This window comes from Homo sapiens, chromosome 5, assembly GCF_000001405.40.
Source record: "Homo sapiens chromosome 5, GRCh38.p14 Primary Assembly".
In the NCBI taxonomy this organism is placed as follows: Eukaryota; Metazoa; Chordata; class Mammalia; order Primates; family Hominidae; genus Homo; species Homo sapiens.
Window position 1 is genome coordinate 109427037 of NC_000005.10, and position 216832 is coordinate 109643868.

The window sequence follows — 216832 nt, forward strand, 5'->3', positions numbered from 1 at the left end:
GCACGCACATACACACACGCACACTCACACACACAGAGTGGAAAATGCATCATTTGGGTAACCTTAATTTTTACCTGCAAGCAAAAACTGGCTTTACCTTTTCAAATGTTGACCTTGCTTTTGGGAAGTGGTGTTATTTAGAATTCTGATTGGCACTTTAAAACAAACAAACCAACCTTATGGTGCTATATATTTTATTAAATTAATCTAATCCAGGTTTCTCAGCCATTACCAAACCTCAGAAAATTAACATTGGCCAGGCATGGTGGTTTATGCCTGCAATCCCAGCACTTTGGGAGGCCAGGCCTGGAGGATTGCTTGAGGCCAGAAGTTCAAGGCCTGCCTGGGCAACATAGGGCCACCCTGTCTCTACAAAAAATAAAAAATTAGCTGAGCATGGTGGTGCATGCTTGTGGTCCCAACTACTCAGGAGGCTGAGGTAGGAGAATTGTTTGAGCCCAGGAGTTTGAGGCTGCAGTGAGCTATGATTGTGCCACTGCACTCCAGTCTGGGCAACAGACTGAAACTCTGTTTAAAAAAAAAAAAAAGTTAATGTTGCCTGGAGTTTCTATTGCCAAACGTTTGGAAATGTTGACTTAGAGATGGGAATAAGTAGCCAGAAATTGCTTTTGTAGAATACCCCCTAATTTTGTTTTGGAAAGAGACTAAGTGTAGATGAGGACACTGAGAATGAGAGATATTTTGGACTGTATGGCCATTATTATGCAGATAATATTCAGCTTTATTCAGCCATACATCTCCCTTTCCTTTAGCCCAGATGGTGAAATGACTCATCTCTTCCACTGGCCAGCAAAACAAGGGAGACAGAAGAGGAGCTGTTATAATCCAGATAAAAAATGATGTTTCAGAGGCAACGGGAAAATATTTCTATGCAACGATGGTAGTACATTGATAGCGCTTGTTAATACTTTGTATTCCTTTTCAGATTCACAGCTTGAGTTTCACATTGCTTCCAGATTCCCAAGAGTAGTTCTGACCAAGAATTCTTTTTATCTTTCTCATGTATGTAAATTGTAAACATTTTTGGCTTTCAAATAATTTATTTTGGTCACTTCTTTTTGTGAAGATGAAAGATTATCCTTCAAACATGTGACTTTTTTTGTTACTTTCCTTGAAAATCACCTAGCAATTTTATATGAAGTATGTTCTAATTTACAAATGTGACTAGGATTAAAGTATAGGTCCTTCAGTGAATAACTGGGAAAAATGCCTACTGGATAGGAAGGACAATGAGATAGAAAATTACGGGGTCTGATAGACAAAAATAAACAGTAGGAGGAATAGAGTTTTATGTATGTCTCTTTCTGTGGTTGTCATTAGGTGAGGTTATGGTTATGGTAAGTCTGTGTGTAGGGGCTTTCAGGTATGTAGTCGCAGAAAGTTTTGTACTTCTTTCTTTTTAAAAAAATTATTTTATTTTATTTTATCTGGAGTACACCTGCAGGACGTTCAGGTTTGTTACATAGGTAAATGTGTGCCATGGTGATTTGCTGCACCTATCAACCCATCACCTAGGTATTAAGCCTAGCATGCATTAACTATTTTTCCTGATGCTCTCCACCCCAAATCACCCTCCCCCAACAGGCCCCAGTGTGTGTTGTTCCCCTTCCTGTGTCCATGTGTCCTCATTGTTCAGCTCCCACTTATAAGTGAGAACATGCGGTCTTTGGTTTTCTGTTCCAGTGTTAGTTTGCTGAGGATAATGGCTTCCAGCTTCATCCATGTCCCTGCAAAGGACATGATCTCATTCCTTTGTATGGCTTCACTACATAGTATTCTATGGTGTATATGTACCACATTTTCTTTATCCAGTCTATCATTGATGGGCATTTGGGTTGATTCCTTGTAGTCGTTGAAGAAGTCATTGATTTCTAGGAAAGTACTAGAGTTTGTCACTAACCAGAATTTCAGTTTCTAATACAAGAAAGAGTTTGAAATATTAACAGACAGGTAAGATTTGTTCGTAGCTATTAGTGGCATAGTTGTACCTCTGAATCTAACTTCTGATTCCATTTGCTAATAAAGCCATCAACCTGAATTTCCTTAATGACAGTTCAAACCATATTATTCCTCTATTCTAAAATGTTTGATAACTGCCCATTCACTCTAACATTGGGAAAAATCTTTCCCCTGGGCATTATGGGACATTTCCTGTTGTTATCCTGTGAGGGCTATTTATGTGTACTATGCTAGCCAAGCTAAACTTGTCTATAGAATATATAATTTATTAGGATTCCACTACAAACTTGCTGACACTGCTCTTGTCACCCAAAATGCCTTTCTCCAGTATAGTGGGAATTTCTGTTTTGTACCTGCCTGACATATATTTTCTCTTCTTCTAGTAATAATGTCTAGATTTTCCATTGAGGATGAACCTCCTCCCATTGCAAACAATTTTGGTTGGTATCTCAGTCAAGGTGTTCATTCCACCCCTGCCTGGTATATAAAAGTGGATCCATTACACAAGATAAGCCAGTCCGATTCTCTCTCTCCCTAGAATTTGAATCTTGAGCAGCATAATAATACAAACAGTTTCAGCTGATTCATCAAGATAGTCGTGTTTATTAAAAGAGATTGCCAATTATCTTCTACTTTCTAGATCCCAGATTTCACATCCTTTCCAACACAAAATTATTCAGCTTTTCTGTAATCCAATGAGCTAAGCCTTTATACACCTAACAAGTTCTGTATCTGCTTCAGTTAGAGATACTTTCTGTTGCTTGTAAACAAAGAATACTGATGGACCCTGTGGTAGGCAGAATAACAGCTCCCTAAAGACTCCACATCCTAATCCCCAGAACCTATGAATATGTTATGCTACATGGCAAGGGAGAATTAAAGTTGCAGATAAAATTAGTTTGCCGCAGGGTGCGGTGGCTCACGCCTGTAATCCCAGCACTCTGGGAGGCCGAAACGGGCGGGTCACCTGACGTCAGGAGTTTGAGGCCAGCCTGGCTAACATGGTGAAATCCTGTCTCTACTAAAATACAAAAAATTAGCCGGGCTTAGTGGCGTGCTCCCATAATCCCAGCTACTCGGGAAGCTGAGGAGGGAGAATCGCTTGAACCTGAGAGGCGGAGGTTGCAGTGAGCCGAGATTGCACCATTGCACTGCAGCCTGGGCTGCAAGAGCGAAACTCCATCTCAAAAAACACAAAACAAAACAAAAATTAAGTTTGCGAATCAAATGACTTTAAGATAATGTATCCTGGATTATCTAGGTGGCCCAATGTAATCACACAGCACTTAAACAGGGAAGAGAGAAGCAGAAGAGTAAAAAGTAGAGAACGACACGTGATAAAGACATCACCAGCCATTGCTGGCTTTGAAGATGAAAGGGGTACCATGAACCAAGGAATGTGGGCAGCCACTAGAAATGCAGAAGGTGCCCGGCATGGTGGCTCACACCTGTAATCCCAACACTGTGGGAGGCTGAGGTGGGCAGATCGCTTGAGCCCAGGAGTTTGAGGCCAGCCTGGGCAACAGGACAAAACCCTTTCTACAAAAAAAAAAAAAAAAAAAATCTGGGTGTGGTCTTGCATACCTGTAGTCCCAGCTACTTGGGAGGCTGAGGTGGGAGGATTGATTGAGCCAGTGAGTTTGAGGCTGCAATAAGCCATGATCGTGCCACTGCACTCCAGTCTGGGTGACAGAGAAAGACCCTGTCTCAGAAAAAAAAAAAAAAAAAAAAAAAAAAAAGAAAAGAAAAAAAGAAAAGAAAAAAAAAAAGAAAAGAAAAGAATGCAATTCCTGCTAACATCTTGATTTTAGCCCAGTGAGATCTATTGTAAATTTCTGATTTCCAAAACTGTAAGATAACAATTTGTGTTGTTTTAAGTCACTAAGTTTGTGGTAGTTTGTTAAAGCAGCAATAGGAAATTACTACAGATCCACAAAATATGACTGCATAAATCCTACATTTCCTTCAAAGCAAATACCACTTTCTCCCTGAAGGCTTTTATTTTTTATTATTTTTAATTATGAAATATTCCAAAACTTAAGAAACTTTAGATAAATTTATCATTAATACATATGTTTGCCACCCAGTTTTGTCAAATTATGAAATTTGTAATATTAGTTTTAGTATTTTAAAAAGTAAATAAAACATAACAAATATAGTTTCTTGAGTAGTTTTCTTGATCTTATTTCCCTTCTAATTTCCCTAGATTTAACTCCTAACCTGAATTTGTCATTCCTGTGCATAGTTTTATAATTTATTTTAAATTTATTATAATTACAATGATAATTTTATAATTTAGTTATTCATACATAAAGAATATATATTTTTCACATTTTCAAATTTATATAAATGATACAGTTTCATATAAATCATTCAGCAACTTATTTTCACTGAAAATTGTTTTAAAATATTATGCATATAAAATATGCAAATCTAATTTATTTCTACTAATTTTGGTATCTAGTAGTGTATAAGCTAAGTAGCAGTAACAAAATCCCTCAAAATAGAGTGTTTAAACCAGATGAAAGTTTTCTTTCTTATGTAATAGTCCGGCAGTAGATAGTGCAGGGTATTCTGCCATCCTCAACATATGGTTTCCATCTGAGGGATGAAGATGGTTCTGCTCTAGCTCTTCCCATTTCCTGACATGAAGAGGGAAAGGATAAGAATAAGAGTCTCTTTCTTTTTTAGCATGACTAGGAAGTGACATATATCTCTTCAGGTCACACCTCATTGCCAGAACTTAATCATGAAATTACACCCAGCTATATGGAAGCTAGAGAATGGAATGTGACTTTTGGCAAGGCAGCAAAATGCCCAACAATAATTTGAAATTTCTGTTATTAAAGAAAGCAGGGAAAATTTTGACACTCCTCTTTCAGTAAGATAGGCCTAGTAGTCAGAAAATCATCAAGAACAGAGAGAACCTGAATATTATCAACCAACCGAATCTGGTTGACATGTATAATGCATTTCACCCAACAACCGCAGAATGCACATTCTTTTGAAATACACGAACATTTACTAAGATAGACTTGATTCTGGGTCATAAAATAACTTTAACAAATGTAAATAATTGAAGTCATGGAAAATATATTCTCTGATTATAATGGAATTAAGCTAGAAAGTAATTTAAAAAACAGAAAAATCTTCAAACACTCCTAAATAATCCATCAGTCAAAAAATAATTCTCAAGGGGAATAAAAAATATTGAACTAAATAAAAATGAAAACACAACCTAGTAAAATCTGTGAGATGCAGCTAAAGTAGTGCCTAGAGGGAAATTTATAGTATTAAATACTTATGTAAGAAAAGTTTCAACTGAATAATCCAAGCTCTCACCTCAAGAAACAAAAGAACAAAGTAACCCAAGACAATCAGGAGGAAGTAAATAATAAATTTAAGGCCAGTAATTATGAGACTGAAAGCATAAAAAGAGTAAATAAAATCAATTAAAATAAAAGCTGTTGTTTGAGAAGATTTTTAAAATTGATAAACTTCTAGCAAGACTGAGAAAGAAAACAGAGGAGGCAACAATTACCTATTTCAAGAATGCAAGAGGGAATATAACTACAGACCCTGTAGAAATTAAAAGGATAATAAAGATCCACTACAAAAAACTCTACATACATAAATTCAACAACTTAGATAAAATGCAAAAATTCCTTGAAAACCGTAAGATGAAGTATATAATCTGAGTAGTCCCATAACTACTAAATAAATTGAATTTATAGTTAAAGACCTTCCAAAAAACTTTATGCTCAGATGTTTTCACTGGCAAAATCTCCCAAACACATAAAGAAGAAACAACACTAATTCTACACGATCTCTTCCAGGAAAATAGAATAGTAGGGAACACTTCCCAACTTATTTCAAGGAGCCAATATTACTCAGATATCAAAACCAGACAAATACATCACAAAAAAGAAGACTGCATGTCACTTGTATTTATGGGTATAGACATAAACATTCTCAACAAATTACTAGCAAACCACATTCAGCAACATATAAAAAATGGTATATTTGGCTATATACCATAGCCAAATGGGGTTTATCAAAGGCATGCAGGGTTGGTTTAACACCTAAAAGTTAATTAGACTGGGCGCGGTGGCTCACGCCTGTAATCCCAGCACTTTGGGAGGCCGAGGTGGGTGAATCACTTGAGGTCAGGAGTTTGAGACCAGCCTGGCCAACATGGTGAAACCCCATTTCTACTAAAAATAAAAATTAGCAGGGCGTGGTGGCATGTGCCTGTATCCCAACTATTCGGGAGGCTGAGGCACGAGAATCTCTTGGACCCGGGAGGCGGAGGTTGCCGTGAGCAGAGATCACACCACTGCACTCCAGACTGGGTGATGGGGCGAGACTCCATTTCAAAACAAAACAAAACAAAACAAAAGTTAATTAATTTGTTTTTTCTTTTTTGAGACGGAGTCTCACTCTGTCACCCAGGCTGGAGTGCAGTGGCACAATCTCAGCTCACTGCAACCTCCGCCTCCCAGGTGCAAGCAATTCTCCTGCCTCAGCCTCCTGAGTGGCTGGGATTACAGGTGTGTGCCACCACGCCCAGCTAATTTTTGTATTTGTAGTAGAGATGGGTTTTTGCCACGTTGGCCAGGCTGGTCTCAAACTCCTGATATCAGGTGATCCACCCGCCTTGGTCTCCCAAAGTGCTGGCATTACAGGTGTGAGCCACCAAGCCCGGCCTAAAAATTAATTAATGTAATATATCATGTCAATAGAATAAAGCACAGAAATCACATGATCCTTTCAATAGATGCAGAAAACTCAGATTTTCAGAAAAATAATGAATAGAATTGGCAATGATAAAGGTTTGGATAAAGCCTGAAGGCTGCATTTGCCTTTTTTTCCCTTAAGTTTTTATTAAATTTTAAAGAGATAATTTCAGGGTTTATCATATATGTAGATCTAATATATAACAACTCTGGCTTACTAAAAGGAGAGTGAAAGTAGAACAATAAAGTTGCAAGAAAATAAGATTTTACAAGAAATCGTACATTATTAACTATGGGTGAACTGTGAGAGGTTAAGGGTATATATTATAATCCACAAAATATCAATTATAAAATAATTCAAAAAAGTATATCTTAAAAGCCAACTGAAAAATTAAAGCAGAATTCTAAAGAAAACTAATATATTAAAATTAATAAAAGAAAAATAGAAGAAAAAAAGCAAAAGAGATAAGTAGAAAGTAAAAAATAAAATACTAGACCCAAACCCATGTATATTAATAATTACATTAATCATTAATGGACTAACCCATTATTTAAAAGGCAGAACTTGTCATAATTAATAAAGTAACAGATTCCAAATATAAACTGTCTACAAGAGATGCACTTTAGGCTGGGCGCAGTGGCTCACTCCTGTAATCTCAGCACTTTGGGAGGCTGAGGTGGGTGGATCACTTAAGGTCAGGAGTTTGAGACCAGCCTGGCCAACAAGGTGAAACCCCATCTTTACCAAAAATACAAAAATTAGCCTGGCATGGTGGCAGGTGCCTGTAATCCTAGCTACTCTGGAGGCTGAGGCAAGAGAATCGTTTGAGCCTGGGGGTGGAGGTTGCAGTGAGCCAAGATCGTGCCAATGCTCTCCAGCCTGGGCAAAAGAGACTCTGCCTAAAAAAAAAATGCACTTTAAACAGAAGGATACAGAGAAGTTGAAAGTAAATGAATGGAAAAGATATACCATGTAAAGAGTAAGCATAAGAATGGAGTGGTTATGTTGATGTCAGATTACATAGATTTAATAACAGAATATATTATTGGAGAAAAGGAAGGATATTTCATAAAGTCAAAAATGTCAATTTATCGGGAAGGTATAAAAAACATAAGCATTAGGGCCCAATAACAGAACTTCAAATATATGAGGTGAGAGATGCAAGAATTAAAAGGAGAAATAGATAATTCCACAATGGTAATGAATGAATTATAACACCTCCTCCTCAAATTTTAGAACAACTTGACAAAAATCAACAGAGGCATAGAAGACCTGAGCACTATCAACCATCCTAACTTAGTTGATATTTTGAGAACACTATACCCACTAAAAGTAGAATATACATTCTTTTCAAGTGTACGTGGCAAGTTTCCCAGAATAGATCATATTATGTGCCATAAAAGTAGTCTCAATGAATTTAAAAAGATTACACACATACAGAGTATGTTTTCTGATTAAAGTGGAGTTCAATTAAATTTAAAATAAGTTGACAGGCCAGGCACCTTGGCTCACACCTTAATCCCAGCACTTTGGGAGGCTGAGGTGGGAGGATCACCTGAGGTCAGGAGTCCGAGACCAGCCCGGTGAACATGGTGAAACCCCATCTCTACTAAAAATACAAAAATTAGCCAGGCATGGTGGTGCATGCCTGTAATCCCAGCTACTCAGGAGGCTGAGGCAAGAGAATCACTTGACCCAGGAGGTGGAGGTTGCAGTGAGTAGAGATTGTGCCACTGCACTCCTGACTGGGTGACAGAGCCAGATTCTGTCTCAAAAAATAAAATAAAATAAAATAAAATAAGTTGACAAAGAAAATCCCAACTTTTGGAAGCTGAACACCATACTTCTAAAGTACAAAAAAGTTAGAGATGTATTCTAAACTTAATAATAAAAATAGGATATATTAAAAAGTCTGATACTCAGCCAAAGCTGTTTTTTAGAGGGAACTGTATAGCATTAAATATTTATATTCAAAAAGAAGAAACATCTCAAACCAATTATCAAGAAAAAACTTCCAGCTTCAGAAAATAAAAAAAATGGAAGGGGAAATTGAACAAAAAGCAAGTAGAACAAAGGAAATAATAAGGGAATTGAAATCAATAAAATAGAAAATGGTAAAATGAGAAACCCAATGAAACAAAAAACGATTTCTTTAAAGAATAAATACAATTGATAATGCTCTTGCCAGAATTATCAAGATAAAAAGAAAGACATAAATTATGGATAGCAATAAGAGAGAGTTATTATTATAGATCATAGATCCCACAGACATTTAATATATATTATGGTTATCTTATGAAGACTGTTATAATACTTTAATAAATTTGGCAATCTAGATGGAATATACAAATATCTTAAAAGAAGCACTGTCATTAAATTCAAATTACTTAAAATATAAAACTTTCCCAAACAGGAATAGAAAACTTAAGCAGCTCTATATCAGTGAAATAAATTGAATTCATAATTTAAAATTTTACCCCAAAGAAAACTTCATGTCAGATTAGTCACTGGTAAATTCTATCAAACAGTTAAGGAAGAATTCATACCAATTCCACACAAATTCTTTTTGAAAGTAGAAGAGTATGAAGCCAAAAAAGTATGAAGTATGAAGCCAAAATTACTTTGATGTCAAAACCAAAGAATAGAACTATGGAGAAAAATATCTTGTAAACAGAAATAAACATCCTCAGCAAAGTATTATCAAATCAAATCTAACAACATATAAAAAGAACAATGCATTATGACCAAGTAGGTTTATTTGGAAAATGCACGGTTGGTTAAACATCTGAAAATCAATCAATGTAATTCACTGTGTTATTAAAATAAAAGGAAAAAGCCACAAAATCATCTCAACAGACACCAAAACATTTTTTAAAATTCAAGACTATTTTATGATTAAAAACTTGCAACAAATTGAGAATAGAAGAGGCTTTCCTCACATTAACTAAGGTCACTTATAAAAAACCCTACAGTTAACATCATTATCAGTGGAAAACAGCCCAATTCTTTGTATCTACAATTAGGAACAAACCAAGTTATGTCCATTCTTACTACTTTAACATTGCACTGAACAGCCTAGCTGATATAATACAAAAAGAAAAACAGGGTTAAAAACTGTAGAAATTGAAATGGAAAAAGTTAAACTGTCCTCATTTGCAGATGACTTGATTGTACATGTAAAAAACCCTTAGGAGTTTACAAACAAGGTACTAGAATTATTACAAGAATTTAAGATTTGCAGAATACAAAATCAATATTTGTAAATTGGATTTCTATATACTAGCAAACAATAAGCAATGAACAAAAAATTTTAAAACTCCATTTACAATAGAATTTAAAATATTATGGAATAAAGTTAATGAAAGCCATGCAAGCCTTGTACATTGAAAACCATAGAACATTGCAAAGCTAACTTAAAAAGACCTAAATAAATGGAGAACTCTAATTATGTTTACAGAGTGTAAGACCCAATATTGTTAAGATGACAACCTTCCCCAGGTGATCTATATCTTCAGTTTCATCCCAATCATAATTCTAATTGGCTTTTTATTTTTGAAGAAAATGAAAAATTGATTTAAAAACTCATATAGATTTATACATAAGAAATGAAACTATACAAATACTGGAAGAAAATATGTGTGAATCACTTTTTAGCATCAGTATTTACAAAAGCTTTCTGTGAGTCAAAATGCAGTAACAGGAAAGATTGATATATTTTATTAGGTGAATATAAAATGTTTACATATTAGAAACATCACAAATAACCTTAAAAGATAACTGACACACTAGATAAAACATATAGGAGAGATAAAGGGCTTATCTCTCAAATATAAAAATCACTCTTTCTGTAAAATAGAAGGGAAAACACACCAGTATCAAAAAGCACACTTAATACCCAGATCGTGGTTTCTAATACCATTCTCCAACGAAAGAAACCAGGGCTCCTTGGAGAAACGGCTGACTCTACCACTTGGGCAAGTACTATACAAGATGAGCCGGGAGCATCTTATAATACCAGAAAGTACGGAAATGCTGCACACACACACACGCCCCACCCCCCAAGCAAAACCTGAAACCCATATTGATGAGGGTGTGTCAAAGGTGCATAGGAGCCAACTTGAGAGAGTTCTTACTGGCTGAAGCTGAATCAGTTTGAGCAACAAAATAAATAAAAGGGTATTGGATTTGGATTATAGCCTAGGACAAAATACATATTCATGAGTCTATACTGATACAAATAAATGATTGAATAAAGTAATAAATGGATGAGAAGGAGCAAATCTTCTGTACAGAAGAATTTCAAATAATTTATTTAGCTACTTCACCCTCAAGGAGATGGAACATAATTCCCCACCCTGAAAGCGTGGGCTGTGCATAGAGACTTCATTTCAAAGAGTACAGTATAAAAGAAATGGGAAGAAGTAATTTTACAGTAGTTCTCTACTGACAAACACTACCTAAGCCAGGTTATTGAGGTTAACATCGATATTCATAAATCACTTGTTGGTAGAATGTACCCTATGATGTGATGAGAGTGGCTCTCTACCTGTGAGGTCTTGCCCCACACAACCAATAACCCCAGTCTTAGAATAAGAAAAACAACAGACAAATTCTAATCGTGCAGCATCCTACAAAATACCTGACCAGTTCCTCCAAACTGTCAAGATCATCAAAAAGAAGCAAAGTCTGAGAAACTACACAGCCAAGAGGGGCTTAAGTAGATACACCTCTAAAATGCTATATTGTATCCCAGATGTGATCCTAGAACAGAAAAATAATTAGGTAAAAACTAAGGAAATTCAGATAAACTATGGACTTTATAACATTAATATATTAATAATAATGTATCAATACTGGCTCCTTAATTGTAAACTATGTGCCATACTAATGTAAAATGTTAATAATAGGGAAAACTGGGTGTAGGGTATATGGTAACTCTCTGTAGTATCTTCTCAAGGTTTCCATAAACCTAAAATTGTTCTAAAACATCTATTTCTAATTATATTTTGAAAATTAAATAAAATAAAAAACAGGGGGAAGAGGATAACTAATCATTAGAAAAATGGGAAAAAGACAGAAATAGACAACTCACAAAGAAGATATAAAAATTGCCCTTAAATATCTGAAAAGATCTTCAGTTTCACTCATAATTAGAGAAATGCAAATTAAAACCTTTATTTTGTCTTTGCAAAACCTTTTCTATTTTGGAAACAGCACCCTCTTTTGTTGAAAAGGTGCTCTCTCACCCCACTTGATCCCTCTGGTTCTAGTTAAAACTATCAGTTGTGCCGGGCAGAGTGGCTCATGCCTGTAATCCTACCACTCTGGGAGTCTGAGGTGGGAGGATCACTTGGGGCCAGGAGTCTGAGGCTGCAGTGAGCCATGTGCTCCAGCCTGGGCGACAGAGTGAGACTCTGTCTCAAAAAAATTAAATAAAACTATCAGTCATAACCATTTGACACATACTAATCACTCAGTTATTGTTAGCTAGTAACTTGTTATCTGGCTGTGGTAAAACCTACACTTGAGAAAATTTCTATTCATGCATCTATTACATTAGTATGGTACATAGCTTAGAGTTAATGAGCCAATATTGACACATCATTATTAACTAAAGTCCATAGTTTATCCAGAAATTGAAACATGGTCCCCTTGCAGGTTAGGAAGATTGAAAAGAGGTTAATAGTCAGTGTGGTAGGCATAGTGGAAACAGCTATGTTAGTAGAAGAATTTATATGTGAATTAGGACATACAAGTTCTTTACTGGGTCAGGCCCAAGATATATGCTATGTAATTAGATTGAAAGTTCCCCTGACTCTACTCCCTCTTTCCTACTTGCATGATCAATATCTATCATATCAGCCACCGCAGTGACATGTTTGGGCTGCTATTAATTTCTAGGGTAATCATCAAGAAAAACCATTAAGAGAGTCCCTTTCTCTGACACACACTACTTGTTCATCATAAAATTGAAAGTGTGTGGGGAAGAATATCTTACATCAGAGGCCATTTGGGCCTCATTTACCTCTGTCCCCAGCTCTGAGAAGATGTTCATTTGCAGGTTTTAGATGATTGGGTCCTCTGTATAGTGGTGGATGGTGAAATCCAGCTTGTGATATCAGCCATTTCCTGATTACTTTATTCTTAGTAAACTGTAGATTCTCACTTTGTTTACAGATATTTTCTGGTTTCTAATACTGTAGCCATGGTGGCTTAGTTTCTGATCTCAGTATATAAATCCCCAAACAGACAAGCATTTATAAGTGGGCTTAGGCAGAGTCTGCTAACAATTGTCAATTTCTAGGAGTCCTGTGTCACTGATTAAACCTGAACTACCCGGGAGACCACAGGAAACACTGGAACGTGAATTTATCAACTTAAAATGAAAAATATCATGGGAATAAGAAGACTCATAATCAGAGTGAAGAACTTATTCTCGCCTTTAAGGTACATGTGATTAGAAGGTTATGTGGTAGACATAGAAATCTTAACAACAGGCATTAGATAAATCAAATGTTTGTTACTACCAAGGCTGATAGGTCCATATCTTTATGGATATAGTCTTGCTACAGGGATCAAGGTACTCAAAATATGATACCCAAGATTCCCTTTACTCAAGAATCTGCTGAGATGGATAGTGCCAACTTTATTCTCTACAGCTCTCATTTATATGTGCTGGGAAGGGTACCAAACTGTTTTCCATGACTTTCCCTTTCTGGATTTCTTTAGATGATATGACAGGTATATGCCTGACAGGTATCACCTTTATATTATGATTCTGAAGGTTTAGGAACTTGTCCCTTTTGTAGGAGATTGTGTCCACAATTACTAGGTATTTTTGTAGGAGATTGTGGACACAAAATATCTAGTAATTGTGCTCATTTTGCAGTTGAAGTCTAATTAAGAATTCTATTGCTATCATTTTTGAGTTCTTGAGGGCCACTGGAATATACAATTCTCAATACACACCACATCTAACTTCTCATAAGCACAACATTTTCAATTTGTTGCTATATGGAGAAAAACTTGTAAGAAACGGATAGACGATAGCCTCATAAATTTTTCTTTATATTATAAAATGTAACAGACAGGTAAAAAATGTTGAGTTGTGAAATTAAATTAACTATAAAAGATATATCTATAAAATAATCAAAGGAGAAAGTTGTTCTTAGCCTAGACGGGGAGCAACACTTTAATACCACTTATTGTGTTTTCTGTGACTTAATTAATTTTTAACATTTGATAAATTTTAATCTTAATAATTATAGTGATCAGCATCAGATAAGGATAAATTTGTTTTTAGAATGCATAACTAATATTCTAAAACTTTTTTGGAAAGACCACAGCCTATATTGGAGTGAAAGATCCAAACATAATTTTTTTTTTTTTTTTTTTGAGACAGAGTCTTGCTCTGTCACCCAGGCTGGAGTGCCGTGGCACGATCTCGACTCACTGCAAGCTCCGCCTCCCAGGTTCACGCCATTCTCCTGCCTCAGCCTCCCGAGTAGCTGGGACTACAGGCGCCCACCATCATGCCCGGCTAATTTTTTTGTATTTTTAGTAGAGACGGGGTTTCATCGTGTTAATCAGGATGGTCTCGATCTCCTGACCTCGTGATCCGCCCGCCTGGGCCTCCCAAAGTGCTGGGATTACAGGCGTGAGCCACCACGCCCGGCCCAAACATAATGTTAACAATACCAAAGGAATTATATTATCAACTAAGAACTGTTCAAATGCTGGTGTCTATACATTATTTTTCTTTCCTTGAACTTTCCATGTAAGAGGTAATGATGAATCTCAAATATTTTTTAATTAGGGGAAGTTTAAATGTATGAAATGTCATCAACTCATTGTCATGTTATTATTATTTTTTTAATTATACTTTAAGTTTTAGGGTACATGTGCACAATGTGCAGGTTAGTTACATATGCATACATGTGCCATGCTGGTGCGCTGCACCCACTAACTCATTATCTAGCATTAGGTATATCTCCCAATGCTATCCCTCCACCTCCCCCCACCCCACAACAGTCCCCACAGTGTGATGTTCCCCTTTCTGTGTCCATGTGATCTCATTGTTCAATTCCCACCTATGAGTGAGAATATGCGGTGTTTGGTTTTTTGTTCTTGCGATAGTTTACTGAGAATGATGATTTCCGATTTCATCCATGTCCCTACAAAGGACATGAACTCATCATTTTTTATGGCTGCATAGTATTCCATGGTGTATATGTGCCACATTTTCTTAATCCAGTCTATCATTGTTGGACATTTGGGTTGGTTCCAAGTCTTTGCTATTGTGAATAATGCCGCAATAAACATACATGTGCATGTGTCTTTATAGCAGCATGATTTATACTCCTTTGGGTATATACCCAGTAATGCGATGGCTGTGTCAAATGGTATTTCTAGTTCTAGATCCCTGAGGAATCGCCACACTGACTTCCAAAATGGTTGAACTAGTTTACAGTCCCACCAACAGTGTAAAAGTGTTGCTATTTCTCCACATCCTCTCCAGCACCTGTTGTTTCCTGACTTTTTAATGATTGCCATTCTAATTGGTGTGAGATGGTATCTCATTGTGGTTTTGATTTGCATTTCTCTGATGGCCAGTGATGATGAGCATTTTTTCATGTGTTTTTTGGCTGCATAAATGTCTTCTTTTGAGAAGTGTCTGTTCATGTCCTTTGCCCACTTTTTGATGGGGTTGTTTGATTTTTTCTTGTAAATTTGTTTGAGTTCATTGTAGATTCTGGATATTAGCCCTTTGTCAGATGAGTAGGTTGCAAAAATTTTCTCCCATTTTGTAGGTTGCCTGTTCACTCTGATGGTAGTTTCTTTTGCTGTGCAGGAGCTCTTTAGTTTCATTAGATCCCATTTGTCAATTTTGGCTTTTGTTGCCATTGCTTTTGGTGTTTTAGACATGAAGTCCTTGCCCATGCCTATGTCCTGAATGGTAATGCCTAGGTTTTCTTCTAGGGTTTTTACGGTTTTAGGTCTAACGTTTAAGTCTTTAATCCATCTTGAATTGATTTTTGTATAAGGTGTAAGGAAGGGATCCAGTTTCAGCTTTCTACATATGGCTACCCAGTTTTCCCAGCACCATTTATTAAATAGGGAATCCTTTTCCCATTGCTTGTTTTTCTCAGGTTTGTCAAAGATCAGATAGTTGTAGATATGCGGCATTATTTCTGAGGGCTCTGTTCTGTTCCATTGATCTATATCTCTGTTTTGGTACCAGTACCATGCTGTTTTGGTTACTGTAGCCTTGTAGTATAGTTTGAAGTCAGGTAGTGTGATGCCTCCAACTTTGTTCTTTTGGCTTAGGATTGACTTGGCCATGCAGGCTCTTTTTTGGTTCCATATGAACTTTAAAGTAGTTTTTTCCAATTCTGTGAAGAAAGTCATTGGTAGTTTGATGGGGATGGCATTGAATCTATAAATTACCTTGGGCAGTATGGCCATTTTCATGATATTGATTCTTCCTACCCATGAGCATGGAATGTTCTTCCATTTGTTTGTATCCTCTTTTATTTCCTTGAGCAGTGGTTTGTAGTTCTCCTTGAAGAGGTCCTTCACATCCCTTGTAAGTTGGATTCCTAGGTGTTTTATTCTCTTTGAAGCAATTGTGAATGGGAGTTCACTCATGATTTGGCTCTCTGTTTGTCTGTTGTTGGTGTATAAGAATGCTTGCGATTTTTGTACATTGATTTTGTATCCTGAGACTTTGCTAAAGTTGCTTATCAGCTTAAGGAGATTTTGGGCTGAGATGATGGGGTTTTCTAGATATACAATCATGTCATCTGCAAACAGGGACAATTTGACTTCCTCTTTTCCTAACTGAATACCCTTTATTTCCTTCTCCTGCCTGATGCCCTGGCCAGAACTTCCAACACTATGTTGAATAGGAGTGGTGAGAGAGGGCATCCCTGTCTCGTGCCAGTTTTCAAAGGGAATGCTTCCAGTTTTTGCCCATTCAGTATGATATTGGCTGTGGGTTTGTCATAGATAGCTCTTATTATTTTGAGATACGTCCCATCAATACCTAATTGATTGAGAGTTTTTAGCATGAACTGTTGTTGAATTTTGTCAAAGGCCTTTTCTGCATCTATTGAGATAATCATATGGTTTTTGTCATTGGTTCCGTTTATATGCTGGATTACATTTATTGATTTGTGTATATTGAACCAGCCTTGCATCCCAGGGATGAAGCCCACTTGATCATGGTGGATAAGCTTTTTGATGTGCTGCTGGATTCAGTTTGCCAGTATTTTATTGAGGATTTTTGCATCAATGTTCATCAAGGTTATTGGTCTAAAATTCTCTGTTTTGGTTGTGTCTCTGCCAGGCTTTGGTATCAGGATGATGCTGGCCTCATAAAATGAGTTAGGGAGGATTCCCTCTTTTTCTATTGATTGGAATAGTTTCAGAAGGAATGGTACCAGCTCCTCCTTGTACCTCTGGTAGAATTTGGCTGTGAATCCATCTGGTCCTGGACTCTTTTTGGTTGGTAAGCTATTGATTATTGCCACAATTTCAGCTCCTGTTATTGGTCTATTCAGAGATTCAACTTCTTCCTGGTTTAGTCTTGGGAGAGTGTATGTATCGAGGAATTTATCCATTTCTTCTAGATTTCTAGTTTATTTGCGTAGAGGTGTTTGTAGTATTCTCTGATGGTAGTTTGTATTTCTGTAGGATCGGTGGTGATATCCCCTTTATCATTTTTTATTGCGTCTATTTGATTCTTCTCTCTTTTTTTCTTTATTATTCTTGCTAGTGGTCTATCAATTTTGTTGATCCTTTCAAAAAACCAGCTCCTGGATTCGTTAATTTTTTGAAGGGTTTTTTGTGTCTCTATTTCCTTCAGTTCTGCTCTGATTTTAGTTATTTCTTGCCTTCTGCTAGCTTTTGAATGTGTTTGCTCTTGCTTTTCTAGTTCTTTTAATTGTGATGTTAGGGTGTCAATTTTGGATCTTTCCTGCTTTCTCTTGTGGGCATTTAGTGCTATAAATTTCCCTCTACACACTGCTTTGAATGCATCCCAGAGATTCTGGTATGTTGTGTCTTTGTTCTTATTGGTTTCAAAGAACATCTTTATTTCTGCCTTCCTTTTGTTATGTACCTAGTAGTCATTCAGGAGCAGGTTGTTCAGTTTCCATGTAGTTGAGAGGTTTTGAGTGAGATTCTTAATCCTGAGTTCTAGTTTGATTGCACTGTGGTCTGAGAGATAGTTTGTTATAATTTCTGTTCTTTTACATTTGCTGAGGAGAGCTTTACTTCCAAGCATGTGGTCAATTTTGGAATAGGTGTGGTGTGGTGCTGGAAAAAATGTATATTCTGTTGATTTGGGGTGGAGAGTACTGTAGATGTCTATTAGGTCCACTTGGTGCAGAGCTGAGTTCAATTCCTGGGTATCCTTGTTGAATTTCTGCCTCGTTGATCTGTCTAATGTTGACAGTGGGGTGTTAAGTTTCCCATTATTAACGTGTGGGAGTCTAAGTCTCTTTGTAGGTCACTCAGGACTTGCTTTATGAATCTGGGTGCTCCTGTATTGGGTGCATATATATTTAGGATAGTTAGCTCTTCTTGTTGAATTGATCCCTTTACCATTATGTAATGGCCTTCTTTGTCTCTTTTGATCTTTGTTGGTTTAAAGTCTGTTTTATCAGAGACTAGGATTGCAACCTCTGCCTTTTTTTGTTTTCCATTTGCTTGGTAGAGCTTCCTCCATCCTTTTATTTTGAGCTTATGTGTGTCTCTGCACGCGAGATGGGTTTCCTGAATACAGCACACTGATGAGTCTTGACTCTTCATCCAATTTTCCAGGCTGTGTCTTTTAATTGGAGCATTTAGTCCATTTACCTTTAAAGTTAATATTGTTATGTGTGAATTTGATCCTGTCATTATGATTTTAGCTGGTTATTTTGCTCATTAGTTGATGCAGTTTCTTCCTAGTCTCGATGGTCTTTACATTTTGGCATCATTTTGCAGTGGCTGGTACCGGTTGTTCCTTTCCATGTTTAGCATTTCCTTCAGGAGTTCTTTTAGGGCAGGCCTGGTGGTGACAAAATCTCTCAGCATTTGCTTGTCTGTAAAGTATTTTATTTCTCCTTCACTTATGAAGCTTAGTTTGGCTGGACATGAAATTCTGGGCTGAAAATTCTTTTCTTTAAGAATGTTGAATATTGGCCCCCACTCTCCTCTGGCTTGTAGAGTTTCTGCCGAGAGATCCGTTGTTAGTCTGATGGGCTTCCCTTTGAGGGTAACCCAACCTTTCTCTCTGGCTGCCCTTAACATTTTTTCCTTCATTTCTACTTTGGTGAATCTGACAATTATGTGTCTTGGAGTTGCTCTTCTCGAGGAGTATCTTTGTGGCATTCTCTGTATTTCCTGAATGTGAATGTTGGCCTGCCTTGCTAGATTGGTGAAGTTCTCCTGGATAATATCCTGCAGAGTGTTTTCCAACTTGGTTCCATTCTCCCCTTCACTTTCAGGTACACCAATGAGACGTAGATTTGGTCTTTTCACATAGTCCCATATTTCTTGGAGGCTTTGTTCGTTTCTTTTTATTCTCTTTTCTCTAAACTTCCCTTCTCGCTTCATTTCATTCATTTCATCTTCCATCGCTGATACCCTTTCTTCCAGTTGATCGCATCGGCTCCTGAGGCTTCTGCATTCTTCACGTAGTTCTCGAGCCTTGGTTTTCAGGTCCATCAGCTCCTTTAAGCACTTCTCTGTATTGGTTATTCTAGTTATACATTCTTCTAAATTTTTTTCAAAGTTTTCAACTTCTTTGCCTTTGGTTTGAATTTCCTCCCATAGCTCGGAGTAACTTGATCATCTGAAGCCTTCTTCTCTCAGCTCGTCAAAGTCATTCTCCGTCCAGCTTTGTTCCATTGCTGGTGAGGAGCTGCGTTCCTTTGGAGGAGGAGAGGCACTCTGCTTTTTAGAGTTTCCAGTTTTTCTGCTCTGTTTTTTCCCCATCTTTGTGGTTTTATCTACTTTTGGTGTTTGATGATGGTGATGTACAGATGGGTTTTTGGTGTGGATGTCCTTTCTATTTGTTAGTTTTCCTTCTAACAGACAGGACCCTCAGCTGCAGGTCTGTTGGAGCACCCTGCAGTGTGAGGTGTCAGTCTGCCCCTGCTTGGGGGTGCCTCCCAGTTAGGCTGCTCAGGGGTCACGGGTCAGGGACCCACTTGAGGAGGCAGTCTGCCCATTCTCAGATCTCCAGCTGTGTGCTGGGAGAACCACTGCTGTCTTCAAAGCTGTCAGACAGGGACATTTAAGTCTGCAGAGGTTACTGCTGTCTTTTTGTTTGTCTGTGCCCTGCCCCCAGAGGTGGAGCCTACAGAGGCAGGCAGGCCTCCTTGAGCTGTGGTGGGCTCCAGCCAGTTCCAGCTTCCTGGCTGCTTTGTTTTCCTACTCAAGCCTCCGCAATGGCGGGCGCCCCTCCCCCAGCCTGGCTGCTGCCTTATAGTTTGATCTCAGACTGCTGTGCTAGCAATCAGCAAGACTCCGTGGGCGTAGGACCCTCCGAGCCAGGTGCAGGATATAATCTCCTGGTGCGCCATTTTTTAAGCCAGTCGGAAAAGCGCAGTATTCGGGTGGGAGTGACCCAATTTTCCAGGTGCCGTCTGTCACCACTTTCTTTGACTAGGAAAGGGAACTCCCTGACCCCTTGCGCTTCCCAAGTGAGGCAATGCCTCACCCTGCTTCGGCTCGCGCACGGTGCACGCACCCACTGACCTGCACCCACTGTCTGGCACTCCCTAGTGAGATGAACCCGGTACCTCAGATGGAAATGCAGAAATAACCTGTCTTCTGCGTCGCTCACGCTGGGAGCTGTAGACCGGAGCTGTACCTATTCGGCCATCTTGGCTCCTCCCCAGTCATGTTTTTTTTTTTAATGTACCAAATATATTTGCATTTCTTTTTTTTAAGCAAATGACAAAGACCCAATTTACCAGTCTTATTTTTTTAAACTTAAGCTTAACATTACATAATTAAACAATTGTCAGAACTTACTAAGTTGCCAACATTCATGCACAACTGGAAAACATCGTTAATTTATATTAAACCAGAAATATATTACCACTAATGCATTAGTATTTTTCACTACTAAATACTGAAAAAATTTGAAATTATTTTTGTAGAAGATTTGACTTGCAATGTTAATTTCACAGCAGGCTGACATTACTTGGCTCAGGTTTCAGACACAATGGAAAAACAGATCCATGCTGGTGTTAGTGTACAGTCTTGTCTAACCAGTACTAAAGATCATGGCTCACTTTGGAGTATTTGTTTTTAAAGCAAAGTGCGTGGAGAGATTCACAACTATTTTAAAGACTGAATAAATGGTCTTATTATTACAAGTAATGGCAAAAGCTGCAATTACTTTTGCACCAACCTAATATGTGGTCCAAACAAGAAATTCAAAAGTCTGTGACAAATAGGGGCTCTGATAGCTGTTTATAAGTACTTTAGATGCAATTATATTGAAAGCTGAGTTCATTTGAAATCTTCAAAAAATGTTTCTGTTAATCCTCAAATAGTGCTTGTTATAGTTTAACATTAAATGAGAGCATTGAATTACTTGTTATTCAAGCACAGCAGTTGTTCCTTACTATCTTTTGTGAGGACATTAACTGGCCATCTTTTTTCAGCTTCTACTCTTTCTTGACTATTCTTGACAGTTCTCTTCATAGTGATCTTTCTGCCATTAACTATTTTAGTAGAAGTTGATATAGATTTGAAGTTGTCCATACCTTTATCACTTCTTTGCCATATTTTTCATAGATGTCCAGTTTTTTAGCATCTGACAGCACTTCATATACCTCAGCTACTTGTTTGCATTTTCTCTCTGCTTCTTCTTTATTCTCAAGATTTTTATCTGAGTGCCACTTCAGTGCCAGTTTCCAATATGCATTTTTTTTTTTTTTGAGTTGGAGTCTCTCTCTGTCACCCTGGCTGGAGTGCAATGGCGTTGATCTTGGCTCACTGCAACCTCCACCTCCCAGGTTCAAGCGATTCTCCTGCCTCAGCCTCCAGACTAGCTGGATTACAGGTGTACGCCACCATGCCTGGCTAATTTTTTGTATTTTATTTTTTATTTTTTTAGTAGACTTGAGGTTTCACCATGTTGGCCAGGCTGATCTTTAACTCCTGACCTCAAATGATCTACCTGTCTAGGCCTCCCAAAGTTCTGAGATTACAGGTGTGAGCCACCGCCCCCAGCCCGATATGCCTTTTTAATATCCTCGGGTGAGGCCTGTCTCTGCATGCCTAGAACTGCATAGTGACATATCATGCTGTAACAGATTGCTGGATCATGTCCAAAATTACAAATAAGACAGAACTTATATCAAATGGTGTCTTATTTTCAGGTGCACAGGGAACATTCATGAAAATGTACCATATCTTAGGCCACACAAATGCGTGCACACACACACATCTCAGTAAAGTCCAAAGAGTTGAAATAATATCAATAGTACTTCCTGAACATAAGGCAATAAAATTAGAAATTAATAATAAAATTTATTGTTATTTTTTTGAGACAGGGTCTTACTCTTGTCACCCAGGCTGGAGTGCAGTGGCATGATTTCAGTTCACTGCAGCTTCCACCTTCCAGGCTCAAGCCATCTTCCCATCTCAGCCTCCTGAGTAGCTGGGATTTCAGGTGTGCCCCACCATGCCTGGCTAATTTTTGCATTTTTTGGTAGAAATGGTGATTCATCATGTTGCCCAGGCTGGTCTCAAACTCCTGGGCTCAAACAATCTGCCTGCCTCAGCTTACCAAAGTATTAGAATTACATGTCCAGCCTAAGCTAGGCTGGAGTACAGTGGTGCCATGGCTCACTGCAGCCTTGACCTCGCAGGGGCAAGTCATCTTCCCACCTACACCTCCCAAGTTGCTGAGACCACAGGTGCTAGCTGCCGCCTGGCTATTTTTAATTTTTTTAATTTTTGTAGAGACAGGGTCTCCCTTTGTTTCCCAGGCTGGTCTTGAGCTCCTGGGCTCAAGTGATCCTCCTGCCTTGGCCTCCCAAAGTGTTGGGATTACAGGCTGAGCTACCATGCCCAGCCAATAACAAACTTTTAAAAGGCTCTTCAACATTCAAATTTTTAATAATTACACTTCATTAAACAACTATTAGATCAAAAGAAAAATTGCAGAATTTTTCAAAGGGGAAATAACTAAAATTGCACAATAATAACATGTGAATACTTCTTGAATTTAAGCAAGAGAAACCAATTCTTCAGTTTTAAATTGTTGGTATATGTTAGAAGTATTCTAATATGTAAATAATGCTGATTTTTCTTTTTCATATTTTTAGCTGGGTTTTTCAATGCGCAATTTTTAAAATGTTTATTATAATGTGATCGTAAAAATAGTTCACCTGCTATCACTTCCTATCTCACTTATGTTTCAGTGTGCAAGAAGAAATAAAATTGAACATCGTGGTGTATGTATATGTTATATTATACATATATACACACCCACAGGCATATGAAGCAGTGTGAGGTGGTGCCACATCCTTCTCAGTAATGGCTCTGAGTAGAGCCATCAACATTTTGTTCTTTCACCTCTTTCTGCTTTTCTTTCTTCCTCTTTTGCGAAGAGCCCTAAATACGTGCCTAGAGTAGAACAAGAAAGTAGATAGCCTAAACCTTTGCTACTTATGGAAGGGAAAACAAATCTCTGCCTTTAAGAAACAAACTTTTCATTCTTTCTGTTTTTTGCCCCTTCAGTTCTCATTTGCCCGCAGAGTAGTTCCTCCAAAGAAATTCTCTTCTCTCTTTCTACCTCCGTATCTTTTGTTTCCAGAACCCCGGTGGCAGAATAGGTACGATTTGCATAACGCTGCTGTTCTGGCTCTGCAGCAGTGTGGCCAGGGGTCTGCAGACTGAATTAGTCACAAATTGTAGTTCAGTGAACAGCAGGGAGGAGCAGGTAGAGACGACAGGCTCAGGGGTTTGGTGGAGCCCTGTAAAGACCAGGGCGGGGTTTTGTGGGGGACGCTGGGTGATTTTGCTGTCACAGTCTATTCTTCCTTGACTGTCAGTTCTGTTATTAGTTCAAATGGGACTGGCTGCAACATCAAGCTCTAGGAGTGGGCATATGACAAATCAGGGGTTCCCAAATCAGGAGAGTGATTGCTAAGCTGTAATACATGACCTTTGCCAGGACCATAAAAATTAGATCTGAGCGTTTTGGCAGAATACATTAAAAGACTCTCTCTCTCCTGGAGCTATTCTTCCAGACATTCCTCATGCTTTCTGGCCCAGCAACTTTGAACAAAATTCTTAAGTTTCAGAGAATTTTCTCCAATGAGGCTTGTCTCACCAAGGTAGAACACAGAAAACTTGCTGCTATCCCCATCCTTTTCGCTATAGGAAACAAATCTGTGAGTTAGATGACTTCACCAATCACTCAGATATAGTAAAGTTAGATTGAGAAGTCAACAACTTACAGAAGGAAGCTCTTGGGGCACTATTTGTTGAGGATAGCAACTGAGATGTATGGCTTTGGGGGTGGCAGTGATTGCATGATTGAGTTCCTCGGCCTGGAATGGCCTTGATGCCAGCAGTATTTGAACTCTTGCCAGCAGTGCAAAGAAAGCCCTCAGTGTTGGTGGCAGCAGCAGTGGTGGTGCTGGCTGTAGTTTCTTTAAACTGTGCATATTGGAAATTTGGCTGCAAGCAAGGTTCTCTGGCCTTTACAACAATTCTGTAGCCTGCAAAGTAGTCTTTTAATGAACTCCTTTTCTGTTTAATCCTCAGGGTCAGAGTGAGCAGTTACAAATAAGAACTTTGACTATAATGTTATAAAACTGGAAGACATAAACCTGGGAATTTCAGGGGCTCTGGCCTGAAGATAGGCCATTTGGAAACAAAGTTACATAGAAGAAAGCATGGCTAAGAGATCAAGCGTTAGAGACAGAGTGAAATTTGATGAATACTGGATCCAGCCTTGCCTGAGCTAATATGAATAGATATGTAAGTTGATAATTTGTTTTTCTTAAGTCGTTTTGGGTTGAGTTACCTGTCATTGCAATTCAAGGCACTCTGACTTATATAGGCTTTTAATTTATAGGCATATATGTGTGTGTGTGTATATATTTGTATATATATATATAATTATAACTTCTTTTTTTTGTGAGACAATGTCTCGCTCTGTCACCCAGGCTGGAGTGTGGTGGTGCCATCTTGGCTTACTGCAACCTCCACTTCCTGGGTTCAAGAGATTCTCATGCCTCAGCCTCTCGAGTAGCTGGAATTACAGGTGTACACAACCATACCTGGCTAATTTTTGTATTTTTAGGAGAGACAGTGTTTCGCCATGTTGGCCAGGCTGGTTTTGAACTCCTGGCCATACATGATCTGCCTGCCTCAGCCTCCCAAAGTGCTGGGATTACAGGCATGAGCCACCCAGCCATTATAACATCTTTTTATGCTGTATTCACATCCATTCCCAGGCCCATAATTAGATACTTTATGCAAAATAACTGAAAACTCTGTCTTGTTAGTTCTGTAGCAAAAGACATAGAAGTTCATAAGATTTCTTGCTAACTCAAGTATGTTTTGCTTTTTTATTTCTAGTTTTTTAATAAAAATATGAAAGCTGATTTAGAAGTGATGGGAATATCCACCCACAAAATCAGGATAATTGATGCCATGTGCCTTTTATAGAACAGAGTTTCTCACTCCAAAGTGAGAATCGAGTTCGACAGTGTTTTCTGAATGAATGCATACATCTTGATCCAGCAACTCTATGTTTATAAATTTCTAAGAAAATACTCATGGTTACCTGCAGAGCTTTAACCACATGTGAATATATACCAAATACAGGCAGAAATTTCTAAAAAGTAAAAAATCAACTTAATAAATAGTAGATTGCAATTTTATATTGCTTACAAGCCACATGTGATAAGGCTTTCATGTATATTAACCATGATATTATAAAAATAATTCTATGAAATTGATAGTATTAGTTTTCTCATCTCACAGATAAGGAAAGTGTGGCAAAGAAAAGCGAATACTCTTTACTTCAGTCATGAAGCCTGTCATGATCTAGCTTTGGAAGCCATGCCAAGCCACTTCTGCTGCAGTCTCTTCTTTAGAACTGACTCAGGCCCAGCACAGTGGCTCACTCCTGTAATCCCAGCACTTTGGGAGGCATATATTCATGAAAAAAGAATATAAGGAAACTCATGGAAATATTAACAGATTGCTGGACTTGCAGTTGATTTTTATTATTTCTATTTTTTGTTTATCTGAATTTACTAAGATTGACTTTGTCTAGAGAAAATCAAAACATATTTTTTGTAGTTGTTGTTAAATTCGACCTTTCTGTGAGATGACTTCCGTGTACTTAACTCCTTATCTCATTACCTTAAAATAATATGTTGATAAACCTTTGACTGATGCTGTATCAAATTCTTTTTTTACATTGTATGTAAACTGAGAGACAGTGATGTTGGGGAAGCTGTGACTTTAGCCTGTATTTATTGACATGCTGATGCTCAGATATTTGAAGTCTGAACTGAACTTAAAACTCTTGGTTCTTGCCTTTTGTTCTGTTGAATAGAAACCCCAAAGTTGCTTCATAGGATTTAAAGTAGCCAGAGAATATTTTTCCCTTTTAAAAACATGACCTATGCACACAGTGGCTTTTAGATACAAACAGATCATCCATTTGATATAGAGACCTCATCTCCTCTCATCTTAACTCTGATTCATCAGTGGCCCTTGCAGTCTCACTGAGATAGACATTCAGGCATAGTTTGTTGGATTTGTTCTGGTTCAGTGGTGGACAAAATTAGCCCATATACAGATAGCATCCTCCCACATTTAAATGAAAAGAAGAAAGTCATTGTCAGGCCTTTATTAGCCCCACTAAAATTTTGCCTCTCTGATTAAAAAGTTCAGTTTTTAAAAACTCACTGAAAAACATTGAGAGACTCAAACTTCATTTTGTTCTCCCCTCCAGTAAGTTACATCAGGATTCAAAATATTAAAGACAGCTATGATTAGAAAAACCATAGTGTGTTGGCCTTGTAAGCGGGCTTAGAGATTGTAGGCATGCATTGGTGGTAAGGAAGCAGAGCCTGCAAGTGTTGTAACTTACAAAGGTTACACAGAACAAAATGGGGTAACCAGACAAGAATTCAGATCTCACTTTAGGACAACTCTTTTCTAATTATACCACGCCACTTCTTGTTATGAGAACACTTTCCTGAAAATTTCCAAATTGGCTTGAGACCTCTGACATTTCCATATCATTTTTTCTTCTCATTGAAGATCATTAGGTCAAAACCATTGTTCTTCAGGAAAGTATGCCATGGTCACCATGCCCTTTTCTGAAAGAGAGGCTACATGTTTATAGTGAGAATATGTGGGTAATATCTGTAAATCTCCTGCAATGAAGCTATAATTGTATTTCTCATTGAGGTCATAGTTCTGCCCTGGGGAAAGGATAAAAAGAATCAGAATTTACCCTTTTTAATGTGGGGGTTCCCCACATTGACTTGGATGTAAAACTTTGGAAAAAAGCTTTTGTCATCTATTCCCCAACTGCCAACTGAGAGACCTTGGTACCGGAGCTCAGGACAGATGGATGAAGAGTCCTACCTTTAGGCAGAGAACTGGAGGCAATTTAGCTATTGTTTATCATTTGCACCACACAGAGAATTAAGGGAATATGAAATGCTTTATCTATTGGTATTCTGCTATTGCCATCTCATTGCGATAAAAAGAAATATAAGTATGGTATCACCCCAAACAAGAGGTAGGTCCAAGTTTAGAAGATTCCTACACCTGTATGATAGCATCTGTGATTTAAAAGTAATTTTATTTTACCTGATTCTCTTACCAGTTCTGTGATGTTAGCACAGTGGAAGATAATGGAATCCAGGGAAATGAAGTGACAGGACAATGACCACAGTCTGTTCCTGCAGTAGGAACCAGTTCCTCGGGTTTCTTCCTAGTCCTTTTTAGATATAGCTAAGGGAATCTTACAGACATGGAAACAATCAATTTAGATTATAAAGGTTTATCAACAAAAAGTATTCTGCTAAAGGCAAAAATCCTGTGATCTAGGTAGTCAGAACGCTGTCCTCACAGGGGCAGAAATGTTCTTCAGCTAAAGTATGTTCAGAATGGCTTCTTTTCCTTCTGGCTTTTGAACAAGAATTTGCAACTTTGGAAGACTATTCTCTCAGCGGAGAGAATGGCAAGTCTAAGAAAAAAAATGTTTATTTAAAAAATGGTATCCAAAAAGAAAGCTAATGCTTTTCATACTACTTAATATGTCATTGTTGTGTTACATTAGAAAGCAACAGGGTTTTGATGTGCCCTTATTATGGTTTACAGACTTAAAAAGCAGAAAAAAAAAAAAGGAAACAAAGGTCTCCCACCCATGTGGCAAAGTGTGCTTTGAAGTTCTGCTGCAATATGTTTTATAGATCTTGAGACAGGTTCACAAATTGCCAATCTGCAAAGCTGTCTGGATGACCTTTCCACACATAGAGGTGACCTAAGCAGAGTAGTATGCTGGCAATGACCAGGAGGCTGAGAAACTAGTTTCCTCGTAGAGCATGTGTTCATTTACGATTTTATTCACATTTTGCTTTGCACGCAGACTCAGTTCTTTTAGTTTAGTTTCCTTTCATTCAGTTTCCACAATTTGTATGGTTGACTTAGCGAAATAATTACTTTTGGTAAAAAATATTCCTTGAACATTATTCATTATTTGGTTCATCATTTGCAACAAATATCTTTTAGGTTAGACATTGAGCTGGTAACTCCATTTGTGGTCTTGCCCCTCTTTTATCCATTTAGCTTTTCTATATGCTGTTTCCTCCATTTAGAAATCCCCTTACTGTTGCTCTTTTCTAACAGTCTCCTCCTTATTCTGCAGACTCATCTTTTCTGAAAAGACTTTCTTCATCCACAAATGGCTTTGATGCTAATACCTTTATTTATGCCTGATGGGAATAGATGAGATCACTCAGGAAGAATATGTCATGTGAAAACAGAAGAACTGGTTTGTACCGGACACAGAGGAAACAGTGCCTGCCAGGGAGAAGGGAGAGGAGTGCTAGAGAGGGAGGAGAAAGCCAGGAGAAAGGCCAAGGGGTAACTGTTTCTACATGCAGAGCGTGGTAAGTGCCAGTCACTGCTACAGAGAAGACAAGCAAACTGAGAAATGGAATGCGTCATTGGTCTGTACTTGTATCTGCTCATTTTCATACAGAATAACACCAGAATGACTCATAAGAATCTAACAGTGGTTACTTATAGAGGTGACTGGCCCTGAGCAGCTAAGGATCATGTACAGAAGGTAGACTTTTATATTTTGCATACCTTCTAAAGTTTCTGAGTTTTGAACTACGTGAATGAATTACGTATTAAATACACTAAATCAAAATTATTTAGACTCACACCTGTAATCTAGCACTTTAGGAGGCTGAGATAGGGGGAGGCACTTGAGACTAGTAATTCAAGACCAGCCTGGACAAACATAGTGAGAACGCACACCTAAATATTTTTTTAATAAAAATAAATGAAAGAAAAAATTTAGACTAACTATAATACTCTAATATTCATATCAAATTAGCAAGATATACAAACTTCCAAAATTTTTATATAAAATTAAAATTGGGTTTAATGGGTCAAATGATCTAAATCAACATTTTGATGAAATTCATGTAATAAATCCTTGGCAAAAATCATTATTGCATTTGTTAATTATACTGTATTGGAACACAGAAAATCTTTTCCAATCTATTTGGATTGAGAAACATTTTATTTGTATTTTAGTGTTTAATCATTTCTGGCTCTCAGTCAAGCAAACAAAATATTCTGAAATGCTATAATGCATTTTCTCAATGCTACAAAGCTTCTGCAATCTTTTCTTACTTTACTTTTCTTTCTTTTTTTTTTCTTAAGGTAGGTGAAATGCAACAGAAATACAAGATTTATATGTACCTAAGGAGGGATAAAATCTTTATGTCCATCACATACTTTATCTAATAAAGTAAGAATGTTAAAAAGACAGTTTTCCATTTGGGGAAATGAGGTAATGAAAATGATAGAATTCTGATTTCAAAGGATTATTTGTTGAAGTGTTAGTTTCCAAACAATCCAAACAGGTAAACCAAGGATTTTTTTTCTGGCTTTACATATGATATACTCTATTATTATAAATCTTATTATTATACACTTTTTAAAATGTATTGGTTACATACAGTAAGTTTTGTGTCTTAAAACAAAAATATTTCTATCCCATTTGCTGCCATCTCTATCTCTTTCTGTATTAAAGCACCCTTGTGAGAAAAGCTTGGTCTCTAGCAGTCTTGGGAGGACATCCAACCTGTCAGATCCTCCTTTCTGGGTTTATTTATAGCTAAATAAGAGATATATATATATATAACCAATTTTACCTGAATAGTATGAAATAAATTCCATTTTAATTTTATTGTTTAATAAAAAGCCAGGAGAGGGTAGAGCCAAGATGGCCAAATAGGAACAGCTCCAGTCTACAGCTCCCACGTGAGTGACACAGAAGATGGGTGATTTCTGCATTTCCAACCGAGGTACTGGGCTCATCTCACTGGGGAGTGTTGGAAAGTGGGTGCAAGACAGTGGGTGCAGTGCCTCCAGCGTGAGCCGAAGCAGGGCGAGACATCGCCTCACCGGGGAAGTGCAAGGGGCCAAGGAATTTCCTTTCCTAGTCAAAGAAAGGGGTGACAGATAGCACCTGGAAAATCGGGTCACTCCCACCCTAATACGGCTCTTTTCCAATGGTGTTAGCAAATGGCACACCAGGAGATTATATCCTGTGTCTGGCTCAGAGGGTCCTACGCCCACAGAACCTCACTCATTGCTAGCACAGCAGTCTGAGATCAAACAGCAAGGTGGCAGCGAGGCTGGGGGAGGGGTGCCCACCATTGCGGAGGCTTGAGTAGGAAAACAAAGGGGCCAGGAAGCTCGAATTCGGTGGAGCCCACCGCAGCTCAAGGAGGCCTGCCTGCCTCTGTAGACTCCACCTCTGGGGGCAGGGAATTGCCAAACAAAAGGAAGCAGAATCCTCTGCAGACTTAAATGTCCCTGTCAGACAACTTTGAAGAGAGTAGTGGTTCTCCCAGCACGCAGCTGGAGATCTCAGAACTGACAGACTGCCTCCTCAAGTGGGTCCCTGACCCCAAAATAGCCTAACTGGGAGGCACCCCCTAGTAGGGGCAGACTGACACCTCACACGGCCGGGTACCCCCCTGAGACAAAACTTCCAGAGGAACGATCAGGCAGCAACATTTGGTGCTCACCAGTATCCGCTGTTCTGCAGCCTCCGCTGCTGATACCCAGGCAAACAGGGTCTGGAGTGGTCCTCCAGCAAACTCCAACAGACCTGCAGCTGAGGGTCCTGACTGTTAGAAGGAAAACTAACAAACAGAAAGGACATCCACACCAAAACCCCATCTGTACATCACCGTCATCAAAGACCAAAGGTAGATAAAACCACAAAGATGGGGAAAAAACAGAGCAGAAAAACTGGAAACTCTAAAAATCAGAGCACCTATCCTTCTCCAAAGGAACACAGCACCTCACCAGCAACGGAACAAAGCTGGACAGAGAATGACTTTGACAGTTGAGAGAAGAAGGATTCAGACGATCAAACTACTCCAAGCTAAAGGAGGAAGTTCGAACCCATGGCAAAGAAGTTAAAAACCTTGAAAAAAAATTAGATGAATGGCTAACTAGAATAACCAATGCAGAGAAGTCCTTAAAGGACCTGATGGAGCTGAAAACCAAGGCATGAGAACTACATGACGAATGCACAAGCCTCAGTAGCTGATTCAATCAACTGGAAGAAAGGGTATCAGTGATGGAATATCAAATGAATGAAATGAAGCGAGAAGAGAAGTTTAGAGAACAAAGAATAAAAAGAAACGAACAAAGCCTCCAAGAAATATGGGACTATGTGAAAAGACCAAATCTACGTCTGATTGGTGTACCTGAAAGTGAAGGGGAGAATGGAACCAAGTTGGAAAACACTCTGCAGGATATTATCCGGGAGAACTTCCCCAATCTAGCAAGGCAGGCCAACATTCACATTCAGGAAATACAGAGAATGCCACAAAGATACTCCTCGAGAAGAGCAACTCCAAGACACATAATTGTCAGATTCACCAAAGTTGAAATGAAGGAAAAAATGTTAAGGGCAACCAGAAAGAAAGGTCAGGTTACCCACAAAGGGAAGCCCATCAGACTAACAGCTTATCTCTCGGCAGAAACTCTACAAGCCAGAAGAGACTGGGGGCCAATATTCAACATTCTTAAAGAAAAGAATTTTCAGCCCAGAATTTCATGTCCAGCCAAACTAAGCTTCATAAGTGAAGGAGAAATAAAATACTTTACAGACAAGCAAATGCTGAGAGATTTTGTCGCCACTAGGCCTGCCCTAAAAGAGCTCCTGAAGGAAGCACTAAACATGGAAAGGAACAACCGGTACCAGCCACTGCAAAAACATGCCAAATTGTAAAGACCATCGAGGCTAAGAAGAAACTGCATCAACTAATGAGCAAAATAATCAGCTAACATCATAATGACGGGATCAAATTCACATATAACAATATTAACCTTAAATGTAAATGGACTAAATGCTCCAATTAAAAGACACAGACTGGCAAATTGGATAAAGAGTCAAGACCCATCAGTGTGCTGTATTCAGGAAACCCATCTCACGTGCAGAGACACACATAGGCTCTAAATAAAGGGATGGAGGAAGATCTACCAAGCAAATGGAAAACAAAAAAAGGAAGGGGTTGCAATCCTAGTCTCTGATAAAACACATTTTAAACCAACAAAGATCAAAAGAGACAAAGAAGGCCATTACATAATGGTAAAGGGATCAATTCAACAAGAAGAGCTAACTATCCTAAATATATATGCACCCAATACAGGAGCACCCAGATTCATAAAGCAAGTCCTTAGAGACCTACAAAGAAACTTAGACTCCCACACAATAATAATGGGAGACTTTAACACCCCACTGTCAACATTAGACAGATCAATGAGACAGCAAGTTAACAAGGATATCCAGGAATTGAACTCAGCTCTGCACCAAGTGGACCTAACAGACATCTACAGAACTCTCCACCCCAAATCAACAGAATATACATTCTTCTCAGCACCACACCGCACTTATTCCAAAACTGACCACATAGTCGGAAGTAAAGCAGTCCTCAGCAAATGTAAAAGAACAGAAATTATAACAAACTATCTCTCAGACCACAGCGCAATCAAACTAGAACTCAGGATTGAGAAACTCACTCAAAACCACTCAACTACATGGAAACTGAACAACCTGCTCCTGAATGACTACTGGGTACATAACAAAATGAAGGCAGAAATGAAGATGTTCTTTGAAACCAACGAGAACAAAGACACAACATACCAGAATCTCTGGGACACATTCAAAGCAGTGTGTAGAGGGAAATTTATAGCACTAAATGCCCACAAGAGAAAGCAGGAAAGATCTAAAATTGACACTCTAACTTCATAATTAAAAGAACTAGAGAAGCAAGAGCAAACACATTCAAAAGCTAGCAGAAGGCAAGAAATAACTAAGATCAGAGCAGAACTGAAGGAGATAGAGACACAAAACACCTTTCAAAAAATCAATGAATCCAGGATTTTTTGAAAAGATCAACAAAATTGATAGACCACTAGCAAGACTAATAAAGAAGAAAAGAGAGAAGAATCAAATAGATGCAATAAAAAATGATAAAGGGGATATCACCACCGATCCCACAGAAATACAAACTACCATCAGAGAATACTATAAACACCTCTATGCAAATAAACTAGAAAATCTAGAAGAAATGGATAAATTTCTCGATACATACACCCTCCCAAGACTAAACCAGGAAGAAGTTGAATCTCTGAATAGACAAGTAACAGGCTCTGAAATTGAGGCAATAATTAATAGCTTACCAACCAAAAAAAGTCCAGGACCAGATGGATTCACAGCCGAATTCTACCAGAGGTACAAGGAGGAGCTGGTACCATTCCTTCTGAAACTATTCCAATCAATAGAAAAAGAGGGAATCCTCCCTAACTCATTTTATGAGGCCAGCATCATCCTGATACCAAAGCCTGGCAGAGACACAACAAAAAAAGAGAATTTTAGACCAATATTCCTGATGAACATCGATGCAAAAATCCTCAATAAAATGCTGGCAAACCAAATCCAGCAGCACATCAAAAAGCTTATCCACTATGATCAAGTGGGCTTCATCCCTGGGATGCAAGGCTGGTTCAACATATGCAAATCAATAAACATAATCCAGCATATAAACGGAACCAATGACAAAAACCATGTGATTATCTCAATAGATGCAGAAAAGGCCTTTGACAAAATTCAACAACAGTTCATGCTAAAAGCTCTCAATAAATTAGGTATTGATGGGACGTATCTCAAAATAATAAGAGCTATCTATGACAAACCCACAGCCAATATCATACTGAATGGGCAAAAACTGGAAGCATTCCCTTTGAAAACTGGCACGAGACAGGGATGCCCTCTCTCACCACTCCTATTCAACATAGTGTTGGAAGTTCTGGCCAGGGCAATCAGGCAGGAGAAGGAAATAAAGGGTATTCAATTAGGAAAAGAGGAAGTCAAATTGTCCCTGTTTGCAGATGACATATCTAGAAAACCCCATCGTCTCAGCCCAAAATCTCCTTTAGTTGATAGGCAACTTCAGCAAAGTCTCCGGATACAAAATCAATGTGCAAAAATCACAAGCATTCTTATACACCAATAACAGACAAACAGAGAGCCAAATCATGAGTGAACTCTCATTCACAATTGCTTCAAAGAGAATAAAATACCTAGGTTCCAACTTACAAGGGACATGAAGGACCTCTTCAATGAGAACTACAAACCACTGCTCAATGAAATAAAAGAGGATACAAACAAATGGAAGAACATGTCATGCTCATGAGTAGGAAGAATCAATATCGTGAAAATGGCCATACTGCCCAAGGTAATTTATAGATTCAATGCCATCCCCATCAAGCTACCAATGACTTTCTTCACAGAATTGGGAAAAACTACTTTAAAGTTCATATGGAACCAAAAAAGAGCCCACATCGCCAAGTCAATCCTAAGCCAAAAGAACAAAGCTGGAGGCATCACACTACCTGACTTCAAACTATACTACAAGGCTACAGTAACCAAAACAGCATGGTACTGGTACCAAAGCAGAGATATAGATCAATGGAACAGAACAGAGCCCTCAGAAATAATGCCGCATATCTACAACTATCTGATCTTTGACAAACCTGAGAAAAACAAGCAATGGGGAAAGGATTCCCTATTTAATAAATGGTGCTGGGAAAACTGGCTAGCCATATGTAGAAAGCTGAAACTGGATCCCTTCCTGACACCTCATACAAAAATTAATTCAAGATGGATTAAAGACTTAAACGTTAGACCTAAAACCATAAAAACCCTAGAAGAAAACCTAGGCATTACCATTCAGGACATAAGCATGGGCAAGGACTTCATGTCTAAAACACCAAAAGCAATGGCAACAGAAGCCGAAATTGACAAATGGGATCTAATGAAGCTAAAGAGCTCCTGCACAGCAAAAGAAACTACCATCAGAGTGAACAGGCAACCTACAAAATGGGAGAAAATTTTTGCAACCTACTCATCTGACAAAGGGCTAATATCCAGAATCTACAATGAACTCAAACAAATTTACAAGAAAAAAAACAAACAACCCCATCAAAAAGTGGGCAAAGGACATGAACAGACACTTCTCAAAAGAAGACATTTATGCAGCCAAAAAACACATGAAAAAATGCTCATCATCACTGGCCATCAGAGAAATGCAAATCAAAACCACAATGAGATACCATCTCACACCAGTTAGAATGGCAATCATTAAAAAGTCAGGAAACAACAGGTGCTGGAGAGGATGTGGAGAAATAGCAACACTTTTACACTGTTGGTGGGACTGTAAACTAGTTCAACCATTGTGGAAGTCAGTGTGGCGATTCCTCAGGGATCCAGAACTAGAAATACCATTTGACCCAGCCATCCCATTTCTGGGTATATACCCAAAGGATTATAAATCATGCTGCTATAAAAACACATGCACAAGTATGTTTATTGCAGCACAATTCACAATAGCAAAGACTTGGAACCAATCCAAATGTCCAAGAATGATAGACTGGATTAAGAAAATGTGGCACATATACACCATGGAATACTATGCAGCCATAAAAAATGATGAGTTCATGTCCTTTGTAGGCACATGGATGAAGCTGGAAACCATCATTCTCAGCAACCTATCGCAAGGACAAAAAACCAAACACTGCATGTTCTCACTCATAGGTGGGAATTGAACAATGGGAACACATGGACACAGGTAGAGGAACATCACACACTGGGGCCTGTTGTGGGGTGGGGGGAGGGGGGAGGGATAACATTAGGAGATATACCTAATGTTAAATGACGAGTTACTGGGTGCTGCACACCAACATGGCACATGTATACATATGTAACTAACCTGCACGTTGTGCACATGTACCCTAAAACTTAAAGTATTAAAAAAAAAAGAACAGCTGCTATGTGCCCTCTGTTCACAGCAGAAACACCCTGTTAAAATAAATAAATAAATAAATAAAAAGCCAGAAGTAGGAATTTTTATGAACTCTCCGAAGTTCAGTAAAATAACAGTACTGTACCTATTCTTTCGAAGAAGCATAAAAAATGTGATTTTCTTATATATGAACTTTTATGCAACTCCTAAAAGGATTTTCTAAGAACTTGAACTGTTTTAAACCTTTTTAAATGTAAGACTTTCTCTAATATCCAATCGTTAAGTTTCATACTTTTACCTCAGAGGGATCCTAAATGGATGTGTATTACATTTCAATTTAGTAATTCCAAAGATTGAGAAGGAGACATACTCCATCTTTAGAGTAGCCTTCAAAGGCTATTAGACATATAAGAGTCCTTAAACAAAACCTGCTAAAAGTCCAACATTTGATTCATTCTCTATTTTAGGCATAAATACGATTATAATTACAATATAACCTATATTTTATACAATTAAAGAGAAAATAAACTCATTTTCACAATTTTGATTTTCTTTTAAGAGGAAGTGTCAATCATATAATTTTTTCCATACTTATATTGAAAATTTGTTTCTGAATTGCATTAGGACAGGCTAGGCTATCCTGCTGTGATAGATATCCTGAAATCTCTATGACTTAACACAACAAAAGAACCTTTCCTTTTCATAAAAGTTCCAATGCAAGAAGGATTCTGTCTAGTATGTGGTGACTCCAGGATCCAGGTGGCTTCCATCTTGAAGTGCTGCACTCTCAACACGTGGCCTCAATTACTGTGGAAGAGGCACCTTTCCTTCTACTTACAGGCCATTGACCAGAATTAGTTGCATATTCTCTGGCCTAACTATAAGGAAAGTTATGAAATACTCTTTTCTCTTGTGTTCAGGAAAAGAAAATGAAACAGGATTAGGTGAACACAAAGCATTGCTTTTGCCACAGTTTTAAGTGTAGATTCTTTGAAAGTACTTTTTCTAATACCAGTTAACCTTGGAAAAGGAGAACCAAATTAGAGTTGTTACTCATCTCTGATTCCTCCTGAACGTGATGGAAACTTTGAACAAAGCATGTACTCACATGCAATTGGCCATCCAATCACGGAATTTGGAATGACCCTGGTTTATTATTACCTTCAAGATTTAATGTCATTTTTAAAATTTTGATTGGATATTGAAAATGGAGATGGATTAGAAATATAAGAATCTTATCAGTTCATAGTATTGCCAAGCAGAGTAAAAGTATCCCATCATGACTTCAGATTAGCTTTTTGAAAATATTACTATCAAAAATGGTTTGTATGTCTCTGATAATAAATATGGTCTTACAACTTCTACTTTATTAGCATTTGATGGAGCTGAGAACTTACATTAATAAAAATGAAATTATATCTAATAAAGTATAAATGTCACAAAGATAAATGAGGTATTTTCATAACTTAAAATTTTCTCTCTTCTTCAAGCATTTTTAACTTAAAATAAAAACCAAAACTTTCTCCAAATTTTATAGTTTCAGGTTATTTTGAACTCAACCAGAATTATTTCTTTAAAACAAAATCTTCCTTCTGAACTTTGAAGTGTAGTCAGAGAAGGCTGAAATATTTGCTGTTGGTTTGCTTTATTAATGCGAAGACATCTTGAGTACAAAAGAGAATCAATGGCTATATATCTAACATACCAAGATTTTTCCTTGGCACACAGGGCATTTGGAAGGGGCCATATAGCTGTCATTTGAGGTCTGTGGGTTGACCTACTGGGTACAACAGAAGGGTTATATATGGTAGGTGGCCTGGCAGGTCTGAGCATTGGTACAATATTTATGAATTCTAGCTTTGCTCCTTGACTCTTTATAGTCTCAAATAAGTAACAGGTGAAATTCTGAAAAGTAACTCTACTGTTAGAAGTGATGCAAAGTTATATGTTAGCCAAACAAGCAAATGAAGCTTTTAAAAAATAATTCCACAGAAGAGATTTATTTTATTTTGTTATTAACAACATTGACAGCAAAAGCTGAGAATGAATAAGAAAAATGGGGAAAAGCACATTTTGAGATCTTAGCTTCAAGCTGAAAACATAAAGCTTTTTGTTTAATTTCAGCTTCATCCTTTAGTTGCAAAGCCATAAATGTAAACCAGAAAGCTAAGGGACAATTTTTAATGAAAGAGGAAAAGAACTCCAAGACAATAGCTTTCTTCTGTAAGCTACTCTTCCTTATCTCAAAATACAGGGCAGAAGATACAGCTTTCTGCAATATCCTGAGACATAAACCTCAGGAATTGCTAAGGCCAATGGTCAGAGGAGCCAAGAGAGAACCAGTCATGGCACATTGTGTGGCCAATACCAGTCACGGGACCAAACTGGGTCAACGTCTTAGCCATTGGAGTGAAGATGGACTATGTGATAAGAGAGATCTGGAATACATCTGAAAGTGTCCTTAGTTGTAAGGCTTAAAGAATCAGTTATGGACCTTCCAGCTGGTGGCCCAAGATTATAGTCCCTTTGATGATAAGATACCTATAAAAGGAATACTAGCTGTTTATTAAAAAGTGTGTCTGTGTGTGTGTCTTGGGAAACTTGGGTACATATATGCCAAACCTAAATATTTAATAAAAATAAATATCATTTACCAATATTTTTGCCTTATTTCTTCTTAGATATTGTTTTAAAAAGTTCTAAGCCAAAAAGCCACCTCAATTATTACAAAGAAAGAAATACCTTAGAATAAGTAACCAGAATATTGTCTTGAAAACCAGAAATATTGAGCAAGAAAAGACTACGTGAGAAGGTAAGTCCAACACACAGTACCGTGACATGTAGATGTCCAGAACAGAAGACACTAGGAGACTCCAGATACGGCAGTGACAAATGCCCGTCCTGCACCAGAAGTTATCAAACCTTCTAATTCAATCATTAGGTACTGAGCAAATGTGGAGACAGGCTGAAAATCATTTATCTAATTGACAAGGACCAGTGTGGGATTTAGGAAAGGGGGAAAGTGAGTAACAGAAGAAAACACAATGATGGATAATTGAGGTCCTGAACTCATGGCTAGAGAGTTATAACTCCCAGGTAAGGTAAGATTCGTAGTTAATAAGGTGATACCAACAGCAGACATTTGGGATATATATTTCTCGATATAATTAAGTTGGTGGTTAATAAATGCTTTTATTATTTATCTGTTTTCCAAAGTTATGAATTAAATAACTCTTTGAGATACTGTAAAACCTAACTCACCTACCTGACCCAGATGTGACCATTTGATAATCAAGGGTCCTAATAATGTTCTGTGGTCAGGCATTCTTCCATAATTAACACACTTAGAGACACAGGTCCCTCAGTGGCTTCTGAGCTGAGGTTAGGCCTGGCTTTGACATCAGCCTAGTGTTGTACCTGCTGTCCTTTCACACATTCAAGGATATTTATTGAATGCCTGCATTGTGTAGGCTTTGTATGAGTAAGAACTAATCCTTGCTTTTCAGGTGAAAGGAGGGGTTGGAAAGGCTTTCTCTGGTGGTAGTTACTGTACTTACCACATTATTGGTCAGCCAAAGTCATTCCTCACAGGTTCGACACTGTGTGATGTCAAAGCCAGGACTAACCTCTGCTCAGAAGCCACTGAGGGACCTATCTCTTTAAGTGTGTTAATTATAAAAGAATCCCAGGCTACGGAACATGATCAGGACCCTAGATTATAGGTTATATATTAAAAGGAAACGAAAAGACCAATGTAAAGCAAATATGGGAAGTAATTTGCAGGAATGAGCTAAGTTAAAAGACTCAGTTGTTGAGAAAACCAGCTATGTTTTGGCAAGTCAAGCAGGCAAAGATAGTGGAGTGAACTGAGTGTGTACTTATGGAGCCCCCTCGAGGAAGCTTACCCACCATATAGCTCCTTTAATAAGCTTTTCCACCTCAGCAGAATTGACCACTCCCAACTTTACCCACTGATGTACCACGAACAGTTTTCAGCACTTATACCTTCAATTCAGTTGCTTTATTTTGTTTATTTTTTCACTAAAAACTGTCATATTCATCTTTGTATCACCAGCACCTAGCGTATTTGTTACTAACAGGGATTTAGGTGACAAATTACATTATCTGCCCTAGCGATTGGTATTGCACTGGTGGTAATCTAGACTTTGAGAGTGTGTCAGGTGAGAAGGTAGCTGGAATAATTATGTTGGCTCCATACAGATGAACGATTCTTAGAATATATATCTTGTCTGCTCCATAGTGGTTTGCACAATGCTTAGCAAGGATCTAGTTTTTGCTCAATACATACACAATTACTTGATATTTAGACAAGCTGAGCCAAGCGTTAGTGCTTGCTTTATTTAACAGCTGATGGCTGATGGCTGCTCTTTAAAGTGGATGTAAAGGATGTGAAAAGAGAGTAGACAAGAAATATACCATTGGGGCCGGGCGCGGTGGCTCATGCCTGTAATCCTAGTACTTTGGGAGGCTGAGCGGGTGGATTACCTGAGGTCAGGAGTTCAAGACCAGCCTGACCAACATGGTGAAACCCCGTCTCTACTAAATACAAAAAAATAGCCAAGAGTGGTGGTGCATGGCTACAATCCAAGCTACTTGGGAGGCTGAGGCAAGGAGAATTGCTTGAACCTGGGAGGCGGAGTTTGCAGTGAGAGGAGACTGTGCCATTTCACTCCAGCCTAGGCAACCAGTGCGAAAACTTTCTCTCAAAACAAAACAACAAAAAAAGGAAATATACCATTGGTTCTTAGGTATATGAAACAGGTACCCAAACTTATTCATAACAAAAGAATGTAAATTAAAACCACACTGATGTGGTTTTTACCTATTAATTGGCAAAGATCAGGAAACTTAGTAATGGTAGTTTCAAGAAAATGAAAGTGTAAAACTAGTACAAACTAGAAAAGCTTCTAGACAGCAATTTTGTAATATCTATCAAAATTAAAAATATAGATACCCTTTGTTTCAAGAATCAATTTCCAAGGATCCTAGGATCAATATGCTCATATGTGTAAAATGATGAGTCAGCAAAGTTAGTCCCTGCAGCATTGTTTGTGCAAGCAAAAGATTGGAAACAAACCAAATGTGTAGTCAGGAGGTACCTGTTTGAATAATGGCACTATGTACAGTGGAATATTATGCAACTATAAACAGAATGGGAATGCTTTCCTTTTGTGCGTGCTGGTAGAAGAATCCCTAATATATGCTAAGGAAAGACAAGAAAGGTACAGAACAGTGTTATAATTATGCTATCCTTTTGTAAAAGAAGAGAAAAAGTGTGTGTGTGTATGTGTGTGCACGTGCACTTTTACATGCATAAGATATCTTTGGAAGAAAACAGAAAAAACTAGTAACATTATTTACCCTTGAGAAAAAAACCAGGTGACCAAGAGGTAGGAATGGGAAGGAGAGTTTTCCCTCTGTGTCCCTTCATGTTTTTGAAATGCAGAACCTTCTAACTACATGGCCTATAAAAAAAAAAATAAGTAAAATAAACACAGTTAAGTGACACTGTGGTTCTTGGCAGGGAGCCAACGTTGTCATGGTCACTGGCTGCAGCTGTTACACTGGCGTGGTCACCTACAGTGACATCTACTGGTGCTTCCTAACAGCACTGTTAGGTCAGTATTTTTCAAACTTGATTTCAAAGTGGGCCATGGAACCAATGTAGTGGGTCCAACCAGCATTAAAAAAGAAAGAAAGAAAGAAAGAAAGAAAGAATAGAAAATATCAGAGTACATAACAAGTAGTAAAGGTAAATAAGGATAAATACTGTTGTATGAACTCCTGATTTTTAAAATATTCTTATGTGTTCTGATATGTCTTTCTTACTGTGTCAAAAATGTTAGGAAGTCACCATCTTCGGTGGGGACCTTTCTCAGACAATCTATTCTTCCACAATTCTCCTTGAGCAACCAAGATATTAACGGGGAAGACTTGAAGTTTCTATGCTGCTTGATCCAGAATTTTCTCACCATGGATGTGGGGTTCTCACCTTTGAAGGTTGGTCTCTGCTTATGTCTCCATTACCATTACATTGTCTCTGTTCATGCCAGCTCCAGGCTGTGTGTCTCCACACTCGAAGGCACATTCTTTCTCCTTAGGAGTATATCCCATTCCATGGCATACTGTGGAGTTAACAGGGCTGACTGGAGTTTGGATGTGGTGGCTAAGACCAGAGACCTGGAATCCTTCATGCATCCTGAGCTTCAGAGACCCCTGTAACCATGTTCCTTTTCAGATTGACCCCAATTCCTTGACTCATGCAGCTGCACCATCAGCAATGCCTTTCTCTCCATCCCTGCTTCCTTCTATCTAGCTTTTTTCAAGATCTTGCCCAGGGTTACATCTTCCATGGAACTTTCCCTGATTCCCTCAGCCAAAGTGACCTGTCATATAATCATCATGCTCTCTTGATTGCAATTGAAAGAAACACAACTCAAACTGGGTTTAAACAAAGAGAATTGGAGCTCAGCTAATTTAGAAGTTCACAAATAAGTTGGATCCACAGACTGAAAGATATCAGGAAGCATTACTTTGTTTTTCTCAGTGATCCTACCAAAAGATCCAAGATCTCACTAGCCTAACCTGGGTCATTTGCCCAACACTGAATCAATCATTATAGCCCCTGAGGTTAGAATCCACTGATTGGCCAGTCTCAGATTACATGCTCTCCCCAAGAGAGCATCTAGTCATAGAGAGAAGCTATGTGGAGTGTGAAAAAGGGGTGGTTCCTTGAATGTATTCGTCTAAAGTGCTGTCAACTGAAGAGGGAGAATGAATACTGGGCAAGCAAAAACAACATGTGTTCTTGTCAACTTGTAATCTGTACAGTGAAAACACCAACTTCTAAATATATTTTCTTGTGTTAATACTTTACCTATGTGCTATGGTTTGTATGTTTGCACCCAACAAATCTCATGTTGAAATCTAATCCACAATGTGGTGGTGTTGGGATGCAAAGCCTAGTGGGAGATGTTTGGGTCATGGAGGCAGATCCTGCATGAGCAGGTTAGTGCCCTTCCTTGGGGGTGAGTGAGTTCTCACTCTATTAGTTCCCTGGAGAGCTGATTGGTAAAAGAGTCTAGCACCTCCCTGCTCTCATACTTCCTCTCCAGCCATGTGATCTCTGCACAGCTGGCTCCCCTTTCCCTTCTGCCATGAGTGGAAGCAGCCTGAAGCCCTCACCAGAAGCAGATGCCAGTGCCATGCTTCTTGTACAGTCTGCAGAACTGTGAGCCAAATAAACCTCTTTCCTTTGTAAATTACCCACCCTTGGGCATTCTTTTATAGTAACAAAAAATGGACTTAGGTGCTATGTGAGCATGAATCATTTACAATAAAATTGTCAGACAAGTAAGATTAACATTTCACTTCTCAAGTTATATTATTCAATTGTTCTACATTTTCCAGGCTTTGTCATTATTTGTTTTCTCTCAATTCTACTTAGATTTCCACTGACCAATTCTCATGGAGAATTGAGTAATTAATCAGTTTATAAAATCTATAACAACTATAAAAATATTGAATTCATTGTGTTTTTGCCCATTGATTTTTGTCAAATATTTTAATCACAATAAACATTTTAAATTTATGAAAGGAAGACCAAAGTACATTTGGAGGAGGAAATCTCTCATTTCTGTTTTTGAGCATTCTTTCTCAGGAAACAGAACATATTTTTAAAGAGAAACATCTCAACACATCTGGTGTGATCTTCTAGTTATCTAGTTTAAGCCAAAAAAGGTGGCATCATCTGTTTTTCTTTCATACATTTTGAAACATGAGTTTCTGAAAGCTATTTCCTAACATATGTCAATTTAACATCTGCTGGTTTCTAACTGATAATGAGGAACAGTGCGCTGGCTGCCCCTCCAATAGTGCCAAGGTATTTCCCATTAGAATTGTTTTCACTTTGGAATTGTCAGTAATATTTTTACTCTAGGATAGCCTATTTTCCTAACTTGAAGGAGATACATGAATGGAAGCACAGAGAAGGAAGAATAAACAGATTGATATATTTACAGTTATGTGGCAGCACAGCAGAGAAAGATTTCAAAAAGAAATATTAGATAAGAAAGTCAATGTCATAGGTCACAGATTAAACTCCTTCTCCTGCAAAGCATGCTTCCCTATACTACATCTTAATTCACCCTTGTTATTCAATACCAAGAGTATTTGAAAACAGAATTAAAATGTATTAACCATATCTAAAAGTACCCAACCATGTCCAAAGCTTCTCTAACATTTCTTCTCCTTTTTAATCCTTTGGTGCAATTTAAAGTGCATCAGTGAACTTCAATTTCTGCCTGGAAATTCATAACAGAAAGATATTTTGACATTTATTTTTGAAAGAGGGAGCCTAAGTGTTTGTCCTGGGAGAGATCAGTATTTTTGCTTGCCCTAAAGTAATCTAGTGCTTAATAAACATTTAGTAATTTTCAGACCTAGTAATTTGGAGCCTGCAAATTATTGGTGTCATTTGTGTCTTTTAATACATTCTCCCTATCTCAATAACATTATTGCATTTTATTTCACTGGGCTTTAAAGTAGAGAGATCATTGTGGGCTTGTCAAGATCAAAGCTAGCTTCATATTGTTATTGCTATATTCTCAATGTCAAGCCAAGTGCTTCATATGCAATCAGTATAGAATGAATGAATCAATTTTGTCCCAAGATTCTGAGATACAAAATTTACTTTTAGAGTCCTAAAAGTGGGGTATCTTGAATAGTCTTACATAAATTTTAAAAACCATCAAATTGACTTTGGTAAAGAAAGAAGAAATAAGTTCTAGGACTTACTTGGACTTCCATAAGGAAACTTTGATGGCAGGTCTCTCTAAATAAATTTGGGAGCTGACATACTACAAACCAAACACCATTTATGGTGATGGCTACTCAATAACTTTTCAGTGAAGATAGTGGTTCTGAATATACTTGTAAGGCTTGTGGAAAGAGAAGGAACTTTGGGCCGGACATAATGGCTCACGCCTGTAATTTCAGCACTTTGGGAGGCTGACGCGGATGGATCACCAGGTCAGGAGATGGAGACCATCCTGGCTAACACAGTGAAACCCCATCTCTACTAAAAATACAAAAAATTAGCTGGGCATGGTGGCGGGCACCTGTAGTCCCAGCTACTGGAGAGATTGAGGCAGGAGAATGGCATGAACCCGGGAGGTGGAGCTTGCAGTGAGCCGAGATAGTGCCACTGCACTCCAACCTGGGTGACAGAGTGAGACTCCATCTAAAAAAAAAAAAAAAGAAGGAGCTTTGGAGACTGATAGTCTGGAGTTGAAATCCTGGCTCTACTCCTTATAAAATTATTTAACCTCTACTTTTTTACCTGCAAGATAGGCATAATGATACTATGATGCAGGGTTGTTGTAATAAATTCAGTACAATAATAATGTACACAAAAGCTTAGCAAAGTATCTGGTACTTGAGGTCACCTACTAAGTAGCAGTTATGATGATCCTTATGATAACCATTCCTGATATTAGCTGCTCTGATAATATTCAGAGAACAGACTCAACTGCACGTAACCCAAACCCTTTAAAGCCTTATAAGTTAAAGCTAAACTCACCCTATGTTGTGTTAGTCAATATAGCAGAATGGTAACTAAAGACCCTACAGGTAAATGTGTATATTTGCATACATTCATAATTTTTTTCTTTCTTTTCTTCTTTTTTTTTTCTTTTCCTTTCTTTCCTGTTCTCTCCCTCCCTCTCTCCCTCCTTCTTTTCTTTTCTTCTTTCTTTTTGTTTCATTTTTGACAATATCTCACTCTGTCGCCCAGGCTGGAGGGCAGTGGCACAATCTGGCTCACTGCAGCCCTGACCTCCCAGGTTCAAGCAATCCTCCCACCTCAGCTTCTGGAGTAGCTGGGACTACAGGTGCACACTGGCAAGCTCGGCTAATTTTTTGTATTTTTTGTAGAGATGGGGTTTTGCCATGTTGCCCATGGCTGGTCTCAAACTCTGGGGCTCAAGCGATCCACCTGCCTCGGCCTCCCAGAGTGCTGGTATTACAGGCCTAAGGCACCATGCCTGGCCCTGCATGTCACTTTTTAAAGGAACTGTAAATCACATAGACTGAGCAGAAGAGTCTCAAGTTAATCCTTGGTGTGATACAGCAGTAGATTTCTAAAGGAGTCCTCCCCTCTCTCTCCTTGCTTCCCTCACATTCTATTGTGAAGTGTGCCAGGCACTGTATATACAAGGAATATTTACAGCTGATGAGATAGCAGATGAAGAGCATTCCAATATATTTTCTTTATTGACCTATTGGGCAAAAGGTGAAAGCCATTCCATGAAAAGTTAAGTACTGTAAAAATACATTAACTTTTGGTTCACGGGAGAGATGCTATGAGTTATGTCCCCAAAGCTTTTCGACACATGAAAAGAATTAAATAACTCAAATTTCAACTTTAGAGACTGTTTACTGGAGCCCTTTGAAAAAATAGTTGCCATCATCCTCCTTAACAAAGTGGATGGAGTGCAAAATGCAAAACTTCCATACTGAATAGGTTGATACAAGTCATTTATTGGAAACTATTTGGCAGTATGAGCTATGAGCAAGCATGAAAGTTGTAGTTCTACCTAACTATTTTCATGTTATTATGCAATAGCTTTTCTCTAAACATTTATTAAAGTAACAAATTACTTGGGTGTTTTGCCTATCTTTGGATAAAAAAGGGCTACTATTTTCATATGGCTACATTTAAATGATAGGCACACATAGGCATAATCCTGGCCAACACCATCTAATAGATACATCACTTGATTACAGCAATATATATGTATTTCCCTGAAATACAAGAATTGTCTCTTGAGATCATTTTTGGGATCATACATTCTCATAAGAATAACATCTGCAGGGCATTGATTGAATGTACAAAATCTGGAAGCCTCCTTAAACCCGTTAGAAACAAAGGGAAAATTAAGGTAGTATTGAATGTTGCTATTTCATGCACATTAAGCTGATTTACTTCCCGGGAAGAATTGGAGACCAATGTTGATCTTGCACATTATTTGCACAATTCATATCCTATTGAAGATAATTATAATATACTATGCAGTCAAATTATTTAATAATGGATTTAATATTCTCTTACTTTAAAAGCTTTAACTCTCTGCCATGTATATTCTCAAATAAACTTGCAGCTCACTCTAGATTTAATTGAATTTCAGGTTTTTATAGAGGCAGACATGATACCATGGCTAATAAAGTAAACAAGACTAAACCCAAACTATAATTTTTGCTGGTCTCCAGCAAAACTCTTTATACACCTAGGTTTTCCCACACTATTTCAATCAAATGTTCTATCTTCTCCCGCTTTACTGTCTTTTTTTAAAAAAGCATTATCTTCTTGTTACTTCAGATTTGAAATATTAAATTTATTTTTTTCTTTGCCCTTCTTACCTTTCCAGTTATCTATTGCTAAGAAACAAACCACTCCAAAACCTGTTAGCTTAAAAGAACTATCATTTATTAATTTTTTATTAATTGCTTACAAATCTGCAATTTGGGTTGGGTCAATAGGGATAGCCTTTCCCTTCTCCACATGGTGTGTGGAGAAGCTGGTGTGGCTCAAGATGGGTCAATCACATGTAGCAATATAGTGCTGGCTGTAGGCTGGGAGCTTAGCTGGCTTGTCATTTGGGGACCTCTGTTCCTCTCCATGTGGACCCCTCCACAGAGTTTTTTGGGCTTCTTCAAAGAATGGAGGCTGAGTAACAAGGAAATGTGTTTCAAGACGTCCAGCAGGAAGCTGCAAAACTTCGACTCAGCTTCAATTCTCAGAATGCCACCTTTGCCATATTGATCAAGCAAGTCACTTAGCTGAGATTCAAGACAGGAAGAAGGAGTCTCTTAAAGGAAAGAGTAACAAAGAATTTGAAGACATTTCTAATTTACCATGTTCTGTCTTTATCCAAGTCCTAAGTCCACCATCACAACATCTCTCAAATCCGTTCTTCATGCTTTCATCCACCCAAATTTTCTTGTACAGACCGAAGAAAACTTCATCAGCAGTGCCAGTGAATCAGGGAAGGAGATGTTTAAGACCCTTCTAGGAATGTACTGGACTGACTCAAAAAGACACAAAGGTAGCTTCGAATCAGCTGAGACCCTGGGAGAGGTTGAAAGGAAAAGATGCTTTCATGGGAGGTTCCACCATTGCCGTTGTCATCTTTTTTGTTATAATCATCCATAAAATCATTCACTAAATTCTCCGTTTTACTCTGCGGAGTTATTTTCTTTTTCTTTTTCTTTTTTTGTTTTGAGACAGAGTCTCTTTCTGTTGCCCTGGCTGGAGTGCAGTGGCAAAATCTCGTCTCACTGCAACCTCCGCCTCCCGGGTTCAAGCGATTCTCATGCCTCAGCCTCCCAGGTAGCTAAGATTACAGGTTTGCTCTACCATGCCCAGCTAATTTTTGTATTTTTAGTAGAGACGGGGTTTCGCCATGTTGGCCAGGTTGGTCTCAAACTCCTGGCCTCAAGTGATCCATCTCCCTCGGCCTCCCAAAGTGCTGGGATTATAGGCGTGAGCCACCGCACCCAGCCTGTGGAGCTATTTTAAATGACTGTATGTGGACATTTATAAAGGAAAAAAAAAAAAAAAAAAGAAGAAACAACTGGGAATACCTTGGGATTCTTTTTAAAAAGCTCTGGGCCAAAAAAACACCAATTACCCTACCCCTTGAAATTCTAAAAGAAAAGAGAAAATTAAGCTGATTGAATTTATTAAATTTATTATGGTCAACGTATTATAGCAGAATTTTATTTCTTTTCTGTGCTATAAGTATATTTGTCCATTGTATAATCAATGTAGATGTAAGCCTCTTGACAACTGTATAAGATGTGGATTATGAATTTTACGTTTAAAATTATTATGGCTGTATCTCATTGTCGAATCTTTGTTTTTATGGCAAGTTTGCTGGAAATAGCTACAGTTTACTTGTTTTTATAACAAATACTTAGCTCTGTGACCCTCAGTTGTAACACTGGTCCTGGCAGGTGGCAGTGGGGAGTGGTCTGTGTTACCACTGATCCCTATATGTTATAATTTCCAGGAATGCATTGTGGACACAAACAAGAACTGTCTGTACTCTTGCAGGAAATGGAAACGGTACAAACCAGCATTTGAGTGAATGAACACTGAAAATGCATGCTGCAACCAACCACTGGATCAGGGTACAAGACAAATAATGGTTCTAGTGGAACTTGGGGGAAAAGCACTTTTACATGGAATTTAATATATTGTTCCCTGACTTATCTTTGTTTATGATTCTATAGTTGGATAATTGTTTTCCTCAATCCTATGACAAAAAGAGTTGGAGGCGTCAGGAAGAGCAAGAACAATTTGGCTCTCAGTGAATTTTTAATAAACAATGTGTTGCATCAAGAACAATTAAATGCTTTTAAATGTAAGATAATTTTACTTAGACAAATGGTTTTTGAGAAGTACTTTCAAGACAGAATTGAGTAGATAATTTCTTAGACTAATTACCTTATATCTAGCCATTCCAGTAAAACATGACTGGAGCACATATTATTTTACTTAATTTTTTTTCCATTTGGTTCAATTTTCAAATCTGAATACTTTTAAACATTGACTTCTATTTAAAATGTTCTGTTCACAATGCAGTGCTAAGTGAAAACATTAAACTGTGTTTTCCAAATTTTCTACGATAATCAGAAAAAGATTGTATATAAATAATTCCACAGGCAACTCTTTAGAGTATGTCTAAATGGCAAATTTGACTCGTCATTAATGGTAACTTAACATATCATGTACACCAGAAACCAGGAAAGGATCTATCTCATGTTCTCCTAAACCTCAGCCACAGTTGAACAACTGAAATCAATATACTTCTCAAGCAAGTGAATAATTCCTCAAAGCAATTTTTAAAAGGAAAAGAAAATTTTCTTTCATACAAGCATCTTTTCCCTCAGTGATTCTTACATTTGCCTCTTTTTCTCACAAATTTCTAAGATAGGAGATAGAGTTAGCCTTTATGTTTTAAAATTTTCCCTTGATTTACTAAAACACATATAAATTTCATGGTTTTTGAGGAACAATGACACAGAGGATAGTTGACTTAGGGTGAGGTTAGTATGAAGGAATAAAAATGTCAGTTTTTTTTTCCTCATAAATAAAAGTGAATTCCTAAAACTTTCTCCCATGACTTCAGGTAACTGGAGTAACATTTTTGGGAAGCTAAAGGCAAAATATCTCTATTTCATTATTTGGTGAAGACTGATAACCATTTGAGAAAAGTAGTTCTTATTGCTTGATTCAAGTTCCTGGAGAGCTATGGCTAAGATTTTTTTCTATTATACTTAGTATATAATGTAGTATAATTATTTGCATATTGGAGCCCTAAATTTGTTATATAAAAATAGCAGGTAGTGTGTATGAAAGAGAAAGAACTATGATACAAAAAAATCTGGCCAGCAGAGCTGCAGCTTTGCTGTGCAAAGGGTAGAATTATAATTTATTTTTTGTGACTGGCCCAGGGTAGCTGCAAAATAAGTGGCTCTGATAACCAAACAGATAATAGTAACTATACTTTTAAAAAACTTGCAATGATTTAATAGGACATTGGACACACGATTTTAATAGTCTGCATGCCTCCAGAGGTATCACTGTTTCTCAAATGGAAAAGCCAAAATGAAAATTCTAGTCCCTGTGAGAAGGTGTTAGAAGAAATCATTTTTAAAAACCCAAAAGGACTCACTTTATTATTTTTGACAAGAATTTCTCCCTAAATATAAAGATAAGATAGCATTGTAAAAGTGACTGTAAAAGAAAAAAACCCACTGTAAGGCTATTAGGGACAGCTGGCTGAACTGCTATGTCAGAATACATTTTTATTTCTTTAAAAATAAAACTTGAATATTGGAGTAAAATCTTATTTAAGATTTTTAAATATATAAAAATGCATACTTGTTATGCAACTTTATCAGATCTCAACATATTGCACATTTTGCCTATTTATTTCACAATTTATTTTGTAAAATAAATGAAACAAAGTTTTTTATGTTTTCTTTCCCTGGAAATAACAACTACCATTAATTTGATACTTAAGTTTCCAATAATTTCTTTATAGTCCACTGTTTGTCTTTTTTTTCCTTATTTGTGGTATCTTTTGATACACAGGAGTTTTAACATGGAAAAATTTATCACTTTTTATTTTGTGCTTTTGGTGTCTTATTTAATAAATTCTTCCTTATCCTGAGACAAAACAATAAATTTCTACATTTTCTTCTTACAGTTTTAAAGCTATGGTTTAAAATATCCAAGTTCTTGGTTGTCTTGGAATTTATTTTTGGTTTATGTATAGTAAATAATTTTATTTATATTTAATTTTTTTCCCATATGAATAACCAATTATATTTTTTCTCTGATTTTTGGGATGCCACCATAGATTTTTTTCTTTGGATTTATATACTGTTTCATTGGTCAAGTAAGACAAGTTACTCCCATTTTTTTCTTCAAGTTGAACAGACTATGTAGAGTCTTGTGTTATTATGTATGAATTGAGTATCAATTTGTTAATTTATACAATTGTATTAGACACCATTTCAGTCAGTTTCTTTCTGATAATTTGGAGAGACTGTTTAATCTTTCCATCCATGAACATTGTATATCCCTTTATTTTTTTAGGACTTTCAAAATGCTCTTTAATAATGCTTGATAATTTTCTGTATAAAGGAGCATTGCAATATTTTGTTAGAATTATTCCACATTTTGGCTACATTTTGTAGCTATTATGAATGGGGTCATCTTGTATATTATTTTTCAATTGGTTATTGTGAGTATATATAGTAATATTAATTTTTATATACTCATCTTAAGAAGAAAGATTAAGGCCACTTGCAATTGCCTACTAGCACACATTTTTAATAAAAATTTGACATTCTTTTTAATTCAGCTAAAGTCATGGTTGTCTAGAGATGACTTAATCATTAACTACATAGAAGTGCTGAGTAAAAAGTTCAGATCTTTTACTTTACATTATATTGGACCTAGTTTGGCAAAGACTTAATGACACCATCTAGTGGCAGTTTGAAGTTCTAAATAAATAGTAAAATGCATTTCCAGATTTTATTGGATAACTATTTGTGTTAAAAAAATTATGATAACAATCAATATCCTTGTTGAAAATGCCAAGAAACAGCAAGAATTAATTTGTCATATCAAAATTAATTATGCTTGTAGTCTTTAATTTTGCTGATTTCAAGATTAGAATGAAGTTATGCTTATGGAGAAACTTATCTACAATCTTTTATTTTGAAGCCAAATCATGTATGTGAAGATTTAATTTTTAAGATTGTTATTCAGGGAGTTGTCATAGTTCATGTTCACACCATGTTTTTGAAAAAATAAAATTACCAACAGCTGGCCGGAGTCAATCTACGTAATCTTTATAATAAAATGATCCTAAGAGTCTATACCATGAGGACTACTTTATATTTAAGGATCCTTTAACATAAGGCCTATTTTTATATCTTACTAATTAGAATTCTTTTTTGTGTGGGAAATAACAAAATCTTATGCATAATTCAACTCAATTTCAAAACAAATAGGGACAACTTGCTAATCACTTGAAAAAAGTATAAAGTTTAAAATACACTCAAGATGAATTAAAAATGTAAATCTATACAACCAGGCTTTAAAAGTTTAGAGTGAAATATATATGAAAGCTTATTTAATTTTTTGGTGGGGAAGACTTTTCTGATGATAGATGGAACCTCTAAGTGTAAAGGTTGATTAAAATTTCTATAGAACATTTAAATACTAAATTAAAGTGACAGTGTAATATCTCTGGTAAAAGTTTTTTAAATGACACTACCCTATGTTAACATAAGTTAAGGGTGAATACATAAAAAACAGGCATTCTTATTTTGCTACTTGGGAATACATTTGGAATAAACTTTATCAAGGGACATTTGGCAATGCTATTGAAAGTCTTAAAATATGCATAGTCTTTGCCCCAGAAATCCACTACTCAGAATGATTATAGGGATACAACAAAGAAATAGTCACAAGATTGTTCTTCATAGCACTTCATAGAACTATTGGTAAAATATTACACATTAGGAAAATGTAAATGTCCACCAAGAGGTGAATTGGGAAACTAAGAGTGTAGTTATTAACCATACATTGTTATTAACAGTTATTATGTTGTTATTAACCCTAATGTTACAGAAAAATTGTGGAAGACATTTAAAATACTTTTTACATATTTAATTATGTAATTACTCAATTAAGTGGAAAGATATTCTCAGAATAGTGTTAGATGAAAAGCAGAGTTTCAAATCAGTATATTTTCATTTTTTACAATATTTGTTTCCTTCCTTATGCAAAATACAGAATGACGACACTCAACAGGGGTTCTATCCTGAACATGATATAGGCTGAATGTTGTTTCCTCCCCAGATTCATATGTTGAAGCCTGAACCACCAATATAACAGGGTCTTTGGGAGGTAATTAAGGTTAAAACAGGTCATATGGGTGGGACCTTCAGGATGGAAATAATGCTTCTAAGAATGCTTCAGAGAGCTTCTGGGTACACACTCACCCCACCCTCTCCCTACTCTGCCCCGTGTAAGAACACAGCAAGAAGGTGGCCACCCATAAGCCAGGAGGAAAGCCCTCATCAAGCAAATTGACTGGTGCCTTGATCTGGGACTACTAGCCTCTAGAACTGAAGAAAGTAAATGTCTGCCGCTCAAGCCACTTGGTCTACGTTATTTTGCTATGGCCTCCTGAGCAGACTAATATACATGAGGTAATGAGTAATTTCTTTTTTTGCTTATCTAGGTTTCTAAATTTTTTGTCATAAACATACTGCATTTGTAATTTTAAAAGATATTTTAAAATCAAATAATATTAGAGAAACTCTCCAGCATATACAGATGTTTCAGTGAAAAACTCATCATTAGTTAAATCAGTTATTTGAAGCTGGTTTGTGATTACCTTGACATATTTTTATTAATTCTCTCCATACACTAATTATTTGGCTTATAATTAAATTTACAAAGCAGATTGACTCCTTAGCTATGAATATCAAAGATTGATAAGGTTTCTAAATACACTACTGAAGAATAGGTTTATTTTCCTCCCATCTAACTATTTTGCAGTTATTATTTGGAAACACTGACCATTTTAATCATTATTTTTTAAATTAGAGTGAGTAATTAGCATTCTGCCTTAGGTTTGGATGACTAATAATGGTGAAATTATATATGATTTTCTTGCATTCCAAGACCTTTTATAATTAATTATCTTATCCATGCATCCTATTTCCCTCTTATGCCATCAAATTTCTGAGAAACATGCCGGGTGTGGTGGCTCACACCTGTAATCCCAACACTTTGGGAGGCCGAGGCGGGCAGGTCACTTGAGGTCAGGAGTTCGAGACCAGCCTGGCCATCATGGTGAAACCCTGTCCCTATCAAAAATAAAAAAATTAGCCTGGCATGGTGGGGTACGCCTGCAGTCCCAGCTAGTCAGGAGGCTGAGGCAGGAGAATTGCTTGAACCCAGGAGGCAGAAGTTACAGTAAGCCAAGATCATGCCACTGCACTCCAGCCTGAGCTACAGAGCAAGACCCTATCTCAAAAAAAAAATTCTAAAAAAACAATATATTCCTTTTTCTGTTGTTACAATTATATCTAACCTTATACCAGAGGAGAAGTAATGAACCTGCCACCCCATGACAGTATGTGATATTTAGTAATACACACACACACACACTTTAATTTTTATCATCTTTATAGCCCCATGCTAATGCTGGGTATATTGGAGAGGGAAGAAAGGAAGGGAGTGGGACTACATGTTTCATGAATGGCAAGGTTTCTTTGTGGCAGCAAAGGGTTTGAGCAGTCCTGGAATCTGGGAAATGTGGAGTCCTTCATCAGCATGCCAAGAAGTACTTAATGGCAGAAATTTCTCCTTAGAGACAGAAATTCACAGTCAGTGTATACAGAACACTCAAAATGACTGACCCTATAATGTTCATTCATCACTTGAGCTACTCAATGTCTTTGAACATGCATCCTACACTGTGATAATTTCATACATAATGTGTCTCACCTTCCTAAAGTGGGAGCCAGAAAATTTCCATTCCCAAACCCCTTGTATTAGGGTATAGTCATGTGACCTCACTCACTCTAATCGGACTGTCCCTGAAAGACAGATTTGAATTAAACAAGGAGCAATGAAAGTTTTATTAGGGTTGGGTTTTATTTTGTTTTGTTTTGAGGAGGAAGGGAGTGTTAGCACTGGGATGACATACTGGGAAGATGCTGGGTCTGACGTGCAGACCCTGACCCAGTGACGGATGAAAGACATACACTGACACAGATATTTTGCCTGTCAGAGCAGCTAAGGGGCTTTGCTGCCTGAGTCCACAGCTTTGGCCCCGACAAGCTGGTGAAGTTCGCATTTATTTAGTACAGATTAAATGACAAATGTCTCCAGTAAACAACACTAGAGGGTAATTAACATTGCCAACCTCCTGCGTAAAGAGCAGTCATGTGCCTGCCGATGATCAAAGGTTGGTCTTAGGACCACATGAGTAAGCAAGCTATTTAGGTAAACTCCTCTACATTCCTATGTATCTACACCCTAAGCTTTTAAGAGAATTCAGCTGCCTTCAGCCAAATCTTTTACTGAACCTATGCAAACCTCCCGGCCTTCCAAGAAGGTTTGTGTCTATTTCCTATAACTTTATCTGTACAACTTCTCCCACCACCCTGACTGATCCCCTACAGGAAAATTTCTTGGTTGGAGGCAGAGGCAACTGGGAAAATTGGTCTTTTGGCAGGTCTGCTGTAGGGATTCAGTTCTGGGGCTTGGGGTGGCGGTACTTCTGGAACTCAGTCCTGAGGATCAGTGCCAAGTGCCAGCATCTGTGGTGTTTCTGCTAGAGAAGGGGTGGTTATCATGGCTCCTGGATGCTCAAATTTGTCATCTGATCCTCTGGCCCTACCAGATATTCTGTGAGCTATCTAATATCATTTCATCAGTTCTATTTCTGCTCAAATTTGCAAAAGTGGATTCTGTAGAAGAACTCTACTCAGCCTGTCATTCCAATAGCAACACTTCCTCCCTCCTCAAAACAAAATAGAACCCAACCCTAGTAAAATTTCACTGCTTATTGTTTAGTTATCACCAGAATGTACCATATTTATAGATATTGACAAGATAATTTAATGTAAATTAGTGCTATTTATTTATTTACAGAGATTTCGTTATAAAAATAAAACCCAGAGCTTTCTAGCCAAAGCTCTTCCCCTCCCTCTGCAGTAATCAGCAGAATTCATTCTTCCTGCTTCTTTGGTTTCACAAATAATCTGAGCCTTCAAACAGAGCCTGTGAAGTTAACAACTTCCTCATTAACACATGTCTTATCTTTGCAAGGACTTCCATTCATTCACTAAGTTCTTAACCATTTATTGGGATGATACATAAACATTCTGAAATTCTGCTTCCAAACTGCACGCAATGTTGACTGTCATACAAAAAATTTAGGAATCTTCCTATGAATAGCCTCAATGTGAACATTAATGCAGCAGGCAAATATTTTTTATTAGCTCTATTGGAGAGAAATGTGTATGCAGGATGAAGGAAGGAAAGGACAGAGCTGGAATAAACTGAAATACATTCCCACATGAAAGGACTGTGACTAGAGAGAGAGGTCACTACACTCAGGGACAGTAGGTGGGCATCAAACTCAAGTGGCTAAAATTGGAATTTAAAGAGTTTGTGGGTGCATAATAAACATTTCCTCATGTGTCAGAGTGGTTATAATCTCAAAAATAACTTTTATTTTCCACTTGATGGAATACAGTGCAATCATAAACATATTTTAAGAAGGTTATTATTTTTAGCTAGAATTGATTGGACATTTAGTGTATGCCATCATTAAGACTTTGCATCCTGCACCTCATTTATTACTCCCAACAGCACAAGGCAGATATTGTCAACACCCTTTTAGAGATAAAGTGATTCCCAGAGAGGTTAATTCGTTGTCCAAGGTAATTCAGCAACTAAACGACACAGGTGAGACCTTTTGGTTAAAAACCAAAAATTCCTACACTGATTTATGAAGATTCTGCAGCAACATTGAAAAGTTGCTTATGATTTTATGTTAACTGCCAGAAGAAGAGTAGAAAACTGTATGCACACCGTGACACAATTATGTGACAACTTCCTTTACATATGGAGAAAGAATTGGAAGGGAACACATGTCATGTGCCACTCACTTTTGTGTCCCAGAAACTAACAGAATCAGCAAACAGTCCATAAAAGCAAAAAAAAAAAAAAAAAAAAAAAAAAAGGAGTGTGTGTGGGTGTGGTTGGACAGGTGCATGAGCACACGAGGAAGGGTTTTAATGGGGCAAGCAAAATAAGTTAGTGAACTTGAACTTATTTGCTAAACACGTAGAACACAGGATTAGAACTCCCAGGCTCTGCCCCTTGTGCAGTCGGGTAATGGAACTGTTGGAGTTTTGTTTTCTCCCACTATTTTTTTTAAGTGTTTGAAAGTGGCTACATTGTTTCTATAATAAAAAGAGAGATAAGAATACCCTATACACAGAAGCAGACAGGTTCAGGGTTTCAGTCCTTGAGAAGCACTGAGCAAGTAAAGGCTGAGGAACCTGGGGTCAGGCTGCAGAAACTAGGATCAGTACTACCCCCCATTGCCTCCAGGAACATGCTAAGCTCTGCCTGGCTCAAAGCCAAGTTTGGATGGCGTCCACGAGGCCACTGAGCAAGCGGCTTTGAAAGATCATGCTGTCGCACTGGCAGTCAGGAACTGCGGGAAAGTAAATATTTACTGGTTCCAGGAAGGGAAACCCATTATCCTAGGATCCTAGGGATGAACTTTTCTATGACTGCGGCAAAATTCACGTGAAAAAAAATGGTTTGGGAAGCTCTTCACCTGTGAGGTTTTTCACCATGCCTCGCCAAACAGACTGGCTTCCAATACTACCCCTTTACCTTGGTGAAATGAGCCTAGACACAGTTCTACCATATGAGCAGCGGCTGGTGCCTTTTACCCTGTAAAGGGTAAGTGATGGAAAGAGAATAGTGCAGACAAAATGTAAATGCAGCTCAGAGAAGGGATGGATAATAGATCAAGGGAGGCTTCCTGAAGAAGGTGTCACTGAAGTTAGGCCATGTAAAAAGATATGTATCCATGGGGGGAAAGGGATCGAAAGCTAATTCTGAAAGAATAGAGACACCTGAGCAAAGACCCAGAGGAAAGAAAAAGTCAAGGCAAGCATTTCTCTGGAGCATCATCTACTGAAGATCATCATAAGTATTTTTAACTTCTCAAAACCAGTATGACATGCTGCATGCTGTATAGTCATCTCCAGCCCTGTGATCCTTGAGTTCTAGAAGCGAATGCACTTCAATCAACATATTCAGGTTTACTTGAAGAAACACCAGATGAAAGGCCTTCAGGTCCTCATGTTATATGTAATAGGGTAAATGTTTTGGTTTTTACTTTGAGAAAGGAAAACTTCAGCATCAGACAGTAGTTTAATAATAGCTTAGTCTGGAAGGAACAGAAAAATAGACATAAACTGGAGCATAGTTATCAATAGACTAAAAATGTCCAGATGTGGCCCAGGTAGAAGAATAGTTAACCACCAAGGTGGTGTGGGAGCCAGCCTCAATATGCCTGGCCTCCTCCTACTCACACCCGTGTGTAGCAGCTTTCACATTCTACCAGGGTTGGTCTGTGTGACTCACGGAATATGGCAGAAATAATGGTATGTCACTCCGAGATCATGTTATGGATTACACTGTGGCTTTTGCCTCAGTCTCTCACTTTCTTGGATCACTTGTGCTGGGGAAAGTTAGCTTGCATATATGAGCTATCCGGTGAAGGGGCCCACATGGTGAGGAACTGAAGACTCCAGCCAACAGCCACACCAGTGAACTTGGAAACCGATCCTGCAGTCCTTGCCAGCAGCTTGACTTTGCAGAGACCTCATGAGGAACCCTGAGCCAGACCACAAAGCCAAGCGACTCCTGGATTCCTGGACCTTACACATGGTGCCAGGTAAGTGATGAATGTTTGTTGTCTTAAGGTGCTGAGTTTGGGGCAAATTTGTTACTCAGAGATGCGTAACTAATCCCACGGAGAATGGTGGACACTGTGGGTCCCCGCAGGGAGTACACTCAGGGAAATCATCTAAGACAGAGAGGAGTAAGGAATGCCACGTAGCAGAGTCATACTCTAGGGCGTCTGGTCTCACATGCCCTAACTTCCCTTCACAAATCTCTTTTAACAAAGAATCTACTCAAGATATTCTACTAGAATGTAAAGAGCGTGTGTTTTCTGTTGGTTCAGATTCATGATTACAAAACTAAAAGTCATGTGGCATCAGCGATTCATACTTTTTTATTTTTTATTTTTGAGATGGGTCTCGCTCTGTCACCCAGGCTGGAGTGCAGTGGCACAGTCTTGGCTCATTGCAACCTCTGCCTCCCGGGTTCAAGCGATTCTCCTGCCTCAAGCAATTCTCCTGCCTCAGACTCCTGACTAGCTAATGTGTCCGGAATTGGTGGGATCTTGGTCTCACTGACTTTAAGAATGAAGCCGTGGACCTCGTGGTGAGTGTTACAGTTCTTAAAGGCTGCGTGTCCGGAGTTTGTTCCTTCTGATGTTCGGATGTGTTCGGAGTTTCTTCCTTCTGGTGGGTTCGTGGTCTCGCTGGCTCAGGAGTGAAGCTGCAGACCTTCGCAGTGAGTGTTACAGCTCATAAAGGCAGTGCGGACCCAAAGACTGAGCAGCAGCAAGATTTTTTGCAAAGAGCAAAATAACAAAACTTGTACAGTATGGAGGGGGACCTGACAGGGTTGCCACTGCTGGCTGGGGCAGCCTGCTTTTATTCCCTTATCTGGCCTCACTCACATCCTGCTGATTGGTCCATTTCACAGAGAGCTGATTGGTCTGTTTTGACAGGGTGCTGATTGGTGCGTTTACAATCCCTGAGCTAGACACAAAAGTTCTCCAAGTCCCCACTAGATTAGCTAGACACAGAGCACTGATTGGTGCATTCACAAACCCTGAACTAGACACAGGGTGCTGATTGGTGCATTTACAAACCTTGAGCTAGACACAGAGTGCTGATTGGTGCATTCACAATCCCTTAGCTAGACATAAAGGTTCTCCAAGTCCCCACCAGATCAGCTAGACACAGAGCAATGATTGGTGCATTCACAAACCTTGAGCTAGACACAGGGTGCTGATTAGTGCATTTACAAACCTCGAGCGAGACACAGAGTGCTGATTGGTGTAGCTACAATTCCTTAGTTAGACATAAAGGTTCTCCAAGTCCCCACTAGACTCAGGAGCCCATCTGGCTTCACCTAGCTTCCAGGGCGCAGGCGGAGCTGCCCGCCAGTCCCGCGCCTTGTGCCCGCACTCCTCAGCCCTTGGGCCGTCGATGGGACCGGGCGCCGAGGAGCAGGGGGCGGCGCTTGTCGCGGAGGCTCCGCGCGCAGGAGCCTACGGCTGCGGGGAGGCTCCGGCATGGCGGGCTGCAGGTCCGGTGCCCTGCTCTGCAGGGAGGCAGCTGAGGCCCGGCGAGAATTCCAGCGCAGTGCCGGCGGGCGGAACTGCTGGGGGACCCGGCGCACCCTCCGCAGCTGCTGGCCCGGGTGCTAAGCCCCTCACTGCCCGGGGCCCACCGAGCCCACGCCCACCCGGAACTCGCGCTGGTCCGGCGCGCAGCCCCGGTTCCCGCCCGCGCCTCTCCCTCCACACCTCCCTGCAAGCAGAGGGAGCCGGCTCCGACCTCGGCCAGCCCAGAGAGGGACTCCCATAGCCGGCTCCGATCTCGGGCGGCCCAGAGAAGGACTCCCATAGTGCAGCGGCGGGCTGGCGGGCTGAAGGGCTTCTCAAGCGCGGCCAGAGTGGGCGCCAAGGCTGAGGCGCCGCCGAGAGCGAGCTGCCAGGACGCTGTCACCTCTCACTGAGATTACAGGTACGTGCCACCATGCCCAGCTAATGTTTTGTATTTTTACCAGAGACAGGGTTTCACCATGTTGGCCAGGCTGGTCTCAAAGTCCTGCCATCAAGTGATTCGCCTGCCTCCGCCTCCCAAAGTGCTGGGATTACAGGCATGAGCCACCGTGCCTGGCCAATTCATACTCTTGAATGCCTGGGCTTTGCTGTAGCACCCCTGGAAGTAGGTGTGTGAGTAGCTTACCCTTGTGGAGGAGTGTTCTGAAGTGAATCCTGGATACTTTATCTGAACACTACTGGGCTTTGACAAATCTGGAGGTTCTCACTGGTGCTTCTGGAGTCTGATGGTGACTCAGATCTTATCTTCCTGACTGATATTTACAGTAACTAACATTTTAAATGGCTGTGCTACTGACCCTGCGCTAAATATTTTGTATGAATTTTGTTGTTTAACCTAAGACAATCCTATTACATAGGTACTATTGAAATTCTGCTATTAGAGATGTGGAAACGGAGGCACAGAGAGGCGATACAGTGTCTAGGGTCGTACAGTTCTTAAGTAACAGAGTTAAGGCATGAATCTGATTGGTTTGATTGCAATGCCCATGCTCTAAACTACTTGTGCTGTAAATGCCTGTAGGAGGATTTTTGTTACCTGTAGACTTGGCACTTCTAGATAATCAGCCTATTTTGGGGGGTGTTTGATTATTCACACAGAATCCCTCATTCTTTCTGGTTGATTGCAGTGTTCAAGCTAAAGCACTCTAAAATTCAGCTTTATCAAATACACAGCTTAAAGCCTTCTACTGAAAGAATGGCAAGTACTTCATTTTTAAATACACAAGTGGGGAGAAAAATGGCTTTCTTATCAACGTCCAAGTTTCTTACACCTCATCTAAAATTGTACACTTTGCTGTACCTTTTCGTGTTTTCTCCCATTGCTCCTGGCTTGATGATGGAATGCTTTAATTTGCTCCACATATAATATTCTTGCACCACTGTTTTCTGTAATTTATACCACATGCTGTCCACTTTCTTGTACTATTTTATTCGGTAAAGCACTTTAGATGCCCGTTTACATGAAAGATGTTATTTGAAATGAAGTCGTATTGCAAGCTACATTATTATAATTTCCTTTTTGCTTTGGTCCTACTTCATCTTACACAGTTGCCGCATGTTTGATGCAGTGCTGAAATTTAAGTGGAAAGGGCGTTTGGAATTGATGCTCATGTATTACTTATTTAATCTGCTGCCAGTGCAATCCACTATCAAGTTTTCAGTTTTTAATATATCCCAGGGTCTGCCCTGACATCCGTCTTACTTGTTTCATGGAGAAAATCTGCACTATGGACATTGTTACAAGTTAAGCATAAGCTGGTAAGTTGTTTTGGCTTTGGAATAACACCTCAGGGTACAGCTTAATAAGGGCACACAGTTATTATGGATAATGGAAAAGTTTGTCAGTTCTCAATTATTTAGTGACTAATTGGCCTTGGCCCTTTGTTTCTGTTGTTTTTCCATCCTTTCTCTTTGCCTTTTATTCATTCCAATGTTCTTTAGTATTTTTGGAAGGTAGACAAAAAGGAAGAAAAATTTGAACTGGTCATCTGGATGACTTTTTGGCAGATCTTGATAAACACACAACAAAACAGAAAAAAATATTGCTTTGAAGACAAAGGTGAAGCTGGGACCTAAAACTTCCATGTTCTAGGATTTGTGATTCTCAGTAGATTTGAGGACATATGTTAACGTATTTCAGGTATCAAATGGCAGTTGCCTAACTTAATTTTGCTAGGAGGGCTACATTGATAGTGATTAAAAAAAGATGACAATAATGCTGTTTTTATTATCATTTACAAGAAAACACATTCTAATGTCTTTTTGGTACTGAAGAGATACGCTAACAAGGTGGATGGCACATGGGGTTTTTCTGGGTTATCATTCTTCTGCTCGTTTGCTCCAATCTCTGAATGTTTAAACTCATTATATGGCTTAAGGCTTATGGCCACCTATTTTCTCTAACTTTCAGAGCACGTTGTCTGTGGTGCTTTCCTAGAAGTGGATGTTATTATGTCCCAAACTAGAAGAATGCACTCTTCAAGGGTGGAGATGGGTGTTGGTTCATCTTTTGTCCTTCCCAGTACACTTGAAAGCACAATTTCTCTGGTGTCAGGAAGTACTTCAATAACTAGTCAGTGAAATATTTTATTTTTGTTCCAAGAATTACACCATTTATCAGTAAAATACTATTGACCTGTAAATAACATTATATTCTCCCAGCCTTTGAAGTCACGGAAGATAGAACTGGAAGATAGCTTAGAAGAACCTAACCCAATTCCAGATTTCATAGTAAGGCAGTAGACCAGAGATCTGGATCTAACAAATGTTTTCAGTATGATCTTGGACAAGCAATTAACCAATTCTGAATTCAAATTTACTCCATTTAAAAATATTTAAAGTTTCGGTGGACATTAAATGAGATGATGGATGCCAAAGTGCATTGTAAAATTTTAACTGCCCTAGCAATGTCAATCCGGGAAACTGATGCCTAGAGAAGTTAGGGGCTGACTCCGGGGTATATTTTTTTAGTCAGTGGCAGAGCCAGATTTCTTTGGGAGGTACAGTGTAATTAAGTAAGTACTGAATTTGGAGTGAGAAGGAAGGTAGGCTTCAAGTAGATCATAATTTTGCTTGGAATATACCCAGAATATTTTGCCACTTTGGTTAGTATGAATTTGAAATATAACAATTAAAGTTGAGAGCGTTGAAAAATAAAACTGACCTTAAGGTACTGTCACTCATCAGGCAGCTAGCTGAATTTCTTCATGATGTGTAGAATGGGAATGATAAGATCAGCTCTACTTCCCTTCTCCAGATGCTGTGTCTATCACAGGGTATAATGCATGTAAAAATATTTGGGAAAATAGTAAGGAACGATGTAAATGTCAATATTATTGTTTCCTGCTTCCTTCATATTGAATGTTTCAGGTCAGGAAGAAAAAAAAACAATTCTCATGCAAATTTCAAATTAAGTCACTGGAATAGCTTGGTATAAAACTTTTGGGGAAATGGTTTTTTCCAAGCGTGATAAGCCCATTAAATCTTTTTTTTAATGATGCTTCTTTCATTAAAAACTTCTTTATCTTCTTTTATTTTTCTTCCCAAGACCATTAATCATATTATTTTTTGATATCTTGCTGTGCTCCTATTATTAATCATCTTTGTTTGATTCCTGTCATTAATCTTTACCATGCACTTTTCCCCTACTACCTGAGTGACTCATTCTCTTCTACGTGCACCAACCTATGGATCCTTACCAATAAGTGCTCTGAATTTAAACAAACTCTCTCAGGAATTATTCAGTTGCCCCTTTGGGAAAATAGCTGAGATTTTAACACTTGTGTTTCTCTTTAAGAGAATTACTATAAAAGAAAGCTGTCCTGAATCATAACTCTTACTACTTCCCAATTTATAGGGTTCTTTCTGCATAAGGAAAGAATCCATACAGAAAGAATCTCAAATAAACACCTAATAAAAGAAATTCAGCTCACATTAAAATACTAGAATACCAGATGGTGTAATTTAAGTATTATTTAACTACTGTTTATCCTACCCAGTGCTCATTTTAAATTCAACATTTTTGAGAATTATTCATGGATCCACAGTTGTATTTCATGCAGATAACAAGCTTAGTTTGTGGTGAATTACCAGAATGCACCCATAATTTCCATCCTTCCTTGGTTATTGTTAATTTGGATGGCAACTATTAGTTAAAGTTGAGAGGCTTTCCAAAGCAAATCGACATCAAGCTATCATGGACAATAATTTTTTCAGCAATCTGCAGGGAGGGCAAATCATTAAGTTTTACAGGGTGGAAGAACTCACCAAAGAATGTGATGTTCCATCTGCCGAAGCTGAAAAACACAACTGTTTGATGAGCATGTTTCTTGCTTTGTAGCTGCCTGCCCACTGAACAAGCAGTTATTCTTGCTTCTATCTAATGGCTGTGGTGTAACTTTTAAGTGAATATAAAAAACAATTTCATCTCTAACACCTCTCCATGTGAATGGATAAAAGATCAACAGAGCTGTCTCTTAACACAGCACAATTTCCTATGTAAAGTCACAGGGCCCTTTGAATTGATCACTAGGACACACATTATGGCAAATGTAGATTGCTGAGCTCCTCTTGACTCTGGTGCTCACCATATATTTGTGTTTTATTCACATTGTGTTAGGGAAAATGACAAGCCTTCCTGCTCTAAGTCATTAAAAGAAATACTAGGAGAGCTTTAAAAAGATCAACATCCATTCCATTGCTAAAAGCTAATGCTTTGACAGCTGGAAGAGTTTTTATCTCACACTTAAAATTAATCTTTGAAAGAAAAAAGTTAAATGCAGTATAACACAACCCCAATGCCTGAAAAAGCTTTCACATAGAAAAACTGGGCTTAAAAACTCTTCTTCTGGTTTTATTCTTGAATTTTTCAAAATTTGAAAGCTATGGATATTACAGCAACTTTTCTTATAACCATCCTGTAAGTCATTATTATTGCTGTCTATTGTCGAGCACCTAACTATGTGCCAAAATACTGTGGTGGAAACTTCATAGCCATGATTTCATTTAATTCCTACACTGATCCTACAAGAGTTTCTCTTTTCACAGATGGGAAAACTGATTCTGAGAGAGGTTAGTAAGTGTAGACTGGAATCCCAACTTGACCATTGTCCGACTTCAGGGCTCATGTTTTTTCCACTGCAGCTTACTTCCTCCTTGAGCATAGTATGTATGAAATTATATATGGAAGTTAAAATTTAAAATGATCTCACAGAGAGGAAAGGACAATATATTTTTCAGAACACCTAGGGAAAATTTATCTTGGATGTATCTTTATGCCCAACTTTACTTCTTTACAGTTTGCAAGCTCAAGTGGGTGCAATTTGCAACACCTTATGGGGAGCATGTTTCATGTAATAAATTAAACTCATAAATACTAAAATATTTCCATGAAAAAGCAAATACTTTTGCCTTATGTTTGAATGTCTCCTTAAATTCATATAGTTCTCTCTAAGCTTAAAGTTCTTCATTCGTAAGAGGAGTAATGATAGTATCTAATCACGTTGGGAGATAATTCTCTGTGGATGGGTCTCACACTTCTGCGTGTCTTGCAAGCACTCATACTAACTGCCTTGGTTCTGGACTATTTGTCTACTGATGTCTGTATAGTAAATAGCCTTGGAAGATACTGACAGTGTCTCCCTCTGGAGTACATAACAACATACTTACTGTCCATTAAAAAAGATATGGGTTCCCTAAATTTGTTCCTTTCCTATAATGCAACCCACTGTTTGTGCAGGGCTCACCTGACTCTGTGTTGTCTGTGGGAATTGGAGTTTGAGGACCTGGTGCAAGAACATGCTGATGCTCTGGTCACTGCTACTTCTGTGGTAACGTCCTCTAACGCAAGAGTCTTAGGTGTTCTGCCAGCATTCAGGAAACTGTAGCAGGATAACTTGTTAGCTTGCAAATAGGGTAAAATCTCAGAATCTTCACAATTCTTGCCACCTCATATAGCTGTGACAATTAAATGAAATAATTTATGTAAAGAACTTACTTAAGGGTTGGTACAAAGTATAAAATATGTATTGGATATTGATGCTAGTACTGTCCTAGATAAAAAGTAGACATAAATGGTCTGTTAATAATATAGGTAATTTTGTATTTTACATGAATTAACTTCAAATTGCTTTTTTTCAAGTGATAAATTATCTAATAGTGATATTACTATGTGTATGCTTCAGTTACTTCAATTGGAATTCTTGGAGGGTCAAATAAACTCTGAAAAGATTGGATTCATGAATATTTTACCTCTTATGGATAAGGCAGTTGGTATAGAAATAATTCTGAAAAAGATTTATAGTGTAACTGGAATATTGATTTTGCAATATTCATTGTTGAAGGAAAATTAATAAACCAATCAAAAAAGCATCATTGAGAGCTGTCAAATTGGAGTGACTCAAAAACGTAAAGTTTATAGTTCTTGATGTACTTGATCTGAGGAACACTGGAAATATAATTTTAAGCCATCTGTGAACCATAATAAGTTACTGATAGAAAAATGAGTTAAGAAATACAAATGATAATGTAGCTTTGATAACTGAGGAATCATCTGGAATAACTTCTGTTTCCCTTTGCATCTTCTACATTTATCTTAGCTCTTCCCTCAAATTATTAAAAAGAGGAGGGAATTTTCAGTACTAATGGAAAATTGTTTGACTCTTTATTCCCCTCCTCTCCCCAACTTTTTTTTGAGACGGAGTCTCACTCTGTTGCCCAGGCTGGAGTGCAGTGGTGCGATCTCGGCTCACTGTCGCCTGCAACTCGGGGGTTCAAGCGATTCTCGTACAGGCACGCACTGCCACTCCCGGCTATTTTTGTATTTTTGGTAGAGATGGGGTTTCACCCTGTTAGCCAGGCTGGCCTTGAACTCCTGACTTCAAGTGATCCACCCCCTTGGCCGCCCAAAGTGCTGGGATTACAGGTGTGAGCCACTGCGCCTGGCCTTTATTCCTTTTTGAGGGTGCTTTTGGTTTTACATGCCCTGTGTTTAGCAATTCTAAGATTCTTTACTTGAGGATTTTCATAACTGTTAGATTTCTCCTACCTATAGATTGTTTGCCTTTTTTTTCAAAAGTGAGTTGTTTAGTGGATAAAATTTAGAGAAATAGGACATTTGCATAATCTCATACTATCTCTTAGAAGTGAATAAATACTTATTAATTACAAAGGGAAAAATAGTAAATTTGTGGTGGAGAAATCTGGCAGACACAGCCTTTACCAAGATTATCATGACCAATAATTATACATATCCACATTACGTGCCCCCTGATATGATACAGTGATGATGGACATATCACTTCTGTGGTATTCTCCTAGTAATGCATATCTCAGTCTAAGCACCAGAAAATACCAAACAAACATAAGTTGAGGAACATTCTGAAAAATAATTGACCAGTATTCTTCAAAAGCAGTAATGAAAGATGACAAATGACTGAGGAACTGTCAAAGACTGGATCAGGCTAAGGATGCATGACAAACCAAATGCAATGTAGAATCCTAAACTAGATTCTGTACTATTGACAGAAAGAACATTTGTAGAGAAACTAAATTTAAGTCTGGACAAAATCTGTAGTTTAATAGCGTTGTGCCTATGGTAGTTTCTTAGAGATAAGTGCATTGGTTATGTAAGATGCTAACATAGGGGAAGCTGAATGAAGGGTATATGGAAACTCTCTGTATGATTTTTTTTCAAATCTTCCTAACATGATCTTAAAATAAAAGGAAAAACATGAGTTTATTTATTAAAATAACACTTCGGTTTTAGTTTTTGTGTTCGGAAATAAAGTAAAAAAGTGAAAGAATACAACAGATTACTCCTCATAAGCAAAAATAATTATGTAATATCATGGAGACACAGGTTAAAATGAGTTCACTTATGGAAGGCATTTAACACAATAGCACCCACTTCACTTTGTGTGAGTGGGTCAATAAGTATAGTTTGTCTCTCAAAATAGAGTGTAAGACCATCTACCTTTAATTTTTCCACTCTCTAGTTCAGAGTTCTATACATACTAGATGCATTCTATACATACTAATGTTTTAAAAAAAATTAAAAATAAATTTTTTTTTTTGATTATTGAGGATGACAACCAAAAGCTCACTACTGGGCTCAGATCTCATGTACTTTTTTTCACCTGGGTGCTAAATATCTGTTTTATGGACTTTTAAAGTTGTATATTTAATATAATGTCTGTGTTGACATTTTTCTGTGCAAACTCAGGGAAAAAATCATTTTTCTTTTACTTCTAATTCACAATTTCTTTTAGCATTACCAGAACGCACATTTACGAGGATTGCGTAACACATGTTCTTGTCTAGTGACAAGAAAAATGTTTCACTTTCTCCCACTCAGTTATCCTTAGTGTTCATGTTAATGAACCAAGAATTGAGGGGATAGGAGAGGTTTTATGTTTATAGTGATTTTTTTTGAGAGGCTGGAAAAAAAGGTGCAAATTATATTGATATGCATGCAATGGAATTCTTATTCTGCTAGTCTCTTTTCCTTCAGATATATTTTTTCCTTGAAACCCCAACACAGTTTTTCATCATTCTCATCAAAAGTATTTTTAAAGCACATTCTGTCCGTGTCACACAACAGAGATGGACAAAGACATGTGGCCCCTGTCTTAGACATCTTCTAGAATTGAGACTATCAGTTGTCCCACTAGAAAACTTGGTTTCCTCTTCTGAGAATATAATCTTGAAATACCTCTTGTATTAAACTGATATCTAACATTTCACCACTGAAATTTCATCCTAAGATGCAATCAACACTTTAAAAAGGTAATACACTACAAATTATATTACCAAATTTATTCTAACATGGTAGCTGGCTGAAAGTCTATTTGAACAGGAAAAGCTCAGAAAAAAAAGAGACACAAGTGAATAGAAAATGGGGAGGGTATATTAAAAGGGATTTTAGAACTAATAAGACTCAAGGTTATATTTTGGCCCTTCCATTTATTAATTGGTTAACTTTGGATACATGACTTCCTCCTTTTTAGCTCAGTTTCTTCATCTGTTAAAGTGGGAATAGTAAGCTTACCTCCCTGGAATGCTGTCGGATTTAAAGGAGCTGAGAAATGTGAAAACTGAACTGAAGTAGGTGCTGAAGGATCCCTAATTTTTTTGTAACTGAAGACAAACTTTGTCCCCTCTACAATTTTGACTGTAGGGCCAAGTTTTACTAACTGAGAGACCTCAACACCTATCCACAGATGTTTAAACAAAGTGCAGGATACATCTTTCCAGCCCCATCTCTTTACACGTTTCACCTTGCAGACTGAACTCTTGATGTGCAGCCTGCCATGGCTCTGCCTGTTCAGAAGGCAAGGAATATCACTGCTGTCTCCTTTTCACCAAAGTATGAGCTCGGTTTCTTCCAACAGCACCCTTGGTTGGCTTGATCTAGGGTATAGTCAAGAGGGATGGAGGGAAGAAGGTGGCAGTGACAGAAGAAAGGCTTTGTGCGACACAGCTCTGAGGTAGGTGTCCCAGGTAGATTGCTAGCGATGACCTCAATTGGAGAGGTCAAAGTAAAACTCCAGGGCTTTCCAGAGCCTGAACAGATTTATGAGGCCCAAAGCCCTATTGCCGTTGTTTCTAAGAGAAATAGCTCATCTGTAACAGCTGTGTCTGACTTCTAACCACCTCTTCACTGACCTGGAAAAGTATGGCTCTGGCTTCTGTTTGTCCTGCTGTGGTGCAAACGCCCACAAATACACATCGTAGTGTTGAAAGTCCTGGATAGCACTCTTAGGCAGCAGTTAAAGGAGGCTTGTCTTGCAAGCCACTTTTGGAATTCGATCGTGCTCCTTTTTTGTTATTGTTGTTAGAAGACAAAAACACAACAAAAAAGCAATACTTATTTTTCTCCTAGACCTTTTCATTGAGATTTGCTTTACTCATCTTCATCTATGTTTATATGTGTACTTCAATTTTGTCTCATTGTTTAAAACAACATTTACCAGAATGTGCTTCTGTCATTATCTACATGTTCTATTCTTTGGGGATTTCTTTTTATGAGTATCATCTCTGAATAATCAGGAAAAAATCCCACCAATTTGAAGATGCCACCTAGGAAACAGGTAAGCCCCATGTATCTTCCATTTGTTTTCTATAGTAATTGTTTTCTGTGCTTATGAGTAAGAATTTATTGATGTTTCAAAGCCGGTTGGCAATATACACAATCAGTTTGTTATTTTACAGTCATATTAATTTGACTCAAACAGCAGCACCCAGTTTGATCCTGACCTTATTCACCAGGTATTAATATAAAATTATCTTTTCTTGATATTTTGGGGAATACAAACCATGAATTTTTAGGATGTGGTCTCTGAGTTCTAGAAGTTTATACTCTAGTGGTGTAAGTAGGGTATCTAATGAGGAATTGAATTATTTTCAAAAATCAAGATTTGTTCAGTTTGAGGGTATTCAAAAGTATAAGTTTGACTTTTTTAGATTCTATGATCATAGTTAATAGTAATGTATATTTCAAAATTGCTAAAAGAGATTTTAAAAGTTCTCACCACAAAAAAGTAGAGAAGGTGATAGATATGTTAATGAATTTGATTTAATCATTCCACAATGTATACATATATCAAAACATCACGTTGTGTCTCATAAATGTGTACAATTATTTGTTCATTTTAAAAAGTATTAAATGCAGGCTGTGGATGAATGTGTCAACTGGAGACATATTTTGGTAGTTAAATATCAAGAGTTTTAAAAAATATACATTCTCTTTTTTCCAGAAATTCTACGAGTGGGAATTTTTTCCATCAAAATAAACAGATATGTGCAAAAATTTATGTACAAGTTTACTCAGCTACTGTGTTATTTATAAAAGCAAACCATGGAAAGTATTGAGATATAACCGGCAATAAATTATCATATATCTTGAACATTGTGAAGCCATTGAAATGGTAGTAAGAATAACATTTAATGATAAGGAGAAGTATTTATATTAATTGAAAAATCAGGTTATAGAATATTTATAGTATATTTACAAATTTGTAAAACATATGTGCATATAAAGGTAAATGAGATAAAGTTTATACCTAAACATTTTAATAATTATTTTTGTGTGGTGGAATCAACATTAATTCTGTATGTGTTTCTGTATTTTCCAAAGTTTTTAATAATAAGTGTGTATATTTTATAATTCAAAAAGTCACAAATTGTTAAAAAATGGTTGGGCTTTTGAAGTATATTACAACATAGAAATTTCAAAAATGCTTTACCATGTTTAGATTATTACGTATTAAGCTTCATAGGATGATTATTGAAACTTTCTATGTTTTGTCATTCTCCAAATAGGTTTTTCTATACAAATTTATTTTATCCTTTTATTTACATTTAGGGGACATTTTCCCAAAGAAGATAGCAATCCAAATAATCTATAAGGAACCATCGGTGTACTTACTCTCTACAAAGCTCTCTGCTGCCAGCTGTGAAGAATATGAGACGGATGAGAAACATCCAGGCTGTCAGGGTACACAGAGATTGTCCAAGGTTATCCATCTATTCAGAGGCAGAGCCAGGAATTAACAAACGAGACACAGCTGGAAGCCAGGGATCCTTAAATCCCACTGTTGGCTTGTACTAAGTCAGGTATCTCTGCTCACCATGTGAGCATCCACTTCTCTCCTGCCATGCATCATACTGGTCCTGGAGACAGACAAGAGTTTTACCAACCATCACCAACCCAGATCTCCTCTTCCCTGTGAGTGCTGTTCCACTGAGGCTTGTCACTGTCTTCATCCTTGCCTCATCCTTTTTTCTTTTAATTTTAATTTTTGTTAAGGTTAATCATACCCTCTAAAGATCCAGTTGTCCACAACGTTTGCTATGAAACACAGTATTGCCTCACCCCTCCTGAAGTTTTTGTTCTTCCCCTAAGCAATCACTTTGATCTTTTTTACTGACTATATTGTCATGTAGGCTTCACGACTCCAAGTAGCATTCTTGCTGATTTTTCAGTTTCTGGCATTGTTAACTGGCTTCCAGCTATGTAAGATGAGACTCTATCTAGCTCCCTTTTTTTCCATTTCCCTAGTCTTCTCCACGTATGTAGTCTTCTCATTCTCTTCCTCCAGTAGAGCTATATTATAATTTTTGATAAATTAATATTACATATCAATATATTATGACAATGTAAATTCTGTTTATAGTGGAGACCTGTAGTAAACTCTGAACACTATTCCTTTCCTGCACAACATTTTGTTTTTCCTGGAGTTAAAATTGTTGTCATGTGCTTCCATTTTTTCATGCCTTTAATCACTATTCCACTTCTCACTCTTCGACAATTTTCTAAATCTTCTCTCTGGATGCTTCCTGAGAAGTTTTCTACTGAGTTTTCGTTTTTAACTGTAGCATTTTTATTTTGTAAAAGCTCTTTGTTATCTGAGTATTTCCTTATTATAGTAGCCTATTCTTGTTTTTGTTTGCATGATCTTCTCTTATCTCTCTGTAGATTGATGCTGTTTTGTTTTTATTTTTAGGTTTCTTTTTCCTGTATACTCTCTGTTTTCTATGTTGCTTTCAATCTATTTGTTTTGGTTTTTATCTTTCAAGTTATATGTTGGCTTCTAATGCCTAATAAGCCTTGGCTGTCTTCTCATATTTTACAGTATTTTATATATAATTATACATGCATTATATATATTTTTTATTTGACACATATTGTCTGTTTATATTTTATAGTATTTTCTAGCTCACTGGCCAATTTTTTCTCTAAGCAAGCTTCTTTGATTTATTTTTATTTTTGATTTTTAGGAATACGTAATAGTTGTACATCTTTATAGGGCACGTGAAATTTTGATACAAGCATACAATGTGTAATGATCAAATTAGAGTAATTGGGATATCCATCACCTCAAACATTGATCATTTATTTGTGTTAGGAACGTTCCAATCCCACTCCTCTCGTTATTTTGAAATATACCCACTGGCTACTTTGCATAAATAGGCCTTATGGATTGTGAATTTCATTGTGGGGGTGATCTTGGGCTATTTACTTGAGAAACTTCTGATGTTAGATCTTTAGAACTTTCTTTTTGGGTTAGTATTATTTTCCAGAGACTGTCAATCTTTTCTCTGGATGATGGTAAAAGCCTGGCTACCCAGCATATAGGGAGCTGAGTGGAGGAAGATGGGTACATTCAACTTAATCCTCCAGTTTTCAATATAGTGCTCACACATTCGATTTTATGTTTTTGCTTTCAGACCAGAAACCCTCTTGTCTCACACACTTCAGAAAATGAATTTCCAGTCCTCAGTAAATATAACTTAGGTCATTCAGAAATTATATAGGTCAGAATTTATCCAAGCTTGTCTGTCTGTAGCCCTGTCACATTTTGGGGGAAAGCATGCTTCAGAATTCCTCACAGCAAATAATAGTTTAATAAAAATAACATAAAAATGTGGAGCATCAGTTATGCATGTCAGTTATAATGGCCTGTATTCCAAACACACAGTGTGCAGCCTAACTCACATTGGATGGAAATGATGATGGGTATTGAAACCTTTGCTTTCCCACTACTCAGCTCTGAGCATCCTGTCTCTTCATAAGAAGGTAGCCCAGTGTGTCATGTCTTCCAAGAGCAGAGTGGCTCCATAAAACCATACCCAGTGGTCCGCACATGTGCTGTGCTTCTGCCCATGTCATTTTAAGTATCTTGGAATGCCTTTTCAGTCTACCTTTCTGAGATCAGGTGAACTTTAGGTGTAAAAATAAATATTTGCTTTTGATACTAAAAATAAAATTCAATCCCTGGCATTTTTCTATAGTGGCAGAGTCCCTAATGCATTCTGTTCAACAGAATACAACCTTTCCTAGGGTCCTATTTGAAAAGGAAAGAAATCAAGAGTTGAAGGACAAACATTTCTTTTCAACCATAGTAATGATACTTCTTTCATGTTTTGAAAGATTTTAACCTTTATATGGGTTTGGGTATTATTTTCTTTGTGATGACATCTGACATTTAAACAGGTCTTGTTAATAAAATTTAGGCTACCTTCCATATAATTAACTGGGTGTGATTAACTACATCACTCAGACTTTCTAATATTTTTCCCTGTAAATTAAGCTTTGGAGCTTTGAAAAATATGAAATAATCAAATTGCTGTTATTTGAAATAGTTACAGTATGTCACGCTGCAGTTTGGTTTATAATGGGAGCTCATTACCATACTCATTATCATGAATTATAGGAGTTTCCTGGCTGGCCTTCATTAACCATCTGGCTTTAAACATTGATTTGTGGTTATATATGTTATTTTTAGAAAAGAGCACCTGAACGTCTACTGAAAACACTTGTTTCATCTTGTTCTACATATTTTTAAAGGCCATGAATCTCACTATTGTAAAAATCTTGTAGATTCTTTGGCCTCTTTGATTCATGTATTATTTATCCAAAGGAAATATCAGCTGTGTCATCAAGTCTTGATTCTGTAAGCTCCTTTTCTTCAAGAAACTTCCTAGGAAATGTGAAAGGAAAGGAAAGCAAATAGGAGACAAATGTAACCCTGTAGATTTTCATTCCAAAGCTGTAGAAAGTTTCATATATTTCCAGGTCTTGTATGCTGAGGTACTTTAAACACAAACAAGAGGATATTAAAAGCATTTATTTATTAATTCGGTCAATAAATACTTGTTGAGCATCTTTTAGGGAATAGAGACTATTCAAGGTGCTGGAGATGCTGGAGCTACAATAGTAAATAACAACATGCCTACCCCGTAGAGCTGGACAACCAACAGAGGAAAAGACAAATTCAAGGTGGGAGGCGTCTGTGTCCAGAGCACAGTTAATGCTAGAAGACTGTAGTAGGAGATGAAGTTAGAGGTGTTTGCAGGAAGCAGATCCTATAGAGCCATTGTAAGAAGTTTGGATTTAACTTTCATTGTGATTTATACTTTTAAAGTATTATTATGGCTATGAGGTAGGAAACAGCCTTAGGAAGGCAAGAGTTGAAAGACAACCATAGTAGTCAATGTGAGTGATAGGGATGGAATAGGATAATGACAGATGAGATGGAGAGAAATAAATAGATGTGTAGTTCTGGAGATGTAACTATGACATACTGATGCCCTGAATATGAATAATCAGGGAAGGATAGGAAGCAAGAATGACTTCTAGGATTTTAGGATTTTGAATTGAAGAAATAAATGGATAGAGGCACCACTTACTGAGATGGAGAATACTGGTGGAGGAATAGGTGGGAGGTTGGTGTATCAGGAGCTCTTGTTTTTTGTTTTTTTAAAGACAGATCTCACTTTTTTGCACAAGCTGGAGTGCAGTGGCATGATCATAGCTCTCTGCTGCCTCAAACTCCCAGCCTTAAACAATCCTCCCACCTCAGCCTTTCCAGTAGCTGAGATTTCAGGCACAAGCCACCATGCCTGCCTAGGAGCTCATGTTTTGACAAGATAAATCTGAGCTATTAGACTTTAATATATAAATCATTAAATAAGAGTTGGATATGCATCTTGAGCATATAAATGGGACTAGGTAAAGATTACCCAGGGAAAGAATGTAGATCAAGAGAATGCCCCAAACAAATATTGCATTGATAATATTTCAAGTAGAAAACCAGAGACCTTATTAGTTATAAGTATGGGGAATTTGTTATACATATGCTGAAAGGCTGAAGGAGCAAAAGGAAGATACTGAGTTAACACTGAGATTAATGACAACAAGAAGCAACTCCCATCTTCAAGACTGGGGAACACAGGGAAGGGGCCCTGTAACCAGAACCTATGAGCTGGGAGGAGGGGACCTAAAGAACTAATGCTTGGGCCTCTGGGAGAAAACCCTGTGAAAGTGGTGCCTGACTGTCTGAGGAGGGATGTGGGCTAGAGAGTTCTCCCTGGGCTCAGGAAGGATAGCTTGGTTGGTAAGGGAATGCAGTGTGGATGACACTGAGGCTGCCAGAGGTCTTGGGTTGGCTGCTCCTAGGTGGCTTGATGAAAATGGGAGGACCAGAAGAATTGGAAGTTGCAGCCAACTGATGGCTGCTACTGAAGATTCCTGACAGGAAATAGAAAATAGGATGTAAGACCCTCCTCTCCTCCTTCTGGCTCCCAATATTTTCTGGTGATTCCCATTGGTGGATGCTAACAGGAACTCACCTGGCAAGGGAGCTTGAGACATGTAGTTTGAGTAGTTCTAGCCCTGCATAGTAGAGCAGTGTATAGAGATGGTGGGCTTGGAGCTGAGGAACAGCTTCTGTTATTCCATAATTTTCAAAGTGAGGGGAAAACTGCTTTCATGATAGGTATGCAATTCTTGTATGAATGTAAAATAGAGGCATTATACTGATGGCCCTGCAAGGGCAAAGTCAAACCTCTTTACCTATGGAGCAGACCTAACTCAGGCATGGTGTTTAAGCTAGTTTCTCTCTCATGCTGAAAACACAACATGAGTTTCCTTTCTGTTCCTTCCCTGAAAGTACCATCATAACATTCTTGATAACTTTCTGGAAATGTTTTTTGTGTATATAGATGTAGGCATATATTCTTTATTCACATATTCGTTCATTTATTCAACATTAACTGAGAGCCTACTCTGTATTTGGCACAAGTCTAGACGTTGGAGGCGTGGGGATGAACATGACAATATTCCTGACCTAATGGACCTTAGATCCTAGGAAGTTGGAGTGTGTTGGAGGGAAGGGTTAGTAATAAACATGTCAAACTATTTTTTTGTTTTATTTATTTATTTTTTTAGAGACAGGGTCTTACTCCATGGCCCAGGTTGGAGTGCAGTGTTGGAATCATAGCTTGATGTAACCTTGAATTCCTGGGCTCAACTGAGCCTCCTGCCCCAGCCTCCCAAGTAGCTGGGGCTACAGGTGCCCACCACCACATCTGGCTTTTTTTTTATTCTTTGTAGAGACAGGATCTCAAACTCCTGGCCCCAAGTGATCCTCCCAAAGCACTGGGATTTCAGGTGTGAGCCACCACACTCAGCCAAAACAACACCACATGTTCTCACTCACAGGTGGGAATTGAACAATGAGAACACTTGGACACAGGAAGGGGAACATCACACACTGGGGTCTGTCATGGGGTGGGGGGAGGGGGGAGGGATAGCATTAGGAGATATACCTAATGTAAATGACGAGTTAATGGGTGCAGCACACCAACGTGGTGCATGTATACATATGTAACAAACCTGCATGTTGTGCAGATGTATCCTAGAACTTAAAGTATAATTAAAAAAAAGATTTTCAAGTAGTGCCTATAAAAAAATCAGAGTGTGGCTCAATGCAAATGATGAGGGTGGTGCACTCTAGCTATTATGAACTCTGCTTCACAAACGTTAGCGGCAGACACAGTTTCTAGCAAAATGGGCTGATTCTTTCAGTAAGATAAAGTTGCTAGTGGCTAGAAGGCCTCTTTAAAGTGGTGGAATCTGTATTGAGACCTGAGATATGAGCAGAAGCCAGGTATATGAAAATCAGAAAGACATTCCAGACAGAAGAGATAGCAATGACCTTGGCATATCTGAGACAGGCCAGCTTGGCTGGAAGACAGTGAATGATGGGAAGGTAACAGAATACATGCACATTGTCCTGCATCTGATTTTTTTTTTTTTCACAAAATATCTTGGAAATCAGTCCATATCAGAACCTCTCTAATATGAACTGAATGTTTATATTCTCCGCCATTCATATGTTGAAGCCCTGACCCCCATTATGATAGTATTAGGAGGTGGGGCCTTTGGATGGTAATTAGGTTTAGATGAGGGCATGAGAGTGAAGTCCCCCATTATTAGAAAGAGACACCAGAGTTTTCTCTCTTCACCAAGTGAAGATAGAGCAAGAAGGCAGCCATCTGTAAGCCAAGAAGAGAGCCTTCACTAGAACCAAGTATACTGGCATTCTAATGTTGGACTTCCCAGCCTCCAGAACTGTGAGAAATAAATGTCTGTAGTTGAAGCCACCCAGTCTATGATACTTTGTTATAGCAGCCTGAGCTGACTAATAGACTCCCTCTATATGGTAACTATATAATAATATTCTATTGTATAAACTTTTAGTTTATTGAACTGTTTTACTATTGTCAGATGTCTAAATTGTCCATAATCTTTTATTTTTACAAACAATTCAGTGCTATGATAAATAGCATTGTAAATATGGTTTTGCACATTAGGGTGATTTTACCTATAAGAAAAGCCCTAGAGATGTGTGTGCATTATATATTTTCATATATTCACTTTACATTTTGGTATATATTTCCAAATAGATTTTCAACGAGTTTGTCAATTTCCACCCCCATCACGATAGTACTTACTTGTGTTCACTCTCTTCCATCCAGTGAACCATTACATGTTTGGGTCTTAGTCACCCTGCTCATATTTTTCTTTATTAAGGACATCTAGTTAATTTTCATGTGTTTAGAAGCCATTCACTTTGTGTGTGTGTGTGTGTGTTTGTGTGCGTGTGTGTGTGAACTGTTAGTTCATCTTTGCCCATTTTCATTGGATTGTGAAATTTATTTCTGTAATGAGTTTATTTGTTCACTCCTCCCACAAACACATAGGGCAAGTGATTGTGCCTATAAATGGGAGTGAGTGATGAAGACCTGCATCCCCACCACCCTGCATAGACATTGACTTTGCTCCAGTCTAGAAATTGTCACGACAACTTGATTCTTCCCTATACTCTGGGCTGGGAAAGTGAAACAGAGTTATCTTCAGGAGGTGTAAAACCAAGATTCTCCCTTCCACTTCCACATCCTAAATTGTGGGTGTGGAGCTAAGAATCATTTCCTTCTTAGAGGGTATTCTGAGAAAATACAATTGTGGTCATAGTTAATGATCTTTTCCTGTTTCCATGTGTTCCTCTTCCTTAACATAAATTGTAGAGGATTTTGCTGGAAATTTGTTTTGCCCTTGTGCTTGTGGCTGGACAAACATGTGAGCATGTTTCTATTATGTATTCTATGTAGTTATAGCCATAATACCGTATAGTAATAGTATACAAATGTGTCTAATTAGAGGAACCAAGAATAAGAGTATAATATCTTTTAGTATGTGTTTCAAAAGCTTTCTGCCTCACTCCCCACCAGCAGCATTTACTTCCCCATTCACAAAACACACATACACAATTTTGTATAGATATTGGAATCTATGCTTACCCTAATTTAAAAAGAGTAATCAGAGCGCTATGTCCCTCATTGGGAACGATTCAACAAAGAAAAACTTAACAATTATGAAATTAACAGTTCAGGGTATGTAATTCTGGAAATCACACAATTACCCATATGGAATATTTTTCCATGGTGGAGACTGCCCAGTCAACGTCAATGTTAATATCAATAAGCACGGCCATCTCAGATTTACCTAAATCCATTCCAATTTTCCCAGACTACTGATCGCACATGTTCCATACACGAGCTCACGTAGAGAATCTAGATGGGAGTGGAAAGAACTTTTATAAAAATGTAAAAAGTCATCTCCACGGATTTCAAAGGCTTCCTTCAGAAATACGACAAATAATTCAAAAACCCCTGCAACAAGATAGTCATGCTCTAAAATTTAGAGAAATTACTAAGTGTTAACTATAATACAATTCACTCTTAGAAGTTTTCCATTTTACTTCTTGCCCATGTCTTACCTAATTAATGTTTCTCTTTGAGATAAAAGAGCAGTGATTTTCTTGGCTGTTCCTTTGCTAAGGCAGTCACTATTCTTTCAAAATCTTGAACTTTAGCTTCTTTTCTACTAAGGAAAGCCCAGGAAAAATGTGCAGAGTCAAATTCAGGAATTGAAATATTGTTAAAATATTGCTTAACCTCAGAACCACCCTGAGCCAGTGCTAAACAATATTTGTTATTTCCTTCTATGTCATGGCTATCATTCATTCATTCATTCATCTGTTTGATCATTTTTTTTTATTTATCTGTTCATCCAACAAAGATTTGTTGATCATACTTTGACTGCCAGGCACAGGGTTAGACACTGAAACTCACAAAGATCAATAGGACACAGCCTATGAGGCATTTCACTTACAGGAGGAACAAGGGGATGAATAAGCTTTATTTCATTTGAACCTCATACCTACCCTGTTGGGTGGGACAGATGTTGTTATTCTTTTTTTAATATAAAACCTTTTCTTTCTTAAAATATGTTCATTTCATTCTCACATTTAAATGCTACAAATGAATATAAAAATTTAATCTAAAATTTGAGCTTCCAGGAAAAATAAATTCAACACAGAGCGATAATCTTTGTTAACCACACATAGCACCCCTGTTGTTTTTTCTACATAGTAGAGATACTTTTACATATTTTATTTATACTTGGCAATCCAGTATTGTATTATTTTCCATTATTTGTATCTATATATTTTCTCTAAGTAGTTTGTAAGAGGTCCTTTGGGGCAAGGATTATGTCCAACAATTTTTGCTAATTGCTTATACTAGAATTATTCTGCCTCAATGAAGCCCCTTTTAACTCCATCCCACAACTATTTGCCCTTCCTGGCAATGCCTAGTTCCCAGGATATAAAAATGGGTGCATGGAAAACAAGGAAGAGTGAAAACCCAGAGAAATAAGAATAACAAATACACAGAGTCACCCTTCCTGCTGCTGTAGCAGGTGGGCAATGATTGTAAATAAGCAGTTTCTCCTATGTGCAGAGACATGGCTCAAACCAAGGCAGAATTCCCTGTGTAAAATGAACACATGGTTGTCATTGTCCAAAGTACAGGTGGTACTGTATTTTCCTATAGAAGATTATATGTTCTGGATATGAAAAACATTTTGTAAAAGTATACAATTTTAATCCATATGACCTAGGTAGTTTTTTAAATAAAAAATTTTAGAATTTAAAATTTATTTTGTTTCAGATTTTAAGATAATCTTTCGTTCCATACCCAATCATTGTTAGTTGTATCAAATATATTCCCTTGCCAGTATTTCTAATAGCATGCCCTAATTAATTTATTTTATCTTTTGGCATAAATCAATTAAAATTGAGTTTGGTAAGTCTCAGGGGAGTATTGTTTCACATTAAAAACTTTTTTTTTCTCAAGAGATCACAGATGTTGTTATTCTTACTTTATAGATAAAGAAATGGAGGTTCACGTAATGGTTAAGTGAATTGTTCAGGGCCTTGCAAATAGTGAGTGTTGAACTAAGACACAAATCCGGTCTTATAGTTCCAAATCCATGTTCCTGTCATTGCCATTTTACACAGTGCTAATGTCCTTCCTTGAGAAGCTCCTGGGGGCAGCATTGCTGATGTGATCACTTTACTGACCCTTGACATCTGTGTCATGAACCATGAAGTATGTTCATAGAAGGATGAATTCACTAAATATGATATCATTTTGTTCCCTTTATCTGTTAATAACAGAAAAGCATATGCTATGCCCCAAAGTTTTCTATAGCTGTGGCTTTTTAGCAGAAGAAAACTTTAAATCTAATTAAGCCCCATGCATGGAAAAATCAGATAATTCCTCAAAGCAAACTAACACACATCTTCCCAGTGATGTTATCTTTACCATGTATTTTCCTTTCCTGCAACAGCTGAAATTATCATGGAGTTCCCTGCAGAGCCAAATTTTAATATACAGCAAACTAAATTGTGATAAGTTTGAGAAAGCAATAAAGCTAGGTATGTATCACTGGCATAACAATACAAGCTGATTGACTGATTATTAGGAGTGATTTACCCAAAAATAGAATTTAAACATGAATGGTGGAGAGCCCAGGCCTGGGCTGGAAGAAACACACACATAGTTTCTGTAATTATAAACAAATAACATCAGGTTTGGGTAGTACTTCATCCCTCTCCTCTACCTTCTCACCTCTGGGGTAATGTATGATATGGCCTAGAACTGACCAAAAAAAGGCTTCCACATCCTGGATGTCATTGGACACATTAGTGCAGCTAGATCAGTGAAACTCAATTTTGGGACTCAGTTATGATCCCTATGTTACAGGGATCATAAAGAAAAAAGAGCCCGGGCATGATGTAATCCCAGCACTTTGGGAGGCTGAGGCGGGAGGATCACCTGAGGTCAGGAGTTTGAGACCAGCCTGGCCAATGTGATGAAAACCTGTCTCTACTAAAAATACAAAAATTGTCTAGGCTTGGTGGCGTGAACCTGTAATCTCAGCTTCTCAGGAGGCTGAGGCAGGAGAATTGCTTGAACCCGGGAGGCGGAGGTTGCAGTAAGCCAGTAAGCTGAGATTGCACCATTGCACTCCAGGCTGGGCAACAAGAGCAAAACTCCATCTCAAAAAAAAAAAAAAAAAAAAAAAAAAAAAAGCTTTTCTTTCTTGCTTTTTTGCTTGCTTGCTTTCTTGCTTGCTTGCTTTCTTCTTTCTTTTCTATTTTCTTTTTCCTTCCTTCCTTCCTTTCTTTTCTTTCTTGTTCTTTTTTTTTTTTTTTCTCAATTTGCCACTGGGAGAAGTCTAGAGGTTATAAGGGCCACAACATAGAAAGAACCTGTCTGAGAGTGAAGCCAATACAGAGAAAATCTGAGTTAAGAAATGAAGATAACTGATTCTCAATTCTTAATATCATCATTTGAAACTCTGGGCCCTGCCATGCCTGAAGTGAGAGCTATCTCTGTATTACTTAGATACTTAAGTTAATAAATTCCTTTTCTTGTTCACCTTCTCTCTCTCTCTTTCAACCAGTTCAGTGTGTTTCTGTCAGTTGCTACTAAGAAGTCTAAGGAAAACAGCAATCAACCTTTCTTCCCAGTGATTTTGTTTCTCTTTGTTTACAAATTATAGATTATTAGGGACAGCTGTTGTATCTCTTTGTTGGAAAAATTACATATTATTTGGGACAGTGACCATTCAGACCCATGGATCCTTAGATCCATAGATTGATGTGCAATCCACAAGACTCAGCCTTGCCCCTTTTCTTGATGTTTAGTGAGCAACTGAAATGTTTTTGGAAAACATAGCCTAGAAAGATTTATCATTTTATTTCCTAATGAAAAGTAAAATATATTATGAAATTCTGAGGCCAGAAACAGTTAAATGCTTACAAAGTTAATGGCATTTTCAGTTACTATAATAAAATGCAATATTTTACTTTAAAGATCACAGCCATTTAAAATATACCCAATAAATCTGCTACACTGATTTCACCACAATATTCTCTTCCTCATAATGTCTTTAATCCTGATAATTTCTCTGAAAAAAATATGTTAGGTTTCAGTCAAATTCCATGAGCAGCTAGTTTTATATGGTTTGCTTAATGTGTAGAACTGAAAAGGGAGGAATGGTGTCTCAAAGTACAGGTCTTTAGAGACTTGCATCTGAAATCCCCATGGTAGAAATAGTTTCTCAATTAGCTTTTCTTTTTCTCTTTGTTCCTTTCTTTTCTTTTCTTTTTCCTTCCTTCCTTCCTTGCTTCCTTCCTTCCTTCCTTCCTTCCTCCAACAATAGCAATGACAGAATTTCTGAGGAACTACAGACTTGGTACACACAGCTTAGTGAGACACATTCTCACCATTTAGTATCTAGTGGCAGAGAAGAGTATGTCAATTATTACAATGCGTTCTTTACTTTAAAAATCCCAGTGATATCTTCAACGCTTTCATTGGAAAATTCTCAGACCCCCCACATTATAGGATGAATTTTGGGTAGGCAGTTCAAATTTGAAACTAGTTTATGAGGCAAATATGCTGGCTTATCTGGTTTGGGTAACCCATAAACATATATATCTAACATTGCCTTGATGAATATGCTAAAGTTTAAAATAAAACATGAAAATACCGTTGATACTTTATAGGAAAGTACACGTGTAACCAAGGCAATGCTAAAAGACAAGTGGCAAGAAAGCCAACACATGCTATGCACTAGTGTGCTAAGTACTTTTATAACAAATTCCCTTAATTAGTTCTGACAACACGTTGTGAGGTTGGCACTGTAATCCTTGTGGGCCCATTCTCCTCTCCCCACTAGGCAGGCCCCATCCTCTAAGGCAGTTTTAAAGGCTGGAGGAGCCCTCTGTACAGTGCTGGATGTTCCAAACCTCGACAGCCAGGTGCAGGACAGTGAGCACTTGCCATTTCCCAGTCCTCCCGATTTCTGGGGTTTCCTTCCAAGCAAAGTTCTGATTAGACTAGGTGGCACAATGTAGATGTTCATCTACTTGATTTATGACTTACCTCTGACTCCCCAAAAGTCAGCCCCAAGAAGCAGTAGGTTATCAGTACCAGATGTTCTCCTATGCTCAGGCATGAGATAACACTTTCCTGTAGAAATTGTATTCTTCCTTCTGACACAAATTTTTGTCTGTGCTGAAATCCCCTTTCAAATTCCCTCGCAGATAATTTTTAAAGCAAAGCTAATTCAGTTAGAAGGAATTGTTTTCTTTGTAATGTAATTATGTTAAAGCAAAGATCCTAATGTCAGGGCAACCTGTACAGTCTTTTGACCAAGATTTTTATTTCTATCTGTCTCGTAGTTTAAAAAATGAAAATCGTGCATAGTTCTGCCTACATCCTCTCCTTGTTTTGTCTTTATCTCTCTGTGTTCTGCTTGCTCGACACACTTCCTCTCTTTAAGTAGATCAACTTCTGCTATTTCTATTAGTTAACTTTAATCATCCTCCTGAACTACAGGTGGCCCTTCTTTTTTTTTTTTTTTTTTTTTTTTTGACAGAGTCTTGCTCTGTTGCCCAGGCTGGAGTACAGTGGCGCAATCTCGGCTCACTGAAACCTCTGCCTCCTGGGTTCAGCAATTCTCCTGCCTCAGCCTCCTGAGTTGCTGGAGTTACAAGCGTGTGCCACCATGCCCAGCTAATTTTTTTGTATTTTTAGTAAAGATAGGGTTTCACCGTCTTGGTCAGGCTGGTCTCGAACTCCTGACCTGATGATCTGCCCACCTCAGCCTCCCAAAGTGCTGGGATTACAGGCGTGAGCTACCACGCCCGGCCCAGGTGGCCCGTCTGAGCTCTCTCAATACTTCCCATGTTACAAATGAAAACAATGAGGTTCAGAAATTAGTTACATTACTCACAACATAAGGCAAACATTCTAATTCAGAACTGATTTTTTCCAAAGCACATAGGTTTTACCCCATACTCTGTGGTCCACTCATGACTGGTTCATTTATGGTTGATTTAGGAAATTAAATTGTAAGAGATTGGACTTTTTTGATTACTTAACATTAATCATACCCTATGGCCAATTATCTTCCTGTGGAACATTTTCAATAACATGTAAATAAAATGTACATGTTCACATATTCACATATAAATAATATTTATTATTATTATTTCACCTGAAATTGATTTTTCTCTTCAGACTTTTAATAAGAATCATTTCACATAGCCTTGAAATTTTAAAAAAAATTATGCTGCTTTTACCTACAGATCTTGTCAAAAAATGTTCTCCAGGGGAGAAAAATCAAGCAATAAATAATGTACAAGGTTAACTCTAGTTTGATCAAAATAACATCTGCCATTAGTTTAGTTTGTATGATAGTACTGGCATTAGTATGTGTAAATATAACTATTGAAAAAGAGCCTATGCCAGGTTCCAAATGGCCAATAACTATAGTTAGCACTGGAGGCTGAAAATATTTCCAAGTTTATCTATATTTTGAAGTTTTGCTTGCAGTTTATTCTGTGATATTCTTCTTACTTTGATGAACAGGATTTCATTTTGTTTAAAGGATTATTTGCAATCTCATAAATAATAATTACTTTATTTTAAAATAGAGTATAGTCCTGAACTTCTGTTTTTTTTTTAAGATTGAAGTTATTGCTGAAGTGCTTCTCAAGTTTTATTTATTTATTTATTTATTTATTTTGAGGCTGAGTCTTGCTCTGTCACCCAGGCTGCAGTGCACTGGTGCAGTCTCGGCTCACTGCAACCTCCCCCTCCTGGGTTCAAGCGATTCTCCTGCCTCAGCCTCCTGAGTAGCTGGGATTACAGGCATGTGCCACCACACCCAGTTAATTTTTGTATTTTTAGTAGAGATGGTGTTTCATCCTGTTGGCCAAGCTGGTCTTCAATTCCTGACCTCAAGTGATTCGCCCTCCTCGGCCTCCCAAAGTGCTGGGATTACAGGCATGAGCCATCACGCCTGGCCCTCAAGTTTCTAAAAGCGCTAATTATTGTCAGTAACTTCTACTAAACTCTTGTTCAACTTCCATTTTCTGCATTTAATTATGTTAATCTGCTAACAAGCCAGACTGTGATATTCATTCATTCATTGAAATGATTTGAGTGACTATTATGGGTGAGGCACTGTACAGATACTGAGGATAAAATAGCAGGCAAGACAAAGTCCTTACCCTCATAGTGTTCAGTGGGGAACAGAGATGGTCAGCAGCTAGTAAGCAAATATCCCACCCACTGTTTCCCATCTTGGGGTGGTAAAGGAAAAGCTAAAAAGCAAAAACAGGTGAAAATTAAGGTTGAGAGTTCAATACTCTAGATTGAGTCTCATTGGTTCATACTTCAAAAAGATTCCCTTTGCCACAAATTCCTGAATCTTGGCTGTAGCACTTTTGTTGTATCACCATAATAACACTGTCTACTTCGCTTCCATAACAGAGTGGCAAAACTTGGCCTAGTTAAGACTGCAAAACAGGCAAAATTAGCATTAATAATTTATTTATTCATTCATTTCAACAAACATGTATTAGTTATGTTACATACTTTTGGAAGACCTGAATTGTAAAGATCAAAAATTATACACAGAAAGACTTCTGCTTTGGGGCAGGATGTGATAGGCCAATACTCTTACCTGAACAAATGGAAAATATTAAAAAAGTCATTTTCAAAAGCACCTGAGAGCTGTGAAAGCAACGAAGACTAAGTGAACTAAAATTCCAGAGAGAGAAAGAGAGAATAATTTCGAGGTGATCTGATGATTGCTGGCTATTTTTCTCTCAGGACATTTTGTTGGTTCTGGGAGTACACTGATGGTTTGGGCTTGACCCAGGTAGAGGGACTCTGCTGCAAAAAGAGAAACCAGTGAAGCTTTTAATAATCCTGTGGAGCACTGGAAACTTGAGGAGCCTCAAATGCATGCTTGTTTCTCCCCATTGTACTGAAATCTCCCACAGTCTCATAGAGCTTAGAAAACAAAGACTCTTCAGGAAGAGGCCTGCTTCAAACACATGTCCAATCTCCCTCTGAAGACATTTATCAGATCTTGAAGTTGCATGGGGGAGGAGGCCAAAAAGTAAGCTGAAAACTTCCAAATGGCAGAAATGTATCTCCTACAGCCTTTCAATATGAGGAAGAGCCAAAGAACCACCATGCTTGCAATGAAGAGCCTGGGATAGCCATGGCTCAGGAACATGATTAAATCAGAAATAGACTGACTTTTACTAAAACTTTATCTCTGTTCAATTTACGATTGGATTGAAGTGATTGGACCCTTTTATGTGCCAAACAGAGATGTATTAGTCTGCTTGAGCTGCCATAACAAAATAGTGCAGACCGGGTGGCTGACATAACAGAAAATTTACTTCTCACAGTTTTGAAGACTGAGAAGTCCACGATCAGCATTCTGGTTAGTTGGGTTTCTGGGGAGGCCCCTTTTCCTGGCTTGTAGACTGCTACCTTCTCATTACACCAGCACATGGCCTTTCCTCTTTCTGGGCTGCATGCTCATGGGGGCGGTGGGGGGCGGGGGGCAGGAGAGAGAGAGAGAGAGAGAGAGAGAGAGAGAGAGATGACTTCTCTCTCTTCCTCTTCTTATAAGGCCACCAATCCTATGAGATCAAAGTCCCACCCTTATGACCTAATTTAACCTTGATTACTTCCTTAGAGGCCTCGTCTCCAAATATAGTCATATTGGGGGTTAAGGCCTTAACAAATGAATTTAGGAGAACATAATTCAGTTTACAGCAAGAAGATAAATTATTTTTGCGTGGAATATAATAATATCTGAAACCTCCACAGGTCCTTTATACATAACATTCTACCTACAAATAAGAGTCACTACACATGTGAAGCAGCAATGTCATATGACCAATAATCAAGAGAGGAAAAAAAAGCAAAACAAGCAAATAGATGATCTGCATAATTGAAGTTAACAGACAAGAACTTTAAAACAACCATAATTGGGACTTCTGGATAGCTAAGGGCATAACAGCTGCACCATTTAGCTATATGCCTCCCTGTATTTCCTCCCTAAAGAATTAAAACCAACAAAAAATGGTATGTAAATCTAGACGAAACCATGCCTTCGGCATAACTTGAAGACAGAGAATGCTAAAATATTAAAATGACCGTGACTAGGCTGGGCACAGTGGCTCACACCTGTAATCCCAGCACTTTGGGAGGCTGAGGCAGGTGGATCACTTGAGGCCAGGAGTTTGATACCAGCCTGGCCAACATGGTGAAACCCTGTCTCTACTAAAAATACAACAAAATTAGCCAGGCATGGTGGTACCTACCTGTAATCCCAGTTACTGGGAGGATGAGGTACAAGAATTGCTTGAACTCGGGAGGGAGGTTGCAGTGAGCCGAGATTGTCCCACTGCACTCCAGCCTGGATGACAGAGTAAGACTCTGTCTCAAAAATAAAGTAAATAAAATGACTGTGACTAAACAGAGAAAGTCACTACATTCCAGTGTAAGATCTCATATTCTGGCTTGATCCCTGTATTGCACAAGGCTCTTTAGAGAGTAAAGACAGACTGAGAAAAACTTCAGGAAAGTAAAAAAAAAAAAAAAAAAAAAAAAAAAGGGAGAAACTAGCAAAAGGGCCTAAGGTTCATAAAAAACTACCATCAAAAAGACCAGGTTGATCTTACCTATGAAAATATTTTAACAATATCCTGGCAGAGCATAGCATGGATTGCAGGGAAAGAACTTCAGAGTATGCATGATTAAAAGGGTCAGGAGTTATTTAAACAGCACTGTTCAAAACATATTGTTAAATGGGAGAAAAAAAGACAAAAAGGAAGAGGGAAGCACCCTTTGCAACTGGACGGTGAAGGGGAAATAAGCAATTGGTGTAAGGATTAGGGTCTTGCAAAATGAAAGAGAAACACAACATTGGAAGGTTTATAGTCTTTCTGCCACCACTAAAACAATGAGCAAATGACCCCTAAAGCATATGAACCTCACTATATTGCTAATGAATGAAGCCATTAAACTAGGAATCTTATGATCATAGTACCATAAAAATGAAAAGATACATCAACAGATTCATCCAGAGCCTTTGCCAAGAAAGCAGGGAAGACAATTCTACATATATCATCCATGTAACAACCCCCATACTCCTTGAAAAAAACCCTGAAGCAGAAAAATTCTGTAAGTCAACATTCCAAACTGGATCATATACATTCATTCAAGCATTTGAGAATATGGAAAAAATGCTTGAATTGGAAACTCAAAAATTAAGAACAGAAGTGGATAAAAACTTCACAAGGGAAAAAATGAAAACAGAGTTGACAAGTCAGGAAAGAAATGGAAGAAAAATACAAAATTATCCAAGAAAGAAAACAAATTACAAGATTCTCAAAGAAGAATAGACACACATGAAGATTTAATAGGCAAAGAAGGAAAGCAGGAAATTATTAAATGAGAGACTAAAGTAAAAAGAAGGTAAAACTAGTCAAGAGAAAGCAATAGAAATGGAAGAAAGGCAAAGAAGGACAGTACATAAAAAACCACAGACATATTCTTGACTATTGATATGAAAATACTAAATAAATATTAGCAAGCAGAATCCAATATCCCATTGAGAAATACACCTAACCAAGTGGCATTTATTCTAGGAATGCAGTTTGTTCAATATTAGTAAATCCATTGATATCATCCTATACTATATCAATAGTTCTAAAGAAAAATCACATGATTATCTCCATGGATGCTAAAAAGGCTGTGACAAAATTCAAGTAAAAATTCTCAATAAAAATACATTCACAATAAAGCTACTCAGAAACAGGAATTGAGGAATACTTTCCCACATGATAAAATTGATGTGTGTGGACACACACACGTACACACCTTAAGTCTTCAATCTAGTATATTATGTAATGGGGAAACACTAGTGGCAATTCAACTAATATCAGGAACAAGCAAAGAATGCCCACTACCTCTGTTCCTATTTAACCCTATAGTAATGTTATTAGCCAATGCAATTATACCAGAGAAATCAAGTAGATGCACAGGAATAGATTAAAGAATGTAAATAATAGTATAACTGGAAAGCCTTAGAACATTGCAGGATTCTTAAGGGATAAGCAAAGAAAGTGATCGCCTGAGATAGAAGTGTCTCTTGCTGTGAATATTGTTGAAATGACAACAAAGGATTTAGAATATTACACAAATTTAGTTAATAAAGCAGCAAAAGGGTTGCAGAATTGACTCCAATTCTGAAAGAAATTCTACTTCTACTGTGGATAAAATGCTATCAAACAGCATTGCATGCTACAGAGAAGTCTTTCATGGAAGGAAGAGTCAATCCATGTGACAAACTTCATTGTTATCTTATTTTAAGAAATTGCTACAGCCACCCCAACTTTTAGCAACTACCACTCTGGTCAGTCAGTAGTTATCAATGTCGAGCCAAGAGCCTCCACCAGCAAAAAGTTTACAACTTGCTGAAGGCTCAGATGATGGTTAGCATTTTTAGCAATAAAGTTTTTTTGTTTTGTTTTTGATTTCTTTTCTTTCTTTCTTTCTTTTTTTTTTTTTTTTTTTTTGAGGCAGAGTCTTGCTCTGTCACCCAGGTGGGAATAGTAGTGTGATCATGACTCACTGCAGCCTCAACCTCCTGGGCTCAAGTGATCCTCCCACTTCAGCCTCCCAAGTAGCTGGGACTATAGCCCCCACACTTGGCTAACTTTTAAATTTTTTGTAGAGACGGGGGTCTCACTGTGTTGCCCAGGCTGGTCTTGAACTCCTGGCCTCAAGTGATCCTCCATCCTTGGCCTCCTAAAGTGCTGGGATTACAGGCATGAGCCACCATGCCCCAAAATATTTGTACATTGCTTTTTTAGACATAATGCTATTGCACACTTAATAGACTACAGTGTATTGTAAACATAACTTTTATATGCACCAGGGAACCAAAAATTTGTGAGACTCACTTTATTCGAGACCCTCAGTATCTCCAAGGTATGCTCGTATAAGAAAATGTATGTATGTCTGCTAATTTGTACAAAAAAGAAAATATAACCCTGACCTTAAAGAAACTAGTTACCTATGGGGCATGAGGGAAGAAAGAATAGCTGAAATTGAAATGGAGTAGTAAGGATAAGAAGAAAATGATACTTCTCTAAGTATACCTTAATGTATAGCTCTGACTCTCAGAACCCAGGGCCTGCCAGTTGGTTTAGCACGACATGAGGCCCACAGCCGGGTCTTCCTCAAGGTTGGACACAGGAGGCCACCAGGGATGCAATACTCAGTCCTTAGTTTTGCACTCTTCACACAAACTAGATTCCATTTATAAAATAACTTATAGTTCTTTGTCTAGATTTTTTAATCTGAAAATAATACTCTATTTAGAGCAATGGTTAAAAGAAAAATCAATTTTTAACTACCAAATGAATAATTTTATTTCTAATCTGCCAATTACGAGCTTATAACCAATCCTTTTTAACACCCACAAGGTGCCCCAGGCACTTTTCACAGCTCTGGACAATCAAACTAGCTAATTCTCAGATGGTTGACTTGGTGCAGGGGTTAATTACCTCCTTAACGCGTTCCTCTGTCTTTCTGAGCACTAACTGCTGTTAATTACCTTCAATTTTTTGTGGTAAGAACATTTAAAATCTACTCTGAGCAATTATGAAATATACATTAGTATTTATTATAGTCACTATCCATTGTACCCCATAAATATATAACATATAGTATTATTATTTGTCTATTAAAAATAAAATCTAAAGAAATTATCTTCAGTTTGTGAGGCAATCACAGGAGAAGGACAAAGGGAAGACTGGGAACTTGTACACTCTGCATTTCATCATTTGTGTGCAATTACTAAACCAGTTGAGGAGCCTCCTCTTTTCACACTCGGTGGCTTGCGTTGTGCCATATTTGCTACAAAGACTTATTATCACCATAAGCCATATGTCCTGATTATCCTGGTTTAACTCTATTAAATTTGAACCTTTTAATTTAAGTTGCTAATGTTATTTAGCCTTGTTTCCTTGGTATAGGTCGCAAAATTAGAGCTGTATTTGAATTCTGACTTTTGCTTACTGACGTTGGGCAAAACCCCTTTGAATCTTGATTTTTCCATCTCTAAACTTGCAATAATAATAATTGTATATAATAAAACCTATATCACAGTGCCAATTACCAGTAACATTTAATAAATCAATTTCTCCCCATTTATTTGTATTTAATCTTCCTCTGTAGTCAGTGAGAACTCATATTCTATCACTTTTTTTTTTTTTTGAGACAGGGTCTTGCTTTGTCACCTAGGCTGGAGTGCAGTGGTGTGAACACAGCTCACTGCAGCCTTGACCTCCTGGGCCCAAGCAACCCTTCTGCCTCAGCCCCAAAAGTAGCTAGGACTACAGGTGCATGCCACCACACCCAGCTTATTTTTGTATTTTTCTTAGAGACGGGGTTTCACCATGTTGCCCAGGCTGGTCTGGAACTCCTGAGCTCAGGCCATCCACCCACCTCAGCCTCCCAAACTGATAGGATTATTACAGGCATGAGCCACTGCACCTGGCCCTGTTGGTACTTTAAAAGATTACACAGAACTGAGTTTCCTAAGGTCATTTGTCTCAGTCAAGGTTTGTGACTGCAAGCAACAGAAACTTTAACTTTGGCTGATTCAAGGAGAAAATTAATTAATGGATATTGGGCAGATTATAAAATTTCCAGGAAATCTTGAGAACCAGACTTGGAGACTACATAATCAGGAAAAAACGCTGCAAAATAAGCCTCAGAACTATTGGGAGCCACACCTCTGCTTTTGCAGTGGGTACAGGCATCTTTTCTGATCCGGGAGTCAGAATGACACTACCAGATCACTGAGCGTTGGTCTCTAGGTGTGACCGTGGTAGAATTGAGTCCTTGGCGATCTCTGATTCTTCATGTCAACAGCTTCTGAACCAAATTCTAGGGCACACTCATCAGATTAGCCAAGGCTACAGCTTTTGTCTGTGCACTGGCTACAGAGGAGAATGGAAAAATGTCTGTGAGATTTTTTTCAACTTATCTAGGGGGAGTTGAACCATGTCTCATAAAGTGAGGTCTCTCAAAATAGGAAAGGGGGTCAGGTACTGGTCAGTCAAAAAAAATGACAAATGCCTACTACAGAATTTCAGGAGATGTACTAGGCATCGCATGAAAAAATGGGGGTATATTCCATAATCAAATAAATTGGGTGTATTTGTCAGGGTTCTCCAGTGAAACAAACAGAACAATAGGAGATATATCTATATCTACATCTGTATCTAATACATATCTATATCTGCATGTGTGTGTATGTATACACACATATATATATCACACTAAATAAGATTGTGCAGAATTGGCTTGTATGATTATGGGGGCTGTGAAGTCCCACAATCTGCCATCTATGAGCTGGAGACCCAGGAAAGCCGGTGGTGCAGTTTGAAGGCCTGAGAGCCAGAGAGACAATGGTGTAGATTCCAGTCTGAGTTTGAAAGCCTGAAAACCAGGAGCACTGAGGACAAGAGCAGATCAATGTTCCGGATCAAGTAGGCAGAGGGCAAATTCAACTTTCCTCAGCATTTTTGTTCTGTTCAGGCTTCAACTGATTGGATGATGCCTTCCCATATTGGAAAGGGTCATTGCTTTACTCAGTTCACCAATTCAAATGTTAATGTCTCCACAAACATTGTCATAGACACATCCAAAAATAATGTTTATCCAAATATTTAGGCATCTCATGGCCCAGTCAAGTTAATTCTTAAAATTAACTCTCACATTGGGAAAACGCTCCTTCCCCTTCTTTCTTCCCCCTACCCCACCCCCTTGCTCTACCTTCACCTTGCTTAAACCTTCTCATTCTTCAGGCAACTTCTCTCTCTCCTCACTCAAGAAAGTGTATGGAATTTTAGTAAAAGGTAATGGCATAAGGCTAAGGATAATTTTGAAGTCTCTCTAATTTCAGATAAAGAGATAAATCATTATATATGTTTTATATGTATTGATTATTATCAGCAAATATATTAGGCTATAGTTGATTATGAAACACAGTAAGTCATGATGTTATGACTGAAGCATGTGGATTTAGGTCAAACAGTATCAGAAAAACAGTCTTAAAATATACTGGTTGGAAGTTTTTCTGTGAGCAACACTAACACTCAACCAAGACCCCAGTGTGTTTTGCTACATCCGCCTTCCCTTCTTTACTTTCTATTGAGGAGAGCAGTCTATGTTGTTGCTAATATTACTTTGTTGTGATGTCCACTTAAGCTTCCAATATCTTTCTAAGTAACCTTCAATCAATTCTAAATAACTACAAATTTAAATACAACTTTGTAACTAGCTAACATTAATTGCTGCTTTCCACAATTACAGTGTTTCTCAAATGATTATGTCCATAAGCTAGTTAATGTACAGCGCTCTCCATTCTAGCCTATTATGTCTACAAATCATTCTGTGGCATCTGGTAGTGCTGATTTGTGTGTTATCCTGTCACCTTATTGAGCTTTTATCCTGTTAGTGACCCTGCTGCCACAAGCCTCACATCATTTAGTATAAATTAGCTGTGGCTCCATGCTTTACCAGTGGAGTTGTGTGTGGGTATGTTTATCTTAAAAAAAAAAACCTACTGTTTTGTTAGTATCTTAATTTTTTATTTTATTTTTCCAGATTTTTTTCAACTTTTATTTTCAATTTGGTGGTACATGTACAGGTTTGTTACCTGGGTATGTTGCATAATGCTGAGGTTTGGGGCATGAATGATTCCGTCACCCAAGTACTGCACATAGTCCTCAACAGTTAGTTTTTCAACTCTTGTCCCTCTCTCTCCCTCCCTCTTCTAGTGGTCCCCAGTGTCTATTGTTGCCATCTTTGTCTATGTGTACTCAATGTTTAGCTTCCACTTATAAGTGAGAACATGTGGTATTTACTTAAGACCAAATGTTTTCTGTTTGCTTGTTTTTCTTAGAGACAGGGTCTCACTTTGTCACCCAGGCCGGTACAATCATAGCTCACTGCAGCCTCAAACCTTGGGCTTAAGCGATCCTCCCACCTCAGCCTTCCTGGGACTACAGGTGCGAGTCACCAAGCCATCTCACAAATGTTTATTAATCAGTATCTAGCCAAGGTATTGCCAGAGACTTTAATAACCTAGAGCAAAATCCAATGTGTTTGTCATTGGCTGTCACCTCCAGAAAGATAAAGGCATTTGTCTAAATTTAGCGTAGAAGTCCCATGAATGACCCCATCTCCAATCTGGGCCTGTTTCCTTCCATTGTTGATGAATATTTCCTGATATATCTTAAATTTCGCTTCCTTACTGAAATGGTTCTTGGTGCCTCATTCTGAGTCCCCATCACCAGTACCCTTCTTTCACAAAATACTGCCTTGGGGTGTGGATAAAATGGACATCAAATGGAGCGTCCCACTATGGATTTAGAACATCCTTCACTTTGCCAGTTCCCAGTTTTCATTACACCTGGCAATACAGATACTTGCCAAGACATCTCACATTCCATTGATAGTGCTGGTCCGGCAAAATTTAAAATGCATCACGTCTGTCTTTTCTTGTATTCTTTTTGACAGCATTTTTGAAGTATAAGAAATGAAAATAAAATAAGGGGGAATCATCAGCAGAGAAGAAACTGAAAGGTGCTTGCAAAATCCTTAGTCTATGTAGTCTACATATTTCAAGATCCAAATGAGCAAAGGATTACTTAGATACATAATTAGGAAACTTAAACTGGTCCTGTTGCTTTAGAAGCTTTAAAATTTATTTTAATGTGTCAGGAACAGTAATTAGTTATATTTGAATACATAACAATGTATAATGTAATATAACATAACATATAGAATATTATTAATAATATAATATCTCTAGCTCTCTATCTACACACTTCTTACATCAACACTATGGCATAAGGATTAAGGGAAATACGAATTATCTGGTTCGAAGCAATTAATTCTCCTGTCTGAAAAATTAGTCTCTAATTTGTATTTGATGTTTGTTTCTGAATTACTCCTATATGTTTTATTCTTCAAGATCCCCTAAAGGAATTAAATAATGTTAGGCGACCTACTAGAACAGCACTTCTAGTAGCAGAAAATTAGGCTAGCATCCTCCAGAGATTTGCCAGAAAAATTAGCAGCAGAGGGTATAAAAGCAGCAACTAATTCTGCTAGAAAATGAGCAGAAGCGAAAGTACTAATCTTATTAGCAGCAGTGTCATCAGTCAAAACAGTAAGAATGTAGGAATGAGGCTTTGAAGGCTATTTTATCTTCGAGACTCCATTTCTCTTCTTATAAGACCAATGGCAGGATAAAGAATAATGGCAGCAAATGAAACCCAACAGAGATGAAAAAGAAGAATTTTGTCATTCTTCTGTCACATTATTTCATAAAAACTGGGCATAGCTCAAGAGTGACTTTGGGCATACACAGCACCGATTGCCCAGATACCACAAGAAGCTGTCACTGTGTTCAAATTATACTGAACACTTTGCAAGAAAGGTCCCTCCGTGGAGGGTTGGCTAGAGTGCATAGTCTAATGGATTCAAATAGAGAAGCCATGCACCAAGCTCCATCCTCCTGCAGAGAAAACAGTGAGCTTTGGGCTGGTCCAGCCCACACAATCCAGAGGCCATGAAGATGGACCATGGACCAGGGAGCTACGTTCTGTTTATTTACCTCTATCTACAGAGACTGTATTAATATTTTTGCTCTCTGAGTATGTGGCCCCAGGATGTTTGGTGGCATGAGTGCTTCATTTCACCTTTAGTTCAGTGTAAAGTTCTGAGTTAATAAATGCTTAGAGTTTGATGAGAAACCCACTTTTCCCAAAGAAAATGGAATCAAAAACTATATCATAGGAAGATGATCTCACTTTTCACCACTATGTTAGACATAATCTTAGGCTAGGGCTAAATGCTAAAACTTGTTTGTTTACATTGAAATTTTCCCCTGATATGAAATGACCTAAATTTTATTCCCAGCTTTTAGGGCCTCTGGTCTCTCATCTGTAAATTTTCTAAGTCTCCTTCCAATGTTAGCATTTAGATTTTGTGAGTAATCAAGTCAGAGTCACAACAACTGAAGTAGTTAAAACATGTAGACATAGGTGGTTGCATGGAGTCTAGTGAGGACATTTTAAAAAATGGACTTTTTGGTCACCCAATCCCATGGCATTGACTTAATTTCCAACCAGATAGCAATCTCTGGTGACTTGACAGCAGAAACAACTTAATCAAAATGCAATTACTTTCCCATTTCCATATTCTTTGTTGAATTGATCAAATATTCATTTCATGAAACCCAAATAATTGTTGATTTTTTTCCTCAACACAATTATGGAATTCTAAGTGTCAATATAGTTATTCAGGCTGAATAACAAAACAGTCTCTTGTGATAACTTGCAAAGAAAATTGTGGTAAAGCCAAAAGTAGTGCTGAGTAGATGAACAATCCCCCACCCAGTACTGTGCTTGGCACTAGACTGCTCAAAACTGTTGTCTTCCCTCCTCTATATTATCTGCTTTGCATAGGGAAAATCATTGCCTATATCCACAACACTCCAAAATGCTATCAGGCAAGCAAGATTTGCTTCAGTTTCTCAAGCTGGGAGGTAGAGACTGGGATCCCATAGTTGCCTGCTGTGGGTTTGTATCTGCCTCATGTATTCCTATTTTATTTGCTTTTTAAAATAGCAAAAGCAATGATTTTACTTCTGAGAGCCACTCTTCCCTGACTCTTGGCCATGAGATTTAGGTGACTGGTACCAAAGTGGAACTGGCTCCATTCCTGGCTAATTAGCAAGTTCAAACACAATGATTCTTGTATCATGATAGGTGAAAAACTAGTTTACCCTTGGACTTACTGGTAATGTGATTTTCTAAATTCCATTTCTTAATAACAAAAAGAATTCTAGCTCTGTTATTTTAGAGCAAAGCCCTTTGCTGTCTACGCAGGTCAATTCCATTTTGTGTGGCCACAGTGCCACTAAGGACATGGCATTTTTCTTAGCCAATGACAGTCCCATACTTGCCTACAGCTTTGATTTTCCGATATCCCTGCAGGATAAGACACTATTGATTTTGAAGGTCACAAAGGCTAATGCTTGAAAAGGAATACCAAGAAATATGCAGTTAGGGCAGAGCTAGTAGTAAGTGAATGGAGTATAGGAACAACTTTCCCCCAATTTCTAGGTAAGGGGCAGTGGGCTTTTCCTAGGAGACAGAAGAGAAGAATGCATATTTACCTATAAAAGCCTATAACAGTACTGTGAAACAGAGAGAAAGAAATGGCTGTTGTTATTCTGTACACCATAATCTCTGAAGGAATGAAAGAACATTTGAGTGGCAGGCAAATATCCTTCTAGAGCTTTTGCTTCTTTCTTAGGAGAGGCAGTGCAGCATAATGGTTAAAATCATAGACTCCGGGGTCAAACTACCTAGTTCCAGTTCCGCCATGGGTCATTTACTAGCTGTGTGATCTTGGGCAAATTATTTAACTTCTCTGTGTTTTCATTTCCTCATTTATACAGTGGGGATTAAAGCTATCTTACAGGGATTTTTAGAAGGAATTAATGCACACAAAATGCTTATAACAGTGCCAGGCATGTGCATGCTACTGGAAACCTAAATGTTATAAATGCTTGTAAGACTTTCTAAATCTAATATAAATTCATGATATAGTGAATGCTACTTTTATTCTTATGCAGTAGCATTGGATTTTCTTGTTAGTGTTTGCTTTTTATACAAATAAATGTCATGATCACTTCATAGCTTTTAGATTTATGTCTCCATCTCACCTGATCTCCAGGTTCTTTTCTCAACTACTGTGTTTCTGATATTGGCGCCTCCATTATCAAGTCTAAACTCAAAACCTTGAGATCAAAGAGGGGTGACTTTACCAGATTTGAGCCAAGGCTGGAAGCCAGGAGACAGAGACAGAGTCCCATCTCACCACTAATAGTTGTGTGACTTGGAGGTGAGGATGTCTCTGTGCTTCTCTTGTCTATAAAATGAATATAAATATTCCTCTTGAGCCTATGAGGGGCTGTCGTAGGAGTCAGTCTTCCTCGTACAGGGCTGCAAGTGTGGATCTGAGTGGTTCCTAAACTGGGAACTTCCTGAGGTGATGGCCACACCTGCCTATTCACCATTGCATCCCTCTGCCAGGCCACATGGTTGATGCTGAAATGTTTGTTGAATAAGTGGCTTACAGGTAAGAGCTGCTTCAACTCTAGGGATGACAACTGTCTAATTGCCTCAAGGATAGCACACAGGGACTACCCTTAATAAGCATTTATTCTGCACAAAAAAAAAAAATTAGGCCAAATCACTTTCTGGGTCTCTAATATCGTTAATCCCAGTTACTAATTGTCCCAAGTGAAAGCTGAAATTTATTTGTTTGTAATACTGCTTTCATTTTAATTTTAGTCTGACAGGCTTTTTTACATCATGGATTAGTGCTGCATGCAGGGATATGCCTTTAATTTATTTCTGTTCATAAGACTTCATTTTTTAAAAAAGGAGAAAATAATTGAAATTGCTTGCATAAGTTTCAGGAACAACCATGAAATCTTTTGGTGGGCATTTTATGAATGTGTTTATAATAGTTCCTTCATGCAGTCACATTGAGGAAAATATATTGCCTTTATGTGTTATGTTTCTTTGTTTCTGTTGGTAAGTTTAGAATAACCTTTGGCAAGGCTGACTATAGATTATATTCGTAAAGCTATATTGAAGCTTCATTATTCACTGTATCATGGATTTATATTAGATTTAGAAAGTCTTGAAAAGCATTTGTAACTTTTAGGTCTCCAATAACTTGCTAAAAGGAAGATCTTAAATAATTTGTTGGGTAAGGCATCAGTGAAACCAAAAAGGACTTTATTTATTAAGGAAATAGTTGCTGCAACCTCTTGGAACAAAAGCTCTTTTCCTGTTGTATTTATTGTGTTCAATCTTTAGTGTGTGAGTTTGAGAACTAAATGTTTAAAGACTGACATTTGATGGTGGCAGCAAACAGAGCATTCAGATGAGCATTAATTGTTTTGGCATTAAGTATTAATAGCAGATATTTGTTAGCCTTGCTCAATTTTGATAACAATTTTAGAAGTAAAGAAAAATTTGCTTTTATTCAGGTGGAAAGTGACACAACTGAATGATGATTTTCTTGGTAACATTTGGAAGGGCCACGAGAGCTGCTGGGATTGGGCTTGCTGTGTTTCCTTGATGAATTTCACCTTTAAAGGAGCTTGCTGCATGAGAGAGGCTGTCTTGTAAGTAGCAGTTTATCATAAATTGGCCTTGGGGCTAGGCGTGGTGGCTCAAACCTGTAATCCCAGCACTTTGGGAGGCCGAGGCAGGTGGATCAACTGAGGTCAGGAGATTGAGACCAGCCTGACCGACATGGTGAAACCCTGTCTCTACCAAAAATACAAAAATTAGCTGGGGGTGGTGGTGCCTGCCTGTAGTCCCAGCTATTCAGGATGCTGAGGCGGGAGAATTGCTTGAACCTGAGAGGTGGAGGTTGCAGTGAGCCAAGATTGTGCCACTGCACTGCAGCCTAGGCAACAGAGCGAGACTCCGTCTCAATTAAAAAAAAAAAAAATGGCCTTCATAACCATTTTTGTTCCAAAGAGCTTTGGAACAAAAGCCCTTTTCCTGTCATATTTATTGTGTTCAATCTCTAGTGTGTGAGTTTGAGAACTAAATGTTTGAAGACTGAAATTTGATGGTGGCACCAAACAGCATTCAGATGAGCATTAATTTTTTTGGCATTAAGTATTAATAGAAGATATTTGTTATGATACTTTACCTATATAGTATATATTACATTAAATTTATGATATATGTATTTGAGAACTTTATAAACGCCTCTGGCTTATTAAATAGATAACAAAAATAAACGTGTTTGTAAGCCTTGAGACATCTTAAATTCAGTCTGGATTTGTGAAATCCAGAGAAGGACTCTATTGAAAAGTTGTGCCACAAATGGGGCAAAAAAATCACTCTCACTGGGCTTGCCATGAATAGTGAACATCAGAAGTGCAACTGAATTGGGCCACATTCATCCACTGAACAAATATTAAATGCAAACTCTGAGCCTCAAGTCTCCATTAAAAGTGGAAGGAAAGGCAAGAACCAGCCTATAGAGTCCTACTTTGATTTTTCTAGTGGTTGTATAGTTAAAATTTCAAGGTATGCAGTACATAATGGGAATATTATTCCTTCATGCCACACTTATTAAACCTTACCATAACAAATCCCCTGAAGTAAGGGCATGAAAGCAGGAAGAAAATCCAGTCCCAAGCCTCAAGATTATGGCAATTACTCGGAGTGTAGAAATAATATGGAAAAACACAAACAGTGTTGGTCCAAAAACCTGAAGCAGGAGATCACTAAATCCTGACTTTATTTCTTCTTTTTACATACAGTCTAAGTGGTAAAAGCTGCTGCAGGTCTGGGCAGTGCTTCCAACTATGATTTCATTGGGCCCTTCAAGTTCATTTCTGTTTACTGGGCTTCCCTCCATGTTGTGCCTGCCCAAGAGGAACTCAACTACCCTTTTTTAAAAAACAGCCTGCAGTCTCCAAGAAGCCTCGTCAGTCCAGTTGTTCTCTCTGGCAAGAAGCCGAGCTACAGGCTCTGGCTTTGGCCATGTGCCTGTTCACAGGCTTCTTGACTTCTCTGCACTCAGCCATAGCTTATGAGCCACATCATGGCCTATGCATTGTGCTGTTTGCTTCCTTTTCTGGTCCTGCTTGTCTCTGGGAAAGAGATGTGATGTGTCCTGTATTTGTTGACTATAGTCCACGGCATGTCTGACTTTAACTCATCTCCTTCACTTGTCTTGATGCAGCATTTGGTACAGTAAAGTAGGAGGACAAGGTCTGACCCTACCTTTGCTGTTTATAGGAGCTGTGCAATCTTGCAAAACAGTTAACCCTCCCAGCCATCCACTTAAAAATTTGTTTAGAAATATATTGTTTTAGAGATGGGGTCTCACTCTACTGCCAGTGGAGTGCAGTTGGTGTGATCATAGCTCACTACAACCTTGAACCCCTGAGCTGAAGCAATCCTCTTGGCTCAGCCTCCTAAGTAGCTCTGACTACGGGCATGTGCCAACATGCCTGGCTAATGCTTAAAATTTTTTTGTAGCAATGGGGTCTCACTGTCTTGTTCAGGCTGGTCACAAACTCCTGGCCTCAAGCAATCCTCCCACCTCAGCTTCCCAAAATGCTGGGATTATAGGCATGAACCACTGCGCCTGGCCAGTCCTCCAACTTTAAAGGGGATAACAGTTTTTAACTTCATCTGATTGCTATGAGGACTAAACGAGCTAGTTTAGGTAAAATGCTCAGCATATAATTGTGCTCAATACATTTTAGTTAGCATCTCTTCCATTCCAGTTCCCCACTCTAATTAGCCAACCTCCATACTTGTGCACCTGAACAATTTACCAGTTTAGCTCCTAAATATTCACTTATTACACTCATCAACCAAGCTTCCTCCAGCCCTCCACAGACAGCCCCAGGCCCCTTGCCTGTTGTCAGTCAGGGAAGGGGGCAGTTTCCATTACCCATCCACTGTTCATGAAATGAAAGTGGTTCCCACAGACAAGCTCATGCATCTTATACACAATCAGCGCTCAAAAAGTGATTATTCAAATGAAGGGGATGATGGGTATAGGAATGAAGGTTTAGCTCAGGCTAATCCCTGATGGAGCACTCATATGCCAGGCACTAAGCTGGGTAATGAATAAACCAGGTGTGGATCCAGTTGTCCTGGGGCTTTCAGGACAACTTTTTTCTTTGTTTTGTAATTCCTCTAAACACCAAGTAAAATGGTTTACATGCAATGGATTTTGATAAACTTGTTGACTCTAAGATCAGTTAACAGGGAGCCAGAACAGAATTCTTATGGCAACAAGCATGTGTCCCCTTGGTTAAGTGACTTACCTGTGTTGGGTTTCTGATTCCTTATCTGTATGATGATAGGCTTGGCCTATGTTGTCTTCAGAGATCCCTGGGTGTTCTAAATGGTTGTAAAATTTTAAGATAATGTTGAGGCAGGTACACTAGGGTAAACTGTGTTTTAAGTGAGGGGGTAGGACTTTGAAAAATAAGATAAATTACCATAGCATTTCTGAAAGGAACATGAAAGTCTTTAGGATCAGTTTCATAGATTGATTTTGAGTTATCATGGCCTCAGTGATAAGATTTTTGTTTCAAAATTAGAATATAAAAATTAAAAATGAATTAAGCTGACATCAGGTACAGCATGGAGTTAACACTGGGTCATTTAAAGCAGCTGATATGAAATTTTAGTTTCTCTATAAATATTTGGTGACAAAGTCTCTTTTCTTCCCGAGAAAGGTAAATATGCCCCTTATCCAAAAACCACTACATAAAGGGTAAAATTATTCACAAAACTTACCTCAGTATGAGTCTGAGGTAATGATTTCCATGGACAATTAGGTGTATGGATCCAAGTTTTCTACAAATTATACATATTTGTATTTACAGTGTGATTTGTGTTTATTAAATGACTGTTGATTGAGAGAAAAGTATATATTATATAATCCATGCTTCTATGATTAAAAAAACAACCTAAATCCCACCATAATCAATTTTGTTAAGTGCAGAAATGTCAGGGAAAGTATATTATAGGTCCCCCCATTTTTTCCTTATATCAATATTTGAAGTTGGGTTATACCCACACAGACCTTTAAGAAACCTAAAAGGTAGTTCATTAAAAATTACAAAGTCAGGAAACAACAGGTGCTGGAGAGGATGTGGAGAAATAGGAACACTTTTACACTGTTGGTGGGACTGTAAACTAGTTCAACCATTGTGGAAGTCAGTGTAGCGATTCCTCAGGGATCTAGAACTAGAAATACCATTTGACCCAGCCATCCCATTACTGGGTATATACCCTAATGACTATAAATCATGCTGCTATAAAGACACATGCACACGTATGTTTATTGTGGCATTATTCACAATAGCAAAGACTTGGAACCAACCCAAATGTCCAACAATGATAGACTGGATTAAGAAAATGTGGCACATATACACCGTGGAATACTATGCAGCCATAAAAAATGATGAGTTCACGTCCTTTGTAGGGACATGGATGAAATTGGAAATCATCATTCTCAGTAAACTATCGCAAGAACAAAAAACCAAACACCGCATATTCTCACTCATAGGTGGGAATTGAACAATGAGATCACATGGACACAGGAAGGGGAATATCACACTCTGGGGACTGTTGTGGGGTGGGGGGAGGGGGGAGGGATAGCATTGGGAGATATACCTAATGCTAGATGACGAGTTAGTGGGTGCAGCGCACCAGCACGGCACATGTATACATATGTAACTAACCTGCACAATGTGCACATGTACCCTAAAACTTAAAGTATAATAAAAAAAAAAAAGAAAAAAAAATCTGCCATTTTGCAGAGCCTAAAATAAGTGACCTTCTCAAGGTCACTCCATGAATTAATAGCAAAGCTAGGATTCTAATTCTCTTCTTTGATCAATTAATCCCAAAGATTCTGTACTCTGAATGTGGAGCAAATGGTCACTGATCATATTTGCTACTTGTCTTTTAAAGGTGTTCAGTTTAGACAGCTCAGAGTGTGCATACTTTATGGATCCTTGTTTAGCTGTTTCTTTCAGTCAACCTGCTCATTCCTCGGCTATATATTTTATTTCTTCTTATAGCTAAATACTACTTATACTTTTAACAGTTTCCTTTCTACCTTTGTCTTTGTTTCTATTTCTGCATCTTGTATATTTACCTTCACTTATTTCACTTTTGATCTCACTAGACTTGGTCCAAGTGGTGGTGCAGGTCCAATGAGCTCTATGGCATCTCTATTCAGGGTTCTTAGAAGGATTTTACTTTCAATTTTGAAAGCTGGTGCATGTGCATTCATATTTGGTATTTTTTTATTTCAATTATTCTTGAGCTGCTATCAGACATTTAGTGTTGACTGTGGAAACTTTTTATCTCTCTCGTCTGACACTTTGAAGACAAATTCCTTTATCCTGGATCATCCTAGGGAACCACACTATTAAGTACTGGATGGAATGCCAGATATGACCTGACAGATTTGTTTGCTAGCAGTAACCTTTTAAAGAGGATAGGAGGTGGGGGAATAAGCACATAAAATAACTGAAGGAGAAAGTAATTAAATTTTTGATGCTACTTAGGTGAAGAAAGTTGTTACATTAACTGAGGCAGGTGGTTAAATACCAGATTCTCTCATTCTAAACTGGTGAAACACATTGTCCCGGAAAAACACACTTTTCTTCACCTCAGCTTCCTCAAGGAACTAAAGTCATTTCCCACAGCTAAGTGAACCTATAGGTTTATAGTGTCTCAGTTTCCAATATAGGCTAATTTAGCTAAAGGGAAATTAATCACTGGGACACTGAGTTAATAATACACATCCAGAAGAGTCAATGTAAAAATTGATGGGGAGGAGTTCTTCTTCTGGTTATATCAGATTAGCTTGTATCAGACCAACCCTCCTATTCAATACAATTATAAAAGCTAGATAAAGAAAAATGTTTAAAGGCATCCAAGAGTTTCCTCTCTGTGCTTGAGAGAATGTGACGCTGGACAGAAGGGAGGCAAAGAAAGAATCTGCCATTTGGCTCAAAATTTCATCGGAGCCATTTTCTTATTTATAAGCAGCAGCTGAAATATAGAAAAGCTGAGTGGTGCTTTTGGCAGGCTCACGGAGATGATGAGGTAAAAATTGGAGTATAAGACCCAAGGAAGAAGAAAGCTAGTTAAAAACTTCAGACTTTCAATCCCCACCCTGCACTGACTCCCCCGCACTTGATGACTTAAAACTTAAAGTAAATAAGAAATAGACCAGCCCTCACAAAGACAAAAACCAAGATTTGAGTCACCTCAGTCCCCAATTAGATTAAAGTGATCTGCTTCTAACCTAATTGCCTGACAGAAGCTGAAGTATATTTTCTCTAGGCGGAAGGTGACATCATCCAGAGCCTCAAATTATCTCTACAATCTTTCAAAAACAATGTCTGGCATTTAATAAAAAATTAGCTGGATAAAAAAAAAAGAAAAAACTCCTTATCAGTCTGTTTTAGGCAAAGATTTCTTAAACATGATACCAAAAGCACAATCTATCAAAGAACAAATTGATATATTGAACGTCCTTAAAAATGAGACCTTTTGTTTTTCAGAAGACATTGTTAAGAGAATGAAAAGACAGCTACAGAATGAGAGAAAATATTTGCAAATCACATTTCTGATAAAGGACTTGTATCCAAAATATGTAAAGAACTCACAAAACACAATAATAGAAAAGAAGGAATTCAATTTTTTTAAATGGGCAAAAGTTTTGAAAGGACCCTTCACTAAAAACAATATGTAGATGACAACTAAGCACATAAAAATGTTCAAAATTCATATCCTTCGCCCACTTTTTGATGGGGTTGTTTGTTTTTTTCTTGTAAATTTGTTTGAGTTCATTGTAGATTCTGGATATTAACCCTTTGTCAGATGAGTAGGTTGCGAAAATTTTCTCCCATTTTGTAGGTTGCCTGTTCACTCTGATGGCAGTTTCTTTTGCTGTGCAGAAGCTCTTTAGTTTAATTAGATCCCACTTGTCAATTTTGGCTTTTGTTGCCATTGCTTTTGGTATTTTAGACATGAAGTCCAGAAGACATTTATGCAGCCAAAAAACACATGAAAAAATGCTCATCATCCCTGGCCATCAGAGAAATGCAAATAAAAACCACAATGAGATACCATCTCACACCAGTTAGAATGGCGATCATTAAAAAGTCAGGAAACAACAGGTGCTGGAGAGGATGTGGAGAAATAGGAACACTTTTACACTGTTGGTGGGACTGTAAACTAGTTCAATCATTGTGGAAGTCAGTGTGGCGATTTCTCAGGGATCTAGAACTAGAAATACCCTTTGACTCAGCCATGCCATTACTGGGTATATACCTAAAGGATTATAAATCATGCTGCTATAAAGACACATGCACACATATGTTTATTGTGGCACTATTCACAATAGCAAAGACTTGGAACCAACCCAAATGTCCAACAACGATAGACTGGATTAAGAAAATGTGGCACATATACACCATGGAATACTATGCAGCCATAAAAAATGAAGAGTTCATGTCCTTTGTAGGGACATGGGTGAAACTGGAAACCATCGTTCTCAGCAAACTATCGCAAGGAAAAAAAACCAAACACCACATGTTCTCACTCATAAGTAGGAATTGAAAATGAGAACACATGGACACAGGAAGGGGAACATCACACTCCGGGGACTGTTGTGGGGTGGGGGGAGGGGGGAGGGATAGCATTAGGAGATATACCTAATGCTAAATGACGAGTTAATGGGTGCAGCACACCAACATGGCACATGTATATATATGTAACAAACCTGCACATTGTGCATATGTACCCTAAAACTTAAAATATAATAATAATAAAATAAAAAAATTAAAAAAATGTTCAAAAATTTTAGTCATTAAGGAAATTTAAGTCAAAATCACAAGATATTACCAAACACCAGTTATAATGGCCAAAAAATAGACAAAACCAAATATTTGCAAGGATGTGAAGTTGCTGGTACTGTCATATATTGCTGGTGGGAAGAATGGTACAGCCACTTCGGAAAACAAAATTCGCTGTTTCTTATGAAATTGTGCATACACTTAAAATATGACCTAGCAATCCTATGCCTTTCTTATTTTCCCAAGTTAAATGAAAATTTGTATTTATAACAAAACCTATAATGTGTATAGTGGCTTTACTTATAGTACCCCAAACTGGAAACAACCCAAATATCTTTCACCTGGTAAGTGGATAAAGAAACTACAGTACAAGCTTTCAATTAAATACTATTCAGCAATAGAAAAGGACAATGTACTGATACGCACAACAATATGGATGACTCTCACGTGCTCTGTGCTAAGTTAAAGAAGCCAGTATCAAAAGGCCACATACATGTTGTGTGATTCTATTTATATGACATTCTAGAAAAGGCAAAACTATAGGGACAGAAAACAGATAAGCAGGGTGAAAGAAGGAGTTGAGCAAAAAGGGGTATGGGGGCGTTCGGGGGATGATGGTAGTTGTTACATGATTATATGTGTTTGTTGAAATTCTCAGAAATGAATTTCTCCTTCTTGAAACATATTTTTCACCAAGACATAAACATAAATAGACACATTATTCACTAAATACAATGAAAAACTCTGGCGTTTATGCATAAAACAAACGTAAGACTGAGAAGTAGAGAGAAAGCATACCAGCTAGCGACCTTGGGGCCCAAGGAAAAACACCAATAGTCTGTGATAAGTTATGTAAAAATAATGTAATAATGTAACAAATAATAGAACCACTGGAAAACTATATAAAGGGATACACATTGCAACAATTTAGATAAATTAAAAAGGAATTCTAAAGAATGTTCAAGTAAGCCGCAAAGAGAACAGAAAAAAGAAAACAGAAGAACAAAGAATAAACAAACAGAAAACAAAAAATAAGATGGAAAATTTAAGCCCTAACAGATCAATAACTACATTAATACAAATAGTCTAGTACACTCATTAGAAGACAGAGATTGACAGAGTGGATTAAAAAATATGACCCATCTATATGCTATCTGTAAGAACCTTTCTTCAAATATAGCAAAATAGGTAGGTTTAAAGCAAAAAGATGAAAGATGTATTATGCAAATCTTAAGCAAAAGAAAGTAGAAATAGCTATGTTAATATCAGATACAGTAGAATTCAGAGAAAAAGACTATTAACGAAGACAGAGAGGGACATTATATAATAGTGAAAAGATTACTTTACCAAGAACATGTTGCAGTCCTAAATCAGTATGCAACAAACAAGAGAGCTAAAATATATGTGAAGTAAAAACTGATGGAACTGAAAGAGGAAATAGACAAATCAACAATTATAGTCAAATCTTTAACACTTCTTTCTCAACAATTGAGAGAACAACTAGATAGAAAATCAAGAATGTAGAAAACTCAACATCATTAACCAATAGGATCTAATCTATAATTCCACTGAACAACAGCAGAATACACATTATTTTCAAACACCTATGGAGCATATATCAAGTTGCACTACATCCTGGGCCATGAAACAAATCCAAAAAATTTAAAAGAATTGAATTATACAGAAGAATCAGAATGAAGTCGAACTAGAAACCAATAGTTTAAAATAACATTCTCCAAACAATTGGAAATTACATGACACACTTCTAAATAATGCATAGGTTAAAGAGAATGTCTCAGGGGGAAAAGAAACCTGAACTAAATTAAAATGAAAAAACAGCACGTCAAAATTTGTGGGACATGGCTAAAGTAGTGCCAAGAGGGGAATTTATAGCATTAAATGCATATATTAGAAGATAAAATGTCTCAAATAAATAATCTCAACTTTCACTTCAAGAACATAGAAGAGCGAAATAAACTCAAAGCCAGCATAAAGAAAGAAATCATAAAAATATAAGCAGAAATTATTGAAATTGAAAACCAAAAAAAATAGAGAAAATCAGTAAAAGAGCTGGTTCTTTAAAAAGATCAATAAAATTCAGAAACTTCTACTAAGACTAACAAGGGGAAAAAAGAGAAGACACAGATTACTAATATTAGGAATGAAACAAGGGATATCGTTATAGACCCTGCAAATATCAAAAGGATAATAAGACTATGAACTTTACGTTCATAAATTTGACAACTTAGGTGAAATGTATGAATTCTTTAAAAAATACAAACTACTGAAATCTATCCAATATGAAATAGTTTGAATAGCTCATTCGCTATTAAGAAAATTGAATTCATAATTATAAACTTTCACAAAAGCAATCTCTAGATTCAGATAATTTCACTAGAGAATTTTTATAAATATTTAAAGAACACTTAATAGCAGTTCTATACAATGTCTTCCAGGAAATAGAAGAGGAATGAACACTTCCAAATTTACTTCATGAAGCTAGTCTTACTTTGGACCCAAACTAGACAAAGTACATAAAAAGAAAACTACAGAACAATAGCCTTAATGCATATAGATGCAAAACCTCTTAGTAAAATACTAGCAAATAGAATTCAGAAATATAAGAATTCTATATCTTGACCAAGAAGAGTTTAGTACAGGGATGTAAGGCAGGTTCAATATGTATAAATCATTCAATATAATTTAACACATTAACAGACTAAAGTAGGAGAATTACATGATCACATCAATTGATACAGATAAAACATTTGACAAAAGTTAAAATTAATTCATGGTAAAACTCTCAGGGAAAATGGGAACAGAGGGGAACTTCCTTAACTGAACAAAGAGCATCTACAACAACCTACACCTAAAATTATATTTAATGGTGAAAGATTGAATGCTTTCTCCCTAAGATTCAGGACAGGGCAAGGATATTCAGTCTTACCAATTGTATTCAGTATAGCACTTGATGTTTTAGCCAGTGCAATAAGGCTAGAGAAGGAAATAAAAATCTTACAGATTTGAAAGAAAGAAATAAAACTGTCCTGATTTGCAAGTGACATAATTATCTATATAATCCCAAAGAACCTGCTGAAAAATTCCTACAACTAATAAGTGAGTTTGGCAAGGTTGCAGGATATAAGGTAAACATTGAAAAAAAATCAATGGGCAGCAATCTTTGCTATTCTGTAGCCTCCACTGGTGATACCCAGGCAAACAGAGTCTGGAGTGGACCTCCAGCAAACTCCAGCAGAGGGACCTGACTGTTAGAAGAAAAACTAACAAACAGAAAAAAAAAATAGCTTCAAAATCAACAAAAAGGATGTCCACACAGAAACCCCATCCAAAGGTCACCAACATGAAAGACCAAAGGTAGATAAATCCTCAAAGATGAGGAAAAATCAGCTCAAAAAGGCTGAAAATTTCAAAAACCAGAACGCCTCTTCTCCTCCAAAGGTCCACAACTCCTCGCCAGCAAGGGAACAAAACTGGATGGAGAATGAGTTCGATGAATTGAAAGAAGTAGACTTCAGGAGGTGGGTAATAATAAACTCCTCTGAGCTAAAGGAGCATGTTCTAACCCAATGCAAGGAAGCTAAGAACCTGGAAAAAAGGTTAGAGGAATATCTAACTAGAATAACCAGTTTAGAGAAGAATATAAATGACCTGATGGAGCTGAAAAACACATGAGAACTTTGTGAATCATACACAAGTATCAATAGCTGAATCAATCAAGTGGAAGAAAATATATCAGAGATTGAAGATCCACTTAATGAAATAAAGCATGAAGACACGATTAGAGAAAAAAAGAATGAAAAGGAATGAACAAAGCCTCCAAGAAGTATGGGAATATGTGAAAAGACCAAACCTACATTTGATTGGTGTACCTGAAAGTGACGGGAAGAATGAAACCAAGTTGGAAACACTCTTCAGGATATTATCCAGGAGAACTTCCCCAACCTAGAAAGACAGACCAACATGCAAATTCAGGAAATATGGAGAACATTGCAAAGATACGTCTTGAGAATAGCAACCCCAAAACACATAATCATCAGATTCACCAAGGTTGAAATGAAGGAAAAAATGTTAAGGGCAGCCAAAGAGAAAGATCTGGTTACCCACAAAGGGAAGCTCATTAGACTAACAGCAGATCTCTCTGCAGACACCCTACAAGCCAGAAGAGAGTGGGGGCCAATATTCAACATTCTTAAAGAAAAGAATTGTCAACCCGGAATTTCATATCCAGCCAAACTAAGCTTCATAAGAGAAGGAGAAATAAAATCCTTTACAGACAAGCAAATGCTGAGAGATTTTGTCACCACCAGGCCTGCCTTACAAGAGCTCCTGAAAGAAGCACTAAATATGGAAAGGAAAAACCGGTACCAGCCACTGCAAAAACATACCAAATTGTAAAGATCATCAACACTATGAAGAAACTGCATCAACTAATGGGCAAAATAACCAGCTAGCATCATAATGACAGGATCAGATTCACACAACAATATTTACCTTAAATGTAAATGAGCTAAATGTCCCAATTAAAAGAAACAGACTGGCAAATTGGATAAAGAGTCAAGACCCATCAGTGTGCTGTATTCAGGAGAGCCATCTCATGTGCAAAGACACACATAGGCTCAAAATTAAGGGATAAGGGATGGAGGGATATTTACCATGCAAACGGAAAGCAAAAAAAAAAAAAAAAAAAAAAAAAAAAAAAGCCAGGGTTGCAATCCTAGTCTCTGATAAAACAGACTTTAAGCCAACAAAGATCAAAAAAGACAAAGAAGGGTATTACATAATGGTAAAGGGATCAATGCAACAAGAAGAGGTAACTATCCTAAATATATATGCACCCAATACAGGAGCACCCAGATTCATAAAGCAAGTTCTTAGAGACCTACAAAGAGACTTAGACTCCCACACAATAATAGTGGGAGACTTTAACACCCCACTGTCAATGTTAGACAGATCAATGAGACAGAAAATTAACAAGGATATTTAGGACTTGAACTCAGCTCTGGACCAAGTGGACCTAATAGACATCTACAGGGCTCTCCACCCCAAATCAACAGAATATACATTCTTCTCAGCACCAGATTGCACTTATTCTAAAATTGACCACATAATTGGAAGTAAAACACTCCTCAGCAAATGCAAAAGAATGAAAATCATAACAAACAGTCTTTCAGACCACAGTGCAATCAAATTAGAACTCAGGATTAAGAAACTCACTCAAAACCACACAACTACATGGAAACTGAACAACCTGCTCCTGAATGACTGCTGGGTAAATAATGAAACTAAGGCAGAAATAAATAAGTTCTTTGAAACCAATGAGAACAAAGATAAAACATACCAGAATCTCTGTGTCACAGCTAAAGCAGTGTTTAGAGGGAAATTTATAGCAGTAAGTGCCCACAGGAGAAAGCAGGAAAGATCTAAAATCGACACCCTACCATCACAATTAAAAGAACTAGAGAAGCAAGAGGAAACAAATCTAAAAGCTAGCGGAAGACAAGAAATAACTAAGATCAGAGCAGAACTGAAGGAGATAGAAACACGACAAACCCTTCAAAAAATCAATGAATCCAGGAGCTGGTTTTATGAAAAGATTAACAAAGTAGATAGACCACTAGCCAGACTAATAAAGAAGAAAACAGAGAAGAATGAAATAGTCACAATAAAAAATGATAAATGGGATATCACCACTGATCCCACAGAAATACAAACTACCATCAGAGAATACTATAAACACCTCTATGCAAATAAACTAGAAAATCTAGAACTGGTAAATTCCTGGACACATACACCCTCCCAAGACTAAACCAGGAAGAAGTCAAATCCCTGAATAGACCAATAACAAGTTCTGAAATTAATAGCCTACCAACCAAAAAAAGCCCAGGAACAGATGGATTCATAGCCGAATTCTACCAGAGGTACAAAGAGGAGCTGGTACCATTCCTTCTGAAACTATTCCAAACAATAGAAAAAGAGGGAATCCTCCCTAACTCATTTTATGAGGCCAGCATCATCCTGATACCAAAACCTGACACAACAAGAAAAGAAAATTTCAGGCCAATATCCCTGATGAACATCGATGCGAAAATCCTCAATAAAATACTGGCAAACTGAATCCAGCAGCACATCAAAAAGCTCACCCACCATGATCAAGTGGGCTTCATCCCTGTGATGCAAGGCTGGTTCAACATACGCAAATCAATCAACATAATCCATCACAGAAACAGAACAAATGACAAAGACCACATGATTATCTCAATAGACGCAGAAAAGTCCTTCAATAAAATTCAACACCTCCTTATGCTAAAAACTCTCAATAAGCTAGGTATTGATGGAATGTATCTCAAAATAATAAGTGCTATTTATGACAAACCCACAGCCAATATCATACTGAATGGGCAAAAGCTGGAAGCATTCCTTTTGAAAACTGCCACAAGACAAGGATGCCCTCTCTCACCACTCCTATTCAACATAGTATTGGAAGTTCTGGCCAGGGCAATCAGGCAAGAGAAAGAAATAAATGGTATTCAAATAGGAAGAGAGGAAGTCAAATTGTCTCTGTTTGCAGATGACATGATTGTATATTTGGAAAACCCCATCGTCTCAGGCCAAAATCTCCTTAAGCTGATAAGCAACTTCAGCAAAGTCTCACAATACAAAATCAATGTGCAAAAATCACAAGCATTCCTATATACCAATAATAGACAGCCAAATCATGAGTGAACTCCCATTCACAATTGCTACAAAGAGAACACAATACCTAGGAATAAAACCTACAAGGAATATGAAGAACCTCTTCAAGGGGAACTGGAAACCACTGTTCAAGGAAATAAGAGAGGACACAAACAAGTGGAAAAATATTCTGTGCTTATGGATAGGAAGAATCAATATTGTGAAAATGGCCATACTGTCCAAAGTAATTTATAGATTCAATGCTATCCCCATCAAGCTACCATTGACTTTCTTCACAGAATTAGGAAAACCACTTTAAATTCATATGGAATCAAAAAAGAGCCCATATCGCCAAGACAACCCTAAGCAAAAAGAACAAAGCTGGAGGCATCACGCTAACTGACTTCACACTATACTACATGGCTACAGTAACCAAAACAGAATAGTACTGGTACCAAAACAGATATATAGACCAATGGAACAGAACCGAGGCCTCAGAAATAACGCCACAAATCTACAAACATCTGATGTTTGACAAACCTAATGAAAACAAGCAATGGGTAAAGATTCTCTATTTAATAAATGATTTTGGGAAAACTGTCTAGCCACATGCAGAAAGCTGAAACTGGATCCCTTCCTTACACCTTATACAAAAATTAACTCAAGATGGATTAAAGACTTAAACATAAGACCTAAAACCATAAAAACCCTTGAAGGTAGGCAATACCATTTAGGACATAGGCATGGACAAAGACTTCATGACTAAAACACGAAAAGCAATGACAATGAAAGCCAAAATTGACGAATGGGATCTAATTAAACTAAAGAGCTTGTGCACAGCAAAAGAAACTATCATCAGAGTGAACAGGCAACCTAGAGAAGAATTTTGCAGTCTATCCATCTGACAAAGGGCTAATATCCAGAATCTGCAAAGAACTTAAACAAATTTACATGAAAAAAACAAGCAACCCCATCAAAAAGTGGCTGAAGGATATGAACAGACACTTCTCAAAAGAAGACATTTATATCGCCAACAAACATTTGAAAAAAATATTGTCATCACTGGTCATTAGAGAAATGCAAATCAAAACCACAATGAGATACCATCTCACCCCAGTTAGAATAGCGATCATTAAAAAGTCGGGAAACAACAGATTTTGGAGAGGATGTGTAGAAATAGGTATGCTTTTACACTGTTGGTGGGAGTGTAAATTAGTTCAACCATTGTGGAAGACAGTGTGGTGATTCCTCAAGGATCTAGAACCAGAAATACCATTTGATCCAGCAATTCCAGTACTGGCTGTATACCCAAAGGATTATAAATCATTCCACTATAAAGGCACATGCACATATATGTTTATTGCAGAACTATTCACAATAGCAAAGACTTGGAACCAACCCAAATGCCCATCATTGATAGACTGGATAAAGAAAATGTGGCACATATACGCCATGGAATACTACACATCCATAAAGAAGGATGAGTTCATGTCCTTTGCAGGGACATGGATGAAGCTGGAAACCATCATTCTCAGCAAACTAACACAAGATCAAAAAACCAAACACTGCATGTTCTCATTTATAAGTGGGAGTTGAACAATGAGAACACATGGACACAGGGAGGGGGAACATCACACACCAGAGCCTGTTAGGGTGTGGGGGGCTAGGGGATGGTAGCATTAGGCAAATACCTAATGTAGATAATGGGTTGATGGGTGCAACAAACTACCATGGCATGTGTATACCTATGTAACAAACCCACACGTTCTGCATATGTATCCCAGAACTTAAAGTGTAATAATAAAAAAAAAATGCAATACCACTTATAATTGCTGAAAGAAGATGAAATAGGTGTAAATGTAACAAAACATGTATAGTATTTGTATGCTAAAAATGCAAAATGTTGATAAAAATTAAAGAAGAACTAAATAAAAGTAAAGAGATACTGTGATTTGAATGAGTACATATAATAAAGATACAGTAATGTATAGTATGTCATTTATCAGTATCAAAATATAGTAAAAATGTCAATCTTCCCTAAATTATATACACATTGAACACAATTCCTATCAAAATACCAGCCAGATTTTCTTTTAGATGTAGACGAAATTGTTATTATTTTTAAATTTTTATTTATTTATTATTTTTGAGATGGGGTCTCACTCTGTCACCCAGCTGCAGTGCAGTGGCGTGATCTCAGCTCACTGCAACCTCCGCCTCCTGTGTTCAAGTGATTCTTTTCCCTTAACCTCCTGAGTATCTGGGATTACAGGCGCCTGCCACCATGCCTGGCTAATTTTTGTATCTTTAATAGAGACAAGGTTTCACCAGGTTGGCCAGGCTGGTCTCAAACTCCTGACTTCAAGTGATCTGCCTGCCTCAGCCTCCCAAAGTGCTAGGATTACAGTCATGAGCCACCATACCTGGCCTATTATTATTATTATTGTATTTTAAGTTCAGGGGTAGATGTTCAGGTTTGTTACATAGGTAAACATGTGTCAAGGGGGTTTGTTATGCAGATTATTTCACCACCCAGGGATTAAGCCTAGTAACCATTAGTTATTTTTCTTGATGCCCTCCCTCCTCCCACCCACTACCCTCCTATAGGTCTCAGTGTGTGTTGTTCCCTTCTATGTGTCCATGTGTTCTCATCATTTAGCTCCCACTTACAAGTAAGAACATGTGGTATTTGGTTTTCTGTTTCTGCATTAGTTTGCTAAGGATAATGGCTTCCAGCTCATTCTTTTTTATGGCTGCATAGTATTCCTTTGTGTATATGTACCTCGTTTTCTTTATCCAGTCTATCATTGATGGACATTTAGGTTAATTCCATGTTCTTGCTATTGTGAATAGTGCTGCAATGAACATATGTGTGCATGTGTCTTTATAACAGAATGATGTATATTCCTTTGGGTATATACCCAGTAATGGGATTGCTGGGTCAAATGGTATTTCTGTTTTTAGGTCTTTGAGGGATCACCACACTGTCTTACTCAATTGTTGAACTAATTAACACTCCCACCAATAGTGTATAAGCATTCCTTTTTTCCACAACCTCGCCAGCATCTGTTATCTTTGACCTTTTAATAATAGCCATTCTGACTGGTGTGAGATTGTATCTTATTGTGGTTTTAATTTTTATTTCTCTAATGATCAGGGATATTGAGCTTTGTTTTCATATGATTATTGGCTGCATGTATGTTTTCTTTTGAGAAGTGTCTGTTTATGTTTTTTGCCCACTTTCTAATGTTTTTTTTTCTTGTAAATTTGTTTAAGTTCCTTATAGATGCTGGATATTAGACCTTTGTGAAATACACAGCTTGCAAAAATTGTCTCCCATTCTGTAGGTTGTCTGTTTATTCTGTTGATTGTTTCCTTTGCTATGCAGAAGCTCTTTAGTTTAATTAGATCCCATGACAAAATTATTTTAAAATTATATTGATAGGCAAAGAAGCTAGTTAAAATAATTTTGAAGGTAATGAAGAAAATGGGTGAAATCAGTACACCACATTTTAAGACTTATGTAGCTAAAGTAATCAATATTTTTATCAGAGGGATAGACATATAGATCGATGAAACAGAATAGATAAAAAACAGAGACCCGTACAAATACAGTCATTCGTTGGAAACAACATTTCTATCAACAACGGACTGCATATGTGACGATGGTCCATAAGATTATAAAAGAGCCGGAAATTTCTATCACCTATTGACTTCTTGATGATCCTGACCCTTTGTAGGTCTAGGCTGATGTTTGTATTTGTGTCTTAGTTTTTTAACAAAAAAGTATAAAAAGGAAGAAAAAAAGTAATAATTTAAAATAAATAAAAAGATTATGGAATAAGGATATAAAGACAATATTATTATACAGCTGGGCAATGTGTGTTTTATGCTAAGAGTTATTAAATAAGAGTAAAAAAGTTAAAAAAAATTAAAAGTTTATGAAGTAAGAAAGTTACAATAAGCTAAGGTTAATTTATTATTGAATAAAAGTATTTTAAGACAAATTTAGTGTAGCCTCAGTGTACAGTGTTTATAAAGTCTACTGTAGTGTACAATAATGTCCTAAACTTTCATATTCATTCACCACTCACTTACTAACTCACCCAGAGCACCTTCAGGTCCTACAAGCTCCATTAATGGTAAGTGCTCTATACAGGTGTACCATTTTGTGTCTTTTATACCACATTCTTATTGTACCTTTTCCATGGTTAAATATATTTAGATACATAAATAATTATCATTGTGTTACAATTGCCAAGAGTATTCAGTACAGTAACATGCTGTACAAGTTTGTAGCCTGGGGGCAATAAACTATACCACATAGCCCAGGATTTACTTGACTATACCATCTAGGTTTATGTAAGTTTGCACAACAACAAGATTGCCTAATGATGCATTTCTCAGAATGCATCCCTATCATTAAGCAATGCTTGTCTTTATGCCCAACTGAGAGTTGACAAGAGTGCCATACCAATTCCATGGAGAAAGGATAGCCTTTTCAACAAATGGTGCTGAAGCCATTGGGCCTCCATAGTGGGGGAAACATCCTTGCCTTAATTCTCACGCTTTATACAAAAATAAACTCAAAATGGAAAATTGATTACCTGTAAATAGTACAACTGTAAAACTTTAAGAAATAACACAGAAGAAAATCTTCAGGATCTAGAGCTAGGTAATTCTTAGGTTTGAAACCAAAAGCATAATTCATAAAAGGGATAATTGATAAATTGGATTTTATCAAAATTAAAAGTGTTTCTTCTGTGAAAGATACTATTCAAAGGATGTGAAAACAAGCTGCAGATTGGGAGAACATATTTGCACACCATAAATCCAAGAAAGAATAGTATCTAGAATATATAAAGAACTCCCAAAAACTAACAGATAAAAAATCTAATTAGGACATGGGCAAATGACATAAAAAGACTGAAGAGAATCTACAAATGGAAAATCAGCACATAAAAAGATATTCCACATACTTAGCTATTAGGGATATGCAAATTGAAACCACAATGAGATTGTTATACACTTAGCCCGAATGACTAAAAGACTGTAACAACATTTTTACTTTTACTGGAAATGTCAAATGCTACAATCACTCTGGAAAAAAAGTTTGGCTGAGACAGAATGAAGCAAAAGGAATAACTGAAAAGAGAATGGTCATAAATTTTCAAGTGACAGATTCAGCAGATGGTACCAAAAAAAAAAAAAAAAGGACAAATGCAAAGAAAAGCACACCTAGGCACATCATTGTAAAACTGTTAAAAACCAAAGACAAAGAGGAAATTTTAAAAGGAGCTAGAGAAAAAAATACTAGGGAAAAAAATACTATCAAAAAGGCAAAAAAGACCCCACAACAAAAAGCAGAAAAAAGCAGACAACCCCATCTTGCTTTGCAATAGAAATAATAAAACTCAGAAGACAATGCAGTAGCATTATCAAATAGTAGACCCAAGAGAGCCATACTTATACGTTCTTACTGTAAGAGAGCTGAAAAATGGATGAAAATGAGTGAAAAATGGATTTCACCCATTTTCTTATACTTTCTTAGTATGAGAAACCTGAAGTAACTATATTAACATGAGAGAAAATAGAACTATTACTAGAGACAGATGAGGCATCTCGTAATGATAAAAGATCAAAACTTTAGGAAGATATAACAAGTATAAACATATACACGGCTAACAACAGAGACCCATAATATATGAAAAATGTATTCCAAATAAAACTTAAAGAAAAAAAATGACAACTATAGTTGAAGATTTTTAATATTTCACATACAACAACTTAATTTATAGGGACTCATGATCATATCTTTAACATTTATAAAGAAAATATTAACAGAAGTAAGGAGAAATAGACAAGGGGGAAATTTTATCACACTTCTGTCAGTAACAGATTGAAGAAGCATACAAGATTAACAAGAATACAGACAATTTGAACAATATGACTTACAAAATTGAACTTATATCTAGGAAACTTGATTCCAAAACTGCAGAATATACATTAGTTTCAAGTGTTTTTGAATTATTTACAAATTGAACTACACTGGGCCATAAAACATGTCTCTACAAATTTCAAAGGATTGAAATAACAGCGAATTCCCTGATCACAGTGAAATTAAGCTAAAAAAGTCTGTCTGAAAAATAGAAAATCACCAATGCCCAGAAATTTAAACAAGTGTATTTATATATAATTCACTGGTCAAAGGTGATGTAATAATAAAAAAACTAGAAAATATTTTGAACTAAAGTATAATAAGAATAAAACATGTAAAAACTTGTGAATGTAGCTAAAACTATGTTTAAAGGGAAATATAGCCTATGGCTATGCTTAAATAAAACTTAAAGCTATGTTTCTAGCTTTTAGTGCATATTCAAAAAACAAAGGCTGAAATATCAATGGCTAAGTTTTTATCTCAAAAGTTAAAGAAAAAATACCACATAGAACCCAAAAAGTTAGAAGGAAGTAAATAACATATAAATTTACTAAAAATAATAAAATAGTAATATATGCTCAATAATTGGAATAAACGAACATGAAATTTGGTTATTTTAAATAGTTAATAAGAAGGCTAAACCTCTGGAAAGACTGAGCATATAGAGCTAGAGAAAGAAGATTTTTTTTTTTTTGAGACGGAGTCTTACTCTGTTGCCCAGGCTTGAGTGCAGTGGCACAATCACAGCTCACTGCAGCCTCAGCCTCCCAGGCTCAGGTGACTCTCCCATCTCAGCCACCTAGGTAGTTTGAACTACAGGCACCAGGCACCACCTTTGGCTAATTTTTTGTATTTTTCACAGAGACAGGGTTTTGGCATGTTGCTCAGGCTGGTCTCGAACTCCTGGGCTCAAGTAATCCACCTATCTCAGCCTCCCAATGTGTTGGGATTATAGGCCTGAGCCTGTAATAGATAATTATCTGACCACACCCAGCCAGAGAGAGAGGATTTCTAATAATACTTGTAAAATGGGAACATCACTACAGTTGTTGTTACAAACACATAAGATAGTATTATTAAGTTTTTGCCAATAAGTTGAAAAATCAAATAAGATGGGCAAATTGATAGAAAAACGCAACCTGTCAACAATGATGCTGAAAGAAATAGAATATCTGAATATTCCTATATCCAATTGTATAAGTCAGGGTTCCTCAGAGAAATAGGACTAATAGGACATATCTATCTATATATTATGGAGGCCGGCACATCCCAAGATTTGCACGGTGAGTTAGCAAGCAGGAGGCCCAGGAGAGCCAATGTTATACTTGATAATATGGTTCCAGTCTGAAAGCAGGCAGGCTTGAGACCCAGGAGTAGCCAGTGTTTCAGTGCAAGTCCGAAGGCAGGAAAAAGCTGATGTGCTAGTTTGAAGGAAGGCAGGCAGGAGAATTTTATTTTACACAGGGAGGGTAAGCCTTTTTGTTCTATTCATGCCTTCCACTGACTGGATGAAGCCCACCCGCATTAGGGAGGATAATTTGCTTTCCTTAGTCTACTGATTTAAATGTCAATCATAATTAAAAATATCCTCCCAGAAACACCCAGAAAAATATTTGACCAGTATCTGAGCACTCTCTGACCAAGTTGAGTTGACAAATATACTTACCCATCACAATGTAAATAACCAAATTTCTATTTAAAATTAATCCTCAAAAAAATACCAGGCCCAGTTGGCCCCAAACTAATAAATTATTCTAAACATTTAAGGACAAAAAAAAAAATCAATCTTACCCAAATACTTCCAGAGAGCAGACAATGATAGTCAGCTTATTTTTTAAGGCCAGCATAATCTTGACAGCAAAATCCTGTAAGAATACTACAAGAAAGAAAAATTACAATTTTATTCATGAATATAGATGAAAAAAATTCTAAATAAAATGCTAGCAACCCACGTCTAATGATATATAAAAGAAGCCAAACAACATGACTAACAATACAAGTTTGGTTAGCTGTACAGGAATCAGTTAGTATATAACTCACCACATTAATATAAAAAAGGAGAAATATGATATCTCAATAAGTGAGCTAAAACCACTCAATGAAATTTAATACCCTTTCATGATAAATACACTTTGCAAAATAAAAATAGAAGGGAACTTCCTTAATTTGATAAGTCTGATGTGGTTTGGCTCTGTGTCCCCCCTGAAATCTCATCTTGAATTGTACTCCCATAATTCCCACATTTTGTGGGAGGGACTTGGTGGGAGATAATTGAATCATGGGGGTGGTTTCACCCATACTGTCTTTGTGGTAGTGAATAAGTCTCATGAGATCTGATGGTTTTGTAAAGGGTTTCCACTTTCGCTTCTCTCTCATTCTCTCTTGCTGCCACCAGGTAAGAAGTGCCTTTTGCCTTCTGCCATGATTGTAAGGCCTTCCCAGCAATATGGAACTGTGAGTTCATTGAAACTATTTTTCCTCCCAGTCTCGGGTATGTCTTATCAGCAGCATGAAAATGGACTAATGCAGTAAATTGGTATCAGTAGAGTGGGCACAGCTGAAAAGATACCTGAAAATGTGAGAGCAACTTTGGAACTGGGTAACAGGCAGAGGTTGGAACAGTTTAGAGGGCTCAGAAGAAAATAGGAATATGTGAGAAGATTTGGAACTTCCTAGAGACTTGTTGAATGGCTTTGCCCAAAATGCTGATAGCCATATGGGCAATAAAGTCCAGGCTGAGGTTTCAGGTGGAAATGAGGAACTTGTTGGGAACTGGAGCAAAGGTGACTCGTTGTGTTTTAGCAAATAGACTAACCGCATTTTACCCCTGCCCCAGAGATTTGTGGAACTTTGAACTTGAGAGAGATGATTTAGGTTATCTGGCAGAATAAATTTCTAAGTAGCAAAACATTCAAGATGTGACTTGGGTGCTGTTAAAGGCATTCAGTTTTATAGGGAAAGCAGGACATAAAAAGATCGGAAAATTTGCAGCCTGACAATACTATAGAAAAGAAAATCCCACTTTCTGAGGAGAAATTCAAGCTGGTTGCAGAAATTTGCATAAGTAACAAGGAGACAAATATTAATCCTCAAGACAATGGGAAAAATGTCTCCAGGGCATATCAGAGGTCTTCACAGCGGCCCCTCCTATCACAGGCTGGAGGCCTAGGAGGAAAAAATGGTTTTGTGGGCCAGGCCTAGGGTCCTCCTGCTGTGTGCAGCCTAGGGACATGGTGCCTTGCATCCCAGCCACTCCAACCATGGATGAAAGGGGCCAATGTAGAGCTCAGGCTGTGGCTTCAGAGGGTGCAAGCCCCAAGCCATGGCAGCTTCCATGTGGTATTGAGCCTGCGAAAGCGCAGAAGCCAAGAATTGGGGTTGGGAACCTCTGCCTAAATTTCAGAGGATGTATGGAAATGCCTGGATGCCAAGGCAGAAATTTGCTGCAGGGGTGAGGCCCCCATAGAGAACTTCTGCTAGGGTAGTGCAGAAGGGAAATGTGGGGTCAGAGCCCCCACACAGAGTCCCTACTAGGGCATTGTCTAGTGGATCTGTGAGAAGAGGGCCACCATCCTCCAGAACCTAGAATGGTAGATCCACTGACAGCTTGCACCATGTGTCTAGAAAAGCCGCAGCCACTCAATGCCACCCCGTGAAAACAGCCAGGAGGGAGTCTGCACCCTGCAAAGTCACAGGGGCAGAGCTGCCCAAGACCAGGAGAACCCACCTCTTGCATTAACATGATCTGGATGTGAGACATGGAGTCAAAGATCATTTTGGAACTTTAAGATTTGACTGCCCTGCTGGATTTTAGACTTGCCTGGGGCCTGTAGCCCCTTTGTTTTGGCCAATTTCTCCCATTTGGAACAGCTGTATTTACCCAATACCTATACACCCATTGTATCTAGAAAGCAACTAACTTGCTTTTGATTTTACAGGCTCATAGGTGGAAGGGACTTGCCTTGTCTCAGATGAGACTCTGGACTGTGGACTTTTGAATTAATGCTGAAATGAGTTAAGACTTTGGGGACTGTTGGAAGGCATGATTGGTTTCGAAATGTGAGGACATGAGATTTGGCAGGGCCTAGGGGTGGAATGATACGGTTTGGCTCTGTGTCTTTGCCAAATCTCATCTTGAATTGTACTCCCCAAATTCCCGCATATTGTGGGAGGGACCCAGGGGTAGATAATTGAATAAGGGGGGTGGTTTCCCCCATACTGTTCTCATGGTAGTGAATAAGCCTTATGAGATCTGATGGTTTTATAAGGGGTTTCTGCTTTTGTTCTCTCTCCTTCTCTCTTGCTGCTGCCATGTAAGAACTGCCTTTCACCTTCCACCATGATTGTGAGGCCTCCCCCAGCCACATGGAACTGTGAGTCAATTAAACCTATTTTTCTTCCCAGTCTGGGGTATATCTTTATCAGCAGCGTGAAAAAAAACTAATACAAAGTTCTGTCTACCAAAAGCCTATAGCTAGTATCATACTAAATAATAAAAAAGCAAAAGTATTCCCCTGAGACTGTGAATGAGACAAGGACATCTGCTACTGATACTTCTATTCAACATTGTCATGGAGATTCTGGACTGTGCAAAAAGTTAAAAAAAAAAAAAAGTAAAAGATGTCAAGATTGGAAAAGAGATTGTCATTATTCATTGACAACATGGTGTTATACAATGAAAATCCATCAGAATCTATACTCTATCAGAATTAATAAGTGAAGCAGATTAACATATCTATCAAAAAGAAGTAATAAGTAAATATAGCAGTTTCTTGATATTAGAGCAGCAACAACTGCTATATATAGAAAAGCAGTTTCTATATATAAGTAGCAAACAATTAGAAAGTAAAAATTTAAATAATAATACCATTTTGAGTAGCATAAAATCCAAATTCCTAAAAATAAATCTAATAAAAAATATATAATACCTTCACACACACACACACGCACACACACACACTAGAGAAAATGTGATTCAAATAAATAAGGAGATACGTCACCTTCAAACCATTGGAAGACACGATATCATAAAGATGTAAATATTCTCCATCTTACCTACAGATTCAATGCAATCTGAACCAAAATCTATTTTTAATAAATTTTTTGGTGAAAATTAACAAGCATATTCTAAAATCTAGGTGGGAATATAGAAGGCTCAATCAGGATGGCTAAGAAAATCTTGAAAAATACCAAAGTTGGAGGACTTACATGAGCTGATATCAGGATGATAATTAGGACAGCATGATATTGGTGCAAGGATGGACAAATAGGTAAATGGAAAAAATTAAGTTTAGAAACAATTCCACATGTATGGGCACTCGATTTTTTACAATATTTTCAGTGCAGAACAGTAGGGGAAATATTCTTTTTAACAAATGGTGGTGGTGAATCAATGGATAACTCTGAAAAAAATAAGCCTTTATCCCTACCTCACAACTTACAAATAATAAACTCAATTATGTGTTGTTGGGCTAAATGAGAAAGGTAAAATAAAGTCTCTGGATGATAATATAGAAGATCTTTATGACTTGGGGAGGAGGTTGCAGAGACTTTTTAAACAGGACCAAAAAGTATCATCCAAAAAGGAACTGTTGGTAAATTGGACCACATTAAAATTATGAACAGTTCATCAAGGAAGACCAGGAAGAGAAGAACTCACATAGTGAGTGCATTAGTCTGTTCTCATGATGCTAATAAAGACATACCTGAGATGAGTAATTTATAAAGGAAAGGGGTTTATTTGACTCACAGTTCCACATGGCTAGGGAGGCTTCACAATCATGGTGAAAAGTGAAGGGGAAGCAAGACATGTCTTACATGGCAGCAGGCAAGAGACAGCATGTGCAGGGAACTCCCCTTTGTAAAACCATCAGATCTCATGAGGCTTATTCACTATAATGAGAACAGCATGGGAAAGGCCTGCCCCCATGACTCAATTACCTCCCACTGCATCCCTCCCATGACACGTGGGAATTATGGGAGCTACAATTCAAGATGAGATTTAGGTGGGGGACACAGCCAAACCGTATCATTGGGAGAATATATTTGTAATACATAAAATCAAAAAAAGGATTTGTAAGAGGATATATAAAAACATCCTACAAATCAAAATGAAAAGACAGAAATCAATAGGAAAAAATGGACAAAACCTAGAACTGGAAATTTATGAAAGAGGGTATCTGAATGAATAATAAAGTTATGATAAAGTATTCAATGTGATTAATCATTAGGGAAATGCAAATTTAAACAATAATGATATATCACTGCATACCAGCAAATTCATTAATTTCTAAGAGACTGACTATGGTGAGTTGGCAAGGACATGGTACAACTGAAACTTTCATCTTTTTCTGGTACAACTACTTCAGAAAACAGTTTTGCAACATATACTAAATTTGAAAAATTACATGTCTGATGATTCAGAAATCAACTTCTAGGTATATGCCTGACAGAAATGCATAAATATGAATGCTAAACTATGTATAAAAATTGATAGTACCATTATTTCATAATATCCCAAACCTGGAGATAACCCAAATGTCGATCAACAGTAAAACAGATAGATACATTGTAGTAGACTTATATAATGAAATACTAAGCAGCAATGAAAAAGAACAAATGACTGCTATGCATGGCAACATATACTCACCTCAAAAATGTAATATTAAGGGAAAAGGACAGATACAAAAGAGTAAATACTGTATAATTCCATTTATATAAAGTTAAAAAGCAGTTAAGACTAATCTGTGGCACTGGGAGTCTGAACGGGTATTACCTTTGGAGTGTAAAAGGGCTGGTAAAAGGGAACACAGGTTGTTTGTGCTGTGCTGGAAAGGTTCTGTTTCTTGATTTGTGTGGCAATTACAAAGATGTGCTCATAGCACAGGAATTAATTGAGCTGTACATTTATGAGTTTTACGTGTATATATATATATATGTGTGTGTGTATTACTTCAATAAAAATTGTTTGAATAAGACTAGTGGGAAGTCTTAGGTAGGAGCACCTCCCAGTTAAAGGAATAGCAGAGCAGTAAAATTGTTTCTCCATAAAAATGAAAAACGTTCTGTTATCCAAAGTGGTAAGTAGCATCATTTAGACAGAATTAATTCATGCAAATAGTCTTATGCTCTAGGAGTTTTTATTTCTCTCATAGGAAAGGCAGGTTGTACGTTAATGTGACATTATAGAAAAATACTTTTTAACATTTATAATGAGCATTTCCTTTGTTCTTTATTTTATCTCTTAAAAGTGCATTTAAGGAAGTGACTCCTTGTGAACACTATGTTCTAAAAAAATGGAAGAAAGCTGAAGTATTTCTTGTTCAATCACATTTGTGCTGCTACTGAAGAGGGGCCAGCAGAAAAACAATATCCCATGTTGATAAAAGTGCTTGTCACAAAAGAAGGGAAAAGGACACACACAAAAAGATGCATTGTCAGATTTGGAATTAGGCTTTAAATGTCCCTAAAATTAGTAGACATGTTCTTTAACTGGTTAGAAATAGATAACTAGACTTGTATTTAGAGATAGAAATAAGGCCAGTGAAAAAAGGTCTTGGGGAAGCATAAAAGACAATATGAACTAAGAATGGGTGCTTTCTATTTTTAATTAAAAAGAATACATCTAATTGTAGAAAATTTGAAAATTACAGGGATAAATAAAAAAACATAAAAATTACTCATGATTCTACTACCCAGAGATTAAAACTTACCAGTGTGAGTCTATTACTCACAGTTTATTTTCTGAGCCTGTATTTAGAAATATTTTATTATAACAAGCTTTCCACCTTTGCCATTATTCTGGAACATTTCCCCATGTTGTTATGTGTTGTACTGTATTTAATGGTTTTCAGTTCTTCATAGAATCACTTGTGTGGATTTTTAAAAATACAGAGATCTAGATTTTACTCCAGGTCTAGTGATTAGACTCTCTTTAGGTGGATCCAGGCATTTGTATTTAAAAAAAAATACAGTAGTGCCGGGTGCGGTGGCTCATGCCTGTAATCCCAGGACTTTGGGAAGCTGAGGCGGGCGGATCACCTGAGATCAGGAGTTTGAGACCATCCTGACCAACATGAGGAAACCCCATCTCTACTGAAAAAAAAAACCCAAAATTAGCTGGGCGTGGTAGCACTTGCCTGTAATCCCAGCTACTCGAAAGGCTGAGGCGGGAGAATCGCTTGAACCCAGAAGGTGGAGGTTGCAGTGAGCCGAGATCGCGCCATTGCACTCCAGCCTGGTCAACAAGAGCAAAACTCCCTCTCAAAAAGAAACAAATAAATAAATAAATAAATACAGTGGTGTACAGCCAGGATTTAGACTTCTCAGGCAGGGTTGAGTAATATTGTTAATAGATGCATGGAATTCTGTGCATGTTCTATAACTTATTTAACTTGTTTCCAATATTATTGGACATTTATGTTGTTCCCCCTTTTTTTGGGAGGAGAGGATAAGTAATCCTGTGGTGAGTATCCATTTGTGTATACATCTCTGATTATTTACTAAGATTAAATTCTTAGAAGTAAAATTGCTAGTTCAGTTCAACTGAAGGCTTTTGATTGCCAAATTATCTTCTAGAAATGTTTGTCAAAGTATTCTAGCACCAGCATGTATGAGGCTCCCTGTTTTCCTGAATTGTCACCAAATAGTAGTAAATATTATAATTGTATGGTAATTTTGGCCGATTTTTCAATTTTGATAAATGCATTTCTTTGATTACCAATTACATTGAATAGTTTTTCATCAGTGAACTGCCTTTCTATCAGAGAAATTGCTTTTATATGGAATACAAATTGAGCAAAAGCCTAAAATTTTAAAGTAGAAATGAAAATAACTTGGTATTCAGTGTTCCAAATCCAGAACTGAAGCAAATTTGAAGTTTTTACTGGGAGCGTAGAGTTATCTTAAATATGTTCGTTTTAAATTTAAGTAAATAGAAAAAATTAAAGCACTCAAGGAAAGATGGGTAGCTATTATGTTTAACTTTGAGTCAACATCTATAAATGTACTTTGTGGATTATCCATAAAATAATTAAAATCCAAATGTAATTCCGGACCACCGTTCTGTACCACTTCCTATCTAAACATTTATTGAACATAGTTTCAGCTGGAGTTCCAAGAGAAAACAGATAGTACATCCAAGTAGCATAATTTGAGGAGGGTGTATTTACAAAGAACTCATTACAAAGAGCAGGTAGGGTAGAAGGAAACTGCAAGGGATAGCATAGGACCCCAGGGCTGGCATGGGCAAGGCTGCCTACATCTCCAGTCCTGGAAGAAAAGAGTGTTAGTTGTGTTGGAACTAGAACACCCTGGGAGATCGATGATGTTGGGTGGAGGGACCTAGCCAGTCTATGACTTCATAGGGAAGATGCTAGGGAATAAATTCCCTGACAACAGAGTTCTCCAGAATTTGGTTCCATCTCACTCTCCAACCTCATCTCCTACTATTCTCTCCTCACATCTTTGCTTTCTCATTCCCTTACTTCAGTCAGATCTTAGTCCAAATGTTACCTCCTCAGAGAGGCCTTCCCTGTCATGCACAGGAGTCAGGAGAGACCTGTTCAATCTCCCCCAATTCCTTACTGTCTTTACCTTGCCTTATAATCCTTCTTGCATGCCTTTGTTGGCTTCTTTCTCTACTGTTGTCTCTATCATCAGAAGGCAAGCTTTATGAGGGTATGGACATTGTCTGTGTTATGTGCCCCTGTAATTTCAGTGCCTGCAACAGCATCTGGTTCATCATAGGCACCCAATTAATATTTTTCATCTTTGCAAAAATGCTTAGTAAACTGCCATGTACCATAGAAACATGAAATATCATTATATTAATAGCACTGAGTAAATATACACATTTAAAAAAAGGATCCCCTGTTTTTGCTCATGCTCCTTTATTAGCACAAATAACTCCTTTTATATCTAATTATATTTCCCATAGATTCTCCCTGCAGTATATGTCTCTAACCTGTCCACTTCTCTCCATGTCTACTGACACCATGCAAGACTGAACTACCATCTCCCACCTGGACATCAGAATAGCTTTCTAGCTGGTCTCCCTGCTCTATTCTTGGGTCTTTCAATCTTTCTCCACACAGCAGCCAGAACAGGCTTTTAAAAATCTGGTATTTCTTTTCTGCTTAAAAAGCTTCAAAGGTTTCCTTTTGCCCTCATGGAAGAATTTAAAATATTTAACCTAACCTAGAAGGATCTGAATAATCTCATTAATTTGCCTCCTCTAACCCCTTTTCTTTCACTTGTGATGTTGTGGTTACTGAGGTTTATTCTGTTCTTGAACACCCTCGGCCCTTTCCTGCCTCGGCATCAACCCCTGCTGTCTTCAGACCCTGGAACTCTCATTCCCCACACCTTACCATTTAGCTTCTGCTCATTCTTCACATCTCAGCTTAAAGACGCCTTCTTCAGGAAGGGCTTTCCTGACTCCTTGGTCTTCATGGGACCTTCTCTCATAAGCTTTTAGAGCACTGTGCAATTTTCCTCCTTAAGACTTTTGTAATTGTAGTTCTATTGTTTGTGTGACAATTTGCTTAAAGTCTGTCTTCATCACTAGATTGTAAGCTCCATGGAGGCGAGGTTATGCCATTTTGTTCCCTTTCTGTCTCCAACAGGTAAAATAATGTCTGACATGTACTGATTAATTTCACATTTCTGTTGTGAATAAGTAATATGGTTAAAGTGTTTAAAATTCTTACCTTTAACATTTCAGTATGTGAAAATGGCATTTAGGACTCAAGCTCTGTAGCAACTGCTTCTATTTCCTAACACAGCATCGCTTATTAATAGACCTAGAATAAACATTTTTGAAGAATTCATGAATGTTCCATAACAGTATTTTTTTTCTTCATGTCTGGTTAGATTCTTGACTCCTCAGAGTGAGGGGAGGGGCACATGATCCAGATCTCCACACAAAGTGAAAGTTTGCTGGATGATGCAACAATATTTTTCTTTATTGCATTCTTTTGTCATCCAAGTGTTAAATGGTGGTATCAGACAATTTTCCTAGTTAAAATGGGGTTCTGAACTGTATAGATAGTGAGGAGGGGTCTCAAGGCTGCTGCTAACTCACGCAATGCCATTGGTGGCTCAGAAAAAGGCACCTCTTCCTCAAGAGACTTTACTTTTGTTTGCAAATTATTGTAATGTTACTATTGATTTTGTTAGAATTGTGCTGCCAAAATTGTCCTGATAATTCTGCAAGTCTATAACATCTACAATGTCCATGGTGCCCCATGAGTGGTGCCATTGTATTTGCCCAAATGTCCACAGTGGCGCACCCTGGGATGTGTACCAGGTATAACACCAAAAATGTATCATCCATTACATACTTTGCAGTGGTTTTTCTTCACCAGTGATACAAAGTACAGTAAATATCAAAAATCTTTCTTTATGCTCAGTGGGATTTTTCTGAAAAAAGACTGTAGCCACATACACAGGACGTAAATATTTAATTTCCCTTTTCTCATTTCTTCTCCTCAAACCTCATCAGTTTTGCTCAATTCCATTTTGCCCATGTCACTCTGACTGATCTCTTACTTCATTTTTATGATAGGCCTTTAAATTCATTCTTCAAGTTCGTCCCGGAGGGCATCGTTTTTCCTGCCTTGAGGAAGCAACAACAAATAACCCAGGTAGTCTTCTGGATAACTTATAGTAAAATATAATTAAATTTGAAAGTAGCTGTTTTGTTGGCATGAATTTTCTCTGTTGCTGTGAACCTTTATCCTTCCTCCAGCATTTCCCAAAGTGGTATTCTGTAGGCTGCTAAGAGTAGTATGGTAGAAAAAGTATTCTGTGCTGTGAAAATTAGGGAACTGCTAGTTCAACACATTTAACAGATTTTGTAAATTTTTCCTATGACTTGGTTTTCTGGTAGTTTTTAACCTAGATCTTTAATTACATTATTATGTATTGTGAATTTGGGGTGTTTTATAATTTAGTTAACCATGAGCCCTTTGTAGCGCCTGTTAATGAAACCCTGAAAAAGCTTCCGGAGAACACCAGTTTGGGAAGTGTTGGTTTACTGATTAGTCCATTTGTGCCTGTTCTTGGGAAGCAGGGTATTAAAGTGGAAAGGTTTTGACTGACAACTAGGAGACCTGGTTTCCAGGCCTTCTTTCTATTATGTAGAACATAGTTTGGTAAATTAATCAAATATTTCTATACTTGAAGTTTCTTCTTTGTTTGATATTTGTTCAAAGAGTGACCACTGAATATTCTTATTATTCTGTGCATTAATTTCCTAGGCTGACCATAACAAAGTACCCAAAACTAGGTGGCTTAGATAAACAAAAACTCCTTTTTCTCACGGTTCTGGGGGCTAAGAGTTGGAAATCAAGGTGAGAGCAGGGCTGCACTCTCTGGCGGCTCTCAGGGAGGAACCTTCTTGGCCTCTTCTAGCTTCTGCCATTCCCCGGCAATCCTTGACATGCATTGTCTGGTAGTTGCATCACTGCAATCACATGGCCATTTTCTCCCTGTGGGTCTTCACATCATCTCCCTCTGTGCATGTCTGTTTCCGTATCCAAATTTCCCCTTTTGATGAAGACATCAGGCATATCAGATTAGAACCTACCCTAACGACCTCATTTTAACTCGATTACGTCTTTAAGACCTGGTTTCCAAATAAGGTCACATTCTGAGGTACTGGGATTAGGACTTCAACATATCTTTTTGGGAGGACACAATTCAACCCATAACAAACAGCCATCAACAAAGTTTGCTTTGTCATCTGAGATACATTAAATTTGCAAATCCTGCCTTTTTTTAGGAACTGTACTCCCCCAACACTGCTGTCCTGCTAACTCCATTCCCCTTACTCTACTCAGTTCTTTTTATTGCCTGCTTTGCCTATCTCTGGGCTGGTCTAAGACTTTGCTGCACAATCTATGGTTCCTGTATCGGCAGCAGCATCAGTATCATCTAGAAGCTTGTTAGAAATGAGAATCATAGGCCCCATCTCAGACCTCTGGAATCATTATCTGCATTTTAAAGATCTCTAAAGGATTCACAGGCACATTTTTTTGTTCCCTTTATTTTTAGTTGATCTGTAATAATTGTACCTATTTATGGGATGCAGAGTGATATTTTGAATGTGTAATAATAATCAAATCAGGGGAATAAGTATATCCAATACTTCAAACATTTATCATTTCTTTGTGTTGTGAACATTCAAAATCCTCTCATAGCTTTTTGAAACTATACAGTAAATTATAGTTAACCATATTCACAGAACACCAGAACTTTTTCCTCCTATCTAGCTGTACTTTTGTGTCTGTTAACCAACTTCTTCCAAGCCTCCCCCACCCCTACACTTCCCAGCCTCTAGTACCCACAATTCTACCCTCTACTTCCATGAGCTCAAGCATTTTTTTTTTCAGTCCCACAAGAGTAAGAACATGGGGTATTTATCTTTCTGTGCCTGACATTTCAGTTAACATAATGTCCTCCATGCTCATCCATGTTGCCATGAGTAATAGGATTTCAATCTTTTTTTAGGGCCAAATAGTGTAATATTTCATTGTGTGTATATATACATTTTCTTTATCCATTCTCTGTTGATGGACATTTAGGTTGCTTCCATATCTTAGTTATTGTGAATAGTGCTGCAATAAACACGGAGGTGCAGATATCCCTTCAATAAACCGACTTCCTTTCCTCTGGTTAAATACCCAGTAGTAGAATTGCTGGATCATATGGTAGTTCTATTTTTAGTTTTTTGAGAAACCTCCACACTGTTTTCCATAATGGCTGTCCTAGTTTACATTCCCACCAGCAGTGTATAGGAGCTCTCTTTTCTCCACATCCTTGCCAGCATTTGTTATTTTTTGTAGTTTTGAAAATAGCCATTCTAACTGGGGTGAGATTCACATTACGGTTTAGAAGCAGTGGATTGAAGAATTAGCTCCCATGAGATCAGCCTTTTTCTAAAGGTGAAATAGGAAATTACCTCTACTCTTAAACCTTATTTGGCTCTCTCCAGGTGTTCTCTGGTGCTGCTGTCCTGGTTTCTTGTCATCTGCACCCCCGACTTGTTCTGTGTGGCCCCTTGTTTGTATTATCTGGTTTGACTCATCTCCAGGTATCAGCCTCTGTCATCAGGACTTCCTAAGTCTTTCTCCTTTACTGGTTAGCCACCTTGCATTTATATTCTGCTGCTGCTGCCTGAGCCCCAGTATGCTATAAATAAGTGTCACTGTGCCTGGATTACAGGAGTTATAACAACAAAGCAAGTCAAAGACTTATCAAACAGATACATTATTGTATCCTCAAATGACACCAGAATGTTGGTCTCATTAGATTCACAATGTGTATGATGTCTCTTTCCCCGTTACTAATATAATCCACGAAGCTAAAACAGAAGCTGCCCACCAGCTGGGAAAGTGTGTGATGTAAAGCAAAATCAAAATATTATGATATTGAAGTTATAATAGTATGTGTATAATTATGCTGGCTCTCTTTTGCATTGGATTCTCTCCGAGGTAGAAAATGAAATTGCCTTCTTTTGATAAAAAAAGTAAAATCCCATTTTTATAGGACACCATTTATAACAGAAATATCAGTAACATGAAAATGAAAGTGGTACAAAGGCAACTAATGAGCATGGAGGACATGTCATTTTTATTCTATTTGTAAATTCTAATTCTCTAATAAAAGGAAAACAGAAGAACACTAAATTTATTATTCTTTGTTATTAAGGCAAACATTCTTTTAAATAAAACATTGGGATTAATTTCCAACTTTTTTCATTTTTAAATTATTATTTAAATAGTAGATATTTATGGTATACAACATGATGTTTTGAAATATGCATACACAGTGGAATAACTAAGTTAGGCTTAACAATGTAAGCATTACCTCATGTACTTACCATTTTTTTCTGGTGAGAATATTTAAAATCTACTCTTAGCAATGTTCAAGTATACAACACATCTTTATTAACTGCAGTCAACCTGTTGTACAATAGATCTCTTGAACTCATTGCCCCTGTCTAACTGAAATTTTGTATCCTTTGACCAACATTTCCCCAGTCACCCTGACACTCCAGCCCCAGGTAAAAACCATTCTACTCTCTGCTTTGGTAGGTTCAACTTTTTGAGATTTCACATAGAAGTGAAATCACGTGATATTTGTCTTTCTCTTTGTGGCTTATTTCACTTAGCATAATGTCCTCCAGGCTCATCCATGTTGCTAATGATAGACTTTCCTTCTTTTTAAGGTTGAATAGCAGTTCATTGTGTATCTATACCACATTTTCCTTTTTTAAATTAAAAATTTAAATTGGACATAAAAATTATACATATTTATGGGGTATAGTACGTAGAGATGTTGCAATATATATAGTGTATAGTGATCAATATTACCATATCGATAATCTCAAACATATATCATTTCTTTGTGTTGGGAGCATTCAGTATCCTCCTTCTAGCTATTTGAAACTAATATATTATTGTTAACTATAGTTATCCTACAGTGCTATAGAACACTAGAACTTTTTTCCTTTCTAGCTGTAATTTTGTATCCTTTAAAAGATTCCTCCCTATCCTCCCCTTCTCACCACCCTAGCCTCTAGTATACTCTGTTCTGCTTTTTACTTCTCTGAGATCAACTTCTTTTTTTTGTTTTAGCTTCCGCATATGAATGAGAACATGGTGTTTAGCTTTCTGTTCCTGGCTTATCTCATATAACATACTGTCTTGCAATTCCATCCATGTTGCAACAAATGACAGGATTTCATTATTTTTATGGCTGAATAGTACTCCATTGTGCATATCTATCTATCTATTTATCTATCTATCTACATATATGTATATATAACATTTAAATTTCCATACCTTGGCTATTGTAAATAGTGCTACAATAAATACGAGGGTGCAGATGTCTCTTTGGTATATTGATTTCCTTTCCCTTGGGTAAATGGCTATCAGTGGGATTCCTGGATCATATGGTAGTTCTGTCTGTAGTTTTTTGAGGAACCCCCATGCTGTTCTCCATAGTGGCAATACTAGCTTATATTTCCACCAACAGTGTACAGGCTTTCTCCTTCCTCCACATACTTGCCAGCATTTGTTATTTTCTGTCTTTCTGATAGTAGCCATCTTAAATGGGGTGAGATAATAGTTCATTTGGATTTTGATTTGTATTTCCCTGACGATTAGTAATACTGAGCATTTTTTTTTCATATATTTGTTGGCCACTCCATGTTTTCTTTTGCAAAATGTCTGTTGAGATTATTGGCTCATTTGTTATTATTATTATTATACTTTAAGTTCTGGGATACATCTGCAGAATGTGCAGGTTTGTTACATAAGTATACATGTGCCATGGTAGTTTGCTGCACCCATCAACCCATCATCTAGGTTTAAAGGCCCACATGCATTAGGTATTTGTCCTAATGTTCTCCCTCTTCTTGCCCCCCACCTTCCAACAGGCCCTGGTGTGTGATGTCACCTTCCAACAGGCCCCGGTGTGTGATGTCCCCTTCCCTGTGTCCATGTGTTCTCATTCTTCAGCTCCCACTTATGAGCGAGAACATGCAGTGTTTGGTTTTCTGTTCCTGTGTTAGTTTGTTGAGAATGATGGTTTCCAGCTTCATCCATGTACCTGCAAAGGACATGAACTTATTCTTTTTTATGGCTGCATAGTATTCTGTGGTGTATATGTGCCACATTTTCTTTATCCAGTCTATCATTGATGAGCATTTTGGTTGGTTCCAAGTCTGCTATTGTAATAGTGCTGCAGTTGGCTCATTTTTAAATCAGATTGTTTGTTTCTTTGTTTGCTTTGCTGTTGAGTTCTTTGAGTTTTTTATATATTCTGGATATTAATCTCTGTTGGATGAGTAGTTCACAAATATTTTCTCTCATTCTGTAGATTGTCTTTTCACTCTATGATTCTTTCCTTTATTGTGCAAAAGCCTTTTAGTTTCATATAATCCCATTTGTTTATTTGTGCTTATGTTACCTGTGCTTTTGAGGTCTTATTCATAAAATATTTTCCCAGACCAATGTCCTGTAGCATTTTCAGTATGTTTTATTCCAGTAGTTTTATAGTTTCAGGTCTTGGATTCATTTTTAGTTGATTTTTATATAAAGTGAAAGGAGAGAGTCTAGTTTCATTCTTCTGCATATGAATCTCCAGCTTTCCCAGCACCATTTATTGAAGCGACTGTCCTTTCCCCAATGTATGTTCTTGATGTCTTTGTCAAAAGTCAGTTGGCTGTAGCTACATGAATTAATTGCTCTGTGCTCTATTCTCCTCCATTGGTCTCTGTGTCTGTTTTTATGCTAGCACCATGCTGTTTTTGTTACTGCAGCTTGTAGTATATTTTGAAGTCTGATAGTATGATGCCTGCAGCTTTATTCTTTTTAGTCATGATTGCTTTGACTATTTGGGGCCTTTTGTGGCTTGATACAAATTTTGGGATTTTAAAAATATTTTTGTGAAAAATGTCATTGGCATTTTGAGAGAGATTGCATTGAATCTCTAGATTGCTTTGGGCTGAAGTTTCTTTATTCATTCATCTGTTAGTGGACACTTTGATTCCATATCTTGGCTATTGTGAATAATGCTGCAATGAACATGGAAGTGCAGATATCTAATGACAAATCACATTACACCTGTTAGAATAGCTATCATAAAAAAGGCAAAGAATAACAAGTGTTGGCAAGGATGTGGAGAAAAGGGAACCCTTGTACTCTGTTGGTAGGAATGTAAATCAGTACAGTCATTATGGAGAACGGTATGGAGGGTCCTCAGGAGATTAAAAATAGAACTACTGCATTATCCAGCAATCCCACTGCTCTGTATTTATTCAAAGCAACTTATCTTTTTTAGAAAAGAAAATTAATTTGGATCATCTTGATTGCTATTTACTCCATTATAATAAGGAATTACTACCCTCTTATGAGAAATATCCGTTTTTTTTTCTATTGTTACTAACAGTATGTTTTGTGGAGCTAGAGACTCTTTTTAAACTAGAAATATTTATTACTCGTTTTTCTTATTTTTATACAAATCCAAAGAATGTGTTTCACTTAATGCAATTTGCCACTATCTATATGCAATTATGTGAAATTCTTTAGCTTTATTTAAAAAATCTATACTAGTTATTTTCTACAAGTCCATTTTTTTTTAGTGTGAGTAATGTTTTAAATGGAGTTGTTTGCCTGATACTTGATCATCAACAATCCTTACTGATGCCGTCCAGTTAGATTGAGATGTTGAGATCCAAATGGGAAACAGTCAGCAACAAGTGCTATCTTGTTAACATAGTATGTGTCATGCTCTTCCATTAAATGTATTTGTGGCTAGGTATCCTAGAAAGAAAACATTTCTTGGTTACCTATTACCAGGAGAGTGCATGCACTGAAAAACAGAGGAGGCTGGAAGTAGACTGGCAAAGATTGACTCAGATGCAATAGAATTGGAGCTCGGTGTTTCTTGTTCTGCTACTAAATCACTTATAGGACTCTAGGCATTTAATTAACCTCTCTGGATCTCATTTTCTTTCTATACAGGTAGGCTTCTGCTTATGACAGGAGAGTGGTTGTAATATGAAATATGGAAATGAGCTAAATGGAAACAATTTAAGTAAGAATGCTTTACTATTCATTTACTTACTTATTAAACAAACAGTTTTGAACACCCATCTATTGCCAAGCAACATCTCTGACTTGAAGAGCTAACTCACAATCTAAGGAATATATCATATGCTGGCAACTGAGGGCAGTGGGAGGCAGGAGACAGGTCTTTCATGCACAGTAGGAAGGACCAGACTTGACTCTTATTAGCTGGGCGAACCTGGGTATATCATCCACCTTCATTTTTCCATCTGAGAAATTAAGCAATATTCTTATCTGCCAGGGAAAGAGGACTATAAATTTAAAAGCACTGTAAAAACATTAGTTATTATCCTTATTAATTTATAAGAACTTAGCAAAACCATGTTGCTAAACTCTCAACTAAAGGAACGGCTGTAATGCTTTAAACTTTTCTTGAATACTTAGAAAAGTTCAGGATAGAAAGTAGAAATTATCATAAATACATTGTACTAAAATATGTTATGGAAATCCATAACTCTAATTTATTTTCTCAACTCCAACCTAGAACTTACTAAAAATTTAAGTAATCACTCATCTCTTAACTACAAAGCCCTTTTAGATGAAAGATTCTCTATGACTTCAAAGTAACATTATTGACGAGGTTTCATCATCCACCCTCAGTCCACAGACTGGGTGATCAGCCCCTAAATAACGTTAGTTGTCTTTGAGAGATGCAGTTATTTCGCACGAATATTGCTTAAACATGAGTCAGCACTGATCTGCTTCTTGTGCAGGCAAGGGGAGTTAAATTCCTACAGCCAGAAAAGGCAGCTGTGTTCCCTGGAGGCCCCTTTAGTAGCTCTGGCTGGACCTAGAAGAGTATCCACAGGATGCAGATATGTAAATAAGGTTGGAAGAAGGAAAGGAGAATCTTTGAAGGAGACACTGAAGAGATGTCCCAAGTGAGAGAGGCTCTAGGAGGTTCCAAACTGCAGGTTAGGATTCAACAGTGAGCTCGCGCAAGTCTTATGGCCTCTCTGCTTGTCAGTTTTCTCATTGGTAATAATGATCTCTGAGGATCATTCAGAGGAGGATGTAAATGAAATGATAGGTAAGCACTGACACAGAGCCTGGCATATAGTAGATGCCCTAAGAGCTAGCTATTCATCATCATCATTGTCATCTAATTCTCCCTTCCTTCCTCTGGAGTCAGATGCCCACGAGCTGCCCTGCTTCCCAAACTCTGGGGTTCAGGCTGTGCCTGTAGGTAGGGTTTCTTGCTGATGGAATGGTGACTTTTAATTAATGTTCTAAATCTCTCAGAGATAAGCTCTTGTTACTTGTTATCTACAGGGTCTCTCAGGCCCTCTTGGCCTTCTCCCCTGTCATATAGAACGTGTTGCCATTTTTTTCTCTCTCCCATCAATTAAAAAAAAAAAAACTATAATCTTTGCAACATTTATGACCCTGTTTCCTTGGTCACAAGCAAATTATCACGTGTCTGTTGCATGATTTTAGTGTTATTCCACATTTTCAGTCTTGCCATTCTATAATGGATGGAATTTCTACATTTTGCAAAATGTTGCAACCAGTGTGGATCTTCCTAAATTTTGGGGGGATCATTCTTAAATTGGCCCCTGATTTTTCTTTAGGAACTTTTAAATACAACACACACAACACAGCACAACTTTTGTTATTTCTTTTAACATTTAGAAAAAGATGTTTCTTGTAGAAGCTGGCAATTTAGATACATATTTGCATGTTACTTAAGTAGTATTTATGCCATTCTCTTGTACTCTAATAGCTAAGAGGTGATTATGTGTATTACCACTTCTAACAGTCTTATTAATTACAGAAATTATAGAAAATACAGTCTATGTTCACTTCACTTTTGTGTCCCCAGTGCTTAATATAACACCTGGTATAATAAACTAGGCAGTATAATTTTAAATGAATAAATAAAGGATTTTTATGCAGGAAAAAAATGTCAGTACTTATAAGTTTATTTATGGTTAAGAATTTATGGAAAAAAACCAAAGCTATATCAAATAAAAAAATTAGACAAGAAAGTTGGAGATTAATCTTTACAATATAATTATGGCTTTAACACCAAAACAGCCAATGGTCTTATCTAAAAGTGTGAGTACTCTTTTCTACAGATAAGATGCCTGTAATAAATAAGAGTCTTTATTCTGCTGTAGAATTCTGCAGTTCGAATGCTTAGAAAGAAAACCCAGGTACTATAATTTTCCTTCCAGACTTTTTGCTTTCAGGATATTTAGAGACAATTTTCTCGAAAGAGTAAAATTAAATTATATGCAAAGAAGAGTAGAATGTTAGACTGTTGAGGAAAGATATCCCACTGAGAAAGCATTTGTCAGGGTCATGGCTATATTTTGAGGGGAAAATTTTAAATTACAGCATAGAGGTGAATGATAGCTACTACAAGAATAATGATCACTGGGAAATATGAGTTCAAGTGAGGGAAATTACCACAGTCTTTTACAGGAATAAATTATCACTTACATAACCTTAAAAATTAAGATTAAGGCAATCCAGGACTTATTTACCAGGTTACAAAAGTAAGGATTCTATGATCAAAAGCACTTTTTAGTGATGCTATTAGTAGTAACAGCATTAATTATAAAAGATAGAACATAGCACAATGCATATTCAAGATATTATTTTCTCCTGTCATGAAGTAGATAATTATTAGGTAAATCATATTATAGTCAAAATTTTCCAGAGGCAGGCATAGAAAACTTAAATTCAAGCAGCATTAATTCAGAGTTTAATGAATGCAGGACTACTTGTCACCCAAGAGGACAGTGAAGAAAGAAAAGATGTCTGCAATTCAGCCCATGCATAATGATGCTGGCTAACAATTATATAGCACCTACTATGTAATAAAAATTATTAGATCCTCACAACAACTCTCTGCAGTTGTTATTTTTATGTCCATTATTACTTATAAAGTGCTATTATTACGCCCATTTTATAGATGGGGAAATGGAGGCACAGAAAAGTACTATAAACTTGCTCAATGTAATAGTGGTTAATGATGGGATTTGAATCCTGGCAGCTTTCACTCAAAGCCAGACTCATATTCTACACCATCTTTTTTTTTTTTTTTTTTTTTGAGACGGAGTTGCACTCTTGTTGCCCAGCCTGGAGTGCAATGGCATGATCTCAGCTCTCTGCAACCTCTGCCTCCCGGGTTCCAGCTATTCTCCTGTCTCAGGAGTAACTGGGATTACAGGTGCGTGCCACCACGTCGAACTAATTTTGTATTTTTAGTAGAGACGGGGTTTCACCATCTAGGTCAGGCAGGTCTCGAACTCCTGACCTCATGTGATCCACCCGCCTCCTCGGCCTCCCAAAGTGTTGGGATTACAGGCGTGAGCCACTGCACCTGGCCCACTATCCTATTTTCAAGAAAGTAAAATACCCGGGCTGGGCGCGGTGGCTCATGCCTGTAATCCCAGCACTTTCGGAGGCTGAAGTGGGCTGATCACGAGGTCAGGAGATCAAGACCATCCTGGCTAACACGGTGAAACCCCGTCTCTACTAAAAATGCAAAAAATTTGCTGGGCGTAGTGGCGGGTGCCTGTAGTCCCAGCCACTAGGGAGGCTGAGGCGGGAGAATGGCGTTAACCCAGGAGGCGGAGCTTGCAGTGAGCCGAGAACGCGCCACTGCACTCCAGGCTGGGCGACAGAGCGAGATAACGCGCCACTGCACTCCAGGCTGGGCGACAGAGCGAGATAACGTCTCAAAAAAAAAAAAAAAAAGTAAAATGCCCAAACATTGTGTTAATTCTTAAAAAGATAAACCATTTAGACTTTGTTGCACAAACTGACGTGTGTTCTGTAACCTACTCAGTTCAGCTAACAGCAGTAACTATTCTATTTTAAGCAATTCTACTTCACATTAGTTAGATTCAGTTTTTCAATTTGTCTGCTGGATTCTCCAGCCAACGGTCACGCCATGGCTATTGTGTGGAGCAGTAATGAATGTTCAGACCACCTGGAAGAACCAGTAGGCAGGGAGATTTTCAGGTCTTGCCTGAAGGGAGCTTCCTCATGTTGTCTGATGCTGGGTGGTCCCAGAGAGCAGCCAACCTGCTGTGCTTTTTAATCGTGCCAAATCTTCACTGCGATTAGGAAACTGTGTAGTCAGATACAGTGCCTTAAGTTGACTCGATTTTGCTTAAACAATTAAAAAATGTAGTATCTATCACAAAAAGGTGTCTAAAGTTAGAAGAATTTCAGGATTACATTCAGTGGCTCAACACTATCATCAAGGATCTGGGTTTTCCCTTTTAATCCTCTGCGATCCATAGTGAGTTGGCTTTGTCTGGTCACAGGATAGGAGTTACAGCCAGATCCAATAATGCACAGAGGAAGAGGAAATCATTTTATCTAGAAGACCTTTTCTCATGTCTTATTGATCAGAACTAGGTAGCTCCCAGGCCAACCACTGGCAAGGGGAATGGAGCTGCTATGATTGGATTTGACAGAAGCCCTGTAACTGGGGAATCTCTTCAGTCACGGGAGGAAGGATACACAGACACTTTGCTCTGCTGGCAAGGGAAAGAGAAAAGGATCTTGGATTGGCCACCAACAGCATCCGCTATAGGATAAACTGCTCACTTCGACTGCTCACTTCAATAAGATATATTCATAATACTGCCCATATGTCTAGTTACGAGAAAGGTTCATTGTTGTTTCCTGCTTTCAGAGAAATTTTTGTATGTCTAGTTTTAATTTAACACTAGGCTCTTTAACTTTACAGGAAAAACACTGCATAAACATGGCATCCAAAGAGAGGAAGCAGAGACATGATGCACCAACTACTACTTTAGTAATTGAAGAGAGAGAGAAGAGCCTGAAGTCATTCAATAATTAGATCAAATAATTTACTAATGGATCATTTGTCTTCCCTTCCAATGTAAGTTTAAATTCTTATTACAGAGAGGGACAAGGAAATTGTGGAAAAAACACAAAGAATTTGAGACTCCTAGAACCTAAATATTGGCCCAACTACAAGTACCAGAAAATCAAAATTCCAATACATTGAACAAACAGGAGTTCATCTTTTTCTCCAGGTAGGTAGGCAAGTATAGAGCTCCATGGCAACATCAATGACTCAGGATCCTTTTATCTTTCTATTCCAGCTTCCTTAGCAAGTTGGCTAATTGCTCCATGGTCACAAGATAGCTGCTGAATCTCTAGAAATCATTCCCAAGTCCCATTCAGGAAGAAAATAAAAGGGTGCATTGGCTTTTTCTGTTTCCCTCTTCTCAGAACTCTCTCAGCAGACTTTCACTTACGTGTTATATAGTCCAGAACTGGATGGCATGGCTCCCCACCGTGTGCAAGGGAGATTCAACAGGATTTGGTTTTTCAGCCTCTGTTGGGAGAGACCAAGAGACAGAAGGAGACTGGGTAACACTGTCCACCGTAACCACTTAGTATAGTGATAACTCTGGGCAAATATTAATTACTACTGGGCTAGTTGAAAGTTTCTGGGAAGCAAATCAGTTGCTAAGCACATGCTCTATGAGAACCCATAATATAAATAAGAAGAAGAAAAAAGAAGGTTTAAATGTTGGCTTACTTAGAGGAATGCCTAGTTTCTTCTCTATCACTGTGGTAACCACTAGGTTACAACTGTTACCTTTTCTCACAGAAAGACAATTCCAAAACAGACCTCAAATGAAAATGCTACACAAATAATGGATTAATTGGGTACCATTTCTACTCTTCTCATCATGTTTTACAAGCAGTTGAAATAATATGTGCCCTTCCCAGTCCCTTTTTAGTATTTGTCAGTAGAATAGAGTGTCAAAAACGACTTACGATGCCTAAAACATTTAGAAATTAAAATAGCATGTGGTGGTGCCATGACCTTTTCAATATGCTGGTGTTTCAATTGTTCAGCCATTCCTCTTGTTCTTTTTCCTGACTGTTCTTTATCAGAGGAAAAGGTAAATTGGCACCTCAAGTATGGAGTACTCAAAGGAACTAAACAGCACATTATTGAAACAATTCAGAGGCAATCCCGCATAGCTTCCAAGTGCCATGGAAACAAAAGATGGTAACTTTATTAATTGTGAAAGGTTGGGGGAACGAATTTAGTATCTTGCTTTGCCAGTTTTCCTCTAGTGCACAGTATAGTTTCCAGGACCTGCATACAAACATCAGTTCATGATCAAAATGTGACCTTGCCTGTCCCGATGAATAAAACTAATAAATTCCCCAATGATATGCTTATTATGCTTCTCTGAGGGAAGATGGTTGCTTTCGTGTCATTGTGGTTCCATAATATCTCTTGGAAGGAGGCTTCTGAGGATGCCCAAGCTGCTCCTCTGGGTTTCCCTAACACCCTGCATGCGCTCATCGTGTAGAAATTGCCACATAGCGTTACAGGTTTCTGTTCACTTATTTCGTCTGCCCAGTGGGAATGTGATTTCCTGAAGAGCACCTAGCACATGCCTAAAACACAAAAGGACTTCACTAAACATTTGCTGAATAACTACCACCTGTGCCAAGAAGCAGACCGGCTTCCGCTACAACTGACAGCCCTTCTCTCCTGCTAGTCAGAGATTCTCTGTCTTGGAAGAGACTTTAGGAAACAGCAGACATCTTGGATGTGTGCCTGCCTGCATTACCACCTTCTCCAGTTTTATCCTAAAGCTGACTTCAGTACAGCTCTCCCCAAACTGTGGAAACTTTGGATGACTACCTAAGAACTCCACAAACTCAAGCAGCTTTAAAGCCACTCTGCAACTTTCCTACAATGAAAGAGGAGGCAGGTACCATTCTCAGATAATACCGATGAATTCAGAAACCAAAATAAATCTGAAAAAATGTAGTGCTTCACACTTACATTTATACCCTTCTCCCTTCTTGCTTTATTCCCCAGAAGTGAGTAGCTCCTGAAACTGATAGCCAAGAGATGTTCAGGAAGAACCTGTCCCCAAACAGGTGTTTGCACACCCAAGTTATGTAGGTGTCGGAGTAGAGCATGTACTGATATGTGAAATTATATATTTAGCAAGAAGGAAACCCACTACTTTTCTATCTGACTCCATTAAAAAAGGAGAATGAGGAAGCCATAACACATGTGACAGTGACTGATAAAGCATACTATATTGGCTGAGTGAGGCCCCTGGAATGGAAGGGTGAATTCCAGATCTGCCACTTCGTAGCTGTGTGATCTTGGTCACTTAACTTCTTTAATCCTGGGTGGTCACATAGGTATTAGAATAAAGATAATGACACGGCCTACATCACATGGGGTTGTTAGGAGAATTAGCTGTAATGTGCAGAGCTTGGCTATTGGTGAATTCTTAACAAGTATTAGCTGTAACTATCAGTTATTATTCTGTGACAATGGCCTGCCATTGCTCTTCCAGGATACTGGATATTTAGAGTGGAGAGAGGGCAAGAGAGAGGAGATCTGAGCTGCAGACCCAGCTCTATGAAAAAATATTGATATGGTCTGGACCATTCTTAGGGCCTCAGTTTTCTCATCTAATAAATGAGAGGTTTGGATTAATCATCTCTTACCTGATTGTTCTGGAGACTGACTTATAGCAACCAGTGCAAAACAATCTTAACACTTTGCTGAGTATTTTGTTTGAGATTGAATAAAACAAAGATCAGTTTCCTGAAAGCATCCCTTGACAGGTACAGGCTTTAAGCCTGTATGAGATCCGTGCTTGCAAAAAAGAAATGTGCATTTGCAGAGCATAGCAACTAGTCCTCCCTGCCAGCACACAATTGAGCACAAAAGACTCAGAGCACACTGTCCTAACTGGCTCCACCTTCTTCACAGCCCTAAGAGCCACCTAATTCCTCCCTGCCTCAAATGCCTATTTTCCTTGGCCACTGCCAAGGACACCTTTCTGGTCATGCTTCACCTCGCTGACTTTCATCCTAATAATGCTTTGTCCTTCTTCTCCCTGGTCCAGTTTCTCACTTTCCCCCACACCTGTTAAACTCTTCCCTTGAGCCATTTAAACTCTTCTTCTGTGGCTCCAAATCATGGCCTTCATCCACTTCTTCAGGGAACAGTCCCTCAATCTTTTCACCTCCACAGAAATTTGACCATCACCTTGTAAGATCACTTGTCCTACAGCCTTTTTGCTTAGAGGCTGCTTTTTCTCTGCCATACCCTGTGAAGCTTAGAATTGAAAGGTAGGGCCTGTAGCCCACTTACTTCTCTTCCCCACTCATGAATTGATGACATTGGCAACAAGCTCACTGTCTTCCTCTCTACCTTAATTCCTGCCACCATTCAAATGTGCATGTGAAGAATTCAAGTATGCATGTGGCTGGCCTGCTTAGCACACAGCCTCTCTATTCTATGACCTCTGTTATTCAAACATCTCTCCAGCTGAGTCATTCAGTTCCATTTTCACATCTTATACCTTGTCATGTCCAGAGGTTTTGCCAGAACCTCAGAACCTTCAAAAATCTCTAATTAAATAAACTTGTGATTCAATCATAACTCCTTATTTTAAAAGTTTGACTATTCATGTACTTTTTCTACAAGTAAGTGCCCACTTTATCAAAATAGCCAGTCCCTTGACCCATCTACTTTCTCTTTGCTCACTGGCCTCCTCTTGCTTGACCTCCTTCCTAGTCAAGCTGAGATTTCATGGTCTGCAGTTTCAATCACTGTCTTGTCAAAATCCCAAAATCCTTTTCTTACAATCACCTGACAAAATTCCAGCCCCAGATGAATTCACTCTCTGCTTTCTGTGCCTACAATTGAGCCACTGAACACAATTGTAGGAAAAGAAATTCCACAACCAGACAAATATATCCGTAAACATCCATCATTTTTATCAGTCAGGGTAGGCTAGGTTCTGCTGCAGTAACAAGCAAACTAAAACAGTAAGAAGCAAAACAAAACATAAGCAAAACAACAAATCTCAAAATCAAGGGCTTGACATGATACAAATTTCTTTCATATGTTGCAAGTCCAGAGTGGGCTGGCAGGGGCTCTTCTCCTCTTAGGCATTCAGGGATTCAGGGTGATGGAGGCTCCACCTCGGCTCACTATCCACAGCCCCTGAAACAAGGGGAAAGGTTCTGTTCATCTTTCATTGGCCAAAGAAATTCAGGTAGCCTTACCTGCACTCAAGGGTCTAGAAAAGTAAAATCTTATCATGTACCAGGAATGAGAAGAACCAAATACTAGTATTTATGAACTGTCAATGACTGCCACAGCCATTAATCTCAACTGCTCCTGGCATTCTTAATAAGTTTCTCCAGTTAGCACTTTCTCCTTCTCTCTCTCTTGCTCTCATTCTCTCTTTGTGGCAACTATTTCAAGCTTTTATTCAGCCTCTGACTCTACCTCTTTGTAGTACTCTCACAGTTGTGTAGATTGGAGAGAGATGATACAAATCCTAGGACAGTGACTGCAGGAATATATCATCTACAGTTTCCTCACCAGTAACAGAGAGATAGTAATATCTGCCAAGCTTACTTCAAGGCCAGGGACATGTGAAAATTAACTGAGAATGTGCAGGCATACCTCAGAGATATTGCAGGTTCGGTTTCAGGCCTCTACAATGAAATGATATTGCAACCATGGGAGTTATGCAAATTTTTTGTTTTCCAAATCCATATAAATTTATGTTTATACTATAGTATAGCCTGTTGTGTGCAGTAGCATTATGTCTAAAAAAATACTTAATTTAAAAAGTTCTTTATTGCTAAAAAATGCTAACAATCATCTGAGCCTTCAGTGAGTTGTAATCTTTTTGCTGGTGGAGGGTCTTGCCTCGACGTTGATAGCTGCTGACTGATCAGCGCAGTGGTTGAGGAAGGTTGACGTAGCTATGGCAATTTCTTAAAATAAGACAACAATGAAGTTAGCCACATTAATTGACTTTTTTTTTTTTTTTACCAAAGACGTTTCTGTAATATGTGATGCTGTTTGATAGCATTTTTCTCACAGTGGAACTTCTTTAAAAATTTGTAGCTGTTTGATGTTGGTTACTTAACTTACTATTCTCAAACCCTTCTGCTGCTTTATCAACCAAGTTTATGTACTATTGTAAATACTTTGTTGTCATTTCAACAATTTTCACAGCATTTTCACCAGAAGTAAATTCCATCTCAAGAAATCACTTTCTTTGCTCATCCATAAGAAGCAACTTCTCATCACTCACATTTTATCATGAGATTGCAGCAATTCAGTCAGATCTTTAGGCTCCATTTCTAATTCTATTTCTCTTGCTATTTCCACCACATCTGTAGTTACTTCCTCCACTGGTCTGGAACTCCTTAAAATCACCCATGAGGGTTGGAATCAGCTTCTTCCAAATTCCTTTAACGTTGATATTTTAACCTCCTCTCATGAATCATGAATGTCCTTAGTGGTATCTAGAATGGTGAATGTTTTCCAGAAGATTTTTAATTTAATTTGCCCAGATCCATCAGAGGAATCACCATCTATGGCTTCTATAGCCTTATGAAATGTATTTCTTAAATGACACTTGAAAGTTGAAATTACTCCTTGATCCCACAGGCTGAAGAATGGATATTGTGTTATCAGGCATGAAACCAACATCAATCTCCTTGTACATCTCTGTCAGAGCTCTTTGGTGAAAAGGCACATTGTCAATGCAGTAATATTTTGAAAGTTTTTTTTTGTGATGAGTAAGTCTCAACAATGGGCTTAAAATATTGAGTAAACCATGCTGTAATTAGATGTGCTGCCATCCAGGCTTTGTTGCTCCATTTCTAGAGCACAGGCAGAATAGATTTAGCATCATTCTTTAGGGCCCTAGGATATTTCAAATGGTAAAGGAGCATTGGCTTCAATGTAAAATCACCAGCTGCATTATCTATAACAAGATTCAGTCTGTCCTTTGAAGATTTGAAGCCAGGTATTGACATCTCTCTAGCTATGAAAGTCCTAGGTGGCATTTTCTTCCAATGGAAGTTGTTTCATCCCCAATGAAAATGTATTGTTTAGATTAGCCACCCCGTCAATGATCTTAGCTGGATCTTCTGGATAACTAGCTGCAGCTTCTCCGTCAGCACTTACTGCTTCCCCTTGCACTTTTATATTATAAAGACAGCTCATTTCCTTAAACCTCATGAACCAACCTCTGGTAGCTTTAAACTTTTCTTCTGCAGCTTCGTTACCTCTCATTCTTCATAGATTTGAAGAGAGTTAGGACTTTGCTCTGGATTAGGCTTTGGCTTAAAGGGATGTTATATCTGATTTGATCTTCTATCCAGGCCACTCAAACTTTCTCCATATCAGTGATAAGGCTTCTTTGCTTTCTTATCATTTGTGTGTTCACTGGAGTAGCACTTTTCATTTCCTTCAAAAACTTTTTCTTTGCATTCACAACTTGGCCAGCTGTTTGATGTAAGAAACCTTGCTTTTGGTCTATCTCAGCTTTCAATGTGCCTTCTTCATAAGCTTAATTATTTCTAGCTTTACATGGCACATGTATACATATGTAACAAACCTGCACATTGTGCACATGTACGCTAAAACTTAAAGTATAATAATAATAAAATAAAAATAAATAAATAAATAAATGAGAGAGATACGCAATTCTTTCTTTTGAACACTTAGAAGCCTTTGTAGGGCTGTTTATTGGCCTCATTTCAGTATCATTGTGTCTTAGGGAATAGGGAGGTCTGAAGAGGAGGACAGAGATGGGGAAAAGGCTAATTGGTGGAGCAGTCGGAACACACACGACACTTATCCATTAAGTTTGCCATCTTATATGGATGTGGTTCATGGAACCCCAAAACTATTTAAATAGTCACCTCAAAAATCACTGAATACAGATTACCATAACAGATTTAATAATAATGAAGAGTCTTGAAATATTGTGAGAATTCTCAAAATGTGACACAGCTACACAGAGTGAGCACATGCTGTTGGAAAAATGGTGCAGATTGATAGAGTTGCTCAACATAGCATTACCACAAACCTTCAATTTGTAAAAAGCTCAGTATCTGCAAAGCACAATGAAGTGAAACAAAATAAGACAATTTGTGCCTGCATTTGAAAGTACTTTGAAAACTTAAACACTATATTTTATAATTGTAATTATAAACATATATAAATTATAAATAATATTATTTCAGAATATCTAATAAGCACAAAATGCAAAATGGGGCTAAAAACATCATAATGGCTTAGAATTTAAGCTCCAGGTAGGCTTTTTTGTCTGTATACTGATATCGTCCCGGTACCTACAGTGTCCAACACACAGTAAGTATTCAGTAAATATTTATTAAATTAATTTTTTTGAGATGAGGTCTGGCTACTTCGACCAGCCTGGCTTTGAACTCCTGGGCTCAAGTGCTCCTTGTACCTCAGCCTCCCTAGTAGCTGGGACTACAGGCACATGCCTTCATGTCTGGCTAATTTTTATTGAATATGTGCCCGTTTATAAGGTAGCATCACTACTGTGGGATATTAAGGTGTTTTGACATGTGTTCATATGCTAAGAACTATTACCTAATTCTGTATCCAGTTGAATATTTTCTTGTTTATATGGTATAAAATTGGAAATGTGTGTTGGGGAGGGTGAGGGGCTGGTTATCACAAAGAAATAAGATCTAAAGTCCCATAAAATGACATTTTGGAACCAAAGTTTTGCTTACTAAAATTTTCATATTCTATAGGGTCTTCAAATTCATGAGTTTTGTATATGCATAATAAAATATTGTCATTATTATGAATCTAAAATGCATTATAACATATGGCAAAATTTGCAAAAATGCATTCATTATATATTAGACAAGGCAAATACTTAATGTATGGTATGATAATTTAACAGGAAATATTTGCAATTGATCCTTTTAAAATAAATTGGGTGCAACTCACTATTGACTCAGCAAATTATGTCTTTTTGTAGTTTATTTAAAACAGTTCTTGTTTTCACTTTTAGCCACATTATATGGCAGTAGCGTATATGAATAGATATGCAGCTATTATTTATTTGTCACTGCCTGCTAATTTCGTTTTTAAAACGTCATTATTTTTGAGTTATTACTCTTTGAAAACATTTATAAGTCTGGGGAGTTTCCTCAACTTGAAAAATTCAAAAACCAAGTCCATTTCTTTAGCCTTTTCTGCAAACCTTTCTTCATATGTTATGGTTCTATTCAGAGTGGACATTTGAAGTTATGTTTAAGGTGACCATCATAAATCAGCAGCCTTCCTGATAAGTCATATTCAGCAGTGGCAGCCATAGCACGGCTTGGTATTGCAGAAGCAAAGCCTTAAGCCTCATTATGACCCGGGGCGGAAGACACTTGTACAAGACCCAGGGACTTGCTCTTTGAATTTTTCAAACTGAAAAAACTGCCCAGAGTTATAAATGTTTTCAAAGAGTAGTAACTCGAAAATAATGATGTTTTAAAAATGAAATTAGCAAGCAGTGCATTTACAAAAAACAAACAAACAAACAAACAAATAGTAGTCAAGTAAGCAGGGTTTATTGTGTCACCAAGTCCCCCAAAGGTCCAGGGTTCTCACATATTCCCATATTCTTGTTCAGAAATCACTGAGTTGCTTCATCGTACCTCCTGAGGGCAGCATTTAATATCTCTTTTGACCTATTTCTCCTTATCAAAATCATCCGTCTTATGTTCCCTAATCTTAAGCCTTAGGACATAGCTTGCTTCTCATCTGATAAGCAAAATCAAACCAAGCTGTTAACAAACAGTTGGTGTGTTTCCCTTCTACAGTGTACAAGTGATGTGCTAGGCTCTGGGGCGTATGTAAAAGGTGTAAGAAAAAATTCTTTTGTTAAGGATTTCTAGCTGTAGAATTAGACAAGACACAATTTTATTTGATTCTTGAAAACTTAACTAAAGGTAGCAAATATTTAATGAGAAGGTATCACGTGCCAGTCATTGTCCTGAGCTCTTATACACAAGTGAATAAGAACCATTTCTTGCCCTCAAGGAACTCATGCTACCACAGGCAGAAGTTGCAAATTGTTGCCTGGAGGCCCATTCCTGCCTGTGAATTCCTTTAGTTTCTGACTGGCACACTGCTGTAGCAAATTTGAGGCTAAACTTGAAATTGTATAATTTCACATAAAAATCTGAATTTCCAGTTTCTACAAAACAACAACAACAAAAACAAAAAAACCCCAAGATAGGGCCCCATTATTCCACCACACACTCACCAGGAACTGAGTGCAGTCTCTCCATTTTGACAGGATGAGTTTTTCAGTTTGCCACAGTCGTCACCAGTCCCTCTTTCCCAGCTCAGAGGTTGAGTCTTAGTGGTTATTTGTTAACAAGTGTGAAAAAACACTAGGGAAATAGTTTTGTACCTATGTCTGTATCAAAAGTGGGAAACGAAAGGTCCAAAGGACCCCATGTTTTAAGAAATGTGGAGGACAGCATATTCCCTTTGAGAAGTAAAAATAACCCGATGAATTTAAGGTGCAACTGCCAGGCCTTTGTCACACATTCAAGTAACCTGCCTCACCTCTTTAAGTGTTTGAATTTCAGGCCCCTTGTTTAGGGCATATTGATGTAAAGTGCAAGACAGGGGAAGACATAGAAAAAATTCTATAGGTGTAAGAAGGGGAGAGAGTGGTAATTAGTGGCAAATCCAAAAGGCTTTAATCAGGTGACAGCTTTGCGGGTTGGGTGGGAAAGGTCACTCAGAGAGAAGCACCATCTTGAAACGAATCCCGAAGCTGGGAGAGCATCTAGTGAACAGTAGTGAATAAATGGTAGCCGCAGTGAGGGGCCGTGGAGGGGAATAGCAGTGGGTGGGTGATAGGAAAACACTGGAGTCTTGAGCTCTGATACATAAAATGTAATGTTGTATATGGGCATCAGGGAGACTTAGGTAAGAATCTCTTTCTTATCCTTTTAGTGGCTCCTTACAGCCATCATGGACCATTCACTATGCTCTTGAGGACTAGCCATGAATAAAGCTGAAATGCCATACCACTCCATTTGGGGGTAGTGCCAGTACACCATGCAGAATTATCTCAAAATCAGATCATCTCAAAATCGGGTCCAAGTTGTTTCTTTCTTGGAACTAATCATAGGGCTGTGAGTTTGGGCCAGGGGAGAGGTGACAACGAGCAGGGAGTAGGTGCCAGGGAATCTGAGCCAACTTCTCCCATAGCTTATTTGTGCCTTCAAGGCCTGCTTGAGCATGGTCTTGTTTATACTACAGTTGGCCCTTGAACAATGAGAGGGTTATGAGCACCAACCCCTGCACAGCTGACAATTTGTGTATGTCTTTTGACTCCCCCAAAACTTAACTACTAGTAGCTTACTATTGGCCAGAAGGCTTACCAATAACATAAACAGATAATTAACAGCTATTTTCTATGATATATGTAAGACATACTATATATTTACAATAAAATAAGCTAGAGAAAAAGAAAATGTTCCTAAAACAATCATAAAGAAGAGAAAATATATTTACTATTCATTAAGTGGAAGTGGATCATCATAAAGGTTTTCACGCTTATAGTCTTCACATTAAGTAGCCTGAAGAGGAGAAGGAAGAGGAGGGGGGTTGGTTTTGCTGTCTCAGGGGTGGCAGAGAAGGAAGAGATGGAGGAGGTGGAAAGAGAGGCGGGAGAGATTTATTGAAAAACAAAACAAACAAAAAAAAACCACATCTAAGTGGACCCATGCAGTTCAAACCTGCGTTGTTTAACCATCAACTGTACTTGCACGTGGTTCTAGAGTGCTGATGCTGACACCCAAGTAGGTGGCATTAGATAACTTCAGTTCCTGATGGGCAGCTCAGGCTATATGGTTGTTTGATGGACCTTGTTCAGTCATTCAGTCTCTGCTTGGATCCAGTAGTACTCCAGAAGTTATTCTTTAGAAGAAGAATTATCTGTGGAAAAGAAGATGATTTTTCTCAAAAACCCCAAAGGGTCTGCACTGTAATTCTCTTATCTGGATTTGTCAGAGGCTTAATACATCATTTCTGTTTGCTACAAGTGGTCTTTATGAATTGGTATATAGAAGAAAGCATTTACCGGATCAATAGTAGCATACCTGATGCCAGAGGATGCATTGATTTGCTCCAAAAAGATAGCGCTTTGGGGCAGTAGTTGTAATTGGTGTCACAACCTGATTAAGTTTAAAATAATTTACTGTTACTCTCCAAAATTCATCTTTCTTCTGCACAAGACAAATAGGGGAGATTTATGTGAATGTCATGGAAATCACCGCCCCTATAACTTTCAGGTTTTTGGTGATGATATTAATCTCTGAAAGTCTCCCAGGGTTGTGTAATTATTATTAATGTATCACTTTGGTAGTAAAGGGGTAGTTCAAGGGGCTTCCTCTTGGCTGTTCCTATTACAATAGCCCTTACTTCAAGGGTCGGGAAGTGGGAGTTCTGCCAGTTGCTAAATATGTTTTTGGAACCTGGGAAAATAACTATGAGAGACCCACTTGGCCCACTGGAAGATGTATTTAAGCCAAAACTTTGTGTGTTATCTGACATCCATAAGTCCCCAGTCTAACTGGTGGGTCCTAAAATTTGGGGGTTATCTAAAGATTTGTCATTTCAGAGCCAGGGTCCAGAAACCTAGAATCATCTGGGTATTTTCCTTTCCCCAGAGTATAATCATCATGATAAATAGGTACACTACTTTTTGGGCAAAGCTAGAAGGAAATTTTATGTTCTTGTTGCAACCTCATTGAATCCTTCCTTCAGAAGTCCAAGCTCCCCTTTATTTTAAGGGATCTTATTAACTGGCTCATTTGTGAAAACTGGTGAGAGTCCTCTACTCTTCATTATGGCTATTTAAGTCAGATACCTGTACACTGGATTTAATTTTTAAAAATTTTACAGGTGAACTAAGACTTTATCAGGCTGAAAAACCATTTGAATTCCATAAACACTATGACAAAATAAAGTCACTGCAAAAGATATCTGTGAATAAAACTATTTGGATTGGGACTTTGTTCTTTTATTCAATAATATGCTCTTGGCTACCTTATCTCCGGTGGCTAAGTGCTGTCAATTGGCCTCTGTAACTCCTGGTAGCCAATCTGAATAGTGTTATACTATACTGTCACCTCTGAGCTGCAGAAGGACAGATACCACTGAGATTTTCAAGGATACTGGTTCTCCTTTCACAGATATATTTCTTAATGCCTTCATGATTGGAATGTCCTCTGGGCCATAGGAAGGGGTGGGTGAAAGGTTACATATGGTTGATCTACACCAAAAATTTAATCTTCCTAATCCTTTGCATTTCTTCTTCTTATACAAATTTTATTTAATGAAGCCCATTGTTGGGTCAGGCTTTAGTCAACCAATTGAAAAACTCTTTATAGATTTATTCCCAACCCTCAAACTAAATATTGAATCTAAAATTTATGGTAACTGCACCCACATTAACAAATTTGCCCATATCCAAAACTGTTTCTCCCTCTCTTGTCTAAAATCATTAGATTGCATTCCTACAATTGTTTTCCAGGTTCCTGGTAATATAAATCTTGCAGTTCTTCAATGTGTACATTACATCCTTCTTGGTCAGACTCTGTACTTACCTTTCCAGAGCCTATTGGTCTGTGATTCTAGTTATGAATCTGGGAGCAATAAGAAGTGATGGAGGTGAATCATGACTGTATCCCTGTGCAAGGTAATTGTTTCAGGGTCTTTAAGCAAAGGGAAGCTAATCTCAAATAGGAAAAAGGGAAAGCTGAGAGGCATTTGGAAGTTCGTGATTCTCAGAGTCATTGGAATCTATCCAAATGTCCTCATTCCAATTTTCACTTTTTCTCAATCAATGCCCTAACTTTTACATAAGAGACCTGGCAAGTCTGTGAATTTCATTTCAGTTATAATTATCCAACCTACAGATGAAAAAAAATTTTTTGCATTAGCCATATGGCTATAAGAGATATTTTTAGGGCAGTCCTAGAAGCTCTCTTGTTCTCTGTCTGTGCCTTGAACTGAGAATATGAAATCCTAACCTTTTATTTAGATGCAGCCAGCCCATTTCATAGTCCTTACAGTCTTTATTTCCTCTTAAAATCCTATTGTAATAGCAATCTCTCAAAGGCTCTTCTACAATAAACACTTCATTCCTCAAAGCTATAGATATTTTGCCACTGCTGTCCGTGGATGGCTAGTATCCCATCTTTCACTGGTGATGAAGTCGTAATTGCTTTCCAATCTAACAAGATTAGATAATTAAATCCCCAATTCCTGTCTTTGAGCTTCTGCATCTTGGAACCACTTTTGGAAACAGACTCTGTTATCAGTCAGAGTTTTCCCAGGAAAGTACTTGCCTCTCTTGGCTTACCCGGAAGGGATGACTAAATACGAAGGGAATTACAAAACTTACAAAGCTGTTGGAGGACTGGGGCAATTAAGGTTCATGGAAACACTGCTTCCTTTGAAGAAATGTGGAAATTGAGGAACCACAGTAAGTGACTGGTGATTACAGCTGCTTGAAGAACTCAAGTAGGTAATTCACAAGAGCTCACTCAAAAGGAGCTGTAAACTTCACGGTTGCTATCAACCTGGGCATCTACCATCCATGGCTGGGGAAGAATATTGGCTGTGCTCTCTTCTGCCTTCCAAATATTATGCAAGATGCTTTGTCACTAGCAGTGAGAGAGTTTAAGCAATGTATTTTGCAGGCTTCCAGACCCTGTTATATAGGAAAGAGTTATGGACATTCAGATTGACATTATGGACAGTCAGTATTTGGCACAATATATAACCATCAGCTTCTCAAAAATATTTAAAATATGGCATCAAAAATAATATATGACCATTCGTTTTTCTTATTGCCTTTCCAATAAGTAGAGGGTTATAGTGTTCTCATGATCTGATGCTTATTTTTCCTCCTGTTTCTGACCAGTTATTTTGAGCCTTTAAGATGAGACTAAGCAGGTAAGAGATACATAGAAAAGGGTTTAAGGACCTTGGGCAGTGACTAGGGAGGGAGCTTTTAGGAGGGTTAGAGAGAAAGGCACAAGAGTAGTTACAATTTGAGAGCTTTGGATGGAAGGGGAAAATCACTTTTACAACCATTGTTTTGAATATATGTTTATTTCATCGTGCTTAAGAAACACAAACAAAGGATTTTAGTCATTTTGAAATATCTTTTGGTTGTCGCATTTTGTTTGTATGTTTGTTTATGGCAGAGACTCTCTAAGTGTGCTCTACAGGTCCCTAGAAGTCCCCAACAAGCTTTCAGGGATTCTATGAGGTCAAAATTATGTTCTTCATAACACGAAGATATTGTTTGCCTTTAGCATGCTAAAATTTCTACTGATGTGCAAAAACAATGGTGGGTAAAAAATACTGGCAATTTAGCAAGAATCATAGCAATGGCACCAAGCTGTACCTAAGTCAGTATGTTCTTCACCACCATGCATTTACATTACAAAACAAAACAAAATAAATTAAATTCCACTTAATAATATCCATGGTGAAGTAATGAAAATTATTAAGGTTAAAATTAATAATTAAGATTCAATAAAAATTGAGTATGCATCACTTTAGTATTCTCTGGGACAAAATGAGAAGTACCTCTGTGAAGTGCTTCAGCTGCATATCAACATGTAATGTCCCAAGGAAAGGCATTCCTGTGACTATGTTGTGAGCCTAACTAGCCAGTCCACAGAAAGCCATTTTTACTTGAAAGAACAATTTAAGACAAACTATCATTATTCAGACTAGGGGATTTGGCAAACATGGTCTCCAAAATGAACAAAATGAGCCTATTCCTTTAAGGGAAATAATTTACACTACATGTTGCCAGTGACAAAATTCAAGCATTTGGGTAAAAATTAACATTTAAAAAACTTGTATCAAAACTATGAGCTTGACAGCTTCCCAGTACTTAAAGACTTCTATGATGAGATTAGTGGTGATATTAAATATGTGATGTTTTGTATTAGATAATGAAATATGTCAACATTTGGAAGACATGCATAACTCAGTGAACCAATATTTTCCAAATGGTCAATGCATGATGTCACAAAATCAAGTATGGGTTAAATATTCCATCAAAGTGCAAGACAGACCAATAGATTTTAATGTAAGAGTACCGAAAGGTCACTGATACAGATTCATATGCTGCATTACAACTCACTTTTAACTAACCACCACATATTGAATTTTGGTGTAGTATAAAAGAAGAATATCCACAGCTATCTGAAATAGTTATTCAAAGATTTCTTTCTTTTTGAACTACATACCTGTTTGAGGCTAGAATATATGTATATGTATATGTGTATGTGTATGTGTATGTGTATGTGTATGTGTATGTGTATGTATATGTATATATGGCAGAATATGCCACCCCAAAATATGCCACTTTGGGATAGAATTATTTTGAGCCAAAAGCACTTAAAAAAATCACCACCAACAACGGTAGGTGCAAGAAGTGTGTTCTAGCCCTCTTTTTCTTCCTGAAATCAGGAGATAAAACCCCTATATGGAAGGTGTTCTCCCTGTGTCAGAAGGAAAGTAATATCATCAGCAAGGATGAAAAGTGTGGCCAAGAGAATTCTGTACAAACAGACTTTGTTAATAATTCATGTCTTCCTTTAGCCTCTCCTCATAGTTTAGTAATTTTTCCATAAAAGTTACCATTGTGGAACCTAATATGAAAGCACTTAGAATTTGCCACTTCTTTGGGCCTTCATTTGCTTAAGTATCATGTAAAACATTAAATAAATTTGTATGCTTTTCTCCTACTAATTTGTCTATGTCAATTTAATTCTCAGGCCTAGCCAAAAAAACTCTAAGAGTGTAGGGGTAAAATTAGCCTCTCCTATAGTGTGTGTGTGTGTGTTTATATATATATATATATGTTTATATACATATATATGTTCATTTATTTATTTATTTTACAGACTTTATGTTTGTAGAGCAGTTGTTTTAGTTTCCTAGCAAAACCGAGCAGAATATACAGAGATTTCCCACATACTCCCTGCCTCTCACATGCATAGCCTCCTCCATTATCAACATATTTGGTAGTTTCTTACAAAATTAAACATTTACCATATGAACCAACAATCACGCTCCTTGGTGTCTACAAGGAGTTGAAAACTTATGTCCACACAAAAACCTGCACATAGATGTTTCTAGCAACTTTATTCATAATTGTCAAAACCTGGACGCAATCAAGACCTCCTTCAGAGGCAAATGAATACATAAACTGTGGTAAATCCACACAGTGGAATATTATTTGGCACTAGAAAGAAATAAGCTACCATGCCGCAAAAAACACATAAAGAAAACTTAAATGCATATTATTAAGTGAAAGACGTCAATCTGAAAAGGCTACATTACTATACGATTCCAACTCTATGACATTCTGGAAAAGGCACAATTATGGAACCAGTAAAAAGATCACTTGTTGCCGAAAGTTGGGGTTGGGGGTGGGAGAATGAATAGGCAGGTCACAGAGAATTTTTACAGTGATAAAAATATATGATTATGTTGTCGGCAAAGCCCGAGTCTTGTCCTCTCGCTCTCCTCCCCGGACAGCATGAGCTTCACCACTCGCTCCACCTTCTCCACCAATTACCAGTCCCAGGGCTCTGTCCTGGAGCCCAGCTACGGTTCCCTGCCAGTCAGCAGTGCAGCCAGCATCTATGCAGGAGCCGGGGGCTCCGGTTCCCAGATCTGCGTGTCCCGCTCTGCCGGCTTCCAGGACATGGCGGCATGGGGCCTGGGAGCCTGGCAGGAATGGAAGGCATCTAGAACGAGGAGACCCTGCAAAGCCTGAACGACCTACCTGGACGAGTGAGGAGCCTGGAGACCGAGAACTGGAAGCTGGAGAGCAAAATCTGGGAGCACCTGGAGAAGAAGGGACCCTAGGTCAGAGACTGGAGCCATTACTTCAAGACCATCGAGGACCTGAGGGCTCAGATCTTTGCAAATACTGTGGACAATGCCCGCATCATTCTGCAGGTCAACAATGACTGCCTTGCTGCTGCTGACTTTAGAGTCAAGTATGAGACACAGCTGGCCATGCGCCAGTCTGCGGAAAGCGACATCCGTGGGCTCCACAAGGTCATTGATGACACCAATGTCACTCGGCTGCAGCTGGAAACAGAGATCGAGGCTCTGAAGGAGGAGCTGCTCTTCATGAAGAAGAACCACGAAGAAGAAGTAAAAGGCCTACAAGCCCAGACTGCCAGCTCTGGGTTGACCATGGAGGTAGATGCTCCCAAATCTCAGGACCTCGCCAAGATCGTGGCAGACATCTGGCCCCAATATGACGACCTGGCTCGGAAGAACTGAGAAGACCTGGACAAGTATCGGTCTCAGCAGATTGAGGAGAACACCACAGTGGTCACCATGCAGTCCGCCAAGGTTGGAGCTACTGAGATGACGCTCATGGAGCTGAGATGTACAGTCCAGTCCTTGGAGATTGACCTGGACTCCATAAGAAATCTGAAGGCCAGCTTGGAGAACAGCCTGAGGGAGGTGAAGGCCCGCTACACCCTGCAGATGGAGAAGGTCAATGGGATTTTGCTGCACCTGGAGTTAGAGCTGGCACAGACCCAGGCAGAGGGACAGTGCCAGGGCCAGGAGTACCAGGCCCTGCTGAATGTCAAGGTCAAGCTGGAGGCTGAGATCACTACCTACCGCCGCCTGCTGGAAAATGGTGAGGACTTCAATCTTGGTGATGCCCTGGACAGCAGCAAATCCATGGAAACCATCCAAATACCACTACCCGCTGGATAGTGGATAGCAAAGTGGTGTCTGAGACCAACGACACCAAAGTTCTGAGACATTAAGCCAGCAGAAGCAGGGTACCCTTTGGGGAGCAGGAGGCCAATAAAAAGTTCAGAGGTCAAAAAAGTATACTATGATGTTAGATATATGTCATTGTTCATTTGTCCAAAGACTGTCCTTAGAATGTGCAACACCAAGAGTGAACTGTAATGTGAACTATGGATTTTGGGTGATAATGATGTGTCAATGTAAGTTCATCAATTGTAACAAGTGTACCACTTGTTGATACCATTAGGTCCAATTTCTTTGAATATACTGGTAATGAATAATACATTGTAATTAGGGGATATTACCACTTTAGAGTAAATTAATGATATGTTCCATTCCTTCTCCTCTTTCCTGTATTTTCATTGTGAAAACCCAAAAGAATTTATGTGGAGAACAAAAATTTCTTAGTTTGCGGGGAGAAGAGAGAAAACGAAGCAGGGAAAGCTAGCACCCTATTTGTAGGATCAGAACAGGTACTTATCAGAACAATTGAAAGGCACAATACGTGAGTTTCACAGGCAGTGGGGAGAATGTGTTTGAGAGCCGGGGCTCAGCCCTGAGAGGGCAGGTCTTAGTGAAAATATGTGGGCATTAGGTGCTCCTGATGGGAGAGAAGGCAACAAAAGGGGGCACTAGAGGTGTTGATATCAAAGCAGCTGTTGCACATATTTTTTCACAGAGCCAGCCACACTTCAGCTATGCTGCACCCACATTTATCTAGAAACAAATAAGGTGCATGAAAGCTCCTAGGGCTTTAAGCTTTTAAAAAGCTCAATGCAATTTCCAGCTTTTGCAGTTATTTAATCAAGGCAAGCAAGAGGGTTATAAATTCAACAACTTTGTGATTGAGATTAATGTGCTCAGAAGTTAACTCTTGCCTTCACAGTCAACTGAGAAGAGAACATCAGACATTAAAAATTCTCTAAATTAAATCTGCCTGCTTGGTGGCCTAAAACAAAACATGGCTCCTAGAATATAACCTTTTCATGGTTGGCAGCAGAGCCAGATTAAGTGGTGGCCAGTTAGGACATTAACCTAGACTTGCAATCTGTAAAGGCTGATAAAGCATCACTAATAATGTCACAAAATGAGTAAACATGGTTTCAAACCAGAATTTATTTCTGGAAGACTGTTCTATGACTAGAAGGAAACTTTTTATTATATTATATAAGGCTGATGATAAACTAGCCAAGAAGTTTTCTTAAAACTCTGTCTTCATTTAAGCTGAGACTTCAAAAGCTGAGAATAACACAACGAGTTATAGATATCAAGTGATGCTCATATTCTTAAAATAAAGTGCTAATCCACCATGCAAAGAAGCTCCACCAATTTTGCAGGTTTAGGCAAGCACCCATTTGAGGCTATAGACAGGTGTGAGTTGAAGTTGTTAGGTTGGGGGAGAGTAGTGGTTTTTGGAGGAAGTTAGTGGAGTACTGTGGCTGTCCCATCCTAGGCAATGTTAGGGTGGTAGAGTGTGTTTACCCCCACCTTAAGGAAGAAGAGCTTAAAGAAAATTACTTAAAAAGTTTGACTTATGTTCCTGAGGTTTGTAGGGAGCTGTGACTGGACAAGTATAAAGACGGGAGAGTATGGCTGCCTTGGTGGCGTCAAGAGACGAAGCAGCACAGTGGGTACAAGGCTCACAGAGGCCAGTATGTAGACTGCTGGGCTGGCTGGTCACACTTTGAGATTCAGCTAGTAGCAGGTAAGGTGACAAGCTCTCATGAAATGTTTTTTCCAAGTGGTTTCAGGTAGATTCCTATCACACAGCAAAAGCAAGATCACTACGGTGTTAGTTCCTCACCTCTCTAATGCTGGAATACAGTGCCAGGGGGTGGTGACACCGAATGAGAGGGGTGGTGTGGTAGTGGCTATTCTGCTGCTGAGGAGCAGACTCTAAACTATAGCCAAGCACTTTTACAGACTTACACAAAAACCTACAGCCATACTCTAAGAGGAGGGTGGGGGAGGGGAGAAGCCAGTAGAGAGCCCTATTCTCAACTGAAATTAGGGAGATGTATGAGAAATAGTCTTGTGGCTATCTTCCACCAGATGGAAAGACAGATGAGAAACTGCCTCATGGCAGCTCTTCACAAGGCTGCTTCTCTTCCTCTACTTCTGGGAGGAATCACGGGGCTTTCAGCAAAGACTTGGGTCAGACTGTGATAAAGCCTTGCATACAGTGGCCCACGTGGAAACATTCAAGGTGGTGAGGGAGCTATGGTGATGCTGTCTCCCAAAGTCTGCCTTGGAATGACAGGTAGAAGAAGACTGCATTGGGAAGTTGTTGCTTTGAATTTTGCTTGAACTTGTAGCCTGGAGGGTTGATGGGATCCTGCATTGTGGGGATCAACTGCATGCAGAGACCCGAGGCTAGGGCAGAAATCAGGAGCTGCAAGCGGAAGGAGGTACACACTCAAATTGTCTGAGTATAGTTGGAGGTTCTCAGTTTGGAAATCTCAGAAAAACTCTCAGAAACCACCAACAAGGAAAAAGTCAGCCTTGAATATGCACCAAGCCCAGAGACTGGCAATGTCTTGTCACAACAGCACCAACAAGTACAGCCTCTCCTGCTGCACTTTCAACAGCACCCCAGAGTCAGAATCTGTCTAATGAGGGTGGGGTGCTCTGAAAGAAGTACAGAGAAAAAAGAAAAGGCTGATCATGCATGCTCTTTGCCATTAGAGATTTTCAGCTGGAAGTCACCCAATATGGAGGAAGAGAGAAGCTTTACATTTGACTAAAGTTTGCACTTTTGGTGATGACTGATATTGAGGTTTGACTAGAATTTCCTGGAGGACTTTTTCTTTTTTCTTTTTTTTTTTTTTCCGGACAGAGTTTTGCTCCGTCACTAGGCTGGAGTGCAATGGTGCGATCTCAGCTCACTGCATACTCTGCCTCCTGGGTTCAGCTACTGCCTTAGCCTCCCAAGTAGCTGGAATTACAGGTGCCTGCCACCATGCTCAGCTAATTTTTGTATTTTTAGTAGAGACAGGATGTTGCCATGTTGGCCAGACTGATTTTGAACTGCTGATCTCAGGTGATCCACCTGCCTTGGCCTCCCAAAGTGCTGGGATTACCACTGTGAGCCACCACGCCTGGCCCTGGAGGACTTTTAAGACATTATCTATAAGTGAACAGAAAAGCCAAAATTTCAGTCATTGGCAGGAAAAGAACTAGCCCATGAGAGGATTTAAGGAACAGTAATAAAAAGAATAACATTATTTTCTCCTTGTATCCTACTTGGTTCCACTTTTTTTTTTACATCAAGGCTACATCAACAACAGTAGATGGTGAGAAACTAACAACAGCAAGGTGAGTTTCCTTTTGCTGAGTAGGGTATGGAAGTTTGAGCTGGAGTTGAATTGCCTAGGGAATCTGAAGAAGGACTGAAGCTGACCCCCAGCTCCTTCTTTTCTGCCTCCCTCCCCTCCCCACATTTAAATAAATATTGAAAAAATGTTTAAGAAGTATAGATGTGAAGGAGTGCCATATTATTAGTCTGTTTGCTGCAGCACAGACTTTGGTCCAGCCGTGGCCCAAGATTTGTTTCCCGCCTAGACTAAGAATCAAGTTGTAGGTAACTCTAAGGTGAATAGTTTTGAAAGAAGAGCTGGAGCACTTCCTATTCCCAACTGGCCATCTTTATGACCATTTACTTGGGTTTTTAAAAATTGATCAGAGAATATGACTGTCTTCCTGAGTAGGCCACAGATTTAATATGGAGGTGATTTATGCTTTATTATTAGGGCACATACTGTCTGGCAAGTTTCAGTGTTTTTGAGAAGTGAAACAACTTTTACATACATCTGCAGGTACCATATGAAGATAGTGTGCTTTCAAAAGATAATTTTTTAAAATAGAACAATTTGTTATAATCAGGCCCCATTCAACAGTTCTTAGCTCTGGAAAAACTTGTACCTAGGTAAAAACTGGTTGATGATTCATGGCTGGATGAGAACTAGAGCATTTGGCCACTAAAAATAGTGCTTAAGAGTTTCAGAGATTTTGTTATTGTCTTAACAACCAATCAGAATATTTTTCTCTTCATTCTACATAACCAACATAAATATTCAACTTTTGTTTTCTAAATACCAAGACTAATACTTCTCTGATCAAATAGAAGCTGAATGTTGGAGCTCAGGTTTCATAGAATGGTAGAACTCAAAATAACCTTGAATTATCTGTTGGCTCCATCTATGTGAATGTCCCTAGACCAGGAATTTTAGTTTATTTTTGTGGTATCCCACATATAAACCAGGGAACCACAAGGTGAAATTTTAAATACTCAGAATTAATTAACTTTAAAATGACGTGCTTTAACATACTCTTGGTAGCATCATTGGAGTATAATAAAATAAAGCATATAGTGAAGATGTCTTAAGTCCAAAAGGTTGGATTTCAGTGTCTGAAACCTGTCAAAGTGGAAGGTGGTCTGCTTAGACTTTCCAGGAAGGGAGCACCAAGAGACTGCCTTAGCAACCCATTCCAGTATTTTTTCAATGCATATTTGATAAGCAGGTAATCCCCATGGTAGGTGCTGTCTAGTGTCCCACATACTACATGAGGGAAAAAGTATATTCCCTGTGAATATAATTGGAATGAACAGAATTCTTTTTAGTGTAAAATGAGTCAGGGCAATTCTCACATCCATATAACTGGGGTAGGGGGACATGATGGTGATAGTTGGACACGGAGCAGGTAGAATCTTCCCCGTCAACTTATACTCACAAAGATGAGAGTTATTTCACATAAAAACCATTCAAAACATATATACTACCACCAAAGCAAAACTCAAGAGATCTCACCACTTCCTTTTCCTATTCTAAAGTCAAATAGTACCCACATTTTTCTGTCAAAGCTGTCCCTTATGTTAACTTATACATGACTGTTTTTGTGTGAACATTGTTTCAAGCTCTGAGTACCTGGATAATTTGTTCTGGATCTTTAACTGCTTAGATAGTTCTGGACCTCTTCCCACCTGGAAACAATTGCAAAGGGAGGAACAAAGAGTCGTCCAAACCTCTGCCCACATATAGGCTGTTCTTCATTGTCACCAGAAGGCCTCATAAACCATCTCGCCATCTATTGTCTTCCTTACAGTCTTGGCCCAGTTCCTGATGTATTTCTCCAGGTGCTCTTTGGGTTTCCCTTCTGAGTCCTTGCAGGATTCTTCCATTCTGCTCTTGCACCAAACCTCTGAAGAATAACATCTTTCTGACTTCCACAAGAAATCCCAAACCATCAATTATATCACAATATTTGGAGGTTTGTGGGGTCTGAGGGAAGGATTACATTGGTGCCATCGTACTGGTCCCTGGTTGTGTCTGCTTCCTCAGATCCTCCTCTAGTTGTCATCTGCTGCCTTCCCAATGTCTGTGTTTCTACTATGTGATACTCTTTCCTACTTTCTTGCTTCAACTGCCTTGGAAAAAGCATTTTTCCCCCTGCAATTCTGGCAAATTAAATATTTTCACCTTGTTATATAAATATTTAAAAACTCTGACGGTTCTTAAATCTAGTAAATATTTTTTAAGAGTAAGATGAAGAGAAAAAAAACCTTTCAACTGTCATGAATGGGCTTTCCTGGGGAAGAGGGGAAGAAGTCTAAAGTTCATACATAACCTATAGGTAAATATACTTAAAGCTGCCCACAAAGGCTTTCAGATTTGTCTAAGGTGGGCTGTGATGTGTAACTGAAATATGTTCTAAAGGCATAATTTACTGAATGATGGGAAAATTTTCCTGGAAGTTAAATATTGGTTTTAAATGAATTGTTTCTTTCCATTTATGGGGACTAAGACTGTCAACATACTGCTGTGTGCTCTTCCTTTTTCTCATGTGATTAATCAGAACAGCTTAATTGTGCCTTCTGCTCAGCTAGGAACATACATTGTTAGTATGTTACATTCGTTATTGTCTTGGTTGTCTCTATATACAACCAAGATCTATGAATAGAAATTATCAATTAGATTAACTGAAAATTGAGTTCAAGGAAAATATACAACTCTCATAATATGATCAACTCATATTTCTTGCAAAAATTATAAAAATAAGCCAGGTTTTCTTTTGGTCTTGCATAAAAATACACAGAGAAATTTAACAGTATTCTAAAATTTCAGTCTGGCATTATCTTCAAGGAAAAGAGACATTTAAGAGATAAATATTTATTTATGAGATATGGTTAGATATGAATGATGGAATAGTTGTCAGATGGAGCAGGTTATTTGTGTTTTCACATAAGGTAAAAGGCATACTCTGAGAAAAAATTTTTATATAAAGTATGATGTACTCAGTAAAAATGGAAATTGGCTTGAATTATACTTGGAATTAGTCTAATGTTGTGATAGATTATCTTGATTATAGCAGAAGTGAGTCTTTCTAGACTTAAGGCATTCTATAGTGGTGTATACGTTGTCATGGAAACTCCCCAAAATGTATTCATACACTATTTGGGGGCATTTCCACCGTACCGATTGACAAGTGGCTGATAGAGAAAGACTGTTCAGTTGATAGCTTACCAGAGTAGTTTTGGATTGGACCTCAGAGGAAAAGATAATGATTAGTTAGAATGCATGTGTTACTTTGCATTTTTCAAACTATTTTGACATTCAAGTTTGGTATTCTTCACAAAATTTATGCTGTAGGTCAGTATTCTGATTGCCCTCTTTACTTAGCTGAGAAAACAAAGGATTGTAGGTCTAGGAAGCATTTTCAAGGCATAGTCCTTAAGCAAGACCATAATTAAGTCACCAGGAATAAATTGTTCTGCATTTTATTCTAAGAAATCTTGAGTTTATTTGCAACCTTCTAATGGAAAAGTGTTTTTTTTTTAAAAAAAATTCAGTCTGTATCTCTCAAATAAAATTTCAGCACATTTGTCACCAACAATAACAATAAATACAAGATTTCAATGTATTGAACACTGGATATGCGCTAAGTACTAAACTTGTTCCATTCATTATTTTACTTTTTCTCTCACAACAGTTCTGTGAAGTAGGTCTTGTTAACACTATTTACAGAAGAGAAACCTGATTCAGATTAATTATATTATATTTAAATATTTATTTAATATTTTATTATTAATATTTTATTATCACCAAGTTTATTATAAAGTGGTAGAAGCAGAATTAGAAACCAGGTCTGTTTGATTCATAAGCCTGAGGGCTTACTCATTTTGCCATGCTTTCTGTTGCCATTTTATAGTTGCATCCAAAATGCATTTGTTGTGCATAGCACTGTGATAAGCATTGTACATTAACATGCTTTTGAAGTTGGGAGGTGCTAAAAAAACAAAAGTGCTAGGATTAGGGAGCCAGGCTTCAAACCCAGACAGGACTAGTTTGTAGCTACTGCTCTCTCTGATTATTGGAAATATTTGATGAGGTTAAATTACAGTGCCAGCCTCAGGGCTTGGTGTAGAGGTATAGAACAGATGGTCAATCCGTTCTCCCTAAGTTTCACAAGGAGAACTATTCTCACCCAATTCATTCCCCTCACTTCAAGGAGTTAGCCTATCCAGAATGCAAACATTCCTTCATTCAACAGATACTTGCTGAACTCTTACTGCCAAACACTGCCCTAAGTGTGCTGATATAATAGTCAACAACACAGACCATACTTTAGCTCATCCAGTGCCATTTTCCTGCTAAAATCCTTCAAGGATGCCCCATTACTTATGGGATAATATTCACACCCCTTAGCAAGGAACTATTAGTAAATTAGAGGAATTTACCATATAGTTTGGAGAACATGCTAAAAACAGGAGACCTGATAGGGAGAGAGAAGGCAGAGAGGGTGAGAGACGGCTGTAAAGAAGGCAGGAGGCTGATAGCCTATGCAGGACCATGGACTAGAGTTCAGGAGAGCGTGAATTCTGCCTCCAGCTTTGAGCAACATATACGTTGTTCACTTCTCTGCCCTGACTCCTCGTTACCCTCTAAGTTCCGTGATGACAGGATTGTGGCCCCCTCATTGGCATATCCCTATGGACTGAGCCAGGCTTGGCACATACAAAGAGTCTAAATGCTCCAAAATAAAGGTTCTAAGTATTTGTGGAAACTTAAGTTTCTAAAACCATCTGGGTCATAGTTTTCTTCTGAAAATGAGGTCACATAGATCCTTGCAATACAAAATGTGGACCACAGATAGACAATATTGGCTACACCTGTGAACTTTTTCCAAGCAAAGAATCCCAGGCTTCATCCCAGATAACTGTGAGTCTGTTTCTTCACAGGATCCTCAGGTGATTTGTGTGCACATTAATGTTTAAGCTACACTGGACCCAATCACTTTTATAACTGATTAGTAATTTTAAGACAAAGTATGATCAACTCTATAATACTACACTCTAATAGTGTCTGTAGTTTTTATAAATATCAGGGGACAAAAAGCAAGGGCAGGGCCCAAGTAAACTGCAACAGGATAGACTGAAATCCTGTAAACCTCTTCGGAAACACTGGCACCCAAGAGAGAAGGACTTTATAGCTCCTGACAAAGTTAGAAGGCTGTAGACAGAACAGATTGCATTTATCAACCTGGAAACGTTAAAGAAACTTTGTTCTTTTGTGCAATCATTTAGCAATAAGGTAAGGCTTGCCAGCTAGATTTATTGGGATATTGGATTTTATGTTTCCTGTATCGAATAATATTTTTTACATTGTTTATGTCTAAATAAATCTGTCTTCTATTTTACATCGCCCTGTTGTATTGCTGCTTACAGATAAAGGGTTCAGGTAGCATAATTTGCTCTGCCCTTGGGACATGCTGCCATACGTTAAAACCCAGTTGCACAGAGACTATAGCAGAGAATTTCAATGTGCTCTGAAAAGTTGCACAGAAATAGTGATTAAAAAAAAAGACCACCAAGAAGAGGTGATTTCTGATTTTGCTCTGCCTAGTCTTTGCCTGGCAGGTACTGATTATGAGTGAAATTCAAACCGAAAGATGATAATTTCAAAGTAAAGTCTATGCTGTAAAACCCTTGCATACAATCCAATCCTTGCACCAGCTGTTTTGTAACATATGGCTTTATGTCCATCAATATTCATTAATGTTTGACTCTTTTTATGGTATACATACAAAAATTAAATCACTAAATAATAATAAAAAGAAAAAAAGGCAACCAGATTAGTTTAAAATATAACTTAAAATTTCACAAAGGAAATAATGACTATTGTAAGAAAAATTAATATAGACCTTTCTTTGTGCTTATAAAGGAATAGAAATGTGCTCTCACATTGAAAAAGAAGGATAAAATATGTCCATTTGTATTACAGTCTTTATCCGTTAGTCTGTTTTATGATTTGATTTCAGGTTTTCATTGTTCCAATGCAATTTTCCAGATTGAATCTTAAAAGGATTATAAACCACAGAAGTCATTTTAAATTCTACACGGACTTAATACACCAACTGCAATTCTATGCATCTGTCTTTCAAATTCTATAAAATATTTGTTGACACTTTCCCTTTCACTTGTTTTTTACAATATATTTTGTATAAAAATTTGTCAAGCACTGATGCCTGTCTTATTGATATGTTTTAAAATGTGGCAGCTAATCAGCATAATTTCAATGTCAAATATGCTGGTGTTTTAAATTTTTTTCTGTATTAAAATACTATCCCCAATTTAAATCAGTTGATAATGCAACAAAAATAAATACAAGCTTAAGTTTAAAAAAAAGCACTTTTTTCCTCTTCTAAGTCTCCATGCGACAAAAGGATGGCTGTGTCTTTCTCTTCCACTGTAAAATGGGGCCACTGTTGATAGCACTGGGAAACTTAAATGGTCTGTCTTCCTGAGCACCCTTGGAAGATGGACTGTATTTCAAATGGAACTGGGAAAAGAGAAGAGAAATGAATTCCTCTATCTGGAAAAATAAGAACAGCAGACCCAGATTACTTAGGCAAGTTGGCTAATGGGACACTTATTTTGCAAGCCTTAAAAAAAAATGTAGCCAGTATCTCCCTCAATTATTCTCCTCATAATTCAAGGAGATTGTTCTTACTATTTGCCTGAGATCCAAGTGTAAGGCCCTAGGCCAGGTTTACCTGGGAGATTCAGACATGTTCAAGAGGTAGGTGAGGCTTCCAGAGAAGCTTCAGGGGAATAATTACATTTGGAGCAGACAAAGTATAGAGAATAAGCTTTATTGGAAGGAATTCAGCCTAAGGGAGTCGGAATTGAGGCAGGCACATCACATCTGAAGATAGATTTTGCATGCAATAATGCGTGTTCACTGCCAGCACATCCTCTGGTCTTTCCACCTCCATCCCCACTCTTTTCTGTTCTTGAGATTTGTTCCTAAGCTCAAGGAAGAGAAACCTGAGAACTAAGGTAGCCCTGCCTCTGACTCACATAACAGAGGGGCACACAAATGTGGCGTGAGATATTTTATCCCTTTCAGGAAAATTAGTATTGAGGGATGGTGAAGTATGAAACAGAGGATTGTCAGTGAGTTCAAATTAGCAACAAACTACGTCTTTGCAATGGCCAGAAGTCTACGTGGCTAGTGTCAGAAGTAGACCCAGCACTTTGTGAGGCCGAAGCAGGTGAATTGCTTTAGGCCAGGAGTTCGAGACTAGCCTGGCCAACGTGGTGAAACCCCGTCTTTACTAAAAATACAAAAATTAGCTAGGCATGGTGATGCATGCCTGTAATCTCAGCTACTTGGGAGGCTGAGGCAGGAGAATTGCTTGAACCCAGGAGGCAGAGGCTGCAGTGAGCCGAGATTGCGCCATTGCACTCCAGCGCGGGTAGAAGAGTGAGATTCTGTCTCAAAAAATAAATAAATAAATAAATAAAAATAAGAAGTAGAGGAGGCCCATAGACCCTCTGCCTCCTGTCAGAGCTATCTGTTTCCATCTCATCCCTGATTGTTAGCTTGTTGACAGCAGAGAAAACTAACCTGCACTCTGCAATTCTCAAAGCCAATACCTCAGGTGAGAGTTATGTGGGCTTTAGGCATGACTAGTCCATTATAGATTTCTGTTATACTCTACTGCCTTTGGAAGGAAACCTACCAGCAAGAGTGTTCGTTTATTTGTGATTTTATTGGTTTTTATTCAACCTTTGGCTCAAAAGACAGCAACTAGCTTTAGGCATCATGTAGATACCTGATGCAATATTGATAATTATGCAATATCTGCATGTTAATACTACTGTGAGAGTCGGCACTGGTAGAAATTATCTGTATATAATCTGTATACATGATCTGTATAAATGAAATGAGACCACTGTTAATTGTTAGAGAGTAACTTTTTTATTTTAGGGGGAACTGGCTCCTCTTTGAAGCCCGCTTATAAATAAAACCAAGTGAGCTGAAGTCTCCTAAATGTGCAGGAGATCCCAATCACATACTCTTCTGAGTGTCTAACCGTAGCAGGACCACCCACTTGCGTGGAGGCTGACCTCCTGGTAGTCCTGGCTATGTGATGTTGGCAGGTATCACTTTTCACACTGGGCAGTTGGGCAGTGGAAAAAGAAATTCTTCTTTTCCAGAAGGATTTTTAAAATTTTAAAAAAATTTTCCAGAAAACTGGTTTGTGTTCTATCCTCCTGCCTCACCTTCTTTTTAACTTTCAGTTATGTAGCACCACTTTTGGATGAGTTGACTGCAGCCCATAAGGGAGTGTGTACTTCTCTCTGCTGGTATTGAGGCAGTCATTAATTTTCTAATTGACACTCCAGTCACCTGACACATGCTGCAAGTGGGCTTTTATTCTTACTGGGAGAGGTGATTCCAAATCTTCCAATCTTTCTGGTGGCAATTTTTCATGCTGGTGCTACTAATGACATCCAGAAAATTCGCAGTAGATTGCACAACTGGAGAAGCAATGTCTAGCACATGACTACACAATAAACGTTTTTATTTGACAAACAGCCTCTATCAAATAGACAAAAATCAGAGCCTATTTTGTGCTTGCTTTGAATTTGTAGTTACTGATAAACACATTTTTGTCAGATACTAATCCAGAAAATACCTATGTTGCTAAAAAAAGAAAAAAAAATCCAAATTAGGGCAGTTGTAAGAGTAACCCGTTTGCTTTATTTCCACAAAAGATAATAACATTTTTCCTGAAACGTGTGTAGTCAACATCTTGAGTTCACTACTCACTTTCCTGTATTCCCACACATGTTCACAACTCAAACTACTTGCCCTTTCTCCACAACACAGACCTAAGGGTACCCGGAAATCTCTGCACACTTCTGATATGTATGGTGAGTGGGCCAAAGGTAAAGATCTGCTGTGGGCATGCAATTGCCTCTCAGCTAGCTATACCTCACCTCTCTCATTCTCTACTGCCCAACTGCCAGTGTGAAATGTGATACTTGTCAACATCACATAGCCAGGACTACCAGGAGGTCAGCCTCACGCAAGTGGGTGGTCCTGCTACACTTAGACACTCAGAAGAGTATGTGGTTGGGATCTCCTGCACATTTAGGAGACTTGAGCTCACTTTGTTTTATTTATAGGCGGGCTTCAGGAGGAGCCAGTTCCCCCTCAAGTAAAAAAGTTACTCTACTAATTAACAGTGGTCTCATTTCATTTAACATTTAAAAACAAGTTTGTGAATGTTTTCCAGGAGGCAGAATCACAAAGTTTCCATGGGAGGAACCAAATGAACAGGTATCAGTTTGTTTGTCCAACTCCCAGAGGCATCATTGTGCTCGGCCTTTTCCAGGGCTAAATGGCTTTCAAAAATGTAGCTTGGTATAGGCAGTATTTTACGTCTAGGATGGGAAGAATCTTAGAGCTTATGTGGTCCTATCTCCTAATTTTACAGATGAAGATACTGAAATCTATAGAGGATGACTAAATAAGATAATTCATGTAGATTGCTTCCCACACTAACACATAAGGGCTCAACAAATATTAGCTATTATTATATTGTTCTGTAGTTTGCTCTCTCTTGAAATACATGTATCCTTAAAACTGTATATCATGAGAACACTTTTACACTGTTGGTGGGACTGTAAACTAGTTCAACCATTGTGGAAGTCAGTGTGGCGATTCCTCAGGGATCTAGAACTAGAAATACCATTTGACCCAGACATCCCATTACTGGGTATATACCCAAAGGATTATAAATCATGCTGCTATAAAGACACATGCACACGTATGTTTATTGCGGCACTATTCACAATAGCAAAGACTTGGAACCAACCCAAATGTCCAACAATGATAGACTGGATTAAGAAAATGTGGCACATATACACCATGGAATACTATGCAGCCATAAAAAATGATGAGTTCATGTCCTTTGTAGGGACATGGATGAAACTGGAAACCATCATTCTGAGCAAACTATTGCAAGGACAAAAAACGAAATACGCATGTTCTCACTCATAGGTGGGAATTGAACAATGAGAACACATGGACACAGGAAGGGGATCATCACACTCCAGGGACTGTTGTGGGGTAGGGGGAGCGGGGAGGGATAGCATTAGGAGATATGCCTGATGCTGAATGATGAGTTAATGGGTGCAGCACACCAGCATGGCACATGTATACATATGTAACAAACCTGCACATTGTGCACATGTACCCTAAAACTTAAAGTATAATAATAATTTTAAAAAAAAACAACTATATATCATGAGAGTCTTTCTTGGTCTATTTCATCCAGTTGTATCCATGTATCACTACTTTTTAAATAGTTCTCAATTAATGGACATTTAGGTTATTTGGGTTATTTCTAATTTGTTTCCCATTTCAAACAAAGCACAATGAACATGCTTACAGGTGGAGCTTTCCATACCCATGTATTATTTCTGTAGGCTAGATTCCTAGATGTGGGATTGCTGAATGTGTATATTTAAATTTTAAAAACTACTGTCAAATATTTTTTTCTAGGACTATTCCATGAATTTCAACTTCATCAACCACGTATAAAAAGATTTCCCCACAACCTTGCCTATACTGGAGGCGATCAATCAATAAAACTTTTTTTTTCAATCTAGAAGGTTAAAAAGAAGACAATTTGTTATTGTTTTAGTTGACATTTCCATTATAATTATTGCAATTGGGCTTCTTGCATGTGTCTGCAAACATTTGCATTTTTCTGTATATATCCTACCATATCGTTTGCTTATTTTTCTATGGGTTATCTTTTTTCTTCATTGATTTATATAAGTTATTTATTTATTCAACAAATGCTTATTGCATGTCTGTATGTGTCAGATGATGTCCTGGCACCGAGGCTGTAACAGTGATCAATGACTATCATTTGTTTAATACTTAGAATAAACCAGAGGTAATGCCAGGTGATTCTCACAAAAACAAACAAAAATCCTGTGAGCTGAGTTCTGTTGCTATCCACTGTGGGTCATTAAACACGCTGAGATTTAGAGACTTGCCCAAAGTCATATAGCTTGTGAATGGCAGAGCCAGAACTTCATCCAAGGCTTGTTTAACATTCCTCATGATCCGAGGAACTGTGGATGAGGAGAGACTCAAGAACTTACCCAGAGGGATGGTGGCCTGGAGACAAAGTTCCTTGCAGCAAGTGCCTCAGTTTGAAGTTAATTCTGAGAACCATTAGGGAGTAGAGCTGAGGATAGTCTAATTAAGGACATTTAACTCTTTGTTTGTTACAAGTGTCACAAATATTTCTTCTCAGTTTTATTGCTTGACTTTTCTTTGGAGTTTTTGGAGTATGTTTGGTACAAATGTAAATTTAAAAATTGTTACGTATCTGTCAATTATTTTCCTGTATGGTTTCTGGATTTTGTTTCTTACTTAGAAAAGCATTTTCCAAGTCTAGATTATGATAAATTACCTAATATTTCATTTGAATATGACTTTGATATACACACACACACACACACACACACACACACACGCGCACACACACACACACACATATATAGATAGATTTTTTTTTTTTTGAGTTGCAGTCTCGCTCTGTCACCCAGGCTGGAGTGCAGTGGCATGATCTCGGCTCACTGCAAGCTCTGCCTGCCAGGTTCACACCATTCTCCTGCCTCAGCCTCCCGAGTAGCTGGGGCTACAGGCGCCCGTCACCACGCCCGGCTAATTTTTTGTATTTTTAGCAGAGATGGGGTTTCACCGTGTAAGCCAGGATGGTCTCGATCTCCTGACCTCGTGATTAGCCTACCTCGGCCTCCCAAAGTGCTGGGATTGCAGGCATGAGCCACCGCGCCCGGCCATGACTGATTTTTAATGCTTATATATTTAATTCACTTGCATTTATTTTGGGGCTGACTTTAGATAAGCCAAACAAGCCTTTTTCTAAATAAAAACAAGTTCTGTCTCATTCACTGCCTTTATTACTCATAGTTATTAAGTTATTTGCTGCTTAAAGAATCTCAGGTTATGGCTGAGTGTGATGGCTCACACTCATAATCTCAGCACTGGGAAGCTGAGGAGGGAGGATTACTTGAGACCAGGAATTTGAGACAAGCCTGGGCAATATAGTGAGACAATGTCTCTACAATAAAAAAAAAAAAAAATTAAATTACCTGGGTGCAGGGTGCATGCCTGTAGTCACAGCTACTCAGGAGGCTGAGGTTGGAGGATCGCTTGAGCCCAGGATTTTGAGGCAGTATGCTATAATCATACCACTGCACTCCAGCCTGGTTGACAGAGCAAGATCCTTTCTCAAAAAAAAAAAAAAAAAAAAAAAAAATTTGGTTCAGAGATGGGTGTAGAAACAAAGACATTGATAAAAAGTCTATATGAAAGAATTTTGATATTTCAGTTGCTTTCAAGAGGATTGTAATATGTCTTTCTGCCCTTGGGCACACTAGTGAGTACATGCACACTAGACAAAGACGTCAGCCATTAAACACTTAATCAAATAAGTGGTTTCATACATATAGTTCTTACATGATCAAAAAATCAATAACATTTTAAAGCTCCAGTGCTATGAACAATTAGCTTAGTTGACACATATGTTACAAATGTAAGGGAGGAACCCATTAGAAGAGAAGCATTAGCTAAGTGGCAAAGGAAGGAAACAAAGACCTTAGGGAAATAAAACACATTCTAGATCGTATTGGTAATTTCGGAAGTAACTCCCAGACAGTCATACAAGAGCTAGATGCAAAACACCATCCCAGGAACTCAAAGATTTTACTCAACTGTGAGAGGCTAGATAATTTGTCAAAAGTAGAAATAATCAGGTACATTTAAAGAAAAATGGTAGGAGCTTCCATTTTCACCCAATATGGAATACCAGGGACCAGATTTACTCTCTCACATGAAACAACAACAAAAAGGGATACAATATAGGAAATGATGGTTTGCAAGACACTGGATGTAAGACAACACAGAATTGTGGTCCTTGAGAGATGGGAAACAAAAAGGTGAACCTTGCAATCACCCAAGCATACTGCCTTTAGGGTATTTCCAGGGTGAGGCACGGGGAAAGGGAACCCAGTTAGATCTTTGTGATATCCTGGAGTTGAAGAGATAAAGCTGGGCCCGGCAACGGTGGCTCACACCTGTAATCCCAGCACTTTGGGAGGCCAAGGTGGGCAGATCACCTGAGGTCAGGAGTTCCAGACCAGCCTGGCCAAAATACAAAAATTAGTGGGGTATGGTGGCACATGCCTGTAATCCCAGCTACTCGGGAGGCTGAGGCAGGAGAATCGCTTGAACCAGGGAGACAGAGGTTGCAGTGAGCCGAGATCACGCCACTGCACTCCAGCCTGGGCAACAGAGCCAGGATCCATCTCAAAAAGAAAAAAAAAAGACAGAGAGATGGAGCTGGATGTCCAGGGATCATGGGACAGAGCGCCAGAGGAGAGACAGCTGCACAGAGTGAAAACGCCAGAGATTTGCAGACTAGGCTTCGTTGAGTGCTGAGCAGAGCATGTCTGGGAGGAAACTACCTGATGCAAGGGAAAGAAACCTTCAAAAGGATTAGAGGGAACCGCACCTGGCTCACACAGAGCTGAGAAAAGTGTTTGTCCCTGCCAGCCGGAACAGAAAACCTCAGGATTCATAAGGAGCTGAGCAAAATACACAAAAAGTCTCGCCTCAATAGTGGGGAATAAATATCCCTAGACTGAATATTGCTCTAATTCTAACAAATTTTAAAAGTAAGATCTGAAAAGATCAAAACCATTTCAAAATAACACATTCCAGAGTAAAGCTCAAGTATATTTATAGGCATACAAAAATATCCAGTACCCAAAAAGGTAAAATTCACAAGATCTGGCGTATATAAAAAATTGCCAGGCATGCAAAGAGACAGGGAAATATGACTTATAATAAAGAGGAAAATCAACCCACCTAAACTGACACAGAACCAACACAGATGTTAGAATTAGCAGATAAGAACATTGAAACAATTATAACTGCATTTTATATGTTCAAAAGGTTCAGATTTTTAAAAGACTCAAGTCAAACTTCTAGAGATTATAACTACAATGGGTAGGACGAAAAATACACTGGATAGAATTATTGGCACATTGCATATTGCAGAAGAAAAGCTTAGTGAACTTGAAGACGTAATAATAGAAACTATATTAAATGAAATACAGAGAACAGATAAATATTTAAATGAGCTGTGGAACAATTTTAAGCACACTGATATATGTGTAACTGGAGTCCTGAAGGGGAGGAAGACAAAAAATATTTGGGAGAATAAGACTAAAAATGTTCTAAATTTGATGAAAATTATACATTTATAGATCCAAGAAGCTCAATGAATCTCAGACACAAGAAACATGACGAAAACTCCACCAAGGTACATTTTAATTGAATTGTTCAAAAAGATAAATAGAAAATACTAAAAAATGGCCAGTAAAGGAAGTTACACTACCTAAAGTGGAACAAAGTTAGAGATGAGAATGTTCCCACTGGAAACAATGCAAGCTAAAAGACAGCGAAGCAACATATTTAAAGTACTGAAAGAAAAAAAGCTGCCAATCTAGACTTCTATGTGCAGCGAAAATATCTTTCAAAAATAAAGGAAAAATAGTATTATTTTCAGACACACAAAAGCTAAAAGGATTCACCACCAGATCCATCCCACAAGAAAAAATCTTAAAGGTAGTGTTTAGGCAGAAAAAAAAATGATGCCAGATAGGAAAAAAAAAAAAAAAGATGTACAAAAAGGAATTGAGGAAGACTAGCAATGGCAACTGCATGGGTAAATATACCATTTTTTTCCTTATTATTTAAATTTATTTAAAAGATAATTGAGTGTTTAAACAAAGAAATAGCAATAAAGTATACAGTTTAAAACACAGGAGAAGTAAAACATGGAAAAACCATACTACAAAGACCAGGAGGGAAGAAATGGAAGTGGGATGGACTGAATATTTGTACTCTTGTACTCCAAAGTTCATATATTGAAGCCCTAACTCTTAATGTGATGATATTAGGAGGTGGGGCCTTTGGGAGGTAATTAGGTTTAGATGAGGTTATAAAGCTCTATCTCCTTAATGGGGTGAAGGTGAAGCCCCATGATATTAGTGCCCTTATAAGAAGAGAGACACCATAGATTCATCTCTCCACCATGCAAGGATACAGCAAAAGGCAAGTCAGGAAGAGGGCCTGACCAGGAGCTGACTTGACCAGCACCTTGATTTTGGACTTTGTTCATAGCCACCAGAACTGTGAGAAATAAATATCTGCTGTTTAAGCCACCCGGTCTATGATATTCCTTTTTTTCTCTCTTTTGAGACAGAGTCTCACTCTGTTGCCCAGGCTGGAATGCAGTGGCGTGATCTTGGCTCACTGTAACTTCTGCCTCCCAGGTTCAAGGGATTCTCAGCCTCCCAAGTAGCTGGGATTACAGGTGTGTCCCACCACACCCAGCTAAGTTTTGTATTTTTAGTAGAGGCAGGGTTTCACCATGTTGGCCAGGCTGGTCTTGAACTCCTGACCTGAAGTGATCCTCCTGCCTCGGCCTCCCAAAGTGCTGGGATTACAAGCGTGAGCCACTGTGCCTGGCCATTCTATGATATTCTATTATAGCAGCCAGAGCAGACTAACTCTTAATACAACTAAGGAGATAAATGAAAACAATAAAAAATTAAATAGGTTAATAAATTATCTTAAAAAAACAAAGGAGAAGAGAAGAAAAAGAGAACAAAGAAGCAATGGGGAAAATAGAAAACAAATAAGATAATGAATGTAAACCTAACCGTACCAACAATCACATTAATTGCAAATCACCTAAATACTCCAATTAAAAGACAAACATTGTTGGACCCAAGTAAATTCCACCCACAAGAAACTTACTTTAAATATAAAGACACACATAGATTAAATTTAAAAGGATGAAAAAAGGCATGCCAAGATACCAGCTACTATGTTACTACTATATCATAAAGTGAAATAGATTCCTAAACAGCGAAGTGCTATAATGGATAAAGAAAATTATTTCTTAATTATAAAGGGGTCAGTTTATTAAGATGATACATAAATTCTAAACAGTAATTCACCTAATAACAGAGCATCAAAATACATGAAGCAACTGATAGAACTTCAAGGTGAAATAGAAAAATCTACATTGTCATGGGGATTTCAACACCCCTCTCTCAGTAATTGATAAAACAAGATGACAAAATTTAGGAAGTATTCAGAAGATTCGAAAACCAGTTTTAACCCATTGACCTGACTGACATTTGTAGAACAGCAGAATACAAATTTCACATTATTTTCAAATGCACACTGGACATGTAGATCATATTCTGGGCCATAAAATAAGTCTTAATAAAGTTATAAAGGATTCAAGTCATAAGAAGTATGTTCTCCAGAGCCAGTGTAATTGAATTAGAAAAAAATGACAGAAGTATTTCTGGAAAATCCCCAAATATTTAGAGATTGAATAAGATACTTCTGAATAATCTGTGGATCAAAGAAAAAATCAAAAGAGAAATTAGGAAACATTTGAACTAATAAAAAAGAAAAAAATACATTTTAATTTTTGCAATGCCACTAGAGCAGTACTGGTGGGGAAATTTCATCACTAAACATCTACTTTATAAAAAAGGAAAGTTCTCAAATCAATGATCTTAAGTTCTACCTGAAAAAATCTAGAAAGATAAGAGCAGCTAAAACTCAAAGTAAGAAGAACAAATGAAATAATAGTGATCAGAGCAGGAATCAATGAGATAGAAAACAAAAATACAATAGAAAAAATTTACCAAGATTATAAGCCTGTTCTTAGACAAGCTCAATAAAACTGATAAACCTCTAACCTGAATAATCAAGATAAAAAGAGAGTTATCAGTGAGTACCAACTACCAACATCAGAAATAAAAGAGGTGGTATGATTACAAATTCTACAAATGTTAAAATATAATAAGAGAATATTATAAACAACTGTATGCTGATAAATCTAAAAACTTAGCTAAGATAGGTAAATTTCTTGAAAGACAACATATTCCTTCACAGAAGAAGAAATGAATAACCTATATAGTCATATATTTGTAGATTTAATAATTAAAAGTCCCCCCTCCCTGACAATCCCCTTTCCCAAATTTTTGTGTCTAGATGGCTTTACTGGTGAATTCTACAAACTGTTGGAAGAAACAGTACCAATTCTATAAAAGTTCTTCCAGAAAACTGAAAAGACAGTAATAGTTCCCAACTCATTCTATGCTGCCAGAATGTTATTCTGATACCATAACCAAAGACATTGAAAGAAACTACTAATCCAGATTCCTCATGAACATAGATGCAAAAATTCTAAACAGAAGTTTAGTGAATCAAATCCAATAGTAGATAAAAAGAATAATATGTCACGATCAAGTGATGTTTATCCCAAGAATGCAAGCTTGGTTAAAGCATTCAAAAGTCAAGTCATGAACCCTTTCAATGAACCTATTCTGTGTTGTTTCAATAGATGTGGAAAAATTATTTGACAAAATCAAGTATCCCTGATTTTTAAAAAAATTCTCATCAAACAAGGAGTAAAATGGAGCCTATCAAAAAGGCACAGTTAAGAGTGAAAGACTGAATGCTTTCCCCTCAAGATCAGAAACAAAATATAGATTTCTGGTTTTGCCACTCATATTCTATTCAACATCATATTGGAGGTCCTAGCTAGTATACTAAGACAAAAAAAAAAAAAAAGAGTGCCTATGATATGGTTCCATTTACATAAAGTTCTGGAAAATGCAAACTAATCCATAGTGACAGAAAGCAGATTAGTGATTGACTAGGATTCTGCCTGAGACCGTGATAGGAAGGAAGGAAGGAAGGAAGGAAGGAAGGAAGGATTACAAACGGGCATGATAAAATTTTGGGAGGTGATGGACTTGACAGGTTCATTAACTTGACTTTGGTGTTGATGACAGATGACATACAGTTGACCAGCCATATCCATGGGATTGAAATAAAATGGCTCCATGGATTCAACCAACCAGGGATCGAAAATATTTAGGAAAAAAACAATAAAAAAAATACAACAGTAAAAATAATACAAATCAAAACCTGTACAGTATGACAACTATTTTCATAGCATTTACATTGTATTGGGTATTATAAGTAGTCTAGAGACAATTTAAAGTACGTTGACCCTTGAACAACATGGGTTTGAAGTGCATGGGTCTGCTTACATGTCAATTTTTTTCGACTAAACTTGAATCAGAAATACAGTATTCACAGAATGAGAAACCCTTGTACATATGGGAGACCGACTTTTCCTTTATGTGAGTTCCAAAAGCCTCACTGTGGGACATGAGTGAATAGATTTTGGTACCCTCGTGGGGGCCTGGAACCAATCCCAGGCAGATACCAAGGAACATCTGTATGTCAAAATTATCAGATTGTATGCTTAAAATATATATAGTTTTTGTGTGTCAATTATACCTCAGTCAAGCTGTTAAAAAATAAAGGGATGGATAAAGGGGAGAAAATGAGAAAGGGTTATAAATCCAAGGATCAGGGCATGGGGTAAACTACTTACAGTCTGGATTAGGAAACATAGAAACGAATTTATTAATTAATGTGCCAGATTGTGTCTAGTGTCTAAGTAATTTTCTAATAGGAAGTTAGGTATATAGGGTTGAAAATTATCTTTTTCTAGTCATCAGGGTGCCATTTAGTGGCTTCCTAGAAAACCAGCTATAATTGTAGTAATGCACTAATTGCCCATAGAGGAGCCAGTGACTCCCAGGGGACTCAGCACATCTCTCAAGACTTGGAGCATCTGCTGCTCAGCCAGAGGTCTCAGCAGCACGCAGAGGGAGTGACATGAAATCCTCAACGGCTTGTCCTAGTGAACCTGTACTAACTCAAAAATGTTAACTGGTTTCCCGAGTCTCTCACTGTGTATCCTGGGCCATCTCTAAGGCTGCCTACTAAGCAGAATTAGCCCAGCCATGGTAAAGGAGGTGGCCACAGCAGTCCTTCCTGCCCAACATTTATGGACCCCTGCACTGTTCTGACCACTGAGCTCCTTCCAGGGGAGCTGGATTTGGGGCTGTGGATAACAAGCTTGGTCCTGACTTCTGAGGCAGAATGGATTCATTATCACAGCTAGCTCTGGGCACTTTGGTAGCCTTTTCCTACCAAATTATTTCTTGAGGTTAAAATATGCAAATAAGTACCGAGCTTATCTCCTTATCCCAATATATCTTAACCATTAAGCTTGACTTTGTGGCTGTTTATGTATGCATGCATTTTAGATATCATCTACTTCAGTCTTTCCACAAGTCAGACACTGTTTTCAGCAACAGGCATATTAACACACTTAATCCATATAAGAACCCTGTGGGTAGGTAGTAGCATTATCCTCATTTAAAGATGAGAAACTGGGGTGCAGCAGAGGTTAAATAACTAGTCTAAGGTTTCAGAGTTAGTAATAAACGATGGGGCCAGAATGTGAATGCAGGCATTTTAACGCAAGAGTCCACACTCAATTGATCATAATACTAATGAAACTGAGTGAGGGTGAGGAAATAATTGGCCATGAGCCAATCTACTTTGCCCACTGAAAAACATTCTGTTTGGTGGTCACAGACTTCTTAAAATGTTTACTTATTGGTGACAAGCAGTATCAAGCAAAAGAAACAGAATGGCTCATTGTAAAGCTATCCTGATGACTAGAAAAACAGCCCCCAGCTCAATGTCAGCATTGTCATCGTCACCCAGTGGGCCTGGGTTTTCTTCCCTGTCATCTCTGCCCAAACTTTGCTCCTGTGAGGAGCGGGAGCCACAGGGTTAGTGGGAAAGGCCGGTTGTCCTGCATCAGCCAGTGGAGAATTGTTGCCATTGTCCTAAGCTGTCAGAGAAAAGGCCCCCGCTGAGCTTTGTTCTGTGACACTTTGCCAGGAAAAGACACAGGAATCAGATTTTAGATCAAAATAAGGAAGAGCTAGAGGGAAACACTCCAATATTTCAACAGCAGGTATCTCTAGTTGGTAGTATTATGGATATTCTGAATGTTTCCCTTTATTCATCTGTATTTTCTACCGAAAACCTAAGTTAACATTATAACCTTTAAAGTGATAAATGGTGTAAAGACATAAGTAAGCATTTTCTGCCAGAGCTACCAAAGGATTGACTAGGCTGCAAAACTTAATAATGGGACTTAGGAAATGCACATACGCACACAAACTGTTCAGCTGGAAGGGATGAAGTTTGAATGAACCCCATCAGAGGAAATGACATTCCTTTAATAGGAGATAATCAAGCGTACGTCTAATGATTTCTTGATGGAAGTACAGTAGAGAAGATTCAAGCATCTGTCAGAGAGTCAGCCTAGGACACTGCTACTCAAAATGTGGTCTGTGAACTGGCAGTGTAGGTATCTCCTTGGAGCTTGTTTGAAATATAGAATTTCTTGCCCTCACCCCAGGCCACAAGAATCACCTGTAGATTTAAGTATTTGGCCTAGTTCAAACGTGGGGGCTTCTTATACAGTAGTGCTAGGTCCAGAGCAGGTTTAAGAACTGAATAAACTTAGAATCTCCAGCTAGCAAGGGCTCCGGAAGGTCATCCTTGGGCCGGATGACCTTCCAGAGTCCTTGCCAGCTGGAGATTCTAAGTTTCTCAGCCCCCGGCAAGCCATTCACCACAAGGCCAGTCACGTGTTCCTTCTACCCTGGATGTAAAAATTCTGCCAGCCTGGCTACCTGGGGCATCCTTCCCTCTTGGAGCATATTTCATGGCTTTGACTCTCACCCAGATGGGACTTTCATCTGAGCATTCAAAGTATCTTCTCAACCTGCCCTGCCTCTGTCTTTGCCAGTGTTTCACTCATGGGCCCACTGATGGCCTACCTTTGCAGGTTTACTTCTGCCTCAGTTCCATCTTAAGCCAATTCTGTTGGAATGGGAGGGAGAGCTACAACCTTAAGCCCCAGGGTGTGCAGCAGGTTTAGTTAAGCCCCATACCCAGTTCACAGTACAGGAGCGTAGTCACCCCGTGGTTCAGTAGAGGGCCGTGTGGGTGATCTATGAATACTCGTGTTGTGCCTTAAAGTGCAGCAAGTGCTAACCTTCCTCGTCTTATATTGACCATGTGACTCTTCTTGTCTCCTATCCTGGGGTCTGATTAATTCATCTTCATTGTATACTTTAGAATCTTTCTAGAACCCAGGGGAAAGGAACTAGTTATATTTGAGCACCTATCCTGTGCTTGGGACTTTGCTTTGTCGTATTTGGTCTTCACCATCACAACAAGAGGAAGTTTATAATGATCTATTTTACAGAAAAGAAAATCAAGGCCCAGAAAGAGTAAGTAACATACTCAATGTTGTACAAACAGTAAGAGGCAGAAATTTGACCCCAGAGTCCTCTGATCCCAAATTTCTCTGTTGATTCCATCATCCCACATAGCCTCCTAAACATTGCCAGTTGGCAGCAGGATGGCCCAGTGACCTGTCAGTTCTTGTCAGTCTGGCTCCATGGAACTGGAGAAGCTTGTGTAACAAAATGGAGATATTTGGCTTGTGTAACAAAATTCTGACATTCTGTCAGAATTCCAAGGTTTGTGAAAAACAAAGCAATGTGGTGGGGCTACAGAGTCATATATCAGATCACAGGCTTCAGAGAGCTACATGACAGAGCCGCTCTAGAGAAGGAGAGGGGAAATGGTTGGAGAAAAGGAAGCTGGCAGGTGGCCACACCCTCCTTGGAAATTGTCATCGGTCTCCCCCGCCGTATTGGAAGCTCCAGAAAGACAGGGATTATGTATGTCTTGTTCACTACCATATCTATTGCAATTAGAATAGTAATTAAAACATAGTGGGTACTCAATAAATGAATGGATGTGACCAACCCCTGCCCTTTGACCCCACAAATATTCAATAAAACTGCAAAAGTTATAATATACTCTGTGTGACTGAGTTTCTTGTAAAAATTGATGAGGGATGGGGTATTGCACCTGGGTTAGTTCTGTGGGAACCTAAAATGCATACATAGATACAGTAGAGACAGAGAAAACCATAAAAAATAAGTCTGGAAATGTGTGCTAACTATGGTGTGGGTCTTCAAGTCTCTACTTAGGAGCTTACGGATATGAAGAAAGTTTTTCTACATCTCAGAGAGTGGGAAAGCCTGCAAGTGACTCCTGGAAGACCTCGAATAGACATGTACTCCAGGCAACAACTACCTTCTTATCTTTTAAACACCAACCAACATGCTTGCCCTGCATGCTTATCGGACCAATGCCAAGAGTTATCAAAATGAGGAGAGGAACTATGTTTCCTCTTGGGCATTAGACTTCAGCTTCCCTGCTACACCACTGGCATTCATTCTCCAGAAGGACTAGTTTAGCCCAGTTGCTGCTTAACTCTTGTACTCTCATCCATTTTGTCCCTAGTGATACCTGATGTTTTGAATCCAAAGAATCCAGGACTTTGACAAGGACCCTCATTCTTCTCTGGCTTTTGCATTAGCTGTACCAGGCCTGACTGATGGTCTGACTGTCCCATCCTTTGCTGCCCATAAACTGGTATTAGAAAGCACCTCAAGTTCTCAGGGACATAGGCTGCAGGTCTCTGCTCACTTCTCATGACATAATCATTGCTATATCAAGCATGCTCTTCCCCAGGCTTGAGACCTGCCCAAGGCTGGTGCTTCCCTTTCAAATCCTTCACACTTCTTGTGCACACAGATAGCATGTGCTCAGTAAGTGTGGCAGATCAAGGAGGAGTTGGATTACTCTAATTTTAAAAGTCCTGTAGGGCAACAGTTATTTTCATATAACTTGTTATCACGTAGGGGGATCCTGAAGACAGGGGTGAAAGGTCTAACATTCCTTAGTTATGACTCTGCATAAATTTTGTGTGATCATATTTTCTTCTGAACCAAAGATTCCACATTCATTTAAATTCAGTGAGATCTCAGCAAAGAGAAAAAAAGAGTTACAGGGACATACTCCAGAGAAGACTCAAAATATAGCCCATGACTTTGTAAAAGGAAAAAGAAGTCATTATCATTTTTTTCTTATGTGCTGTATAATAGGTCCACACCGATGATAAACTATAGCAGTGTTAATGAGATTAGATGTAAATGATAACTATTATGGATCATTATTATGGTTATTGTGATTTACATGGTTCTATTCTTGATGTATTCAGTAATGTCTAGCGATTAAGAGATTGAAACTAGATCTCAAACATAAGGCTTTGGGTATTGAGAAAAAATCACATGCAGGAAGGCATTAAGGAGCAACTGGGGTTTTAAGCTGTAGAATTGACACATAAATGGATGTGGATTCCAGGAAGAGTGGCAATGCGGCAGAGGGTCTTAGTGATGAGAAACGGTACAGTGCATTGCACACTGCTTTCCCCATTTCAGGGATAGAAAGGGAGGGTTCTTATCCTCAACCTCTGTTGTCCTCTGCCTCTTAATTGACCTCCTGCCTTTAACCTCATACTGCCTCTTTTCATAAGGTCTGTCCTGTGACCACCTTGAAATGCTATCTCCTCCCAATTTACTTTTTCCTTCCTGAATCATACCCCTCCCACATCCCATATCCTGCTGGCTCTTTTCCTTTCTCCTATCCTTTAAATACAGCCCTCTGCACGTTTCTATTCTCATCCGTCTGTTCTTTTCACTCTACACCTTTCCTCAGAGACCTTATTCACTACTAAGGGGTCAATTACCACTTTCAAATCTTTATTTCCTCCCCTAACTTCTCTTTCCAAGCAAGGGCACACATTGCCTACTTGATTTCCTACTTAATTTCCACAGATTTTGGCACTTGAAGTTCAAGATGCTTCAAGTTGAATTCTGTCCAAATTAGTTCCTTTTCCAGAAGTCTCTCTTTCTAAGCAAGGCACCACTGTTCTCTCCATTCTCAGCTGTCCTTCGCTCTCCATATCTGATCAGTCCTCATGTAATCTGCCTTTGACCTTCAGAGTTCTCTCATCTATCCCATATTTCCATGCTTATTGCCATTGCCTGAGTTTAGACTGTTATCCTCCTTTATTTGGACAATGAAAATAGCTGCCTAATTGATCTCCCTGCCTTTAATCTCATACTGCCTCTTTTCATAAGATCTGCTCTCAAGTGAGCTTTTCTTTACTACTGCTGGGATTGTCTCATTCCCTTACTCAAAACTCTTATGTCTCCTCATTACCCATTGACTAAAAAAACTTACACACTCATTCATTGAACAAGTATTTATTGAGCACCTACTATGTGCCCTGCATTCACTCAGTGCCAGGGTTTCAGCAGTGAACCAGACAGAAAAGATTCCTGTTTTCATTTGTCTTCTAGTAAGAAGATAGTAAACAGGTAAACAAACAAACAAGATAATTTAATGCTATGAAAAGAAATGAAATGTATGAATGCGCTAGAGGGTAAGCTGCAAAGGAGAGGTGGCACTGCTTTAACAGGTTGATCAAGCTAGACCTCTAGAAGAAATAACTTTGATTAAAGACTTGAACAATGAGAAGGTTATACAGAGATCTGGGGGAAGAGCAGAAGAGCACTCCACATAGAGAGAACAGCACCTACAAATGCTCTGAGGAGGGAAGGTGAATCATTTGTCATTCTTGCCCCTGTACTGTGTTTACCCAAGCTAGCATTTCAGTTTAATCTCCGACAAGTCCTCCACACAATACTCAGGTTCCAGCCAAGTTATTCTGCTTGTTGTTGTCCAAACATAGCTTTGCATTCCCGACCCCATTTTTTCTCAGTTTTTTTTCCCTTTCAGCTGGAAAGTTCTCCTTTTTCTTAACTATAACAATTTAAATCCAACAAAATGCAGTTCTGAGGCCACTTCTTCTGTGAAAGCATCACTGATCACAACGAGCAAAAAGTTCACCCCTTCACTGAAATCGAACAGCGCACAATGGAACTTCTCCATCTTACTTGCCACCCAGACAGTTTTATAGAGAGCTGCATTCGTGGAGGAGGCATTGTAATCTGACATACGTAAGCCAAGTCAGAGCTTTCTCATGGAGAATGTGTCATAATGATGGTTATACTTCTAGCCAAGAACCTAATCACTGAGGTATATAGAGAAATGTTCAGAAACAACAAATTTAAGGAACTCTGTCTAATAAATTCATATTCTACCTCAGAGCTATTTAAACCTTATTTTTTAAGCCATTGAACCTTGTCCCACAATAGCATATAACTATATTTTCCACTATAATGTTTTACTAAACATAAAAGCAGAGCTGATCGGGTTGAATCAGGAAAAAGAGACCCACAAGTCTCCCCACTCAGCATCTTTACCCTTCCCAAGCAATAGATCTTCCATCTCCACTCCTCACTTTCATTCCCTTAGCCCCGGAGAAATTAGTGGAACCCTAGGGTTTCAGGAGCATGATTCAATACAGCACAACCCTACCCAACACAAAACATATGTAAATCTTTAACATATGTGATTAATAGCATATGTGATTACATAGCATATGTGATTAAGTTAATCAGATTTTAGATTTCTTTAGGAGAGCTCCAGTTGAGGCTTTGGGGATAGTGAGGCCATGGGAGGCCATTGCCATAGGGTTCCACAGGAGTGAGCCAGCCAGAGAATTGAGAGGATGGATGTTTCTAAGCTCCTATTTGCATCCACCTTTGGTTAGCCAACTCTTTATTTTCCTTTGAGTCTCAGATATCATTTCTTCCTGGAAACCAGTCCTGAACCCAAGCCTGGGTTAGATTCTGCTGTTACAGGTTGGTACATTCCCCATGCACCTTCCCAACCACAGCTCCCTATTGTAACCGCTTGTTGCACTCTAATTGTAATAGGGCTCCTCCACCTTCTGCTTGCGAGCAGAGACTGTGCCCTCAACTGTTCACTCAGGAACTCCCAGTGCCAATAATGCCTGGCACAAGGTAGGTGTTCTGTTATCTGTAGAATTAATGGATGTATGGAAATGGGTGAGAAGGCATTCAGGGCAGATGAAGGCCAGGAATGGGGTCTTACCATCCAGTGCCCACCTGCAGGCATACTGATGGTACGACAGTGAGTAGCCTGCTGCAGCGCTATAAGTAATTGTGGCTCTTGCATACCTGTTTTGCTTTCCTTCTAAACTGTAAGCCTATTGGAGACTCCGCCTACAGCTTCTATGTATGTCCTTTTAGGGAACATTTGCCGTTTGCTGCCTGGTATCCATTTCTCTTAGTCACTGTGGGCAAGTATTTCTCCACCTTTCTCAGTCATGTGTTGTCAATAGACTGGCCACACTCCTAGCTCCAGGATGAGTCCTAATTGCTTTAAGCCAATCAATATATCCTGTCATCAGCAGCCCACAGTGATCAGTTCAAGAAGGGGCACATAACCCAATTCGAACCAATAGCTGTCATCAGCTCTTAGCTGGGGCTGTAAGAGGAGGAACTCAGCAAAGAAGTTACAAGAACAAAATTTAGCTCCAGACTGGGTTCCAGTCCTGGTTGCTCTCCAGCTAGCTGAAGATCTTTGGGGATGTTGCTTAACCTCTCTAAGTCTTGGTTTCTTCATCTGTAAAATAGGCATAATGAGATTGCAGTGGGGAGTATACCTATAAATTGTTCAGAAAGGCACCTGACACAGGTCAATACATATAAGCAGTTGTTGTCATTATTTCATAGGATATATTAATACCAGCATATAGATGTGAAGCTTTGGACTACTGTAGCAATTTTGCTGCCTTGAGGGAGTCCAGCCTGAGTGTGAGGCCAGCACTGGGAAAAACTGAGCCTGGAACATAGAGAAATGAGCCAGAGGACATGATTTCAATCTCTGGATTAAGCTATGCCTAGAGCCAGCCTTATCCCCAGACTTTTTGAGATGTGAGCTGTTGGATTTCTTTCTTGTGCAAGCCATTTTGAGCTGCATTTGCTATTATTTGGAGTAAAAAGATTCCTGGCTAGCTCACTGTTCTTTGGTGGCAAGGGAACAAACAACTCTTTCAGTTCCTATTGCATGCCAGCATAAACATCTGCAACCAAGTCATCTGCTACTCTCTGTGTCAGTTGGTTCTGCATGTACTATATTATTTAATCTTCATTATCACTTTTAAGATAGATATCAATGATAGTAATTATCCCTTTTGTATGAATGTGGAAGCTGAAGCTTCAAGAGATTAAGTGGTCTGTCTAAGGTTTTATGGCTAGTCATGGATGAAATTGAACCCTTGACCCTGATTCCCTGACACCAAGGTCTGTGTTCTTTTCACCATGCTCTTTACTTCTTTCCATGGGAGAGGAACAGATAGGGCCCCAAAGGGTAAGTGCTCCATATATTTGGATGCTTAGAAAACATGGAGTGAAATTCAGTCCTTCCTAATTTCAATACAGCCTCAGTATCATGCAATAAAACTATCCTAGGGACAAGTGCTCATTAGCAACCAAATGTTTAGAGAATCAATAATCTAATTTTGAAAAAGAGAATTAATGCCATACTTAAATTTTAAGGCTGTAGATCTCATTTTCTTAGAGCTACTTTAAACCAGCTGAACATTAAAAATAGAAAGGATCATGAAATTAGTGTGCAGAGGTGTGTGGGTTTTTACTTTTCTTTTTCCCTTTCCTACTTTGTAACCGCAGGCTCTAGATGGGTGGCAATCCTAATTAGGAAATCATTTCCTTTAAATTAATTGTAGATGGCCGTAGTCACACTAAAGGCTCTAATCCACAGCTCAATATTAGTACCTTGGGCCCAAATTTTATGTTGGCAAATGTTCCTGTGGTGAATTGTGATTGTCCTGTTTTTAATAGTTATTTCCCTCCTGCTCTCTGCAGAATTAACCTTTTATGAATCCACTTATAAACTGTTAGCAAGAATTTTAATTGTGAAGAAAATTATATGGATTCTGGGCTATTTCCTGACACCTGCTCTGCAGATGAGGTTCTCCACATAATGATGTGGGCCCCGACTTGATCTCAAGGCTGTCACCCACACAGTGGGTTGAAGGCTGCTAGTTATAAGGATGGAAGCTTGTCATAATTCTAACCCTTTCATGAAAGATCTCCAGGTTTTCTGCCACTGCTGTTTTGCAATTCACTATTCCTGATGTCACTTGTAGTGTTCATTTTTGCAAAAGCACAAGTTGCAAAATATTCTTTGTTAGAACAAATTCTTTTTCCCATAATTAACCCTAATTAAGAAAAGATTACTAATTAAAAGTTGCTTTCTGAAATGCAAACATCATGAAAGGAAACAAATAATTTTTAAAGTAATAACTTAAAGAGAAATATTGATAGATGCATCTTTTCAGGGGTGTATCATTAATTCTCCTTTCAGCATACTTTTTTTCTGATGATATTTGGTGTTAATTTTGTCTATGTAGTTTAAAATAATTGATTTTGTATAAAAAGGCAACGGGAGAAGAACTCTGTCTCTGAGGTCTCTTGGGGGTATTTATTTGAAGATAAACTGGATTATACTTTTAGGAACTATTTAATATATACTTTTTGACATAATCAGGAATCTTTAGTGTAAACCAGTGAAGTTGTGTTTTTCTTCCTCTTTTTTTTTTTTTGAGACGGAGTTTTGCTCTTGTTGCCTGGGCTGTAGTGTAATGGCGCAATCTCGGCTCACTCCAACCTCTACCCTCCAGGTTCAAGTGATTCTCCTGCCTCAGCCCCCTGAGTAGCTGGATTTACAGGTGCTCACCACCACGCCTGGCTAATTTTTTGTATTTTTAGCAGAGATGGGTTTTCACCATGTTGGCCAGGCTGGTCTCAAACTCCTGACTGGTGATCCACCTGCCTTGGCCTCCCAAAGTGCTGAGATTACAGGCATGAGCCACCGTGCCCAGACATGGGTGAAGTTTTGTCAGGTAGAATTTGTATGGAAACTTGTTGGAGTGGGTTCATGGGATACTTTATACTTTTTCTTTTTTTTATTATTATACTTTAAGTTTTAGGGTACATGTGCACAATGTGCAGGTTAGTTACATATGTATACATGTGCCATGCTGGTGCACTGCACCCACTAACTCATCATCTAGCATTAGGTATATCTCCCAATGCTATCCCTCCCCCTCCCCCCACCCCACAGCAGTCCCCAGAGTGTGATGTTCCCCTTCCTGTGTCCATGTGTTCTCGTTGTTCAGTTCCCACCTATGAGTGAGAATATGCAGTGTTTGGTTTTTTGTTCTTGCGATAGTTTACTGAGAATGATGATTTCCAATTTCATCCATGTCCCTACAAAGGACATGAACTCATCATTTTTTATGGCTGCATAGTATTCCATGGTATACATGTGCCACACTTTCTTAATCCAGTCTATCATTGTTGGACATTTGGGTTGGTTCCCAGTCTTTGCTATTGTGAACAGTGCCGCAACAGACATACGTGTGCATGTGTCTTTATAGCAGCATGATTTATACCCAGTAATGGGATGTCTAGGTCAAATGGTACCTCTAGTTCCAGATCCCTGGGGGAATCGCCACACTGACTTCCACAACGGTTGAACTAGTTTACAGTCCCACCAACAGTGTAAAAGTGTTCCCATTTCTCCACATCCTCTCCAGCACCTGCTGCTTCCTGACTTTTTAATGACTGCCATTCTAACTGGTGTGAGATGGTATCTCACTGTGGTTTTGATTTGCATTTCTCTGATGGCCAGTGATGGTGAGCATTTTTTCATGTGTTTTTTGGCTGCATAAATGCTTCTTTTGAGAAGTGTCTGTTCATGTCCTTCACCCACTTTTTGATGGGGTTGTTTGTTTTTTTCTTGTAAATTTGTTTGAGTTCATTGTAGATTCTGGATATTAGCCCTTTGTCAGATAAGTAGGTTGCAAAAATTTTCTCCCATTTTGTAGGTTGCCTGTTCACTCTGATGGTAGTTTCTTTTGCTGTGCAGAAGCTCTTTAGTTTAATTAGATCCCATTTGTCAATTTTGACTTTTGTTTCCATTGCTTTTGGTGTTTTAGACATGAAGTCCTTGCCCATGTCTATGTCCTGAATGGTAATGCCTAGGTTTTCTTCTAGGGTTTTTATGGTTTTAGGTCTAACGTTTAGGTCTTTAATCCATCTTGAATTGATTTTTGTATAAGGTTTAAGGAAGGGATCCAGTTTCAGCTTTCTACATATGGCTAGCCAGTTTTCCCAGCACCATTTATTAAATAGGGAATCCTTTCCCCATTGCTTGTTTTTCTCAGGTTTGGCAAAGATCAGATAGTTGTAGATATGCGGCATTATTTCTGAGGGCTCTGTTCTGTTCCATTGATCTATATCTCTGTTTTGGTACCAGTCCCATGCTGTTTTGGTTACTGTAGCCTTGTAGTATAGTTTGAAGTCAGGTAGTGTGATGCCTCCAGCTTTGTTCTTTTGGCTTAGGATTGACTTGGCAATGCGGGCTCTTTTTTGGTTCCATATGAACTTTAAAGTAGTGTTTTCCAATTCTGTGAAGAAAGTCATTGGTAGCTTGATGGGGATGGCATTGAATCTATAAATTACCTTGGGCATATGGCCATTTTCACGATATTGATTCTTCCTACCCATGAGCATGGAATCTTCTTCCATTTGTTTTTATCCTCTTTTATTTCCTTGAGCAGTGGTTTGTAGTTCTCATTGAAGAGGTCCTTCACGTCCCTTGTAAGGTGGATTCCTAGGTATTTTATTCTCTTTGAAGCAATTGTGAATGGGAGTTCACTCATGATTTGGCTCTCTGTTTGTCTGTTGTTGGTGTATAAGAATGCTTGTGATTTTTGTACATTGATTTTGTATCCTGAGACTTTGCTGAAGTTGCTTATCAGCTTAAGGAGATTTTGGGCTGAGACGATGGGGTTTTCTAGATATACAGTCATATCGTCTGCGAACAGGGACAATTTGACTTCCTCTTTTCCTAATTGAATACCCTTTATTTCCTTCTCCTGCCTGATTGCCCTGGCCAGAACTTCCAACACTATGTTGAATAGGAGGGGTGAGAGAGGGCATCCCTGTCTTGTGCCAGTTTTCAAAGGGAATGCTTCCAGTTTTTGCCCATTCAGTATGATATTGGCTGTGGGTTTGTCATAGATAGCTCTTATTATTTTGAGATACGTCCCATCAATACCTAATTTATTGAGAGTTTTTAGCTTTTTGATGTGCTGCTGGATTCAGTTTGCCAGTATTTTATTGAGGATTTTTTGCATCAATGTTCATCAAGGTTATTGGTCTAAAATTCTCTTTTTTGGTTGTGTCTCTGCCCAGCTTTGGTATCAGGATGATGCTGGCCTCATAAAATGAGTTAGGGAGGATTCCCTCTTTTTCTATTGATTGGAATAGTTTCAGAAGGAATGGTACCAGTTCCTCCTTGTACCTCTGGTAGAATTCAGCTGTGAATCCATCTGGTCCTGGACTCTTTTTGGTTGGTAAGCTATTGATTATTGCCACAATTTCAGCTCCTGTTATTGGTCTATTCAGAGATTCAACTTCTTCCTTGTTTAGTCTTGGGAGAGTGTATGTGTCCAGGAATTTATCCATTTCTTCTAGATTTTCTAGTTTATTTGCATAGAGGTGTTTATAGTATTCTCTGATGGTAGTTTGTATTTCTGTGGGATCGGTGGTGATATCCCCTTTATCATTTTTTATTGCATCTATTTGATTCTTCTCTCTTTTTTTCTTTATTAGTCTTGCTAGCAGTCTGTCAATTTTGTTGATCCTTTCAAAAAACCAGCTCCTGGATTCATTAATTTTTTGAAGGGTTTTTTGTGTCTCTATTTTCTTCAGTTCTGCTCTGATGTTAGTTATTTCTTGCCTTCTGCTAGCTTTTGAATGTGTTTGCTCTTGCTTTTCTAGTTCTTTTAATTGTGGTGTTAGGGTGTCAATTTTGGATCTTTCCTGCTTTCTCTTGTGGGCATTTAGTGTTATAAATTTCCCTCTACACACTGCTTTGAATGTATCCCAGAGATTCTGGTATGTTGTGTCTTTCTTCTCATTGGTTTCAAAGAACATCTTTATCTCTGCCTTCATTTCGTTATGTACCCAGTAGTCATTCAGGAGCAGGTTGTTCAGTTTCCATGTAGTTGAGTGGTTTTGGGTGAGTTTCTTAATCCTGAGTTCTAGTTTGATTGCATAGTGGTCTGAGAGATAGTTTGTTATAATTTCTGTTCTTTTACATTTGCTGAGGAGAGCTTTACTTCCAACTGTATGGTCAATTTTGGAATAGGTGTGGTGTGGTGCTGAAAAAAATGTATATTCTGTTGATTTGGGGTGGAGAGTTCTGTAGATGTCTATTAGGTCTGCATGGTGCGGAGCTGAGTTCAATCCCTGGGTATCCTTGTTAACTTTCTGTCTCGTTGATCTGTCTAATGTTGACAGTGGGGTGTTAAAGTCTCCCATTATTAATGTGTGGGAGTCTAAGTCTCTTTGTAGGTCACTCAGGACTTGCTTTATGAATCTGGGTGCTCCTGTATTGGGTGCATATATATTTAGGATAGTTAGCTCTTCTTGTTGAATTGATCCCTTTACCATTATGTAATGGCCTTCTTTGTCTCTTTTGATCTTTGTTGGTTTAAAGTCTGTTTTATCAGAGACTAGGATTGCAACCCCTGCCTTTTTTTCTTTTCCATTTGCTTGGTAGATCTTCCTCCATCCTTTTATTTTGAGCCTATGTGTGTCTCTGCATGTGAGATGAGTTTCCTGAATACAGCACACTGATGGGTCTTGACTCTTTATCCAATTTTCCAGTCTGTGTCTTTTAATTGGAGCATTTAGTCCATTTACATTTAAAGTTAATATTGTTATGTGTGAATTGGATCCTGTCATTTTGATATTAGCTGGTTATTTTGCTCATTAGTTGATGCAGTTTCTTCCTAGTCTCGATGGTCTTTACATTTTGACATGATTTTGCAGCGGCTGTTACCGGTTGTTCCTTTCCATATTGAGTGCTTCCTTCAGGAGCTCTTTTAGGGCAGGCCTGGTGGTGACAAAATCTCTGAGCATTTGCTTGTCTGTAAAGTATTTTATTTCTCCTTCAGTTATGAAGCTTAGTTTGGCTGGATATGAAATTCTGGGTTGAAAATTCTTTAAGAATGTTGAATATTGGCCCCCACTCTCTTCTAGCTTGTAGAGTTTCTGCCGAGAGATCCGCTGTTAGTCTGATGGGCTTCCCTTTGTGGGTAACCCGACCTTTCTCTCTGGCTCCCCTTAACATTTTTTCCTTCATTTCAACTTTGGTGAATCTGACAATTATGTGTCTTGGATTTGCTCTTCTTGAGGAGTATCTTTGTGGCGTTCTCTGTATTTCCTGAATCTGAACGTTGGCCTGCCTTGCTAGATTGGGGAAGTTCTCCTGGCTAATATCCTGCAGAGCGTTTTCCAACTTGGTTCCATTCTCCCCGTCACTTTCAGGTACACCAATCAGACGTAGATTTGGTCTTTTCACATAGTCCCATATTTCCTGGAGGCTTTGTTCATTTCTTTTTATTCCTTTTTCTCTAAACTTCGCTTCTCGCTTCATTTCATTCATTTCATCTTCCATTGCTGATACCCTTTCTTCCAGTTGATCGAATCAGCTCCTGAGGCTTCTGCATTCTTCACGTATTTCTCAAGCCTTGGCTTTCAGCTCCATCAGCTCCTTTAAGCACTTCTCTGTCTTGGTTATTCTAGTTATACATTCTTCTAAATTTTTTTCAAAGTTTTCAACTTCTTTGCCTTTGGTTTGAATTTCCTCCTATAGCTCGGAGTAGTTTGATCATCTGAAGCCTTCTTCTCTCAGCTCATCAAAGTCATTCTCCATCCAGCTTTGTTCCGTTGCTGGTGAGGAACTGCGTTCCTTTGGAGGAGGAGAGGCGCTCTGCTTTTTAGAGTTTCCAGTTTTTCTGTTCTGTTTTTTCCCCATCTTTGTGGTTTTATCTACTTTTGGTGTTTGATGATGGTGATGTACAGATGGGCTTTTGGTGTGGATGTCCTTTCTGTTTGTTAGTTTTCCTTCTAACAGACAGGACCCTCAGCTGCAGGTCTGTTGGAGTTTGCTAGAGGTCCACTCCAGACCCTGTTTGCCTGGGTATCAGCAGCGGTGTCTGCAGAACAGCGGTTTTTCATGAACCGCGAATGCTGCTGTCTGATTGTTCCTCTGGAAGTTTTGTCTCAGAGGAGTACCCGGCCATGTGAGACATCAGTCTGCCCCCACTGGGGGGTGCCTCCCAGTTAGGCTGTTCGGGGGTCAGCGGTCAGGGACCCACTTGAGGAGGCAGTCTGCCCGTTCTCAGATCTCCAGCTGCGTGCTGGGAGAACCACTGCTCCCTTCAAAGCTCAGATGGAAATGCAGAAATCACCCATCTTCTGCGTCGCTCACACTGGGAGCTGTAGACCGGAGTTGTTCCTATTCAGCCATCTTGGCTCCTCCCTCCTTTTTTTTTTCTTTTAGATTTAGGACAAACAATGTTACTTCACAGTGAAGCCTCAAGAAGAGGGAGACCTACAGCCTCAGGAATTGTAGGCCCTTTTCCTTGTCCTTTGCAGTTTAAACCTGGGAGATTGTACCCTGGTTGAAGTATCATGTTTAGGATGCAATTTCAAAGCAAATAAAAATAGCATGCTTTTATCATAACCTACCATGTTTGTTCACCAAAATCCAGTTTATGGTTCAAACTGTACAGAAAGGTCTTTGGACAACACCTCAGGAAATGTAACCAAAGGTAGATTTGTTAAGTCATGCTCCCTGTGCTCTGTGAGCATGCCATATCCAGGTCAACTCCTCTCTCCACCAAGTACCTAACACTTATAACTGTCTGCATCTCTGTAATCTGGGCCTTATGCCTCATACCAAGAAGTGATGCAGGTGGGATAGTCAGATGGTCTTTACAAGACAGCGGATTGGTTGATCCACCATGGCTTACTTTGATGCCTCCACCTTCCATTCTGGTAGAAATGGCATATCTATAGACCAGGGACAGGGCGTGGGAGGGTGTATAACAGTTTATCTCCTCCCTCAGCCAGGCAAATGTTACAAAGAATTCCTAAGATTATTCCATTACTTATTGACATTCAGATAATATAACCTACTGTGGACAGAATCCACATTGTGATGGGTGCTTCTAGTCTGGCTGACACTTTTTCCTCTGGCTTGTCTGTAGGGATGGTGACACATTTCTAGCCTTTTGAGGAGCTGCACATGTTCACCATATCAATTGCTGACAGATTCTCCATGGAGTATCTCCTTCATCTTCTTTTAATCCCTTTTCCATCCCCTCTATCCCAAGTATCTGCCTCCTCGCCTATTACATTCTCTGGCCTTGGGTTCAGTCATTCTCTACACCAGGTAGAGAATGGGGGGATGCACAGCTGGGGAAATCTGACCTGAGGCTTCAATATCCTTCTAAAAATCATACTTTTCACACTATGAAGGTCACATCTTCGCAGACTGTTCTTCAGCAACTCCCAGGTGGCTTTAGCACAACAGTATATATCTCTGTACATGTCCAATTAGCAGTGAACATCTTTGCATGTTTCTACTGCTATCCTGTAAATGTTTCTATCTATTTTCATTTGTAACTGTCCCGTTCTCTTGCCTGTGTATTGTATTCCCCCCATTAGATTTCACACTCTTAAAAGGAAGGGACCATATCTTCTATTTCATTTTAATTCCCTAAATTGTCTACAAACAGTGCTTCCTGGGTGCTTTTGACTGCCTGATATGCCTTAGCAGATAGCTTTGATTCTGCTGGTGCCCTGGGCTTTCACAGGAAGCTTGTTGCATGGAGGTGCCCCCTTTGACCTTGAGCAAAACTCTAAAGCTGCGTGTTTAGCTCTCATCATAAAAATGCTGCTTCCAAGGAGTTTTGACCCAACACAAACTCAGCAATCAAACCACAAATTTGACCCCTCTGTCAATAGTGAGGACAAAGGGACTAAAAGTCACACTTTGGACATTGGTTTTCTAGCTCTGGAGAAATCGCATGTAATGAATTGTTCTGTTGACATAGAGTCAACCACTCTTCTCCTCTGAGAACAGTTTGCCTGACAGGCTTAGGATGAGTTTTTTTTTAATCCCTTTCTTGTATTTTAAAAAACAAGGCTATCTTCAGAATAATGATACCAAAATAATACTAGGCTTGTGAATGAGCATAATGAATGTAGAGAAAATTACGGACAATTAGGGCTGAAATGTCATCCGTCTTTCTAGGCACAGCATTGCCTTTCCTAAACTGCTTTCTGCCCCCTCCATCCTGTTCAGGTTTTTTGAGGACATTTAGACATGTGGTCATTTTAGCTTTTGTTAAGTTTTTTACCTGATATTTGTTGAGGAATTTGTTGTTTGCTCTTTTAGCATTAAGACCCCTTTCATATATTAAGATTTTCTATGAGGATATGAATGATCCCATGGAGGACAATGTTTCAAAAGCTCCTAAATTGACAGAGAGTGATGACTTTGGGTAAACCAGTAAAGCAAAGGAAGCAAAATTCAGCCTAGGGTTTGGGGAAAATTGGCATTCAAAGCTGGTAAAGAAATTGGAGGTCATTAGATCAGGCACTTAAGAAACCCTCATGGGTTACCGGTAGTGCCAAATGATGAGTAATATAGGTCAGGAGACAAATGCCATCATGTTTGAATGATGATGGGGGATGTAGGGTCAGATACTTTTATTTTGACTGATTATGCTTTGTAACCAAAGTGGTAAATGATGGGCTTCATTGGTTATCAGTTAAACGCTGTCTAAGAAATTTGGAAATCATGTTCCTTTAACTCTCACTTTGTCTTTAGATTAGGCTCCTTAGCTTTATTGGCTGTTAATTCAGTGAAAAATGATGGATACCCAAAGTTTTAATTTTCCTATTTCTTTAGAAGAATATTGCCTTATTTCTATAACTCACTTCCAATTTCTCCTTTTCATTTCTGTATAAGTAGCTCTGCCTTGCTTAAGTATAATCTTAAGGGGAAATTCAGCATGTATTTATCAGAATAATTTTCCCCAGTAAGGAAGAAATTCACACTTCCTCCATGCTATCCTAGACCAGAGAGAAGTCCCTTAATACACTAATCATGAATCTACTTTAAACCTCATAGCTTTTTTTCTTAATGTATGCTGATACTCTTTGACTTACCTAAAATTATTTTTTTGTTTCCATGCCCTTATCTGCTTTGACATGGAGACCTGTGCTTGTGATTTCTTTTAATACCCCAAATGTTTGAAATCATACTGAGAGTCTTTACAATTTAACAGACAGAGAAGTATAATGTATTTATGCTGTACCTATAGGTATTCAGGCCTGTCTTACAAAGAAAATTAATTCATCTCTAAGACTCAGGGCTTCCCAACTGTGTCAAAGTCGTGCATTCATACGTATTGATGTGAATATGTACATATACGTACAGGGCTTAAGAAATAGAGTGCCCTGTGCATTGCTGCAGCTGGGATCAGGGACTAGTGAAATGCAGCTGGGAATTCTTTTCAGCTTGTAATGGGCTTCACTCCAAGCTTCAACCATCACACTGCCTGTTTAAAAGCACTTATTCAACTCTCAGGGAATGTACAAATTCCTGCAGAGAATTGTGGGGAAGGAAGGCACAATCCTGCCTGCCGAGGTCTAGAGGGCATGAGCCAGCCTCTCCTAAGGGATGAGTTCAAGCAGAGAGAAAACAGTTGAGCATTTCCTTCATTTGTCCCTCATTTACCCTCTGGCAGTAACTAAAGTCGAGACCAAAAGTTGATTGAAAGGAGAGGGAGGTAGTTTTGATTATTTGGTTAAAGCCTTCCCAAATCTTTTCTACTGCCTTCCCGTTGTAAAGAAAAGATTCAACCAAGAGAAGGCAGTCAAGTTAGCTTGAAACATTTTCTGCTAAGGGAAGAACTTCCAAAGACAGTGAGAGTTAAGTAAACCCCATGCTAAAATTGAAGCACAAAACTTGAGGCTTTTGAGCTAACACCTGTTCTTTTTTTTTATTATTATACTTTAAGTCCTAGGGTGCATGTGCACAACCTGCAGGTTTGATACATAGGTATACATGTGCCATGTTGGTTTGCTGCACCCATCAACTCATCATTTACATTAGGTATTTCTCCTAATGGTATCCCTCCCGCAGTCCCCCACCTCCCCACGGGCCCCGGGGTGTGATGTTCCCCGCCCTGTGTCCAAGTGATTTCATTGTTCAATTCCCACCTATGAGTGAGGCTAACACCTATTCTTAAGAAGGCAAGATGTACTTGCTATAGCAAAAGATTCATCCACAAAATGTCCTCCCCCCTCCCTTATATATTTGGTTTAATCATAAAAGTATATGTCAAAAATAATTTATGAATGTTAATTTTTTCTCTGGGTGCTACAGCTTCTATCTGCCGAAGTTTCTCTTCTTTTCTGTCCATGCCTGAAGACACTGGTCAGCATACATTTACCAGCTTTTTAGGAAACAGCAGCCAAATTGGGCAGTAGGCATGTGTATATAAACATAAAATTTAAGTATTATTGTCAGCACTAAAGTTTGAAAGGATGAGAAACTGGCTCCGTGCTCTGTCATGACTTGGAATTGTTCTGTTGATGCATAAACTTTTGTTGGAGGAAAATTGGTCCTCTGACAATAATTCTGAACGTTAATTTTAAGTGCTCTCCCATAGATTTATTTAACTTCTGAAAATATCATGCTTCAAGTTAATAGTCCATTTGTTTGAATAGAAGGGATGCAAACACAGTGAGCACAGTACTCTCAGTTCAGGGACAGGAGCTCTGGGTCCCCTGTTTAGATTATACCGGGAATGGAGAGAAGGATACAGCAGACATCACTGTCAGTGTTCCTGCCCCCAGAGAAACAGAGAAATATGAGTGTGTGAATCAAGATAAATGACAACATTTTTTAAAACATAAAAGAATTAGTAGTTACCATGGATTGGGGGAGGGAGGGATGAGTAAGTGAAGCACAGGATTTTTAGGGCAATGTAACTACTCTGTAATGGTGGATACATATACATGTCATTGCCCTAAAAATGACATTTACGCAAACCCATACCTACTACCTACTACCATACCAAATACCTACTATATTTAATAAAAATATATCTTGAAAATCATCCCAAATCAGTAGATTAAACAGTCCCCCTATGCTTTTTAATGCTTCTTAGTGTTCTATTGTATGGATATAGCATATAATGGTGCTATTATACAGACATTTTTTGATCTTACCAATAATCTTGCAGCAGTAACCTTGTACATTTCTGTAGGTTAAATTTCCAGAAGGTGAATTGCTGGATAAAATGTTATGTGCATTGTAATTTTGTGAGATATTGACAAATTGTCTTCCAAAGAGGTTATGTCAATTTACACTCCTATCAGTAATGTACAAGAGTGCATGTTTCCTCACATTCTGTATAATATTTGGATCTTTTCCAATCCAATAGATAAAAATGATAAATCAGATTAATTTTAATTTGCTTTTATTTTATTGTCAGTGAAGATGAATATTTTTAACCTTTTAAAAGAGCTATTTGTATGCCCTTTTATATGAGTTGTTCATACAGAAATTTTGACTCAATTTTTATTATTTTGACTCTTTTTAGTTTGAAGGAGCTCTTTGTAGAAAGAGGTATTATATATACGGCAAATAGTTTTCCTACACTCGGCTTAGTGTGGGCCTAAATATTTTTGAGGCCTAAACTTAGCTTACTCTCTAGTGTGGAATTGAGGTCTTAAGTACTGGTTCAAGTGGTGTGTAGAATTCAGAACTGCTTCCTGAGAAATATCTTACTTGGATTTCAATACCCCTGCCCTACCATATTAAGGAGAATATGCCTTATTTTCCTTATGTTCTTACCCCTTACTTATCTACATGGTTTCCAAAGCCAGTGAATTAGCAGCTACAACATCATTTCATTTCCATGCCCTCTTCAGGGAGTAGACTCTCTGTGCACAAAAAACCATCTTCCACGGAGAGCTGTTTGAAGGCAGTGTCTTCCAGGTGAATGAGGCGCTCTCTCTCTCTCTCACCCACCCCGCCCACCAACCACACACACACCCTGGAGTGCTGGAATAAAAAGTTTGTGCATTACTTTCCTACAAAACAAGGTTGGTTCCTATAATTATTTTTATTATTATACTTTAAGTTCTGGGATACATGTGCAGAACATGCAGGTTTGTTACATAGGTATACACGTGTCACGGTGGTTTGCTGCACCCATCAACCTGTCATCTACATTAGGTATTTCTCCTAGTGCTATCCCTCCCCTAGCCCCACACCCCCCGACAGGCCCCAGTATGTAATGTTCCCCCCCCCGTGTACATGTGTTCTCATTGTTCAACTCCCACTTATGAGTGAGAACATGTGGTGTCTGGTTTTCTGTTCTTGTGTTAGTTTGCTGAGAATGATGGTTTCCAGCATCATCCATGTCCCTGCAAAGGACATGAACTCATCCTTTTTTATGGCTGCATAGTATTCCATGGTGTATTTGTGCCACATTTTCTTTATCCAGTCTATCACTGATGGGCATTTGGGTTGGTTCCAAGTCTTTGCTATTGTGAACAGTGCTGCAATAAACATACGTGTGCATGTGTCTTTATAGTAGAATGATTTATAATTCTTTGGGTATATACCCAGTAATGGGATTGCTGGGTCAAATGGTATTTCTAGTTCTAGATCCTTAAGGAATTGCCATACTGTCTTCCACAATGGTTGAAGTAATTTACACTCCCATAAACAGTGTAAAAGCGTTCCAGTTCCTAGAAAATTTGACTGAAGAGCTAGTGTTGTCCTGGGCTTTTTGAGGTGAGATTTTGTCATTTCTTCACCTTCCCACTTTGTGGAGCTTATTGAGGAAAAACATATCTTCAAAGCTTTGTATACTCATTGTTCTACATGTTGCTGGGCATATAGTTGGTATTTAATAAATGTTTGTGAAAGTAAAGGAGAAATTAAGTTTAAGATTTTTTCAGTTACCCAGGAATATCATGAACATCCTATAACTGTTTTTGTCATATTATACTACATTTAATCACACAACTGGAAAGCCTGTTATGAAAACAAACTTCTCTTTAAAAATTACTAAATAAATATCCCATGAAAAGGACATTAAAGTATACACAAACTGGACCCGTAACTGTGTTGTATATTCCATTCTACTCCGTGTATGTATCTACCTATTTTATCTCTTTTTCATCTCTTTGTGATTCATCTCTATAGAAAGAAATCGAATCAGTGTGGTAGAAACGGTTTTAGAAATAGAAAGAGAGAGGAGGCTGGACAAGATGGTTGACTAGAAGTAACCAGTGTGCTCTACTCTCATGGAAAGAAATAGAAGGGGCAAGTAAATTCAGCACCTTAAACTGAATCATCCAGGTACGCTCATTGGGATTCATCAAAAAAACAACTTAACCCACAGAGAATGGAGGAAAGCAATGCCTGCCTACTCAAGAGCAACACGAAGCCAGGGGAGCTTACCTTGCCTAGAAAAATGGTCCGAGTCCTCAATTCTCCTCAGTGGGTAGAGCTGTCTGACCTGGGACTAGAGCACAACCACCCTGCCCCTCCCTGACCACTTCAATCAGAGACAGCTCAGCAGTTAAAGGAACACCCACATGGAGAGATAGGAAAGAACCAATGCAAGAACTCTGACAACTCAAATGGCTAGAATGTCTTATGTCCTCTAAGTAACTACAGTAGTTCTCCAACAAGAGTTCTTAAGCAGGCTGAATTGGCTGAAATGATGGAAATAGAATTCAGAGTATGGATAGGAACAAAGATCACTGAGAGTCAGGAGAATGGCAAAACTCAATCTAAGGAAATTAAGAATCACAGTAAAATGTTATAGGAGGCTGGGCATGGCCGTTCATGCCTGTAATCCCAGAACTTTGAGAGGCCAAGACGAGTGGATCACCTGAGGTCAGGAGTTCAAGATCAGCCTGGCCAAAACGGAGAAACCCCATCTCTACTAAAAATACAAAAAGTAGCCAAGTGTGGTGGCACACACCTATAATCCCAGCTACTTGGGAGGCTGAGGCAGGAGAATTGCATGAACCCTGGAGGCCGAGGTTGCAGCGCACCAAGATCATGCCACTGCACTCCAGCCTGGGCGATGGAACAAGTACTCTGTCTCAAAAAAAAAAAAACCCCAAAAAATAAGAAAAGAAAAGAAAAGTTACAGGAGGTGACAGACAAATAGCCAGTATAAAAAAGATCCTAACTAATCTGATAGAGCTAAAAAACACACTATAAGAATTTCACAATGCCATCACAAGTATTAACAGCAGAATAGACCAAGCCAAGGAAAGAATATTGGAACTTGAAGACTGGTTCTCTGAAATAAGATAGTCAGAAAAAGTAAAGAAAAAAGAAAGAAAAGGAATGAACAAAATCTCTGAGAAATATGGGATTATGTAAAGAGGCCAAATTGACAAATGCCAAATTACATTGGCATCCATGAAAGGGACAGGAAGAAAGCAAACAACTTGGAAACCATATTTCAGGATATTGTCCATGAAAACATCACCAACCTTGCTAGAGAGGCCAACAGTCAAAATCAGGAAATACAGAGAACCCCTGCAAGATTCTACACAAGAAGATCATGCCCAAGACACATAATTGTCAGATTTTCCAAGGTTGAAATGAAAGAAAGAATGTTAAAGGCAGCTAAAGAGAAAGGGTAGGTCATCTACAAAGCGAACCCCTTCAGGCTAACAGTGGACCTTTCAGCAGAATTCCTGCAAGCAAGAAGAGATTGCGAGGCTATACTCAATATTCTTAAAGAAAAAACTCTTCAACAAAGAATTTCATATCCAGACAAACTATACTTCCTCAGCAAAGGAGAAATAAGATTCTTTTCAGATAGGCAAATGCTGAGGGAATTCATTACCACCAGACCCACCTTACAAGAGATCTTGAAAGGGGCACTAAATATGGAAAGGAAAGACCATTGCCAGCCAATATAAAAACACACTTAAATACACAGACCAGTGACACTATAAAGCAACCACACACACAAGCCAACATAATAACCAGCTAACAGCACAATAACAGGATCAAATCCACAGATATCAATACTAACCTTGAATGTAAACGAACTAAATGCCCCAATTAAAAGGCACAGAGTGGCAAGCTGGATAAAAAAGCAAGACCCAATGGTATGCTGTCTTCAAAAAACCCATCTCACATGCAGTGACACCCATAGGCCCAAAATAAAGGGATGGAGGAAAATCTACCAAGCAAATAGAAATCAGAAAAAGCAAGAGTTTCAATTTTAACTTCAGACAAAACAGACTTTAAGCCAACAAAGATCAAAAAAGGCAAGGGCATTACATAAGACCTAACTCTCTTAAATATATATGCACCCAACACAGGAGCACCCAGATTCATAAAGCAAGTTCTTAGAGATCTACAAAGAGACTTAGACTCCCACACAATAATAGTAGGAGACTTCAACACACCACTGACAGTATTAAAAAGATCATCGGGCAGAAAATTAACAAAGATATTCAGGACCTCAATATTGGGCAAAATGCATCTGATAGACCTCTATAGAACTCTCCACCCCAAAGCGACAGAATATACCTTTTTCTCATCACCACATAGCACATACTCTAAAATCAACCGTACGATTGGACATAAAACAATCCTCAGCAAATGCAAAAGAACTGAAATCATGTCAAACACACTCTTGGACCACAGTGTAAGAAAAATAGCAAAAGCTTCAAACCACGCAATTACATTGAAATTTAAAAACCTGCTCCTGAATGACTTTTGGGTAAATGATGAAATTAAAGAAAAAATCAAGAAGTTCTTTGAAACTAATGAGAACGAAGGTATAACATATCAGAATCTCTGGGACACAGCTAAGGCAGTGTTCAGAGGGAAATTTAAAGCACTAAATGTCCACATCAAAAAGTTAGAAAGATCTCAAATTAATAGTCAAACATCACAACTAGCAGAATTACAGAGGCAAGAGCAAAACAGCCCCACAGCTAGCATAGGACAAGAAATAAACAAAATCAGGGCTGACCTGAAGGAGATTCTGACACAAAAACCACTCAAAATATCAACAAATCCAGGAATTTGTTTTTTGAAAACATTAATAAGATAGACGAATAGCTAGACTAATAAAGAAAAGAGAGAAGATCCAAATAAATATGATTTGAAATGATAACGGGATGTTACCACTGACCCCACAGAAGCACAAGCAACCATCAGAGACTACTATGAACACCTCTACGCACATGAACTAGAACACCTAGAAGGAATGGATAAATTTCTGGACAAAAACACCCTCCCAACACTGAACTAGGAAGCAATTGATTTCCTGAACAGACCAATAGCAAGCTCTGAAATTGAATCAGTAATAAATAGTCTACCAACAAAAAAATCCCAGGACCAGTTGGATTCACAGCCAAATTCTACCAGATGTACAAAGAAGAGCTGGTACCATTCCTACTGTAACTTTTCCAAAAAATTGAGGAGGAAGAACCCCTCCCTGACTCATTCTATGAGGCCAGCATCATCCTGATACCAAAACCTGGCAGAGTACAACAAAAAAGAAAACTTCAGGCCAATATTCTTGATGAACATTGATGCAGTGATCCTCAACAAAATACTTGCAAACTGGACTCGGCAGTACATCATAAAGCTAATCTACCACAATCAAATAGGCTTTATCCTTGAGAAGCAAGGTTAGTTCAACACACACAATTCAATAAATATGATTCATCACATAAACAGAACTAAAGACAAAAACTACATGATTATCTCAATAGATACAGAAAAGGCTTTTGATAAAATTCAACATCTCTTCATGTTAAAAACTCTCAATAAACTAGGTATTGAAAGAACATACCTCAAAATAATAAGATCCACATATGACAAACCCAAAGCCAACACCATACTGAATGGGCAAAAGCTGGAAGCATTCCCCCTGAAGACTGACACAAGACAAGGATGTCCTCCCTCACCACTCATATTTAACATAGTTTTGGAAGTCCTGGCCAGATCAATCAGTCAAGAGGAAGCAATAAAGGGCATCCATATAAAAAGAGAGGAAGTAAAACTATTGCTGTTTGCAGAAAACATGATTCTATATCTAGAGCCTAAAAGCTCCTTCAGCTGATAAACAACTTCAGCAAAGATTCAGGAAACAAAATCAACATATGAAAAATCACTAGTATTCCTGTACACCAATAACAGCCAAGCTGAGAGCTAAATCAGGAACACAATCTCATTTCCAATTGCCTCAGAAAGAATAAAATACCTAGGAACATAGATAACTGGGGAGGTGAAAGATTTCTACAAGGAGAACTATAAAGAATTGCTCAAGGAAATCAGAGATGACAGAAGCAAACAGAAAAATATTCCATGCTCATGGATAGGGAGAATCAATATCATTAAAATGGCCACACTGCCCAGAGCAATTTATAGATTCTGTACTATTCCTATCAAACTACCAATGACTTCTTCACAGAACTAGAAAAAAACTATTTTAAAATTCATATGGAATCTAAAAAGAGCCCAAATAGCCAAGGCAAATCTAACCAAAAAGAATAAAGCTGTAGGCATCACATTACCGACCTCAAACTGTACCATTGGGCTACAGTAACCAAAACAGCATGGTACTGGTATGAAAACAGACATGTAGACCAATGGAACAGAATAGAGAGTCCCCAGATAAGGCTGCACATCTACAACCATCTGATCTTTGAGAAAGCTGAAAAAAAACAAGCAATGAGGAAAAGACTCCCTATTTAATAAATGGTGCTGGTATAAGTGGCTAGCCATATGCAGAAGATTAAAATGACCTCTTCCTTATACCAAATACAAAAATCAACTCAAGATGGATTAAAGACTTAATGTAAAACCCCAGACTATAAAAACCCTAGAAGACAACCTAGGCAATACCATTCTGGACACAGGCATGGCCAAAGGTTTCAGGATGAGCATGCCAAAAGCAGTCGCTACAAAAGCAAAAATTGACAAATGAGATCTAATTAAACTTAAGAGCATCTGCAGAGCAAAACAAACTATCAACATAGTAACAGAGAAAATATCTGCAAACTATATGTCTGACAAAGACACTTATAAGAAACTTAAATTTACGATAAAAGAAAACTATTAAAAAGTGGATAAAGGACATGAACAGACACTTTTCAAAAGAAGTCATATATGCAGCCAACAAGCATATGAACAAAGCTCAATATCACTTATCACTAGAGAAATGTAAATGAAAACTTCAGTGGGATACCATCTCACACCAGTTAGAATGGCTATTATTAAAAAGTCTAAAAACAACAGATGCTGGCATGGTGGTGGAGAAAAGTGAACACTTGCACGCTGCAGGTGAGAGCGTATATTAGTTTAACCATTGTGGAAAGCACTGTGGTGATTCCTTAAAAAGCTAAAAGCAGCATTTGTCCAGCAATCACATTACAAGTTTTATCAAAGGAATATAAATCATTCTACCATAAAGACACATGCATGTGTATGTTCATTGCAGCACTATTCACAGTAACAAAGACATGGAATCAACCTAAATGCTCATCAGTGGCAGATTAGATAAAGAAAATATACTACATATACACCATGGAATACTCTGCAGCCATTAAAAAGAATAAAATCATGTCTTTGCTGGAACATGGATGGAGCTACAGGCCATTATCCTTAGCAAATTAATGCAGGAACAAACAACCAAATACTGCATGTTCTCACTTATAAGTGGGAACTAAATGATTCGAACACATGGACACAAAGAGGGGAACAATAGACACTAGGGCCTACTTGCGGGTGGAAGTGGGAGGAGAGAGAGGATCAGAACAAAAAAGCTATTGAGTACTAGGCTTAGTTCCTGGGTGATGAAATCATCTGTACAAAAATCCCCCGTGACATGAGTTTACCTATATAACCAACCTACACATGTACCCTTGAACCTAAAATAAAGGTTTTTTTAAAAAAGACGAAGAGATGGGAGTGGAAAGAGAGATGGGGTTAGGGAGAAAGGAAAGGTGAAAGACGAGAGATAAAGAAAAGGGAACAAAAGTCCAAAGTAAGGATTAGTTCTATGTGATATGCCCTTATTAGTTAAAAAGTTGAAAATAATATTTATAAAATTTAAAAAATAGGAATCGGTCCTTCAGACATAGCTCAGGGAGGGGATGAAGAGAATAGGAGAGTGTAGGAAAGAAGTCCTGACCTTTACTACATAGCCCTGACCTGTAGAAAGAGGGCCCAAACCAACTACAAAGATCATATATTATTAAAGCCAGTTCCACCAGCACCCATTTAATTATGGCTCCACAGCCCCTTCCCATTTCATTAATTTAGTAAAAGTTCACTAGATACTTTTGTGCAAGATATGGTGTTTGATATAATTTGGCTGTGTCCCCTCCCAAATCTCATCTTGAATGTATCTCCCATAATTCCCATTGTTGTGGGAGGCACCTGATGGGAGATAATTGAATCATGGTGGTGGTTTCCCTCATACTGGTCTCATGGTAGTGAATAAGTCTCACAAGATCTGATGGTTTTCTAAGAAGAAACCCCTTTCACTTGGCTCTCACTCTCTCTTTGCCTGCTGCCATCATGTAAGACCTGATTTGCTCCTCCTTGCCTTTTGCCATGATTGTGAGGCTTCCCCAGCCAACATGGAACTGTTAAGTCCAGTTAAACCTCTTTTGTAAATTTCCCAGTATTGGGTATGTCTTTATCAGCGGTGTGAAAATGAACTGATACAGTAAATTGGTACCAAGAGTGAGGTGCTGCTGAAAAGATACCAGAAAATGTGGAAGTGACTTTGGAACTGGGTAACAGGCCAAGGTAGGAAAAATTTGGAGGGCTCAGAAGAAGACAGGAAAATGTGGGAAAGTTTGAAACTTCCTACAGACTTGTTGAATGGCTTTGATCAAAATGCTGATAATGATATGGACAATGAAATCTGGTCTGAGGTGGTCTCAGTTGGAGATAAGGAACTTGTTGGGAGCTGGAGCAAAGGTGACTGTTGTTATGTTTTAGCAAAGAGATTGGCGGCATTTTGCCCTGCCCTACAGATTTATGGAATTTTCAATTTGAGAGAGATGATTTAGGGTATCTGGTGAAAGACATTTCTAAGTAGCAAATCATTCAAGAGGTAACTTGGGTGCCATTAAAGGCATTCAGTTTTATAAGAGAAGCAGAGCATAAAAGTTCAGAAAATTTGCAGCCTGACGATGAGATAGAAAACAAATCCCATTTTCTGAGGAGAAATTCAAGCTGGCTGCCGAAATTTGCATAAGCAACAAGGAGCTGAATGTTAATCCCCAAGACAATGGGGAAAATATCTCCAGGGCATGCCAGAGAACTTTGTGGCAGCCCCTCCCATCATAGGCCCAGAGGCCTAGGAGGAAAACATGGTTTCATGGGCAGGTCCCAGGATCCTTGTGCTGTGTGCAGCCTAGGGACATGGTGCCCTGCGTCCCAGCTGCTCCAGCCATGGCTGAAAGGGGAAAATGTAGAGCTTGGGCTGTGGTTTCAGAGGGTGTGAGCCTTGGCAGCTTCCAAGTGGTGTTGAGCCTGCTGGTACACAGAAGCCAAGAATTGGGGTTTGGGAACCTCCGCCTAGGTTTCAGAGGGTGTATGAAAATGCCTGAATGTCCAGGCAAAAGTTTGCTTCAGGGGTGGGGCTCTCATGGAGAAACTCTGCTAGGGCAGTGGAGAAGGGAAATGTTGGGACAGAGCCTCCACACAGAGTTCCTACTGGGGCACAGTGGAGCTGTGAGAAGAGGGCCACCATACTCCAGACCCCAGAATGATAGATCCACCAACAGCTTGCACTGTGCACCTGAAAAAGCTGCAGACAAAACACCAGCCCATGAAAGCAGCTGGGAGCGAAGTTGTACCTTGCAAAGCCACAGGGGTGGAGCTGCCCAAGACCATGGGGACCTATTTCTTGCATCAGTGTGACCTGTATGCGTGAAATGGAGTCAAAGGAGATCACTTTGCAACTTTAAGATTTGAGCTTGGATTTTGAGCTGGCAGGGGGCCTGTAGCCCCTTTGTTTTGGACAATTTCTCCCATTTGGAATGGCTGTATTTACCCAATGCCTGTACCCCCATTGTATCTAAGAAATAACTAACTTGCTTTTGATTTTACAGGCTCATAGGCAGAAGGGACTTGCCTTGTCTCACATGAGACTTTGGATTGCGAACTTTTAAGTTAATGCTGAAATGAGTTAAGACTTTAGGGGACTATTGGGAAGGCATGATTGGTTTTGAAATGTGAAGACATGAGATTTGGGAAGGGCCAGGGGCAGAATGATATAGTTTGGCTCTGTCCCCACCCAAATCTCATCTTTAATTGTATCTCCCATAATTCCCATTGTTGTGGGAGGGACCTGGTGGGAGATAATTGAATCATGGTGGTGGTTTTCCTCATAATGTTCTCATGGTAGTGAATAAGTCTTACGAGATCTGATGGTTTTATAAGGAGAAACCCCGTTCACTTGGTTCTCACTCTCTCTCTCTGCCAGCATCCACGTAAGACATGACTTGCTCCTCCTTGCCTTTCACCATGATTGTGAGGCTTCCCCAGTCATGTGGAACTGTAAGTCCAATTACAACTCTTTCTTTTGTAAGTTTCCCAGTCTCGAGTTGTCTTTATCAGCAGCATGAAGAATGGACGAATATAGTGTTTATGTAAATATAAGGAATTTATCAAGATGACTGCAACAGGGATCCTGCCCTTAGGAATCTTATGTCTATGCCTTCAACTACATAGAAATTAGTATTTGCCATAAAAGGTACAGATACTATGGAATTTTATGAGAGGTTGATTTTTACTTACACCAATTCCTAGTTTAGTAGGCTTCTGATGTTTCCTTTCCAAAATGATATTATTCTTAAATGTCTAAACTTCCTAGAGTCAATCTATTATGCATAAAAGGAAATAACTCATTATTTTAAAGTAATAACTCCAGATTTTTACTAAGGTGCTTCTCAATTCTTCAGTTCCACAAAATTGTCATTAAATAGTGTTTTTAGGGGCCAAATATATATGTTATAGCTCTAGATTAGACTCTTAAACAGGCACAGTCTGTGGCCTTAATGAGCGGAAAATCTCAGTGGGACATCAAATAATTTATGTATATACATATAAATGGTATGATGGAACTCCCTGATTATTTATAACAATGAAGTAAGAACTGACATAGACATCTTTAGAGGCTCTTCCATTACTGGGACCAATTAATTGGATTATAATAAAGGGGAGATAGAGCCAGACTCGATACCAGGGAAAATATAAGAGTTGGGATTTTGGTTAATGCAAAGGGTGGAATAGAGCTAGCTTCAAAATGCGATTCAACTGGGTACTCTGTCACTTTAAGCTAGCTCTAATGAAATAAGATGAGTAGGTTCATGTTTGGGGGGCATGGAAGAGAAAGATCCCTTTTTTTAAAACCTAGATTGAAATGCTCTGACATACTTGTAGTATGCACAATTTTGCCATTTTATGATTAATGATGGATTCAGAAAGGGCTTCTCTAGGTACATCTTAAGAATGCATTAAGAGAACCTAATGGGAACTGACAACCCTGAGGTATGCCAATCATCTCTCCTCATACTCTGAAGAAATAGAACTCTATGACTAGTCCAATAGGAAAACACTGATTCCGAAGAGGAAAGGGCCAGGCCAAAGGTCTTAAACTTGTCAGATTCTATGCTTTGATACTGTTTGATGTTCACTTGGTTTTCAAATGAAAAAATTCCTTTCGAAAAAATAAGTGTTAATTCTGTTTCAGTGAACCAATGGCCTGCAGATTGATTGATCCTCATTTCAGTCAGTGCAGTCAAGGAACACGATGGTGCTCGAGGGACAGGTAGTCATGGCAGCAGTAGCTGAAGCTTCCTTGGCTCAGACTCTATCTAGGATCCTCGGAGGCTTCGGTAAAACTAGAAGCAAAAATGCCGGATAAATGGGCTAGGAGGTGAGGACACAGACTTTTCTTCACCTGGGTATGTTCTTTACCAAGCAGCCAACATTCAACTGATCTGGGCTAAGAGAATGAGGAAACGCTAAAGAAGAACAAGTAAAGGTGATTAGTTCATCAGAGC

General features: G+C 38.2%; 1 long non-coding RNA gene and 1 pseudogene across 6 annotated transcripts, besides 3 other annotated features; both read left to right on the forward strand.

The window, feature by feature from the left end:
- The first annotated feature begins 24407 nt into the window (after window positions 1–24407).
- LOC105379117 (uncharacterized) lies at window positions 24408–147299 on the forward strand. 6 transcript variants are annotated; one of them, XR_001742838.2, is made up of 8 exons: window positions 24408–24717; window positions 28640–28883; window positions 39020–39150; window positions 42206–42359; window positions 101211–101348; window positions 132791–132869; window positions 144574–144729; window positions 144956–147299. It is a non-coding gene; the product is annotated as an uncharacterized LOC105379117 (long non-coding RNA). The 6 variants fall into 6 exon arrangements; XR_948660.3 differs by lacking the exons at window positions 24408–24717; window positions 28640–28883; window positions 39020–39150 and adding an exon at window positions 41722–42111; XR_948664.3 differs by lacking the exons at window positions 24408–24717; window positions 28640–28883; window positions 39020–39150; ... (2 more) ...; window positions 144574–144729; window positions 144956–147299 and adding exons at window positions 41722–42111; window positions 49474–49550; window positions 49653–49767.
- Window positions 41775–41854: an enhancer, noted in NCBI's record as "active region_22882". NCBI's record gives its function as "activates an Ori minimal core promoter by ATAC-STARR-seq in GM12878 lymphoblastoid cells {active_cell/tissue: GM12878}" and the evidence as "EXISTENCE:reporter gene assay evidence [ECO:0000049][PMID:35858748]".
- Window positions 85012–85306: a silencer, noted in NCBI's record as "tiled region #13215; HepG2 Repressive non-DNase unmatched - State 24:Quies". NCBI's record gives its function as "represses a minimal TATA promoter and a strong SV40 promoter by Sharpr-MPRA in HepG2 cells {active_cell/tissue: HepG2}" and the evidence as "EXISTENCE:reporter gene assay evidence [ECO:0000049][PMID:27701403]".
- KRT18P42 (keratin 18 pseudogene 42) lies at window positions 161253–162619 on the forward strand (annotated as a pseudogene).
- Window positions 213738–214311: an enhancer, noted in NCBI's record as "H3K27ac-H3K4me1 hESC enhancer chr5:108976475-108977048 (GRCh37/hg19 assembly coordinates)". NCBI's record gives its function as "activates a minimal SCP1, AML or CMV promoter by ChIP-STARR-seq in naive H9 embryonic stem cells {active_cell/tissue: H9 hESC(naive)}" and the evidence as "EXISTENCE:reporter gene assay evidence [ECO:0000049][PMID:30033119]".